General features: G+C 47.0%; 6 protein-coding genes across 7 annotated transcripts; 3 read left to right on the top strand and 3 right to left on the bottom strand.

The window, feature by feature from the left end:
• Positions 1-1,803: 1,803 nt before the first annotated feature.
• Positions 1,804-23,603, bottom strand: LOC138801746 (uncharacterized). Its single transcript, XM_069984841.1, has 5 exons — positions 20,248-23,603; positions 9,751-9,829; positions 7,771-8,598; positions 3,713-7,561; positions 1,804-1,931 (listed from the first exon to the last, which is right to left on the bottom strand). The coding sequence occupies exons 1-5, from the start codon at positions 23,536-23,538 to the stop codon at positions 1,804-1,806; spliced, it is 8,175 nt and encodes a 2,724-aa protein (XP_069840942.1). The 5' UTR covers positions 23,539-23,603.
• Positions 23,604-81,839: 58,236 nt separating this feature from the next.
• LOC138801745 (protein starmaker-like) lies at positions 81,840-83,198 on the top strand. Its single transcript, XM_069984840.1, has one exon. The coding sequence runs from the start codon at positions 81,840-81,842 to the stop codon at positions 83,196-83,198; it is 1,359 nt and encodes a 452-aa protein (XP_069840941.1).
• A 37,983-nt stretch (positions 83,199-121,181) lies between these two features.
• Positions 121,182-159,778, top strand: LYPD1 (LY6/PLAUR domain containing 1). Its single transcript, XM_069982509.1, has 3 exons — positions 121,182-121,285; positions 148,114-148,248; positions 158,351-159,778. The coding sequence occupies exons 1-3, from the start codon at positions 121,237-121,239 to the stop codon at positions 158,578-158,580; spliced, it is 414 nt and encodes a 137-aa protein (XP_069838610.1). The 5' UTR covers positions 121,182-121,236; the 3' UTR covers positions 158,581-159,778.
• GPR39 (G protein-coupled receptor 39) lies at positions 159,104-220,081 on the bottom strand. Its single transcript, XM_069982508.1, has 2 exons — positions 219,119-220,081; positions 159,104-160,368 (listed from the first exon to the last, which is right to left on the bottom strand). The coding sequence occupies exons 1-2, from the start codon at positions 219,960-219,962 to the stop codon at positions 159,878-159,880; spliced, it is 1,335 nt and encodes a 444-aa protein (XP_069838609.1). The 5' UTR covers positions 219,963-220,081; the 3' UTR covers positions 159,104-159,877.
• Positions 220,082-222,259: 2,178 nt separating this feature from the next.
• Positions 222,260-242,258, bottom strand: SLC35F5 (solute carrier family 35 member F5). Of its 2 annotated transcripts, none has more exons than XM_069982507.1 (16): positions 242,098-242,258; positions 238,490-238,541; positions 236,737-236,881; positions 234,924-235,067; positions 233,695-233,757; positions 233,440-233,524; positions 232,959-233,149; positions 232,477-232,558; positions 232,283-232,370; positions 232,140-232,204; positions 231,360-231,464; positions 230,250-230,409; positions 229,312-229,402; positions 224,883-225,040; positions 224,657-224,748; positions 222,260-222,911 (listed from the first exon to the last, which is right to left on the bottom strand). In XM_069982507.1, the coding sequence occupies exons 3-15, from the start codon at positions 236,869-236,871 to the stop codon at positions 224,664-224,666; spliced, it is 1,452 nt and encodes a 483-aa protein (XP_069838608.1). In that variant the 5' UTR covers positions 236,872-236,881; positions 238,490-238,541; positions 242,098-242,258; the 3' UTR covers positions 222,260-222,911; positions 224,657-224,663. The 2 variants fall into 2 exon arrangements, with proteins under 2 accessions (XP_069838608.1, XP_069838607.1); XM_069982506.1 differs by having other exon boundaries at positions 242,144-242,258.
• An 11,616-nt stretch (positions 242,259-253,874) lies between these two features.
• Positions 253,875-264,913, top strand: ACTR3 (actin related protein 3). The gene is made up of 12 exons (XM_069982505.1): positions 253,875-253,982; positions 255,811-255,866; positions 256,875-256,999; positions 257,301-257,411; positions 259,365-259,460; positions 259,546-259,653; positions 259,936-260,079; positions 260,345-260,518; positions 262,149-262,241; positions 262,316-262,441; positions 263,532-263,615; positions 264,314-264,913. The coding sequence occupies exons 1-12, from the start codon at positions 253,939-253,941 to the stop codon at positions 264,407-264,409; spliced, it is 1,257 nt and encodes a 418-aa protein (XP_069838606.1). The 5' UTR covers positions 253,875-253,938; the 3' UTR covers positions 264,410-264,913.
• The last annotated feature ends 23,445 nt before the right edge of the window (positions 264,914-288,358 follow it).

The raw sequence follows: 288,358 nt of genomic DNA, 5'->3' as shown, positions 1-288,358 counted from the left end.
GAGTCACAAGTACTGGAGCAGTGCTAGAGAGAGCCACAAGTACCGGAGCAGTGACAGAGAGAGTCACAAGTACTGGAGCAGTGACAGAGAGAGTCACAAGTACCGGAGCAGTGCTAGAGAGAGTCACAAGTACCGGAGCAGTGCTAGAGAGAGCCACAAGTACCGGAGCAGTGCTAGAGAGAGTCACAAGTACTGGGGCAGTGCTAGAGAGAGTCACAAGTACCGGAGCAGTGCTAGAGAGAGTCACAAGTACTGGGGCAGTGCTAGAGAGAGTCACAAGTACTGGGGCAGTGCTAGAGAGAGTCACAAGTACTGGAGCAGTGCTAGAGAGAGCCACAAGTACCGGAGCAGTGCTAGAGAGAGTCACAAGTACCGGAGCAGTGCTAGAGAGAGTCACAAGTACCGGAGCAGTGCTAGAGAGAGTCACAAGTACCGGAGCAGTGCTAGAGAGAGTCACAAGTACTGGAGCAGTGACAGAGAGAGCCACAAGTACTGGAGCAGTGCTAGAGAGAGTCACAAGTACTGGAGCAGTGCTAGAGATAGTCACAAGTACTGGAGCAGTGCTAGAGAGAGTCACAAGTACTGGAGCAGTGACAGAGAGAGCCACAAGTACTGGAGCAGTGCTAGAGAGAGTCACAAGTACTGGAGCAGTGCTAGAGATAGTCACAAGTACTGGAGCAGTGCTAGAGAGAGTCACAAGTACTGGAGCAGTGCTAGAGAGAGTCACAAGTACTGGAGCAGTGACAGAGAGAGCCACAAGTACCGGAGCAGTGCTAGAGAGAGTCACAAGTACTGGAGCAGTGCTAGAGAGAGTCACAAGTACTGGAGCAGTGCTAGAGATAGTCACAAGTACCGGAGCATTGCTAGAGAGAGCCACAAGTACCGGAGCAGTGCCAGAGAGAGTCACAAGTACCGGAGCAGTGCCAGAGAGAGTCACAAGTACCGGAGCAGTGCTAGAGAGAGTCACAAGTACCGGAGCAGTGCTAGAGAGAGTCACAAGCACTGGAGCAGAGCTAGAGAGAGTCACAAGTACTGGAGCAGTGACAGAGAGAGTCACAAGTACCGGAGCAGTGACAGAGAGAGTCACAAGTACTTAAGCAGTGAGAGAGAGAGTCACAAGTACCGGAGCAGTGACAGAGAGAGCCACGAGTGTGATAGACCAGTGTGGTAGTAGTATAGCCTACTGCTCAGCTGGTTGTGTTCTACTACACTCTGCCTTTGAACCAGATGTTGGTGGTCTTTAGCTGCCCCAATAGTCGGTAACCTCCGGGAGTGTTTAGGGTCACTTGGGCACCTGTCACGGTAACCTGGAGTGGTAGCAGACCCACCCAGGTTGTTGGTACTGCCACTCACTGAAAAGGGGAAATAACCCAAGTATATGGTGGTGTATGTGGGTGCAGATGCTGATAGATTTGACCAGAGTCCTGTGTGTTTAGTATAAAATATAATACTTTATATTACATAATACCTAAAATACTTATAATACTTAAAATATATTGCTGAAGTATGATTGAAGTTGAACAATACACGTAATAACAGTAGTGCAAATCTTGACATACAACTTGGGTGCTGACACCAAGGTTACCAGTGCTTGTAGAAGTAGAAGGTGCTTTGTGGTAGAGAGAGGAGTTGCCAGAGAAGCCCTGCCCAAAGTAGTGAATGTGCTCTGCCGTTAGAGGTGTATAGGTAGAGAGATAAGAGGATACTCGTACTCACAGATGCCAATAGTGGCTCTGAACCGCCTTAAGCCCCCTAGTTGCGAGGTACTCGTCCTAGGTAAATAATACAAGCCCCAGTCGTCGGTTAACTGGGTGTAGCAGACTTCCGAGGTTTCCCAGTTGTCTTGTGCTGCGCGGTAGGATACGTAGACCTTACACGGTAGCTTTGTCCTACTAGGGTCAGTTCCTCTTGCTTCAGAAGACTGCCCTGAACTTTTTAGAGAGGTTCCTGGTGTGGGCTAAGGTGATTCTAGGTGGCTTCTTTCCTCTAAGTAGAGCTTAGCACTGCATACTTGCGTTAGTTACTTGCATAGAGGAATCTTAATCTTAGGTCCCTGTCAGAGGTCCTGGCCAAAGCCAGGCCCTGGCTTAACTTCTGCAGAGACTAAGCTTGTCTGCTTCCTCTCACACTGAATACTAAGTAAAGACTGACTCCCTTCCTCCACCAATCTAACACCTTCTTCAAGTGCTAAAACTAAACCCTCCTGTGAGTGATGGGGCTGAGTGTGTTTCCAAGCCAATTTGATTTGAACACAGTGTGGGAGGAGCTTAACTTTACGATTTCATACAGTCAAGACAAGGTTAATTTTTTAGACACCACTGTTTCCTTTGATGAACAGAGACATCTATGTACTGACATTTACCGTAAAGAGACAGATCGTAATAGTCTCTTATTGTACAGAAGTGGTCACCCCTATTCAACAAAACGAGCGATACTGATTTCACAATTCAAACGGGTAAGGAATATTGTGACCCATCCCGAGACTAGAGAGGTGAGATTGAGAGAAATGGAAGAGAAGTTCCTCATGAGAGGTTATCCCAGTAACATTTTAAAATCTGCACTTAGTGAGGGTCCCAGGCAGCCGAGGCAACAGTCTAACCGTATTCCATTCGTGAGGAAATTTCATCCTCTAAATTATAAAGTTGATACCACCATAAGGAAATATTGGCACATTTTACGGGATTCCCATCCTGACATTCCAGAATTTAAGGACTTTCCTCTTATGTGCAACAAGAAAGCACCCAATTTACACAATAAATTGGTACGCGCAGACTTAGGGGTTGAACAAAAAGCGTGGCGTCAAAGGATACTTACAATTCAGAAGAATGGTACTTTTCCATGTCTGAATTGCCAGTCTTGTTCTAATATTATTCGGGGTGATAAATTTTATCACCCACACACTGGGAAAGAGTTCAACGTTCGGGGCCACCATACGTGCAACAGTAGTTGTGTGATTTATCTGATTAAATGCCCGTGTGGGCTTCTATACATTGGTGAGACTGTAAGGGGTGCAGGTGGATGGCGACAAACTCACTCTGACAGCTGAGTAATGTTGGGATAACTTTACTGTAGATAATTCAGCAGTACAACCACAACTCTTTATGAAGCTAGATAAGTAGCAGGGAGGATATCACTTCAGTCTATGTGGTGTAGCACAACTATATACAGTCTCTCAGGGGGCCCCACTTCCTGATCCTGCTGGTAACAATGGGCTCCCCTGCAGCACCAGCTCTGTCTCCCCTGAGCAGTACCTTCCTCCTTGCTGCAGTGATGAGGCTGGCTGGACACTCCTGTGTCAGTGTCTCTTTGTCCCAGGTGCGCTGCACTCCACTTGCTAGCACTGGGCTGTGTTGCTCTCTTCCCTCACTGCTGCACACTGCTCTGTCTGCTGTAGCTCTTATGGACCTGGCTGAGCTGTCCTGCTTTCTGTGGATCACCTTGTCACAGATCTCTTTAGCTCTGGCACAGGTCACTGCCCTTGACCTCCAGCACTGGAATCTTCTCTCTCTACAGGAACTGGATGGGTCACACTTCCTGAGTCTCTGGCTTTTCCTTCCCCAGTTACCTCTGTTACTCCTAGCTGGGAACTGACTCCCTCTGCTGGACGGAGGTGATAACATCCAACCTCTATGCTCTAATACTGCAGCAGAACCTTCTGGCATTACACCTTCCCCCCCTCGTTTGAGGGTAGCCGTCCCGGCAACCTGCATACCCAAGACATAGTCCTCATAACGTGCAGGCATCCTTCCAAAGTTAGCACGTCCAGAATGTCTTAGCTCAACTGAAGGCTCCACAGAGGGAGCGTTGTTCTCCTCTTGCTGCATATCTTCCCTTCTTTCCAAGGGGGTTGGATCTGGGTGGGGTGGTACCCACCATTCCTCTTCCCCAGAGGGTACCGTGGGCATGTTGATACTCTCTGGCTGGGGTTCAGGAACTCTTCTCAGAAAAGTGCATGGTCTAAGCATATTTCGATGCACTATGCGCATCGGTCCAGTTGCACCCTCCGGTCTTACCTCATACACTGGTATGGTTGGGTTGGGTTGCCGGATCACCTCATATGGCGTGACTTCCCACCGCCACTGCAGCTTTCCAGCCCTTCTGGCTGTGCGATTGCGTACCATTACCCGATCTCCCACCTGTAACGGCAACTCCTTCAATTTCTTGTTTGCTGGTAATGTGCGGGGGCCAAGGCGCTGGGCGACCAGGTCGTACATTTCTTGTACCTTCTTCCGATGGTCTCCCATCCAAGTCTCAGGGGTCCACCCTTCACCTTCTCCACTGTCAGGCATCATCATGGTCAGAGGGCATCTCCCATTTCTCCCAAACATCAACAAGAAGGGTGAATAACCCGTGGCTGAGTGTAAAGTGTTGTTGTACACCCACACTAACTCTGCAATGTAGTCTGGCCATCTCTCCTTTTTCTGTTCCTCCAGTGTCCTCAAGAGCTGTAGAAGGGTTCTGTTCAGGCGCTCACATGCGCCATTTCCCTGTGGATGGTAAGGTGTTGTGCGTGTCTTCCGAATCTGGTACAACCGACAGAGCTCCTCTATCACTCTTCCTTCAAAGCAAGCCCCTTGGTCAGAGTGCAGTTGTGTAGGACAGCCATAAGGCAGAATGAAATTTTTCCACAGGCACTGTGCTGCTGATTCAGCAGTTTGGTCCCGGGTGGGGACCGCTACAGCAAACTTCGTAAAGTGGTCCACCATGACCAGCAAATACTTGTATCCTCTCGGGGACTCTCCTACTGTAAGATAGTCCATCATCACAAGTTGTAGTGGGTAGCTTGTCTGTATAACACCAATTGGGGCCTGCTGATCCCCAGCTCTTGCTAGGTTGCAGTTTCGGCAGCTTCTGCAAATGTCCTGGGCCACCTTTTGTGAGTTAGGATGATAGAAGAATCTCTGTAGCCATGCCCAAGTCTTGGCAGGTCCAAAATGCCCTTTCCTTTCATGCATCCACTCAGCTACGTTCCTTACCTCACTATCTGGTATTACTACTTGCCAGGTGGGACCAATCTCTGTGGGGAGTTGTACTCTTCTGCATAGGACTCCCTCGCGGAAGGTCAGACGGCCCCTCTGCAGCCACAACTTCTTTCCAAATGATGTCAAGGTCTCACACTCCCTGTACGCTGGCTGGTGATCAGTAAGGAGCCATTCTCTTACTCTGGCAATTTGTGGGTCTTGCTGTTGGCAGTCCTGCCACTCCTCCATGGACCTTCCCGCAGTGATCTCGACAGCCTGCTCCACCCCCTGAACCGGAGCACTCTTCAGTGGTTTAGGCACTTTCATGAAATTGGGGGTCTCGACCTCTTCCCGCTCTTCGTCTGTGGGGCCACTGGGATTCTCCAACGGGTTACGAGACAAGGCATCTGCATTAGCATTACTCCGCCCCGGCCTGTATTGTGTCTTGAAGTTAAATTTACTAAGTCGAGCTGCCCACCGCTGCTCCAAGGCACCCAGCTTGGCATTATTCAGGTGAACCAGTGGGTTATTGTCAGTCATCAACACAAACTCGACTCCTGTCAAGATGTCCGCAAACTTTTCTGTCACCGCCCACACCACTGCCAGGAGCTCAAGTTTGAAGGAGCTGTAGTTGTCGGGGTTCTTCTCACTCTCCCGCAGAGTTCTGCTGGCATATGCTATTACTCGTTCTTGACCATCTTGCTCTTGGGTCAGTACAGCTCCAAGTCCCCTCAGGCTTCCATCAGTTTGCAGCACAAATGGCTTTGTGAAATCAGCATAGGCCAGGATAGGGGCACTGGTCAACAATTTCTTCAGCTCCCTAAAGGCCAGTTCGGCCTCCTCAGCCCAGACGAATGGCTTTCCTTTTGTATCTCCAGGCAAGCACCCCTGGAGGAGCGCATACAGAGGTGCTGCTACCTGGGCAAACTCCTTGATGAATCGCCGGTAATATCCAACCAGCCCCAGGAAGGCCCGAAGCTCACTGCTGTTGCTGGGTGTGGGCCACTGTTTAACGGCCTGAATCTTTGAGTCTATGGGCTGGACTCCTTGCCTTGTTACCACATGACCTAGATACTCAATGCTCTTCTGGAACAAGTGGCACTTAGTGGGTTTTAACTTCAGCCCATGCTCCTCTAGGCGGCCGAGGACCACGTCTAACCGCTCTAAATGTTCTGCAAAACTTGATGAAAAGATGATTATGTCATCTAGGTAGATCAGCAGGCATTCAAAATTCAGATCACCCAAGCACAGTTCCATTAGCCTCTGGAATGTAGCTGGTGCATTGTTCAGTCCAAAAGGCATGCGGAGGAACTCATACAGTCCCATAGGTGTAACAAAGGCAGTCTTCTCTCTGTCTTTTTCTGCCATTGGCACTTGCCAGTACCCACTTGCCAGGTCAAGGGTAGAGAAGAATTTGGCACGGCCTAGCGCTGCCAAAGATTCCTCAATTCGAGGTAATGGGTAGGCATCCCGGACTGTACATGCATTGAGGCGCCTGTAGTCAACACAGAATCGCAGGGTCCCATCCTTTTTCTTTACCAGCACAATTGGTGAGGCCCAGGGGCTCCTGCTAGGCTGAATGATGTGACTTTCCTGCATATGTTTCAGCAGGGCCTTGACCTCCTGATACAGTGCTGGGGGTATTTGTCGGTACCGTTCCCGTACTGGTCGAGCATCTCCAATTGGAATTTCATGTTCAAGCGTCTGTGTCTTCCCAAAGTCTGCTTCGTGCCGGGAAAAAGCATTTGGGTGAGATCCCAGGACCCTGACTAACTTCTCCCTCTCCTCGGGAGTCATCTCTGCACCTTCCAAATGTACTTCGTTCAAGAGCTGCCCTCCTGTAGTCCTGACAGCTTCAGTTCTTACTTGGCACAATGTCAGGGTGGTGGTGGCCATATCAGTTGACTTGATGTGCCAGCTAGGCTCCTGTATGGCTTCAACCTCCTCAATAGGAAACACATCTGCCACCAGTTCTCTAGGTGCCAGTACCACACTGTGGCTGTTAATGTTCATTATTCTCATCAGGACTTGGCCACTCTGGACTGTGCACAAGGTTCGTCCCACTGCTACCCCTTCTTTCTGTAGCACAGGCTCTACCATCACTGTAGCTCCTAGCAATTGGTGGCTGGTGCCCACTGGTAAGGGTACTACTACTTCATGGCCTGCTGGCACTTCCAAAGAAGTTGAACAGGGTACTCTCACACATCCCACTTTTCCTACAAGGCAGGACAGGGTTGCCTGCATCCGGCACTGTTTCAGCGATCTCTGGAGGGCCACTTGTGGAGGTTTCAGGTTTGGGACATTCTTCCAATACTTGGGACCCAGCTCTTGAGCCATCAGACCATCTAATTCTTTTAACACATTCATTCCCAATATCACAGGGACTTCTGGGTCCATTGCACTCTGTACCACCACCACTCCTTTCTTCTTCATAAATCGGCCCCAAAGCTCAATGTCAACTTGCATGACTCCAACTATTGGAATAGGCAGACTATTGGCAGCTTTAAGATTTACCCATTCTGTACTTCCCTGGTGCAAGGAGGAGGGAAAGTAAGTCTCAAAGACTTTCCTGGCCATTGTCGTCACTTGTGACCCCGTGTCTAGTAGACAGGACAGTTCTATTCCATTAAACTTGGCTCTAACGACTGGACTTTCTCCTACTAAGTCCATAGCTTCCAGAAGGGGGCACAAATCTGTACTTCCTCCTGCGATTCGCCCCTCAATCGCAGGTGGAACTAGTTTAAATCTCTCCTGTTGCTGACAAAGCCACGGTTGGGGCAGTTTCTGGCTAGGTGCCCCTCCTGATTACATGTCCAGCATCTTCTTGCAGGTTGAGCCTCTCTGTAGGACTGTCTGGATGCAGGACAGGACTCCCCTCGGTAATGAGTCTGAGGTGCAGCCCTCTCCACTGTTATAGTCAGTGCCTCCTTGAGTTCTCTAATCACTTCTTCCAATGATGAGACACGTGCCTCCATACTTTTCTCTTTGACTGGCAGCACCTCTGCTTGCTGGGCTATTGTGACAATAGTACCTTGTTCCTCCTTTTCCAGAGTAATAGCTTCCTTAAGCACCTCATGTAAGGTTGAGTGTGGCTCTAGCTTGAATCTCTCACGTAGGGTTCTCCTTAAAGGCTGGCTCCTCAGGCCGAGAAGAAACTGATCACGCAACACTACTTCCGCATTAGTAAAGGAGGTGGCTCCCCGTCCTTCTTTTCTTTGTAATGTGGCCATAAGCTCTTGCAAGCTATTTGCATAATGGGGCAATGACTCATCTTCCCCCTGATATCTGGTGAAGAATTTCTTCCTCAGCATAGCTTCAGATGTTGTATCCCCATACACATCTTCAAGGATGCTTGAGATCTGTTCAAACGTCTGTCTCAGCCTTGCTGGCTGTAGCAATACTGTTTTTCTGGCTTCCCCTTCTAATGTGTTCAAGGCTAGCTCTGCTCTCAGATGTGGGGCAATATTACACAGGCGTGCGGCTCCCTCCAGCCGCTCTCTCCAGTCCTCTAGTAACACACTGGATCCATTAAACTTAGGCAGATGACTCAGTAGCGCCCCCACTGGAATCATGGGCTGCATGCCGCTAACAGATGATGTTGCGCCTTCTGTCGCCATATCCATTTCCATCCTGCCGACTACGCCACGTGTAAGGGGTGCAGGTGGATGGCGACAAACTCACTCTGACAGCTGAGTAATGTTGGGATAACTTTACTGTAGATAATTCAGCAGTACAACCACAACTCTTTATGAAGCTAGATAAGTAGCAGGGAGGATATCACTTCAGTCTATGTGGTGTAGCACAACTATATACAGTCTCTCAGGGGGCCCCACTTCCTGATCCTGCTGGTAACAATGGGCTCCCCTGCAGCACCAGCTCTGTCTCCCCTGAGCAGTACCTTCCTCCTTGCTGCAGTGATGAGGCTGGCTGGACACTCCTGTGTCAGTGTCTCTTTGTCCCAGGTGCGCTGCACTCCACTTGCTAGCACTGGGCTGTGTTGCTCTCTTCCCTCACTGCTGCACACTGCTCTGTCTGCTGTAGCTCTTATGGACCTGGCTGAGCTGTCCTGCTTTCTGTGGATCACCTTGTCACAGATCTCTTTAGCTCTGGCACAGGTCACTGCCCTTGACCTCCAGCACTGGAATCTTCTCTCTCTACAGGAACTGGATGGGTCACACTTCCTGAGTCTCTGGCTTTTCCTTCCCCAGTTACCTCTGTTACTCCTAGCTGGGAACTGACTCCCTCTGCTGGACGGAGGTGATAACATCCAACCTCTATGCTCTAATACTGCAGCAGAACCTTCTGGCATTACAAGACTATGCAAAGAATTAGACAGCGCATGAGCCAGCATAAGTCCACTATCCGATGTCATAATACCTTACTTCCTTTGCCAGCACACTTTGAAAAATGTCATCATAACTTATCACAGTTTAAGTTTCAGATTATCGAGAAAGTACAAACTCCCAGACGTGGTGGTGATATTAAAAAACTTTTATTATATAGAGAGGCTTACTGGATTCACGTCCTTAACACATTAGAACCGCATGGTCTGAACAGAGATTATGAAGTCAGCCAGTTTTCATAAGTGTTTTCTTCTTTCTTTTTTCTTTTTCTTTATACTTATTGTGTTTTGCACATTTTATTCACAGCTTCTACAATCGGGAGAAAATCAATACTAAATCGGAAGACTAGATGTTATACGTCTTGTTATATATTTTCCATGTGAATTGTAACAGGGCTAGTCATGGGTTAATGACTCAGGATTTCATGGGCCATTCTCATGACTTACCTGATGACGTCATTTTTGTGAGCCTGTTTGCTGATAAAAAGCTGCACTTTGTGTTCATCTGTATGCTGTTGAAAAAGGCCTGATGGCCGGAACGCGTGATAAACACAGAACCTTATCTTACTTCGCAATACGTGAGTGCCAGGATTTATTTCTTTATACAGGGGCTGAGTGTGTGTGAGAGAGATAAGAAAAGAGATAGAACAAAAGAAAACAAGCACCTGGGATTGGTCAGCAATACAACACATGGTACAAAACAATCAACCCTTGGCAACTTCAGCTGTGCAACAAGTTAGACAAAACAGTAGTGACGCCTAGTGGGGAAAAAACAGTACTACATCTCCCACTCTTGTGAACCTGACTTACTAAGGTGCCATAAACAGCACAAGTGGTAGGACACCACACAAGTACCGGAGCAGTGCTAGAGAGAGTGACATGTATTGGAGCAGTGCTAGAGAGAGTGACATGTATTGGAGCAGTGCTAGAGAGAGTGACATGTACTGGAGCAGTGACAAAGTGAGTCACAAATACTGGAGCAGTGCTGGTGTCACAAGCCTGGGTACCAGGGTAGTGATGGCTCTGATGGCTACATAAGAGAAGACAACAAAAAGTAAGATGCTGCGGTTGGCACTACCAAACAGTTCACATTGGACTCCTAGAAAAGACGCAGAAAATGGAATGTGTAATGTTTTGTGGTGGTGCTCTCTCCTCATAGAAAAGCCAGGTAGGTACAATTCCAAAAATCATAGGAAAAGATGTAAGGGAGGGCACTCACCATTAAAATGTAGCCTTTATATACAACCCAACAATCAACAGAAAGGAAACATTGAGTGTCCTTCTCTTATGTAGGTACAATTCCAAAAATCATAGAAAAAGATGTAAGGGAGGGCCTTCACCTTCGGTATGTGAACCTAGTCAGCGTCTGCAGAAGCACGAATCACGTGTGAAACAGCTGTCACGCCCCTCACAATCACGCTGGAGCTGGCGTCCTCGTACCTGTCTGCATGGACGATTTTAAATATATGAAATAAAGGCTACATTTTAATGGTGAGTGCCCTCCCTTACATCTTTTTATGATATCTATGATTCTATGATTTTTGGAATTGTACCTACATAAGAGAAGGACACTCAATGTTCCCTTTCTGTTGATTGTTGGGTTGTATATATATATATATATATATATATATATATATATACACAGAGTGGTGAGTGCTGCCGCTTTTCTTCTTTTATAAACGGGATTGAACAGCATGAACTTGCGTCCTCTTTATGTTTTACCTTTTTTTTTCTTCAAATAATAGTAAATAGAAACAGTAGAGACAGCAGTGAATACAAGAGGGAGACAGACAAGTAGGCAGCAGAAATGTGCGGAGCTACAGAAGCTATAGGTTGTCTCACTGAGCAGCAGCATGGACAGTCTGCGCTGGCAGTGAATGGAATAAAAATAGAATAATGGACACGGTATAGTACATCACCACGCACTTCAGCAGTCAGAGATGTAAAGAAGAGTAAAGAAGTCCTGGGATCATAGTTACCTGTTTTATTGAACATTTTTAAAATCATTACTTTCTGATATCCAGGAGGTTTTTCTTTTTCCATTAACAAATCAGTTACTGAGCTTCATCTGTAGGACGAGTTGTACTTAGTAACGTCCGTTAGTGACGTCCTCCATCATATAACGTACTGCAAAACCAACAATAAATAGATTAGTTAGTTTGGAAAAAAAAACTATTTGGGGACTTTTTATGGCATTCTCTGTGCAGATCAGGGCCTGAACAGCAGCACCAAGCTTATATTATTTTTATATGTTTTACCATCACCATGCCTTATTTATCACTTGGTTTTTCCATCTATGGAGCTCTTTGCGTGGTGATATGATGTCATTTTTATTGGTTCCAGTCGGGGGATGATGAAGGTTTTTCATATATTTCATCCTTTAAAAAAAAAAAAAAAAAAAATGCTGGGATAGCGTTGTTATTTTTAACAATAGGCAATGTCCACTCCATATGTCCCTAGTATTCCCCAACATGTGTCATACATGTAGATCATATGTGGGGAAGATGTTAGAGAGGACCACATTTACTCATAGTGTTGCATTTTGCTGTTCCAGTTATTCCAGCCCCCTTCACACGTCCGGAAAATCTATCTGGATCGATTCCTGACCCATAGGCTCCTATTGGGCATGGATACCCTCCAGGGTTCTTTTATCTGAAGGATGTCTATGATGAAAAATAGGCAAGTGAAACATAGGATATGTCCTATAATTCAGAAACTGTGAACCACTACGTGGCAGTTTGGACCAGCGCCAGCACCTGGGCAAGTGCCACTACATGGCTTTTTAGCTGTATGTGCTCCTAATTAGGAGCATATACAGTTAAATGTGGCACTGCTATTGACAGGGCCGGGAGCCCAGCAGCATTATGCCTCCAGCCACTAGAGGCCGCCCCCCCAGTCCTCTATCCTTATGCATCAGTATTTCATTTACTTTATTCATGTCTTTTTTTTATTATTTTATGTTATATTACTGCATGTGTAAATTCTGTATGTTACCCCTTATCCTTTGTACATCGCTCTGGATTCAAAGGAAATATATAATAATAGGGGCACCCCCCCAACTGGTGACACCCCATTGGCTATTTATTCACACATTTCTAGTAAGACTAAGGGCCCTATTCCACCGGACGATTATTGTTCGCATAATCGTTAACGATAAACCATCCAAACGACCGCTATTACGAAAGACCTGAAATCGTTCACCCATTTACATGGAAAGATTATCGTTACTTATGATCGTTCTTGCGGTTGTCTTGTCACTATTGCGTTCGTCACTACTGCGAACGACTTCTTATTCAATGAGAACGATTTGCGAACGAGCAACGATAAAAATAGGTCCAGGTCTTATTAAACGATCAACGATTTCTCGTTTGGTCGTTAGTCGTTAACTGCTATTCAACCGAACGATTATCATTAAGATTCGAACGATTTAACAATAATCTGAACTATAATCATCTGGTGGAATAGGTGGAGGGGGGGGGGTCTATGTAAAGTTTTATCTAATAGTTTTAAAAGAATATCAAAAGTACTCCTGTGGGTCCCCTAGGAAATAGTGACCACAACATAATACGTTTTCAGTTATCCTTTAATAAATGCTTAGTAGTGGAGCTACAAAAACACTAAACTCCAGGAATGGCAAAAACTAGGACAATGTCCTCAAGAATAAAAGAACACAAACTAAACTGGACATTTTAAAGATCATCCTAAATAGATCCTGTGAGCGATATAAACCTAATAGGAATAAACAAATGAGAAACAGGAGAAAACAAATGTGGTTAAATAAAACTATAAGGTGTGTGATAAATGATAAAAGAAATCATTAAAACACCAAAACAAGAAGGGAGGGAAGAAACATAAAAAGATTTGCAAAGAGGAAAATAAACTGTGTGAAAGACAAAGGCAACAAAGATTGTAACAGAGTAAACCATTGGCACAGAACACAAAAGAAGCCAGAGATATTCTTTACCTAAATAAATATAAAACTTAAAACCAAAAGTGTTGGCCCCTAAGAAATTATCTGGATGAGGAGGATGAGGAAAAGGCCAATCTATTAAATGCATTCTTCTCTACTGTATATAAACAGGAAAATACAGTGACAGATTAGGAAAGTAGGCATAATGTAAATTCTTTATGACTGTCAACAGCTTAATCCAGGGATGGGGAACCTGTGGCCCTCCAGCTGTGGAGTGAATGGTGTCTATCTAGAGAGGACCATGGTTAGGCTGTGGATAGGGTGTATCTAGACTGGACCGGGGTTAGGCTGTGGATGGTGTGTATCTAGACTGGACCGGGGTTAGGCTGTGGATAATGTGCAACTAGACTGGACCTGGGTTAGGCTGTGGCTGGTGTGTATCTAGACTGGACCGGGGTTAGACTGTGGATAGGGTTTATCTAGATTGGACTGGAGTTAGGTTGTGGATGGTGTGTATCTAGACTGGACTGTGGTTATACTGTGGATGGTGTGTATCTAGACTTTACCGGGGTTAGGCTGTGGCTGGTGTGTATCTAGACTGGACTGTGGTTATGCTGTGGATAGTATATATCTAGACTGGACCGGGGGTAGGCTGTGTATCTAGACTTTATCGGGGTTAGGCTGGGGATGGTGTGTATCTAGACTGGACTGTGGTTAGGCTGTGGATGGTATGTATCTAGACTGGACCAGGGTTAGGCTGTGGCTGGTGTGTATCTAGACTGGACCGGGGTTAGGCTGTGGCTGGTGTGTATCTAGACTGGACCGGGGTTAGGCTGTGGCTGGTGTGTATCTAGACTGGACTGTGGTTAGGCTGTGGATGGTATGTATCTAGACTGGACCAGGGTTAGGCTGTGGCTGGTGTGTATCTAGACTGGACCGGGGTTAGGCTGTGGATGGTGTGTATCTAGACTGGACCAGGGTTAGGCTGTGGCTGGTGTGTATCTAGACTGGACCAGGGTTAGGCTGTGGATGGTGTGTATCTAGACTGGACTGTGGTTAGGCTGTGGATGGTATGTATCTAGACTGGACCAGGGTTAGGCTGTGGCTGGTGTGTATCTAGACTGGACCAGGGTTAGGCTGTGGATGGTGTGTATCTAGACTGGACTATGGTTAGGCTGTGGCTGGTGTGTATCTAGACTGGACCAGGGTTAGGCTGTGGCTGGTGTGTATCTAGACTGGACCAGGGTTAGGCTGTGGATGGTGTGTATCTAGACTGGACTGTGGTTAGGCTGTGGATAATGTGCAGCTAGACTGGACCGGGGTTAGGCTGTGGCTGGTGTGTATCTAGACTGGACCGGGGTTAGGCTGTGGCTGGTGTGTATCTAGACTGGACCGGGGTTAGGCTGTGGATGGTGTGTATCTAGACTGGACCAGGGTTAGGCTGTGGATGGTGTGTATCTAGACTGGACCGGGGTTAGGCTGTGGCTGGTGTGTATCTAGACTGGACCGGGGTTAGGCTGTGGATGGTGTGTATCTAGACTGGACCGGGGTTAGGCTGTGGCTGGTGTGTATCTAGACTGGACCAGGGTTAGGCTGTGGATGGTGTGTATCTAGACAAGACCGGGTTAGGCTGTGGCTGGTGTGTATCTAGACTGGACCGGGGTTAGGCTGTGGATGGTGTGTACAGTAGTGGATTATAATAGGGGCGTTTCGGGCGGCAGCCCGGGGCCCTGAGCTCATGGGGGGCCCATGACCACCCAAAAAGACTTATACTTTCAGTGGTGTACTGTCTCCTGGCTACACTTCCGACATGATTTGCAAAAAATCACTGTTTTTTTATGGCAATTTTGCACAAATCAGGACATCATGACATTATCTGTCCTGTACTATGAACGCCAGGCTAGTGCCACCATAGTTACTGTGGGGTGGGGGGGCCCAGACTTGGTAAACAGCCCGGGGCCTATGGTAAAGTTAATCCGCCCCTGGGTGTGTATCTAGACTGGACTGTGGTTAGGCTGTGGATGGTGTGTATCTAGACTGGACCGGGGTTAGGCTGTAGATAATGTGCAGCTAGACTGGACAGGAATAAAGTATATGGGATAAGGGGAAAAAAGGCCAAGGCAACAAAATGTACAACTATATGCCAAATAGTAGAGGTAACAGTAAACTCAACTTCAGTCACCAGGAAGCTGCTGCCATGGCTAATAAGTATGAGGCAACAGGCATCTCCCTTGAAGGGGTGTTTGAAGCCTCTATTACACGGGGCGACAGAGAGAAGCAAACGAGCGCTGTCAGCGCTCGCTTGCTCCTCTCTCCCCGCTCGCTGCCAGCACTATTACATACATCGGCAGCAAGCGGGTGAGTACAACAGGGGGGTTGATCGTCTGGTTGATCGCTTGATCGTCTGGTTGATCGCTTGATCGTCTGGGCAACCCATTGCAGTTGGCAGCGGTCTGCTGCCGCCGCTCCTGTTCCATAGTAGTTTGTCTTTCAACATGTTGAAAGACAACCGACAGCAACTATCAGCCGACATCGTTCATGTCGACTGATCTTTGCCTTCTATTACACAAGACAATTATTGGCTGTAACGGCCAAATGCGGGCGATAATCGTTTCATGTAATAGAGCCTTCACCTTCCTCTGGATCAACGCAGCCGCATTATAAATCCTTCAAGTCTGTCACGTTCCAACATCCTCGGCATCTGCATTTCGCCCAACTCTGAGGAATCCATATGTAAGTTACTCCAGAACGAGATTTCTATTCTATATTTTAAGATCCTCCATAGCAGCCCACTCGCACGGGTCGCAGACCTCAGCTATAGCAGCTCCTGGGTCAGATTGTTCTTTACAGCAAAAAAATAGTCTGGTACCATGTTAGCAAGATCAATCTCTGTCATTGTTATATAGTTCTGTTTTGTAAAAAAAAAAACATAAAGTATATATATATTCTAGGAATGCGACCATTATTGGCTGAGGAGAAACATTATTTCTGCAAGTTTTCCGAGGACAAGCAAGTCAACAAATAAATGACTGAGAGATCAGCACAATACCAAGGCGATGTTATGTGGGGATACAGCCTGAGTGATATAGCAGAGGTCTTTGTTATAGACAGAAGGATAATGGAGGTGATGACCGAGCAGATATCTGCCAAATGGCCAACAGCCCTCTCTCCCAATCACCCCGTATACATGACAGTTCAGCTTGGCCAACTATAAGACACTTACTTTTTAGCAGCCCCTGCATCTTATAGCCCCCAGAGGTGGCACACTCTCATCAGTAAGTGCTCGGAGGGGTGAAGGAAGTGTTCTGTCCCACCACGAGTGTTTCTAGTCTATACACCCCTCCCAAAAGCCTGTAGTACAAGTAAATGTGGTAATGAAATAGTATCTAAGTTTTACCACTAGATGTCGCTATTGTTTGTATATGCACTTGTATATTGCACAGCTGTAGTGAACAGGGGGTTATTGTTTGTTTGTTATCTGCGTACAAATAAGAGCTCTTCTCTCTTCTTCAACTATCTCTATTTTCCTTTTCTGTACTGCACTTTCTTCTCCACCACTCACAGGAGGTATTACACACCCTGTAGGAAGTTGTCACATGGGGAGAGAAAATACACACCCAAACTTAGGGAGTCTTATCCAAGTCTTAGTGAAGAGAGGACGCATCCCTGCTGTAGGTCAGCTGGGTCCTGGCTCTGTCAGGTCCCCCATCAGTCCAGTGTAGTCTAGTCGTGAGTGTGGTATTGGACAGATGTATGGGAAGCACTGAGACTCTTTTCTTCTCTGAAGCCACACTTGTTCTTATTATGCAGTGCTAAACTGTTCAGGAGAGGATGTCAGAAATCACCCCAACCCATGCCGTGAACATCTCTAACAGTGCAGGACAGTATCCTGAAACAAGAGGAACTGATCCGGATAGAACAAAGTTGCTACAAGCCTACGTACTCTAGCAGCACAGGTGTAACCAGGTAATTTGGCCATCACCCTTGAAGGACGGGTCACCCGACACTGTAGGGCAACAGGTGGTACAGCGAAAACAAAGGTCGAAACACAGGCACAAGTAGTCTTTTATTTTCAAGTCTTCAGTATTCTACTTCTTCTTCTAAAGTTCCAGCAGAGCACACTTCTACCCTGGGTTGGGACTCTCAGCACAAACTCCTCTGTACTACTCTGAACTCTCAACACAAACTCTTCTCTACTACTCTAAGCTCGCTCTACTTCCCAGCACACAGCCAAGTCAGTTCAGCTCTCCTGCTCCAAAAGCTCTTAACGCAGATTGTGTCTAGTCAGAAGTCTATTATCTGCTGCTGAATCAAGTATTCCTGCAGTAAAGAAGATTTTTTTTATAGTAACAGGACTGATTATTGTTCCGGCACCTACACAGTCACACCACCATCCTTGGGTCATCTCCCCTTTCTGTGGGTGGCAGTACCAATAGTCCAGGTGGGTCGCAGCTGCACTCCGGACCACTGTGATAAGCCTGGCAGGTCACCGACCACAAGGGAAAGGGTATAGCAGGTGTGCCTCCATACCTGTGTGCCCAACCGGCACTGACGTCACGACAACCTAGCATCTGGCTGAGCTATATTCCAACCAACCACAACAGTAGCGGCGTCACACAGTACCATCTAGCAAGTGGCCGGTCAAGCACCCCAGGGGTGCACCACAGAAGGTGCCACACCAGGTGGGTCACAAGAAGGTCTCCACGATAAAAGTAGACAAGCATGGTTGACCTGCAGCATCCGGCCATGACCAGCAGCACACCAGTTTTGTAGATAGCCTGCTTGATGGTGGGATAGAATGTGTGAGTTGTTAGGGTCCTTTTCCATGGCCCAACATGGTGCGATGCCCTGGCCCCTGGGGGCCACTTCCGCAGTGCTGGTGTTATGAGCGGGCAATGACCGGGGCAGCTGCAGGGGTTATACTTGTCACGGTATAGGCCTGAGGGCAGCACAGCTGCAGGGCCGGTCTGAGGAATCTGCGGGTGATGATGGGCATGCGATTCTTCGCTGCACTTAGTCGGGGCACCAGTTAGTGGACACCAATGCCAGGGTTCAGTAACAGCGGTTTTATTATAGATAAGGTAACTAGTAGCAACAGTTCTGTCCGGATGCAACCGGGTATATAGCAGGCTTTGACAAATAAAGCAGGAGTGGTGCTGCATAGGCTGTGAGAATACGTGCCGGATGATGGGAGTAGGAGTATGAGAGAAATAGCGTTGCTGGGTGGATTAGCTTGAGAATAATACTTGCTGTGAATCCTTGCAGCGATGAGGAGAGATAACGGAATGACACCCAGATGAGAGAGAAGAATCCGGTCACTTGAGCAGGCAGATACAGCCGAAGACTTGAATACAGCAGCAGAATCAGTCACTCTTCTTATGGTGAAAAGGCTGCAGAGAAGAAGCCCAACTCCTCTGAGGCAGGAGAGGGACGACACACATCCTCCTTGCTTGGAAGCAGGGGGAAGACTAACTTGTTAGGAGGAAGTGGGAGGTCACATGGTTGCTCCTGGCCAGAACCAGTCGGCCATTGGAGGAACCATGGTTACAGGTCACGTGATCAACAGCCTTGCATACCACTGTACACTGTAATAATACACAGGAATACATGACAATACACATGAAAATGCACATTACCAGAGAATACTAGGGGAAAACCAGCAGCAGTTGCAGTGCAAACACTTACCAGAACAGGCATTGACACAGCAATAGAAATGGCCATAATAGGAGTAGTAGTCTGCATGTTCTGGGACACTGCATACCTCCCTAGCAAATTTGAGCCGACCTCGGCGAATCTAGAAGGCAGCAAACATGAATAGACTGGACAATCAAACAACAGGAATGAATGATGAGAGTGAGTGTGATGAGGTGTGTGTTTCCCACGCCCAAGGCACAGGTGAGAAGAGAGAGAAGATGAGAAACCCTAGTGGCAGGACTTCACCTAGGGGTGCCTAACGTACTCTGGCGACCAGGTAGCTAGTGCGTGAACCATCTGACGTGTAAGCCAGGACAACTTAACTGCTGGCGGGGGACCCTCAATATTCCAGCCAGTTAGACAGTAGGTTTTCTGTTAAATGTGTTACCCTACTGGAAAAGAGAACTGTGAAGACCTGTGTACTATCTTGGCGTGTCTGAGTAGTGTCTTGGATACCTGGAAGAGGAAAGAACAAAATAATAAAAGCAAACATACATGGGGGCCCCTTACATACCGGTCAATCATACAACACAATTATCCAATAGGCCAAACACACGAAAGGGTATCCAAGGTGCAATATGTATGGACCAGTGTGAATATTAGGTAAGACTATGTGTGATAACTACTGCGTTGGGACAAGACAGAGGTAAACAAATACTGGAAACAAAAGGAAGGGAAACACAAGGAACAACAAATACTGCGAGGTCTTGGGGAGAACTGGCTCACATGAATCTGAATGAAACCTGAGAGAAATCTGAATGAAAATCTGAGAAAAATCTGAATACAAACTGGCTCAACTAAATCTTTCCAGCTATAGAGATAATATAGACAATAATGAGACTGGATGAGAAAATACACTCCTACATAAACTGGACTTTCTCTGAGGTATATGTAAACTGACTTCTCTTACTCAGAGGAGGAGCTATCTGACTTAGACACTGGAAAATATACTGTTTTACAAAAGAGGCGCTCTACTCTGAGGCTATCTATGTAACCTTGTGCTTACTCAGAGGAGGAAATACAAAGACTTTGATAACACTGGAATGCAATAGTACAATAAGTGCCATAATGAAATAAGTGCAATAATACCCTGTGTGGAACACACAATCGCAGGAAAGGGCATTAGGAAGGAATGGGTTAAGTGTCTCTGTTAGGTGGAGTCTCTTTTAGGCAATTGGAACATCGTCCATGTAAAAGGCTCTGGGACAGGCACTAGAGAACCTTTTGTTATTGTAAGTGTCCATCAGCTCATGGCTGGTTAGTACAGGGAACTTGGTCAGGAGGACCAGGCACGAACCTTGAACGTTGCAGGAACTGGAACAAAACAGTTAAGGACTCTGGTCTCTGTAGCGAAGTGGAGGAATTCCTCTGGTAGAGCGCTCAGACCGTCTCAGCGGAGGATCCTCTTCAACAGTGATTGGTGCAGGTACAGGTGGAAGATCACGCCCAGTGTCTGGTTGTAGAGCTGGAGTTGTTGGAGGCACAATTGGAAGTGGAGGGGCCACTGGAATGTGTACAGGGATTGCTGGATAGCCTATGGCCATGAGGAACGGTTCAACTTGGAACATTTCTTCCAGAGAGAGAGGTTTAGCTGGAGCTGCTGGGGGAGCCGGAGGTGTGGATGCAGGTACCGGACACGGTGCTGTAAGGCCCTGTAGGTCCTCCTTAGTGCAACGTTTTATCCTATTCCGGTGCACCGTCTGCGGGGCTAGCCCTGGTTTTTTTACTTCATACACATCAGTCTCTGGGTAAGGGATAGAAGAGATGACATAGGGCTCAGGCTCCCAAAGGCTTTCAAGTTTGTGAGAGCGATGATATTTCTTTAGCCAAACTTTATCTCCCACTTGTAGTGGTGTGGCATTCGCCCTTTGGTTGTAGGCATCCTCTTGGCGCTGCTGAGCTTCCCCCATCCTCCGGTCAACAATTTCCCGGGCATCCTGGATTCTCCTCTGATGCTCCCGAACCCAGTCAGTTTCAGGTAGGGGGTTGAAGGTGTCAGGAGCTTGGACTCCCAGAGCACGGTCCTGAGGAAGTTGGCCTTGGCGGCCGAACATCAGGTAGAACGGGGAGTAGCCAGTGGAACAATGAGTGGTATTGTTATAGATCTCCACTAGTTCATCCAACAAGTGGGGCCACTCTACTCTCTTCGTCACTGAAGCCGTTCGGAGCATGTTGATAAAGACCTGGTTAACTTTTTCACACAGACCATTCCCTTGAGGGTGATAGGCCGTGGTACGGAGCTTCTTACATTCATGGTAGGCACACAGCTCCTGGAAAAGTTGCGACTCGAAGGCCGGTCCCCGGTCCGTCAGCAGAGACTCTGGGCACCCATAGTGCTTTACATACTCCTTGTAAAAAGTAAGGGCGGTGGTCTTGGCGGTCAAGTCCCTGACAGGTACCACGACTACCCACTTGGAGTAATGGTCGACCATGGTGAGGGCGTAGGTATACCCGCATCTTGTAGGGGCCAGCTTCACATGGTCCAGGGCGACTAGCTGATTCGGCCGGTGGGAGGTGATTGGATGCAAAGGGGCCCTGACTTCTCTTCCCCCAGCTTTGGAGATATTACAGGCAGGGCACTCGGCACACCAGTTCTCGATGTCAGCCCTCATCCCGATCCAGTAGAACCGCTGTCGGATAGTGGCCTCCGTCTTGTGTACCCCGAAATGACCGGACCGGTCATGGTAGGCATCTAGCACCATCTTAGCGTCTCGTCGGGGAATGAGGATCTGGTGGCACCTCTCCCCGGAGACCGGGTCAAGAGAGTTCCGCAGGATCAGTCCCTTCTGTAGGAAGAGCCTCTTTCTTTGCCTCCAGAGTCGCCTTAGCTCGACATCAGGATAGGGCCTCTTTATCCGCATGGGGACCCGACCAGTAGAGAGGTAGTCATAGATCTCCCCCAGGATGCGGGACTCTTCCTGGATGGTCTGCCACCTGGCCAAGTCTTGCGGGGCCCTAGGTGGAGGCGAAGGCGTTTCAGGCCTAGCTGCATCAATAGCACTCTGGGTAGCGAACCTTTGGTAGAAGGGAGGCATTTCTACATCTTCCCAATCGCTGTCCTCTGGGGCCTCTTCGCCCTTGGGTAGTCGGGACAGGAGGTCTGCATTGACATTAGCCTTGCCACTGCGGTACTTAATTTCAAACTGGAAATTGGCCAGTCGAGAAGCCCACCGCTGTTCCAGGGCGCCCAGCCGAGCAGTGTTGAGATGCGCCAACGGGTTGTTATCCGTATAGATGGTAACAGGGGTGGCAGCCAGGTAGTCCTTGAACTTTTCGGTGACGGCCCACACTAGGGCTAGTAACTCCAACTTGAAGGAGCTATAATTGTTGTCGTTCTTTTCAGCGCCCCGAAGACTCCGGCTGGCATAAGCTACAACTCTCTCTTGGCCATCTTGAACCTGGGACAGCACAGCTCCCAGGCCTTGGAAGCTGGCGTCCGTGTAGAGCCGGAAAGGAAGGTTATAGTCCGGGTAGGCCAGGATAGGAGGCGTAGTCAACAGGCGTTTCAGGGTTTGAAAGGCAATCTCCTGCCGTTCGGACCACTCGACGGGGAGCCGTCGGTTGTAGCTTTCTCGAGGGCAACCCCGGAGTAACTCATTGAGGGGCTCGGCCACTTGGGCAAAGTGGGGAATGAAGCGGCGGTAATAGCCGGCAAATCCCAGAAAACTTCTCACCTCCTTGACTGTCTTAGGGGTATCCCAGTGTTCCACAGCCGAGATCTTCTCTGGATCGGGTTGTATCCCCTCAGCACTCACAACATGCCCCAGATAGTTCACTTGGGGTTTGAGAAGGTGGCACTTGGAAGGCTTGATTTTCAGGCCGTGATCGATTAGGACCTGGAACACTTCAGCCAGATGATGGACGTGATCTTCGTAGGTACGTGAATAGACAATCACATCATCTAGGTAGAGCAGGACACTCTGAAAGTTGAGATGGCCGAGACACCTTTCCATCAACCGCTGGAAGGTAGCGGGGGCGTTGCACAGACCGAAGGGCATGCTGGTGAATTCAAAGAGCCCCATGGGGGTGGTGAAGGCCGTCTTCTCACGGTCTTCGGGTGCCATGGGCACCTGCCAGTACCCACTGGTGAGGTCCAAGGTGGAGAAGTAGGCGGCTGACCCCAAAGCAGCAATAGACTCTTCGATCCGGGGCAAAGGATAGGCATCCTTGTGGGTGATTGTGTTTATCTTCCTATAATCCACGCAGAACCGGATGTTACCGTCTTTCTTTTTCACAAGGACAATAGGGGCAGCCCACGGACTCTGACTTTCTTGGATAACGTTAGAGTCTTTCATCTCCTTGAGCAGTTTCTTGACCTGCTGATAGTTGGCAGGGGGGATTGGCCGATGTTTCTCTTTGATAGGCAAATGGTCCCCAGTGTTGATCCGATGCTGGACCAGATTGGTCTTTCCGAAATCGAGAGAGTGTTTGCTGAAGGCCTCGTGATACCTTTTGGCCACCTTGAGGATGCCGTGGAGGTATTCAAGTGGGGTATTGGCATCGCCAATATGGAGCTCGTCCCACCAAGGGGCGAGAGCCCTGTTTGAGTCCCTTTGAGTGCCACGGATGGATCTCTGATAGGCAATGGTCTCCTCACAGACGATGTCCTCAGGATCGAGTTGGTATAGCATGGCCACGGTGGTGAACTTGGGTAGGTCAGCTGGGGAGTCTCCAAGGTTCACCAGACGGACAGGGACCTGACCATTGGAGACGGTCACCAGGCTTCTAGCGGCCCTGACAAGAGGTTGCCCCTCAATTTCAATAGCATCCAGAAGGGCCACATAGTCAGCATTGTTAAGGCCCGGACGGACCCTGCACCAGATGAGGAACTCACTGTTAGCTGGGATGATGATCGGACGAGCATCTCTAGTGCGGACACGGCAGATTTCTCCTCGAGGATTGGCAAACTTCCGCTGAGCGGTGAGCACTTTAATGGTCTTCTGGACGGCTTGCCTGTACTGAGGAGAAGCACAAGACATAGAGGCATTCAAGGCATCCAACACTTCAGTGAATACATGACGGATAATATTCATGCCTAATACCACGGTCCTACTATCTCCCTGAGCCTCAGTAACAATGATACCCTGACGTGCTAGCTCTTGCTTCCCTATGCAGACAGTGGGTTCCCAGTAACCTAGTTGCACAATAGGACGACCATTACTAGCAATAAGTTTCAGACGGTATTTCTCAACTGGACCTAGGGTTCTCAGATCCCAATGTTCTTCAAACACATGCCTCGGGATAGTGGTAACCTGGGAACCTGTATCTACCAGAGCCTCCAGGGGGACTCCGTCCACCCAGAGAGTCACATGCGGGCATTGTGAGAGGAACCTTGAGAACCACTGTGCTTCCTGCGGGCCTGGATCTCGACCTCCTGGGTATTGGCCCTCGGACCCAGGGGTAGCCCCGTTTAACTGATAGCATTGGGAGCGGTAGTGTCCATGTCGCCTACAGTGGCGGCAATAGGGGCGCTCAGGGGATCTAAGTCTCTGTGGAGGAGGCCGATCGGGAACTGCATACTCAGGGCAGGGGTCCTGTGGTGGTGGAGGTGTTGGATAGGCCCCTTGTAGCCCCCTTAGGGCTTGGCAGAGAGAGTCAACCACTTGCGTAAGGAGAGCAGGGATCGCTGGTGAGCTAGTCGGGATAGACTGTTGGGCAGCTTGTATAGCGGAAACCGGCGGAACCATATTGGGCACTGGAGGTGAGGGTATAGATCCCACCGGGTCCGGGCAATCTGAACCTGGAGTACAGCCGGCACAGGGATTGTCAATGCCAACCACCCTCAGAGCCAGAGTCTTGAAGTCCAGGAAAGGCATTGTAGGGTTTTGGGCAGCTAGCATACGCAGTTGGCTCTGGATGAGTCTAGAGTCCACCCCCTCTATGAAGCGGTCAGTGATCATACTCTCCACAGCCGAGGGGGCTATGGTATCAACCTGTCTCAGGGCCCGGTAGGCAGATTGGAGGGCTAGTGCATAGTCTCTGAGGGTCTCACCTGGCCTTTGTCGTCGGTCATAAAACTTAAGGCGGACCTCCGTGGGTGACTGTACCTCAAATTCTTTACTCAGCCGGGCCAGGATCTGTTGTACATTAGCTTTCTCCGTAGCTGGCCACGACCGCACCTCCTCTGCAGCGGGACCCTCAAGTTGTCCTAGCAGCAACTGCACCTGCTGAGTGGGAGAGAATGAGACAAGTTCAAGGGTGCGGGAAATTTTTTCCTTGAAATCAGCCAACGTGTGGGGTTCCCCTTTATAACTGGGAAGATTGTTGGGCCCAATGAAGAACGGGACCGCTGCGGTAGCCATAGCAACGGGAGCCGCGGGAAGTCTTCGCCGGGCCATCGGCGGACTGCCGGACCCGTCAGAGTCACTGTGATGGCCGGTGGACATGATGAGGGGTTCTGGTGTAAGGCGTCTGGAAGAGAGCAGAGGTGAGGAGAGCTTGCGGGAACAGCAGGCACCGATAGGCAGGGTGTCCGGGACCGGAGAGGGATAGGGCGGAAGTCAGCACCAACACTTCCGGCGGTCCGGGCACAATCTCCTTCCCTCCTGCAACAGAGGCTTGGATACTGCAGGGCCGGGGCGGAGCTTGAGTGGAGCGCGCGCGCGCGCGAAGACAGTGCGTCACAAGCTGACTTGACCCCTTAGCAGGCCGCAGCGCGGCAATAGCAGAGTCTCTGAGGATGATGAGGGGTAGCAGTACAGTTCTGGGGACACTGACAGTTGGCACAACACAGTCTGTATCCTGTTCGTGACGCCAAATGCGATGCCCTGGCCCCTGGGGGCCACTTCCGCAGTGCTGGTGTTATGAGCGGGCAATGACCGGGGCAGCTGCAGGGTGTATACTTGTCACGGTATAGGCCTGAGGGCAGCACAGCTGCAGGGCCGGTCTGAGGAATCTGCGGGTGATGATGGGCATGCGATTCTTCGCTGCACTTAGTCGGGGCACCAGTTAGTGGACACCAATGCCAGGGTTCAGTAACAGCGGTTTTATTATAGATAAGGTAACTAGTAGCAACAGTTCTGTCCGGATGCAACCGGGTATATAGCAGGCTTTGACAAATAAAGCAGGAGTGGTGCTGCATAGGCTGTGAGAATACGTGCCGGATGATGGGAGTAGGAGTATGAGAGAAATAGCGTTGCTGGGTGGATTAGCTTGAGAATAATACTTGCTGTGAATCCTTGCAGCGATGAGGAGAGATAACGGAATGACACCCAGATGAGAGAGAAGAATCCGGTCACTTGAGCAGGCAGATACAGCCGAAGACTTGAATACAGCAGCAGAATCAGTCACTCTTCTTATGGTGAAAAGGCTGCAGAGAAGAAGCCCAACTCCTCTGAGGCAGGAGAGGGACGACACACATCCTCCTTGCTTGGAAGCAGGGGGAAGACTAACTTGTTAGGAGGAAGTGGGAGGTCACATGGTTGCTCCTGGCCAGAACCAGTCGGCCATTGGAGGAACCATGGTTACAGGTCACGTGATCAACAGCCTTGCATACCACTGTACACTGTAATAATACACAGGAATACATGACAATACACATGAAAATGCACATTACCAGAGAATACTAGGGGAAAACCAGCAGCAGTTGCAGTGCAAACACTTACCAGAACAGGCATTGACACAGAAATAGAAATGGCCATAATAGGAGTAGTAGTCTGCATGTTCTGGGACACTGCAATGGGGCTGTGCAAGGATGTAAACAAGCAAGGTCAGCGCTTTACAAGGCATAATAAATCAAGCAGCTGGGCTGCACGAATGATCCTTGTATCGTTCGTGCAGCCTTGGAAACTGACAGCACATATATACATATATACATGGTGTAAATTTTAACATCACAGAGAACATACAAGTGCACCACTGTGTGATCCAGCATCCCGCTCTCCTGTCTTCTGGATATCTCCGAAGCTGGAGAGATGGAGAGGAGGATGCCGGATCACACAGTGGCGCACTAAGTATGTTGGCACTGCACGTGTGATGTGGAAACTGACAGGCATGTATATCCGTGCTGTCAGTTTTACCTTTGCTTTTGGCCACACATCTGTTTACACAGGGAGGTGTGCGGATGATAACATTACATTTTAAAGCAGACTCAAAAGATGTGATAAGCCAAGCAGCAGGCGTTTTCCCCGTCCTTGGCTGACCACTGTTGCTTTTACACAGGCCGATTCACACACTCTCCTGATAATCAGCCCATGTAAGAGGCCCTTCAGTGTTAGCCACCTGGGAGCTGAGGAAGTGTCAGGTATAAATGTGGCGCTTGGTCCAACTCATCGGGGGCACAAAGTGGGAGCTGTCCACAAAGTGCAAGTGGACACTGCAAGACCATGTTGAATATTTTTCTACTCCCCGGGATCAGAGGACCAAACATTCCCATTGGGACCCTCTGCTGAGGTGTGGGCTGCGAGAGGTCACTAGTGGTCAAAGAGGGAAACGTCCAGGCCTGACAGGAACCAGGAGCAGTGAGTACTCTAACAAAGCCTCTCTGAGATATTTTCTCCTCCGCAGGCTATACGCCAGTGATCGCTCTCACATGGGGGAGGTTTTTTTCTTTTTTTTGCTTTCACATTCATTAACTTTTTACTCCACAGTTACTTGGAAAAATGCAGAAAATCCATCAGTTTCCGTGGCCCAGCCTGGCGCTGTCCTGATGATGTGAGGTATTGATTAAGTCTCTGAGAGTTGTGTGAACGCTGGAGTAGCAGACTATTCATCGTACGTTATACTATATTATGGATGAAGGCTAAAAAATTCATGTGCTGCGCAGGTGTTTTCTTCCATCTGACGATCGCCGCTTTGTGCTTGTTTAGCTGAACACATGGAACGTTGCTTTCAAGTTTTTTCTGATAGAAGAGAAGAGGTGACTAAAAAAAACATGCCGAGAAAACTTGTCCGAATTCGGGTTCCCGGGACGCACAGCATGTTTTTGCTGACTTTACACTTGTACTTGGAAAACTGCAGTGGAATTTAGCGCTATTTCTATTTTTGACTGATTTTGTCCCCTCAACTTTTTTTATTTTACTCTTTAATCTATAGATGGTTATGGGGGCGGCCATCTTTCCTCAGCTGCTGCTCTAAGTTATCATCATCAGCAGATTTACCTTAGGCTGCTATGAGAAAGACAATTAACCATATCTATCACCCTTTGTCTTCTATGGTCCCTTGTTATGGGCACTGTGTGTGTCAGGGGATTGTTCAGTGTTCCCATGTAATGGATGGACCAAGCTCGAGGAGGTGGATCCCCTGGATTACAGAGGAGTGCTGACGTTCCTTCCCCGAGGATCAGAGTCTAAGGAGCTCCTGGTTGTAAACAGCACCTGCCGCAAGGCCGGTTGGACTTCTCTGCTGGAAACTCCCAGGTCACCACCCTCAGAGAAGGACTCTCTCCACATCCTCCCCTCTACTCTTCTGATCCTCTCTTCCACCTCTCATGACGCAACTCAGTCAGCACGACTGTATCAGTCCTTCTACTCTCCGGACAGATCTGAACTCTAAGTAACTTATCAAGTGTAAAGTATTGTATTAAGGCAAAGCTGTATTATCTGCTGCCTCAAGTATCTTCAGAGTAAACAAGATTATATTTATGCTAAAGAGACTCTGTGGTTCCTTGTCAAACACCAACACAACACACACACCTTCCTTGGGTCATCTCCCCTTTGTGTGGGTGGCAGTGCCATTAGTCCGGGTGGGTCACTATTCCACTCCGGACCACCGTGATAAGTCAGCTCGGGGGTCAGTCGCAGTGATCACGGCACGGTGTGGTGTTTCTTAAGGAGGTTTACCCAAGACAGTCGACAGTCCATGCTATGAAAGCATTAATCCATACAATTCTGTTCCTGCTCCAAGAGGGAGACATAGATGTACAAGGACTCTCCTGCAATCACTTAAATGGGCACTGCTATCACTTTATGGAAAACTGTAGTTGAGGCTCCGTCACTAAGGCCGTTCTGTCTTTACTAACAGCAAAAAAAGAGACCAAATGCAGGAAGTGATGTCAGTGAAGATGAATGCTGATTGGCCAGCAGCTGTAACAAAATGATAAAAAGGCCCCGCCCACCGGCTCAGAGTGAGATGCAGAAGCATGAGCAGCACAATGGGGCACTATACAGGCCACCGGAGCTGCAAAATGAAAGTAAAAAAGACCCTAGGACTTAGGCTTCTCCAGTTTTATAATAGGGGTGTTACCAGTAGTGACCCCGCCCCCATATGGTAATGACTGCTGAGAAGTGATCTCCACTAGACAGGAAGTGTCAGCCTATTGTGAGACTCAGCAATATGTGTAAAAACTGCAAAACGTCCCCTAGATAGTAACGGGGAAAATGGAATAAGAAATTGTCAAAAATGTCTAATGATATTGGTTTCATGGGAATTTAATGTGATTTAAACATTGGGTCATTTTCTGATAAAAGATTTCCATGACATCGCTGGCCTGGTCTCTGGATTCCTACAATTACCATCATTTACTAAATTAGTCCCCTGATCGGAACGTTCCTGCACAGGTCTCTAGTTCCTCTATATTTCTCCTATACCTTCCCTATACATCTCTTCTATTTCTTATATCTATAATATATATATTTTATGTCTTTCCTATGTATTCTCTTATATGTTTCCTCCATATCTCTTATGCACAGGTCGCCTATGTATAATTTATTGATTTTTTCTGATATATTTCTCATGTGTTTTCTATGTATTTTTTATGTATTGTTTGTTTTATATGTTTCTTTCATGTCTCTTATGTACAGATTTCTTACATATACTATATATATTATTTCTCATAGATTTCTTATGCACTTTGTATCCCCGTTTCTTCCCTTATGTCTCTTACATATTGCTATATATATATTTATATGTGCTTCTTACACACAGGTTGCCTATGTATATTTTATATATCATGCTATTTCTAAATAATTTCCTATTTATATAATAATAATAATAATAATTATTATTATTATTATTATTATTATTTCTTTTGTATATATATTTCTTATATGTTTTTTATATAATACGTATGTATGTAGATTTTATGTATATTTTTTATGTACAAGTTGCTTACATATATGTTTTATATATTTGTGGTATGCTTCTCATGTATTTTATATATTTTTCTTACATATTTTTATGCGTATAATATGTATGTATGTATATATATATATATATATATATATATATATATATATATATAGCGGTGACCATTATCTCAGTGCTGTCAGCCCATCATCCCCCCTACTTGTCTGAGGCCGGTGTGGTGAGCGCTTCCTGCTAGTATGTTATTTGTGTTATTGATTGGTTTCAGTAGGGGTCCCAATAGTCAGGACGTCATCAGAACAAGAAAAACCAGGACCACAGCGGGACCTGAGAGATCTCACAGTAACAGCAGGCAGAGAGCGGGGGAGGTGAGTATGGCGGCTTTTGTTGTTTTACATGTACATGCTAAACTTTTATATTACCTTGAAAAACCCCTTTAAGGGTGCCTTCTCACGTACAGGATCTGCAGCAGATTTGATGGCGCAGATTTGATTTGCTTTGAATCTGCAGCTTCAAATCTGCTGCACATCCTGTACGTGTGAACACACCCTAAGGCCCTTTCAGACCGGCCGATTATTGAGCAAATGAGTGTTTATAAGAATGTCCATTCTGGATGTCAACAAATGAGAAAAATGCATAGCTGGTTTAATTTAATGGTGGTCTGGCTAGTGTTAGGAAACTAGTGCTAAGAACTTTCTAGTGATCTCCATAGGCGGTCAGTAGTGGGGGATCAGTCATATCGCTGTAGGGATTTCACTATAGTGAGTTGTCGCTGAAGAGTCTGTGGGGAAGTAGTCAGACAGAAGCCTAATGGTTGTGCACATTATTGCTCCTATGGGCGCACTACCTTGGGCGCTGCCTCTTCCCCAGTTACCGGCTGAGTCTCTCAGTAGACTGTACAGAAGCAGGGACTCCCTGCTCCTTTATATGCTTTGTATGGGCAATTGGGGCAATTTCAAATCAGAAGCAGAATCTAAATCTGAAAGAAATCTGACAGATTCCCTAAATAAGACCTAAAAGAATCCTCTAGTGATTATCAAACATGTCTCTGTGGTTTGGACCCAAACCCCAGCATTATAATTTACATGTCAGAATAGCCCAGATACTAGTGCAGCCATAACCCTGTTCTGTATAGCCTGGATACTAGTGCGGCCATAACCCTATTCTGTATAGCCTGGATACTAGTGCAGCTATAACCCTATTCTGTATAGCCTGGATACTAGTGCAGCCATAACCCTATTCTGTATAGCCTGGATACAGGTGCAGCCATAACCCTATTCTGTATAGCCTGGATACAGGTGCAGCCATATCCCTATTCTGTATAGCCTGGATACTAGTGCAGCCATAACCCTATTCTGTATAGCCTGGATACTAGTGCAGCCATAACCCTATTCTGTATAGCCTGGATACAGGTGCAGCCATAACCCTATTCTGTATAGCCTGGATACTAGTGCAGCCATAACCCTGTTCTGTATAGCCTGGATACTAGTGCGGCCATAACCCTATTCTGTATAGCCTGGATACTAGTGCAGCCATAACCCTGTTCTGTATAGCCTGGATACTAGTGCGGCCATAACCCTATTCTGTATAGCCTGGATACTAGTGCAGCCATAACCCTATTCTGTATAGCCTGGATACTAGTGCAGCCATAACCCTATTCTGTGTAGCCTGGATACTAATGCAGCCATAACCCTATTCTGTATAGCCTGGATACTAGTGCAGCCATAACCCTGTTCTGTATAGCCTGGATACTAGTGCAGCCATAACCCTATTCTGTATAGCCTGGATACTAGTGCAGCTATAACCCTATTCTGTATAGCCTGGATACTGGTGCAGCCATAACCCTATTCTGTATAGCCTGGATACTAGTGCAGCTATAACCCTATTCTGTATAGCCTGGATACTAGTGCAGCCATAACCTTATTCTGTATAGCCTGGATACTAGTGCAGCCATAACCCTATTCTGTATAGCCTGGATACTAGTGCAGCTATAACCCTATTCTGTATAGCCTGGATACTAGTGCAGCTATAACCCTATTCTGTATAGCCTGGATACTAGTGCAGCCATAACCCTGTTCTGTATAGCCTGGATACTAGTGCGGCCATAACCCTATTCTGTATAGCCTGGATACTAGTGCAGCCATAACCCTATTCTGTATAGTCTGGATACAGGGGCAGCCATAACCCTATTCTGTATAGCCTGGATACTAGTGCAGCCATAACCCTATTCTGTATAGCCTGGATACAGGTACAGCCATAACCCTATTCTGTATAGCCTGGATACTAGTGCAGCCATAACCCTGTTCTGTATAGCCTGGATACTAGTGCAGCCATAACCCTATTCTGTATAGCCTGGATACTAGTGCAGCCATAACCCTATTCTGTATAGCCTGGATACTGGTGCAGCCATAACCCTATTCTGTATAGCCTGGATACAGGTGCAGCCATAACCCTATTCTGTATAGCCTGGATACTAGTGCGGCCATAACCCTATTCTGTATAGCCTGGATACAGGTGCAGCCATAACCCTATTCTGTATAGTCTGGATACAGGTGCAGCCATAACCCTGTTCTGTATAGCCTGGATACTAGTGCAGCCATAACCCTATTCTGTATAGCCTGGATACTAGTGCAGCCATAACCCTGTTCTGTATAGCCTGGATACTAGTGCAGCCATAACCGTATTCTGTATAGCCTGGATACAGGTGCAGCCATAACCCTATTCTGTATAGCCTGGATACTAGTGCAGCCATAACCCTGTTCTGTATAGCCTGGATACTAGTGCAGCCATAACCCTATTCTGTATAGCCTGGATACTAGTGCAGCCATAACCCTATTCTGTATAGCCTGGATACTAGTGCAGCCATAACCCTATTCTGTATAGCCTGGATACTAGTGCAGCTATAACCCTATTCTGTATAGCCTGGATACTAGTGCAGCCATAACCCTATTCTGTATAGCCTGGATACTAGTGCAGCCATAACCCTATTCTGTATAGCCTGGATACAGGTGCAGCCATAACCCTATTCTGTATAGCCTGGATACAGGTGCAGCCATAACCCTATTCTGTATAGCCTGGATACTAGTGCGGCCATAACCCTATTCTGTATAGCCTGGATACAGGTGCAGCCATAACCCTATTCTGTATAGTCTGGATACAGGTGCAGCCATAACCCTGTTCTGTATAGCCTGGATACTAGTGCAGCCATAACCCTATTCTGTATAGCCTGGATACTAGTGCAGCCATAACCCTATTCTGTATAGCCTGGATACTAGTGCAGCCATAACCCTGTTCTGTATAGCCTGGATACTAGTGCAGCCATAACCGTATTCTGTATAGCCTGGATACAGGTGCAGCCATAACCCTATTCTGTATAGCCTGGATACTAATGCAGCCATAACCCTATTCTGTATAGCCTGGATACAGGTGCAGCCATAACCCTATTCTGTATAGCCTGGATACTAGTGCAGCCATAACCCTATTCTGTATAGCCTGGATACTAGTGCAGCCATTACCCTATTCTGTATAGCCTGGATACTGGTGCAGCCATAACCCTATTCTGTATAGCCTGGATACTAGTGCAGCCATAACCCTATTCTGTATAGCCTGGATACTAGTGCAGCCATAACCCTATTCTGTATAGCCTGGATACTAGTGCAGCCATAACCCTATTCTGTATAGCCTGGATACTAGTGCAGCCATAACCCTATTCTGTATAGCCTGGATACTAGTGCAGCCATAACCCTATTCTGTATAGCCTGGATACTAGTGCAGCCATAACCCTATTCTGTATAGCCTGGATACTAGTGCAGCCATAACCCTATTCTGTATAGCCTGGATACTAAGTGCAGCCATAACCCTATTCTGTATAGCCTGGATACTAGTGCAGCCATAACCCTATTCTGTATAGCCTGGATACTAGTGCAGCCATAACCCTATTCTGTATAGCCTGGATACTAGTGCAGCCATAACCCTATTCTGTATAGCCTGGATACTGGTGCAGCCATAACCCTATTCTGTATAACCTGGATACTAGTGCAGCCATAACCCTATTCTGTATAGCCTGGATACTAGTGCAGCCATAACCCTATTCTGTATAGCCTGGATACTAGTGCAGCCATAACCCTATTCTGTATAGCCTGGATACTAGTGCAGCCATAACCCTATTCTGTATAGCCTGGATACTAGTGCAGCCATAACCCCTATTCTGTATAGCCTGGATACTAGTGCAGCCATAACCCTATTCTGTATAGCCTGGATACTAGTGCAGCCATAACCCTATTCTGTATAGCCTGGATACTAGTGCAGCTATAACCCTATTCTGTATAGCCTGGATACTAGTGCAGCCATAACCCTATTCTGTATAGCCTGGATACAGGTGCAGCCATAACCCTATTCTGTATAGCCTGGATACTGGTGCAGCCATAACCCTATTCTGTATAGCCTGGATACTAGTGCAGCCATAACCCTATTCTGTATAGTCTGGATACTAGTGCAGCCATAACCCTATTCTGTATAGCCTGGATACTAGTGCAGCCATAACCCTATTCTGTATAGCCTGGATACTAGTGCAGCCATAACCCTATTCTGTGTAGCCTGGATACTAATGCAGCCATAACCCTATTCTGTATAGCCTGGATACAGGTGCAGCCATAACCCTATTCTGTATAGCCTGGATACTAGTGCAGCCATAACCCTATTCTGTATAGCCTGGATACTAGTGCAGCCATAACCCTATTCTGTATAGCCTGGATACTGGTGCAGCCATAACCCTATTCTGTATAGCCTGGATACTAGTGCGGTCCTAACCCTATTCTGTATAGCCTGGATACAGGTGCAGCCATAACCCTATTCTGTATAGCCTGGATACTAGTGCAGCCATAACCCTATTCTGTATAGCCTGGATACAGGTGCAGCCATAACCCTATTCTGTATAGCCTGGATACTAGTGCAGCCATAACCCTATTCTGTATAGCCTGGATACTAGTGCGGCCATAACCCTATTCTGTATAGCCTGGATACTAGTGCAGCCATAACCCTATTCTGTATAGCCTGGATACAGGTGCAGCCATAACCCTATTCTGTATAGCCTGGATACTAGTGCAGCCATAACCGTATTCTGTATAGCCCGGATACTAGTGCAGCCATAACCCTATTCTGTATAGCCTGGATACTAGTGCAGCCATAACCCTATTCTGTATAGCCTGGATACTAGTGCAGCCATAACCCTGTTCTGTATAGCCTGGATACTAGTGCAGCCATAACCCTATTCTGTATAGCCTGGATACTAGTGCAGCCATAACCCTATTCTGTATAGCCTGGATACTAGTGCAGCCATAACCCTATTCTGTATAGCCTGGATACTAGTGCAGCCATAACCCTATTCTGTATAGCCTGGATACTAGTGCAGCCATAACCCTATTCTGTATAGCCTGGATACAGGTGCAGCCATAACCCTATTCTGTATAGTCTGGATACAGGTGCAGCCATAACCCTATTCTGTATAGCCTGGATACAGGTGCAGCCATAACCCTATTCTGTATAGCCTGGATACTAGTGCAGCTATAACCCTATTCTGTATAGCCTGGATACTAGTGCAGCCATAACCCTATTCTGTATAGCCTGGATACTAGTGCAGCCATAACCTTATTCTGTATAGCCTGGATACTAGTGCAGCCATAACCCTATTCTGTATAGCCTGGATACTAGTGCGGCCATAACCCTGTTCTGTATAGCCTGGATACTAGTGCAGCCATAACCCTATTCTGTATAGCCTGGATACAGGTGCAGCCATAACCCTATTCTGTATAGCCTGGATACTAGTGCAGCCATAACCCTATTCTGTATAGCCTGGATACTAGTGCAGCCATAACCCTATTCTGGATAGCCTGGATACTAGTGCAGCCATAACCCTATTCTGTATAGCCCGGATACTAGTGCAGCTATAACCCTATTCTGTATAGCCTGGATACAGGTGCAGCTATAACCCTATTCTGTATAGTCTGGATACTAGTGCAGCTATAACCGTATTCTGTATAGCCTGGATACTAGTGCAGCCATTACCTTATTCTGTATAGCCTGGATACAGGTGCAGCCATAACCCTATTCTGTATAGCCTGGATACAGGTGCAGCCATATCCCTATTCTGTATAGCCTGGATACTAGTGCAGCCATAACCCTATTCTGTATAGCCTGGATACTAGTGCGGCCATAACCCTATTCTGTATAGCCTGGATACTAGTGCAGCCATAACCCTATTCTGTATAGCCTGGATACTAGTGCAGCCATAACCCTATTCTGTATAGCCTGGATACAGGTGCAGTCATAACCCTATTCTGTATAGCCTGGATACTAGTGCGGTCCTAACTCTATTCTGTATAGCCTGGATACTAGTGCAGCCATAACCCTATTCTGTATAGCCTGGATACTGGTGCAGCCATAACCCTATTCTGTATAGCCTGGATACTAGTGCGGTCCTAACCCTATTCTGTATAGCCTGGATACAGGTGCAGCCATAACCCTATTCTGTATAGCCTGGATACAGGTGCAGCCATAACCCTATTCTGTATAGCCTGGATACTAGTGCAGCCATAACCCTATTCTGTATAGCCTGGATACAGGTGCAGCCATAACCCTATTCTGTATAGCCTGGATACTGGTGCAGCCATAACCCTATTCTGTATAGCCTGGATACTGGTGCAGCCATAACCCTATTCTGTATAGCCTGGATACTAGTGCAGCCATAACCCTATTCTGTATAGTCTGGATACTAGTGCAGCCATAACCCTATTCTGTATAGCCTGGATACAGGTGCAGTCATAACCCTATTCTGTATAGCCTGGATACAGGTGCAGCCATAACCCTATTCTGTATAGCCTGGATACTAGTGCAGCCATAACCCTATTCTGTATAGCCTGGATACTAGTGCAGCCATAACCCTATTCTGTATAGCCTGGATACAGGTGCAGCCATAACCCTATTCTGTATAGTCTGGATACAGGTGCAGCCATAACCCTATTCTGTATAGCCTGGATACAGGTGCAGCCATAACCCTATTCTGTATAGCCTGGATACTAGTGCAGCTATAACCCTATTCTGTATAGCCTGGATACTAGTGCAGCCATAACCCTATTCTGTATAGCCTGGATACTAGTGCAGCCATAACCTTATTCTGTATAGCCTGGATACTAGTGCAGCCATAACCCTATTCTGTATAGCCTGGATACTGGTGCAGCCATAACCCTATTCTGTATAGCCTGGATACTAGTGCAGCCATAACCCTATTCTGTATAGCCTGGATACAGGTGCAGCCATAACCCTATTCTGTATAGCCTGGATACTAGTGCAGCCATAACCCTATTCTGTATAGCCTGGATACTAGTGCAGCCATAACCCTATTCTGTATAGCCTGGATACAGGTGCAGCCATAACCCTATTCTGTATAGTCTGGATACAGGTGCAGCCATAACCCTATTCTGTATAGCCTGGATACAGGTGCAGCCATAACCCTATTCTGTATAGCCTGGATACTAGTGCAGCCATAACCCTATTCTGTATAGCCTGGATACTGGTGCAGCCATAACCCTATTCTGTATAGCCTGGATACTAGTGCGGCCATAACCCTATTCTGTATAGCCTGGATACTAGTGCAGCTATAACCCTATTCTGTATAGCCTGGATACTAGTTTAGCCATAACCCTATTCTGTATAGCCTGGATACTAGTGCAGCCATAACCTTATTCTGTATAGCCTGGATACTAGTGCAGCCATAACCCTATTCTGTATAGCCTGGATACTGGTGCAGCCATAACCCTATTCTGTATAGCCTGGATACTAGTGCAGCCATAACCCTATTCTGTATAGCCTGGATACAGGTGCAGCCATAACCCTATTCTGTATAGCCTGGATACTAGTGCAGCCATAACCCTATTCTGTATAGCCTGGATACAGGTGCAGCCATAACCCTATTCTGTATAGCCTGGATACTAGTGCAGCCATAACCCTATTCTGTATAGCCTGGATACTAGTGCAGCCATAACCCTATTCTGGATAGCCTGGATACTAGTGCAGCCATAACCCTATTCTGTATAGCCTGGATACTAGTGCAGCCATAACCCTATTCTGTATAGCCCGGATACTAGTGCAGCTATAACCCTATTCTGTATAGCCTGGATACAGGTGCAGCTATAACCCTATTCTGTATAGTCTGGATACTAGTGCAGCCATTACCTTATTCTGTATAGCCTGGATACAGGTGCAGCCATAACCCTATTCTGTATAGCCTGGATACAGGTGCAGCCATATCCCTATTCTGTATAGCCTGGATACTAGTGCAGCCATAACCCTATTCTGTATAGCCTGGATACTAGTGCGGCCATAACCCTATTCTGTATAGCCTGGATACTAGTGCAGCCATAACCCTATTCTGTATAGCCTGGATACTGGTGCAGCCATAACCCTATTCTGTATAGCCTGGATACTAGTGCGGTCCTAACCCTATTCTGTATAGCCTGGATACAGGTGCAGCCATAACCCTATTCTGTATAGCCTGGATACTAGTGCAGCCATAACCCTATTCTGTATAGTCTGGATACTAGTGCAGCCATAACCCTATTCTGTATAGCCTGGATACTAGTGCAGCCATAACCCTATTCTGTATAGCCTGGATACTAGTGCAGCCATAACCCTATTCTGTATAGCCTGGATACTAGTGCAGCCATAACCCTATTCTGTATAGCCTGGATACTTGTGCAGCCATAACCCTATTCTGTATAGCCTGGATACTAGTGCAGCCATAACCCTATTCTGTATAGCCTGGATACTAGTGCAGCCATAACCCTATTCTGTATAGCCTGGATACTGGTGCAGCCATAACCCTATTCTGTATAGCCTGGATACTAGTGCAGCCATAACCCTATTCTGTATAGCCTGGATACTAGTGCAGCCATAACCCTATTCTGTATAGCCTGGATACTGGTGCAGTCATAACCCTATTCTGTATAGCCTGGATACAGGTGCAGCCATAACCCTGTTCTGTATAGCCTGGATACTAGTGCAGCCATAACCCTATTCTGTATAGCCTGGATACTAGTGCAGCCATAACCCTATTCTGTATAGCCTGGATACAGGTGCAGCCATAACCCTATTCTGTATAGCCTGGATACTAATGCTGCCATAACCCTGTTCTGTATAGCCTGGATACTAGCGCAGCCATAACCCTATTCTGTATAGCCTGGATACTAATGCTGCCATAACCCTGTTCTGTATAGCCTGGATACAGGTGCAGCCATAACCCTATTCTGTATAGCCTGGATACTAGTGCAGCTATAACCGTATTCTGTATAGCCTGGATACTAGTGCAGCCATAACCCTATTCTGTATAGCCTGGATACTAGTGCAGCCATAACCCTATTCTGTATAGCCTGGATACTAGTGCAGCTATAACCCTATTCTGTATAGCCTGGATACTAGTGCAGCCATAACCCTATTCTGTATAGCCTGGATACTAGTGCAGCCATAACCCTATTCTGTATAGCCTGGATACTAGTGCAGCCATAACCCTATTCTGTATAGCCTGGATACAGGTGCAGCCATAACCCTATTCTGTATAGCCTGGATACTAGTGCGGTCCTAACCCTATTCTGTATAGCCTGGATACTAGTGCAGCCATAACCCTGTTCTGTATAGCCTGGATACTAGTGCAGCTATAACCCTATTCTGTATAGCCTGGATACTAGTGCAGCCATAACCCTATTCTGTATAGCCTGGATACTAGTGCGGTCCTAACCCTATTCTGTATAGCCTGGATACAGGTGCAGCCATAACCCTATTCTGTATAGCCTGGATACTAGTGCAGCCATAACCCTATTCTGTATAGCCTGGATACTAGTGCAGCCATAACCTTATTCTGTATAGCCTGGATACTAGTGCAGCCATAACCCTATTCTGTATAGCCTGGATACTAGTGCAGCCATAACCCTATTCTGTATAGCCTGGATACAGGTGCAGCCATAACCCTATTCTGTATAGCCTGGATACAGGTGCAGCCATAACCCTATTCTGTATAGCCTGGATACTAGCGCAGCCATAACCCTATTCTGTATAGCCTGGATACTAGTGCAGCCATAACCCTATTCTGTATAGCCTGGATACTAGTGCAGCCATAACCCTGTTCTGTATAGCCTGGATACTAGCGCAGTCCTAACCTTCCCATCTCTTTACGCTTCACTCCTATCATGAGGAAATGCGACATAAAGACTATGAAGGACTGCCCCATGGTATTGTAATAAATGCCATGTAAACACTGAGAGACTGTTCAGGGTACAAGATACGTCGGCTCTTATCCGATCTGAGAAGGACGCCGGGTGGAAGCACAGAGGGTCTGATAAGTGAATCCAGAGCCGCGACATAACAGATGAGGCTCCACAACTCAACCAACTAAATTCATTTTCTATCCCAAACCAAGTGTCCAGTGAGAATGAATCTCTCCATTATGAGCTCATTTGAGTCCCTTATCTGATGCTGGAGCTTCACGTACGAGGCTGCGGCCTTCATTCAATCCATCTTGGTGTCAGGCTCAGCACACCCGGTTTCGTAAGGCAATTTATTGGTACTTTGGGAACTGCCTGGAGTCGTCCTGTAGTTATCTCCTCTTTCCAAATGTAATTTCTGATGACCGTGACAAAATGGTAGATTTAGAGGAAAGTATTGAGAGCAGATAGCGGAGCAGACAAATGGAACGGGGAGGCGGTAATTTAGTGCAGCCACTCTGGAGGCATCTGCTCTTCACGTCTTTCATGTTACGTATAAGCTGGGGCCATATGGATCAGTCTTGCCTCATTGCATCTCACTATTTGGTGAGGTTTTGGAGGTTTGTGGTTACATCACTGTTACCTGTTATATTTTACTGTACCCTGTCACCCATAATAACCTACAGCAACCCTATCACCGGTTATAACACACCAGACCTTGTCACCCGTAGTAACCTACTGTTACATCACCCGTAATAACCTACTGTACCCTGTCACCCATAATAACCTACTGTACCGTCATCCGTAATAACCTACTGCACCCTGTCACCCGTAATAACCTACTCTACCCTGTCACCCTTTATAACCTACTGTACCCTGTCACCCACAATAACCTACTGTACCCTGTCACCCACAATAACCTACTGTACCCTGACACCTGTTATAACCTACTGCACCCTGTCACCTGTTATAACCTACTGTACCCTGTCACCCACAACAACCTACTGTACCCTGACACCTGTTATAACCTACTGTACCCTGTCACCCACAATAACCTACTGTACCCTGTCACCCACAATAACCTACTGTACCCTGTCACCCGTAATAACCTACTATACCCTATCACCCGTAATAACCTACTGTACCCTGTCACCTGTTATAACCTACTGTACCCTGTCACCCGCAATAACCTACTGTACCCTGTCACCCTCAGTAACCTACTGCACCCTGTCACCTGTTATAACACACTACAGCTTGTCATCTGTTATAACCCAATGAAGGATTTACTGCAGCAATGGAACCCTATAACATGGCCACATTGACTCCTCCTGACTGTGAAGTAACCCTGTCCCCTGTTACCTCACACAGCACCCTGTCCCCTGTTACCTCACATAGCACCCTTTCCTCTCCCACTGCCTCAGACAGCACCCTCTACCGTTACCTCTCACAGCTCCCTGTCCTCTCCCGTTACCTCACACAGCACCTTGTCCCCTTCCGTTACCTCACACAGCACCATGTCCCCCGTTACCTCACACAACACCCTGTCCGCTGTTAGCTCACACAGCACCCTGTCCCGTTACCTTACACAGCACCCTGTCCCCTCCTGTTACCTCACACAATACCCTGTCCCCGGTTACCTCACACAGCACCCTGTTCCCTGTTACCTCACACAGCACCCTGTTCCCTGTTACCTCACACAGCACCCTGTTCCCTGTTACCTCACACAGCACCCTGTCCCCTGTTACCTCACACAGCACTCTGCCCTGTTACCTGACACGGCACCCTGTCCCTCATTACCTCACACAGCACCCTGTCCCCTGTAACTTCACACAACACCCTGTCCGCTGTTACCTCACACAGCACCCTGTCCCGTTACCTTACACAGCACCCTGTCCCCTGTTACCTCACACAGCACCCTGTTCCCTGTTACCTCACACAGCACCCTGTCCCCTGTTACCTCACACAGCACTCTGCCCTGTTACCTGACACGGCACCCTGTCCCCTGTAACCTCACACAGCACCTTGTCCCCTGTTACCTCACACAGCACCCTGTTCCATTACCTCACACAGTACGCTGTCCCCTTACACAGCACTGGGACTATAAACAATCCTTCAGGCTCCTGAAAGATTCTCTCATGTTCTTCCTCTTGGCTGAATGTCTTGGAAATATCAGAAAGATGAAAACCGAAGAAAGTAGAAACTTAGTGACACCTCGGTAACTAGAAATAAATGTGTATTTCCTGTATTATGTCTGGAGACTATTAACAGCGCAACTGAATTATGAACGTAACGCGTCGGGCCGAGGCCGAGCTCCATTTGTGCTGAAGAATTCACAATGGAAAAGTACAAAATAATAATGTTACTTATAGGTAATGGGAAAGAGCGGAGAGGCAGCTTCTTTCTGTGGAGATGAAGCTTTCTGTGTCTGCAGCATTAATGGGGCGACTCGTGATAACACACTCTTCTCTGCTATCTCACTTCTAGATCAGCTGGATTGAATTTCCTGCATATTGCACATTTCCAGACTCCCATTCTCTTTCATTGACGCTACAAGGTCAGACGCAGATTTACTTAGAATTCAAGGTTTTATAATGCAAAAGGCATCGGCAAGTCTGAAAAAAGATAAAATAAAAGGCAGAAGCCGAGAGTTTCTCCATCTATCAATGCCCTTCAATGGCAAAGGATCCAAGCACACTTTGGATCATTTTGCTAAAATAATCCAAAAATAGCAAAAGAGAAACACATACTATAGAGACAGACTATGTGGCGGATATGGGGCCCCCCATCCTCAGTATCCTGCTATGGGAGTACATTACATCTCATACAAATAGACTATGTGGTGGATATGGGGCCCCCCATCCTCAGTATCCTGCTATGGGAATACATTACATCTCATACAAATAGACTATGTGGTTGATATGGGGCCCCCCATCCTCAGTATCCTGCTATGGGAGTACATTACATCTCATACAAATAGACTATGTGGTGGATATGGGGCCCCCATCCTCAGTATCCTGCTATGGGAGTACATTACATCTCATACAAATAGACTATGTGGTGGATATGGGCCCCCCCAGCCTCAGTATCCTGCTATGGGAGTACATTACATCTCATACAAATAGACTATGTGGTGGATATGGGGCCCCCATCCTCAGTATCCAGCTATGGGAGTACATTACATCTCATACAAATAGACTATGTGGCGGATATGGGGCCCCCCATCCTCAGTATCCTGCTATGGGAGTACATTACATCTCATACAAATAGACTATGTGGCGGATATGGGGCTCCCATCCTCAGTATCCTGCTATGGGAGTACATTACATCCCATACAAATAGACTATGTGGTGGATATGGGGCCCCTCATCCTCAGTATCCAGCTATGGGAGTACATTACATCCCATACAAATAGACTATGTGGTGGATATGGGGCCCCTCATCCTCGGTATCTAGCTATAGAAGCACATACCATAGAGACAGACTATGTGGCGGATATGGGGCCCTCGTCCTCAGTATTCAGCTATGGGAGAATATTGTATCCCACACAGATAGACTATGTGGTGGATATGGGGCCCCCTGTCCTCTCTGTATCCGGCAATGGGAGCACATACCATAGAGACAGACTATGTGGCGGATATGGGGCCCCCTGTCCTCTCTGTATCCGGCAATGGGAGCACATACCATAGAGACAGACTATGTGGCGGATATGCCCTCCCCCAGTAGCTCTGTATCCAGCCATAGGAGTACATGTGAGCCATGTGGCAGATATGGGGCCTCCATCTTTTCAGTATCCTGCTAAGAGGATGCATACCATAAAGGAAGACCATGCCGCGATGGGGCCCCTCTTTTTGTATCCAGCCACTGGAATAGATACCATAAAGACATCCTTTCTGTATCCAGGAAAGAGGGTAGACACCAGAGAGGAAGACTATGCAGCAGGGGTTAGGTTCTTTCCCCTCGGTATCCAGCCAAGGAGGGGCATACCAAAAAGAGAGATCGGGAGGCAATCATGGGGCCCCAAACCCATCAGTACCAGCCACTGGAGCACATACTATAGACAGGCCATGCAGCAGTCATGGGGCCCCATCCTCTTTGTATGCAGGCAATGCAATATATACTGTATATTATATGGAGGAACAGCACCTATGGGTCCTCCTTTTCTCTGTATATAGTAATAATTGTAATGATAATATTTATTTGTATAGCGCCAACAGATTCCGCAGAGATGTATCCAGCCATAGGTATACATACCATAGACAGAGACCATGGGACAACTATGGCATCTCCATTCTCGCTTTACTGCACCACTGGTGTACATACTATAGAGACAGGCCATGGAACATTCGTGGGGCCCCATTCTCTCGGTATCAAGACAAATGGGAACAAACCATAGAGGAAGAGCATGTGGTATATCTGGGGTCCGTCCTCTCCGTATCCAGCTAAGGGGTCAATATCATAGAGGAATAGAATATAGCAGCTCTGAAGCCACCATGTTCTCTCTATCCAGCCCAATACGATGAGAACCACGCTGTATGGTAGCTATAGTGCTCTTTTCCTCTCTCTTAAGCCAAAGGAATACGTCATAGGGGCTGACCATACGGCAGCTAAGGGGCCTTTATCCTCTGCATAGAGTCAAGGAAAAATGTATTATAGAGGCTTACAATGTGGCATAAAGTGGCCTCAGTCTTCTATGTATATAATAGCAATGATGCCCCTGATCTTCTGTGTATCCAGTCATAGGGTTACATACCATAGAGGTAAGCATACATCAGCTATGGGGCCCCTGCATTCTCTATGCCACCAGTGAAGGGTAAATATACCATAGAGATGGACCAGGAAGGAGATTAGTGGCTCCTGGGTCCTCTATCCAGTCAAGGGCATGTATCACATAGAGGTGGACCATACAGCAGCTATTGGGATCCTGCATCCTCTATGCCACCAGTCAAGACATACACACTGTAGAGGTGGACCATGTGGCAGATAAGGGGCCCCTGTCTTCTATGTATTCAGACAAGGGCATATGTATCATAGAGAGAGACCATGTAGCAGATAAGGGGCTCCAGTGTCCTCTATACAGTCAAGGGCATGTATACCATAGAGCCGGACCATGCATCAGCTATGGGGCCCCTGTGCCCTCTATCCAGACAAGGGCATGTATACTATAGAGGTGGACCATGCATCAGTTATGGGGCCCCTGTGTCCTCTATCCAGACAAGGGCATTTATACCATGGAGGTGGACCATGCTTCAGCTACGGGGCCCCTGTGTCCTCTATCCAGACAAGGGCATGTATACTATAGAGGTGAACAATGCATCAGTTATTGGGCCCCAGTGTCCTCTATCCAGACAAGGGCATGTATCCCATTGTCGTGGACTATGCATCAGTTATGGGGCCCCTGTGTCCTCTGTCCAGACAAGGGCATTTATACCATAGAGCCGGACCATGCATCAGCTATGGGGCCCCTGTGTCCTCTATCCAGACAAGGGCATGTATCCCATAGAGGTGGACCATGCATTAGCTATGGGGCCCCTGTGTCCTCTATCCAGACAAGGGTATGTATCCCATAGTGGTGGACCATGCAGCAGATAAGGGGCCCCTGCGTCCTCTATGCCTCCAGCATCTGCTGACCGTAGATGACATAACATTTACTAGAAACCAGAAATCCATTGAGCTGCGATGGGGTCCATATGTATCAGATGATGATAAAAGAGACCTCCGGCTCCCGTCACTCTGCAGAGATCTCACAGGGAAGAATATTAGGATTTATGACCTGATTTCTTTTCCCTTTCTGTTACCTTGTGAGTTTATTACCTTCGGCTTCTGGCTCTTTCACTGATCATTGTTATTTCTGGGGATCGGGGCTGAATTATGAGAAAAGTTGTGTAAACTGTGAAAAAAAGTTACTGAGTGATTAACCTTATAGGTTTCAGTCATCAACTCTGTAACTTAAAGCGGCCAATCACAGCGCAGCGTTCATGGTACCAAAACTGTTTAAAATTAAGGGCCAGTTCACACCGAGTAAAACTAGCGGAATTCCGCGGTGGAACTCTCTGCGTCAGCCTCCGTGTCAATACTGGCAGTCCAAGGGAGGGCTCGCACCTCCTCTCTCCGCACGGAAAAATTGACATGTCAATTCTTCCAAACGGAGAGGCGCAGAGAGAGGAGGCGCACGAGCCATTCCATAGACTGCCAGTATTGACAGTGGTGGGATTCCGCGCCAGTTTTACTCTGTGTGAGGGGGCATGTGAGGGGGCAATATAGCAGTATATGTGAGGGGGCATTATAGCAGTATATGTGAGGGGGCATTATAGCAGTATATGTGAGGGGGCATTATAGCAGTATATGTGAGGGGGGGGGCATTATAGCAGTATATGTGAGAAGGCATTATAGCAGTATATGTGAGGGGGCATTATAGCAGTATATGTGAGGGGGCATTATAGCAGTATATGTGAGGGGGTATTATAGCAGTATATGTGAGGGGGCATTATAGCAGTATATGTGAGGGGGCAATATAACAGTATATGTGAGAAGGCATTATAGCAGTATATGTGAGAGCATTATAGCAGTATATGTGAGAAGGCATTGTAGCAGTATATGTGAGGGGGCAATATAACAGTATATGTGAGAGCATTATAGCAGTATATGTGAGAGCATTATAGCAGTATATGTGAGAAGGCATTGTAGCAGTATATGTGAGAAGGCATTATAGCAGTATATGTGAGGGGGCATTATAGCAGTATATGTGAGGGGGTATTATAGCAGTATATGTGAGGGGGCATTATAGCAGTATATGTGAGGAGGCATTATAGCAGTATATGTGAGGGGGCATTATAGCAGTATAAGTGAGAAGGCATTATAGCAGTATATGTGAGAAGGCATTATAGCAGTATATGTGAGGGGGCATTATAGCAGTATATGTGAGGGGGCATTATAGCAGTATATGTGAGGGGGCATTATAGCAGTATATGTGAGGAGGCATTATAGCAGTATATGTGAGAAGGCATTATAGCAGTATATGTGAGGGGGCATTATAGCAGTATATGTGAGGGGGTATTATAGCAGTATATGTGAGGGGGGCATTATAGCAGTATATGTGAGGAGGCATTATAGCAGTATATGTGAGGGGGCATTATAGCAGTATATGTGAGGGGGCATTATAGCAGTATATGTGAGGGGGGGGCATTATAGCAGTATATGTGAGGGGGCATTATAGCAGTATATGTGAGGGGGCATTATAGCAGTATATGTGAGGGGGCATTATAGCAGTATATGTGAGGAGGCATTATAGCAGTATATGTGAGAAGGCATTATAGCAGTATATGTGAGGGGGCATTATAGCAGTATATGTGAGAAGGCATTATAGCAGTATATGTGAGAAGGCATTATAGCAGTATATGTGAGGGGGCATTATAGCAGTATATGTGAGGAGGCATTATAGCAGTATATGTGAGAAGGCATTATAGCAGTATATGTGAGGGGGCATTATAGCAGTATATGTGAGGGGGCATTATAGCAGTATATGTGAGAAGGCATTATAGCAGTATATGTGAGAAGGCATTATAGCAGTATATGTGAGGGGGCATTATAGCAGTATATGTGAGAAGGCATTATAGCAGTATATGTGAGAAGGCATTATAGCAGTATATGTGAGGGGGCATTATAGCAGTATATGTGAGGAGGCATTATAGCAGTATATGTGAGAAGGCATTATAGCAGTATATGTGAGGGGGCATTATAGCAGTATATGTGAGGGGGCATTATAGCAGTATATGTGAGAAGGCATTATAGCAGTATATGTGAGGGGGGGGCATTATAGCAGTATATGTGAGGGGGCATTATAGCAGTATATGTGAGGGGGCATTATAGCAGTATATGTGAGAAGGCATTATAGCAGTATATGTGAGAAGGCATTATAGCAGTATATGTGAGAAGGCATTATAGCAGTATATGTGAGAAGGCATTATAGCAGTATATGTGAGGGGGCATTATAGCAGTATATGTGAGAAGGCATTATAGCAGTATATGTGAGAAGGCATTATAGCAGTATATGTGAGGGGACATTATAGCAGTATATGTAAGAAGGCATTATAGCAGTATATGTGAGGGGGCATTATAGCAGTATATGTGAGGGGGCAATATAGCAGTATATGTGAGGGGGGGCATTATAGCAGTATATGTGAGGGGGCATTATAGCAGTATATGTGAGGGGGGCATTATAGCAGTATATGTGAGGGGGCATTATAGCAGCATATGTGAGGGGGCATTATAGCAGTATATGTGAGAAGGCATTATAGCAGTATATGTGAGGGGGCAATATAGCAGTATATGTGAGGGGGCATTATAGCAGTATATTTGAGGGGGCATTATAGCAGTATATGTGAGGGGGCATTATAGCAGTATATGTGAGGGGGCATTATAGCAGTATATGTGAGAAGGCATTATAGCAGTATATGTGAGGGGGTATTATAGCAGTATATGTGAGGGGGTATTATAGCAGTATATGTGAGGGGGGCATTATAGCAGTATATGTGAGGGGGCATTATAGCAGTATATGTGAGAAGGCATTATAGCAGTATATGTGAGGGGGCATTATAGCAGTATATGTGAGGGGGCATTATAGCAGTATATGTGAGAAGGCATTATAGCAGTATATGTGAGAAGGCATTATAGCAGTATATGTGAGGGGGCAATATAGCAGTATATGTGAGAAGGCATTATAGCAGTATATGTGAGGGGGCATTATAGCAGTATATGTGAGGGGGCATTATAGCAGTATATGTGAGGGGGCATTATAGCAGTATATGTGAGAAGGCATTATAGCAGTATATGTGAGGGGGCAATATAGCAGTATATGTGAGGGGGGGCATTATAGCAGTATATGTGAGGGGGGGCATTATAGCAGTATATGTGAGGGGGCATTATAGCAGTATATGTGAGAAGGCATTATAGCAGTATATGTGAGAAGGCATTATAGCAGTATATGTGAGGAGGCATTATAGCAGTATATGTGAGAAGGCATTATAGCAGTATATGTGAGGGGGGCATTATAGCAGTATATGTGAGGGGGCATTATAGCAGTATATGTGAGGGGGCATTATAGCAGTATATGTGAGGGGGCATTATAGCAGTATATGTGAGGGGGCATTATAGCAGTATATGTGAGGAGGCATTATAGCAGTATATGTGAGAAGGCATTATAGCAGTATATGTGAGGGGGCATTATAGCAGTATATGTGAGAAGGCATTATAGCAGTATATGTGAGGGGGGCATTATAGCAGTATATGTGAGAAGGCATTATAGCAGTATATGTGAGGGGGCATTATAGCAGTATATGTGAGAGCATTATAGCAGTATATGTGAGAAGGCATTATAGCAGTATATGTGAGGGGGCATTATAGCAGTATATGTGAGAAGGCATTATAGCAGTATATGTGAGGGGGCATTATAGCAGTATATGTGAGAGCATTATAGCAGTATATGTGAGAAGGCATTATAGCAGTATATGTGAGGGGGCATTATAGCAGTATATGTGAGGGGGCATTATAGCAGTATATGTGAGAAGGCATTATAGCAGTATATGTGAGGGGGCATTATAGCAGTATATGTGAGGGGGCATTATAGCAGTATATGTGAGGAGGCATTATAGCAGTATATGTGAGAAGGCATTATAGCAGTATATGTGAGAAGGCATTATAGCAGTATATGTGAGAAGGCATTATAGCAGTATATGTGAGGAGGCATTATAGCAGTATATGTGAGGGGGCATTATAGCAGTATATGTGAGGGGGTATTATAGCAGTATATGTGAGGGGGCATTATAGCAGTATATGTGAGGAGGCATTATAGCAGTATATGTGAGGGGGCATTATAGCAGTATATGTGAGGGGGCATTATAGCAGTATATGTGAGGAGGCATTATAGCAGTATATGTGAGAAGGCATTATAGCAGTATATGTGAGGGGGCATTATAGCAGTATATGTGAGAAGGCATTATAGCAGTATATGTGAGGGGGCATTATAGCAGTATATGTGAGAGCATTATAGCAGTATATGTGAGAAGGCATTATAGCAGTATATGTGAGAAGGCATTATAGCAGTATATGTGAGGGGGCATTATAGCAGTATATGTGAGAAGGCATTATAGCAGTATATGTGAGGGGGCATTATAGCAGTATATGTGAGGGGGCATTATAGCAGTATATGTGAGGGGGCATTATAGCAGTATATGTGAGAGCATTATAGCAGTATATGTGAGGGGGCATTATAGCAGTATATGTGAGAGCATTATAGCAGTATATGTGAGAAGGCATTATAGCAGTATATGTGAGAAGGCATTATAGCAGTATATGTGAGGGGGCATTATAGCAGTATATGTGAGGGGGCATTATAGCAGTATATGTGAGGGGGCATTATAGCAGTATATGTGAGAGCATTATAGCAGTATATGTGAGAAGGCATTATAGCAGTATATGTGAGAAGGCATTATAGCAGTATATGTGAGGGGGCATTATAGCAGTATATGTGAGGGGGCATTATAGCAGTATATGTGAGAAGGCATTATAGCAGTATATGTGAGGGGGCATTATAGCAGTATATGTGAGGGGGCATTATAGCAGTATATGTGAGGAGGCATTATAGCAGTATATGTGAGAAGGCATTATAGCAGTATATGTGAGGGGACATTATAGCAGTATATGTGAGAAGGCATTATAGCAGTATATGAGGGGCACTGAGCAGCAGTGTAAGTGGGGGCAGCAGTATACGAGGGGGAGGCTGGGTAGTAGTATACTGTATATGGGGGGCAGGGGCGGATTAAGGGTACCATGGCCCTGGGCTGTTCAGAAATTGTGGTCCATCTGGCCAACCACACCCCCTCTAGCCCTGCCCGCTAACCTGAAGACTCCCCATCTTGAGGAGTATGGGGGAGAGTGGCAAGTATGAACTGGCGGTGGGAGACTAAAAAAGTTAAAACAAGCAAAAAAAAAAGTTTCCTCCCCCTGCTCCCTGGTGCTGCCCCCCTGCAAGGTGCTGCCTTAGGCACCGGACCACGGGTGCCTAGTGGTAAATACGGCCCTGGCCATTAACCATATAAAGTACCACAAAAAAGCCGATATATGGCCTCTACGGGTTACATAGCCTGAGGAGATGGTTCTTTCTGGTTGATTGGAGGGGTTTCAGTCCAGAAGAGAGGTCCTGGGAGCCTGAAGCCAACATTCTGGATCAGAAGCTCATCAAGAGATTGTTACAGGCAAGAAAGAGGGGAAGGCCAGATTGGGGGGGGGGGGGGGGGGGGGGGGGTACTCTCATGGCTGCAGCGACATCCCATGCTCTGGGCCACCGCCACACCTGCACTTCGCCTGCCTCCGCTAGCAAGCCAAGCCAGGGGTAGTGACCTAAGGGTCGTCTGCCTCAGAAAGTCCAACCCTCTTTGTGGTGGGCTCTGGTAAAAACAGCGTCCCCTTAGACTCCACTTCCTGGTGCAGTTGCCGCCATCGCTAGTGCTGGTTGAGCCTTGACTCCTGCCGTTACAGATAGATAGATGGATAGACATGATATTATTTTTAAGCTATGATAGTAAGCATCTAACCTTTTATGTGCACATTACCAGGATCATCCCAGAGTGTTATTTTGCCCCTGTGTATGAGTGGATGTTCTGGTAGAGACGTATACTTAGTATTTTTATGTGGCTCGTGTGTTTCTTTTCTATTCCTGAGCACAGACCTCATAGTGTCGCTATTATCTCCATGTTTGACATTATCCAGGACAAATATGTGATGAAATCTGACACATAATATCGATAAAGTCTTTCACACAGAGTTATATCTCCACGTTTTCTCTTGGTCCCGCACCGACCTAGTTGAAAACACAGGAAGACGGAAATTGCTGCTGTAGAGGGAAGAGGAAGATCTCACGTCTCAGGATCTGCTTTATGACAATGTTTTTTCTTGTAATGAACTGACAAGCCTTTAGCCTCTTCGCGGCTCTTATGATTATCTGTAGTCCCGCTTTCCCGACTTTCTCCTTCTTCTCTGGAAACATTTTCAATGCCTTAAGCAAAACAGAAAAATATTGTAATGAAAATGCTGCCTCCTGGCTGTACCGGAGATGAACCGGGTGATGACCACAAACCCTGAGGCGCTTCTTAGTTTTTACATTGCATTTATAAAATTATTATGAGCAGTCACTGGGCACTCGGCTCACTCCAACACGTCCACAGCTTTTACCCTTTGTTGGCTTATTCCTCCTTAAAGGCCAGAAGAATTACAGACTTCTCTGATGCCAGAGATTTACCGACCAAGATTCATCTACGGGGTTAACTATCCCCATACCGGTGATTCATAGCTTCCAATCAATTTTCCACAACAAAATCATAGACCCTGATTTACTAAGGTTGTCTGTTTTCCAGAACTTTAACCCTCAGAGTTGTAGGTTCCCAAATGGACAGATTTATTAATGTGTCTGAAGCCCTTGGTAAATCGGGAAAGATTTTCATATAACCAGTCTTCCCAACACACTAGCGATGGCTGATTTTTAGAATGGTAAAGACACGGTACCGCCATATTGGAATAAGGAAAGCTTCATCTGTAATGAAAACTACCTTCTGAATTCTGTTGCTTTTCATTAATATTGGCAGGGGCGGGCTGAGCCGGGGGGCAGGGGGGCACATGCCCCCCGGGCCGCTCTTCCCCCAGTTGTCAGGGCCGCCTGGTTGCTGACAGCTGGCTGGAGTCCTCAGTGCCTCCCCTGCTTACAGCCCCGCCCTCTTCTGTCATATTTACCTGTGGCTGTGCTGTGGATCCGGTCTGTGCTGGAAGCGGCTGCTGAAGCCCCGCCCCCATGACGTTAAGCCCCGCCCCCTTTATGGCCATTATGCTTTCTATAAGCCTATGAGGCTTATGGTAAAAAGCAAACTGCTGTACGCAGTATCTTCCTCCGGCCACCAGAGGCCGCTCTCTCCTTCCAGCTGGTTCTCCTGTGTCTGGGCTAGAAGAGCCTGAAGACAGAGAAGATGGTGTCTGCAGGAAGCCAGGTACCTACACAGCAGGCCATAGGGCAGGGGGAGGGAACCAAGGCTCTCCAGATGTTGCAAAACTACTACTACCATCATACCTGGGCAGCCATAGGCTGTCCATGCATGATGGGAGTTGTAGTTTTGCAACAGCTGAAGAGTCAAGGTTCCCTATCCCTGACATAGAGGATACATATATACAGGAGACCTACACAGGAGGATACATATATACAGGAGACCTACACAGGAGGATACATATATACAGGAGACCTACACAGGAGGATACATATATACAGGAGGAGACATACAGAAGAGTATATAGAGGATACATATATACAGGAGGAGACATACAGAGGAGTATATAGAGGATACATATATACAGGAGGATACATACAGAGGAGTATATAGAGGATACATATATACAGGAGGAGACATATATACAGGGGTACATGGAGGATACATATATACAAGAGGAGACATACAGAGGAATTAGGGCTGGGTGAGTAATCAAATTAATTCGCCCAGAAGGTTAGAATCGATTAGATTTTTTGTGAAAATCTTAAATTCAATTTTCACAAAAAATCATTGCAGGCGAAGCAACATGGATTGTCGGGTTGGCGGCCGGGCAAGAGGTGCAGGTCAAGCGGGCGGCGCGGAGGTGAGGTGCATGGCGGGCTTATGGCGGTACGTGGAGTGTCGGGCCGGAGGTGAGGTGCAGGGCGCAGTCCGCCTAACAGAGCCGCGACTGACCTGCCCCAGCTATAAATATCACGTCCTGCTCCCCTCCCGGCCACACATGCAGGTCCCCGGTCTCTGGAGCAGGCCGCAGGGACTGTAGTGGTGATATCACCACTACAGTCCCTGCGGGCTCCTTCAAAGACCGGGGACCTGCATGTGTGGCGGGGAGGGGAACTTGTGTGCCAGGGTGAGAGGAAGAGGAGGAGGGCTATGTGCACTCCTGCCCCAATCACCCCCAGCTGCCCCAGTCCCCCTAGAGTCACCCCCAGTCTGCCTCAGTGCCCTTCAATCACCCCCAGTCTGCCCCAGTCCCCCTCAGTCACCCCCAGTCTTCCCCATTTCCCCTCCGTCATCCCCAGTCTGCCCCAGTCCCCCTTCAGTCAACTCCAACTGTCCCCAGTCCCCCTTCAGTCAACCCCAGTTTGCCCCATACACCCCCAGCTCTCCCAGTCACCCTCAGCTTCCCCAGTTTGCCCCATACACCCCCAGCTCTCCCAGTCACCCCCAGCTCCCCCAGTTTGCCCCATACACCCCCAGCTCTCCCAGTCACCCCAGCTCCCCCAGTTTGCCCCATACACCCCCAGCTCTCCCAGTCACCCCCAGCTCCCCCAGTTTGCCCCATACACCCCCAGCTCTCCCAGTCACCCTCAGCTCCCCCAGTTTGCCCCATACACCCCCAGCTCTCCCAGTCACCCTCAGCTCCCCCAGTTTGCCCCATACACCCCCAGCTCTCCCAGTCACCCCCAGCTCCCCCAGTTTGCCCCATACACCCCCAGCACTCCCAGTCACCCTCAGCTCCCCCAGTTTCCCCCAGTGACCCCTCAGCTATACCCGTATTACTACTACACCCCTCATCTTTACCTGTACTACTACTACAGCCCACATCTGTACCTGTACTACTAATCCCCCTCATCTGTACTACTAATACACCCCTCATTTATACCTGTACTACCTCACCCCTCATCTTTACCTGTACTACTACTACTAATGCCTCTCATCTGTATTACTAATACCCCCCATATCTATACCTGTACTACCTCACCCCTCATCTTTACCTGTACTACTACACCCCTTATTCACTATACCTCCACTACTACACCCTACCTAGATGGAGGCACCAGTGGTATGGTGGTATAAGTAACTATGTGGTGAAGGAGTGGTGATAATATTTGTTACTTATATAATGGTAATAGATGATGTGGCTATGGGGTCATAGAGCGCAGTTATGGGCGTGGCTATGTCCCTCTTTCCCCCCAGCAAAAGTTGGGGGGTATGCATATATACAGGAGTACATAGAGAAGATATATATACAGAAGTATATAGATGATACATACAGTATATACAGTAGTACATAGAGGAGACATATATACAGAAGTATATAGATGATACATATATACAGGAGTACATAGAGGATACATCATATATCCTCTATGTACTCCTGTATATATGCATCCTCTATGTACTGCTGTATATATGTCTCCTCTGTACTGCTGTATATATGTCTCCTCTATGTACTGCTGTATATATGTCTCCTCTATGTACTCCTGTATATATGCATCCTCTATGTACTGCTGTGTAGGTCTCCTCCTGTGTATGTATATATATATATATATATATATATATATATATATATATATATATAGTTACACTGATCAAATTTTCCTGCATTGCATATTCCCTCGTGAATATATATATATATATATATATATATATATATATATATATACGCACACACAGGAGGAGACCTACACAGCAGTACATAGAGGATACATATATACAGCAGTACATAGAGGATACATATATACAGGAGGAGACATACACAGCAGTACATAGAGGATAAATATATACAGGAGTAGACATACACAGCAGTACATAGAGGATACATATATACAGGAGTAGACATACACAGCAGTACATAGAGGGGACATATATACAGGAGGCGACATATACAGGAGTACATAGAGGATACATATATACAGGAGTACATAGAGGATACATATAAGTATGTGTGTTTGTTGTTTTGTTTATTATTATTTTTACTAATGGGGGGTGCACACACGAGGGGGGTGTTCTAAAAAGAAGAATGCCTATACCCACAGGACCACAGCAGTGATATAAACTATTGTAAAAAAAAATACAGAAACCCCAGCTTTCCCAGCATCTTGTATTTGTAGTCAGTATAATGGAGGTCACCCAGCTTTTCCACCATCTTATACTCAGTATGATGGAGGTCACCCAGCTTTCTCACCATCCTATACTCAGTATGATGGAGGTCACCCAGCTTTCCCAGCATCTTATAGTCAGTAGGATGGAGGTCACCCAGCTTTCCAGCATCTTATACTCAGTATGATGGAGGTCACCCAGCTTTCCAGCATCTTATACTCAGTATGATGAAGATCACCCAGCTTTCCAGCATCATATACTCAGTATGATAGAGGTCACCCAGCATTCCTAGCATCTGTCTATGGGTACGTTCCGTGTCATCGCTGAGCCGCCCCATAGACTTATACAGGAAAGTGACTTCTGATCCCTTCACAGGGCACAGTAGGATATTTGGTCACAAATGATGAAGATGTTATAGGTAAGGGCCAGAGTGGTCCTTAAAGGATGGGCCGCCAGCCTGCTACTTATGGGCCAGTGCTGTGTGCTTGCCCCCCGGGCTAAAATTTGCCAGCCAGCCCCTGAATATTGGTCAGGTAGAGGTCTTCTAAGGGCCTCTGTGGCTGCCATAATTCTATTCCATAGGCAGGGTGTAATAGGAGAAAAGCAATATGACAGTATACTGCAATAGTATTGCAGTATACTGTACAAGCAATCTTATAGTTAAGCCACTATTAAAAGGTAATTAAAAAAATAAAGTAAAAATATCTTAAGTATAATTTTTTATATAATAGCTGAAATCACCTAATTTTGCAAATAAAATATTATTAAATATTAATATATAAATCTAAAGAATTGAATTGATATTGTCTGAACTATAAAAATCTTTTACTGTAAGGGAACCTGGGACCTGTGAGCCCTAGCTCTAGGCCTCCCAAGACTATCCCTTAATACTTGCCAGCCCGACCTTAGGTGGACGGCCGGGGGATATTCCCTTCACTAGGTAAGCGAAACACAGAACGAGACAAGACAGACTAACACAATAAAAAATAGTCAGGCAGATACAGGTCAAACTGGAGACAGCAGAACGGTACAAGAACAGCAGGGAAAAACGGAGGTAAGAAGGATAGATGAAGAGGTCAGAATTTCAAGCAATCCAATACAAAGCACCAGCTCTAGCTAGAAGAGATAATGGCAAGCATTGTCCAAGAGCACAAGTGGACTTCTTATGAGATACCAGAGTCCGGGTCCAGGGTGTGATTGGACCGGCCCTCTGGCATCCAGATCACACAGACTGGCAGGGAAGGGAGATAAGTGAAGAAGGCAACTGGAGAAGAAACCAGATGGATGAGGTGGAAACCCAACAAGTGCTGGAATCAGAGTCCAGTGTGCAAAAAACGAGCCCCTGGGAAGCTTCTTAGATGTTACATGGGTCCGAGTGTGGAAATACAAGCAATTAAAGAGGAAAAAATTACAAAAAAATAAATAAAAAGCATTTTCTAGATGCAGGAAAATAGACCAGTACATGTTATTTTGCAGTAGTAGATTATAGCAATATCCTCTCTTTGATTGCTTGTATTGCTACATTCTGACCCCCCCCCCCCCCAGCAGCAGATTTTTCTCTTCTACAGAGTATTGTTTGTACCTGTACTGTTATGCAGTTGATGATATACGGTAACTATATACAGTGTTATTTATAGCCCTTGATGTTAGATCCCTTACTGAACACCAGTTTAATCCATAATTCGAGGCCTTGTCTCTTTCTTATACATTGGGTTAAGTGTTATTGGACTTTCCTGTAACGTGTTACGCCATGATGCAATAATGTTAGCGGTAACAACAGGTCATCATATCATAAAAACTAAAAATGGAAAATTCTCAAACCAGATAATTTGATCAGAAACCTGCATAGTGTATAACTCAGCCAATCAATACCAACCTCACATTACTGTATAAGGTCAAGACAAAGCCACATCTCCCATTAACTGGGAGCAGAAATGGGAATTTATTCCGACTTGTCGCTATTACTTGGTTTCCATGAAACTAATGATCTCTGGGGAAAAAAATTACACATATATGAGTGAGAGACTAACCCATGTGATGACATTGAGATCCCGGCTAATGTGGCCTAGTCCTGGTACCTTACCCTTGTTCTGTTCTGTAGAGACCCTGAGTTATATCACTGCACACATTGGGGATGATTTACTAATGTTGGTCCATCCCTTTTTGTTTCACTATATTTACTAACGTTATGTGCCACAAAAATCTCTAATAACACACCTCTCATTTTGTTATTTAAAGGGGTATTTCACACAAACGTAACTTTTGATATGTTGCTGCCCATGGTGAGACTAACAATTCCTTCCATACTTGTTATTATCTTTAATCAGTCTCCTTCCCCCAGTTCTCAGCTGCTGCTTTCTGCTGAAGAAACAAAAATCTGTGAGTGAGCTTTTCTCTCTGTCTCCCCCTCCCTTCTGAGACAGATGATGTAAACAAGTCCTTGGCAGGCTTTATCTGTAACATTGTAGCTTCTTTGTAATGCTGGGAGGGGTAATCACGGTGAGTTCATCAGCAACTTGACCTCAGAATAGCCCTCCCAGCATTACAGAGAAGTGTCCTCCATAAACCAGGCAGCTATCGGCATCACACCTATAGCGTCAGCTGCCTGCAACCACAGCATTGTCTCCACACTCACTGCTTCCTACTTGAAAATGGAAACTTTTTATAGATTCTTCTAAAAAAAAAACTTTCAGCTTCACTAGGTTTTATTCACACTTCAAGAAACATTTCTAGTTGAATGCCTCGTAATTTTCAGACTGGCCCTCAGTCCTACCAACATCATTCATCCAGACTATAAAATGAACTTGTGTTGTGATTGACTGAGACTGTCCAGCAAAGAAGAGTGTATAAGTGTTTGGATTGAGCTAATGAAAAAAAAAATTGTACTTAGCGGCCCTGATCCCTGAATGCCAGCTGAGAAGTGCATCCTGCTGTTGCTTCAACACACAGGAAGTGCCTGCTCAGCCAATCACTGGCTGTGGTGGAATATTGCTATGGCCAGTGATTGGCTGAGCTGTGTCAGAATGAAAGCAGGAAGTGCTGGTCATCTGGGCAGGACAGACACAGTAAGGACACTGCTATTGTAATTTAGCTTGCAGTTCTGTTGGGTTGGAGATGACCCGTTTATAGTTTCCGGCACAGACTATGGTCCTCTCCATCTTGTACTCCAGAATTCTTAGTTGAGTTGAAATTTCGAAAAGTTCACAAATATTTCACATTCGAATTTTCTTCTTAGCCTTGACTCCTCGATAACCCGACTTATAACAAGAAATCCTCACAAACCTTCATTCACTGAGATCCGGCTACTTATGTTTTTCCAATGAGACGCGACAAATCCCAGTCAGAGTGGCAGAAAAAGTTTAAAGCCTTTTGTGCGGCCGCCAGAACTTCAAGGAAATGTCTGCACAATATTCAAGGAGAGAAAATCAGTTCCCTAAATAACTACAAAGATTCCTCCCCGAACCCAGAAGCCGACAGCAGCCATGTTACTGAGAAACCGCTGAACATGACAGGTATGGCCAAGAAACTGAAAGGGAACGAGAACAGTCTCAGTCGATATCGCAAACGTCTCACCTCTACCGAGAGTCTGAGGAGAAATACAGTGTCCTTTAAAGGGTCTGTTTGACAAAAAAAAATTCTTTCAAATCAACTGGTTCCAGAAAGTGCCAGAGATTTTTAATTTAATTCTATCCAGTTTTCCAGTACTTATCAGCTGCTGTATGTCCTACAGGACATAGTATTCTTTCCAGCCTGGAGAGCAGGAGGGGCTTTCTATGAGGATTTGCTGCTGCTCTGGACAGTTCCTGACATGGACAGAGGTGGCAGCAGAGAGCACTGTGTCAGACTGGAGAGAATACACCACTTCCTGCAGGACTTACAGCAGCTGGTAAGTACTGGAAGATTGTAGTTTTTTTTTTTATAGAAGTAAATTACAAATATCTGGCACTTTCTGGCACCAGAAGATTTGAAAGAAAGAACATTTGGTGAACAACCCCTTTAAGTGATATAACGTGCTGAGGCAACTCTGGAACATAACTGCCAGATACATACTCAGGTCCAGAGGCTGTATAGGTAGAGCTAGAGACATACTCATTGTGGCATTGGGAGGGACAACACATTTTATGCTGATAATTGTTATTTCTTATGGAAAAACGAGAAAAAAATAATTAAAAATGTCAAATGACGTGACATGAGCTGCAAATAAGAGACTCTGCAGGGGTGGAAGTGAAATTTCTAACTACAGGTTCCCCCAACTTACAAATATTCTTATACAGCAAGATGAGGCCGTAGCCAGAGGAGGAGGAGGAGAGGGGGGAGGACACAACACTAGACATGTCGGACACTCGGAGGGAAGGAAGCAGCGCAGCTTCTCCCTGGATTGATGAACTGTGACAAACTGTGAATTAAACCAAAACCAGAAGACCCCAGAGATTCTGCTATGTAAATTACTAGAGATGAGCACAACTTGGGCATACCTGAGTCTGTTCAAACCCAAAAGTCTCAATATTTGAATACCAGAGGAAGAAGTTGGAACTGCTGTTGTCAAAGATCTGTTTTCTTACCTCCCCCCTCACTTCAGAAGAAGCAGGATTTTGGTGTCCATTATGCTCTATGGAGGGGTTGAGGGGGTGAGTGAGCACGGAGAGGAGAATGGCAGCCCTGCACAGAACATCATCCTGCACCTGACCCATTATTAAAGGGATTATGGCTCAAGCTCAGGTCCCGATCGGACACACCCTCTCCGCTCACCCCTGCATCTTTGCTCCCATATTTACTGAAACTCATGTCGACTCTGTGTGGTCCAGATTAGTTCAAATTCCCATATCTGAGTTAATGAAGGACAACCTACCTCCATCACCTGATATAGTCCAATCTCTGCTGGTCCCTTACTCTCCTAATTTCCTACAAAAACATATTATTTAGCAGACATGTTCCACTTTCCTCCGCTCTAGCAAGGCTAAAAGGGAGCTGAACTGGCTGGAGGGGTCCTGCGTCACCAGAGCTGCGAGAAAGCTGAAACTTTCCTTTTACTACTCTCAACTATTCACGGAACGAGCTCAGACCCTCCCATTGTTCTTGCAATCATGGGAAACTGAACTCCAGGTCACCGGAAAGACTGTACCATCTGGGCCTAACATCCACTAAGGAATGCTGGCGCTGTCACTAATGTACACGATCTTTGTCACACATCTGGTGGTCATGCTCACTGTTAACGGCCTTTTGGGCAGAGGTGGAGCGGGTCATCAACGTGGTCTGCGGCACCAACATAACCCTTACGCTCCCGCTAATAACTCCACCACTGCCCCCACCCCATCCCCACAGCTCCCCCCACCCCATTCCCATTCGTGCCTACCGATTCAGTTCTATTTAACAGGCGACAAGGCACTCTGTTTAGTTTCAAATGTACATTTTGAACAGTGTTGTATTTACTCTGTTGTTTCCTCAAAACCTTAAATAATCCTGCAATCTTCTCTTACCAAGCTCCTAGACCAGCACTGACCTTTTTGACCTCTGAATCCAATGTTTTATGTGCCCAGACAGTCTCCAAACTGCATGGGCTGGCTCTGTTCTCTCCCTGCTCACTCAACCCCTTTAGCCCCTCCACTCTCCATAGGATATAATCAACTCAGCATATCCTTCTTTACTTTGTTCCCCTGTAATGAAGACGGCTTTGACTGATAATACACAGATAAGAAGGGGGGGGGGGGGGGGGTTGCTGGGAAACAGATTTTTTTTCTTAAATGACAGTTACACTTTAAGTCTGTAAGTTAGGTAATGCAGAATTCCCATAGACTTCAACAGGAGTTGAACAAAGGTGTAGCCAATGATTCATGGGGCCCCATAGCAGAAAACTGTACAGGGCCCCATGAATCCTGTGCATTCCACCCCTTGGTGCTCCTTTAGTCTCCCAGCTCCCTGGCGCACCAGTGATGTCACTTCCCGGCCCCCTTACTGCACTGGCCCCATAGCAGTTGTGTAGTCTGCCTACTGTAGCTATGCCACTGCCCATGATTTACACTGTTAATGTATCTCAGGAGTCATGCAAATAGCATAGATCATGGAATATGTGCACATTGTATAACTCGCCAGTTTGGGCTCTTATCGGCTTCTCAACAACCAGGCTGGAGGGAGATGGAGAATCTGAAGAGAGGTGCGGGTTTCAGAGGTAGGACCCACATCTTGTGGACACTTATGGCATTTCCTTTGGGTATTCCATAGGTGTGCCACATAAGTACACTCCTTTAGAAAACTATGCAAAGAGGAGACATGGGTTGGGTGATGCCGCCAGGCCAACTAGTCAGCACTCCAGCCTCCGTCTCTACATCATAAAGAGATTATGGTCCTTTCCCATTGTCAGGGCCCTGAAGTCTCCTTGTTCCTCGGCAGGACGTTCTTATAATGAAATTGTCACAAAGAGAAATAATAGGCTGTACGGGAGCAAGAATCCTATTCTAGCGAACATGGTCTCATGGAGCCTCTTCATTGTCCCCATCCTGGGCACACAAATCCATTTCTTATTTTATCAGCGCGGACACAATCTATTCCCTCGCATTCTATTACACCTTCAGCAAATTAAGTAAATAAAATCCGTTCACTTGGGATCGGCTTTCTCCCAGGTGCTTTATTATCTCCTGGTAGATGGGACTGGAGAGTGATTTGTGTGCACGGCACAGAAGGGAGATAAGGAGATTTTTCAAAAGCAATTACTGAAAGGAGTCATTTTAATCATCACTGTTTCAATTTCTTTTTTAAAGTTTCCTTGGGCACATAAATCAAACGCTATTTCCTGCTTTATTTCTTGTCACATTTTTGCATTTCTTATACACTATCTGCTTCATTTTGCATATCGTTGTTGAGTATTGCATTGAAGAGTTATGGTAAATGACCCCGGCGTCACCCGAGGTTCACGGAGCTGCCACTACTGGAATATAAAAACTCGCCCAATGTAATGGAAGGAATGTACAATTAGCATTAGGCTTCATTCAGAATGGAAGAATAGAACAGCATGGAACTGATAAAGTCTCTGTAATTCTCTCTCCTCGTCTTCACCATACCCGGCCTCGATCTTGTCTTTGTGTAAATTCTTCCGTGTCGCAAACTCCAACCTCAAAACAATTTACACAATCAAAGTAACCTCGGAAAATGTAATAGAGATGGAAGAGCGAGAAGCATAGAACTTGACATGACCAAGGCTGCAGCCACTTCTGGGCTATGGTACAAGCGCACAATATTCCATTGTCCGCGTAAGACCACTTGTTATGCCACCTGTAGATGTGGTCGATCTATTTCTTGCAAGCCAATTTGCTCAAGCTAGTCTGGTGTGAAAGATTAGGCTTCACCTTTAGGATTCACAGAGGTTGGGTTGAACCTTGTACAACCTCAGGTTTTTGATGCCCGGTATAGTCTGAATTGGTGGTGACCAAAGAGTAGTCAAACCAGTTGGGATCAACCATCTGAAAACGGGAACCGGAGGTGAACAAACCAGAGGTCAATCCAACAGAACCAAAAGTCATAGTAAGCTGGTTTAAAGCAGAAGATTTGTCAAGGCAGGTCAAAGGTCAATAACAGGAATAGCAGATATGAACAGGTCATTGATACTAAACCTTCAACCAGGTAAGGTCTGCAGGCCAAGACATGGTTTTATGAGTTGCTGTCTATGACATCACTTCTGTTGCCCGTGACATCATCCATCTCAGCAACCCTGCAGCACAGAGCATAAGAGCCGGAATAGAGTCTGGAGGAGACTGGAATAACAGTGTGGATCTTGGTGGTATATATTTATCACTAATATATATATATATATATATATATATATACATACTATCACTACAATAAGAGACACAAGTTTCTGCATTGTGGCAAGATAAATCCTTTTCTTACCTCCTTATCTTGGAGCTGCAGTCTCCCCCTTGTATGTGTTTGTACGGTGTGTGAATGTTTCATTGCGGCTGTTCCTCCCGACTATCTTGCACCTTAGTCCCCATTGGGCGACAACTGTTATGGATGCACCTTAAGAGTTCTGTCATAATGACATAATGTCTGTTCCGTATTACAAGTTATAAAGTTTACAATGCGCACAGAGAATCAAACACTCTGACACAGTAATGGTTAAGGTGGATCTCCTTTATTTAAAGATGGCAGCCAGTATATATATATATATATATATATATATATATATATACTTGGGGGGGGGGGGTTCTTCTGCTAAGACTTGTATCAGTACTTCATTGGCTAAGGTACAAAAAGAGTTACGTAGCAATAGTGTTACTTACATAAGCTTTAGGGCAAGTTCACACAAAGTAAAACTGGCGGAATACGGCTGCGGAGAGTTCCCGCCAGCCTCCGTGTCATACTGGCAGTCTATGGGAGGGCTCACGCCTCCTCTCTCCACGCAGAAGGATTGACATGTCAATTCTTCCGAGCGGAGAGGCGCGAAGAGAGGAGACGTATGACACTGGGGTGGGTGGGATTCCGGGGCAGAGAGTTTCACCGCAGCATTCCACCAGTTTTACTCCATGTGAACTGGCCCCTAAGGAATGTAACATCTCTACCTGTTTAGAAGGTCAGCGCTTTACTAAATATATAAAATATGACATCCTTAACAACTGAATAAGAGTAATAACAGTAAGTCCTAGGGGCACAATATAGGTACACATCAGTCAATGGACAGGGACATTTTTGGTAGGTTTTGCCCATCTTTCTCCCTAATGTACAGTGTGTGGCTCTAGAAGAATCATGCAGTAGACATAGTAAAAGTCGTGCTTCTTCTTTCCACAGACCTTGGTGGTAAAAAAAAACTGTGTGAAAGTTAATGGCGGTGATGAATGCGACAGATATAAGCAAACATGTGCGGTCGATAAATGAGCCGAGCTGTAACCTTGGATACACGTGAGTCGCCCTGACCACAGGCCAGCCACAGTTATAGAAGAAACTTTTTACCTGCGCATAGAAAGTATCAGTGTGTACAGCGGCCATGGAGCCGCCACAGTACTCAGATGGTGACGGACAAACCGATGATTGGGCGTCGCTGACATTATATGTACTACATGAACCATTTTATTTTACTGCTGAAAATTACTGGCAAGACCATATATACGTGTAATATGTGCAGGGTGTGAGTAACGTACGGCGATATGTCTAATACAGAGTCAACTGTTTGAGGAGAAAGAACCAAATGCAAAGTCCCAGAACCCATCTGCCATTGCTGGGCCTGGTATTCTGTGGATAGGAAGGTGCCTATTGCATTTTCACCACTAGGTGTCTCCCTGTATTTTCTGCTATGGTATAAGCACAATTTTCGCGATAAAGATCGCATTTGAGCGATAATCGACTTGTGTAAACACAGCGCACGATCAAGCGACGAGCGAGAAATCGTTCATTGTGATCTTTCAACATGTTCTCAAATCGTTAGTCGTTCGCTAAAAATTCGCAGATCGCTTCGTATAAATAGTCTTTCAGAGATTCACCCTATGTGTGAGAGGGGCTTAAGACATCTTAAAAACTATCGCAATAACGATTTTTCTAACGATTTATTTGTCTAAACGCTGATCGTTATAAAAACCAAATCTCTGCTTCAAAATCGTTAAATGATCGATTGGGCAAATTACTGCTTTGTGTAAACAAACCATAAAGGTATCAATGTAAAGGGTTGATGATGTTTGTGCCTAAACTCATGTTATCACTTGTCTGCCCTGACCTATCCCTATGGAGGTTACCCCACAGAAGCCCCTCCTCTCTATAGCAGCCTATCAGAGGCCTGTCTCCCCAGGTTCTCTCCACCAACCAGTAAGCCCCCTGAGGTGTATTTATACAGTTGGAGCAGACCATGGGGGGCATTTATTGTACACCAGTATGAAATAAAGCCCCGCCCGTCTAACTAAGAGGCTCAAGCCCGGCCTGGCACAGGCTACACCTTCTCAGGAGCACACACAAAAATCTGTTTGTGAGCCTTTCTCTCTGTCTCCCCCTCCTCCCCCCTCCCTTCTGAGACGGCTGATGGAAACAAGTCCCTGGCAGGCCTTATCTGCAACATTGTAGAATTTTTGTAATGCTGGGAGATTAATCACAGTGAGTTCATCAGCAACTTGACCTCAGAATAACCCTCCCAGTATTACAAAGAAGATACAATGTTGCAGATACAGCCTGCAAAGGACTTGTTAACATCAGCCATCTTAGAAGGGATGGGGAGGAGGGGGAGACAGAGAGAAAGGCTCACACACAGATTTTTGTGTCTTCAGCAAAAAGCAGCAGCTGAGAACTGGGGGAAGGAGACTGAATAGATAATAAGTATTGAAGGAATTGTTAGTCTTACTATAGGCAACAACATATCAAAAGTTATGTTTGGGTGGAGTACTTTAACATTATGATTCTGTCCAGGTCATGTGACACAGCGCCAAGAGAGAACACGCTAAGAGCTGACTTCTTCTGGCTCATTCTTACACTGCATCGGGGTCTCTATGACACACCGCATCATTCTTTTATTGATAGAGAGCGTGAGCTTACACTGACCTAACCCTTACGCTGCGCTCGCATACAGTATTTGGGGCTTTTTATGAGCTGTAAAATATTTATAGCTCAAAAACTTTCCTATTTTTTATGCTGAGTTCCATCGAGCTCAATAAAACTTGCCGGGTAACTCTCATTCATTAAAATTTACAGCTGTGATTTTACGGCTGAATAACTAAGTGCAACGCCCTTTTTTTAACCTTTGACGACACTGACTTTAGTTTTTGGAACATTTCTTGCCTATTTTTTTTGTGCTGGTTTGCAAACTGGAAGTGACAAAAGCTGGAAAAAACATTCCAAAAACTTAAAGGGGAACTCCAGTGTTTTACATTTTCCCCTTAATTAACACACATTACAAAGTTATATAACTTTGTAATGTATGTTAATAAGCTATCTGGCCCCACCCCCACCTCTCCAAAGACGCAGACCGGAGGTGAGGAGGACACCGGGAGATTCAAGCAGCGATCGTCATCAGAGGGATGGTATATAAAATGTGTGTGTGTGTCTGTGTTTTTTTTTCCCCACGGCACTGGAGTTCTCCTTTAAAGTATATCTGTCATGATATATATATATATATATATATATATATATATTTATTTATTTTTTTTTTTTTAAGAAATCAACAGGACAACAGGGGTTGTGGTCACAAGCAGTTTTGCAATATACTTGCCTTTTTTTTTTTATTCTATATGTTTAAGCAAACATTATACATACAGCCAAAGTAGGCTCCACGCTCCCTACGTGCTGATATTAGATCTTTTCTCTGTTAAAAAAAAAAAGAGACCACACACAGGAAGTCCCAGTACTTTGTGCGTTCACACAAGGAAAGACACCTGACCATCATGCAGGTTGTATATCATCTGAGGGCATATAACTGAGGCTAATTCTATTATCAGCTCTGCAGCTTACCAGGAGACAATGCTCTTTGTTATGTAACAGTTCAGTCAGTATAATGTCACTGTGTGCTTACATAGGTTTTGGTGCTTTGTGAAAGGAGAGCCGACCATACAATGCGAGCACCCTCAGGATTCTCTGCTACTGAATGTGGAGTGGAATGTGGAATGCACAGTGAAGAATTAGAAATGGGATTTCCTGTGTTTAGTCTCTTTTTTTAAAAAAAGATGTAAGACTAAATATGGACCTGGAGGGAGTATGGAGTACAGTGTGACCATATGTATAATGCTGATTTAAACAGAAAACAATAAAACGCTTGCAAAACTACTTAACATAATGGATTAAAAAAAATGGACCAAACAGCTGAATTGGTCCAACATTCTCAGCTGTTTTTGCAGAATATGGATGATAAAACTGCGCACACAGCCCTCACCCTGAATCAGTAAGTAGCAGAAAGTCTCCAGTGCAAAAAGTAGAAAGAAAGTAAAATAACCCAATTCAAGAAGCATAACAAAAGTTAAAAAAAAATCATACAAACAACTCCTGAACAGACTGAAGCTTGTACCAAACCTGAGACTTCCCGGAATCCACCAACCCTATAGAGGCGATAGATACAGCGGGAATATCCAATCAGAGGATAAAATATGGGTCACCGGCTGAACAACATACAAATAGGCTGGAGCGGGCCCATCTACATTCAGATAAAGGAATCCTTCCTCCTCCCAGCATATCCCAGGCGACTAATCTCCAGCTCACAAAAATGCAGACGCAACCACAAATGCCAAATCCCGACAAAACTCAGGGTCATTATTGACAACCGCGCAAAGGCCAAGGCGGAATCCTTATTATTCCGATAGATTTAACCCTATAAAGCAGCGATCCCCAACCAGTGGCTCTTCAGCTGGGGCATAACTACAACTCCTACAATCCCCTGACAGCCAAAGCAAAGGCTATGAGGGGATGATGGGAATTATAGTGTTACAGCAGCTGACGCGTATGCGGCACAGTCTTTATATTTTACAACTTACTGTTTTGGTTTTTTTTTTGCTCTGTTTTGTTACGATGTTTTGACCCCTATGGTTTGTTTTTCCAGAGTTAGTTGTAGTTTTTACTGTTAGGCTCCTTGACATTTCTGGGTAAATTTCTGAATCCATAGGGTTTCTATTGGACATGGACACCCTTCAGGATTTTTTGAAGGGTGTCCTTGCAGGAAAATAGTTCTGGAAAATAGAAGACATGTTCAGAATTCCGGTCAGCTCCAGATGGAAATCCAGAATCTGCCTGTTATTCCAGGTGCAGTGCATGGCAGCACTTGCCCAGGTGCTGCCATGCACTGCACCTGGAATAACAGGCAGGGCACTAAGCTTAGATACACCCCATGTGGCCACATATCAGCTGCCCAGGGCACTAAGCTTAGATACACCCCCATGTGGCCACATATCAGCTGCCCGGGGCACTAAGCTTAGATACACCCCCATGTGGCCACATATCAGCTGCCCAGGGCACTAAGCTTAGATACACACCCATGTGGCCACATATCAGCTGCCCAGGGCACTAAGCTTAGGTACACCCCCATGTGGCCACATATCAGCTGCCCAGGGCACTAAGCTTAGATACACCCCCATGTGTCCACATATCAGCTGCCCGGGGCACTAAGCTTAGATACACCCCCATGTGTCCACATATCAGCTGCCCGGGGCACTAAGCTTAGATACACCCCCATGTGGCCACATATCAGCTGCCCGGGGCACTAAGCTTAGATACACCCCCATGTGTCCACATATCAGCTGCCCGGGGCACTAAGCTTAGATACACCCCCATGTGTCCACATATCAGCTGCCCGGGGCACTAAGCTTAGATACACCCCCATGTGGCCACATATCAGCTGCCCGGAGCACTAAGCTTAGATACACCCCCATGTGGCCACATATCAGCTGCCCGGGGCACTAAGCTTAGATACACCCCCATGTGTCCACATATCAGCTGCCTGGGGCACTAAGCTTAGATACACCCCCATGTGGCCACATATCAGCTGCCCGGGGCACTAAGCTTAGATACACCCCCATGTGGCCACATATCAGCTGCCCAGGGCACTAAGCTTAGATACACCCCCATGTATCCACATATCAGCTGCCCGGGGCACTAAGCTTAGATACACCCCCATGTGGCCACATATCAGCTGCCCGGGGCACTAAGCTTAGATACACCCCCATGTGGACACATATCAGCTGCCCATGGCACTAAGCTTAGATACACCCCCATGTGGCCACATATCAGCTGCCCGGGGCACTAAGCTTAGATACACCCCCATGTGGCCACATATCAGCTGCCCCGGGCACTAAGCTTAGATACACCCCCATGTGGCCACATATCAGCTGCCCAGGGCACTAAGCTTAGATACACCCCCATGTGGCCACATATCAGCTGCCCGGGGCACTAAGCTTAGATACACCCCCATGTGGCCACATATCAGCTGCCCAGGGCACTAAGCTTAGGTACACCCCCATGTGGCCACATATCAGCTGCCCAGGGCACTAAGCTTAGATACACCCCCATGTGTCCACATATCAGCTGCCCGGGGCACTAAGCTTAGATACACCCCCATGTGTCCACATATCAGCTGCCCGGGGCACTAAGCTTAGATACACCCCCATGTGGCCACATATCAGCTGCCCGGGGCACTAAGCTTAGATACACCCCCATGTGTCCACATATCAGCTGCCCGGGGCACTAAGCTTAGATACACCCCCATGTGTCCACATATCAGCTGCCCAGGGCACTAAGCTTAGATACACCCCCATGTGGCCACATATCAGCTGCCCGGAGCACTAAGCTTAGATACACCCCCATGTGGCCACATATCAGCTGCCCGGAGCACTAAGCTTAGATACACCCCCATGTGGCCACATATCAGCTGCCCGGGGCACTAAGCTTAGATACACCCCCATGTGTCCACATATCAGCTGCCCGGGGCACTAAGCTTAGATACACCCCCATGTGGCCACATATCAGCTGCCCGGGGCACTAAGCTTAGATACACCCCCATGTGGCCACATATTAGCTGCCCGGGGCACTAAGCTTAGATACACCCCCATGTGGCCACATATCAGCTGCCCGGGGCACTAAGCTTAGATACACCCCCATGTGTCCACATATCAGCTGCCTGGGGCACTAAGCTTAGATACACCCCCATGTGGCCACATATCAGCTGCCCGGGGCACTAAGCTTAGATACACCCCCATGTGGCCACATATCAGCTGCCCGGGGCACTAAGCTTAGATACACCCCCATTAGTCCCTATTTAAACTCACCTATTATTCCCATTAATAATTTCTGAACATCATAATGATAGTACCTTAGAGTTAATAAAGGTGAAGACCGACCATTAAACCATCGTTAATCATCTATTGTGATAGTGGAAAAATAATTATCGGCGGCAGAAGAGATAAATGTAAATGCCGCTCACAATGACATTCACACTCGGCCATTTCTGCCTCGCACACAGAAAATGCTAGAAAATAAATAAGACTATATTACGCATAAAGCAAGGAAGACGTTTGTGCAGACTTAAAGGTTTAAGATCACTGGACCAAGGAGGGAATTGCACTCGGTTATTGTCACGGAGGAAGATTAATGTTTTACGTCGTTCTACATTTGCATGACAAGGAAGGAGACAATAAACTTATATGAGGTCCACCGGGCGCCTTATAATAAGGAAGTCATCTTCCCATCTGGACAGTCAGAAAATCAGCTTGTATACTGGCAGAATGCATAAGTACCATAGTTATATACTGTACAGCTTACTCCGCAGCCCCCAGGATTTAGTGCAGTTCTGCATGGCGGCCACCACCTTGTCTTCGTCCATGGGATGAGATGAGCTGGAGCGTCGCTGCAGCTCATCTCGTCCATGGGATGAGATGAGCTGCAGCGACGCTCCTCAATACTCGGGAAGTTAATCACCTGCACATTACTTTGTACTAATTAGCAGCCAGTGAGTGTTACAGAGAAGCAGGCCATCCATCAGTGTGCAGGCCGGGCCCACGAGCCTCTGGACGTTTGCTCTACAAATCAGCACTAGTACTGCGGGGGAGAGGCTGAAGCGTTGATGTGCAATCCGCTGCCCATGTCCTCATAGCTGCAACTGCATAGAAACCCTTGTTATCAAGTCTGGCTGGAGACGGGGAAGGACGGAGGGGAAAGTTTTTATTCTTTGTCCGCTGATGCCGCCTCTTGCAAGGTAACCGCCCTAGGCACTGGCCCTGCACGGTCTAATGGCAAATGCAGCCTTGTCCGCTAGACATCAATGGTATGGAGTGTATTCTAAAAGATGGATGGCGTTCATTATTAGTTATGAATCCAAAACAGATTCATGCAAAACAGGTTGTGGCTCATGACCATGCGTAGTTTCTATGAAGAGGTAAGGGCCAATCTGGATGTAGTTATGTGGCTGATATATTTAGATTTTACAGATGCACTTGATATTGTAGCACGCAAAAGCCTTGTACTGATAGTACAGCTCAGGGACTAAGGACAATACACACCAGGAAAGGATTCGCTAAAAGGGACAGAAACAAAGAGAGACTGTAATTGTACGTAATAAAATTGTCTAAAATTAGCAGCAGAGACTAAAAGGAATTGTAACAGGAGCAGTGGAGACCACAAGGATCTGTACCGGGAGCAGTGGAGACCACAAGGATCTGTACCGGGAGCAGTGGAGACCACAAGGATCTGTACCGGGAGCAGTGGGGACCACAAGGATCTGTACCGGGAGCAGTGGAGACCACAAGGATCTGTACTGGGAGCAGTGGGGATCACAAGGATCTGTACCGGGAGCAGTGGGGACCACAAGGATCTGTACCGGGAGCAGTGGAGACCACAAGGATCTGTACCGGGAGCAGTGGGAACCACAAGGATCTGTACCGGGAGCAGTGGGGACCACAAGGATCTGTACCGGGAGCAGTGGAGACCACAAGGATCTGTACCGGGAGCAGTGGGAACCACAAGGATCTGTACCGGGAGCAGTGGAGACCACAAGGATCTGTACCGGGAGCAGTGGGGACCACAAGGATCTGTACCGGGAGCAGTGGGGACCACAAGGATCTGTACCGGGAGCAGTGGGGACCACAAGGATCTGTACCGGGAGCAGTGGGGACCACAAGGATCTGTACCGGGAGCAGTGGGGACCACAAGGATCTGTACCGGGAGCAGTGGGGACCACAAGGATCTGTACCGGGAGCAGTGGGGACCACAAGGATCTGTACCGGGAGCAGTGGAGACCACAAGGATCTGTACCGGGAGCAGTGGGGACCACAAGGATCTGTACCGGGAGCAGTGGGAACCACAAGGATCTGTACCGGGAGCAGTGGGGACCACAAGGATCTGTACCGGGAGCAGTGGAGACCACAAGGATCTGTACCGGGAGCAGTGGGAACCACAAGGATCTGTACCGGGAGCAGTAAGGACCACAAGGATCTGTACCGGGAGCAGTGGGGACCACAAGGATCTGTACCGGGAGCAGTGGGGACCACAAGGATCTGTACCGGGAGCAGTGGGGACCACAAGGATCTGTACCGGGAGCAGTGGGGACCACAAGGATCTGTACCGGGAGCAGTGGGGACCACAAGGATCTGTACCGGGAGCAGTGGGGACCACAAGGATCTGTACCGGGAGCAGTGGGGACCACAAGGATCTGTACCGGGAGCAGTGGAGACCACAAGGATCTGTACCGGGAGCAGTGGGGACCACAAGGATCTGTATCGGGAGCAGTGGGGACCACAAGGATCTGTACCGGGAGCAGTGGGGACCACAAGGATCTGTACCGGGAGCAGTGGGGACCACAAGGATCTGTACCGGGAGCAGTGGGGACCACAAGGATCTGTACCGGGAGCAGTGGAGACCACAAGGATCTGTACCGGAAGCAGTGGAGACCACAAGGATCTGTATCTGGAGCAGTGGAGACCACAAGGATCTGTATCTGGAGCAGTGGAGACCACAAGGATCTGTATCGGGAGCAGATAGACCACAAGGATCTGTAGCGGGAGCAGTGGGGACCACAAGGATCTGTAGCGGGAGCAGTGGGGACCACAAGGATCTGTACCGGAAGCAGTGGGGACCACAAGGATCTGTACCGGGAGCAGTGGGGACCACAAGGATCTGTACCGGAAGCAGTGGAGACCACAAGGATCTGTACCGGGAGCAGTGGAGACCACAAGGATCTGTACCGGGAGCAGTGGGGACCACAAGGATCTGTACCGGGAGCAGTGGAGACCACAAGGATCTGTACTGGGAGCAGATAGACCACAAGGATCTGTAATGGGAGCAGATAGACCACAAGGATCTGTAATGGGAGCAGATAGACCACAAGGATCTGTACCGGGAGCAGTGGGGACCACAAGGATCTGTACCGGGAGCAGTGGAGACCACAAGGATCTGTACTGGGAGCAGATAGACCACAAGGATCTGTAATGGGAGCAGATAGACCACAAGGATCTGTACCGGGAGCAGTGGGGACCACAAGGATCTGTACCGGGAGCAGTGGGGACCACAAGGATCTGTACCGGGAGCAGTGGGGACCACAAGGATCTGTACCGGGAGCAGTGGGGACCACAAGGATCTGTTCCGGGAGCAGTGGGGACCACAAGGATCTGTACCGGGAGCAGTGGGGACCACAAGGATCTGTACCGGGAGCAGTGGAGACCACAAGGATCTGTACCGGGAGCAGTGGGGACCACAAGGATCTGTATCGGGAGCAGTGGGGGACCACAAGGATCTGTACCGGGAGCAGTGGGGACCACAAGGATCTGTACCGGGAGCAGTGGGGACCACAAGGATCTGTACCGGGAGCAGTGGGGACCACAAGGATCTGTACCGGGAGCAGTGGAGACCACAAGGATCTGTACCGGAAGCAGTGGAGACCACAAGGATCTGTATCTGGAGCAGTGGAGACCACAAGGATCTGTATCTGGAGCAGTGGAGACCACAAGGATCTGTATCGGGAGCAGATAGACCACAAGGATCTGTAGCGGGAGCAGTGGGGACCACAAGGATCTGTAGCGGGAGCAGTGGGGACCACAAGGATCTGTACCGGAAGCAGTGGGGACCACAAGGATCTGTACCGGGAGCAGTGGGGACCACAAGGATCTGTACCGGAAGCAGTGGAGACCACAAGGATCTGTACCGGGAGCAGTGGAGACCACAAGGATCTGTACCGGGAGCAGTGGGGACCACAAGGATCTGTACCGGGAGCAGTGGAGACCACAAGGATCTGTACTGGGAGCAGATAGACCACAAGGATCTGTAATGGGAGCAGATAGACCACAAGGATCTGTAATGGGAGCAGATAGACCACAAGGATCTGTACCGGGAGCAGTGGGGACCACAAGGATCTGTACCGGGAGCAGTGGAGACCACAAGGATCTGTACTGGGAGCAGATAGACCACAAGGATCTGTAATGGGAGCAGATAGACCACAAGGATCTGTACCGGGAGCAGTGGGGACCACAAGGATCTGTACCGGGAGCAGTGAGGACCACAAGGATCTGTACTGGGAGCAGTGGGGATCACAAGGATCTGTACTGGGAGCAGTGGAGACCACAAGGATCTGTACTGGGAGCAGTGGAGACCACAAGGATCTGTACCGGGAGCAGTGGAGACCACAAGGATCTGTACCGGGAGCAGTGGGGACCACAAGGATCTGTACCGGGAGCAGTGGGGACCACAAGGATCTGTAATGGGAGCAGATAGACCACAAGGATCTGTACCGGGAGCAGTGGGGACCACAAGGATCTGTACCGGGAGCAGTGGAGACCACAAGGATCTGTACTGGGAGCAGTGGAGACCACAAGGATCTGTACCGGAAGCAGTGGAGACCACAAGGATCTGAACCGGGAGCAAGGATCAGTACAGAGATCAGCAGTGATCACAGATATCTGTGGATGAGATGGAAAGTGTTACGTTTTGCTGGTGATACGAGACTTTGCAGGATACTTATAACTGGGCTTAAATGTAAAATATGACAGAAATTCCTAGATAAACTAGAAGCATTGGCGAGAACATGGGGAATGAATTTTAATGCTGATAAATGTAAAGTAATTCAGCCGGGCTGCGGTAATCGTGTTATAGACATTACATAGAATAATATTGGGGATAACAGAATGAGAAAAGGGCCTGAGTATTCTGGTTATGAGCGAGCAAAGCAACACTACTCAATGTCAGGCAGCAGCTGCAGGAGCACAGGAGGCTTTATGGTGTATAGAAGGGATGAAGAACATCGTCCTCATGCCAGACCAGATCTCACATAGAAGAGGGAGTCCACATTGTGAAAAAGCGAGACATGCTGCAGCATATAGGATACCCATTAGGCTATGTTCACACAACGTATGTGTTGGAGAAATCACGGCCGTTGCAACAATGGCTGTGATTAATACAGCACACATGTTGTATGTGAAAGCCTAGAATCCTGTCCAGAGTGTATACACATGGTACATGGACATGTTAGTTTTCTGCGGCCGCTATTCATTGAACAGAGGCTGCAGAAAACCTGTCAGTGCTCACAATGCAGCGTGCGGCTCTAGCCGCACGCTCCATTGTGAGCAGTGGGGAATTGGAATGCAGGCACTCACTGATGCGCCCGCATCTGAATTTAGCGGCAGTAAAGATCGTCCAACCGGTACTTCAGTACCGTCCGGGATGATCTTTTCTGACACCGTCTGTTCCGTGACCTGGCCAGCCGGTCTCTTACACCATGTGAACATGGCCTTAGTATAGAACCAGCATCCTGACTAGTGAGACTGAGAGACTGTGCTGCGAGTTGAGAAGGAAGGTACAGTGGTGCCCTGGATTACGAGCATAATCCGTTCCGGGACCGTGCTTGTAATCTAAATCCACTCTTAAACCAAAGCAAATTTTCCCATAAGAAATCACTGATATGCAGACAATTGGTTCCACGCTCCAAAAATAATGATTTTTTTATTCTGAATAATATGTAGAACAGATGAAACAATGAGAAACAGCAGAATCTGTGATATTATAAGTTACTGTACAGTATAGCAATCAGCATGTGGAGTATAATGTATAGTAACTGTATAACCCTGATAACACAGCAGCTGGATATGTGATATATAAGTTACTGTACAGTATAGCAGCATGTGGTATATAATGTATAGTAACTGTATAACCCTGATAACACAGCAGCTGGATATGTGATATATAAGTTACTGTACAGTATAGCAGCATGTGGTGTATAATGTATAGTAACTGTATAACCCTGATAACACAGCAGCTGGATATGTGATATATAAGTTACTATACAGTATAGCAATCAGCATGTGCAGTATAATGTATAGTAAAATGTATAACCCTGATAACACAGCAGCTGGATATGTGATATATAAGTTACTGTACAGTATAGTAATCAGCATGTGGTATATAATGTATAGTAACTGCATAACCCTGATAACACAGCAGCTGGATATGTGATATATAAGTTACTGTACAGTATAGCAATCAGCATGTGGTATATAATGTATAGTAACTGTATAACCCTGATAACACTGCATCTGGATATGTGATATATAAGTTACTGTACAGTATAGCAGCATGTGGTATATAATGTATAGTAACTGCATAACCCTGATAACACAGCAGCTGGATATGTGATATATAAGTTACTGTACAGTATAGCAGCATGTGGTGTATAATGTATAGTAACTGTATAACCCTGATAACACAGCAGCTGGATATGTGATATATAAGCTACTATACAGTATAGCAATCAGCATGTGCAGTATAATGTATAGTAAGTGCATAACCCTGATAACACAGCAGCAGTTTGTAGATACATGATAGAACTGCAGATCTCCATAATGCAGTAGCGTAGTACACCATGCTAGAATAGAGAAGCAGGGCTGCTGTCAGAGGTCTGTGTGGTCACATGACAGCAATGGGGAAGGGGGTGTGTCCAGCATGGACCAATCAGGAAGTGAGAATCACAGAGCTGTGCAGGAGGACAGAGACAGAAATTTTTCTATACAGCAGTGTGTGTAGCTGAGTGTAAGTATAGGCACATTATAGTCACATTATATATAGCTGAGTGTGAGTGTAGGCACATTATAGTAGGAATAAAGAAGATGTGAAACACAAGGGCTGACAGAGACTGCAGGGAGTATGAAGGAATGAGCAGGGCAGATGTGGGCACATACATGCAGCGCTCTCTGTCCGGGGAGAGAGGGGTTACAGCTATGAGAAGATTACCTCCACAGTCCTGTCCCCTGATGTAAGCCCCAGCCTGAAGTGGATCTGCTATGATTTGGAAGGTGAGGGAGACCTTCTGGGTCAGAGTACATGGCTGTAGACCTCGCTATGCAGACCATGCCCCTCCCCCACTCCCCCTCCCACCCTGTACAGGGAGCTCTTACACCAAAGCAATGCTCTTACACAAAGTCACAATTTAAAAAAAAAACTTATCTTGTCTTGCAAGTTAGAGCCCTATTCCACCGGACGATTATCGTTCCCATAATCGTTAACGATTAATGCTCTCAAACGACCGCTATTGCGAAATACCTGAAAACGTTCACTCATTTCCATGGAACGATAATCGTTACTTATGATCGTATTCGCGATCTTTTTTTCTTTGCTATTTCCTCGCAATTGCGTCCGTATCTACTGCGAACGACCGAACAATGTCTTATTCAATGCGAACGATTTGCGAACGTTTTGCGAACGAGCAGCGATAAAAATAGGTCCAGGTCTTATAAAGCGATCAACGATTATCGTTTAGATTCTAACGATTTAACGATAATCTGAACGATAATCGTCCGGTGGAATAGGGCCCTAACTCTTAAACCAAGGTACCACTGTATTACATCTATAGGTGACTGCACCAGTGATCCATGTCTGTAAAAAGCAAAGTTACTAAATAGGTTAAAATAGTACTTTTACCTTTACCCCTAGTGAATCCCCCTTCCTCCAGCAGCGCCGGAAAAATTGGCCATAACAGCCTCTTTATTAATCTGCTTCAAATTACCAAATAACATTAAATAACAATAATACGCATCAGGTCTAGGGAGGTCCGGCCGAGCACCATCCAGCAGCACCAGTAACTATCACCCAGCCGCCCCGGGAGCTGACAAACTTGTCACTGCACCACCGTACTTCCACAATCACCACTAAAGAAGTGGGAGAGTACCATCCCTCTTACGGCCCCCCTCAGAGTAAGTGCACATTGACCTCCTTACTGCAGGCAGCCATGACAGTATATAAAACAAGCCCACACCCAGACACCAAATATCCTGCAATAAGGGCAGGCGGGAGGGCTGAACCTGGTCCGGCAGAAACTGAAGCTCTCCCTCTCCCCCCCTGACCTAAGAGGGGGGAGATCCCTATTACACAAAGAGATTTATCGGACATACTGTATATATTTGGAGCCAAAGCCAGGAACAGACTATAAACAGAGAACAGGTAATAAAGGAAAGACAGATTTCTCCTCTTCTCAAACTCTTTTCTGGCTTTAAAAAAAATCTGTTAGATAATCTGTTGATGTAATAGTGTCCTAACTGCCCCACACTTAGGGCCCTATTACACGGGACGATTAACGTGCGAAAAATCGTTAAATTGTTCGAATTTAAATGATAATCGTTCTGTGTAATTGCAGGCAACGATTAAAAAATCGTTCGTATCCCGTTGATCGTTGATTTAGATTTGAATCTACAATTATCATTAATCGTTCGCTGTAATTCCACATTCGTTCGCTCAAGTTTCGCATTTTTTCACTAGTCGTTCAGTGTAATTGCACATTGTTCATTGTTTTTCTGGGATCAGAAGGAATAAACGATCATAGTAACGATTGCAATAACGATTGTAACTAACGATTATCGTTCTGTGGAATATGGTGAGTGATTTCAGATTAACAAAAAATAATTTTGTTTGCGATTGTTAATCGTTAAAAATAGCTCCGTGTAATAGGACCCTTACTCCTTACGTAACCCCTTTAGACCTACACTCCCAGCTAACCTAGTCATGCTGGGTCTCCGCTAGGTCTGCGCCCCTGCTCCGTGCTCTTCCTATCATTTACCAAACCTTTCTCCCTCTCCTGATATGCTTATCTTTCCCTCCCATTGTTGACAGCTCGTTGTCCAGGTTACCAACCACCACTCTGCTCTAATAGCACTATTTTAAAAATATTTATCTTGAAGAGTCCTACAAGTATAAGTATATTGGCTGAGATGGAAATATTAAAGCAACCAATCCAGGTGCATCTGCAGGTGTTTTTTGGCATGAAATCTACAGGTTCATGGGATCTATCCTCTTTTCAAATCCATTCCTGGCTTTGGCTTCCAAAATCTGTCAGATAAATCTCTCTGTGGAAACGCACCCTTATTCAATGCGAACGTTTTGCGAATGAGCAACGATAAAAATAGGTCCAGGTCTTATAAAGCGATCAACGATTTCTCGTTCAGTCGTTAATCGTTAACTGCATTTCAACCGAACGATCATCGTTTAGATTCGAACAATTTAACGATAATCTGAACGATTCCGGTGGAATAGGGCCCTAAGTGGTAGTGTATTAGCCATCAGACGGGGTACGCTGGGAAAGGGTGTCACCTCCCTTATATCAATAACAGTACAGAAGGTTTGGGTAGAAGCCATTGTGGGTAGAAGCATCCAGATCTAAGGCTTGATGAAACATTACAAGTAACCGCAAGTGTTCTTCTCTGTTACTGTTTAAGAGACTGTAAGACTGTAACTATTATGCTTGAGTACCACTTAAAGTGACAGTAACTGACAAGAGTGTGTGGCGTCTGGCTCCTGCAGCATATTACTACAACTAAACCCTCCTGGATTCACTTATTTTTTCCCTTCTTCATCAGTCCTGGTAAAAGCATCGGCTGACACAGACCAGCGAAGACCCATCTCATCTGTACAATCATCTAAGAATGAGAGAACCGAATATGAAGAGGCGTCATTCACTGTAGCAGCCGCTCCACGGCCCAGGGACCTCCATGATGTCAGTGCGGACATATAGGGAGGAGCCGCTTCTGGTATTGGCAGGACATCTGTCTATGAGAAGACAACGAGAAGCGCCCTGTCACCCCCTATTCCCAGGCTGCGGTGAGAATCCGCTGGTTTTCATTCCACTAGAATTTCACTTGGAACAATTACAAAGCCGTAAAGCTGACAGCGGGAATGATGCACGGGGCTCCCTCCTCAGTTATTTCTGGAGAAGATAATAAAACCCGAGCAGCCGCCATCTCTTCTCAAATATTGGTTTTAGGATTACACCTGTTAAAGGCGCAGAGGACAGAATGGAGGGGATGGCCATCAGGGAATCCATTTGGATTCATTGAGAATTTAGCAAATAATTAGAATTTGTTCAAATCATTTTTTTTTTTATTGTGTGTGATTTGTTTCATGATTTGCTGACCATGCGCCGTGTACCTAGCCTATGTGGTATGGGAAATGCTGTAAAAATACTCACCCTCTCCCCATCCCTGTGTCTGGTCAGGCTCTGTATTTACCTGTGTGGCTGTAGGGCTTTCCTCAGCAGCGCTCTAGTGACCAATGACTACTCGAGAGAGGTCACAGAAGGAAATGATGGGCATGGCCACAGGCAGGAGCAGGGAGCAGGTGAGTATGTTTGTTTACCTGGCAGAGGAGCATATACACCTGTCATTTCGAGAGGAGTCCCTGCTGTTCTACAGCAAGCAGTCATGCGCTTTGCACTGTGGTTTCTTGAATAGACTGATACTATGTGTAGGCTCTTAACTTCTTACACTTACTGGTTTGGCCTTCTGAAATGAACGTTTAGTGGGGACAGCTAATTCTTTAGTTCATTTACTCTTCTACTGGCAAAGAGGTGCCCCAACATTTCTGACCCAGGAGTCACATTGGAGCCAGCATTATCAGAGGTGTAAATTACAGGTCATGGAAAATATCAATGACGTATATAGAATTTTTCAGCACAATGCAATATAGTGGACGTATATAAAGATAATAAAAAATTATCCTAAGCATTGTGTCCCCAGCACCCAATCGTTTCTGCTTAGTTGTAGCACAACACAATAGCAGGAGATATATAGCACAATATACAGTGGCGGGTTAATGCTTGTCTGCACAGGGTTAAATCTACAAAACTGATAGAATGAGCGCCTAAGGCTGCGAGGCTGCGGTGTGACCAACACAACTCTGCATTATCCTGTCAGGAGACCCAGGATACTAGTACTGATCAGTCATAGGGACCTCAATGAGGAGCACAAATCTAAGGAGGATGGTAGTGATAGCAAGGAGAGGACTACTGATGATGGGGGTGATAGTGAGAAGATGACTACTAATGATGGGGGTGATGGTAAGGAAATGACTACTGATGATGATGGTGGTGATAGCGAGGGGGTGACTACTAATGATGGGGGTGATAGTGAGGAGGTGACTACTGATGGTGGTGATAGCGAGGAGATGACTACTGACGATGGTGATAGTGAGGAGATGACTACTGATGGTGGTGATAGCGAGGAGATGACTACTGATGATGGTGATAGCGAGGGGAGGACTACTGATGGTGGTGATAGCGAGGAGATGACTACTGATGATGGTGATAGCGAGGGGAGGACTACTGATGGTGGTGATAGCGAGGAGATGACTACTGATGGTGGTGATAGCGAGGGGAGGACTACTGATGGTGGTGATAGCGAGGAGATGACTACTGATGATGGTGATAGCGAGGGGAGGACTACTGATGGTGGTGATAGCGAGGAGATGACTACTGATGATGGGGGTGATGGTAAGGAAATGACTACTGATGATGATGGTGGTGATAGCGAGGAGGTGACTACTAATGATGGGGGTGATAGTGAGGAGGTGACTACTGATGGTGGTGATAGCGAGGAGATGACTACTGATGATGGTGATAGTGAGGAGATGACTACTGATGGTGGTGATAGCGAGGAGATGACTACTGATGGTGGTGATAGCGAGGAGATGACTACTGATGATGGTGGTGATAGCGAGGAGATGACTACTGATGGTGGTGATAGCGAGGAGATGACTACTGATGGTGGTGATAGCGAGGAGATGACTACTGATGGTGGTGATAGCGAGGAGATGACTACTGATGGTGGTGATAGCGAGGAGATGACTACTGATGGTGGTGATAGCGAGGAGATGACTACTGATGGTGGTGATAGCGAGGAGATGACTACTGATGGTGGTGATAGCGAGGAGATGACTACTGATGGTGGTGATAGCGAGGAGATGACTACTGATGATGGTGATAGCGAGGGGAGGACTACTGATGGTGGTGATAGCGAGGAGATGACTACTGATGATGGTGATAGCGAGGGGAGGACTACTGATGATGGTGATAGCGAGGGGAGGACTACTGATGGTGGTGATAGCGAGGAGATGACTACTGATGATGGTGGTGATAGCGAGGAGATGACTACTAATGATGGGGGTGATAGTGAGGAGATGACTACTGATGATGGTGGTGATAGTGAGGAGATGACTACTAATGATGGGGGTGATAGTGAGGAGATGACTACTGATGGTGGTGATAGCGAGGGGAGGACTACTGATGGTGGTGATAGCGAGGAGATGACTATTGATGATGGTGGTGATAGCGAGGAGATGACTACTGATGATGGTGGTGATAGCGAGGAGATGACTACTAATGATGGGGGTGATAGTGAGGAGATGACTACTAATGAAGCCTGGTAATAGTAATCATATGATGAAGCCTGGTAATGCTGATCACATGATGAAGCCTGTAAATAGTGATCACATGATGAATCCTGGTAATGCTGATCACATGATGAAGCCTGGTAATGCTGATCACATGATGAAGCCTGGTAATGCTGATCACATGATGAAGCCTGGTAATAGTAATCATATAATGAAGCCTGGTAATAGTAATCATATGATGAAGCCTGGTAATGCTGATCACATGATGAAGCCTGTAAATAGTGATCACATGATGAAGCCTGGCAATGCTGATCACATGAGGAAGTCTGGCAATGCTGATCACATGACGAAGCCTGGTAATAGTAATCATATAATGAAGCCCGGTAATGCTGATCACATGATGAAGCCTGGTAATAGTAATCATATGATGAAGCCTGGTAATGCTGATCACATGATGAAGCCTGTAAATAGTGATCACATGATGAAACCTGGCAATGCTGATCACATGAGGAAGTCTGGTAATGCTGATCACATGGTGAAGCCCAGGAGGTAGGCAAAAGACTCTAATCATGTAACAAGGAAATGGAACAAAACTGTGAGGAGGGTGGCATTGAAGAGATTACTACTGCTTGTGCTGATGATGGTGATAGTGAAGAGTTTATTACTAATGATGGTGGTTATAGTGATGGAAGTACAAGTAATGATGGTGGTAATAGTGACGGGAGTACTACAAGTAATGATGGTGATAGTGACAGGGTACTACAAGTAATGATGGTGATAGTGACGGGATTAATACTAGTAATGATGGTGATAGTGACGGGAGTACTACAAGTAATGATGGTTATAGTGACAGGAGTACTACAAGTAATGATGGTGGTTATAGTGACGGGAGTACTACAAGTAATGATGGTTATAGTGACAGGAGTAATACTAGTAATGATGGTGATAGTGACAGGGTACTACAAGTAATGATAGTGATAGTGACGGGAGTACTACAAGTAATGATGGTGATGGTGACGGGAGTAATACTAGTAAAGATGGTGATAATGACAGGAGTACTACAAGTGATGATGGTGGTGATAGTGACGGGAGTACTACAAGTGATGGTTATAGTGACGGGAGTAATACTAGTAATGATGGTGATAGTGACGGGGTACTACAAGTGATGATGGTGATAGTGACGGGAGTACTACAAGTGATGATGGTGATAGTGACAGGAGTAATACTATTAAAGATGGTGATAGTGACAGGAGTACTACAAGTGATGATGGTGGTGATAGTGACGGGAGTACTACAAGTAATGATGGTGATAGTGACGGGAGTACTACAAGTAATGATGGTGGTGATAGTGACCGGAGTACTACAAGTAATGATGATGGTGATAGTGACGGCAGTACTATAAGTAATGATGGTGGTAATAGTGACAGGAGTTTTACAAGTAATGATTGTGATAGTGATGGGAGTAATACTAGTAATGATGGTGGTGATAGTGATGGGAGTAATACAAGTAATGATGGGGGTGATAGTGACATGAGTAATACTAGTAATGATGGTGGTTATAGTGACGGGAGTACTACAAGTAATGATGGTTGTGATAGTGACGGGAGTACTACAAGTGATGATGATGATAGTGACGGGAGTACTACAAGTAATGATGGTGATAGTGACGGGAGTACTACAAGTAATGATGGTGGTGATAGTGACCGGAGTACTACAAGTAATGATGATGGTGATAGTGACGGCAGTACTATAAGTAATGATGGTGGTAATAGTGACAGGAGTTTTACAAGTAATGATTGTGATAGTGATGGGAGTAATACTAGTAATGATGGTGGTGATAGTGATGGGAGTAATACAAGTAATGATGGGGGTGATAGTGACATGAGTAATACTAGTAATGATGGTGGTTATAGTGACGGGAGTACTACAAGTAATGATGGTTGTGATAGTGACGGGAGTACTACAAGTGATGATGGTGATAGTGACGGGAGTACTACAAGTAATGATGGTGATAGTGACGGGAGTAATACAAGTAATGATGGTGATAGTGACGGGAGTAATACAAGTAATGATGGTGATAGTGACGGGAGTACTACAAGTAATGATGGTGATAGTGACGGGAGTAATACAAGTAATGATGGTGATAGTGACGGGAGTAATACTAGTAATGATGGTGATAGTGACGAGAGTACTACAAGTAATGATGGTGATAGTGACGGAGTACTACAAGTAATGATGGTTATAGTGACGGGAGCACTACAAGTAATGATGGTGATAGTGATGGGAGTACTACAAGTAATGATGACGGTAATAGTGACGAGAGTACTACAAGTAATGATGGTGATAGTGACGGGAGTACTACAAGTAATGATGACAGTAATAGTGACGGGAGTACTACAAGTAATGATGACGGTAATAGTGACGGGAGTACTACAAGTAATGATGACGGTAATAGTGACCAAGTAATGATATTAGTGATGACAGAGTGAGGTGATCACTACATAGATAATAGTATTTTGAGCAAATTTATAGCTGTTATTACTCCGCTACCATGACCCAATGTAATAATACTGAAAATCTATTATTGTTCATAAAAAGGCCAAAATGAAGTGGCCCGGGGCTCAGTTATCTGTCACACACGAGGGTTTGCTTTTTGGAAGAACGGTACCTGCACTTCTTGTTAATCCTTCCATCCATGCACATGACGGCCAATGGCTGTACGGCCTTGTCACCATCAGCAAAACCAAGCAGCCCTTGGTGGAGATGAGCAAAGTTTTCAGAAGTTTGGTTTCGGCAGGTTCACTGAACTTTAATGTTACATTCGGGTTTGTGCAAACCGAACCTTTTTTTTTTAATCAACTTTTTTTTTATTGAAGCTTTTCCAGAAAGAAAAATACTTTTTCTTATCCTCTTAACCCTTTCCTGCCCTGCCCCCCAAGTGGTGATAATGAGGATACAATTACTTATAACAGGGTCGGATAGAACTTTTGTTGGCATGGGTGAAGGACGAACACTGTTGTCTTTTAAAAGGGGTAGTGCGGAGGCCACACAAAAAGACAAATAAACACAGACACACACATAAAATACACTTACTATCCCACTGGTGATGATCGCCGAATTTCCCACCGGCCGCATCCCCGCTGTCTTTGGCCGCCGTCCTTGCTTCCGGGCAGAGGAAAGGATGCTGGTGTACATGTGCACCGGCAGACTTTTCACTGGTTGGAGCGTATCACATGGCTTCCAGCAAGCTCAGCCAATCAGGTGTGATGCACTCCAGACAATGAAAAGGCTGCTGGTGCGCATGGGGGGGGGGGGGGGGGGGGCAGTCCGCTTAATAACACACATTACAAAGTTATATAACTTTGTAATGTGTGTTAATTAAGTGGAAAAACAAAAACGCCACACTATCCCTTTAAGCTTGCAGTGCATTGTATCATGTAAACCTGCTGTAAGGTTATATAAGAAAATGAATCAGCGCACGATCCTGAACCTATTTAGAGTAAAAACAGAAAAAACCCTAAGGCTATGTTCACACTCTGTATATGTCCGGCCGCATATTTTCGCGGCCGGACATATACGCGGTAAATTTACGCTACTTGCGGCCGGCTACGTACGGATTGCGAACTTACTCCCAAAGTCTACTTACTCTTCCCGAGCGCCCTACGTATCGATCTGACAGCGGTCTTTTACTTGGAAATCTTCGCCTAGCCCCGGACACCCCACAGAACCTTTTGTATCGGCACAAAAAGCTGCGAAAATGAAAAAATCACCACTACGTACGGGACCGCATGTAACGCTACGGGAGTAAGTTCCGGCATTTTCGTACGCAAACAATGGTCTGGTTAATTTTTTACGCCGCTGCGTACGATCCGGGCGTAAGTTCATACGTAGTGTGAACTGTGCAGCCGTACTTCGTATACTTTCCATTGTACGCAAACTACGTAAGTCTCCGGCCGCTTATTCACGGAACGCGCTACGGCTGGAAACTTATGTAGTGTGAACATAGCCTAAAACTGCATTGAGAGTAAACATGGACTTAAAGTGGATTACATCGGTTTCCATGGTCGGATGACAGAGAAATTTCGGAAGACTGAAGCAGTTTTGGGTGTCATTCCCAATGCTGCCTTTTTATTCTGATCTGTTTCTATTTTCTCATTGCCCTTTTTAACTTATTTTTTTTTGGCAGTCATCTTGACGGTCATCTTGCCTGAGCTGATTTTAACAGCATTTAGTGACATGCTTTACAGCAAGCCCCATGGACATAGACGAGAATAGACCGGACCTGTCCCCTTGAGAACATTACTGAGCATATTCCGTAACTTGTGAAGAGGTCATTCCACAGGGAGCTGCTATTGTCTTATACTTGGACTATCGGTCTAATGGTGTCACCATTTTTTTTTTTTTTTTTTTCATTTTTCATCGGGACATGTCCAAATAGTAAATATTCCTTGTTGTCTTTACAATACCATTGTGCACTGGTTAAAGGGGACCAGCAGGTTTGTGCAGGTTTGGGCTGATATCCCCATGCAGCTGCCATGTTTGTGGCCTGGTCTTCTTCTTTCTCTAGGTCCCGCAGTTTTGGAGGTTTGATTGAGAGCAAATATGCAAATCTGCTATTCAGGAGCACTGGGGGCGTTCCTGTGCCCCACAGAGCTTTCCCTCAGAAGAGCTCCTGCACGGATGGGCTGTTATTCCTGCACATCAAACGCTTTGTATGCTCAATCCCAGTCTTGGTGTAACGGTGTGTGAGGCAATCCTGACCTTGGTCAGAGGGTCCATGGGTGAGCTTGGGGAGGAATTACTTAGTTTGTTCGGTCCCGGTCCCAGTCTTGTGGAAGGGTTTAATGGCAGATCACATATGCAGCCTAGCCCCCAGTGCGAGGGTCTGTAGGGCAGCCTGAAGGTGTCTTCTGTTCAGTCCCAGTCTTGGTATGAGGGTTTGTGAGGCAGCCCTGACCTTGGTAGGATGATCTGTGGGACAGCTTGGCAGGGTGGTCTGTTTGTTCAGTCCCAGTCTTGGTGTGAGGGTTTGTAAGGCAGCCCTGACCTCTGTGGGAGGGTCTGTGGGGTAGCTCGGGGGTGGTGCTTTATGTGTTTAGTCCAGATCTTGCTGTAAGCGTTTGTGAGTGGCAGATTACATATCCACCCCTGACCTTGTGGGGAGGATTTGTAGGGCAGCTTGGAGGTGGTCCTTGTGTTTAGTCCTGGTTTTGGTATGAGGGTTTGTGAAGCTGCCCGCACCTCGGTGGGAGGGTTTGTGGGTAGCTTGGTTGTAGGGCTTAATGTGTTTAGTCACACCGAAAAAAAAGGAGAGAAGGGAAACCCCTAAAAAACTATATCAGGACTAGATGGTATATTATAACATGTATATCACTTTATTAAATTATTCACAGAAAAAAACACATACAACATTAAAAACAAGACCTGGGGAGGCGGGGGACCAGATTTCTTTCTTAATGTGTTTAGTCTCTATCTTGGTGTAAGGTTTTGTAAGTGGCAGATATACGTATCCACCCCTGACCTCGGTGGAAGGTGCTGTTGGGGTAGCTCAAGGGTTGGGAGGTGGTTCCTTATGTGTTTAGTCCCGGTCTTGGTGAACGGTTTGTGAGCGGCAGATTACATATCCAGCCCTGACCTCGATGGGAGGGTCTTTGGGGCAGCTCAAAAGGGCGGAGGGTCTGTGGGGCAGCTCGGAGGGGTGGAGGGTCTGTGGGGCAGCTCGGAGGGGTGGAGGGTCTGTGGGGCAGCTCGGAGGGGTGGAGGGTCTGTGGGGCAGCTCGGAGGGGTGGAGGGTCTGTGGGGCAGCTCGGAGGGGTGGAGGGTCTGTGGGGCAGCTCGGAGGGGCGAAGGGTCTGTGGGGCAGCTCGGAGGGGCGGATGGTCTGTGTGTTTAGTCCTGGTCTTGGTGTATGGGTTTGTGAGTGGCAGATTACATATCTAGCCCTGACCTCGGTGGGAGGGTCTGTGGGGCAGCTCGGAGGGGCAGAGGGTCTGTGGGACATCTCGGAGGGGCGGTCTGTGTTTAATCTGGAGCTTTATTCACATGGGAACACTTTTGTCAGGATTCTTTACAGCTCTTTGCTGATAGCAGCATCATTGGCTCGGGGCCCACGACGTGCCTGGATATTAAGTGAGAATCTAATTAATCTGTAAGTGAATTATGGACTCATTGATATCCTGCTTGTTAATCAATTTAGCGGGGAGATCAGATAACCAAACAAATGCAAAGTAAGGAGCTCGATAAAAATTTAACAGCAGAGACAGAATCATCAGATCTGGATCAGTTTACATGGAAAGCGCCATTGCACAGTTAATGTGATTACGCGCGGGTGAAGGGTTCATTTTTAATTTCCATATTTATGAAATGCTTATTAGAAGCCGCTCCAGTCTGTGGCCACTCTGTACATTGGACTCATTGTTCTCCGGAGCTCAGTACCAATCTTTCCCTAACTCTGCCCTTGTTCCTTCTATAGATCAGTAACCTCTTGCGACAAAGGCAAATTTTAACTTTCTCTGGAGAAAACTGATGATTACGAGGGGTCAGAGCAGGAGGGTGACCCGCAATCTGCTCATTGTCAACTGGAGCGTCTGCGGCCAAGGAAGCCCAAAGTAGAGAATAATGGATTCAGATGAACACGTCCTACAAGAGAGTAGCGGTAGGAATACAGCTAGGCCTCCGTATCACTATAGCTGTGCGGGGACATCGACCATCATTTGGCCTTTGTCCAGGACAGAAGCAAATGGAGACTGTGGCTCCTAATGAACAGACATATTATTTAGCAAAGAACTTTTCCCTTGAGTTTAAAGTGAATGTACCATTAAAACTACTAGAATTTCTTTTTTGCAGTACCTGCTCTGCACCAGTGCGGGGATCCCAGTGACTGCCTGATTCCTGCACTCTGCACCATTTTCTGCTTGAGCACCTGCCTGGTTCAGAGCACTGAGGTCTGGTGCCCCCCAGTCTTCTCTGGGTGACACGCCATGCTTAATTCTAATGGAGAGACATCATTGAGGGGAGGGGCTATCGTGACCCTGGGGGGCAGCGGGCCTGCAACCAGTGCTCCGAACTGTGACAGTGCTAAAGTAGAAAATGGTGCAGGAACCGGGCAGTGTTTTGAAATATTGACTGTGCCGCTGCGATCCCCTCGCCGGCGGCAAGCAGGTACTGCAAACAAAAAATGACAATAGTTTTTATGGTACATTCGCTTTAATGCAATCATTCACCATACAAACTGTTATAGTTAAGAAGCAGAAATTATCACATTATCCTCAAGAAGAGGGCGGGATTATCGGATTCTCAGTATTCCCGGATGGACCTTGACACCATCATCCCTCCTTATATACTGTAAGCAACTTTTAATTGTCTCACCACAGAACCAGACAGAGGATTGGAGTATAGTGGATGATGTTTATGGATTATCTTCCTCCCACTATACCTTCTTAAGCATAACCCCCAACCTCTGCACCCACAGGAGCATTCCACACAGTGAGAGGGAGAAAGTGTTGGCTGAATTGCCAGCTAGAGTGTACAGCAGGAACAGGACCAGAAGCTGAAGGAAAGCATAAAAGACCAGGGAAAGTTAGTAAAATTTGAAAAAAACTATATATCCTTATTTATTAGACACTTGACAATAGGCTTTATCATTGGAAAACCACTTTAAGGGAGTTTGGATTGTACAGGTTAAGGGATCAATCAAGTCCACTTGATTTAAAAGTTTTTAACAGTACAAAATACCCCATAAACTTTTCAAATTAAAAAAAATTAACATAACAACTGACCGAAACTTTAAAGAAAGCTTAAAAATACACTGAGGAAAATGAGATCTTTATTAATGGACACTGAGGAAGAAGAACATTTTCTTACCTTTCTTTATTAATATGGTAATTAGTTGGTTCAGTGCACTGGAGGCGGGGCTACAGCAATGGGTGCACCAATCCACCGCCACTCTTCATGAATATTGGGGTGGCGCTCAGCAGTGATGTCACTTCATATACTGGATAATTATTCATAAAGAGGGGCGGGCAAATCCTTGCATCAAGTGCTGTAGCCCCGCCCCCAGTGCACTGAACCACCTAATTAACATACTAATAAAATACAGGATTTTAGGAAAGTGGCGCAAAGGAGGAAGGTAAGAAAACTAACGGTATCATTAGCGTCCCCAGCCGTGTCGGGCTCCCTTTAAAGTTCGCTTCACTACAGATTTAGTTGTGCAAGGTATTCTGCAACATCTGTAGAACGTCTTCCAGCTTCTCACGACTCGCACTGCGCTGTCCTCTTTGCTGTTTCGTACTTCAATAAAGAATCTGTAGAAAGAAAATAAACCAGAACTGGTGTCACTGTGTGAGGAAACGTCTGGACTATTAATATAAAAAAGGTTTTGTGTCCCACACAGGGAAAACTTTATGGGAAAAAAATAAAGGGCCCAGTGCTAGAATTGTGTTTATGTTTTTTTGCTGTTGTTTTTTAATGGTTATTTCACATAAAAAAAAATTAACAAAAAGCCCCATCTAGTCCACAATGGTAAGGCCCCTTAACACGTCTGTGGTTTTTCTATGGTCAGAAAACACTGATCAGGAGGCTTCAGGAAAACATCAGTGAAAAAAACACCACATACTCACCTGCGGCAGCGGTGTCCTCCTCCAGAACTTCCTTCGCTCTTTCTGTGCGAATACACAAGTGATGTGACGTGTGTGCTGCACCGATTGGGGGGGGGGGGGGTAAACGGCCTCTTGTGACCTGAGGTATAATGCCGCCTCTATCCACAATAGTAATTGACAGCAAATGACAACGAGCTCGGTCAATCACGGCGCTGCATTTAAAGGGCCAATGTCTAGACAGCTGATATGTGGCCACATGGGGGTGTATCTAAGCTTAGCGCCCTGGACCACCACATTTCCATCTAGAAAAAGATCTATTGGATAAGCCCTCTACAGACAGGCTGTAATAGCAGATCTGCCATGGCGCAGTAGAGATGTAATTGTGAGGAGGCAATCAGCCATGGCATCTAGATGGTTAAGTAGCTGGAATTAGAATGTGTCAGCATGGCTCCGAGCCCTCTCCATACCTTCTTACGTATATAAGATGTCTATAAGTGATTATAGTCCTTGTATTCTCTGTGGCAGAGGCAGCTGTGGCCGGACGTCTGGCTGGTAGCTATCACATGTGTATGGGCAGCTTCCTCCCTGGCAGCAATGGCAGCTATCACATGTGTATGGGCAGCTTCCTCCCTGGCAGCAGTGGCAGCTATCACATGTGTATGGGCAGCTTCCTCCCTGGCAGCAGTGGCAGCTATCACATGTGTATGGGCAGCTTCCTCCCTGGCAGCAATGGCAGCTATCACATGTGTATGGGCAGCTTCCTCCCTGGCAGCAGTGGCAGCTATCACATGTGTATGGGCAGCTTCCTCCCTGGCAGCACTGACAGCTATCACATGTGTATGGGCAGCTTCCTCCCTGGCAGCAATGACAGCTATCACATGTGTATGGGCAGCTTCCTCCCTGGCAGCAATGGCAGCTATCACATGTGTATGGGCAGCTTCCTCCCTGGCAGCAGTGGCAGCTATCACATGTGTATGGGCAGCTTCCTCCCTGGCAGCAATGACAGCTATCACATGTGTATGGGCAGCTTCCTCCCTGGCAGCAATGACAGCTATCACATGTGTATGGGCAGCTTCCTCCCTGGCAGCAATGGCAGCTATCACATGTGTATGGGCAGCTTCCTCCCTGGCAGCAATGACAGCTATCACATGTGTATGGGCAGCTTGTCTCCTGGCAGCAATGACAGCTATTACATGTGTATGGGCAGCTTCCTCCCTGACAGCAATGACAGCTATCACATGTGTATGGGCAGCTTCCTCCCTGGCAGCAGTGGCAGCTATCACATGTGTATGGGCAGCTTCCTCCCTGGCAGCAGTGGCAGCTATCACGTGTGTATGGGCAGCTTCCTCCCTGGCAGCAGTGGCAGCTATCACATGTGTATGGGCAGCTTCCTCCCTGGCAGCAGTGGCAGCTATCACATGTGTATGGGCAGCTTCCTCCCTGGCAGCAGTGGCAGCTATCACATGTGTATGGGCAGCTTCCTCCCTGGCAGCAGTGGCAGCTATCACATGTGTATGGGCAGCTTCCTCCCTGGCAGCAGTGGCAGCTATCACATGTGTATGGGCAGCTTCCTCCCTGGCAGCAATGGCAGCTATCACATGTGTATGGGCAGCTTCCTCCCTGGCAGCAGTGGCAGCTATCACATGTGTATGGGCAGCTTCCTCCCTGGCAGCAATGTCTCCTCGGTTCCTCTCCAGGTTTGCAGTGTTCCTGAGTCTTTAAAGCAATATTTTTAGATCCCAAACCTAAGCGTCCCAATATACAGCGATCTGGCATCCGGCACATGGCTCTTCCCCGGCAAGTGGCTGCGCTCTACAGGACTCACACTTGGTGGCATTGTCTGTGCCGCCTGGATACAAAGAACAATTTGCAGGGAAATACTTGGCCTTATAATACTCCATCGGCTTATCTGTGCGGAACATTGGGACCCTCGCTCCAGTCTCTGTATATAGCACACTGCATACACACGTGCTTCTCCATAGACTTGGTAACGTTGGTGTCCCCATTACTTATAGACCTATATACATTGAATTATCCCCATTAGTTTTATTATCAGTGGATTATAAGTCAGGATTTAGCCTCAGTGTCTCCTCACTCTTATAGGGAATCTTATTAAACTCGGCCCCATTTGCCGTCCGGTTTTGCCGGATTGTGCCGCTAAAATGAGGACTGATTAAAGCGGCAATACGATGTCTCACAAGTACATGGCGATATATAAAACTGCAACTGTTTAGGGGGTGAATGTTGGTGACGGCTGATACCAACCAAATCCTTCCCCCACCAGGGTCAGAGGTCACTCCTACAAGGCACTGGGGCAGGGAGCCCCATAGTACTAAGGTATCCTGTGTCAGTGGATGTGAAGCAGCATACATGTACTGACCCAGACTGATCACTTATATCACTGTAATGTGTGACTGACATCGGTCATACATGTAGTGTAGTATGTAATGGGTGACACTAGAGGAGCGGTCATACATGTAGTGTAGTATGTACTGGGTATCACTAGAGGAGAGGTCATACATGTAGTGTAGTATGTAATGGTATCACTAGAGGAGAGGTCATACATGTAGTGTAGTATGTAATGGTATCACTAGAGGAGAGGTCATATATGTAGTGTAGTATGTAATGGGTATAACTAGAGGAGCGGTCATACATGTAGTGTAGTATGTAATGGGTATCACTAGAGGACAGATCATACATGTAGTGTAGTATGTAATGGGTGACACTAGAGGAGCGGTCATACATGTAGTGTAGTATGTAATGGGTGACACTAGAGGAGCGGTCATACATGTAGTGTAGTATGTAATGGTATCACTAGAGGACTGATCATACATGTAGTGTAGTATGTAATGGGTATCACTAGAGGACAGATCATACATGTAGTGTAGTATGTAATGGGTGACACTAGAGGAGCGGTCATACATGTAGTGTAGTATGTAATGGGTATCACTAGAGGAGAGGTCATACATGTAGTGTAGTATGTAATGGGTATCACTAGAGGAGCGGTCATACATGCAGTGTAGTATGTAATGGGTGACACTAGAGGAGCAGTCATACATGTAGTGTAGTATGTAATGGGTGACACTAGAGGAGCGGTCATACATGTAGTGTAGTATGTAATGGGTGACACTAGAGGAGCGGTCATACATGTAGTGTAGTATGTAATGGTATCACTAGAGGAGCGGTCATACATGTAGTGTAGTATGTTATGGGTATCACTAGAGGAGCGGTCATACATGTAGTGTAGTATGTAATTGTATCACTAGAGGAGAGGTCATACATGTAGTGTAGTATGTAATGGGTATCACTAGAGGAGAGGTCATACATGTAGTGTAGTATGTAATGGGTGACACTAGAGGAGAGGTCATACATGTAGTGTAGTATGTAATGGGTGACACTAGAGGAGAGGTCATACATGTAGTGTAGTATGTAATGGTATCACTAGAGGAGCGGTCATACATGTAGTGTAGTATGTTTTGGGTATCACTAGAGGAGCGGTCATACATGTAGTGTAGTATGTAATGGGTGACACTAGAGGAGAGGTCATACATGTAGTGTAGTATGTAATGGGTGACACTAGAGGAGAGGTCATACATGTAGTGTAGTATGTAATGGGTGACACTAGAGGAGCGGTCATACATGTAGTGTAGTGTGTAATGGTATCACTAGAGGAGCGGTCATACATGTAGTGTAGTATGTAATGGTATCACTAGAGGAGAGGTCATACATGTAGTGTAGTATGTAATGGGTGACACTAGAGGAGCGGTCATACATGTAGTGTAGTATGTAATGGTATCACTAGAGGAGCGGTCATACATGTAGTGTAGTATGTAATGGGTGACACTAGAGGAGCGGTCATATATGTAGTGTAGTATGTAATGGTATCACTAGAGGAGCTGTCATACATGTAGTGTAGCATGTATTGGGTATCACTAGAGGAGCGGTCATACATGTAGTGTAGTATGTAATGGTATCACTAGAGGAGCTGTCATACATGTAGTGTAGCATGTATTGGGTATCACTAGAGGAGCGGTCATACATGTAGTGTAGTATGTATTGGGTGACACTAGAGGAGAGGTCATACATGTAGTGTAGTATGTACTGGGTATCACTAGAGGAGAGGTCATACATGTAGTGTAGTATGTAATGGGTATCACTAGAGGAGCGGTCATACATGTAGTGTAGTATGTAATGGGTGACACTAGAGGAGCGGTCATACATGTAGTGTAGTATGTAATGGGTATCACTAGAGGAGCGGTCATACATGTAGTGTAGTATGTAATGGGTGACACTAGAGGAGCAGTCATACATGTAGTGTAGTATGTAATGGGTGACACTAGAGGAGCAGTCATACATGTAGTGTAGTATGTAATGGTATCACTAGAGGAGAGGTCATACATGTAGTGTAGTATGTAATGGGTGACACTAGATGAGAGGTCATACATGTAGTGTAGTATGTAATGGGTGACACTAGATGAGAGGTCATACATGTAGTGTAGTATGTAATGGTATCACTAGAGGACTGATCATACATGTAGTGTAGTATGTAATGGTATCACTAGAGGAGCGGTCATACATGTAGTGTAGTATGTAATGGGTGACACTAGAGGAGCAGTCATACATGTAGTGTAGTATGTAATGGGTGACACTAGAGGAGCAGTCATACATGTAGTGTAGTATGTAATGGTATCACTAGAGGAGAGGTCATACATGTAGTGTAGTATGTAATGGGTGACACTAGATGAGAGGTCATACATGTAGTGTAGTATGTAATGGGTGACACTAGATGAGAGGTCATACATGTAGTGTAGTATGTAATGGTATCACTAGAGGAGAGGTCATACATGTAGTGTAGCATGTATTGGGTATCACTAGAGGAGAGGTCATATATGTAGTGTAGTATGTAATGGTATCACTAGAGGAGCGGTCATACATGTAGTGTAGTATGTAATGGTATCACCAGAGGAGCGGTCATACATGTAGTGTAGTATGTAATGGGTATCACTAGAGGAGAGGTCATACATGTAGTGTAGTATGTATGGGGTATCACTAGAGGAGAGGTCATACATGTAGTGTAGTATGTAATGGGTATCACTAGAGGAGAGGTCATACATGTAGTGTAGTATGTATTGGGTATCACTAGAGGACAGATCATACATGTAGTGTAGTATGTAATGGTATCACTAGAGGAGCCGTCATACATGTAGTGTAGTATGTATGGGGTATCACTAGAGGAGAGGTCATACATGTAGTGTAGTATGTAATGGGTATCACTAGAGGAGCGGTCATACATGTAGTGTAGTATGTAATGGGTATCACTAGAGGAGAGGTCATACATGTAGTGTAGTATGTAATGGGTGACACTAGAGGAGCGGTCATACATGTAGTGTAGTATGTAATGGTATCACTAGAGGAATGGTCATACACGTAGTGTAGTATGTAATGGGTATCACTAGAGGAGAGGTCATACATGTAGTGTAGCATGTATTAGGTATCACTAGAGGAGCGGTCGTACATGTAGTGTAGTATGTATTGGGTATCACTAGAGGAGAGGTCATACATGTAGTGTAGTATGTAATGGTATCACTAGAGGAGCGGTCATACATGTAGTGTAGTATGTAATGGGTATCACTAGAGGAGCGGTCATACATGTAGTGTAGTATGTAATGGGTGACAATAGAGGAGCGGTCATACATGTAGTGTAGTATGTAATGGGTGACACTAGAGGAGCGGTCATACATGTAGTGTAGTATGTAATGGTATCACTAGAGGAGCGGTCATACATGTAGTGTAGTATGTAATGGTATCACTAGAGGAGTGGTCATACATGTAGTGTAGTATGTAATGGGTATCACTAGAGGACAGATCATACATGTAGTGTAGTATGTAATGGTATCACTAGAGGAGAGGTCATACATGTAGTGTAGTATGTAATGGTATCACTAGAGGAGAGGTCATACATGTAGTGTAGTATGTAATAGTATCACTAGAGGAGCGGTCATACATGTAGTGTAGTATGTAATGGTATCACTAGAGGAGAGGTCATACATGTAGTGTAGTATGTAATGGTATCACTAGAGGAGAGGTCATACATGTAGTGTAGTATGTAATGGGTATCACTAGAGGAGAGGTCATACATGTAGTGTAGTATGTAATGGTATCACTAGAGGAGAGGTCATACATGTAGTGTAGTATTTAATGGTATCACTAGAGGAGCGGTCATACATGTAGTGTAGTATGTATTGGGTATCACTAGAGGAGCGGTCATACATGTAGTGTAGTATGTATTGGGTATCACTAGAGGAGCGGTCATACATGTAGTGTAGTATGTAATGGTATCACTAGAGGAGCGGTCATACATGTAGTGTAGTATGTAATGGTATCACTAGAGCAGCGGTCATACATGTAGTGTAGTATGTCATGGGTATAACTAGAGGAGCGGTCATACATGTAGTGTAGTATGTAATGGTGTCACTAGAGGAGCGGTCATACATGTAGTGTAGTATGTAATGGTATCACTAGAGGAGCTGTCATACATGTAGTGTAGTATGTAATGGGTGACACTAGAGGAGCGGTCATACATGTAGTGTAGTATGTATGGGGTATCACTAGAGGAGAGGTCATACATGTAGTGTAGTATGTAATGGTATCACTAGAGGAGCGGTCATACATGTAGTGTAGTATGTAATGGGTATCACTAGAGGAGCGGTCATACATGTAGTGTAGTATGTAATGGTATCACTAGAGGAGCGGTCATACATGTAGTGTAGTATGTAATGGTATCACTAGAGGAGCGGTCATACATGTAGTGTAGTATGTAATGGGTATCACTAGAGGACAGATCATACATGTAGTGTGGTATGTAATGGGTGACACTAGAGGAGCGGTCATACATGTAGTGTAGTATGTAATGGTATCACTAGAGGAGCGGTCATACATGTAGTGTAGTATGTATTGGGTATCGCTAGAGGAGCGGTCATACATGTAGTGTAGTATGTAATGGTATCACTAGAGGAGCGGTCATACATGTAGTGTAGTATATAATGGGTATCACTAGAGGAGCGGTCATACATGTAGTGTAGTATGTAATGGGTATCACTAGAGGAGCGGTCATACATGTAGTGTAGTATGTAATGGGTGACACTAGAGGAGCGGTCATACATGTAGTGTAGTATGTAATGGTATCACTAGAGGAGAGGTCATACATGTAGTGTAGTATGTAATGGTATCACTAGAGGAGCGGTCATACATGTAGTGTAGTATATAATGGGTATCACTAGAGGAGCCGTCATACATGTAGTGTAGTATGTAATGGTATCACTAGAGGAGAGGTCATTCATTTAGTGTAGCATGTATTGGGTATCACTAGAGGAGCGTCATACATGTAGTGTAGTATGTAATGGGTATAACTAGAGGAGCGGTCATACATGTAGTGTAGTATGTAATGGGTGACACTAGAGGAGCGGTCATACATGTAGTGTAGTGTGTAATGGGTGACACTAGAGGAGCGGTCATACATGTAGTGTAGTATGTAATGGTATCACTAGAGGAGCGGTCATACATGTAGTGTAGTTTGTAATGGTATCACTAGAGGAGAGGTCATACATGTAGTGTAGTATGTAATGGGTGACACTAGAGGAGCGGTCATACATGTAGTGTAGTATGTAATGGTATCACTAGAGGAGCGGTCATACATGTAGTGTAGTATGTAATGGTATCACTAGAGGAGCTGTCATACATGTAGTGTAGCATGTATTGGGTATCACTAGAGGAGCGGTCATACATGTAGTGTAGTATGTAATGGTATCACTAGAGGAGCGGTCATACATGTAGTGTAGTATGTAATGGTATCACTAGAGGAGCTGTCATACATGTAGTGTAGCATGTATTGGGTATCACTAGAGGAGCGGTCATACATGTAGTGTAGTATGTACTGGGTATCACTAGAGGAGAGGTCATACATGTAGTGTAGTATGTAATGGGTATCACTAGAGGAGAGGTCATACATGTAGTGTAGTATGTAATGGGTATCAATAGAGGAGCGGTCATACATGTAGTGTAGTATGTAATGGGTATCACTAGAGGAGCGGTCATACATGTAGTGTAGTATGTAATGGTATCACTAGAGGAGCGGTCATACATGTAGTGTAGTATGTAATGGGTGACACTAGAGGAGCGGTCATACATGTAGTGTAGTATGTAATGGGTGACACTAGAGGAGCGGTCATACATGTAGTGTAGTATGTAATGGGTGACACTAGAGGAGCAGTCATACATGTAGTGTAGTATGTAATGGGTGACACTAGATGAGAGGTCATACATGTAGTGTAGTATGTAATGGTATCACTAGAGGAGAGGTCATACATGTAGTGTAGTATGTAATGGGTATCACTAGAGGAGAGGTCATATATGTAGTGTAGTATGTAATGGTATCACTAGAGGAGCGGTCATACATGTAGTGTAGTATGTAATGGTATCACTAGAGGAGCGGTCATACACGTAGTGTAGTATGTAATGGTATCACTAGAGGAGCGGTCATACATGTAGTGTAGTATGTAATGGTATCACTAGAGGAGCGGTCATACATGTAGTGTAGCATGTATTGGGTATCACTAGAGGAGAGGTCATATATGTAGTGTAGTATGTAATGGTATCACTAGAGGAGCGGTCATACATGTAGTGTAGTATGTAATGGTATCACTAGAGGAGCGGTCATACACGTAGTGTAGTATGTAATGGTATCACTAGAGGAGCGGTCATACATGTAGTGTAGTATGTAATGGTATCACTAGAGGAGCGGTCATACATGTAGTGTAGTATGTAATGGGTATCACTAGAGGAGAGGTCATACATGTAGTGTAGTATGTATGGGGTATTACTAGAGGAGAGGTCATACATGTAGTGTAGTATGTAATGGGTATCACTAGAGGAGAGGTCATACATGTAGTGTAGTATGTAATGGGTATCACTAGAGGAGCGGTCATACATGTAGTGTAGTATGTAATGGTATCACTAGAGGAGCGGTCATACATGTAGTGTAGTATGTATTGGGTATTACTAGAGCTGTCATACATGTAGTGTAGTATGTAATGGTATCACTAGAGGAGAGGTCATACATGTAGTGTAGTATGTATTGGGTATCACTAGAGGAGCGGTCATACATTTAGTCTAGCATGTAATGGGTGACACTAGAGGAGCAGTCATACATGTAGTGTAGTATGTATTGGGTGACACTAGAGGAATGGTCATACATGTAGTGTAGTATGTAATGGGTATCACTAGAGGAGCGGTCATACATGTAGTGTAGTATGTATTGGGTATCACTAGAGGAGCGGTCATACATGTAGTGTAGCATGTATTGGGTGACACTAGAGGAGCGGTCATACATGTAGTGTAGTATGTATTGGTATCACTAGAGGAGAGGTCATACATGTAGTGTAGTATGTAATGGGTGACACTAGAGGAGAGGTCATACATGTAGTGTAGCATGTATTGGGTATTACTAGAGGAGCTGTCATACATGTAGTGTAGTATGTATTGGTATCACTAGAGGAGAGGTCATACATGTAGTGTAGTATGTAATGGGTGACACTAGAGGAGAGGTCATACATGTAGTGTAGCATGTATTGGGTATCACTAGAGGAGCGGTCATACATGTAGTGTAGTATGTAATGGTATCACCAGAGGAGCGGTCATACATGTAGTGTAGTATGTAATGGGTATCACTAGAGGAGAGGTCATACATGTAGTGTAGTATGTAATGGTATCACTAGAGGAGAGGTCATACATGTAGTGTAGTATGTAATGGGTATCACTAGAGGAGCGGTCATACATGTAGTGTAGTATGTATTGGGTATCACTAGAGGAGCGGTCATACATGTAGTGTAGTATGTAATGGGTGACACTAGAGGAGCGGTCATACATGTAGTGTAGTATGTAATTGTATCACTAGAGGAGAGGTCATACATGTAGTGTAGTATGTTATGGTATCACTAGAGGAGCGGTCATACATGTAGTGTAGTATGTATTGGGTGACACTAGAGGAACGCTCCTCATCTTTTGGTGAAATGATCTGTAACCAGACCCCGGTGGAGGAAGAGCTGCGATAAGTGACCGTGTAACATGAGCAAGAAGCCTCCAGAGATGGCGAGAGATAGGGATGGCGGCTGGAGGATGAGGTTGCGGCGTGGGTCGTAGAGCAGTAGGACACGGACCCGTCATTAGTCACGTTGGGAGTTGGAGGGGTCGCTCCTCTCGGGAGGTCACAGACAAATGATCCTGAGAGTTCTGTACGAGCAGCAGAAAATGCTTCATTATTGCAGAACTGATTTCCTCTCCATCTGCCGAGCAGCTTATTATGTGCAGAGGCTTAACGGGAATCTTCTATCGTCCTCAGCCGCTTCTCCTTCACCTTTGTACATTGGAAGAATGAGACAATCTCCTCAGAAAATGTTCCCTTCTGTCTAACTGCTCTGCTCATGCACTAAATAACACTCCTGCCACGCTGAGGTCAGCCTGCCGGATGATTGTCTGTGAATATTGTTCTGCAGGCGATAATGTTCCACAATCCCACCGCCAGACGCACCTTACAAACTTCTTTGAACTATGACGAGAGAGATTTCCTTCAATAGATAGAGAATTCTCTGTGCTCTCTCCACGTAGCTGTCAGTCAGATGTAGCAGAGCTGACTTTGTCGCCCAGCCGTTCTGTTTCGTCGTTTGGGAGGTGAATGTAGCGCATCCACCTGGCCGGTCCCATGGACGGCCACAGATCTCCGGCTCAGTCCTGTTATATAATGAATTCAGCTCTGTTCCATCTGTAGGTCTCCGTGTATTTCGTGCTCACTGATCCGTGACATGTGAAGAGAATTTCTTCCACGTTGTCACAGGACACCTGGCGAGCGTCTGTCAATAGCAGAATGAGACCCCTGGGTCACACCGTACATGGCCGAGCATACACATCACATAGACTGTAACATTATAATCCATAAGATACAATGTATATGACCACTCACTATTATACTACAATTATACTCCAGAACCGGAACTTTTAGAGGTTACAGAATTCAAAGCCTTAAAGGGATTGTTTACCAAATTTTTTTCTTTCAAATCAACTAGTGCCAGAAGGTTATATAGATTTGTAATTTACTTCTATTAAAAATCACTTGTCTTCCAGTACTAATCAGCTGCTGTATGTCCTGCAGGAAGTGGTGTATTTTCTCCAGCCTGACACAGCGCTCTCTGCTGCCACCTCTGTCCATGTCAGGAACTGTCCAGAGCAGTATACAATCCACATAGAAAACTTCTTCTGCTCTGGACAGTTCCTGACATGGACAGAGGTGGCAGCAGAGAGCACTGTTTCAGACTGGAAAGCATACTCCACTTCCTGCAGGACATACAGCAGCTGATAAGTACTGGAAGACTGGAGTTTTTTAACAGAAGTAAATTACAAATCTCTGGCACTCTCTGGCACCAGATGATTTAAAAGAAAACATTTTTGATGAACAATCCCTTGTATCCCAGGTAATGGAGAACGTTTGTCAATGCCCAATAAACTCCTATGGTCAGGACTCTTAGGGCCTGGTCCTCGGGGTAAGCAAGCACCAATTTGCTTGATTGGCGTTCACCTACACAGCCTACTAGACGATTCGATGATCGTGTGGTCCTTGCTTTAAAGGGGTATTCCAGCATACTTACCTCTCCATGCTACCTCAGTGTCCTCCTGCCTTGTTTCTGCATTCCCCACTGACTGCAGCTGACAATAAACTCGTCTCTGCAGTGACAGCCTGCCCAGCCAATCACTGACTGTGACACTGTCCCACCTCACTCAGTGATTAGCTAAATGGGCTGTCACTGCAGAGATGGTTTCGTCTGCGGTTAGTGAGGGGCCCAGAGACACAGCAGGAGGACACCAGGGGAGCATGGAGAGGTAAGTATAGCGTCTTCATTATTTTCCATATATCAGAGCACTCCTCTAATCAACCATTGGCCGTAAAGAAGTTGTTACATGGAACAATGATTTTTAAGCTTGTTGAAAGACAACGATCAGCTGACAAGTGAATGACTGCTCGCTCCTTGTCTGATTGTTGTATTTATTACACAGAGCGATATCTGCCCGATATGGAGAATAATGGCTTCATGTAACAGGACTCTGACTCCTCCTCCTCTTGTATCCAATTCCTCATATGATCAGGACTCCTCCTCTTGTATCCCCTCTTATCCCATATAGATTGTAAGCTCCTATGGTCAGGACTCCTCCTCCTCCTATTCTGTATAGATTGTCAGCTCCTATGGTCAGGACTCCCACCCCTCCTCTTATCCCATATAGATTGTCAGCTCCTATGGTCAGGACTCTTCCTCTTATCCCATATAGAATGTCAGCTCCTATGGTCAGGACTCCCACCCCTCCTCTTATCCCATATAGATTGTCAGCTCCTATGGTCAGGACTCCTCCTCTTATTCTGTATAGAGTGTCAGCTCCTATGGTCAGGACTCCTCCTCTTATCCCATATAGATTGTCAGCTCCTATGGTCAGGACTCCTCCTCTTATCCCATATAGAATGTCAGCTCCTATGGTCAGGACTCTTCCTCTTATCCCATATAGATTGTCAGCTCCTATGGTCAGGACTCTTCCTCTTATCCCATATAGATTGTCAGCTCCTATGGTCAGGACTCTTCCTCTTATCCCATATAGATTGTCAGCTCCTATGGTCAGGACTCTTCCTCTTATCCCATATAGATTGTCAGCTCCTATGGTCAGGACTCCCACCCCTCCTCTTATCCCATATAGATTGTCAGCTCCTATGGTCAGTACTCTTCCTCTTATCCCATATAGATTGTCAGCTCCTATGGTCAGGACTCCCACCCCTCCTCTTATCCCATATAGATTGTCAGCTCCTATGGTCAGGACTCTTCCTCTTATCCCATATAGATTGTCAGCTCCTATGGTCAGGACTCTTCCTCCTCTTATCCCATATAGATTGTCAGCTCCTATGGTCAGGACTCTTCCTCTTATCCCATATAGATTGTCAGCTCCTATGGTCAGGACTCTTCCTCTTATCCTGTATAGATTGTCAGCTCCTATGGTCAGGACTCCTCCTTTTATCCCATATAGATTGTCAGCTCCTATGGTCAGGACTCTTCCTCTTATCCCATATAGATTGTCAGCTCCTATGGTCAGGACTCCTCCTCTTATCCCATATAGATTGTCAGCTCCTATGGTCAGGACTCTTCCTATTATCCTGTATAGATTGTCAGCTCCTATGGTCAGGACTCCTCCTCTTATCCCATATAGATTGTCAGCTCCTATGGTCAGGACTCTTCCTCTTATTCTGTATAGAGTGTCAGCTCCTATGGTCAGGACTCTTCCTCCTCTTATCCCATATAGATTGTCAGCTCCTATGGTCAGGACTCTTCCTCCTCTTATCCCATATAGATTGTCAGCTCCTATGGTCAGGACTCTTCCTCTTATCCCATATAGATTGTCAGCTCCTATGGTCAGGACTCTTCCTCTTATCCCATATAGATTGTCAGCTCCTATGGTCAGGACTCTTCCTCTTATCCTGTATAGAATGTCAGCTCCTATGGTCAGGACTCCTCCTCTTATTCTGTATAGATTGTCAGCTCTTATGGTCAGGACTCTTCCTCCTCTTATTCTGTATAGATTGTCAGCTCCTATGGTCAGGACTCCCACCCCTCCTCTTATCCCATATAGATTGTCAGCTCCTATGGTCAGGACTCCTCCTCTTATTCTGTATAGATTGTCAGCTCCTATGGTCAGGACTCTTCCTCCTCTTATCCCATATAGATTGTCAGCTCTTATGGTCAGGACTCTTCCTCCTCTTATCCCATATAGATTGTCAGCTCTTATGGTCAGGACTCCTCCTCCTCTTATCCCATATAGATTGTCAGCTCCTATGGTCAGGACTCCTCCTCCTCTTATCCCATATAGATTGTCAGCTCTTATGGTCAGGACTCTTCCTCTTATCCTGTATAGATTGTCAGCTCCTATGGTCAGGACTCCTCCTCTTATCCCATATAGATTGTCAGCTCCTATGGTCAGGACTCCTCCTCTTATCCCATATAGATTGTCAGCTCCTATGGTCAGGACTCCTCCTCTTATCCCATATAGATTGTCAGCTCCTATGGTCAGGACTCCTCCTCTTATCCCATATAGAGTGTCAGCTCCTATGGTCAGGACTCTTCCTCTTATCCCATATAGATTGTCAGCTCCTATGGTCAGGACTCCTCCTCTTATCCCATATAGATTGTCAGCTCCTATGGTCAGGACTCTTCCTCCTCTTATCCCATATAGAGTGTTAGCTCCTATGGTCAGGACTCTTCCTCCTCTTATCCCATATAGATTGTCAGCTCCTATGGTCAGGACTCTTCCTCTTATCCCATATAGATTGTCAGCTCCTATGGTCAGGACTCTTCCTCCTCTTATCCCATATAGATTGTCAGCTCCTATGGTCAGGACTCTTCCTCTTATCCCATATAGATTGTCAGCTCCTATGGTCAGGACTCCTCCTCTTATCCCATATAGATTGTCAGCTCCTATGGTCAGGACTCCCACCCCTCCTCTTATCCCATATAGATTGTCAGCTCCTATGGTCAGGACTCTTCCTCTTATCCCATATAGATTGTCAGCTCCTATGGTCAGGACTCTTCCTCTTATCCCATATAGATTGTCAGCTCCTATGGTCAGGACTCCTCCTCTTATCCCATATAGATTGTCAGCTCCTATGGTCAGGACTCCTCCTCTTATCCCATATAGATTGTCAGCTCCTATGGTCAGGACTCTTCCTCCTCTTATCCCATATAGATTGTCAGCTCCTATGGTCAGGACTCTTCCTCTTATCCCATATAGATTGTCAGCTCCTATGGTCAGGACTCTTCCTCTTATCCTGTATAGATTGTCAGCTCCTATGGTCAGGACTCCTCCTTTTATCCCATATAGATTGTCAGCTCCTATGGTCAGGACTCTTCCTCTTATCCCATATAGATTGTCAGCTCCTATGGTCAGGACTCTTCCTCCTCTTATCCCATATAGATTGTCAGCTCCTATGGTCAGGACTCTTCCTCCTCTTATCCCATATAGATTGTCAGCTCCTATGGTCAGGACTCCTCCTCTTATTCTGTATAGATTGTCAGCTCCTATGGTCAGGACTCTTCCTCCTCTTATCCCATATAGATTGTCAGCTCCTATGGTCAGGACTCTTCCTCTTATCCCATATAGATTGTCAGCTCCTATGGTCAGGACTCTTCCTCTTATCCCATATAGATTGTCAGCTCCTATGGTCAGGACTCCTCCTCTTATCCCATATAGATTGTCAGCTCCTATGGTCAGGACTCTTCCTCTTATCCCATATAGATTGTCAGCTCCTATGGTCAGGACTCTTCCTCCTCTTATCCCATATAGATTGTCAGCTCTTATGGTCAGGACTCCTCCTCCTCTTATCCCATATAGATTGTCAGCTCCTATGGTCAGGACTCCTCCTCCTCTTATCCCATATAGATTGTCAGCTCTTATGGTCAGGACTCTTCCTCTTATCCTGTATAGATTGTCAGCTCCTATGGTCAGGACTCCCACCCCTCCTCTTATCCCATACAGATTGTCAGCTCCTATGGTCAGGACTCTTCCTCTTATCCTGTATAGATTGTCAGCTCCTATGGTCAGGACTCCTCCTCTTATTCTGTATAGAGTGTCAGCTCCTATGGTCAGGACTCCTCCTCTTATCCCATATAGATTGTCAGCTCCTATGGTCAGGACTCCTCCTCTTATCCCATATAGATTGTCAGCTCCTATGGTCAGGACTCTTCCTCCTCTTATCCCATATAGATTGTCAGCTCCTATGGTCAGGACTCCTCCTCCTCTTATCCCATATAGATTGTCAGCTCCTATGGTCAGGACTCCTCCTCTTATCCCATATAGATTGTCAGCTCCTATGGTCAGGACTCCTCCTCTTATCCCATATAGAGTGTCAGCTCCTATGGTCAGGACTCCTCCTCTTATCCCATATAGATTGTCAGCTCCTATGGTCAGGACTCTTCCTCCTCTTATCCCATATAGATTGTCAGCTCCTATGGTCAGGACTCTTCCTCTTATCCCATATAGATTGTAAGCTCCTATGGTCAGGACTCTTCCTCTTATCCCATATAGATTGTCAGCTCCTATGGTCAGGACTCCCACCCCTCCTCTCTTAGGGACTGTCGGCTCCTATGAGTAGATGTCCTTATTTGCAGGCTTAGTCCCTGGCGGCCGCCTGTCCCCGACTCTCCTGAATCTCCGGAACATCTTTGGTTTTGTGGTTATTTTCCTGGTGTCTATGACTTTGGCTGCAATCACTAGAATCTCATCTGTGTATAGATTTTCTGATTGAGTTTCATTGTGCGGGGAGCTGTGTGCGAATAACGACTTCTCATCCTTACATCAATTTTGCTGTTTAATTGTCTTGATCAAATGAGTCAAAACAACAGTTAAATCTCCAGGGTGGAAGGTGTCAGCTGAGGAAATGGTCGGAGTGCGGAGGAGCCATGAGCTGCAGGTGTGCCTGATGGACTACAAATCCCAGCAAGTCTACAAACACCCAAACTGGCCCTTTCTGTGGATGGAATGAAATTCCTCATTCTGAAATCGCGGCCTCCTGATGTTTAAGGGTCTGAGACCCCTCGCGGATGGCGTGACGGCTTTATTGGAAGTCTCCAGCAGCTTCTGTCACTCTCAGTGATTAATGGACGAGGATCTGCGTCTCCCATGCTGAGTGCACTATAAGGGAATGGGAGGATCTCATCTTCCTACGAGCGATTGATGTGACCCCCTTGAAGGTCCTGGAGTTTCTACGCCGCTGACCTGAATATCTACCTCCTTCTTTACCGTGAAAAGAAAGATTCTTTCTCAACAAAAAACAGCCAAAAAATTTCACCAAAAAAATTCTTCAAATCGGGCTTGTTGGTTGATGCCACGCTACTGCGCATGTCAGTGTGCGCCATCTCCAGAACGCATCAGGATGGAGGAGAGTTCAGGCCATACAGGACCGGGTCTGATCATTCTCTTCTTTCTCGGTCAACATTTTCTTGGCCGGGGTAAAGAGGTCCGACCGTCCGTAATGTGCCGCCAGTCCCACCCTATTCCTGACCCGCTGCAATATAGCGTCATATACTATATATATTTCTTTTCAGTCTGACACAGCGCTCTCTGCTGCCACCTCTGTCCATGTCAGGAACTGTCCAGAGCAGCAGGAAATCCCCATAGAAAACCTCTCCTGCTCTGGACAGTTCCTGACATGGACAGAGGTGGCAGCCAGTGGCGGTCTTTGGCACCAAGCACCCCAAGCGATCGCTTGGGGCCCCCAACATCCAGGGGGGCCCCCACGCCCTGCTCTTGTGCTCAAGACCGCTGGACAGGGCCGCTGCCCCGCTCGCTGCTGCCATCTGAACTGTAACTATGAGCACTCGTAATGAGCGCTCATAGTTACATGCAGCAGCACTGACAGGGCGGGAGACATTGGCTCCCTTCCTGTCTGTCACTCTTGTGGCCGCAGGAAGGGTTTTCCCTGTGGTCACAAGTGGCAGCTTTGTCCTTGTGGTGCCGGCGCTGCAGTGACATCACTAGAGCATCGGCGCCAGGACAAGGGGAGTGCGGCCTCTTGTGATCGCAGGGAAAACCCTTTCTGCGGCCACAAGAGTGAAGAGAAGAGGAGACGCCCGGACCCAGGTGAGTATAAGTGTTTGTTTTATTGTGTTATATACTATATGGGAGGGGAGCACACAGGGGTCTGTTTAACTGGGGGAGCGCACATCGGGGGTCTATATAAATGGGGGGAGCACACAGAGGGGCTATATAACAGGGGGAGCACACAGGGGGGCTATAGACTACTGGGGCTTCACAGAGGCGTCTATATACTACTGTAGGCAGCACACAGGGGGTCTATATACTACTTGGGGCAGCATAATGGGGTCTATATACAACTTGGAGAGCACACAGGAGGTCTATATCCAAGTGGGGGAGCAAACAGGGGGGCTATATACTACTGGGGTAGCACACAGGGGTCTATATAATACTGGTGGGGCACACAGTGGGTATATATACTACTGGGGGAACATACAGGGGGTCTATATACTACTTGTGAGGCAAACAGGTGGTCTATATATAACTGGGGGAGCACACAGAGGTCTGTATACTACTGGGGCAGCACACAAGGGGTCTATATAATACTGGTGGGGCACACAGGGGGTCTATATACTAATGGGGGAACCACACAGGGGGTTTATATACTACTGGAGGAGCACACAGGGGTCTATATCCAAGTGGGGGAGCACACAGGAGGTATATATCCAAGTAAGGGAGCACACAGGGGGGCTAAATACCCCCGAGGGAGCACACAGGGGTCCTATATACTTGTGGGGGAGCACACCGGGGGTATATACAACTGGGGGCAGTACACAGGAGGTCTATATACAACTGGGGCAGCACACAGGAGGTCTATATACTTCTGGGGGAGCACACGGGGGGGGCTATATATAACTGGGGGAACACACAGGGGTCTATATACTACTGGGGGATGCAAACAAGGGGTATATACTACTGGGGGCAGGACACAAGGGGTATATACTATTGGGGCAGCACACAAGGAGTATATATTACCGGCGGTAGCGCACAAGGGGTATATACTACTGGGGGCAACACACAGCGGTCTATTGTTTTGGAACACGTGTCGAGGGGGGGGCCCCAGACATAACTTCGCTTGGGGCCCCAGAAATGCCAAGACCGCCCCTGGTGGCAGCAGAGAGCACTGTGTCAGACTAAAAAGAAATAACTTTTCCTGCAGGACATACAGCAGCTGATAAGTACTGGAAGACTTGAGATTTTTAAATAGAAGTAAATTACAAATCTGTATAACTTTCTGAAAGCAGTTGATATGAAAGAAAAAGATTTTCAGTGTTATAAATACGTCCACTAGGTGTCTCCCTTCCTGCTAAACTGTGGTCCGTGCTCCCACTGTGTCCAAGGATCTTCCCAGTTTGGCTGCCAGTGGGTGATACCTGGAGGGATGCATGCAGGTGCACGGTCACCGATGTAAGAGCCCATCAGAACCTGCGACTACGAGAACGGTAGATGCCAGGGGGCCCTGGTACAGAAGATTATCCATCCCTGGACTTGAAGTTTGTAGAATGTGTTGTAGATCATATCCTTGCAGACTGTCTGGAACCAGTGATTATACCTGAACGGCAGGCTCAGGGGCCTTCGAGGGAAAAACTTCTCCTTTTAGCTTAACCTTTCCAGATGAGAAAACTCGCTGTCACATTGAGTTCAAAGGTAATATTATTAATATATCCTGGACCCATCTGCCTTGTCTCTCGCTGTCTATACCGTACACAAAAGGACAACTACAAACTACAACTAAATACTAATAGCAGGAGGTGAGCTGGCAGACATAACAGGGCTGGACTACAGGCTGCTCTCATTGAGTGAGATATGTGACCAAAGCATCTTACTTCCATACATGTGACCACTGGTTGTAGCAAAGACACAGAAGAAAAGGTAACCCTTGCAGTGCAGTGTATGATTGAGCGTGGCAAGAAAATCACACAGTTCATGCAGTGCTTAGTAAGGTATTGCTCAGCCACACTACAACGTTACGGTGGAATACACGTACCAGGACACTGCGTTTGCCTTCTTACCTTTAGATGTCTTGGTGCTCGGTGATAAGAGGATAAAAGTTCCCTGAGACCGTCTTGTGCGAGTGACTGCGAGCAGCTGCAGAAATAAGGAGGAATGGGGAAGATAAGGCTCTGTCACCATGAGGGGGCGCTAAGGAGGTGGGAAGATATATCTAACAGTTCCACTGTTTACCTTGTGGGGGCAACTGCTTACTGGGGGCACCTCTTTACCTATTGCTTACTGGGGGCACCTCTATACCTAGTGCTTACTGGGGGCACCTCTATACCTAGTGCTTACTGGTAGCACCTCTCTACCTAGTGCTTACTGGGGGCACCTCTATACCTAGTGCTTACTGGGGGCACCTCTATACCTAGTGCTTACTGGGGGCACCTCTCTACCTAGTGCTTACTGGGGGCACCTCTATACCTAGTGCTTACTGGGGGCACCTCTGTACCTAGTGCTTACTGGGGGCACCTCTCTACCTAGTGCTTACTGGGGGCACCTCTCTACCTAGTGCTTACTGGGGGCACCTCTCTACCTAGTGCTTACTGGGGGCACCTCTATACCTAGTGCTTACTGGGGGCACCTCTCTACCTAGTGCTTACTGGGGGCACCTCTCTACCTAGTGCTTACTGGGGGCACCTCTATACCTAGTGCTTACTGGGGGCACCTCTATACCTAGTGCTTACTGGGGGCACCTCTCTACCTAGTGCTTACTGGGGGCACCTCTCTACCTAGTGCTTACTGGGGGCACCTCTATACCTAGTGCTTACTGGGGGCACCTCTATACCTAGTGCTTACTGGGGGCACCTCTCTACCTAGTGCTTACTGGGGGCACCTCTCTACCTAGTGCTTACTGGGGGCACCTCTATACCTAGTGCTTACTGGGGGCACCTCTCTACCTAGTGCTTACTGGGGGCACCTCTCTACCTAGTGCTTACTGGGGGCACCTCTATACCTAGTGCTTACTGGGGGCACCTCTCTACCTAGTGCTTACTGGGGGCACCTCTCTACCTAGTGCTTACTGGGGGCACCTCTATACCTAGTGCTTACTGGGGGCACCTCTATACCTAGTGCTTACTGGGGGCACCTCTCTACCTAGTGCTTACTGGGGGCACCTCTCTACCTAGTGCTTACTGGGGGCACCTCTATACCTAGTGCTTACTGGGGGCACCTCTATACCTAGTGCTTACTGGGGGCACCTCTCTACCTAGTGCTTACTGGGGGCACCTCTCTACCTAGTGCTTACTGGGGGCACCTCTCTACCTAGTGCTTACTGGGGGCACCTCTCTACCTAGTGCTTACTGGGGGCACCTCTCTACCTAGTGCTTACTGGGGGCACCTCTATACCTAGTGCTTACTGGGGGCACCTCTCTACCTAGTGCTTACTGGGGGCACCTCTCTACCTAGTGCTTACTGGGGGCACCTCTATACCTAGTGCTTACTGGGGGCACCTCTATACCTAGTGCTTACTGGGGGCACCTCTCTACCTAGTGCTTACTGGGGGCACCTCTCTACCTAGTGCTTACTGGGGGCACCTCTATACCTAGTGCTTACTGGGGGCACCTCTATACCTAGTGCTTACTGGGGGCACCTCTCTACCTAGTGCTTACTGGGGGCACCTCTCTACCTAGTGCTTACTGGGGGCACCTCTATACCTAGTGCTTACTGGGGGCACCTCTCTACCTAGTGCTTACTGGGGGCACCTCTCTACCTAGTGCTTACTGGGGGCACCTCTCTACCTAGTGCCTACTGGGGGCACCTCTCTACCTAGTGCTTACTGGGGGCACCTCTCTACCTAGTGCCTACTGGGGGCACCTCTCTACCTAGTGCTTACTGGGGGCACCTCTCTACCTAGTGCTTACTGGGGGCACCTCTCTACCTAGTGCTTACTGGGGGCACCTCTATACCTAGTGCTTACTGGGGGCACCTCTATACCTAGTGCTTACTGGGGGCACCTCTCTACCTAGTGCTTACTGGGGGCACCTCTATACCTAGTGCTTACTGGGGGCACCTCTATACCTAGTGCTTACTGGGGGCACCTCTCTACCTAGTGCTTACTGGGAGGGGCAATTATCTACCTAGTGGACAATTACTTATTGGGGGGCAACAATCTATTTAGTGGTGACTATTTATCAGGTTGGCAACTATCTAGTAGTAGTAACAACTCTATACATAAAGTCACACAGCAGAGCCCAGACTACACTCACACAGCAGAGCCCAGACTACACTCACACAGCAGAGCCCAGGCTACACTCACACAGCAGAGCCCAGGCTACACTCACACAGCAGAGCCCAGACTACACTCACACAGCAGAGCCCAGACTACACTCACACAGCAGAGCCCAGACTACACTCACACAGCAGAGCCCAGGCTACACTCACACAGCAGAGCCCAGGCTACACTCACACAGCAGAGCCCAGACTACACTCACACAGCAGAGCCCAGACTACACTCACACAGCAGAGCCCAGACTACACTCACACAGCAGAGCCCAGACTACACTCACACAGCAGAGCCCAGACAACACTCACACAGCAGAGCCCAGACTACACTCACACAGCAGAGCCCAGACTACACTCACACAGCAGAGCCCAGACTACACTCACACAGCAGAGCCCAGACTACACTGACACAGCAGAGCCCAGGCTACACTCACACAGCAGAGGCCAGGCTACACTCACACAGCAGAGCCCAGACTACACTCACACAGCAGAGCCCAGACTACACTCACACAGCAGAGCCCAGACAACACTCACACAGCAGAGCCCAGACTACACTCACACAGCAGAGCCCAGACTACACTCACACAGCAGAGCCCAGACTACACTCACACAGCAGAGCCCAGACTACACTCACATAGCAGAGCCCAGACTACACTCACACAGCAGAGCCCAGACTACATTCACACAGCAGAGCCTACACTACACTCACACATCAGAGCCCAGAATACACTCACACAGCAGAGCCCAAACTACACTCACAGAGCAGAGTCCAGACTACACTCACACAGCAGAGCCCAGACAACACTCACACAGCAGAGCCCAGACTACACTGACACAGCAGAGCCCAGACTACACTCACACAGCAGAGCCCAGACTACACTCACACATCAGAGCCCAGAATACACTCACACAGCAGAGCCCAGACTACACTCACACAGCAGAGCCCAGACTACACTCACAGAGCAGAGCCCAGACTACACTCACACAGCAGAGCCCAGACTACACTCACACAGCAGAGCCCAGACTACACTTACACAGCAGAGCCCAGACTACACTCACACAGCAGAGCCCAGACTACACTCACACAGCAGAGCCCAGACAACACTCACACAGCAGAGCCCAGACTACACTCACACAGCAGAGCCCAGACTACACTCACACAGCAGAGCCCAGACTACACTCACACAGCAGAGCCCAGACTACACTCACACAGCAGAGCCCAGACTACACTCACATAGCAGAGCCTACACTACACTCACACATCAGAGCCCAAACTACACTCACAGAGCAGAGTCCAGACTACACTCACACAGCAGAGCCCAGACTACACTCACAGAGCAGAGTCCAGACTACACTCACACAGCAGAGCCCAGACAACACTCACACAGCAGAGCCCAGACTACACTGACACAGCAGAGCCCAGACTACACTCACACATCAGAGCCCAGAATACACTCACACAGCAGAGCCCAGACTACACTCACACATCAGAGCCTACACTACACTCACAGAGCAGAGCCCAGACTACACTCATGCAGCAGAGCCCAGACTACACTCACGCAGCAGAGCCCAGACTACACTGACACAGCAGAGCCCAGGCTACACTCACACAGCAGAGCCCAGACTACACTCACACAACAGAGCCCAGGCTACACTCACACAGCAGAGCCCAGACTACACTCACACATCAGAGCCCAGACTACACTCACACAGCAGAGCCCAGACTACACTTACACAGCAGAGCCCAGACTACACTCACACAGCAGAGCCCAGACTACACTGACACAGCAGAGCCCAGACTACACTCACACAGCAGAGCCCAGACTACACTCACACAGCAGAGCCCGGACTACACTCACACAGCAGAGCCCGGACTACACTCACGCAGCAGAGCCCAGACTACACTCACGCAGCAGAACCCAGACTACACTCACGCAGCAGAGCCCAGACTACACTCACGCAGCAGAGCCCAGACTACACTCACACAGCAGAGCCCAGACTACACTCACACAGCAGAGCCCAGACTACACTCACACAGCAGAGCCCGGACTACACTCACACAGCAGAGCCCGGACTACACTCACACAGCAGAGCCCGGACTACACTCACACAGCAGAGCCCAGACTACACTCACACAGCAGAGCCCAGACTACACTGACACAGCAGAGCCTACACTACACTCACACAGCAGAGCCCAGACTACACTCACACAGCAGAGCCCAGACTACACTCACAAAGCAGAGCCCAGACTACACTCACATAGCAGAGCCTACACTACACTCACACAGCAGAGCCCAGACTACACTCACACAGCAGAGCCCAGACAACACTCACACAGCAGAGCCCAGACTACACTCACACAGCAGAGCCCAGACTACACTCACACAGCAGAGCCCAGACTACACTCACACAGCAGAGCCCAGACTACACTCACATAGCAGAGCCTACACTACACTCACAGAGCAGAGCCCAGACTACACTCACACAGCAGAGCCCAGACTACACTCACACAGCAGAGCCCAGACTACACTCACACAGCAGAGCCCAGACTACACTCACATAGCAGAGCCCGGACTACACTCACAGAGCAGAGTCCGGACTACACTCACACAGCAGAGCCCAGAATACAATCACACAGCAGAGCCCAAACTACACTCACAGAGCAGAGTCCAGACTACACTCACACAGCAGAGCCCAGACTACACTCACACAGCAGAGCCCAGACAACACTCAAACAGCAGAGCCCAGACTACACTCACACAGCAGAGCCCAGACAACACTCACACAGCAGAGCCCAGACTACACTCACACAGCAGAGCCCAGACTACACTCACACATCAGAGCCCAGACTACACTCACGCAGCAGAGCCCAGACTACACTCACGCAGCAGAACCCAGAGTACACTCACGCAGCAGAGCCCAGACTACACTCACGCAGCAGAGCCCAGACTACACTCACACAGCAGAGCCCGGACTACACTCACACAGCAGAGCCCGGACTACACTCACATAGCAGAGCCTACACTACACTCACAGAGCAGAGCCCAGACTACAGTCACACAGCAGAGCCCAGACTACACTCACATAGCAGAGCCTACACTACACTCACACAGCAGAGCCCAGACTACACTCACACAGCAGAGCCCAGACTACACTCACACAGCAGAGCCCAGACTACACTCACACAGCAGAGCCCAGACTACACTCACACAGCAGAGCCCAGACTACACTCACAGAGCAGAGCCCAGACTACACTCACATAGCAGAGCGCAGACTACACTCACACAGCAGAGCCCAGACAACACTCAAACAGCAGAGCCCAGACTACACTCACACAGCAGAGCCCAGACTACACTCACAGAGCAGAGCCCAGACTACACTCACGCAGCAGAACCCAGACTACACTGACACAGCAGAGCCCAGACTACACTCACACAGCAGAGCCCAGACTACACTGACACAGCAGAGCCCAGACTACACTCACACAGCAGAGCCCAGACTACACTCACAGAGCAGAGCCCAGACTACACTCACATAGCAGAGCCTACACTACACTCACATAGCAGAGCCTACACTACACTCACACAGCAGAGCCCAGACTACACTCACAGAGCAGAGCCCAGACTACACTCACATAGCAGAGCCTACACTACACTCACACATCAGAGCCCAGACTACACTCACACAGCAGAGCCCAGACTACACTCACACAGCAGAGCCCAGACTACACTCACACAGCAGAGCCCAGACTACACTCACACAGCAGAGCCCAGACTACACTCACACAGCAGAGCCCAGACTACACTCACACAGCAGAGCCCAGACTACACTCACGCAGCAGAACCCAGACTACACTCACACAGCAGAGCCCAGACTACACTCACACAGCAGAGCCCAGACTACACTCACACAGCAGAGCCCAGACTACACTCACACAGCAGAGCCCAGACTACACTCACATAGCAGAGCCTACACTACACTCACATAGCAGAGCCCAGACTACACTCACACAGCAGAGCCCAGACTACACTCACAGAGCAGAGCCCAGACTACACTCACACAGCAGAGCCCAGACTACACTCACAGAGCAGAGCCCAGACTACACTCACACAGCAGAGCCCAGACTACACTCACACAGCAGAGCCCAGACTACACTGACACAGCAGAGCCTACACTACACTCACACAGCAGAGCCCAGACTACACTCACACAGCAGAGCCCAGACTACACTGACACAGCAGAGCCCAGACTATACTCACACAGCAGAGCCCAGACTATACTCACACAGCAGAGCCCAGAATACACTCACATAGCAGAGCCCAGACTACACTCACACAGCAGAACCCAGACTACACTGACACAGCAGAGCCCAGACTACACTCACACAGCAGAGCCCAGACTACACTGACACAGCAGAGCCCAGACTACACTCACACAGCAGAGCCCAGACTACACTCACAGAGCAGAGCCCAGACTACACTCACATAGCAGAGCCTACACTACACTCACATAGCAGAGCCTACACTACACTCACACAGCAGAGCCCAGACTACACTCACAGAGCAGAGCCCAGACTACACTCACATAGCAGAGCCTACACTACACTCACACATCAGAGCCCAGACTACACTCACACAGCAGAGCCCAGACTACACTCACACAGCAGAGCCCAGACTACACTCACACAGCAGAGCCCAGACTACACTCACACAGCAGAGCCCAGACTACACTCACACAGCAGAGCCTACACTACACTCACACAGCAGAGCCCAGACTACACTCACGCAGCAGAACCCAGACTACACTCACGCAGCAGAGCCCAGACTACACTCACGCAGCAGAGCCCAGACTACACTCACACAGCAGAGCCCAGACTACACTCACACAGCAGAGCCCAGACTACACTCACACAGCAGAGCCCGGACTACACTCACACAGCAGAGCCCGGACTACACTCACACAGCAGAGCCCAGACTACACTCACACAGCAGAGCCCAGACTACACTCACACAGCAGAGCCCAGACTACACTGACACAGCAGAGCCTACACTACACTCACACAGCAGAGCCCAGACTACACTCACACAGCAGAGCCCAGACTACACTCACAAAGCAGAGCCCAGACTACACTCACATAGCAGAGCCTACACTACACTCACACAGCAGAGCCCAGACTACACTCACACAGCAGAGCCCAGACTACACTCACACAGCAGAGCCCAGACTACACTCACACAGCAGAGCCCAGACTACACTCACACAGCAGAGCCCAGACTACACTCACACAGCAGAGCCCAGACTACACTCACATAGCAGAGCCTACACTACACTCACAGAGCAGAGCCCAGACTACACTCACACAGCAGAGCCCAGACTACACTCACACAGCAGAGCCCAGACTACACTCACACAGCAGAGCCCAGACTACACTCACATAGCAGAGCCCGGACTACACTCACAGAGCAGAGTCCGGACTACACTCACACAGCAGAGCCCAGAATACAATCACACAGCAGAGCCCAAACTACACTCACAGAGCAGAGTCCAGACTACACTCACACAGCAGAGCCCAGACTACACTCACACAGCAGAGCCCAGACAACACTCAAACAGCAGAGCCCAGACTACACTCACACAGCAGAGCCCAGACAACACTCACACAGCAGAGCCCAGACTACACTCACACAGCAGAGCCCAGACTACACTCACACATCAGAGCCCAGACTACACTCACGCAGCAGAGCCCAGACTACACTCACGCAGCAGAACCCAGAGTACACTCACGCAGCAGAGCCCAGACTACACTCACGCAGCAGAGCCCAGACTACACTCACACAGCAGAGCCCGGACTACACTCACACAGCAGAGCCCGGACTACACTCACATAGCAGAGCCTACACTACACTCACAGAGCAGAGCCCAGACTACAGTCACACAGCAGAGCCCAGACTACACTCACATAGCAGAGCCTACACTACACTCACACAGCAGAGCCCAGACTACACTCACACAGCAGAGCCCAGACTACACTCACATAGCAGAGCCCAGACTACACTCACACAGCAGAGCCCAGACTACACTCACACAGCAGAGCCCAGACTACACTCACAGAGCAGAGCCCAGACTACACTCACATAGCAGAGCGCAGACTACACTCACACAGCAGAGCCCAGACAACACTCAAACAGCAGAGCCCAGAATACACTCACACAGCAGAGCCCAGACTACACTCACGCAGCAGAGCCCAGACTACACTCACGCAGCAGAACCCAGACTACACTGACACAGCAGAGCCCAGACTACACTCACACAGCAGAGCCCAGACTACACTGACACAGCAGAGCCCAGACTACACTCACACAGCAGAGCCCAGACTACACTCACAGAGCAGAGCCCAGACTACACTCACATAGCAGAGCCTACACTACACTCACATAGCAGAGCCTACACTACACTCACACAGCAGAGCCCAGACTACACTCACAGAGCAGAGCCCAGACTACACTCACATAGCAGAGCCTACACTACACTCACACATCAGAGCCCAGACTACACTCACACAGCAGAGCCCAGACTACACTCACACAGCAGAGCCCAGACTACACTCACACAGCAGAGCCCAGACTACACTCACACAGCAGAGCCCAGACTACACTCACACAGCAGAGCCTACACTACACTCACACAGCAGAGCCCAGACTACACTCACGCAGCAGAACCCAGACTACACTCACACAGCAGAGCCCAGACTACACTCACACAGCAGAGCCCAGACTACACTCACACAGCAGAGCCCAGACTACACTCACACAGCAGAGCCCAGACTACACTCACATAGCAGAGCCTACACTACACTCACATAGCAGAGCCCAGACTACACTCACACAGCAGAGCCCAGACTACACTCACAGAGCAGAGCCCAGACTACACTCACACAGCAGAGCCCAGACTACACTCACAGAGCAGAGCCCAGACTACACTCACACAGCAGAGCCCAGACTACACTCACACAGCAGAGCCCAGACTACACTGACACAGCAGAGCCTACACTACACTCACACAGCAGAGCCCAGACTACACTCACACAGCAGAGCCCAGACTACACTGACACAGCAGAGCCCAGACTACACCACACTGCAGAGCCCAGACTACACTCACACAGCAGAGCCTACACTACACTCACACAGCAGAGCCCAGACTACACTCACACAGCAGAGCCCAGACTACACCACACTGCAGAGCCCAGACTACACTCACACAGCAGAGCCCAGACTACACTCACACAGCAGAGCCCAGACTACACTCACACAGCAGAGCCCAGACTACACTCACACAGCAGAGCCCAGACTACACTCACACAGCAGAGCCCAGACTACACCTCCTCTCCCCTCCGGGTTGTCGGACGGATTCTCGGTGTTGTCAGATCGCGGACCGCCGCGGCCCCGCCCCCTGTGACGTGCAGTTGTGGGCGGGGCCGGTGGTGCGGCTGGTGCTGAAGCTGGAGATGCTGCTCACACCGGAGACCCCCGGAGTCCGAGAGCTGAGCCGCCGCCGGGAGCATGGCCGTGTGATCGGGGGGAGCGGGGAGGATGTGGCTGCAGCTGATGTGTGCGACCTGCTGGGGGCTGCTGAGCGCAGGTGAGAGACCCCCGGGAACTCCGACCCCTGCACCCGGGACCCCCGGTGTCTGTCCCTGCACCCCCACAACTCCCAGCACCCGTCCCTGCACCCCCACAACTCCCAGCACCCGTCCCTGCACCCCCACAACTCCCAGCACCCGTCCCTGCACCCCCACAACTCCCAGCACCCGTCCCTGCACCCCCAGAACTCCCAGCACCCGTCCCTGCACCCCCACAACTCCCAGCACCCGTCCCTGCACCCCCACAACTCCCAGCACCCGTCCCTGCACCCCCACAACTCCCAGCACCCGTCCCTGCACCCCCAGAACTCCCAGCACCCGTCCCTGCACCCCCACAACTCCCAGCACCCGTCCCTGCACCCCCACAACTCCCAGCGCCCCTCCCTGCACCCCCACAACTCCCAGCACCCGTCCCTGCACCCCCAGAACTCCCAGCACCCGTCCCTGCACCCCCAGAACTCCCAGCGCCCCTCCCTGCACCCCCAGAACTCCCAGCACCCGTCCCTGCACCCCCACAACTCCCAGCGCCCCTCCCTGCACCCCCACAACTCCCAGCACCCGTCCCTGCACCCCCACAACTCCCAGCACCCGTCCCTGTACCCCCACAACTCCCAGCACCCGTCCCTGCACCCCCACAACTCTGAGCACCCGTCCCTGCACCCCCAGAACTCCCAGCACCCGTCCCTTCACCCCCAGAACTCCCAGCACCCGTTCCTGCACCCCCACAACTCCCAGCACCCGTCCCTGCACCCCCACAACTCCCAGCACCCGTCCCTGCACCCCAGTAATAAGCAGTGCTGGCTTCTGCACCCCAATACTTCTCAGTCTCTTCTCCTGCCCCCCCCCCCCCCCCCCCCGGTTGCCACAGGTACCTGTCCAGCACAGTCGGGGGCTCCTGGAGGGCCCCCCAAACATCCGGGCACCCACATAGTGTAACCCTACAGACCCCCACTGCCGGCACTCACCCCCAATGTCTTCTCCCGCACCCTCTACAGTCACTGTCTGCTGTATAACTCCAGTGTCTGCCCCATGTACTCCGGACCCCAGTGTCTGTCCCATCTACTCCGGACCCCCAGTGTCTGTCCCATCTACTCCGGACCCCCAGTGTCTGTCCCATCTACTCCGGACCCCCAGTGTCTGTCCCATCTACTCCGGACCCCCAGTGTCTGCCCCATCTACTCCAGACCCCCAGTGTCTGTCCCATCTACTCCGGACCCCCAGTGTCTGTCCCATCTACTCCGGACCCCCAGTGTCTGCCCCATCTACTCCGGACCCCCAGTGTCTGCCCCATCTACTCCGGACCCCCAGTGTCTGCTCCATCTACTCCGGACCCCCAGTGTCTGCCCCATCTACTCCGGACCCCCAGTGTCTGTCCCATCTACTCAGGAGCCCCAGTGTCTGTCCCATCTACTCAGGACCCCCAGTGTCTGTCCCATCTACTCAGGACCCCCAGTGTCTGTCCCATCTACTCAGGACCCCCAGTGTCTGTCCCATCTACTCAGGAGCCCCAGTGTCTGTCCCATCTACTCCGGACCCCCAGTGTCTGCCCCATCTACTCTAGGTACCCATAGAAACGTCACTGTCCCCTCTATAACTGCTCGTCGTCTGCACCCCGATCTCAGTGCCCCTGTATTATTTCTACTTGTCTGTACCCCGATCTATGTGTCTTCTGTATTACTGCTCCCCTGCTGCACCCTGATCTCTGTCCCTGTATTATTGCTCCTCCTCTGCACCCCAATTTGTGCCCCCTGTATTACTGCTCCCCCTTTGCACCCCTATATTACTGCTCTTCCGCTGCACCCTGATCTCTGTGTCCCTGTATTATTGCTCCCCTGCTGCACCCCGATCTCTGTGTCCCCTGTATTACTACTCCCACTTTGCACCCCGATCGCTTTGTCCCCTGTATTACTGCTTCCCCGCTGCACCCCTAATTCTCTGCCCCTGTATTACCGCTCCCCCTTTGCACCTCAATCTTTGTGTCCCCTGTATTACTGCTCCCCCGCTGCACCCCTATCTCTGTGCCCCTGTATTACCGCTCCCCCTGCACCTCGATCTCTCTCTCCCCTATGTTATTGATTCTCCGCTGTACCCCAATCCCTTTGTCCACTGTATTACTGCTCCTCTGCTGCACCCCCATCTGCGTCCTCCGGATTAATGCTCCCCCGCTGCACCCCAATCTCTGTGTCCCCTGTAATAATTCTCCTTCGTGGCACCCCGATCTCTGTGTCCCCTGTATTACTGCTCCTTCGCGGCACCCCGATCTCTGTGCCCCTGTGTTGCTGCACCCCGATCTCTGTGCCCCTGTGTTGCTGCTCCTTCGCTTCACCCCGATCTTCCTGTGTTGCTGCACCCCGATCTCTGTGCCCCTGTATTACTGCTCCCCCACCGCACCCCAAACTCTGTGCCCCTCTGTTGCTGCACCCTGATCTCTGTGCCCCTGTATTACTGCTCCCCCGCCGCACCCCTATCTCTGCACCCCTGTGTTGCTGCACCCCAATCTCTGTGTCCCTGTGTTGCTGCACCCCGATCTCTGCGCCCCTGTGTTGCTGCACGCCGATCTCTGCGCCCCTGTGTTGCTGCTCCCCGATCTCTGTGCTCCTGTTGCTGCACCCCGATCTCTGTGTCCCTGTGTTGCTGCACCCCGATCTCTGTGCCCATTTGTTGCTGCACCCCGATCTCTGCGCTCCTGTGTTGCTGCACCCCGATCTCTGTGCCCCTGTGTTGCTGTACCCTGATATCTGTATCCCCTCTATTACTGTTGCTCTGTGATCAGTCCTGTGTTGTAATGCTCCCTCACTACTGACCCCCCCACGTGTCTGCTATATTGCTGCACGTAGTCTGTGTCCCCTGAATTATTGTCCCCTTGCTGTCGCACCCCGATCACTGTGTCTCCTGTCTTACTTTTCCTTTACTACACCCCAGTCTTTTTCAGTGTTACTGCTCCCTTGCTATTGCACCCCAATATCTGTGTCCGCTGTATAACTACTGCACTTACCTGCTGATCACCAGAGAATATATCAGAAACTATATACAGCCCTCCAATGTCTGTGTACCCTCTAATACTGCTCCCTGTTGCACCCCAGTATCTGTGTCCCCTTTATTACTTCCCCCCTGCTGCACCCCGGTATCTGCCCCCTGTATTACTGCTCCCCTGCTTCACCCTGATATCTGTGCCTCCTGTATTACTGCTCCCCTGCTGCACCCTGATATCTGTGCCCCCTCTATTACTGCTCCCTCACTGCACCCCGGTATCTGTGCCCCCTGTATTACTGCTCCCCTGCTGCACTCCGGTATCTGCCCCCTATATTACTGCTCCCCTGCTTCACCCTGATATCTGTGCCCCCTGTATTACTGCTCCCCTGCTGCACCCCAATATCTCTGCCCCCTGTATTACTGCTCCCTCACTGCACCCCGGTATCTGTGCCCCCTGTATTACTGCTCCCCTGCTGCACTCCGGTATCTGCCCCCTGTATTACTGCTCCCCTGCTGCACTCCGGTATCTGCCCCCTATATTACTGCTCCCCTGCTTCACCCTGATATCTCTGCCCCCTGTATTACTGCTCCCTCACTGCACCACGATATCTCTGCCCCCTGTATTACTGCTCCCTCACTGCACCCCGGTATCTGTGCCCCCTGTATTACTGCTCCCTCACTGCACCCCTGTATCTGTGCCCCCTGTGTTACTGCTCCCCTGCTGCACCCCGATAATCTCTGCCCCCTGTATTAATGCTCACGTGCTGCACCCCGGTATCAGTGCCCCCTGTCTTACTGCTCCCCTGTTGCACCCTAGTATATGTGCTCCCTGTATTACTGATCCCCTGCTGCACCCTGATATGTGTCCCCTATATTACTGCTCCCTCACTGCACCCTGATATCTGTGTCCCCTATATTACTGCCTTCCTGCTGTACCCCAATATCTGTGCCCCCTGTGTTTCTCCTCTGTGATCTCTGTGTCCTGTATTATAATGCTCTCCCATATGTGTCTCCTGTATTGCTGCACCCCGGTCTGTGTCCCCTGAATTATTGCCCCCTGATTACTGTCTCTTGTCTCTGCTCTCTCACTGCACTTCAGTCTGTGTTTTCTGCTTTAATGCTCCCTTCCTTTTGTACCCTGATCTCTGTGTCCCCTGTATTACTGCTCCCTTACTATTGTACCCCAATATCTGTGTCCTCTGTATTACTGTTCCCTCACTATTGTACCTCAATATTTGTGTCCTCTGTATTACTGCTCCCCTGTGTTGCTGCACCCCGATCTCTGTGCCCCTGTGTTGCTGCACCCCGATCTCTGTGCCCCTGTGTTTCTGCACCCCGATCTCTGTGCCCATGTATTAGTGCTTTCCTGCTGCCCCCTGATCTATGTGCCCATGTAACTGCTCCTTTGCTGCACCCCAATCTCTGTGCCTCTGTATTAGTGCTTTCCTGCTGCACCTTGATCTCTGTGTCCCCTGTATTGCTGCTCCTCTGTATTACTGCTCCCTTGCTGCACCCCAGTCCCTGTTCCCCCTGTATTACCCCTCCTCTGTGCCCCCTGTATTACCCCTCCTCTGTGCCCCCTGTATCACCGTTACTCTGTGCCCCCGTATCACCCTTACTCTGTGCCCCCTGTATTACCCCTCCTCTGTGCCCCCTGTATCACCGTTACTCTGTGCCCCCTGTATCACCGTTACTCTGTGCCCCCTGTATTACCCCTCCTCTGTGCCCCCTGTATCAACCTTACTCTGTGCCCCCTGTATTACCCCTCCTCTGTGCCCCCTGTATTACACCTCCTCTGTGCCCCCTGTATCACCCTTACTCTGTGCCCCCTGTATTACCCCTCCTCTGTGCCCCCTGTATCACCCTTACTCTGTGCCCCCTGTATTACCCCTCCTCCCTGCCCCTGTATTACTTCCCTTGTATTACCCCTCCTACTCCCTGCCCGCTGTATTACCCCTCCTCCTGTCTGCATCTGTATTACCCCTCCTTCCTGCCCCTGTATTACTGCCCTGTATTATCCCTTCATCCCTGCCCCTGTATTACCCCTCCTCTCTGCCCCCTGCATTACCCCTCCTCCTCCCTGCCCCTGTATTACCCCTCCTCCTCCCTGCCCCTGTATTACCCCTCCCCCTCCCTGCCCCTGCATTACTGCCCCTGTATTACCCCTCCTCTATGCACTCCTGTAATACCCTTCCTCCTCTCTGCCCCCTGTATCATCCCTCCTTCTCTCTGCCCCCACTGTATTACCCTTCCTCTCTCTGCCCCCTGTTGTACCTCTCCTCCTCCCTGCCCCTGTATTACTGCCCCTGTATTACCCCTCCTCCCTGCCACTGTATTACTGCCCCTGTATTACCCCTCCTCCCTGCCCCTGTATTAGTGCCCCTGTGTTACCCCTCCTCCCTGCCCTTGTATCACTGCCCTGTGTTACCCCTCCTCCCTGTCCTTGTATTACTGCCCCTGTATTACCCCTCCTCCTCCCTGCCCCTTTATTACTGCCCTGTGTTACCCCTCCTCCCTGCCCCTGTATCAGTGCCCTGTGTTTCCCCCTTCTCCCTGCCCCTGTATTACTGCCCCTGTATTACCCCTCCTCCCTGACCCTGTATTACTGCCCCTGTATTACCCCTCCTCCCTGACCCTGTATTACTGCCCCTGTGTTACCCCTCCTCCCTGCCCCTGTATTACTGCCCCTGTATTACCCCTCCTCCCTGCCCCTGTATTACTGCCCCTGTATTACCCCTCCTCCCTGCCCCTGTATTACTGCCCTGTATTACCCGTCCTCCCTGCCCCTGTATTTCTGTGTCCTCAGTTCTTCCATATAGCCTGGGGTATTTTCTTGCCCCCCCTGGTCTCCCCATCGTCTCTTTCTTCCTCTCAGTGTGGCCTCCAGACTGTGTTATTACGCTTCCATTAGCCGCTGTGCCGCCGGTGATGGGCAGCGCCGACGCTGGTGATTAGTGGTCACTTTGTGCATTTCCTGTCGTGTTCTCTGGGAGATCTCTCCTCGCTGTGCGGTGTCTTTATTGTGCTCTGACCTCGGTATTACACCAATGTGGAGGATTAGGGATAGGGGAGGCGGCAGAAGTAGCACTCCGCATCTGAGAGCCGTGTACTCACCGCCGCTCCCCTATAGCGTGCCGTATACCCTTGGACCGTATTAACCCCTGAAAATCATTTCTAGAGAGAAAGGTTTCTTATCATTAGTCCTATAATTTCTCCCATCAGGTTCAGTCAGGAAGGCTGGTCGTGTGAGGAGCCTGAGGTGAGTACATGGCGCTAATATCTGTTCACTACATGGCGGCACGACAGTCTCTAATGCCTGAATACTGCTCCTGAGATTTACACTTCTATCTCTGTCTCTGGGATTCCCTCATGGTCTGACCACAGGATATGTCCCACAGATGGAGCAGGGTCCCAGAGATGGAACCAACACAAATCTGGAGATGGAGGCCCCCGACTCACTACGGCCTGATCGCAGCCACTGGGTTCGGGCAGGAAGCTAAAAATGCCTAAAGGCAACGGGGAACTCCCATAGATGTTAATGGGGGTTGTGAGAACTGTGTAGAGCAGCGAGACATCCTGTACCAGAACTATGCGGCCTAAACAACTCCCAGAAGCCTCTGCCAGAGTTATGTAATCTGCTTAAAACACATGGAACAGCAGCTTTTGGCGTCCTGACCACTTATGGCGGCCACAGGTCGGACATGGAGAGGTGGGACCTACATCTGTAAGACACTTATATCATGTGGATATGTCATGTATGTCCGAAAGGGAATACAGTCCAGTATAACAACACAGAAAGAATACGGCACATGTACTGAGAGTGAGGCGCCATGGAGGAGGGGTCTGGAGAAACAGCCAAAACACTGAGAGGTGGGAGGTTAAGGGTGTGTTCACACGTACAGGATCCGCAGCAGATTTGATGCTGTGTTCAGTTATTTAGATCAAATCCACTGCGATACGGTACATGTGAAGCTACCCTAAAAGTAAATGTTGTAGCCATGATGGGAAGCACCATGTGGGGTGCAAAACTACCTCTCCCCACAACCACAAGAGCAGCGCTCCCCGAGGGGAGTATATTGTGGGGGGCAGAGACTGGGGAACCAAGCAAGAATAAAGAAAACAAGGGGTTCTTTATACTCAGTATTCTGCTTGTTATATACAGGGTCAGGATGATGATGAGGGTTATACTCGGTATTCTGATTGTTATATACAGGGTCAGGGTGATGATGGGGTTATACTTAGTATTCTGTTTGTTATGTACAGGGTCAGGGTGATGATGGGGGTTATACTCAGTATCCTGCTTGTTACATACAGTGTTAATACCAGGTCAGACTGATGATGGAGGTTATACTCAGTATTCTGCTTGTTATATACAGGGTCAGGATTATGATGTGGGTTATACTCAGTATTTTGCTTGTTATATACAGGGTCAGGATTATGATGTGGGTTATACTGAGTGTTCTGCTTGTTATATACAGGGTTAGGATGATGATGGGGGTTATACTCGGTATTCTGCTTGTTATATACAGGGTCAGGATTATGATGGGGGTTATACTCAGTGTTCTGCCCGTTATATACAGGGTTAGGATGATGATAGGGGTTATACTCAGTGTTCTGCTTGTTATTTATAATGAGCATAACCCCCATCATCATCCTGACCCTGTATATTATACAGGGTCAGGATGATGATGGGGGTTATGCTCATTATCCTGCTTGTTATATACAGTGTTATATACAGGGTCAGACTGATGATTGGGGTTATACTTAGTATTCTGCTTGTTATATACAGTGTTATATACAGGGTCAAGCTTATAATAGTGGTTATACCCTGTATTCTACTTGTTATGTGCAGTACTATATACTGCACATAACATCCTAAACCTGTATATAACAGGCAGAATACTGAGTATAACCCCCATCCTCATCCTAACCCTGTATATAACACTTTATATAACAAGCAGAATACTGAGTATAACCCCCATCATCAGCCTAACCCTATATATTACGACATGGAGAGAAAGGAGTGGCTGCACATCACACCTATGGCTGATACTAATGCCACTCGGCTATATTTAAAAACCAACGCCAGGTTGTTGGCATATAATTTGATCAAACCATAATAGCCCCGTGTACCACGTGCCTGTCTCCTGGTTCACATGGGTCCCTACACTAACTCCACACCGTGTCGGTCAGCGACCGCCAACCCTGCAAAGTGTGCACAAACAGGGAAGGGAGGCCATGCAATGGCCCTGCAACCCAAATGTCACAGGACCAAACCCAAAGTGCCCCCTTTAAAACCCAGTTGGCACCACCGGCGATGAAAGCTGCCGCCAAACAACACAATTGTGAATATGATCTTGTACTCACCATTACTGCTGCAGAAAGAATCGGAAAGATAGGAGGTACTGACATGTGAGCACAGGTGTATCCTGCTAATTTGGGTCATGTGGGTCTTACGAAGGGGAGTGCCAACTGCGAAAAATAAAATAAGACATGGAGAGAAAGGAGCTGCTGCACATGACACCTATGGCTGACACTAATGGCACTCGGCTATATTTGAAAACCAACGCCAGGATGGACCCAGTAGGGACCCATGTGAACCAGGGGACCTGCACGTGGTACACGGGGCGGTATGGTTTGATCAAATTATATACCAACATCCTGGCGTTGGTTTTTAGAAATAGCCTAGCGGCATTAGTGTCAGCCATAGGTGGGATGTGCAGCCGCTCCTTTCTCTCCATGTCGTATTTTATAATTCTCCCTTTTCTGAGCGGCTGGCACTCCCCTTCATATGACCCACATGACCCAAATTGGCAGGATATACCTGTGCTCACATGTCAGTACCTCCTATCTTTCCCATTCTGTCTGCAACAGTGGTGGTGAGTGCAATACCATATTCATACTTGTGTTGTTTGGGGGCAGCCTTCTCCGCCGGTGGTGCCGGCTGGGTTTTGGTGTGCCATTTTGGGTCTGGTCCTGTGACATTGGGGTTGCAGGGCAATTCCATGGCCTTCTCTCCCTGCATGTGCACGCTTTGCGGGGTTGGCATTCGCTGACCGACACGGTGTGGAGTTAGTGTAGGGACCCGTGTGAACCAGGAGACCGTCACATGGTACACGGGGCAATATGGTTTGATCAAATTATATACCAACATCCTGGCGTTGGTTTTTAGAAATAGCCTAGCGGCATTAGTGTCAGCCATAGATGGGACGTGCAGCCGTTCCTTTCTCTCCATGTCGTATTTTCTAACCCTATATATAACAAACAGAACGCTGAGTATAACCCCCATCATCATCCTAACCCTGTATATAATAGGCAGAAAACTGAGTATAACCCCCATCATCAGCTTAACCCTATATATAACAAGCAGAACACTGAGTATAACTCCCATCATCAGCTTAACCCTATATATAACAAGCAGAACACTAAGTATAACCCCCATCATCAGCCTGACTCTGTATATAACAAGCAGAACACCATCAAATCCACTGCGATACGGTACATGTGAAGCTACCCTAAAAGTAAAGGTTGTAGCCATGATGGGAAGCACCATGTGGGGTGCAAAACTACCTCTCCCCACAACCACAAGAGCAGCGCTCCCCCGGGAGAGTATAATGTGGGGGGCAGAGACTGGGGAATCAAGCAAGACTAAAGAAAAGATACCTTCACAAGGGGCAGCATAGAGGGTCATGGGGGTTATACTCAGTATTCTGCTTGTTACATACAGTGTTATATACAGGGTCAGACTGATGATGGGGGTTATACTCATTGTTCTGCTTGTTATAAACAGGGTCAGGATTATGATGTGGTTTACACCCTGCACCCTGCCAGTGTGATGATGTGTGGAGGATACACTGCCTTCTGCTGGTGTGATGATGTAGGGAGGATACACTGCACCCTGCCGGTGTGATGATGTGGAGGACACAATGCCTTCTGCTGGTGTGATGATGTAGGGAGGATACACTGCCTTCTGCTGGTGTGATGATGTAGGGAGGATACACTGCCTTCTGCTGGTGTGATGATGTAGGGAGGATACACTGCCTTCTACAGGTGTGATGATGTAGGGAGGATACACTGCACCCTGCTGGTGTGATGATGTAGGGAGGATACACTGCACCCTGCCGGTGTGATGATGTAGGGAGGATACACTGCACCCTGCCGGTGTGATGATGTAGGGAGGATACACTGCACCCTGCCGGTGTGATGATGTAGGGAGGATACACTGCCTTCTGCTGGTGTGATGATGTAGGGAGGATACACTGCACCCTGCCGGTGTGATGATGTAGGGAGGACACACTGCCTTCTGCTGGTGTGATGATGTAGGGAGGATACACTGCACCCTGCCGGTGTGATGATGTAGGGAGGATACACTGCCTTCTGCTGGTGTGATGATGTAGGGAGGATACACTGCACCCTGCCGGTGTGATGATGTGGAGGACACACTGCCTTCTGCCGGTGTGATGATGTAGGGAGGATACACTGCACCCTGCCGGTGTGATGATGTGGAGGACACACTGCCTCCCACTGGTGTGATGATGAGGGGAGGATACTATCTGCCAATTTTCATATTTCTATTGAGTCTTGCCATTAGCAGTGAGCTGTTGCATTTTTCGTGTGTTTGTGTGGACACACTGCCCCCTGCTGTTGTGATATTGTGGATGACACACTGCCCCCTGTTGGTGTGATGATGTGGATGTTGGTGTGATGATGTGGAGGACACACTGCGCCTTGCTGGTGTGATGATGTGTAAAGATGATCGAATATCAGAAATTTTCAGGTTCGATCGAACTAATCATGTGGAGGACACACTGCCTTCTGCTGGTGTGATAATGTGGAGGATACACTGGCAATTTTCACCTTTCTTTTGAGTCTGTGTCTTGCCATTAGCAGTGAGCTGTTGCATTTTTTGTGTTTTTGTGTGGGCACACTGCCCCCTGCTGGTGTGATGATGATGTGTGGAGGACACACTGCCCCCTGCTAGCGTGAAGAGGTGGAGGACACACTGCACCTTGCTAGTGTGATGATGTGGAGGACACACTGCCCCCTGCTGGTGTGATGATGTGTGGAGGAAACACTGCCCCCTGCTGGCGTGAAGAGGTGGAGGACACACTGCACCTTGCTAGTGTGATGATGTGGAGGACACACTGCCCCCTGCTGGTGTGATGATGTGGAGGACACACTTTCCTCTGCTGGTGTGATGATGGGGAGGACACACTGCCCTCTGCTGGTGTGATGATGGGGAGGACACACTGCCCCCTGCTGGTGTGATGATGTGGAGGACACACTGCTCTCTGCTGGTGTGATGATGGGAAGGACACACTGCCACCTGCTGGGGTGATGATGAGGAGGAGGAGACAATGCCTCCTGCGGGTGTGATGATGTGGAGGACACACTGCTCCCTGATGATGTGCTGAAGTGTGGAGGACACATCCAGGATAGTGGTGCCCAACCATATCTCATCTTGTTTCCAAGATAGAGGTGTCCAACCGTATGACATCACACATGGGTCATCATTACATCACACACAGAAAGGAGTTGATGCTGATTGTTCTTCCCAGGTATATTGTATATAGTGTGACCCCCTGCACCAGAGTTGGTGGTAGCATGCATACAGCAGTTTCTGCCTGCCGTTCCAGGTCATCCTCAGTCCAGTACTTTATTAGGATTCTATTTATGGGTATAATATTTAGCAGAATCGCGGCCCCGCTGACCTCTCATTCCAGAGACAGACGGTGAGCTGACATGGCGGTCTCTGGTTGTTGCTACGTCCATAGTGAGTTTTGGTCATCAAGCTTTATTCAGTTTATTGGCGTCAGAACCTGTTTCTGTGAACTTGGCAGGAAGTTTGGCATCTGTGCCGTGAGTAATAGGAGGATGCTACGGTGGCGTTGGTTGGAATTTTCTGCAATGAAAATTCACCATGTTCTGCCTGGGACGGTGCCATCACATCTCCTCTACAGAAGACATCACTGTTTTGACATAGAGAACAAATAAAGTTACATAAACGTGAAGTAACGTGATACTCCGCCAGTGGGATGTGTCACGGCTCTGGCTTCCTGTATAAAAATGATTGGTGACCTGGTGTTACAGGTTTCCCCCTTCCCTGAAAGTGGGATCTGTCACCATCTTTCCTTACTTTTTAGACACTCTGTATTTAGAGTGTCTCAAAAGACAGTGTTTGTCTGCTTGTCCTGTACAGTGTTATATATGGGGTCAGTCCAATGGAGGAGGTGACAGTGTTCGTTTGCCTGTCATGTACAGTGTTATATATGAGGTCAGTCTGAGGGTGGAGGTGACAGTGTTTGTCTGCTTGTCCAGTACAGTGTTATATATGGGGTCAGTCCAATGGAGGAGGTGACAGTGTTCGTTTGCCTGTCATGTACAGTGTTATATATGGGGTCTGTCTGATGGTGGAGGTGACAGTGTTTGTTCGGCTGTCATGTACAGTGTTATATGTGGGGTCAGTGTGATGGTGCAGGTGACAGTGTTTGTCTGCCTGTCATGTACAGTATTATATATGGGGTCTGTCTGATGGTGGAGATGACACTGTTTGTCCGGCTGTCATGTACAGTGTTATATATGAGGTTAGTCTGATGGTGCAGGTGACAGTGTTTGTCTGCCTGTCATGTACAGTGTTATATATGAGGTCAGTCTGATGGTGCAGGTGACAGTGTTTGTCCGGCTGTCATGTACAGAGTTACATATGAGGTCAGTCTGATGCTGAACGTGACAGTGTTTGTCCGGCTGTCATGTATATTGTTATATATGAGGTCAGTCTGATGATGGAGATGACAGTGTTCGGCTGTCATGTACAGTGTTATATGTGCGGTCAGTGTGATGGTGCAAGTGACAGTGTTTGTGCGTCTGTCATATGCAGTGTTATATATGAGGTCAGTCTGATGGTGGAGGTGACAGTGTTTGTCTGCCTGTCATGTACAGTGTTATATATGAGGTCTGTCTGATGGTGGAAGTGACAGTGTTCTGCTTGTCATGTACAGTGTTATATATGAGGTCTGTCTGATGGTGGAAGTGACAGTGTTCTGCTTGTCATGTACAGTGTTATATATGAGGTCAGTGTGATGGTGGAGGTGACAGTGTTTGTGCGTCTGTCATATGCAGTGTTATATATGGGGTCAGTCTGATGGTGCAGGTGACGGTGTATGTCCGGCTGTCATGTACAGTGTTATATATGGGGTCAGTCTGATGGTGCAGGTGACGGTGTTTGTCCGGCTGTCATGTACAGTGTTATATATGAGGTCAGTCTGATGGTGGAGGTGACAGTGTTTGTCTGCCTGTCATGTACAGTGTTATATATGGGGTCAGTGTGATGGTGCAGGTGATGGTGTTCATGTGACTGTCATGTACAGTGTTATATATGGGGTCAGTGTGATGGTGCAGGTGACAGTGTTCATGGGACTGTCATGTACAGTGTTATATATGGGGTCAGTGTGATGGTGCAGGTGACTGTGTTCATGTGATTGTCATGTACAGTGTTATATATGGGGTCAGTCTGATGGTGCAGGTGACGGTGTTCATGTGATTGTCATGTACAGTGTTATATATGAGGTCAGTCTGATGGTGCAGGTGATGGGGTTCATGTGATTGTCATGTACAGTGTTATATATGAGGTCAGTGTGATGGTGACGGTGTTCATGTGACTGTCATGTACAGTGTTATATATGGGGTCACTCTGATGGTGCAGGTGACAGTGTTCATGTGATTGTCAAGTACAGTGTTATATATGGGGTCAGTGTGATGGTGCAGGTGACGGTGTTCATATGATTGTCATGTACAGTGTTATATATGGGGTCAGTGTGATGGTGCAGGTGACGGTGTTCATATGATTGTCATGTACAGTGTTATATATGGGGTCAGTGTGATGGTGCAGGTGACGGTGTTCATGTGATTGTCATGTACAGTGTTATATATGGGGTCAGTGTGATGGTGCAGGTGACGGTGTTCATGTGACTGTCATGTACAGTGTTATAAATGGGGTCAGTGTGATGGTGCAGGTGACGGTGTTCATGTGACTGTCATGTACAGTGATATATATGGGGTCAGTGTGATGGTGCAGGTGACGGTGTTCGTCCGCTTCTTATATACAATGTGTAGATTGTGTGACGTCAGGATATGAAACACTTTTCATTTGTTAATGGTGAAAATCCTGCGTGTGTGACGTGAGAACACAGGAATACAGGCACTGGCTGGGTCAGTACCCGCCTGTTGTAAGGAAACTAAATGGTATTGTGGTGTATAATGCTTAGATGCTATATACAATGTATAGGGAAAGTATAGCGCATATTCCAGCAAAACCAGACATTTCCTACTTTGCCTAAAAATCTCAGATGTTCTATAAATTCCCCAGACTCTCTCTCCGCCGATTGTTAGATGATAGACTACAAAGCAGCACAATGTCAGTCAGCTGCTTCTAAGGCCAGCAGGATATTGTCATGTAGTAAAAGAGGCACGGACTGATGGACAGGGACATAAAAGCACCACTTTAGAAGTGCCGCCTGCTGACCGATTGCACCACCGGAGACCTTGATCATTTAACCTCTTGTTAAAGCTTTGGTGCGGCCTCATCTGGAGTCTGGAGACCGGGTCTGGGAATCGGTTCATAGGAAGAAGCCCCGGAGCTGGGAAAGATACAAAGGGAGCAACTAAACTGACCTTGGGGCCCAAGCCTTGATGTGTAGTAGTGTGTGGTGTAGTTACCTCAGGAGCTGGTTCTTTACTGTAAGGGCTGTGAATCTGTGGTGTAGTTACCTCAGGAGCTGGTTCTTTACTGTAAGGGCTGTGAATCTGTGGTATAGTCACCTCAGGAGCTGGTTCTTTACTGTAAGGGTGTGAATCTGTAGTGTAGTCACTTCAGGAGCTTGTTCTTTGCTGTTAAGGCTGTGAATCTGTGGTGTAGTCACCTTAGCAGCTGGTTCTTTACTGTAAGGGCTGTGAACCTGTGGTGTAGTCACCTCAGGAGCTGGTTCTTTACTGTAAGGGTGTGAATCTCTGGAGTAGTTACCTCAGGAGCTGGTTCTTTACTGTAAGGGCTGTGAATCTGTGGTGTAGTCACCTCAGGAGCTTGTTCTTTACTGTAAGGGCTGGGAATCTCTGGAGTAGTCACCTCAGGAGCTAGTTCTTTACTATAAGGGCTGTGAATCTGTGGTATAGTCACCTCCGGGGCTGGTTCTTTACTGTAAGGGCTGTAAATCTTTAGTGTAGTTACCTTAGGAGCTGCTTCTTTATTGTAAGTGCTGTGAATCTGTGGTGTAGTCACCTTAGGAGCTGGTTCTTTCCTGTAAGAGCTGTCAATCTGTGGTATAGTCAAATCAGGGGCTGGTTCTTAACTGTAACAGCTGTGAATCTATGGAGAAGTCACTTCACCAGCTGGTTCTGTACCATAAGTGCCAGGAATCTGTGGTGTTGTTATCTCAGGATTTGGTTATTTACTCTAAAAGCTGAAATCTATAGAGTGCCAGCACAAACCGGGTACTGATGGCTGCGGATGCACAGCCATTATGTTTTCCATAGCTTGGGCAGCACTAATGGTCCTTTTACACGGAACGATTGATTGTTCGTTTTTGCACGATAACGATCAAATTCGAACGATAATCGTACGTGTAAACGCAGCAAACGATCAAACGATGAGCAAAAAATCGTTCATTTTGATCTTTTAACATGTTCTCAAATCATCGTTGATCGTTCGCAAAAAATTTGCAGATCGTTCAGTGTAAACAGTCTTTCAGCGATTTCACCTATCGGCTTAAACGATCGCAAAACGATCGCATAGCGAATTTTCCGTACGATGTATCGTTCCGTCTAAACTCCGATCGTTATAAAAAAAACATTGTTCATTCAAAATCGTTAATCGTGCGATCGAGCGAATTATCGCTCCGTGTAAAAGTACCATAAGAGCCCTATTCCACCGGACGATTATTGTTCGCATAATCGTTAACGATTAACGATCTGAAACGACTGCTATTGCGAAAGACTTGAAAACGTTCACTCATCTCCATGGAACGATAATCGTTACTTATGATTGTATTTGCGATTGTTTTTCTTCGCTATTTCTTCGCTATTGCGTTTGTATCGAAGTCTAAGGGCCAAATTCCACCGGACAATTATCGTTCAGATTATCGTTAAATCGTTCGAATCTAAACGATAATCGTTCGGTTGAAATGCAGTTAACGATTAACGACCGAACGAGAAATCGTTGATCGCTTTATAAGACCTGGACCTATTTTTATCGTTGCTCGTTTGCAAAACGTTCAATATGCAAATCATTCGCATTGAATAAGACGTTGTTCGGTCATTTGCAATAGTTACGAACGCAATAGCAAAGAAATAGCGAAGAAAAACTATCGCAATTACGATCATAAGTAATGATTATAATTCCATGGAAATGAGTGAACTTTTTCAGGTCTTTCGCAATAGCGGTCGTTTGAGATCGTAAATCACTAACGATTATGCAAACGATAATCGTCCGGTGGAATAGGGCCCTTATTCAATGCGAACAATTTGCGAACGTTTTGCGAACGAGCAACGATAAAAATAGGTCCAGGTCTTATAAAGCGATCAACGCGTTCTCGTTCGGTCGTTAATCGTTAACTGCATTTCAACCGAACAATTATCGTTTAGATTCGAACGATTTAACGATAATTTGAACGATAATCGTCCGGTGGGCCCTTTACTGGTGGTTCTTTACTGTAAGAGCTGTAAATCTATGGAGCAGTCAGTTCTACACTGCAAGGGTTGTGAAACTATGGTATAGTTTCCTCAGGAGTTGGTTCTTTATTGTAAGAGCTTTGAAACTGTAAATAGTTCACCCCAGACCCTGGTTCTTTACTGCAAGAGCTGTAAACTTGTAGTCTATAAACCTCAAGAGCTGAGCAAACTAAATCTGTGGACCGATCTACCTCATGAGTTGGTGTTTACTGTAAATGTTATGAATCTGTGCAGTAGTCAGTTTGGGGGTCAGGTTCTTTACTGTAAGAGCCGTAAATCTGAAACAAATGGCATTAACAATTGTGTAAAACGACACTTCCCTATAACATGTAGGGCAGATCGGTCCTCCCCTAATGGATTTCTCACCTTACTCTTGTATAGTTAGCTGTAGCGGTCCCCTTCACCTCCATCATCTGCATCCCCCCACCCTCGGTTCAGCTTGGTGGACCTGCGTCTTTTTATAAACATGTTTGTTAGCAATTTGTCGCATTTTTGGCCGCCCGAGTCTCACAAATGGAAATCTACGACGGCTAAGAGCTGGAATATGTTTCTGATGTAATTTACATCTATTTATTATTTATCTTAAATTCTAATAAATCTGTGCTGCTTCTCGAGCTGCAAGAACCGGGAAAAAACCTCACAAACTTTTCTGCCAAATGAGGCCGATGCAAAAATTTGCATGTCGCTTTATATGCCAGAAAACTGACGTACAGTAAATTGTGCATTATAAGTGCAGTAGGTGGGCTCGCTGGGGAGGGGGGGGGGTCTATTAACAGCTCTGCTTCACTTTTAGGCTATGTTCACACAACATATCTTTTGTATTAATCACTGCCGTTGTTGCAAATTACAGCGATGGCCGTGATTAATAGAAACGATACATTGCATTGAAGTCAGAGGGAATCCCGGCCGCAGTATATACACATAGAGGGAGATTTATCAAACTGGTGTAAAGCAGAATTGTCTCAGTTGCCCCTAGCAACCAATCAGATTCCACCTTTCATTTTTCATAGAATCCGTGAGGAATGAAAAGTGGAATCTGATTGCTTGCTGGGGGCAACTACGACAGTTCTGCTTTACACCAGTTTGATAAATCTTCCCCATAGTATACGCTCCGTCCAGGATTCCTGGGGGCCGCACAAAAAACTGACATGTAATGTACAGAGGGACAGGAGGTGGATATGTACTATAGAGAAGGACTGGAGATGGACATGTAGTATATAGAGGAACAGGAGATGGATATCTACTATACAGACGAACAGGAGATGGACATGTAGTATATAGAGGGACAGGAGGTGGATATGTACTATAGAGAAGGACTGGAGATGGACATGTAGTATATAGAGGGACAGGAGGTGGATATCTACTATACAGACGAACAGGAGATGGACAAGTAGTATATAGAGGGACAGGAGGTGTATGTGTGGTATATAGAGGGACAGGAAGTGTATGTGTGGTGTATAGAGGGACAGGAGGTGGATGTGTGGTATATAGAGGGACAGGAGGTGTATGTGTGTTATATAGAGGAACAGGAGGTGGATATCTACTATACAGTCGAACAGGAGATGGACATGTAGTATATAGAGGGACAGGAGGTGTATGTGTGTTATATAGAGGAACAGGAGGTGGATATCTACTATACAGACGAACAGGAGATGGACATGTAGTATATAGAGGGACAGAAGGTGTATGTGTGGTATATAGAGGTACAGGAGGTGTATGTGTGGTATATAGAGGGACAGGAGGTGGATGTGTGGTATATAGAGGGACAGGAGGTGGATGTGTGGTATATAGAGGTACAGGAGGTGGATATGTACTATATAGATGGACAGGAGGTGGATATCTACTATATAGTCGAACAGGAGATGGACATGTAGTATACAGAGCAAAAGGAGATGGATGTGTAGTATATATAGAGACATATGAGGTGTATATGTAGTATATACAGGGATCAGAGGTGGATACATAGTATATAGAGGTACAGGAGGTGGATATGTAGTATAAAAAAGGACAGGATGAGGATGTGTACTATAGAAGGATAAGAAGTGGATATGTAATGTATAGAGGGACAAGAGGTGGATGTGTGGTATATAGAGAGACAGGAGGTGGATGTGTGGTATATAGAGGGACAGGAGGTGGATGTGTACTATATAGAGGAACAGGAGGTGGATGTGTGGTATATAGAGGTACAGGAGGTGTATGTGTACTATATAGAGGGACAGGAGGTGAATGTGTACTATATAGAGGGACAGGAGGTAGATGTGTGGTATATAGAGGTACAGGAGGTGGATGTGTACTATATAGAGGGACAGGAGGTGAATGTGTACTATATAGAGGGACAGGAGGTGGATGTGTGGTATATAGAGGGACAGGAGGTGGATGTGTACTATATAGAGGGACAGGAGGCGAATGTGTACTATATAGAGGGACAGGAGGTGGATGTGTGGTATATAGAGGGACAGGAGGTGGATGTGTGGTATATAGAGGGACAGGAGGTGGATGTGTGGTATATAGAGGGACAGGAGGTGGATGTGTACTATATAGAGGGACAGGAGGTGAATGTGTACTATATAGAGGGACAGGAGGTGGATGTGTGGTATATAGAGGGACAGGAGGTGGATGTGTGGTATATAGAGGGACAGGAGGTGGATGTGTACTATATAGAGGGACAGGAGGTGTATGTGTGGTATATAGAGGGACAGGAGGTGGATGTGTACTATATAGAGGGACAGGAGGTGGATGTGTACTATATAGAGGGACAGGAGGTGGATGTGTACTATATAGAGGGACAGGAGGTGTATGTGTGGTATATAGAGGGACAGGAGGTGGATGTGTGGTATATAGAGGTACAGGAGGTGTATGTGTACTATATAGAGGGACAGGAGGTGTATGTGTGGTATATAGAGGGACAGGAGGTGGATGTGTGGTGTATAGAGGGACAGGAGGTGTATATTTACTATATAGAGGGACAGAAGGTGGATGTGTGGTATATAGAGGGACAGGAGGTGGATGTGTGGTATATAGAGGGACAGGAGGTGGATGTGTGGTATATAGAGGGACAGGAGGTAGATGTGTGGTATATAGAGGGACAGGAGGTGGATGTGTGGTATATAGAGGGACAGGAGGTGGATGTGTACTATATAGAGGGACAGGAGGTGGATGTGTACTATATAGAGGGACAGGAGCTACATGTTTGGTATATAGAGGTACAGGAGGTGTATGTGTGGTATATAGAGGTACAGGAGGTGTATGTGTGGTATATAGAGGAACAGGAGGTGGATGTGTACTATATAGAGGGACAGGAAGTGTATGTGTGGTATATAGAGGGACAGGAAGTGTATGTGGGGTATATAGAGGGACAGGAGGTGGATGTGTGGTATATAGAGGGACAGGAGGTGGATGTGTACTATATAGAGGGACAGGAGGTGGATGTGTGGTATATAGAGGGACTGGAGGTGGATGTGTGGTATATAGAGGGACAGGAGGTGTATGTGTACTATATAGAGGGACAGGAGGTGGATGTGTGGTGTATAGAGGGACAGGAGGTGGATGTGTACTATATAGAGAACCAGGAGGTGGATGTGTACTATATAGAGGGACAGGAGGTGTATGGGTGGTATATAGAGGGACAGGAGGTGGATGTGTGGTATATAGAGGGACAGGAGGTGGATGTGTACTATATAGAGGGACAGGAGGTGGATGTGTACTATATAGAGGGACAGGAGGTGGATGTGTACTATATAGAGGGACAGGAGGTGGATGTGTGGTGTATAGAGGACAAGAGGTGGATGTGTGGTGTATAGAGGGACAGGAGGTGTATGTGTGGTGTATAGAGGGACAGGAGGTGGATGTGTGGTATATAGAGGGACAGGAGGTGGATGTGTGGTGTATAGAGGGACAGGAGGTGGATGTGTGGTATATAGAGGGACAGGAGGTGGATGTGTACTATATAGAGGGACAGGAGGTGGATGTGTACTATATAGAGGGACAGGAGGTGGATGTGTGGTGTATAGAGGGACAGGAGGGGGGTGTGTGGTATATAGAGGGACAGGAGGTGGATGTGTGGTATCTAGAGGAACAGGAGGTGGATGTGTACTATATAGAGGGACAGGAGGTGGATGTGTATATAGAGGGACAGGAGGTGGATGTGTGGTATATAGAGGGACAGGAGGTGGATGTGTACTATATAGAGGGACATGAGGTGGATGTGTACTATATAGAGGGACAGGAGGTGGATGTGTGGTATATAGAGGGACAGGAGGGGGGTGTGTGGTATATAGAGGGACAGGAAGTGTATGTGTGGTATATAGAGGGACAGGAGGTGGATGTGTGGTATATAGAGGGACAGGAGGTGTATGTGTGGTATATAGAGGGACAGGAGGTGGATGTGTGGTATATAGAGGGACAGGAGGTGGATGTGTACTATATAGAGGGACAGGAGGTGGATGTGTGGTGTATAGAGGGACAGGAGGTGTATGTTTGGTATATAGAGGGACAGGAGGTGGATGTGTGGTATATAGAGGGACAGGAGGTGGATGTGTGGTATATAGAGGGACAGGAGGTGGATGTGTACTATATAGAGGGACAGGAGGTGGATGTGTGGTGTATAGAGGGACAGGAGGTGGATGTGTGGTATATATAGGGACAGGAGGGGGGTGTGTGGTATATAGAGGGACAGGAGGTGGATGTGTGGTATATATAGGGACAGGAGGTGGATGTGTGGTATATAGAGGGACAGGAAGTGTATGTTTGGTATATAGAGGGACAGGAGGTGTATGTGTGGTATATAGAGGGACAGGAGGTGGATGTGTAGTAAAATTCTGTCAATGCGGCTTATCACGGTTATTCATTCAGTAATACACGCCGGGTTCAGGGAAGGGCTACAGATATTAATCTGTCTGGACTGCATTTGAATATCACAGCCGGCAGAGAGGATGCCGATCCGGGTCATGTGCTTAGTCGGGACAACCACAAAGCATTTGATTCAGTTGAATGGCAATACCGGTGGTCCTTGTTGTGCAGCCTTGGATTTGGTCCCGGTTTCCTTGCCTGGGTAAAACTCCTATGTACAGCCCTGTCTGAAAGGGTCCGTACCAATTTGGATATATCTTGCCCATTTCTGCTCTGCCAGGTACGAGGTAGGGATGCCCGCTTTCACCCCTTCTTTTTGTTATTGCCATAGAGCCTCTTGCTGCGGCCATACTCTGTTCAGGGTGTCCGAAGTGGGTCTATAGTTGAAAAAGTCTCCTTATATGCTGATAATACCCTGGCAGATGTAGGTCCCTCGCTGGTATCCCTGATGGGGCTTATTGGCTCCTTCAGCAGTCTGTCCAGACAGATGGGTCCAAAGCTGTTCTTATGCCCCTCTCTAACTCTGTACTATTGACATGTCTCTATGATGTCTCTATAACATGTCTCTATGAAGCCTCTATGACATGTCTCTATGATGTGTGTATGTCATGTCTGACGTCTCTATGATATCTCTATGACATGTCTCTATAATGTCTCTACGACATGTCTCTATAATGTCTCTATGACATGTCTCTGTCTGTATGACATGTCTCTATGATGTCTCTGTGACACGTCTCTATGTCTGTATGACATGTCTCTATTATTTCTCTATGACGTTTCTATGATATCTATGACATTTCTCTATAATATCTCTATGACATGTCTATGATTTCTCTATGAAATGTCTCTATGATGTCTCTATGCATGTCTCTATGTCTGTATGACATGTCTCTATGATTTCTCTATGACATGTCTCTGATGTCTATGATGTCTCTGATGTCTCTATGACATGTCTATGGGATGTCTCTATGACATGTCTCTAATGTCTCTATGACATGTCTCTAGGATGTCTCTATGACATGTCTCTGGCGTCTCTATGACATGTCTCTGATGTCTCTATGACATGTCTCTAGGATGTCTCTGGTGTCTCTATGACATGTCTCTATGATGTCTCTATGACACGTCTCTATGATGTCTCTATGACATGTCTCTGATTTCTCTATGACATGTCTCTTTGATATCTATGACATGTGTCTATGATATCTATGACATGTTTCTGACGTCTCTATGACATGTCACTGATGTCTCTATGACATGTCTCTATGATGTCACTATGACATGTCTCTGGTGTCTCTATGACATGTCTCTATGATTTCTCTATGACATGTCTCTGATGTCTCTATGATATCTATGACATGTCTCTCTGATGTCTCTATGACATGTTTCTATGATATCTCTATGATGTCTCTATGACATGTCTCTATGATGTCTCTATGACATGTTCCTGATATGTCTCTATGATTTCTCTATGACATGTCTCTATGATATCTCTATGACATGTCTCTGTGATGTCTCTATGACATGTCTCTGATGTCTCTATGACATCTATGACATGTCTCTATGACATGTCTCTATGATGTCTCTATGACATGTTTCTGATATGTCTCTATGATTTCTCTATGACATGTCTCTATGATGTCTCTATGACATGTCTCTGGTGTCTCTATGACATGTCTCTATGATTTCTCTATGACATGTCTCTGATGTCTCTATGATATCTATGACATGTCTCTCTGATGTCTCTATGACATGTTTCTATGATATCTCTATGATGTCTCTATGACATGTTCCTGATATGTCTCTATGATTTCTCTATGACATGTCTCTATGATATCTCTATGACATGTCTCTGTGATGTCTCTATGACATGTCTCTGATGTCTCTATGACATCTATGACATGTCTCTATGACATGTCTCTATGATGTCTCTATGACATGTTTCTGATATGTCTCTATGATTTCTCTATGACATGTCTCTATGATATCTCTATGACATGTCTCTATGATATCTCTATGACATGTTTCTATGATATCTCTATGATGTCTCTATGACATGTCTCTATGATGTCTCTATGACATGTTCCTGATATGTCTCTATGATTTCTCTATGACATGTCTCTATGATATCTCTATGACATGTCTCTGTGATGTCTCTATGACATGTCTCTGATGTCTCTATGATATCTCTATGACATGTCTCTATGACATGTCTCTATGATGTCTCTATGACATGTTTCTGATATGTCTCTATGATTTCTCTATGACATGTCTCTATGATATCTCTATGACATGTCTCTATGATATCTCTATGACATGTCTCTGATGTCTCTATGATATCTCTATGACATGTCAGAAGTTTTTAAAATGACACTGACACTTTAAGTGCTTGTTTAGCAAATGACAAGCAATGATTTTTTCTTTTAAATGACAGACAGACTAAAAGATAAGTCGCTACAAAAAGTCGTTAATACGATTGTTTAATATTGTAGTATATACTGATCCCTGCAAACGACAAAACGACGAGTGTTTAGTCTAAAAGACCAGCGAACAACTAATGATGATTGTGAGATCAGCTCAAAAGATGCGATCAGCGACGTACCAACGATTTCCCGTCCATTGTTTGATCATTGCCGCATTTACACCAGAAGATTATTATCGCTTAAATTCGAACAAAATAACATATAAAGGACCTTTACTATATCACTCCACAAAGCTCTCCCCAGTGCTCCTCCCAATATTCCCTAGAGCAGGGGTCCCCAAACTTTTCACACAGGGGGCCAGTTCACTGTCCCTAAAACAGTCGGAGGGCCGGACTATAAAAAACAAACTATAATCAAATCCCAGTGCAAAATGCCCCCCCCCCCCCCCCCCCCCCAAAGTAAAAGCATCCCTCTGTCTTTCCATTCCTGACCCAGCCCCCAACCCCTCACTCCCCCTTCAACCATCCTCCCCTCAACCCCCCTTCATCCCCTCAACCAGCCCCCTTACTCCCCCTTCACACCCTAAACCAGCCCCCTCACCCCACTTTCAACTCCCCCCACTTCACTCCCTCAAGCAGCACTCGAGAAAGTATGTGGGTTACCCCCTGTATGTGGGATCCACTGCTGTGCCCCATATAGTAATCTTGTCCCCTGCATTGTCCTCCATATACTAATAATGTGTCCCTGCATTGTCCCTCATATAGTAATAATGCTCCCTGTTGTGCTCTCTATATAGTAATAATGTCCCCCATATAGTAATAACGTTCTCCTGCAATGTCCCCCATAAAGTTATATTGTTCCCCTGCAATGTCCCCCATATAGTTATATTGTTCCCCTGCAATGTCCCCCATATAGTTAATTGTCCCCCTGCAATGTCCCCCATATAGTTATATTGTCCCCCTGCAATGTCCCCCATATAGTTATATTGTCCCCCTGCAATGTCCCCCATACAGTTATATTGTCCCCCTGCAATGTCCCCCATACAGTTATATTGTCCCCCTGCAATGTCCCCCATATATATTGTCCCCCTGCAATGTCCCCCATATAGTTATATTGTCCCCCTGCAATGTCCCCCATATATATTGTCCCCCTGCAATGTCCACCATATAGTTATATTGTCCCCCTGCAATGTCCCCCATACAGTTATATTGTCCCCCTGCAATGTCCCCCATATAGTTATATTGTCCCCCTGCAATGTCCCCCATACAGTTATATTGTCCCCCTGCAATGTCCACCATATAGTTATATTGTCCCCCTGCAATGTCCCCCATATAGTTATATTGTCCCCCTGCAATGTCCCCCATATATATTGTCCCCCTGCAATGTCCACCATATAGTTATATTGTCCCCCTGCAATGTCCCCCATATAGTTATATTGTTCCCCTGCAATGTCCCCCATATATATTGTCCCCCTGCAATGTTTCCATATAGTTATAATGTCCCACTGCATTGCTACAAAAAAAAAAAATTATACTCACCTAATACTGTCTTCATCTCTTATGGCCTCTTCTCTCCTCTTCAGCCAGTCAGTCGCCGGAGGGATCCCCCAGCAGGTGCAGCGACGTCATCACTGCCCCTGCCGGAGAATCCCTCAGAGATCGTTTCTAGGTTACTTCCGGGGCTGGTGGTCCGTGCAGCGCCGAGGAGTCAGGTGGTAGGACAGACATCTCACACTGCTCCGGGACCTGGAAACGATCTCTGAGGGATCCTCCGGCAGGGGCAGTGATGACATCGCTGCTCCTGCTGGGGGATCCCTCCGGCAACTGACCCGGAGGGATTCCGAAAGTGCGAGGGGCCCGGCCCGCCTGGGGATAACGACTTCAGTGGTGTGGAAGTGCAGTGGGGGCTGGATAAATAGCCTCGGGGGCCGCATGCGGCCCGCGGGCCGTAGTTTGGGGACCCCTGGCCTAGAGTCTTGAGTCCCCCCATTTTCTTATAGATTTCAGTCCCTTGTGGCTGCGACTAGTCACACTTCAATAGGAAGTCGTGCTTTCTACTGTTTTTTTTCGTTAAATGACCTGTTGCTGCAGGGAGAGACCATGGGAGCAGGTGTGTCTTTTCCCTGCAGCACCCCCAGAGGAGAAATGAAGAAATGCATGCTGTACATTGATATTGGAAATGTCTGTATAATGTATAGACAAGCCAGGTCTGTAGCGATACATTCTATGGGGGGGTGGGAGACCTACATCAATAAGTTCAGAGTTCCCTAATAGGATTTACGGACATATGTTTACTGAACTAGATAGATACAGTATATGTTGTGTGATATTTTCTCTGGTTTTCCAAGCGTGTAGCCGAGTATATATGTACAGAAAATGAAAGGCAAGGCCTCCCCCGAGACCCTGACCTTCCCTTAAGGGTTGTGCTCAGAACATGTTAGAATAATGTGGAGAAGTCATGTGATTCCAGGTCCAGGGTAGCGGCACTGGCCTCGGCCTTGGTTTTTCAGTATTACTTCCCCAGGGCGGGGGCTTCTTACTGTTGTTCTAAGGTCTTCGCTGGACTGAACCAGTTTTGGCTCTTGTCGCATTATCGATTGAGTCTCAAATTTATCATTTTGTACAAATCCTTTTGGTGTCTTGTTGTCTTTGTCCCGGTGACTTATGGGACGAGTGTAATGGTGCTCAGGCCTCAGATACTGGAACATAGAGGCATGTATCTGGAAGGAGAAGGACTGATCGGTGGGGGCACCTGTCCTGCATTTACCCTGGGTGTAGTTGGTAGTTTGGAGAAGTGGTGATCCATGGAGGGGCAGATACTGGTGACCCTTGTCATGTAGCTGGGATGTGTCTCTTCTCTTGCAGGATTTGCTCTGCAGATCCAGTGTTACCAGTGTGAGGAGTTCCAGAAGGATGACTGCTCGTCCCCGGAGTTCATCGTGAACTGCACCGTCAATGTTCAGGACACCTGTCAGAAAGAGGTGATGGAGAAAAGTGATGGTGAGTGTCATGTGACCCGCGGGCAACGCTCTGGCCTTTCATGTTGCTTCAGGTAGATGTGTGAGGTGATTGGTGCCAACTTTCCATCATCTTCTGGTTTTCATGAGGGGCGAGTGTGTAAGGGGGCAGATACCGGGCAAGAGGATGGGAGTGTGTGAGGGGGCAGATACTGGGCATGGGGATGGGAGTGTGTGAGGGGGCAGATACTGGGCATGAGGATGGGAGTGTGTGAGGGGGCAGATACTGGGCATGAGGATGGGAGTGTGTGAGGGGGCAGATACTGGGCATGAGGATGGGAGTGTGTGAGGGGGCAGATACTGGGCATGAGGATGGGAGTGTGTGAGGGGGCAGATACTGGGCATGAGGATGGGAGTGTGTGAGGGGGCAGATACTGGGCATGAGGATGGGAGTGTGTGAGGGGGCAGATACTGGGCATGAGGATGGGAGTGTGTGAGGGGGCAGATACTGGGCATGAGGATGGGAGTGTGTGAGGGGGCAGATACCGGGCATGAGGATGGGAGTGTGTGAGGGGGCAGATACCGGGCATGAGGATGGGAGTGTGTGAGGGGGCAGATACTGGGCATGAGGATGGGAGTGTGTGAGGGGGCAGATACCGGGCATGAGGATGGGAGTGTGTGAGGGGGCAGATACCGGCATGAGGATGGGAGTGTGTGAGGGGGCAGATACCGGGCATGAGGATGGGAGTGTGTGAGGGGGCAGATAGCGGGCATGAGGATAGGAGTGTGTGAGGGGGCAGATAGCGGGCATGAGGATGGGAGTGTGTGAGGGGGCAGATAGCGGGCATGAGGATAGGAGTGTGTGAGGGGGCAGATACCGGGCATGATTATGGGAGTGTGTGAGGGGGCAGATACTGGGCATGAGGATGGGAGTGTGTGAGGGGGCAGATACTGGGCATGAGGATGGGAGTGTGTGAGGGGGCAGATACCGGGCATGATTATGGGAGTGTGTGAGGGGGCAGATACTGAGGATGAGGATGGGAGTGTGTGAGGGGGCAGATACCGGGCATGAGGATGGGAGTGTGTGAGGGGGCAGATACCGGGCATGAGGATGGGAGTGTGTGAGGGGGCAGATACTGGGCATGAGGATGGGAGTGTGTGAGGGGGCAGATAGCGGGCATGAGGATGGGAGTGTGTGAGGGGGCAGATAGCGGGCATGAGGATAGGAGTGTGTGAGGGGGCAGATACCAGGCATGAGGATGGGAGTGTGTGAGGGGGCAGATACCAGGCATGAGGATGGGAGTGTGTGAGGGGGCAGATACAGGGCATGATGATGGGAGTGTGTGAGGGGGCAGATACCAGGCATGAGGATGGGAGTGTGTGAGGGGGCAGATACCGGGCATGAGGATGGGAGTGTGTGAGGGGGCAGATACTGAGGATGAGGATAGGAGTGTGTGAGGGGGCAGATACCGGGCATGAGGATAGGAGTGTGTGAGGGTGCAGATACTGGGCATGAGGATGGGAGCGCATAAGGGGGCAGATAGCGGGCATGAGGATGGGAGTGTGTGAGGGGGCAGATAGCGGGCATGAGGATGGGAGTGTGTGAGGGGGCAGATACCGGGCATGAGGATGGGAGCGCATAAGGGGGCAGATACCGGGCATGAGGATGGGAGTGTGTGAGGGGGCAGATACTGAGGATGAGCACGGGACCAGTGTGTGAGGGGGCAGATACTGGGGGATGAGGACGAGTCCAGTGTGTGAGGGGGCAGATACTGGGGGATGTAGACGGGACCAGAGGGGGCGGTTACTGGGGGATGAGGATGGGACCAGTGTGTGAGGGGGCAGATACTGGGGAATGAGGACGGGACCAGTGTGTGAGGGGGCAGATACTGAGGGATGAGGACGGGACCAGTGTGTGAGGGGGGCAGATACTGGAGAATGAGGATGGGACCAGTGTGTGAGGGGGCAGATACTGGGGGATGAGGACGGGACCAGTGTGTGAGGGGGCAGATACTGGGGGATGAGGATGGGACCAGAGTGTGAGGGGGCAGATACTGGGGAATGAGGACGGGACCAGTGTGTGAGGGGGCAGATACTGGAGGATGAGGACGGGACCAGTGTGTGAGGGGGCAGATACTGGGGAATGAGGACGGGACCAGTGTGTGAGGGGGCAGATACTGAGGGATGAGGACGGGACCAGTGTGTGAGGGGGCAGATACTGGGGGATGAGGATGGGACCAGTGAGTGAGGGGGCAGATACTGGGGAATGAGGACGGGACCAGTGTGTGAGGGGGGGCAGATACTGGAGAATGAGGATGGGACCAGTGTGTGAGGGGGCAGATACTGGGGGATGAGGACGGGACCAGTGTGTGAGGGGGCAGATACTGGGGGATGAGGATGGGACCAGAGTGTGAGGGGGCAGATACTGGGGAATGAGGACGGGACCAGTGTGTGAGGGGGCAGATACTGGAGGATGAGGACGGGACCAGTGTGTGAGGGGGCAGATACTGGGGAATGAGGACGGGACCAGTGTGTGAGGGGGCAGATACTGAGGGATGAGGACGGGACCAGTGTGTGAGGGGGCAGATACTGGGGGATGAGGATGGGACCAGTGTGTGAGGGGGCAGATACTGGGGAATGAGGACGGGACCAGTGTGTGAGGGGGGCAGATACTGGAGAATGAGGATGGGACCAGTGTGTGAGGGGGCAGATACTGGGGGATGAGGACGGAACCAGTGTGTGAGGGGGCAGATACTGGGGGATGAGGATGGGACCAGAGTGTGAGGGGGCAGATACTGGAGGATGAGGACGGGACCAGTGTGTGAGGGGGCAGATACTGGAGGATGAGGACGGGACCAGTGTGTGAGGGGGAAGATACTGGGGGATGAGGATGGGACCAGTGTGTGAGGGGGAAGATACTGGAGGATGAGGACGCGTCCAAAATGTTGCAGACTTTTTAATTTCTTCCCTTCGTCAATGTCTAGTTTTTGTGTAGTGGCCAGAATAGAGCATCTCTTGTCTCTTCCTCCTGGCGCTCTTGTGTCTGTTTGTGCCTCCTGCCGCTCTCCTAGCTGTCTCTCCACCTCCTGATGTTCTCCACCTCCTGAAATTTGTTTCTGTTTCCCCTCACTCTTCTGACACTCTCTCCATACTGACTGCTTTCTGACGTTCTTCTCCTTCCTGACACTCTCCTTTCTGTCTCCTGACACTCTTCTCCTTCCTGACACTCTCCTTTCTTTCTGTCTCCTGACACTCTTCTCCTTTCTGTCTCCTGACACTCTTCTCCTTCCTGACACTCTCCTTTCTTTCTGTCTACTGACACTCTTCTCCTTTTTCTCTGTCTCCTGACACTCTTCTCCTTCCTGAAGCTCTCCTTTCTCTCTTCTCTCTGTCTCCAATCTCTCCCGATTTTCTCCCATCTCTCCGTCTCCTGACACCCCAGTGCAGACATCTTTTCTTTGCATACATTACACACCCTGTCATCTTCAGTGTCCTCACATTTTCACCCTCCAGTAGTTTCTTCGACCCTCTCCTCCCTCCATATCTAATCACACGCTTCTGTGAGAGAGATCGTTGTTTGGCCCGGAACGCGCAGACCCCCGGTGCATGGAGCGGCGTCCTACGTGAATGACATGTAAGAATCTGGAGATTCCATCACGTGACGTGCGGAGAGAGACCCTTGTGTGAAGAGATGTCTGTATGTGGACAACAAATCTGTAAATGTCTCCTTTATACTGGTGTCAGTACAGAGCACATCATGAAAGACGCTGCCCCCTCCCGTCCTCCCCGTCTCAGCCCGGGAGCAGAATTACTCAGACCCACAGAATTACTGGTGTTTTACAGTGATGAAAGCGCAGCTCAGACTCTAAGAAGATCTGATAGGAAAAGATGCTTCCAAAGCGTGAAAAGAATTTGATGTGAGGCTGCGGGTGATGGAGTCGGCGTGATTTACACATCTAAGCGATGCGCCCGAGATGGGGCTTCCAGGGCCGCCGCCTGCAGCTGCCGATAAACAAACTTGCAAGTGAATAGAGAGTTACAGTGTGTGTCATTAATTTCCTCCACGCAGTAAACCTGACGCTGGATATATTGTGCCGCGCAGCCTGCAGGCCATGTTCTCTTATTAATAAATTGCTTTCAATTTTTCTCTTGCCTACAATACTTAAAGGCGAGCGGCAGATAAAGCGGATTAGGGGCCTTAAATAAGGCGCAATCAGGAGAGCCGTAAATATGGGGGCGCCGGGTAGACTTCTGCCGATTGGGCGAGGAAGTCAGCGCGCAGGTTACCGCGTACACATGATGGATTACGTGTGGTCTGTGCTCCAGTGACTTTCATTCAGCACACAATATGGCTGCTAACTGTGAACGTTTTTCATTTTCCCGGCCCGGTATACAGATGAGGATTAGGCCGCTCTCTCCCTACTGCTAGAAAATACCAAATGCAAATCCCGGGCCTCAGCTGCTTTCATCCAACTGCTTCATCCCTTCTGCCATTTTCCACTTGATTGCATTTAATCCTTACACGTAGAATCCACACGGCTAGAGGTGCGGCTCGCTGACACTTTCTGGAAATGTTTAGAGCGATGTGTGAATGCGGTGAGAGATCCGTGCCTGCATCTCCACCGACAGGAGAGACAAGGCGCTACCATCCCTGGTATTGGGTATCTCAAACATGGCCTCCTCGTGTTACACGATTGCGAAATTGTAACCTGAAAATATTGTAACATGAGACAACTCTATGGAAGAATAGTAGCTAGATCCGAAACCGCAAAATTTATCCAAAATAGCAAAAAAAAGTAAAGAAATGGGAGGACAAAACAAAGGCAGATAAAGCAAGTTATTACTTCTGTACAGAGAGCAGTAATGTACATTTAACACAGATAGAGGGTGGTGCAGTGTATGTAGTACAGGTAGAGGGTGGTGCAGTGTATATAGTACAGGTAGAGGGTGGTGCAGTGTATGTAGTACAGGTAGAGGGTGGTATATTGTATGTAGTACAGGTAGAGGGTGGTGCAGTGTATGTAGTACAGGTAGAGGGTGGTATAGTGTACGTAGTACAGGTAGAGGGTGGTGCAGTGTATATAGTACAGGTAGAGGGTGGTACAGTGTATGTAGTACAGGTAGAGGGTGGTGCAGTGTATGTAGTACAGGTAGAGGGTGGTACAGTGTATGTAGTACAGGTAGAGGGTGGTATATTGTATGTAGTACAGGTAGAGGGTGGTGCAGTGTATATAGTACAGGTAGAGGGTGGTGCAGTGTATGTAGTACAGGTAGAGGGTGGTATATTGTATGTAGTACAGGTAGAGGGTGGTGCAGTGTATGTAGTACAGGTAGAGGGTGGTGCAGTGTATGTAGTACAGGTAGAGGGTGGTACAGTGTATGTAGTACAGGTAGAGGGTGGTACAGTATATATAGTACAGGTAGAGGGTGGTACAGTGTATGTAGTACAGGTAGAGGGTGGTACAGTGTATATAGTACAGGTAGAGGGTGGTACAGTGTATGTAGTACAGGTAGAGGGTGGTGCAGTGTATATAGTACAGGTAGAGGGTGGTGCAGTGTATATAGTACAGGTAGAGGGTGGTATAGTGTATGTAGTACAGGTAGAGGGTGGTACAGTATATATAGTACAGGTAGAGGGTGGTACAGTGTATGTAGTACAGGTAGAGGGTGGTACAGTGTATGTAGTACAGGTAGAGGGTGGTATATTGTATGTAGTACAGGTAGAGGGTGGTGCAGTGTATGTAGTACAGGTAGAGGGTGGTGCAGTGTATGTAGTACAGGTAGAGGGTGGTGCAGTGTATGTAGTATAGGTAGAGGGTGGTGCAGTGTATGTAGTACAGGTAGAGGGTGGTACAGTGTATGTAGTACAGGTAGAGGGTGGTGCAGTGTATGTAGTACAGGTAGAGGGTGGTGCAGTGTATGTAGTACAGGTAGAGGGTGGTATAGTGTACGTAGTACAGGTAGAGGGTGGTGCAGTGTATGTAGTACAGGTAGAGGGTGGTGCAGTGTATGTAGTACAGGTAGAGGGTGGTACAGTGTATGTAGTACAGGTAGAGGGTGGTATAGTGTACGTAGTACAGGTAGAGGGTGGTGCAGTGTATGTAGTACAGGTAGAGGGTGGTGCAGTGTATGTAGTACAGGTAGAGGGTGGTGCAGTGTATATAGTACAGGTAGAGGGTGGTGCAGTGTATGTAGTACAGGTAGAGGGTGGTGCAGTGTATGTAGTACAGGTAGAGGGTGGTACAGTGTATGTAGTACAGGTAGAGGGTGGTACAGTGTATGTAGTACAGGTAGAGGGTGGTACAGTGTATGTAGTACAGGTAGAGGGTGGTACAGTGTATGTAGTACAGGTAGAGGGTGGTACAGTGTATGTAGTATAGGTAGAGGGTGGTATAGTGTATGTAGTACAGGTAGAGGGTGGTATAGTGTATGTAGTATAGGTAGAGGGTGGTATAGTGTATGTAGTATAGGTAGAGGGTGGTATAGTGTATGTAGTAAAGGTAGAGGGTGGTATATTGTATGTAGTACAGGTAGAGGGTGGTGCAGTGTATGTAGTACAGGTAGAGGGTGGTACAGTGTATGTAGTACAGGTAGAGGGTTGTATAGTGTATGTAGTACAGGTAGAGGGTGGTGCAGTGTATGTAGTACAGGTAGAGGGTAGTATAGTGTATGTAGTACAGGTAGAGGGTGGTGCAGTGTATGTAGTACAGGTAGAGGGTAGTATAGTGTATGTAGTACAGGTAGAGGGTGGTGCAGTGTATGTAGTACAGGTAGAGGGTAGTATAGTGTATGTAGTACAGGTAGAGGGTGGTGCAGTGTATGTAGTAAAGGTAGAGGGTGGTATATTGTATGTAGTACCGGTAGAGGGTGGTACAGTGTATGTAGTACAGGTAGAGGGTGGTACAGTGTATGTAGTACCGGTAGAGGGTGGTACAGTGTATGTAGTACAGGTAGAGGGTGGTACAGTGTATGTAGTACAGGTAGAGGGTGGTACAGTGTATGTAGTACCGGTAGAGGGTGGTACAGTGTATGTAGTACCGGTAGAGGGTGGTACAGTGTATGTAGTACCGGTAGAGGGTGGTACAGTGTATGTAGTACAGGTAGAGGGTGGTATATTGTATGTAGTACAGGTAGAGGGTGGTACAGTGTATGTAGTACAGGTAGAGGGTGGTACAGTGTATGTAGTACAGGTAGAGGGTTGTATAGTGTATGTAGTACAGGTAGAGGGTTGTATAGTGTATGTAGTACAGGTAGAGGGTGGTATAGTGTATGTAGTATAGGTAGAGGGTGGTATAGTGTATGTAGTACAGGTAGAGGGTGGTACAGTGTATGTAGTACAGGTAGAGGGTGGTACAGTGTATGTAGTACAGGTAGAGGGTTGTATAGTGTATGTAGTACAGGTAGAGGGTGGTACAGTGTATGTAGTACAGGTAGAGGGTGGTACAGTGTATGTAGTACAGGTAGAGGGTAGTATAGTGTATGTAGTACAGGTAGAGGGTGGTATAGTGTATGTAGTATAGGTAGAGGGTGGTATAGTGTATATAGTACAGGTAGAGGGTGGTACAGTGTATATAGTACAGGTAGAGGGTGGTATAGTGTATGTAGTACAGGTAGAGGGTGGTACAGTGTATGTAACACAGGTAGAGAGTGGTGCAGTGGGTGTAACACAGGTAGAGAGTGGTGCAGTGGGTGTAACACAGGTAGAGGGTGGTATATTGTATGTAGTACAGGTAGAGGGTGGTACAGTGTATGTAGTACAGGTAGAGGGTGGTACAGTGTATGTAGTACAGGTAGAGGGTTGTATAGTGTATGTAGTACAGGTAGAGGGTTGTATAGTGTATGTAGTACAGGTAGAGGGTGGTATAGTGTATGTAGTATAGGTAGAGGGTGGTATAGTGTATGTAGTACAGGTAGAGGGTGGTACAGTGTATGTAGTACAGGTAGAGGGTGGTACAGTGTATGTAGTACAGGTAGAGGGTTGTATAGTGTATGTAGTACAGGTAGAGGGTGGTATAGTGTATGTAGTATAGGTAGAGGGTGGTATAGTGTATGTAGTACAGGTAGAGGGTGGTACAGTGTATGTAGTACAGGTAGAGGGTGGTACAGTGTATGTAGTACAGGTAGAGGGTGGTACAGTGTATATAGTACAGGTAGAGGGTGGTATAGTGTATGTAGTACAGGTAGAGGGTGGTACAGTGTATGTAACACAGGTAGAGAGTGGTGCAGTGGGTGTAACACAGGTAGAGAGTGGTGCAGTGGGTGTAACACAGGTAGAGAGTGGTGCAGTGGGTGTAACACAGGTAGAGAGTGGTTCACTGCATATATTGTACAGGACAGGTAGAAGGCGGCACATTACATGTAGTACAGGTAGAGGTCAGTACTGTACATAGAGTATAGAGCATAGATTTTGAGACACACAACTTTCTTATCATTGGCCAGGCTGTCTGAAGTCTGCCATAGATTTAAAGGGGTTGTTAATTTTTAATAGTAGCCAGACTAGGCCCCCATAACATTGCTACTGGTGTACTCACCTTGTGCAATTCTCCATCACTGCTATTCCAGCAGCAACCAGTCCCCATTAGAAGGTGCCACCTCAGTCAGTCACTCTCCGCAGCAGTGACCCCAGCGGCTCAGAGGGCGCTTCCTTGGGTTGAGAGGAAGGCCTGATTTATGGACTAACTACTAACATTATTTAATATATTAACCACAAAACTGTGCCGATTTGTATAGTATAATATTGGGGTCAAATATAACATTCAAATTGAAAAATATTACATTTATTTTACTGTATGTTTCCTTCATTCTTATATTGAATGTGGCTAACAAGGGCCAAATGGATTGGGGCCTCTGCTTTGTACAATAATAGGGAGAACTAGAAGGTGAAAGGTTCAGAATTAGGCAACGTTCACATCGATCACAGTGGCATCGGCATACGCCACGGCATCCATACTTGTGGAGTCCTGCACAGAACTATATCCTCCAAACCAACCATAGTCACTACTATACCAGGCTCAGTCCATTGAAATAGGTGGACAGTATATATCAGGATAACATTCTGCCAGTATGCCAATGTAGACAAGATCTGTTCATTATAGAAGGTGTGAACAGGTACCGTCTTAGGATTCGTTCACATCACAATTTGTGATTCTGGGGTACAGCTGTTTCGTCAGACTCTGGAAATTGGGTGCCAATGTATCTGTGCTGGGATCGGCAGGAGCCCCAATTTTATAGCCCAAATATATATTTTTTAAGCAAGTTTTGGCTCAGACATGCTGCCCCGTGCTGATCCAACCACAGATCTCTTGGTAGATGGTTTTCTACTTATCTGTGCCTCTGAGGCATACATTGTGTATAAATCAAGCCTTACGTGTGGTGGGGTTGCTAGTTCATAGTCAAGTGCAATGGGGTCACCAGTTTATATTCACATATGGCAGTCACTAGTTTATATTGACATAGAGTGGGGGTCAGTTTATATTTATATATGTTGGGGTCTTCAGGTTCTGTATGGCTGGTTTGCCAATTTATAGTCTCTTTTACTAGGGTCATCAGTTCATATTCCTGTATGACTGGCTCACCAGTTTAGATTTACTTCCATATGGGTCACTGGTTTATATTCCCGTAGGACTGGCTCGCAAGTGTATATTCATGTGCATTGTGGTCACCAGTTTACATTTACACATAGTGGGTCACAGGTTTATATTCGCATGCTGTCAGCCTGCCAATTTATATTTACATGCATTGGGGTCACAGGTTTATATTCATCATGCATTGGGGTCACAGGTTTATATTCGCATGCTTTGGGCTTGTGTGCGTCTCGAAATTGACGCATTAAAGATGAGTCAGTTGTGAGACGATGGAAATAATGAATCAGTAGAAGTGAATTTGTCCTCACGATTCAGCCTCGTCTCCACTGTACGGTGGACGGGAGTTTATGGTTGTCAGCTTTCTTCGGTAGCATGTGCCCTTGAGACGACGTCCTTGGTTGTTTTGTAAGTTTTTCAGAACATTATGCTGATTATGGGACAATCATACGGAGATTCCTTTGGCTTGTTGAGGCCGGGCTGCAGGATCCAGAATATCAATAGTTCATTTCACAGATGATGGTTTCTCTGATCAGCTAGTAATTGGTTCTTCTTGTTTTCCAGGGATATTGTATCGTAAGTCATGTGCTTCGTCAGCCGCCTGTCTCATTGCCTCTGCTGGATACCAGTCTTTCTGCACCCCGGGCAAAGTCAATTCAGTTTGCATCAGCTGCTGTGACACCTCTCTGTGCAATGGTCCCCGGGCCAAGAAGAACAGGAATTCGGCTGCCGCTCGGAGTTGGGGAGTCTCGATGTCGCTCCTGTCGCTGCTTCTTGTAGCAGAACAGCTGTAGCCAGTGTGTAACTCAGGACTGGTCCCTGCTGGAACCCCGGTCAGGGACATTAATTCTTGTTGATTTGTTTCCAAAGCAAATTCAACAGGCCACCAAAAATCTATTTTCTTATACGTTCTGATTGGGGTTTGATGTCTTCAGTTGTTCTTTCGAATTGCACTTAAATAAAGGCCGAGGAACAAGCGGATGCAAAGCAGCTTCTTGACATGTTCCCTGGAGGCTCCCTCTGCCCTTCCCTTGTATCTCCAGGTACATTGTTACATCTTGGGACTCACATATTACAAGTAAGAACAGGAAATAAAGAGCCAGTCCAGTGATCTCCTCTGCCCCCGTACCCCCAACACCTCTCATCACTCACAAGGCATCCGCTTACTTCTCTCATGCTCCTGTGTTCAAGCAGAAGGTGAGGGTGACATGTCAGGTACATCTCATCTATCACATCATGGCTTTATATATATCTCATATCTGTCATTTCTCATTAAGCAGTTTCTATTTACCAAACCAGTCAATTATATATATAAAATAAGTATAACAAAAGTTTATTAGAGACAATACAATGTTCTGTGTATTGTAGACCATCCTTCAGGAACAAGACCCCAGACTAAAGCACCTCCCTAAGACATAACAACACCCCCATGTACCCTCTCATCCTACCATACTGTCTGCCCCTTCCAACCATACTATGTAATCTCTTCACCCTTCATACTAAACTGTTACTCCTCATGCTTATTGTTACCACTCTGTATGTCCCTCCATGTATTCTTCCACCATGTTGTATGTCTCCTCATACTGCTTCCACCATATTGTATGTCATGCTCCTTGCCACCATGTTGTATGTCTTTTCATTCCCATAACCACCATATCATGTCTCCATGTGCCCCTTCTTACCTTATTGAGTCTCTTCATTCCCCTTCCTACCTTATTGGGTCTCTTCATTCTTCTTTCCACCCTATCCTACATATCCTCATGCTCTTCCTTTCTTATTGAGTCTCGCCATGGCCATTCCCACCATGGCTAGTCTCTTTTTCCTCTACCCACCATACTGTTTGTCTCCTAATTCACTTTTTCACCATGTTGTACATCCCCCCATGCTGCTTTCTGCCATATTGTATCGCTCCCAATGTCTGGCTTGTGTGTTACTCTGTTGATCTTCACTCTTACCCTGTACTGTGCTACAGGATCTGTTGGCACTATAAATAAAGTGTAATAACAATAAAAGCACAAGTAGATTGCTCAGAGTAACGGTGTAGCTGGTCGTGTTTCGTCTGGTGGAACGTTCTGCGAGGATCAGAATGACTTAGATTTGGCTTTCATTAATACCGTTACTCGGTGTCACCTCCGCCAGTTCTTCTGTGTGGTTTTGTTGGGGAGCCATTGGTACTAGACTAGCGTCCTGCCCAGGGGGGCCCCTGAAGGTCCGGAATGAGCTCTTTTTGGTGGACGTGCTCCTTCTTTTCGAGGACATGGAGATCAGAGGCCTCTTGTGGTTGGTGCTGCTGGCGGCAGAGATTCGGTGAGCTCGATGGAGCTTCTCTATGTTCACATGTTCCAATGTCAGACGACAACGAAGGACCTGAATAAAAACGTCTTTGAATTGTTTGGAAGAAATGTTGTATAAGAGCGGATTCACCACAGAGCTGAGGTAGAAGAAGATGTCAGCGATTGGAAGCAGCACCCTGTAGGCATGGAAGTAGGGGACTGTCCATTCGTGCTTCGGCATGCTGGCTACCATGATGCGGAGGACCTGGTTGGGCATCCAGCAGAGAGCAAGAGTAAGAACTATCAGCCCTGTAGAAAGAAGACAAAGATATTAGTATGGTTGTGCTGCCTCCTGGTTCTCGTCTACAGTAAATCATGGTGGATATGGTGCAGGCGGCGGGCGCAGTCACCTTGACAGGGTCATTATTTAAACAGGCAAATGTGACATCGGTCCCGCAGGTGGCGAGAAGCAAAGTTGTCGCTGGAATAGATTCTGAAAATTATGTTTATTGATCAGAGCCGCTCGGCTGCGCTCTCATTGTTGTGTGAGGGGGAGGGGCTGCAGACGTTACGCTTGTCCTAGAGCACCGGAGCCGCACTACTAACTCTTCCCATTGATTATTTCTTGGATAAACCCAGGGACGTGTGCCTGAAATGAAGTCGTCAGAATTAAACCAATATCCATTAGAGCGAAGGAAGATTCCACTGTACATGATGGTTCATTGTATAATCCATCATCCCACGTGACGCGACTGCACTGTGCGACTCATCACCCGGCTGCCATGTTTATTGTATGTCTAGTTACCGCTCGGTAGTGGCCTGTACGCCTGTGTGAATTACAAGTAACTACAAAAGTCACAGAAAATTTGTGTCAAAAAAATTGGAGCTTGATAAGTTTGGTCAACATGGCGCCATGGTGTTTACAGCAATAAAACCACAAAATTTATTGGTAAAGTAGTACCGTGTTGCACATAGAAGACTGAGGTGTGTGATCACAGTGTCTAGATGGGGGTGGATGGTGATAGCGGGAGATTCATCAAACCTTGTGCTGAGGACGATGGTGCAGTTGCCCATAGCAACCAGATTTCAGCTTTCAATTTCTCAAAAGTCCTCTAAAAGAATTAAAGATGAAATCTGATTGGTTTCTATGCACACTGGAATCTAATTGGTTGCTATGTGCACTAGAATCCGTTGCTGTATACAATAGTAGGCTATTGGTTGCTCTGTGCAATGAAATCCTCTTGGTTGCTATGTGTATTGGAATTTGGTTGCTATGTGCACCACAATCTCTTGCTATGGCAACTGCTCCTCTTGGCAAGGTTTGAAAAATCCCCATAGAAAACCTCTCCTGCTCTGGACAGTTCCTGACATGGACAGAGGTGACAGCAGAGAGCACTGTGTCAGACTGGAGAGAATACACCACTTCCCGCAGGACAGACAGCAGTTGAGAAGTACTGGAAGAAAGGAGATTTTTTTAAATAGAAATAAATTACAAATTTGTATAACTTTTTGACACCAGTTGATTTTAAAGAAAAAGATTTTTGCCGGAGTACCCCTTTAATGTTATAAAGAGTTTAGGAGACAAATGAAAGAGAGACTGAGCAATTGTTTTTGACTTCCACCAACCACCACAGATGGTGAGAAGCTGGTCAGTGTGGTGAGGCCCTGGCATCATCTTGGTCAGTGTGGTGAGGCCCTGGCATCATCTTGGTCAGTGTGGTGAGGCCCTGGCATCATCTTGGTCAGTGTGGTGAGGCCCTGGCATCATCTTGGTCAGTGTGGTGAGGCCCTGGCATCATCTTGGTCAGTGTGGTGAGGCTCTGGCATCATCTTGGTCAGTGTGGTGAGTCCCTGGCATCATCTTGGTCAGTGTGGTGAGGCTCTGGCATCCTCTTGGTCAGTGTGGTGAGGCCCTGGCATCCTCTTGGTCAGTGTGGTGAGGCCCTGGCATCATCTTGGTCAGTGTGGTGAGGCCCTAGCATCCTCTTGGTCAGTGTGGTGAGGCTCTGGCATCCTCTTGGTCAGTGTGGTGAGGCCCTGGCATCCTCTTGGTCAGTGTGGTGAGGCCCTGGCATCATCTTGGTCAGTGTGGTGAAGCCCTAGCATCCTCTTGGTCAGTGTGGTGAATCCCTGGCATCCTCTTGGTCAGTGTGGTGAGGCCCTGGCATCATCTTGGTCAGTGTGGTGAAGCCCTAGCATCCTCTTGGTCAGTGTGGTGAATCCCTGGCATCATCTTGGTCAGTGTGGTGAATCCCTGGCATCCTCTTGATCAGTGTGGTGAAGCCCTAGCATCCTCTTGGTCAGTGTGGTGAATCCCTGGCATCATCTTGGTCAGTGTGGTGAATCCCTGGCATCATCTTGATCAGTCTGGTGAGGCCCTGGCATCCTCTTGATCAGTTTGGTGAGGCCCTGGCATCCTCTTGATCAGTCTGGTGAGGCCCCGGAATCCTCTTGGTCAGTCTGATGAGGCCCTGGCATTCTCTTGGTCAGTCTGGTGAGGCCCTGGCATCCTCTTTGCCTGTCTAGTGAGGCCCCGACATCCTCTTGGTCAGTCTGATGAGGCCCTGGCATTCTCTTGGTCAGTGTGGTGAGGCCCTGGGATCCTCTTAGTTAGTCTGGTGAGGCCCCGGCATCCTCTTGGTCAGTGTGGTGAGGCCCTGGGATCCTCTTGGTCAGTGTGGTGAGGCCCTGGGATCCTCTTGGTCAGTGTGGTGAGGCCTTGGGATCCTCTTAGTTAGTCTGGTGAGGCCCCGGCATCCTCTTGGTCAGTGTGGTGAGGCCCTGGGATCCTCTTGGTCAGTCTGGTGAGGCCCTGGGATCCTCTTGGTCAGTCTGATGAGGCCCTGGGATCCTCTTGGTCAGTCTGATGAGGCCCCGGCATCCTCTTGGTCAGTGTGGTGAGGCCCTGGGATCCTCTTGGTCAGTCTGATGAGGCGCTGGGATCCTCTTGGTCAGTCTGGTGAGGCCCCGGCATCCTCTTGGTCAGTCTGATGAGGCCCTGGGATCCTCTTGGTCAGTCTGATGAGGCCCTGGGATCCTCTTGGTCAGTCTGGTGAGGCCCCAGCATCCTCTTGATCAGTTTGATGAGGCCCTGGGATCCTCTTGGTCAGTCTGGTGAGGCCCCGGCATCCTCTTGGTCAGTGTGGTGAGGCCCTGGGATCCTCTTGGTCAGTCTGATGAGGCCCTGGGATCCTCTTGGTCAGTCTGGTGAGGCCCCGGCATCCTCTTGGTCAGTCTGATGAGGCCCTGGGATCCTCTTGGTCAGTCTGATGAGGCCCTGGGATCCTCTTGGTCAGTCTGGTGAGGCCCCAGCATCCTCTTGATCAGTCTGATGAGGCCCTGGGATCCTCTTGGTCAGTTTGGTGAGGCCCTGATATCCTCTTGGTCAGTCTGGTGAAGCCCCGGCATCCTCTTGGTCAGTCTGGTGAGGCCCTGATATCCTCTGAGGGTACTATTACACGGGCTGATGAAGGCACGATAATAAATGTAAACGATTGCCGATCTGCTAGATTGGCGCTCGTTTACTGGGCCTATTACACTGTCCGATAATTGTTTAACAAGGACTGCATGGACATTGTTACCGATATCCTTGCAGCCCTTGTTTAAACTTTATACATACCTATACATGCTGCAGGGCTCCTCTTCCTCTGTGCTTCTCCCTGGGTCCGCGCTCTCTAGCTTCAGAGCGGCCTGGCTCAGTGATTGGCTGAGCGGCCTGTCAGCTGAGACAGGCCACTCTGAAGCTAGAGAGCGCGGACCCAGGGAGAAGCACAGAGCAAGAGGAGCCCTGCAGCATGTATAGGTAATGTATTCTTCTTTGCTGATCGTCAGCATCGTCAGCGATGCTGATGATCTGCGCACCGCTATTACACGTAGCAATGCGCGGTCGGTGCCCGACAATTATAGGTCAGAAACTATATCAACGATCAGCCGATGACAACAAACATCGGCTGATCATTGTCTTCATTACACGGAACGATAATAGGCTGGATAGGTCCAATTCAGCCGATTATCGTTCCGTGTAATAGTACCCTTAGTCAGTGTGGTGAGGCCATGGAACCTATTGGTCAGTGTGGTGAGTCCCTGGCATCCCCTTGGTCAGTGTGGTGAGGCCATGGAATCCCCATGGTCAGTGTGGTGAGGCCCTGGCATCCCCTTGGTCAGTGTGGTGAGGCCCTGGCATCCCCTTGGTCAGTGTGGTGAGGCCCTGGCATCCCCTTGGTCAGTGTGGTGAGGCCATGGAACCTATTGGTCAGTGTGGTGAGGCCCTGGCATCCCCTTGGTCAGTGTGGTGAGGCCCCGGCATCCCCATGGTCAGTGTGGTGAGGCCCTGGCATCCCCATGGTCAGTGTGGTGAGGCCCTGGCATCCCCATGGTCAGTGTGGTGAGGCCCTGGCATCCCCATGGTCAGTGTGGTGAGGCCCTGGCATCCCCAAGGTCAGTGTGGTGAGGCCCTGGCATCCCCATGGTCAGTGTGGTGAGGCCCTGGCATCCCCATGGTCAGCGTGGTGAGGCCCTGGCATCCCCTTGGTCAGTGTGGTGAGGCCCTGGCATCCCCTTGGTCAGTGTGGTGAAGCCATGGAATCCCCATGGTCAGTGTGGTGAGGCCCTGGCATCCCCTTGGTCAGTGTGGTGAGGCCCTGGCATCCCCTTGGTCAGTGTGGTGAGGCCATGGAACCTATTGGTCAGTGTGGTGAGGCCCTGGCATCCCCTTGGTCAGTGTGGTGAGGCCCCGGCATCCCTATGGTCAGTGTGGTGAGGCCCTGGCATCCCCATGGTCAGTGTGGTGAGGCCCTGGCATCCCCATGGTCAGTGTGGTGAGGCCCTGGCATCCCCATGGTCAATGTGGTGAGGCCCTGGCATCCCCATGGTCAGTGTGGTGAGGCCCTGGCATCCCCATGGTCAGTGTGGTGAGGCCCTGGCATCCCCATGGTCAGCGTGGTGAGGCCCTGGCATCCCCTTGGTCAGTGTGGTGAGGCCCTGGCATCCCCTTGGTCAGTGTGGTGAGGCCATGGAACCTATTGGTCAGTGTGGTGAGGCCCTGGCATCCCCTTGGTCAGTGTGGTGAGGCCCTGGCATCCCCATGGTCAGTGTGGTGAGGCCCCGGCATCCCCATGGTCAGTGTGGTGAGGCCCTGGCATCCTTTAGTCAGTCTGGTGGGGTATCACTTTGCTCTGTTGGGTGAGGCTCCAGTAGAAAAAGTTTGAGAAGCGCTGCTATAGGCATCCAGCCGATATTGTAGCTGAAATCTACACTGGTTTGGAGTGCAGGGAGCTGAGTTGTAATACCACACTCTACCTGAGGACAGGAGTGGTGCTGTTTTTGCAAGAAAGTAGCTATGCTTTTTCTGATCTGGGATAACCTCTTGTCTCTTAGTGAATCAGCTGGATCCTACCGTTACAGCCAGGTGTGTTAACGCTGGGCTTAGTGAATCCCCCAGTGTGTAGATCAGGGGGTACAGTAATGGGGGAGATTTATGGTGCTGTTACGATAAGAGGGTCCCTTGTTGCCCACAGCAACCAATCTCTGAGCTGGGATTGGTTGCTGTTGGCAAAAAGGGACTTTCTTACCGTAACAGCGCCATACATACCCCCCATTGTCTAGCTCATGGTAACTGTGCCCTGTTGACTCTTTGGGAGAACACAAAGACCACCACTGCTTCTCCTTCTGATGGGTTATATGGGGGCCCCGCAGATGAAACTCCCACCTGTCAGATACTGATGGCAGGTCCTTACACTCAGGGGTTTCCTACACATGTCAGATGGAATATCCTTTAAAGGATCGATGTGGATAACACTAATAGAGTGGGTTACACCTGGTGCAGGGCCCGAGGGGGCAGAAAATGCACAGGGGCTTATAGAACCAGACATAACCCAGGAACGTTTTTGCTCTTATTGCTTCTTTAAAGCGACTCTGTACCCACAATCTGCCCCCCCCCCCAAAAAAAAACTGCTTTTGTCCTTAAAAACAACTTTTAAACTTGCAGCCCTGTGTCAAATTGGCGAGGCCTAGAGTGTCTGTGCCCTAGGCTTGCACCGCCTCTCCGTCCCTCCTCCCCACCCTCTTCATCATTAGAAATGCCCGTTTCCTATTCCTATTTCCTATTCATCACTCATCACTTGCCTTCACTATCCAGCACATGTGCAGTGTTCAGACAGGTGATGAATAGGAAAATCCTGCCTGGGGCATTCCTAATGATGAAGAGGGTGGTGAGAAAGGACGGAGGGGCGGTGCATTATAATCCACAGACACTCTAGGCCACGCCAGTTTGGCACAGGGCTGCAAGTTTAGAAGTTGTTGTTTTTTAGCACAATAACTGCATCACCTGCCGGACGGACCCCAGGACAGATCTTGGATTAAAAGCAGCTATCTGAATGAACAAGCGGTTTGGGGGGGACAGATTGTGGGTACAGAGTCGCTTTAAGTTACATCAACACAGTTCCCTTATGATAGTGTTATAAGTTATGGCAGCCGCACAGGGTCCATTATGATGCATGCTGCATGGGGCTCTAGAAGCCGATCACATGATGGTTATGGATTCTGTATTAGTCACCTGTAGGGGCGGCATGTCATTGCTATGTATAATATAGGACGTACATGTTGTAGGAACATCACTGCTCTGAGGCCTCCGGGGATCACACTCATGTCTACTGCTCAATGCTGTGATCTGTGCTGATACAAGATGTATGATACAGTATGGATGAGTGATGGGAGCTGTATATATGAATTATATAAGCTGTGTGTATGAAGGATATGAGCTGTATATATGAATTACATAAGCTGTGTGTATGAATATGAGTTGTATGTATGAGTGATGGGAGCTGTGTGTATGAATATGAGTTGTATGTATGAGTGATGGGAGCTGTATGTATGAATATGAGCTATGAATGATATAAGCTGTGTATAAATGATATGAGCTGTATGTATGAGTGATGGGAGCTGTGTGTATGAATGATATGAGCTGTATTTTAGCTTTTGAGCTGTTTTTGCTGTATGAATGTTACGAGTATGAATGATATGAGCTGTATATGTAAGGGCTGTAAACTGTGTGTATAATCTGTGCATACATCTGCAATGACTGTGTATAATTAATATATTCTGTGTGCTATATATATATATATATATATATATATATATATATACAATGAGCTATTTGTATGTGTGCATAAATAATATAATAGGTATATAACTGCTATGAGTTCTGTATGTATATATCATGAGCTGTGTGTATGAATAATATAATAGCTATATTATATTATCATGTATGTATCATTTAGCTTTGTGTATGTATGTGTCTGTATTTATATGTGTGTATATATACATAGCGTATCTCTATGTAGACTTGCATATATCAGCGTACCTCTGTGTGCGTGTGTGTATATATATATATATATATATCAGCGTTTCTCTATGTGTATATTTATGTGTATATATCAGCGTATCTCTATGTAGACGTGTATATATCAGCTTATCTATATATGTGTATATATCAGCGTATCTCTTTGTATATATGTATGTATATATCAGCATATTGCTATGTATATATGTGTGTATATATCAGCGTATCTCTTTGTATATATGTATGTATATATCAGCATATTGATATGTATATATGTGTGTATATATCAGCGTATCTCTTTGTATATATGTGTGTAAATAGACCAACAAAACACAACAATCACTGAACTCAGGGAGAACAGTGAAAAATTCCAATGGAGTAATAATTTAAGAGTCTCCACTGATTGTCCCATACAAAATTTGAATATGCAAAAAAAAGGGGTCCGTGGAGCCTCAGTTACGAGTCTCAAAACACGGGAGTAGCCAGATATCCCTCTCTCCAGAGAAGGAAGCCCATTGCCAAGGGGCGCCTCCTAGTGGGGAGAGCACCAAACCACCCTGATACGTAGTCCCTCAGGTCCTCACTCTGTTACGAGCTTTGGGACCTAAATAGGGAAACACCAGGGTGGCCCCTGCAAGTCAAAGTCTAACTCTGTGACTCGTAACTGAGGCTCCACTGACCCCTTTTTTTGCATATATATGTGTGTATATATCAGCTTATCGCTATGTATATATGTGTGTATATATCAGCGTATCTCTTTGTATATATGTGTGTATATATCAGCATATCGCTATGTATATATGTGTGTATATATCAGCGTATCTCTGTGTGTATATATATATATGTGTGTGTGTGTATATCAGCGTATCTCTATGTATATATATGTGTATATCACTGTATCTCTGTGTATATATGTATGTATATATATCAGTATATCGCTATGTATATATGTGTGTATATATCACTGTATCTCTGTACATACATACAGTACAGAACAAAACTTTGGACACAACTTCTCATTCAAAGCGTTTTCTGTATTTTCATGACTATGAAAATTGTAGATTCACACTGAATTATATACTTAATAAAAAAGTGGGAAACAACTCAAAATCTTTCTTATATTCTAGGTTCTTCAAAGTAGCCGCCTTTTGCTTTGATTCCTGCTTTGCACACTCCTGGCATTCTCATGATGAGCTTCAGGAGGTAGTCACCGGAAATTGTCTTCCAACAGTCTGGAAGGAGTTCCCAGAGATGCTTAGCACTTGGTGGGCCTTCTGCCTTCACTCTGCAGTCCAGCTCACCCCAAACCATCTGGATTGGGTTCAGGTCTGGTGACTGGTGGCGGGGTCATCTGGCATAGCGCTCATCACTCTCCTTCTTGGTCATGTAGCCCTTACACAGCATGGTGGTGGGTTTGGGGTCAATGTCCTGTTGAAAAATAAAGGATGGTCTAACTAAACGCAAACCGGAATAGCATGCCGCTGCAAGATGCTGTGGTAGCCATGCTGGGTCAGTATGCCTTCACTTGTGAATAAATCCCTAACAGTGTCACCAGCAAAGCGCCCTCACACCATCACACCTCCTCCTCCATGCTTCACGGTGGCAACCAGGCAGGTAGGGTCCATCCGTTCTCCGTCTTCTCTTACCAGTTGTTGTAGAGATGTCTCTGCTGCTGCACAGTCTCCTCTTACCAGTTGTTGTAGAGATGTCTCTGCTGCTGCACAGTGTCCTCTTACCAGTTGTTGTAGAGATGTCTCTGCTGCACAGTGTCCTCTTACCAGTCGTTATAGAGATGTCTCTGCTGCACAGTCTCCTCTTACCAGTCGTTATAGAGATGTCTCTGCTGCACAGTGTCCTCTTACCAGTTGTTATAGAGATGTCTCTGCTGCACAGTGTCCTCTTACTAGTTGTTATAGAGATGTCTCTGCTGCACAGTCTCCTCTTACCAGTCGTTATAGAGATGTCTCTGCTGCACAGTGTCCTCTTACCAGTTGTTATAGAGATGTCTCTGCTGCACAGTGTCCTCTTACCAGTTGTTATAGAGATGTCTCTGCTGCACAGTCTCCTCTTACCAGTCGTTATAGAGATGTCTCTGCTGCACAGTCTCCTCTTACCAGTTGTTATAGAGATGTCTCTGCTGCACAGTCTCCTCTTACCAGTTGTTGTAGAGATGTCTCTGCTGCACAGTCTCCTCTTACCAGTCGTTATAGAGATGTCTCTGCTGCACAGTCTCCTCTTACCAGTTGTTGTAGAGATGTCTCTGCTGCACAGTCTCCTCTTACCAGTTGTTGTAGAGATGTCTCTGCTGCACAGTCTCCTCTTACCAGTTGTTGTAGAGATGTCTCTGCTGCACAGTCTCCTCTTACCAGTCGTTATAGAGATGTCTCTGCTGCACAGTCTCCTCTTACCAGTTGTTATAGAGATGTCTCTGCTGCACAGTCTCCTCTTACTAGTTGTTATAGAGATGTCTCTGCTGCACAGTCTCCTCTTACTAGTTGTTGTAGAGATGTCTCTGCTGCTGCACAGTCTCCTCTTACCAGTTGTTGTAGAGATGTCTCTGCTGCTGCACAGTCTCCTCTTACTAGTTGTTATAGAGATGTCTCTGCTGCTAGAACTCTGTGTGCTGGCATTGACCTGGTCTTTGAGCTGCTGGTAACCTGTGATATCTGAGGCTGGTGACTCGGATGATCTTCTCCTCCGCAGCAGAGATGACTCTTGCTCTTCCTTTCCTGGGGCGCTCCTCATGTCAGCCAGTTTCTTTGTAGCGCTTGATGGTTTTTGCAACTGCAAAAGTATAAAGTTTTCCCAATTTTTCGGACTGACTGACCTTTATTTCTTAAAGTAATGGTGGTCACTGGTATTTCTTTACTTAGCTGCTTTTTTCTTGCCATAATACAAATTCTAAGGGTATCTTCACACGTACCATATCGCTGCGTATGTATCGCTGCGTATTTATCGCTGCGTGTTTGGTGCGATTTTTACATGTGAGTTTTGATTTTCACATTTCACATTTTCACAGTCTATTCAGTAGAACTATCAGCTGTGTATCCACCTGACTTCTGCACAACACAACTGATAGTCCCAACCCCATGTAAGAGGCAAGAAATCCAACTTATTACACCAGACTGGGCATACCTGTGAAGTGACAACCATTTCCGGTGACTACCTCCTGAAGCTCATCATGAGAATGCCAAGAGTGTGCAAAGCAGGAATCAAAGCAAAAGGCGGCTACTTTGAAGAACCTAGAATATAAGATATTTCAGTTGTTTCACACTTTTTTTGTTATGTATATAATTCCACATGTATAATTCATAGTTCTGATGCCTTCAGTGTGAATCTACAATTTGTATAGTCATGAAAATACAGAAAACTCTTTGAATAAGGTGTGTCCAAACTTTTGGTCTGTGTGTGTATATATCAGTGTACCTCCATGTATATATGTGTGTGTATATATCAGGTATCTCTATGTATATTATGTATATATGTGTATATATCAGTGTATCCCTCTCTCTCTCTCTCTCTCTCTCTCTCTCTCTCTCTCTCTCTCTATATATATATATATATATATATATGTGTGTATATATTGGCGTATCTCTATGTACATACACAGTATGTGTATATATCAGCATATCTCTATGTGTGTGTATATATATATGTATATATCAGAGTATCTCTGTGTATATATGTGTATATATCAGGTATCTCTCTCTATATATTTATGTGAGTGTGTGTATATATATCAGTGTATCTCTATGTATATATCAGCGTATCTCTATGTATATATACAGTATGTGTATATATCAGTGTACCTCCATGTATATATGTGTGTGTATATATCAGGTATCTCTCTCTCTCTCTCTCTCTCTATATATATATATATATATGTATATATTGGTGTATTTCTATGTACATATACAGTATGTGTAAATGTCAGCGTATCTCTATGTATATATATATATATATATATGTATATATCAGCGTATCTCTGTGTATATATGTGTATATATCAGGTATCTCTCTCTCTATATATATTTATGTGAGTGTGTGTGTATATATATCAGTGTATCTCTATGTATATATCAGCGTATCTCTATGTATATATGTGTGTATATCAGTGTATCTCTATGTATATATGTATATATCAGGTACATCTCAGTACACGTGTTAGCATCCTTTGTGGGGCTCTTTCCATAATTTGCCGTTTCCTTGTCTTCGACGTTACGGGATCAGGCGGGGATTTAGCGGGGATTGCTTTGGTCTCTCATTTGCGCTTTCCTGGCTGGTTTAGAGCTTCTCTTGCCGCTTGGGTCTCTTCTTGTTAAGACTTTGGGTATTTGCTGTGATTAAGGAACGCAGCGCTTGTGTCCTTGTATCTTGTGAGGTTTCTTGTATTTAATGAAGAAGCTCTGATGGTCCCGAGATCTGAAGGAAATTCAGTCAATAGCTTGAGCTCCAGCATGAAGGCTGAGGATGTGAGCGGCTGGATGCTCGCACGGCCTCCTCCGGCTCTCCAGGCTTCTCGCTTTACATATTCAATAGTTCAGCCTTTCCCCTATTCAGGATCATGTTTGATTAAAAGCAGCCGAGCTGTGGAGTCATTGGACTATGACACGGGGAATCTTTCATCCTGGCTCACTTAATAAGCTGATATCCTGCTGCTCTCTATGGCCGAATATTCAGATTCACAATCAGTCTGCGACTAAACTGCAAGCGTCCCGTACAGAAAGGGGGCCGCCATAGAGATGCAAGAAGTGTCCGCACCAACCTGCAATACAGGACCATGGAGCTAAATGTGTCCCCGGCTGCTGGGGGGTCCTGATCCACATGACACGGAACAACATCTATGGCAGAACTATTCACCCCTTCCTATCAGCATGTAGTATGGTCTCCATTCACACCATGCAGTCTGGAGCAGGGTCGTAACTAAAACTGCAAACTTCTGATTAGGCCCGTCCACCCCCCGCACCCCATGACCACCACTAAGCCATCAAGTGCAGCCATAAGTCGTCAGGAGTGCTTGCCATTAAAGGGACATTTGCAGCACCTGGGAGGTCCGCTCGGCCACTGGGTTCAGCAAATTTTGAGGCTTAGGGGGTCCCAGTGTATTGCAGGAGCAGGCCACAAGCCCCCTGAGGTGCTGGGCCCCATAGCAGTCACTATGACTGCTATGGTGGTAGTTATGCCCCTGATCTGGAGCCATAAGAAAGTCTGCAGACATACGGAGCAGATCCTCCAGTCTGGTCTCTTACGTAGCTCGGCCAGTTGGGTGTTGTGTATACAGGTTTTCCATGCAGTGCTATTCTTCTTGTACAAATAATGGACACCTTGGTGGACCCTGACCTGATCTTCCACAATGTAAGGCTTTATTCGCAGATTCCCTACATGTATCTGTAATTGTGGACACATTTAAGGCACATTGATTTCTATTGGGCTATATACACTGGTTGTAGCTTTACAGATCCACAATCCGTATCGCCATAGTACGTGCCCTCTGGAAGAAACATCCGTAACGTCTGCAAAAAAAAATCAAATCACCTTAAAGCGACTCTGTACCCACAATCTGACCCCCCAAACCACTTGTACCTTCGGATAGCTGCTTTTGCGCTGTGTCTAACGGCCGGGGCTTACATTTGTATATGCATTAGGCTGGCACCACCTCTCCATCCTTCCTCCCCACCCTCCTCATCATTAGGAATGATCCAGGAACACTGCTGTTTGAGCTTTGCACAGGTGTATTAACGATCCAGCCCATGTTCATTATACACACAGGTGAGGAATAGGAAGCAATCTGCCTGGAGCATTCCTAATGATGAGGGTGGGGAGGAAGGACAGAGAGGTGCCAGCCTAATGCATACACAAATGTAAGCCCCGGCCATTAGACACAGCCCTGCTGGATTAAAAGTTGTTTTTAGCACAATAACTGCATCACCTGCCGAACGGACCCCAGGACGGATCTTGGATTAAAAGCAGCTATCCGAAGGGACAAGTGGTTTGGGGGGTCAGATTGTGGGTACAGAGTTGCTTTAAAGTGTTACTGTCGCTAGAAAAAAACTTTTGACATATAGAGACATCTTAAAAGTTTTCATCGGTTGGGGTCTGAGTGTTCACACCCTTACCGATCAGGAGACAAGCGGGTAGAGGGCCGAGCTGCAGCACGTCCACTTAAAGAGTCCTATAGTAATAACTATATTAGCTGGGATTGGAATACCCCTTTAAGCAATATAACTGGGTCCTTCCATGAGCTATAGGGTACAGTTCTGTATGGTTGGGGCACTCGGATTATTTTTCCTTCCAAAGTTGCCATTACGTTTCTGATGAGTGAAGGCTATACTGTATTTACACGCACCAACCATAGACACGCACAAGGCTCGGACTGGATCAGAGGTAAAAAGGCTTCACAGAATTACCTGCAGCTGCCTCTAAGAGGGATTCACTGCATACAGATTTATACGACTCCCCCATGAGTTGACTACTAGCCGTATACCGCCATAAGCCTTTAGTGATTCCAGCTGGCAGCCACAATGATATTATATATACTGATACATTCTGAAACCTGAAGTGGTATTATGGGCACTGCCTTCCCTCTCAGTGGGTGATGGGCCGGTCCTACATTATTCTAGTAGTCATCTCTGATGGACATTATTCTAGTAGTCATCTCTGATGGACATTATTCTAGTAGTCATCTCTGATGGACATTATTCTAGTAGTCATCTCTGATGGACATTATCCTAGTAGTCATCTCTGATGGACATTATCCTAGTAGTCATCTCTGATGGACATTATTCTAGTAGTCATCTCTGATGGACATTATCCTAGTAGTCATCTCTGATGGACATTATCCTAGTAGTCATCTCTGATGGACATTATCCTAGTATTCATCTCTGATGGACATTATTCTAGTATTCATCTCTGATGGACATTATCCTAGTATTCATCTCTGATGGACATTATTTTATTTTAGTAGTCATCTCTGATGGACATTATTCTAGTAGTCATCTCTGATGGACATTATCCTAGTAGTCATCTCTGATGGACATTATCCTAGTATTCATCTCTGATGGACATTATTCTAACATCCTAGTAAAGTGAGGGTAACCCTCTGTCCTAACCCCCTGCACTACCAGAGCCGAGCACCGGGCATCTTTAGGTAGTTACTCGGCTATTCCTAAACTTTTGGTCTCAGACGAGTTTGTCTCACGTTGAGTATTTCAGGTCCGCAAGTAAGAGATCCAGCTTCAGTCTCCGTCCTTCAGGCACTGTTAGAGTCACCGACTTCCAGGACCATCTACTATGTAGCTCTCCGTAAGACATCCTGCACCTCTGCCCTTACCTGGCAGACTTCTTTCTTCAAGAACTACAAGTCTGGGAGGAGTTTATTTCTGATGGTGGACCCCCAGTCAGGTCAGACCATCAGAGCCTACCTTCACCCATCTGTCACATCCATTCAGGGATTCAACACCTCAGGAACTACTCTGACTACTTCCGTGCCGTCTGCCATTACAAGGTTCTGTTATTGAAACATGTGGATGATGTTAATGTGAGTTACCCGTTATATTGCACTCTTTGAGTCGCTGTGTCTTGGCCTGTGCTGCACACATACGGGGGACCCCTGCACCTCCAGCTACAGCATCAGTAACCAGGGATTGTGTGCCCTCCCCCTGGTCACTGCCCCTCTGTTATATACAGAAGCCCCCCAGGTATAGTGTATTTGAACAGTAATATAAGACGCCCTCATGGATCCCTATAGTATTCTGCAGGTTGAAGGAATCCTGCGAGAGGGTACGAGCTCTGATAGTCACCTATCACCCCCCCCCCCCCCCCCCCCCAAACACTTCCCTGGTATCACAGATGGTCACACAGACAAGGTAAAGCCAATCCACTCTCTTGTACTAACAGGAAGTTACAAACCTGAGACAGGAAGTAGTTTACATGGAGTGAGTCAGCCATTACACTGATGGAGGTGCCCCTTTAAGGACATGGAAGAAACTACTTTCGACAGCAATTATCTTCAAGATAGCATCTGTAGTCTTATGTCCAATGTGCGATTTGATGACTTCTTGTCGCAGTGTCCTCCACTGTCCGCGCCGGGCGCAGGGCCATGGAGTCAGGTTCTGCATATGTGAGCAGCCTGTTACATTCTGTTGTCTATTAACCCATGTGACCCTTGTGCTTTGTCTCTGATTAGCCGACTGATTAGTCTGATAGGCCGTATATAAATATTCATCTCCGCTCTGACTCACAGAGACACTTAAGGACCCATCAATGAGAGATGGAGAGCCTGTGACCGACTGATCCCAGATGGGAAAGTTAAAGAAAGTAAATGTGGTAATAAGTGCAGGGGATTAATATCATTATGTCCTTAAGGGTTCACAGCAGCTCGCCCCGCACGCTACATAACCCTTACAGGGGTGAGAGTCCTATTCCTGCACAGTATGGTCTGATAGAGTGCAAGGATATTCAATGAGGGGTCAGCTGGATCCTGCCCTCAGACTGATAGACCCCCGGCACAATGTTCTACTGCACCATCTAAGACCATAAAGCCTCCAGCCATGAATTCTCCCCAAAGAGGCAGCAAGTACGGTATCCACCCTGCCAGCCCTCACAGGTTATTCACTGAATCCCAGGTATGGTTATAGTCATCAGGTCCTATTCACATCCTAGAATAATCTGGAAGATCCGCAGTGATTGCATTTTGTCTACATCATTTACAAGAGTGAAACAGATTGTAATGACAAGGGAAAAACCAAGGCCAGGTATCCATCCACAGACAGCTGTTTCAGGGTGTTGCCCCTCATCAGTGTGGAGCAGGATTTTGGCTAGGTGGGAGCAATGCCTAGTAGAGCCATAAGGGAAACAGATTGCTGATCTCAGGGAGACCAGCCAAACGACAACACTGCCGGCTGATGGCTAAAGCTCTCAACATTGCGCTTACATTAACTTATAGGGCCACTTAATATAGTGGTTTTAGTGATTTTCTTACAGGAGCCGCCCCATGGCTGGGTCCTTCCCGGAGGGATATCTGGCTAGTCCTTGTATTGGGACTCTTAAATGAGGCGCCACAGGCTCTTCTTTTGCATATTCATTTACAAGAGTGAGCTGTAAGCAGTGGTATCTGTATCTATATTCTTCACAAGAAGGGGCAAAGAGGCAGCACTATCCATGCCTACATCATTTACAAGGCGGGATAGAGAGGACGTGCTATTTGTAAGAACATAATTTACAGGGAGAGACAGGAAAGCAGTACTATCTGTACCCATGTGATTCAAAAGAGAGGCAGGGGGGTAGTACTATCTGTACACATGTGATTTAAAAGAGAGACAGGGAGGTAGCACTATCTGTGCCTATGTGGTGTAAAAGAGAGGCAGGGAGATAGTACTACCTCCCTGCCTCTCTTTTAAACCACATAGGTACAGATAGTACTACCTCCCTGCCTCTCTTTTAAACCACATAGGTACAGATAGTACTACCTTCCTGCCTCTCTTTTTTTAACCACATAGGTACAGATAGTGGTACCTCCTTGTCTCTTTTAAATCACATAGGTAAAGGTAGTACTATCTGTACCTATGTATCTTTATAAGAGAGGCAGGGAGGTAGTACTATCTGTACCTATGTGATTTAGGATTTAAAAGAGAGACAGAGAGGTAATACTATCTGTACCTATGTGGTTTACAAGAGAGGCAGGGTAGAAGTAATATCTTTACCTATGTGATTTAAAAGAGGCAGGGAGGTAGTACTATCTGTACCTATGTGATTTAGGATTTAAAAGAGAGACAGAGGGGTAGTACTATCTATACCTGCAATATTGTAGATTCTTTGTAATGCTAGACGGACTATTGAGGTCGAGTTGCTAATTAAAGGGGAACTCCAGGTAGAGGTTTAAAAAAAAAAAAAAAGAAACTTCTGCAGAAGCATAACGCATTACTTACCTGTCTATCCCAGTTTTGAAACTACCAAAAATCCATTTGTTTGGTTTTTTTTGCTCTGTTTTGTGTTTCTGTTCTTCCTGGTTTGGCATTTCCCAGAATGCAATGCTTTCCCTCATGTGATCATCACAGCCCCCCCCCCCCCACACACACACACACACATCACAGTCAGTAAAATCAGTGCTGCACCTGCTTCTGGCTGGTCAGAGATGGTGAATCACTCAGGGGATTGGGGGATCCAGCCCCGCCTCCTGTGACATCACGCCCTGCCCCCTGTCTGCATCATCAACTAACACACACAGTGTGAGACAGAGGCATGGAAGATTTGTCTCCTAGGGGAGGATAGCAGCAGGAGCAGGAGACAATGTGGATTGGCACAGGGGCCATTTTTCTTCACTTCCTGGATTTCTATCAGCTACCAGTGTGGTAGAACTGTACAGATACGGTAATACATTGTATAGACACATCTATATAACTGTACAGATACGGTAATACATTGTATAGACACATCTATATAACTGTACAGATACGGTAATACATTGTATAGACACATCTATATAACTGTACAGATACGGTAATACATTGTATAGACACATCTATATAACTTTTAATGTACTTTTAATAGAAAACAAGTTTTTCGTATGCGGAGTTCCCCTTTAACTCACTGTAATTATCCCTCCCAACTTTACAAAAAAGCCACAATGTTGCAGATAAAGCCAGCCAGGTTCTTGTTTACATCAGCTGTCTCACATACAGATTTTTGTATTTTCAACAGGAAGTAGCAGCTGAAAACTGGGGGAAGGAGACTGAATAGATAAAAACAAGTATGGAAGGAATTATTAGTCTCACCATGGGCAGCAACATATCAGAAGTTATGTTTGAGTGGAATACCCCTTTAAAAGAGAGGCAAGAAGGTAGTACTATCCAGACCTACATACAGGGATGCAGTACTGTCTGAGCTCATATAGTATACAGGAAGGGGCAGAAGGGTAGCACTATCTGTACTATTATTATTTACAGGGAGAGAATGGGGGCAGAGTGATACTGTGTAAGTACTGTCTGCACCTACATCATTTACAGGGAGAGACGCAGAGACAGTACCATTTATCCCTATGTCATTTACAAGGCAGGGAGCTGGTACTATCTGTATCTACATCTTACAGGGAGGGAGTGGAGGTAGTACCATCCATGTTTATGTCATTTACCAAGAGAAACAGGGAAGGAGTCTGCAGTATTATCCAGAGCAGTCTATTATCTGCCCCCGTTATAGGGGAGTACATGTTACATAGAAGAGATGATGGAGATTTATTGGTGCTTTGCCGCTGTCTGCGATCAGCCTCAGCGCCGCTAATAAGGTAATAAGAGCCTGTGCACATGATCAGGCTCCACAATCCTGCATCCCTGACACCTGCCTGGATTGCTGCATGCAAAACCCGCTGCACAAAAGCACATTAAATACGTGTTGGCCAAACTGACAGATACTCACCGCCCCCCCCCCACCCCCCCCCCACCCCCATCATTCTTGACAATTTCCAGTCCATGTCTTCATCTCGATATGTTACTTACCCCAGTCAGTGATCAGCGGAGCAGGTGTTTCTAGCACAACAAAGAGTGGACTGGGCACTGCCGGGAGGGACATGGCAGGAGATCAGGGCAGGTGACTATTGTTTTAATATTTTTTTATTGCATTTTTTAATGCAAGCTCAAGCCCTTACCCAAGATTAGAGAAGCAATATGGCTTCCCCTATAACAGATACATATACTTTCTTTCCACTACCTCAGTACAGCACATACTCCTCTCTGCTATATCATGCCATAGTGCTATACTGAATAGGTTGGCACTGTGCTAGGGGGATGATTTACACTGTATGGTACCATAGGAGGCATGTGGAGGGAGAAGGGGTTACTGATGCAGCATCACAGCAAGGAAGGGGTTACACAAAGCTCAGAGCTGCTACTATTGGTGTATTACAGCTGTTGATAAGCTACAGGGAGGGGGAGACTACACTGCAGCACTGTAAACATATGGCAGTAGGTACTCTGTTTTACACAACCATCAGCTGCCCTGAGCATTATTACGAGGGGGAAGCCTTGATTTACCTTTGCGGAACACTGAGGATTACCTTCAACAGACAGACTGGCTCAGCTTACAGGTACACAGTCTAGGCCTCTCTCACTTTTTCCTGTCCATTGCACTAAGCTTAGCCCCCACTTGTCCTGTTCTGTCTGTTAATAGAGACAGATTTCCCCTGACAACAGGCAGTGAACAGCAGATGCAGAGAAGAAAGACACCCAGTGGTCAAGATGTCACTGCTGTGTTTTTTTTTCTTTGTTAAAGCAGTGATTTACAAACATTTTAGGAATTATACAGGCGACCCAGTGGAGGGGAGTTGTTTGACACAACAGCGACCATTTAAATGTATCTCTTCCTCATACGCTCTCGTTGACAAAAACATGAAGAAATACTCTATAGAGGTTACACAGCCCCCTTTGATGGGTCTATGGGGGTCTCTCTGTTATCACAACTCAAGGAATCTCCATACTGTGTGCCCTACAGAGAGGAGGATGGATGCAGGGCCGTTATATGGACAGAGGCAGAGGTGACTGTACTGTAGAGGGCGCTGTACATCTGGCCATTATATGGGCAGAGGAGACTGTACTGTAGAGGGCACTGTACATCTGGCCGTTATATGGACAGAGGCAGAGGTGACTGTACTGTAGAGGGCGCTGTACATCTGGCCATTATATGGGCAGAGGAGACTGTACTGTAGAGGGCACTGTACATCTGGCCGTTATATGGACAGAGGCGACTGCACTGTAGAGGGCGCTGTACATCTGGACGTTATATGGACAGAGGTGACTTTACTGTAGAGGGCGCTGTACATCTGGCCGTTATATGGACAGAGGCGACTGCACTGTAGAGGGCGCTGTACATCTGGCCGTTATATGGGCAGAGGTGACTTTACTGTAGAGGGCGCTGTACATCTGGACGTTATATGGACAGAGGCAGAGGTGACTGTACTGTAGAGGGCGCTGTACATCTGGCCGTTATATGGACAGAGGCAGAGGAGACTGTACTGTAGAGGGCGCTGTACATCTGGCCGTTATATGGACAGAGGCAGAGGAGACTGTACTGTAGAGGGCGCTGTACATCTGGCTGTTATATGGACAGAGGCAGAGGAGACTGTACTGTAGGCCCTGCACATCTGGCCGTTATATGGACAGAGGGAGAGGTGACTGTACTGTAGGCCCTGCACATCTGGCCGTTATATGGACAGAGGGAGAGGTGACTGTACTGTAGAGGGCGCTGTACATCTGGCTGTTATATGGACAGAGGGAGAGGAGACTGTACTGTAGAGGGCGCTGTACATCTGGCTGTTATATGGACAGAGGCAGAGGTGACTGTACTGTAGAGGGCGCTGTACATCTGGCTGTTATATGGACAGAGGCAGAGGAGACTGTACTGTAGAGGGCGCTGTACATCTGGCTGTTATATGGACAGAGGCAGAGGAGACTGTACTGTAGAGGGCGCTGTACATCTGGCTGTTATATGGACAGAGGCAGAGGTGACTGTACTGTAGAGGGCGCTGTACATCTGGCTGTTATATGGACAGAGGCAGAGGAGACTGTACTGTAGAGGGCGCTGTACATCTGGCTGTTATATGGACAGAGGCAGAGGAGACTGTACTGTAGAGGGTGCTGTACATCTGGTCATTATATGGACAGAGGCAGAGGTGACTGTACTGTAGAGGGTGCTGTACATCTGACCGTTATATGGACAGAGGCAGAGGAGACTGTACTGTAGAGGGCGCTGTACATCTGGCCGTTATATGGACAGAGGCAGAGGAAACTGTACTGTAGAGGGCGCTGTACATCTGGTGGTTATATGGACAGAGGCAGAGGAGACTGTACTGTAGAGGGCTCTGTACATCTGGCCGTTATATGGACAGAGGCAGAGGTGACTGTACTGTAGAGGGCGCTGTACATCTGGCTGTTATATGGACAGAGGCAGAGGAGACTGTACTGTAGGCCCTGCACATCTGGCTGTTATATGGACAGAGGCAGAGGAGACTGTACTGTAGGCCCTGTACATCTGGCTGTTATATGGACAGAGGCAGAGGAGACTGTACTGTAGGCCCTGCACATCTGGCTGTTATATGGACAGAGGCAGAGGAGACTGTACTGTAGGCCCTGCACATCTGGCTGTTATATGGACAGAGGCAGAGGAGACTGTACTGTAGGCCCTGTACATCTGGCTATTATATGGACAGGGGCAGAGGAGACTGTACTGTAGGCCCTGCACATCTGGCTGGTATATGGACAGAGGCAGAGGAGACTGTACTGTAGGCCCTGCACATCTGGCTGTTATATGGACAGAGGCAGAGGAGACTGTACTGTAGGCCCTGTACATCTGGCTGTTATATGGACAGGGGCAGAGGAGACTGTACTGTAGGCCCTGCACATCTGGCTGGTATATGGACAGAGGCAGAGGAGACTGTACTGTAGGCCCTGCACATCTGGCTGTTATATGGACAGAGGCAGAGGAGACTGTACTGTAGGCCCTGCACATCTGGCTGTTATATGGACAGAGGCAGAGGAGACTGTACTGTAGGCCCTGTACATCTGGTTGTTATATGGACAGAGGCAGAGGAGACTGTACTGTAGGCCCTGCACATCTGGCTGTTATATGGACAGAGGCAGAGGAGACTGTACTGTAGGCCCTGCACATCTGGCTGTTATATGGACAGAGGCAGAGGAGACTGTACTGTAGGCCCTGTACATCTGGCTGTTATATGGACAGAGGCAGAGGAGACTGTACTGTAGGCCCTGCACATCTGGCTGTTATATGGACAGAGGCAGAGGAGACTGTACTGTAGGCCCTGCACATCTGGCTGTTATATGGACAGAGGCAGAGGAGACTGTACTGTAGGCCCTGCACATCTGGCTGTTATATGGACAGAGGGAGAGGAGACTGTACTGTAGAGGGCGCTGTACATCTGGCTGTTATATGGACAGAGGCAGAGGAGACTGTACTGTAGAGGGCGCTGTACATCTGGCCGTTATATGGACAGAGGCAGAGGAGACTGTACTGTAGGCCCTGCACATCTGGCTGTTATATGGACAGAGGGAGAGGAGACTGTACTGTAGAGGGCGCTGTACATCTGGCTGTTATATGGACAGAGGCAGAGGAGACTGTACTGTAGAGGGCGCTGTACATCTGGCCGTTATATGGACAGAGGCAGAGGAGACTGTACTGTAGGCCCTGCACATCTGGCTGTTATATGGACAGAGGCAGAGGAGACTGTACTGTAGGCCCTGTACATCTGGCTGTTATATGGACAGAGGCAGAGGAGACTGTACTGTAGGCCCTGCACATCTGGCTGTTATATGGACAGAGGCAGAGGAGACTGTACTGTAGGCCCTGCACATCTGGCTGTTATATGGACAGAGGCAGAGGAGACTGTACTGTAGGCCCTGTACATCTGGCTGTTATATGGACAGGGGCAGAGGAGACTGTACTGTAGGCCCTGCACATCTGGCTGTTATATGGACAGAGGCAGAGGAGACTGTACTGTAGGCCCTGCACATCTGGCTGTTATATGGACAGAGGGAGAGGAGACTGTACTGTAGAGGGCGCTGTACATCTGGCGGTTAGAAAAGTTTCCAGAAGATTCTGGGTCTGTTGTTGGAGCTTTAAGCAAAATAATAAAATCAGGAAATTATTTCTAGATCTTGGTTCTTCTCTAAAATGCTGAGAAGCAGAAACATCAGAATATTCCCCAGGAATCAATAGATTTACTCAGACATAACACACTTTTAAACAGCAATGAAAATCACTGCGGCTTGTGGTGGGGGCTGCAGCCCTGGGAGGAAAAGGCGGCAAACACTGAGTAATATACTGCGTGCATTGTGTATTATACTGGGGACAGAGTGTGTATTATACTGGGTATATTGTATCTTATTCTGTGTATTATACTGGGTATATTGTATCTTATTCTGTGTATTATACTGGGTATATTGTATCTTATTCTGTGTATTATACAGGGTACAGTGTTTGTATTATACTGTGTATTATACTGTGTATATTGTATATTATACTGTATTGTGTGTACTGTGTATTATACTGTGTATATCCTGTATTTTACTGTGTACAGTGTATTATACGGGGTATTATACTGTTATATACCATGTATTATACTGTGTGTTTTGTGTACTACATTGTATATTTTTTTATATTATAATTTGTACAGTGTGTCATTATACGGTGTATATTGTGTACTATACTGTGCAGTTTCTATATTATACTGTGTAGAGTGTATTATATGGTGTATATTGTATATTATACTGTTATGTGCCCTGTATTATACGGTGTATATTGTGTACTATACTGTGCAGTTTCTATATTATACTGGGTACAGTGTATGTACACCGATCATCCATAACATGAAAACCACTGACAAGTAACATTGCTTATCTGGTGACACCGGCGTCTGACAAGCGGGGGAAATATTAGGCAGCAAGTGAATAGTCAGTTCTTCAAGTTGATGGGTTGGAAGTGTGAAAAATGAGCGAACATAAGGACCTGCTGCTAACGTCTTAGTGCCAGATATCACCGAACACCTTCAGAGGACGCCTGGAGTCCGGGCTTCAGCAATACTGTTCTGGCTGATCACTGTGTATACTGTGCCTGTGGTGTATCATACTGTGTACTATATACTATGTATACACCTTCAGGTCCCTGCGCACTGTGTGTTACTGTTCTGGCTGATCACTGTGTATACTGTGCCTGTGGTGTATCATACTGTGTACTATATACTATGTATACACCTTCAGGTCCCTGCACACTGTGTGTTACTGTTCTGGCTGATCACTGTGTATACTGTGCCTATGGTGTATCATACTGTGTACTATATACTATGTATACACCTTCAGGTCCCTGCGCAGTGTGTGTTACTGTTCTGGCTGATCACTGTGTATACTGTGCCTGTGGTGTATCATACTGTGTACTATATACTATGTATACACCTTCAGGTCCCTGCACACTGTGTGTTACTGTTCTGGCTGATCACTGTGTATACTGTGCCTGTCGTGTATCATACTGTCTACTACGGTATATACTATGTATCTTAATGTTTCTGGCATAGTTTCCTGGGAATTAAAGGAAAAGCACAGTAAGCCCATACATCCACAGCAACAATACCTCCAGGACCTTGGTCATGTGACTACACAGTCACTTACAGTGCTGCAGGACTAGCTGCACCTGTTGTTGTGTTTGCAGGTTACAGGTGGGGAGAACAGGGGAGGCTGCAAGAAAGTCAGAGGTGTTACAGAAATCAGCCGGGGGAAAGTGTGTCCACCCCACATCATCACACCAGGGGGAAGTGTGTCCACCCCACATCATCACACCAGGGGGAAGTGTGTCCACCCCACATCATCACACCAGGGGGAAGTGTGTCCACCCCACATCATCACACCAGGGGGAAGTGTGTCCACCCCACATCATCACACCAGGGGGAAGTGTGTCCACCCCACATCATCACACCAGGGGGAAGTGTGTCCACCCCACATCATCACACCAGGGGGAAGTGTGTCCACCCCACATCATCACACCAGGGGGAAGTGTGTCCACCCCACATCATCACACCAGGGGGAAGTGTGTCCACCCCACATCATCACACCAGGGGAAGGTGTGTCCACCCCACATCATCACACCAGGGGGAAGTGTGTCCACCCCACATCATCACACCAGGGGGAAGTGTGTGCACCCCACATCATCACACCAGGGGGAAGTATGTCCACCCCACAGAGAGTGTGCTGACCCATTTTCCCTGAGTATTACAGGCCCTGTATATAAGGTTGGGCCATAGTCAAGAGTTCTGCTTCCTCCATAGAAGCTGACATCACTACTGCACTACTTATACCCAAGCAGCCTACGCTCAGTTCTTCTATGGCTCTTGTGATTTTAGATTTTATTATCACATGTTGTTTCTTATCCTTGTATTACTCTCTATTATCCAAGTGTCAGACAGCACATTGCTAAAAGTATTTTTTCTGTATGTCATCCTGTTTTTTTCTATGTGTCATCCTGAAGGTTACGTAGACTGAAACGTTACAGATACAGCATTACCTGCTGGTGTGGGGGAAGGGGGGTACACATACTGCGCCCTGCTGGTGTGTTAATGTGGGAAGGATACACTGCCACCTATGCACAGCATAGCTCTGTTGTACAGCTCCTCAATGCTCTGCAGGGATGATTAATAGGCAGAGAGACCAGTTAGTCGTGACTAGTCACAAGTGCTCTCTGCCCAGATGACTAGTTGCCGCCCCTCTCCTGTCATTGCGTGGGGAATAAAACTGCTTTTTCCCTGCTGTAAAGCTACCGCCGCAGACCTGTGTGTCCTCTTCCCATCATCACTTCAGCAGGGGACAGTGTGTCCTCTCCACATACTCACACCAGCAGGGGGCAGTGTGTTCTCTCCACATACCCACACCAGCAGGGGGCAGTGTGTTCTCTCCACATACTCACACCAGCAGGGGGCAGTGTGTCCTCTCCACATACTCACACCAGCAGGGGGCAGTGTGTTCTCTCCACATACTCACACCAGCAGGGGGCAGTGTGTCCTCTCCACATACATCAGCAGGGAGCAGTGTGTTCTCCTCACATCAACACATCAGTAAGGGGCAGTGTGTCTTCCCTACACCAGAAGGTGGCAGTATGTTTACCCCCCTTTCCCCTACATCATCACATCAGCAGGGAGAAGTGTGTCCTCCCCATCATCACACCAGCAGAGGGCAGTGCCTTCTCCCCGCACACATCATCACACCAGTAGGGGGCAGGGTGTCCTCCTTATACCATCACACTAGCAGGGGACAGTGTGTCCTCCACATAATCAGACCAGCAGGGGGCAGTGTGTCCTACCTACACCATCACACCAGATGGGGACAGTGTGTCCTCGCCATCATCACACCAGCAGGGAGAAGAGTTTTCTCCACATAATCACAACAGCAGAGAGCAGTGTGTTCTCCCTGCACGCATCTTCACACCAGCAGCGGGCAGTGTTTCCTCCCCATCATCACACCAGCAGGGGACAGTGTCTCCTTCACATCATCACACCAGCAGGGGGCAGTTTGTCCTTTCTATACCATCACACCAGCAGGGGGCAGTGTTTCCTCCCCATCATCACACCAGCAGGGGACAGTGTGTCCTCCACACCATCACACCAGCAGGGGGCAGTTTGTCCTTTCTATACCATCACACCAGCAGGGGGGAGTGTGTCTTCCACTGCACAGGCAGGATTGAAGCTCTCAACACAAGGCTTCATACTCCAACCCGACTGTCATCAGATCCCAAACACCTGGATTCATCACTATAGATAGATGCGGTTTGGTAGAGCGTGTAGTCTATATTGAGTAAAACCTACTTCAGTTACTGCTGCGCCATCTCCTACATAAATAAGCGGTAACCATTGCATCTATACCTGGCGCCTTTTCATATGTACAAAGCTAATCTGTCATATGTCCATGTGTCCGTATGATGTGAGTCTGTGTCCGTACAGCACGGATCTATAGAGACTGTACATTAAGAGACACGGATAGCTCAGCAGATTCGGGTGCATATAGCCTATAACTGGCCCCTAGTATGGATGGCAGCTGACGGCCTAGCACAATGGATGGAAGCTTTTGAGGTCACTTGTCACCCTGGATCTCTTCATCCTGGGCCCCAGAGCTGCAGGGCTGGAGGTCCCGGCCACAGAGAGGCACCTGCGGCCCCATCTCCTCCAGCCGCAGACACTTGTGATTAATGTCATGTCCAGGCTGAGCGGTCACCAGCAAGAGAAGGACACAAATCAATGGGAAACCGAAGAAGATGGTGGAGCAGAACATATGGCACAACCCTCCGGAGAGTCAGATGTGCAAAGAATTCGCCTGCCCAGATTTCCCGTATTCCGGGCCTGTGCTCAACGTCTGCATCTCCCGATCCATCGCAAGGATTAAGTGATTTACTATCCGTGTTTACATTTATTTCCCACCTGGATACAAACTGATAAATCAAGTGATGAAGTTGGCGCGGCTCTCAGCGTGCAGATCATTGCTGGGAAGGCGCAGTCTGCTGTGAAGCGAGCGCTGGATTAATGACTGCAGCGAGAGGCAGGGAAGTGTTTACACTCAATGCAGCTGGAATGAAAACTGTGAAGAACACAGACAAATAGAATTACTTCTCCACTCACAAAGAGAGACATGACATCGCCGACGACGGCCGCCGAGAAGACACAAAACTCGCTCACCAGGTGTCATAGACCGGACGCCCCCCCCCCCGGGCGCCAGATCCACAGCACGGGCAGGAACGTGCCAGCCAAGACCCTGCACAGCGGTGGTCGGATCACGTTAATCACGATTTACTGTTATTATGTTGACTTTGCGGCCGTATTTCCTCTCGCCGTCCTTGTGTGCTGTTTATGTGTACGGCTACTGTCTGGGTAATAACACGGGAGGGGGATGAGTGTTTCTGCTTGGCTGTTCGCCTACAACCCAAGAGCGTCCTCCTGATGGCCACCTACTGAGACCGGACAATGGGGACACTACAATTTATGGGCTGTACATGCCGGAGACGCTCTATGACTGCCGACCAATACCCCTGAAGGACACTCGGGAAGTGGAGCTGGAGCTTTGCTGCCCCCTGTGGCCAGAAAGGGGATTTTACCTGTGGACTCTGTTCTTCTTCTTCTTCGTCATTAATGTATCCTGCCTTACTGGACCATAAACTCTTACTTTCCTATGTGCCAAGTTATCTCTCACAGACTGAAGGAGCAATAAATATTGTTCTTACTATTCCTGCATCACTCACTATGCTGACTGATCTATAAAACCTATAACAAATATGTATCCGACCTACACAACGGCCTCAACCATACAGGAAGCATGTATACAGCCTATATACCAGCCTAGACCATACAGGAAGCGTATATACAGACTATATCCCACCCTCGACCATACAGGTGTGGTGTCCAACCATGGTTGTTCTTTATCGTCCGCACCTCTCGCAAAATGATGAAGGTAGTCTATTATTTCACCACTAGATGTCAGTGTTTTGTATGTAAACTGGTATATGTTGCGCAGCTGTAGTGAACAAAGGGTTACTGCTTCTTCTATATTATGTATTTTGTTGACCAATAGAGATACTCTTCTTGTATAACCTATCATTTCTCTCCTTTCTTTTGCACACATTCTTCTCCACCACTCACAGGGCCCTTTACACCCCCCTGTAGGTAGTAGTCACTTGTTGGGAGGAAGTGTAGCTTCAGTTTCCCTCAGATTCTTGTGGGAGGAAGACACACATAGTAGGCATCCCTGCTGTAGTTAAGCCAGGGCCTTGCTCTGCCAGGACCCCTGTCCAGGACAGTCAAGTTGTGTTAGCAAGTCTGAAACACACGGGTGATGCAAGCAGAGACACTTAGCTTCTTCAGTCTATCTACTGCCACTATGCAGTGCTAGACACTACAAGGAGGAAAAGTCGGGAATTAGGCCAGCCCACTCCAAGAACATCTCAACAAAGTCCAGGACAGTATCCTAAGCTACAGAGGAACTAGCCTGAATAGAACAAAGATACCGTAACTAAGGTCTACATGTTCTATCTCACAGTGCAGGTGAAGCCGGTAAATTTTGGACACTTAGCTTTGTACAGGCAACCACAACTGGGGCTTGTGTCACCCTATTAGGACGAGTAACTCGACACTGTAGGGAAGGTGGTCAGACAACACAGTCTAAACACAGGCACAAGTATCTCTCTCTTTCCTAAGTGTAAAGTATTCTTCTCTCTAAAGTTCCGGCAGAGCACAAGACCACCTTGGGTTGGGACTCCCTTGATAAACTCCTCTTCTCTCTTCACTGCTCAACTATAAACTCTACAAGTACCGCTACATCTACCTCTTATATCAGCACTTGCAAGTATCTCTCAGCACAGATCCAGTGAAGCTTTAAAGCCTGTATCCAGATAAGCTATTTACTGCCAAAGTGTTCTGTATTTTCAAGAGACTGTATAGTAAAGCTGTTATATTTATTCTACTGGGACTCGGTCTTCCTTACATCAGCACCAGCACCTATATGTATCCTCTACACACCTTGGGTCATTTGCCCCTTTCTGTGGGTGGCGGTGACAGGAGTCCAAGGGACCCATCACAACCCGGCAGGTCACTGACCATTGGGGAACAGTACAAAGAGGCCATATATATACAAAGCACGTACCTGTGTGCTGAACTAGCACTGGCATCACAACAACTAGCATCACTAGACGGTTAGCTCAACTACTGGCCAAATACCAGACAGGTACATATACCAGCCTATATACAGCCTATATACAGCCTATATACCAGCCTAAACCATACAGCACTGATATAACCTTCATAGACATTACATCCTATGTGACTGATATCAGCCGCTCCTCTTATAACGCTCCAACACTGATATAACCTCCAGACAATACGTCCTGTGTGAGTGATATCAGCCGCTCCTCTTATAACGCTCCAGCACTGATATAACCTCCTATTACATTATATGTGACTGATATCAGCCGCTCCTCTTATAACGCTCCAGCACTGATATATCCTCCTATTACATCCTATGTGAGTGATATCAGCCGCTCCTCTTATAACGCTCCAGCACTGATATATCCTCCTATTACATCCTATGTGACTGATATCAGCCGCTCCTCTTATAACGCTCCAGTACTGATATAACCTCCTATTACATCATATGTGACTGATATCAGCCGCTCCTCTTATAACGCTCCAGCACTGATATAACCTCCTATTACATCCTATGTGACTGATATCAGCTGCTCCTCTTATAACGCTCCAGTACTGATATAACCTCCTATTACATTATATGTGACTGATATTAGCTGCTCCTCTTATAACGCTCCAGTACTGATATAACCTCCTATTACATCATATGTGACTGATATCAGCCGCTCCTCTTATAACGCTCCAGCACTGATATAACCTCCTATTACATCCTATGTGACTGATATCAGCTGCTCCTCTTATAACGCTCCAGTACTGATATAACCTCCTATTACATCCTATGTGACTGATATCAGCCGCTCCTCTTATAACGCTCCAGTACTGATATAACCTCCAGACATTACATCATATGTGACTGATATCAGCCGCTCCTCTTATAACGCTCCAGCACTGATATAACCTCCTATTACATTATATGTGACTGATATCAACCGCTTCTCTTATAACGCTCCAGTACTGATATAACCTCCTATTACATCCTATGTGACTGATATCAGCCGCTTTTCTTATAACGCTCCAGCACTGATATATCCTCCTATTACATCATATGTGACTGATATCAGCCGCTCCTCTTATAACGCTCCAGCACTGATATAACCCCCAGACATTACATCATGTGTCTGATTTGTTATCCCAGTTAGAATACGGCTTCTCGCCCTCTAAGGTCAGAATCCCCTGAGTTCGCGGGCCGGGTCAGCCCCATCCGCTGCCTCCTCTGGTTATAATACTCGGTCACAGATGCACGGGGCTCAGCGAGGGCCAAGAAGCGTCTCAGCCTCCAAATAAATAAATAAGGAGGAGCGAGCACTTGTGGAGCCGCACTGCGCAGGTCTAATGGCTTCATCTGTGATCATAGACGCCGACGCAAAGAGCAGCAGATTTACACTTGTTAGAGGCGACTGGGTAAATATGAGCGCTCCTTCTCTTGAATTATTCATGGGGTGCGATGCTTGGGAGATGTGCACAGAGCCGGGGCCTGGGAGACATCGCCTGCTCTATAAATACTCGGCTAACGGCTGTCACCCAGTTTACCGTCCTCCGCTCTTGTTCTTGGAGACAGATCTGATATGTCACTGTCCTTCCTCCAAATGCCATCACATCCATGTTATTACCATATGCATTAGCCGCTTCCAGCTGCCGCCCCGACGAGTGGCTGCCGCAGAGGAGCCCCCGCCAATAATGAGACTGCTAATGAACTTCCTGCAGCGGAAATTGTCACTTAGAGATGAACATTAAAAGCAAATCTCTCAGCCAGCAACATGAAGAGAGCTGCCGACCTCCCAGGCTTCACGTGTCTCTCCCCGACAGACGGCCTCCATGTTATTCTTCTACTTCATTTTCATAAAATCCTCAGCACAATGGCGGACAGGCCCGGCCAGAAGAGAATCCTGCTCCTATAACATCAGGGGATGGAGGAAAGGGGGGAGGCATAGTGTGCCATACAAGTGGGCAGCATGACATCTGACCTCTGAACCATGACATCATCAGATGACCCCTGAACCATGACATCATCAGATGACCTCTGAACCATGACATCATGAGATGATCTCTGAACCATGACATCATCAGATGACCTCTGAACCATGACATCATGAGATGATCTCTGAACCATGACATCATTGCATCTCCCCAACATCATTATTACCCCCAGACTGTGACATCACCAAATCTCAGAAGAACAAAATGAACCCCTAGGAGCTGTGAGGTGTTATTACATGGACCGATGGGGGCCCGATAATAACTGTAAACTCGCTCCGATATGCTAGATCGGCGCTCGTTTACTGGGCCCAAATATCGTTTAACAAGGGCTGCATGGACATCGTTACCGATGTCCTTGCAGCCCTTGCTTAAACTTTATACATTAACTATCCATGCTGCAGGGCTCCTCTTGTGTTCTTCTTCTTCCCATGTCCCGCGCGCGTCAGTCCCGGTCTGTGATTGGCTGTCAGCTCAGACAGGCCACTCTGAAGCTGGAGCGCGCGGGACCCGGGGAGAAGACCTCAAGAGGAGCCCTGCAGCCTGGGTAGGTAATGTAAATCGTCAGTCACCCGCCGCGCACCGCTATTACACGTAGTGGTGCACGGTCGGCGCCCGAGAATTATAGGTTCAAACCAATATCAACAATCAGCCGATGATCGTTGTCAACGGCTGATCATTGTATTTATTCCGATTCGGTCGATTATCGCTCCGTGGAATAGGCCCCTGATATCACTACAGCCCCAAACTAAAGGTTGACCGCCTCCCACCAGGCGATGACATCACTGCAGACCCCTGGACCATGACATCACAAATATCAGAAATATAAGAAAATCATCTTTGCAGCTCATAAATATACAATAAAATGACCCCTAAGATCATGACATCACAACAGCTCAGAAATGTAAGATGAACTCCCCCCGTAACAGGATCATGACATCACATCTCAGAACTCAGAGGACCCAACATTATGACATCATCACAGCTCAGAGATCTAAGATGGGCCCCCAGATTCTGATATCCACAGCTCAGAGATCTAAGATGGCCTCCTAGACTGCTGGACAGGAGCCATGGCTCTGGGGTTTATGGTAGGGGCCTAGAATGGGGGCTCCATTAAGAAATCATTGGAAACCTTGATCCCCACAATAAGCTCTTTTAGGATGTAGCCGCTGTAGTGACTGGACCTCTCTCCACTTATGACTAATAATGTGACCAATATGTATGAACATACTGAAATAAAACAGGACGATCAGTCACATGTGACAACTGATCCTCCCATTTTGCCGTTTGTGCCATATATACATACAGTATATATATATATATATATATATATATATATATATATATATATATATATATAATTACACACACACACACTTAGAGACCACCGAAAGTCATCAGAACGGTTGGTGAGATAAAATATTAAGTCATGTTTGTCCGTCTTGGCTGATTTGTATGTTCTGCCTGCGTCCTCCGATGAGTAGGTCAATGGGTCCATGTTACCAGTGGTGATCCCGTCAGCTCCTTGCGATGCCTGGGGCTGCCCAGCGGTATGTACAGTATATGATGAATAGATCCCTTTAAGTCAGTATATTTCATGCTGCAGGTTGTGCAGTGGCGGAGCCCAGCGATAAACTCCTATGGTGACACATTATGGATGCAGCAGCCGAGCCTGTGGGTGACTTTGCCGTCTCTGAGCTCCTCCATGGGAATAGGCCTGGATCTTGTATTAGAATGTCATTGTTGTCCTTCTCCCATTGAATTATTTGCTCCTTTCCACATTGTGCACCGCTCTCCTGATTTACACATTAAGGCGGCGCCTTATCTTTGCTCTTGTGCCTGCATTTTGATGCAATTTGCACCTTCATATCATGGTCATCTTCATTTCCGCAAAATTATTATGCACTTGTGTTATTGTGTGTGTGTATTTATTATGCACTTGTGTTATTGTGTGTGTGTGTGTGTTTTATTGTGTGTGTGTGTGTATGTATTATGCACTTGTGTTATTGTGTGTATTTATTATGCACTTGTGTTAGTGTGTGTGTGTATTTATTATGCACTTGTGTTAGTGTGTGTGTGTATTTATTATGCACTTGTGTTATTGTGTGTGTATTTATTATGCACTTGTGTTATTGTGTGTGTGTGTGTGTATATTTATTATGCACTTGTGTTAGTGTGTGTGTGTATATTTATTATGCACTTGTGTTAGTGTGTGTGTGTGTATTTATTATGCACTTGTGTTATTGTGTGTGTATTTATTATGCACTTGTGTTATTGTGTGTGTGTGTGTGTGTGTGTATTTATTATGCATCTGCTCACTATTACTTCCTGACAGATGGGGCATGCCATGAATTCCTCCATTGACAAGCACGGACTTGAGTCTTTCAAATTCAGAAAAAGACTTGTTGTCAGCCCCTTGACAACAGTAACCTTCCATCATCACTTTCCATATATAAAACACCCAGATGGCACAATCCTACGCGTTTCAAGCACTTCTGGCACTCTTACTCATGGCCAAGCATGGGGTTATGTTAAATTTATTATGTGCAAATTTTTGGAAATCTTTTTACAAAATGTCTTTCCAGTCACAAGGTGAAAGGCGATCATACGTCATGCGACAACATGAGAAAGTTGGTGCGTTCGATAATGGAAAAAGTACAAGCTGGAATAATGGAGAGAAAAGGCACAAATGATGAATCCCCCTGTATGTTCTCATACGTTCTCTGCACCCAGAGCGGAACTGATCGAGTAGGATATCGTCCCAGAAGATACAGACTCCAATGGTGATTGTTCCCAAGTCTTCTCTAGATTGGGGGCTCCTGACTGTAATGAGTGGCCTCTGTCAGCACCACTTCATCACTCTTGATACATACAGTTTATCAGAGAAACCTCCAGAGTCTCCGCAGCTTCCAATGCAGAACGCAATGAAATTCATGGTTACAGTTTGGCTAAAACGTCGTCTATGTTTCGTTCCCCGAGCTTTGGTTTTCTAACTGGGAAAAATGTTTAAACTGGAAATTGTGATCCTTCTCTTCCTTCTGTGATGTCATCTGTGAAACCATTAATGCTCGGCCATAAATCACAGCAGGGTGTCTAATAAATTATATTTAGGGCTGAGACTAGTCGCATTATCCAGGGATCCCAGTCTCCTCCACGCACGGTACAGTCAGGACCGCTCCTCTGCACCTCCGGTCAGGATTGTAAATGAAGGAGAAAACAAATGGATTTTATGAATCCGAAGCCCAGAAGCTGAAACGTCGTTGCATAAAGAATTGCTGGTTGTCAATAATCACCTTGTATCAGCATCAATGAGCAGAGCTCAGCTCCGAGGGCTGCATGCACTTAGTGCTGCCTCAGTTCTGCAGTCAGCTTCATTTTTATACATGGAGCCGTCACAGGCCAAGACACTAACTGATAGTCCTGAAGGGTGAAACCATTTAGAGCTGAGAAATGCCTCCCCCTCCCTAGAAATGCCTCCCCCTCCCTAGAAATGCCTCCCCCTCCCTACAAATGCCTCCCCCTCCCTAGAAATGCCTCCCCCTCCCTAGAAATGCCTCCCCCTCCCTAGAAATGCCTCCCCCTCCCTACAAATGCCTCCCCCTCCCTACAAATGCCTCCCCCTCCCTATAGCACCAATGGCTTCCGAGCTGATTAGTTTTCTGCCACCTAGTGGGACCGCAATGTGAACTGTCCAAGCGAATTAGGGAAAAATGATTTCTTTATCCAACTTGCACTGGGACTTCAGTATGAAGGATGATGATGTCTCCATTCACCCGCCACACCGCCATATACAGGAACGTGAGAACACAGTCAAACTGTTCCGTCCTGGGGGGAGAGACTATTTTTTTACAATAGGGGGAAAAAAAATCCCAAAACCATTTTCATCAATCAAAATAAATTCTTAGATTACCGGACGTTCTCCAGAATCCAGAATGTATATAGTGAGTTCACTGTGATGCCAGGAGAGAGGTACACAGTCTCACTGCTTTTACAGTAAAGAATTCCTACCCGCGCTGGTGTAGGAGCCTTCTATCCTTAGAGGATGCCCTCTTGTTATAGATATCATCAGACAATCATTTTTATAAACTAAATAACCCTGATTTTGATGTCTAAAACTGTAAACAATATTCCATGGGAGGCCACTGACCCTGACAGCAGACCACAGCACTGACCCTGACAGCAGACCACAGCACTGACCTTGACAGCAGACTACAGCGCTGACCCTGACAGCAGACCACAGGACCGACACTGACAGTAGACTACAGCACACACCACAACAGCAGACCACAGCACCGACCCCGACAGCAGACCACAGCACTGACCCTGACAGCAGACTACAGCACTGACCCTGACAGCAGACCACAGCACTGACCCTGACAGCAGACTACAGCACTGACCCTGACAGCAGACCACAGCACCGACCCCGACAGCAGACCACAGCACTGACCCTGACAGCAGACCGCAGCACCGACCTTGACAGCAGACTACAGCACGGACCCTGACAGCAGACCACAGCACCGACCCAGACAGTAGACTACAGCACAGACCCCAACAGCAGACCACAGAACCAACCCTGACAGCAGACTACAGCATCGACCCTGACAGCAGACTACAGAACCGACCCTGACAGCAGACTACAGCACCGACCCTGATAGCAGACCACAGCACGGACCCTGACAGCAGACCACAGCACCGACCCCGACAGTAGACTACAGCACAGACCCCAACAGCAGACCACAGAACCGACCCTGACAGTAGACTACAGCACCGACCCTGACAGCAGACTACAGCCCTGACCCTGACAGCAGACTACAGGACTGACACTGACAGCAGACTACAGCCCTGACCCTGACAGCAGACTACAGGACCGACACTGACAGCTGACTACAGCACTGACCCTGACAACAGACCACAGTCTTGACGCCGATAGCAGACCACAGCACCGACATGGACAGCAGACCACAGCACAGACCCTGACAGCAAACCACAGCACTGACGCCGACAGCAGACCACAGCAACGATCCTGACAGCAGACTACAGTATTAACCCTGACAGCAGACTATAGGACCGACACTGAAAGCAGACCACAGCACCAACCCTGACAGCAGACCACAGCACTGATCTTGACAGCAGACTACAGCACCGATCCTGACAGCAGACTACAGCACCGATCCTGACAGCAGACTACAGCAACGATCCTGACAGCAGACCACAGCACTGATCCTGACAGCAGACTACAGTATTACCCCTGACAGCAGACCCCAGCACCGACCCTGACAGCAGACCACAGCACTGACCCCGACAGCAGACCACAGCACTGACCCCGACAGCAGACCACAGCACCGACCCTGACAGCAGACCACAGCACTGACCCCGACAGCAGACCACAGCACCGACCCTGACAGCAGACTACAGCACCGATCCTGACAGCAGACCCCAGCACCGATCCTGACAGCAAACTACAGTATTAACCCTGACAGCAGACCCCAGCACCGACCCTGACAGCAGACTACAGCACAGATCCTGACAGCAGACCCCAGCACCGACCCACCTAGCCAGGCCTAGATCAGGCTGCTATCTACAGGTTCTCTTCCCCTCTTCAGCTAAAACCCCTAATGGAGCGTCTTCCTCTCCTCTTGTTTGGTCCTCCGACCTTGCAGTGTTTATTAGTCCCACAGTGAGCTCAGGGTTGTTGCTATATATCATGATAGGTCTAACAAGTGACTCATCCATAACCATTATATTTTATGGTAAATTTCCACTTGACTCTAATTTGTATTTTATTTGTACATAAATTATATTCATCAGTGGAATCTGCCGACAGACTTCATTACACTGATGAATATGGAAATGATCGGACGTCCTGCCATTCCCCGAATCAGTAAAAACAGGAACGTCCTGCAACCTTTGCCGCTTTATAGCTATGTCCCCTACCTCTGCACCCCTATAGCTACGCCACAGACCTCTTAGACTGCACCGGTACAGCTATGACCCTGACCTCTACCTCTGCACCCCCTATAGCTACACCGCTGACTGCAGCCCCTATATAGACACACCACTGACTGCTCCCCTTATAGCTACACCACTGACTGCTGCCCCTATATAGATACACCACAGACTGATCCCCCTATATAGATATACCACTGACTGCTCCCCCTATAGCTACACCGCTGACTGCATCCCCTTTATAGATATACCACTGACTGCAGCCCCTATATAGCTACACCACTGACTGCATCCTCTATATAGCTACACCACTGACTGCAGCCCCTATATAAATATACCACTGACTGCTCCCCCTATAGCTACACCACTGACTGCAGCCCCTATATAAACACACCACTGACTGCATCCCCTATATAGATATACCACTGACTGCAGCCTCTATATAGCTACACCACTGACTGCATCCCCTATATAGCTACACCACTGACTGCAGCCCCTATATAGACACCACTGACTGCTCCCCCTATAGCTACACCACTGACTGCTGCCCCTATATAGATACACCACAGACTGATCCCCCTATATAGATATACCACTGACTGCTCCCCCTATAGCTAAACCGCTGACTGCATCCCCTATATAGATATACCACTGACTGCAGCCCCTATATAGCTACACCACTGACTGCATCCCCTATATAGATACACCACTGACTGCAGCCCCTATATAAATATACCACTGACTGCTCTCCCTATAGCTATACCACTGACTGCAGCCCCTATATAGATATACCACTGACTGCAGCCCCTATATAGATATACTACTGACTGCTCCCCCTATATAGACACACCACTGACTGCTCCCCCTATAGTTACAGCACTGACTGCTCCTCCTATAGTTACACCACTGACTACTCCCCCTATAGCTACACCGCTGACTGCATCCCCTATATAGATATACCACTGACTGCTCCCCCTATAGCTACACCACTGACTGCATCCCCTATATAGCTACACCACTGACTGCATCCCCTATATAGCTACACCACTGACTGCAGCCCCTATATAAATATACCACTGACTGCTCCCCCTATAGTTACACCACTGACTGCTCCCCCTATAGCTACACTGCTGACTGCTCCCCCTATATAGATATACGACTGACTGCTCCCCCTATAGTTACACCACTGACTGCAGCCCCTATATAGCTACACCACTGACTGCATCCCCTATATAGCTACACCACTGACTGCTCCCCCTATAGCTACACCGCTGACTGCAGCCCCTATATAGACACACCACTGACTGCTCCCCCTATAGTTACACCACTGACTGCTCCCCCTATAGCTACACTGCTGACTGCTCCCCCTATATAGATATACCACTGACTGCTCCCCCTATATAGACACACCACTGACTGCTCCCCCTATAGTTACACCACTGACTGCTCCCCCTATAGCTACACCACTGACTGCTCCCCCTATATAGATATACCACTGACTGCTCCCCCTATATAGATATACCACTGACTATGCTGGTACTTCTGACCCCCCTTATAGTTATTCGTCTGCATTGGAGCAGAAAGCTTCCCAGAGAGATTCACTCATTCTTTAACCTTCCCACAGTTATTAAGATCCTGCGTCTCCTGACGACAACCCATGTATCTGCTAGGAAAGAACTAGAACTACAATTATAGTCAATGGACACCTAGATACTAACATTAAACCCTTCACGATGGGCACTAAGATCATGTGAACATCTGCGACCAATGACCTGAGGTACCAGGAACATGTGACCATCGTCAGGAAGGGGGGGGGGGGAATACCTCCAGAAACATTGTTTGCGGATTCTGATGTGACAACAAGGAGAACGGAAGAAAAACTGCTGCCTGAAGCATAAAATGGAGCGGAACATCTTGAGAATGTAACGACTCCACCGACTCCAGCTGAAGCGTGCCGCCTTAACTGCCGCTTATCATGCATAATTATTTGTCGGAAACTCCATTCTATTAGATATAAATGCAGATGAGTGGAAGTCGTCATACAAATGAGGACACAGCACATTAAAAATGTAAATTAAGAATTAAATAGCAAAACAGTGGAGGAAAGCCAAATGCAAATTGTTCCAGCAGCCGCGGATTCCAGATGAGTTTCCAGGGGGAGTGAGCGCTGCTCCGAGCTGAATATAAAGCCTGTTTACAAGAGTGTGGGAAGGTGCTCGACAGCATCCATTACATGGGCTCCAGGCATCGGTGACTTTTATCTCACCTACAGGTGGGAGGCCATGTATGCCTTTTATACTATTATCCCAGGTCTAACCTGAGCCGGAATGTTCCTACTGCCCTTGTAGATCGTCAGCCCTGGAGGCCTTGCTTTCCAGGGATGGAGTAGACACATAATTCCCTAATCTTATGAAGACTACTGTGCAGTAAATCTGTTGCTGGAGAGGTGTTATGTGCTGCCCTGGTATATTACGTTGGTGCTGCTGGAGAGGTGTTATGTGCTGCCCTGGTATATTACGTTGGTGCTGCTGGAGAGGTGTTATGTGCTGCCCTGGTATATTACGTTGGTGCTGCTCTGGTATATTACGTTGGTGCTGCTGGAGTGGTGTTATGTGCTGCCCTGGTATATTACGTTGGTGCTGCTGGAGTAGTGTTATGTGCTGCCCTGGTATATTACGTTGGTGCTGCTGGAGAGGCAGGTTGTGCTGCCCTGGTATATTACGTTGGTGCTGCTGGAGAGGCAGGTTGTGCTGCCCTGGTATATTACGTTGGTGCTGCCCTGGTATATTACGTTGGTGCTGCTCTAGTATATTACGTTGGTGCTGCTGGAGTAGTGTTATGTGCTGCCCTGGTATATTACGTTGGTGCTGCTCTGGTATATTACGTTGGTGCTGCTGGAGTGGTGTTATGTGCTGCCCTGGTATATTACGTTGATGCTGCTGGAGAGGCAGGTTGTGCTGCACTGTGGTATTTGACGCAGCTGGAGAGGTATGATTTCCTGCACTGTGGTATTTGGTGCTAATAGAGGTTATTATGGGTAGTGTATGGTAGTGTTCAGCTAACATTGATAGGAGTAATATACACTCACCGGCCACTTTATTGGGTACACCATGCTAGGAAAGGGTTGGACCCCCTTTTGCCTTCAGAACTGCCTCAATTCTTGGTGGCATAGATACAACAAGGTGCTGGAAGCTTCCTCACAGATTTTGGTCCATAGTGACATGATGGCATCACACAGTTGCCGCAGATTTGTCGGCTGCACATCTATGATGCCAATCTCCCATTCCACCACATCCCAAAGATGCTCTATTGGATTGAGATCTGGTGACTGTGGAGGCCATTGGAGTACAGTGACCTCATTGTCATGTTCAAGAAACCAGTCTGAGATGATTCTAGCTTTATGACATGGCGCATTATCCTGCTGAAAGTAGCCATCAGATGTTGGGTCCATTGTGGTCATAAAGGGATGGACATGGTCAGCAACAATACTCAGGTAGGCTGTGGCGTTGCAACGATGCTCAATTGGTACCAAGGGGCCCAAAGAGTGCCAAGAAAATATTCCCCACACCATGACACCACCACCAGCCTGAACCGTTGATACAAGGCAGGATGGATCCATGCTTTCATGTTGTTGACGCCAAATTCTGACCCTACCATCCGAATGTCGCAGCAGAAATCGAGACTCATCAGACCAGGCAACGTTTTTCCAATCTTCTACTGTCCAATTTCGATGAGCTTGTGCAAATTGTAGCCTCAGTTTCCTGTTCTTAGCTGAGCGGAGTGGCCCCCGGTGTGGTCTTCTGCTGCTGTAGCCCATCTGCCTCACAGTGCGACGTACTGTGCGTTCAGAGATGCTCTTCTGCCTACCTTGGTTGTAACGGTTGGCTATTTGAGTCACTGTTGCCTTTCTATCAGCTCAAACCAGTCTGCCCATTCTCCTCTGACCTCTGGCATCAACAAGGCATTTCCGCCCACAGAACTGCCGCTCACTGGATGTTTTTTCTTTTTCGGACCATTCTCTGTAAACCCTAGAGATGGTTGTGCGTGAAAATCCCAGTAGATCAGCAGTTTCTGAAATACTCAGACCAGCCCTTCTGGCACCAACAACCATGCCACGTTCAAAGGCCCTCAAATCACCTTTCTTCCCCATACTGATGCTCGGTTTGAACTGCAGGAGATTGTCTTGACCACGTCTACATGCCTAAATGCACTGAGTTGCCGCCATGTGATTGGCTGATTAGAAATTAAGTGGTAACGTGCAGTTGGACAGGTGTACCTAATAAAGTGGCCGGTGAGTGTAGGTGCTGCATGGTGAGGCCCAAGTAAACAAAAAATACAATCAGCCAAGGGGGCAGCAAACAGGACAATCAGCTGAGGGGGCGGCAAACAGGACAATCAGCTGAGGGGGCGGCAAATAGGACAATCAGCTGAGGGGGTCGCTCATAGGACAATCAGCTAAAGGGGGGGGCAGATAAAACAATGAGCCGAGGGGGCCGCACAAAGGACAATCAGCCGAGGGGGCCGCACAAAGGACAATCAGCTGAGGGGGCCGCACATAGGACAATCAGCTGAGGGGGCCGCACATAGGACAATCAGCTGAGGGGGCCGCACATAGGAGAATCAGCTGAGGGGGCTGCACATAGGACAATCAGCTGACAGGGCCACACAAAGGACAATGGGCAGAGGGAGCCGCACATAGGACAATCAGCTAAGGGGGGCGCTCATAAGACAATCAGCTGAGGGGGCCGCACATAGGACAATCAGCTGAGGGGGCCGCACAAAGGACAATGGGCAGAGGGAGCCGCACAAAGGACAATGGGCAGAGGGAGCCGCACATAGGACAATCAGCTGAGGGGGCCGCACATAGGACAATCAGCTGCGGGGGCCGCACATAGGACAATCAGCTGAGGGGGCCGCACATAGGACAATCAGCTGAGGGGGCCGCACATAGGACAATCAGCTGAGGGGGCCGCACATAGGACAATCAGCCGAGGGGGCCCGCACATAGGACAACCAGTCATGTAAAGAACAGGAATAGAAGAGAATAAAGCGGTGAGGACAGTAATGTGAACCTTCTCATCACTAGATGTGGGGACGGAGCACAACGTCCATTCATTATCAGTCAGACTCACTATTTCTACCACTCTCGGATATTTCCAGCCCTCCTTGTACAGCGCTGCAGCATGTGCTGGCGCCATATTAGCACTGATGACACCAGCCGCTCTCTCCATCATCTCTTCCCTCACAGTAATGAAGACTCTCACTGGAACATAAAATCTTGCAGAACCTGCTCAATCTCCGTAACCAAATCACAGCTCCGTCGGATGATGAGACTGAGCTAAGAAAGAAGAGGAACAAGTGAATCGTATAATTAATAAGTGGAGCCAATGCGCATGGGGAGCACAAAGGAAAATCACCGCCGCGGCCCGTGAAGTGCGGCTGCTGCTTAACCGCAGACCAGTGTGAAACATTACAGTCATTAAACTGCACAAACTCAATTTCTGACTATTACAGGCGCCTCTCTCTGTCATTTTCTGTGCTCACTAAAATTCATGTTCTGTATCATTACCAAAACATTATGTTATGGGGCCGAGGCGAGACAACAGAGGCCGCCAACCGTGCCGATTTACAGTGTCCTGGTAGGTATTCACCAGAGACGGGGATCCCGCAGCCTGGTAAGGAGACCTGGTGTCTCACATGGAGGATAAGGAGGCCTCGAGGGACCCCATTGTGTAATACAAGGACCATCAGTAGAGATTGTGACCCTGAGGGACTTACCCGGGGTGAAGGACGGCTCCTCCTCTGCCCCTCCCCCCTGTAGTCATGGGTTCCATAGAAGTCTATGGTAAAAGCAGCTGCAGCCAAGTGAGCCCATAAAACCGGTAGGGATGGAGACTCGGGATTCACCTCCTTACACATTACACAGACCACAAATCTTTACAATAGACAGACACGGCATTCTACACAGACATGAAGGCGTCTTACTCCATTACTTTCCTCTTCCAATCACACATAATGTGGCAATGTCACCGGTAATGGCGGAGGCGCTGATAAAGGAGATGCTTAGGGGTACGTTCACACACTGTGGATCTGCTGCAGAAAATGTGCAATGTTTCTGCATCAAAACAAATCAATGTGTTTGTAAGCAGTTGTGAATGTACCCTTAAAGGGGGTTTCTAAGATTTTCATCAATATCTGTTCTGTGGGGTCTTTACTTCTGGCATCGTTGCCAATCAGCTGATTGAAGGGGTCGCTGCAGCTTCTATACTCCCTGCCAGGGACAGTGCCGTACATTCTCTAGTGGCTGCAGCTGGTATTGCACGTCATTGGGATTAGATGCAATACCAGGTACAACCTCTACTGAGTGTGTGGCAGTGCACCTTGTAGAAATCGAAGAGTAGAGATGAGAGAGGCTTCATATGAAGTTGAAGCATCAGCGTTTGAATCCTGCTGCCTGCCCGCTCTATGGATAAGGCTGAAACAGCCCAAAGACCCCCTGGTAAACATACATACAGCCATAGCCTTCCAGATGGGCTTTGGACTGTCTCCACCTTCTCCACGGAGCGGGCAGAAAGCGAGAGACGTGGCCCCTGGCTGCCATGGAAACCTATTAGCCACCAGTAATGACATAACTGTACCGCCCATAGGGTAAGTGACACTACCGATTGTGTAGCCCCATAAGGCCCCATGCACATGTCCAGCTGCACAGCTCTCCAGATTGTCTTCTCCACTGGTGTGCCGAATTGCTGAGAAGATAGTGGCCTCTTGTGCTTGGAGGTATAATGCTGCCTCCAGTCAGAAGAGTGATTGGCAGGACGGGGAGCCAATGGCTCCTTTCCCTGTCATGCAAAGCACCGCATTAGGCTGTATGCACTCCTGATTAGCCCATACAGTTAAAGCGCCAGGCACAGCACCTGGTGGCTCTTGCTTGGGTGCTGATGCTGGCCCGGGCTGGCTAGCAGTTCATCTGGAGCTGTCCAGAATTCCGGAAGCTCCAATAGAGTTCTATAGGGGACCCGTCTCAGAATTTTGGGCAAAGAAATAAATAAAGAGAAGGACAGTGGAGGAGATTTATCGAAAATAGTATAAAGTGAAACTGGCTCAGTTGCCCCTAGCAACCAATCAGATTCCACCTTTCATTCCTCACAGACTCTTTAGAAAATGAAAGGTGGAATCTGATTGGTTGCTAGGGGCAACTGAGCCAGTTTCACTTTAGGCCCTGTTCCCACTGAGGAAAGGTAGCGGAATTCCGCGACGGAATTGTCCGCCGCGGAATGCCGTTAGCCTCCCGCTCATAATGGGAGTCTATGGGAGGCGCGCGCTCCTGCCCTGTCCGCGCTGAAGAATGGTTCATTCTTCAGCGCGGACAGGGCAGGAGCGCGCGCCTCCCATAGACTCCCATTATGAGCGGGAGGCTAACGGCATTCCGCGGCGGACAATTCCGTCGCGGAATTCCGCTACCTTTCCTCAGTGGGAACGGGGCCTTACACCATGTTTGATAAATCTCCCCAGTATCTATTATTTCTAGATCTGTTTTCAGGAAAATATCCTGAAAAATCCTGAAGGGTGTTCGTGTCTAATAGAACCCTATGAGTCCGGAAATCTATAAGATATATTTTGCTGAGGTGGGCATGGGGCTCAAAGCAGTGTTTTATAAAGGCTGTCAGGGCATGCTGGGAATTGTAGTTTTGCAACAGCTGGGAAGGTACAGGTCATACAATGTAAGGAAATCAGTGGAAGAAGAAGACAAGGCGCTCGCTCCATAGTGTACAATGCATATAATGTGCAATATAGACGCCCACAGCTGCAGATGAAGATGAAGTAACCAATAAGGGATCTTTAACCTCCCCATTAGCGCCAGAGGTGACCCACAAATCTTTATTCCTCAAGTACCTGCAGGCTGAGGATGGGGGGGGGGGGGGGGCTCTTATGATTCATTAGTGAAGGAAATTTCCAGAGAATAGTAATAAATACAAATGGAGAGAAAACTTTCCGGGATGAAAGATAATGTGCAGCCGCTTTCCTGCGGGGAGGGGGCAGGACGGATTGCTGAGCCCGGAGCGGCGGCGGGCCACGCTTCTGTCACCCATATTCTGTGTGTGTGAAGGAGGACCAGTCACCGAGGAACGCCGCGCATTTCTTGGCATTCTGGAGAAGAAGCGGATTCGTCTGAGCCTGATAATTACTCACGCTTGCTTTTAATAAATGATAGTAGCAGACATTAAATGCTCCACTCCAGGAATGGCTGTGAAGCTTTAAAATGGAAATGAATGAATATAAATGTAGAAATTATCATTATTTTCTGATAATACATTCAGAATTATGCGGGGAGGAAAATGTCATTTGCGTCGCAGGGCGCTGAGCGGCAGAGAAACACATTGATTTGTATAATGGAGAGGCAGACAAGTGTCCGTCACGTGGGGGGGGATTAGCCAGTTTTGGCGGATTCTTCTGGGTTCTGCTTGTTACACAGTGGGGAAGTCATTTATACCGAGGCGACCTCCACATCCAGAGCTTGTAAAGCAAATAATAGACAATACACAAGCCCGGAGCTCCATATTCATCTATTCACATGGTAGACAGGCCGGTGATCCCAAAGCCACCTCAACGTCAAGTGCTTATAAACCAAATTGTAGACAATATACAGGTCTGGACCTCCATATTCATCTCGTCATACACTAGACAGGCCATTTATGCCAACGTGACCTCAACATCCAGAGTATGTGAAAAAAATTGTAGACAATATACAGGTCCAGACCTTATACCAATCTCTTTATATAGTAGCCAGTATACAAGCCCGGACCTCCATATGAATAAATTTCGAGAATGCTTGAGTCCGTCCAGACTGGAGCATGCAACATTTGATTACCGGTGACTGGAGAAGTTGGATGCAGCTGAAAGGCTGCCTGGAAAACATGAATACAACCAGAGGCCCTAGGCTGTATCCATGTTTTCCTGGACTCCCTAGGACTGCATCCAATATACAAGGTTGGACCTCCCTACCCATCTCTTTATATAGTAGCCAATATACAAGGCTGGACCTCCATACCCATCTCTTTATATAGTAGCCAATATACAAGGCTGGACCTCCATACCCATCTCTTTATATAGTAGCCAATATACAAGGCTGGACCTCCCTACCCATCTCTTTATATAGTAGCCAATATACAAGGCTGGACCTCCATACCCATCTCTTTATATAGTAGCCAATATACAAGGCTGGACCTCCATACCCATCTCTTTATATAGTAGCCAATATACAAGGCTGGACCTCCATATACATCTCTTTATATAGTAGCCAATATACAAGGCTGGACCTCCATACCCATCTCTTTATATAGTAGCCAATATACAAGGCTGGACCTTCATACCCATCTCTTTATATAGCAGCCAATATACAAGGCTGGACCCATCGGTTGACTCAGTAGATAAGCCATTTATCCCAAAGCCATCTCGACAACAGCAGACATTTTTTTTTACAATATCCAGGCTATACCCATGTCGACACACAGTACAGAAATAATTTATCAGAAAACAACCTCATCATCATAAGCATGTAAAGCAAATTGTAGGTAACGTCCAGGCCTGGAGGTCTTCAGCCATTTTGTCTCACAATGATCGAGTCATTTATACCAAACACAACCCAACAGCAGAAGAATTCAACACAAATTGTAGAATATATCCAAGCTCGGACCCCCAAACCAATCTCATCACGCAGCAGACAATTCATTATCCCAGGTTCAATACGAAGAGCATATAAAACAAATTGTAGACATCGGAGGCCAGATCTTCTTAGTAGAGATGAGTAAATTGATTTTAAACTAATTGAATACACTTCAAACTTCCAAAAAAACTATTATAATTAGTCAGAATCTGAAGCTTTTAGGATTTGTTTTGGGTGAATCACTGGGGCAGAACAAAGAAATTCTGGCCTTAAAGAGATTAAAAGGGGATTGGACACAACCCTAGAAGACAAGTGTCCTACCACATTTCAGGGCAATCAGTCACTTTTGAACCAGAATTGAATGATTCTATAGAATCAGACACAAAACAAACGTCAGGAAATTCAGTTCTCTCAATTTCATACTGATCCCAAAGACTTCAGAAGAGAAGGATTTAGGAGTAGTGATTTCTGACACCTGACAATGAGTCACCAGTGCAACCAATTGGTAGGGAAAGCTAATTGTATGCCAGGCATGCAAAAAGAGCTCACAGTTTTTAAAAATTTTAACTTGGTTTAAGAGCATTGTTTTAGTGTAAGAGCTCCCTGTACTGGGTGGGAGGGGGAGTGGAGGAGGGGTAAGGTCTGCATAGCGGGGTCTACAGCATTGTACTCTGACCCAGGAAGTCTCCCTCACCTTCCAAATCATAGCAGATCCACTTCAGGCTGGGGCTTACATCAGGGGACAGGACTGTGGAGGTAATCTTTTTATAGCTGTTACCCCTCTCTCCCCGGACAGAGAGCGCTTCATGCATGTGCCCACATCTGCCCTGCTCATTCCTTCATGCTCCATGCAGTCTGTCAGCCCTTTTGTTTCCCATCCTCTCCAATTCTGCTATAATGTGCCTGCACTTACACTCAGCCGTTCACACTGCTGTATAGAAAAGTTTCTGTCACTGTCCTCCTCCACAGCTCTGTGATTCTTACTTCCTGATTGGTCCATGCTGAACACACACCCCTTCCCCATTGCTGTCATGTGACCACACAGACCTCTGACAGCAGCCCTGCTTCTCTGTTCTATCCTGTTGTACTACGCTACTGCATTTTGGGGATCTACAGCTCCTTCCTGTATCAATTGCTGTTTTTTCATTCACTTTCATGCACTTACTATACATAATACACCACATGCTGATTGCTGTACTGTACAATAACTTGATAATATGACATATCCAGATTTCTAAATGTATGTTTTATCTGTTTTACATGTTATTCAGAATAGAAAATCACTACTTTTGGGGTATGGAACCAATTTTCAGCATTTTTATGGAAAAATTTGCCTTGGTTTAAGAGTGGTTTGAATTACAGGCATGGTCCTGGAACGAATTATGCTCGTAATCCAAAGCACCACTGTAATATATATATATATATATATATATATATATATATATTTATATTACAGTGGTGCTTTGGATTACGAGATATGTGTGGATATGGATATGTGTGTAATATAACATATAATATATGTGTAATAATATATGTACTCTGCCGGGATTTGGTGGAGTGTTTGAAGAAATCCTCGTACTCACATACGGATGAGTGTCAGTTATCTCTCCTAACCGCCTTCTGCCTCTCAGTGTCGGGTTTCCGTCCTATTGGGGTAGTACGAGTCCCAGGTCTCTGCTCTGCGTGGTAGCTGGCTTTTAAGAACCTACCTACTAAGCCGAGCGTCGTCAGTAGAGAACGGCTTTCTGGCACTGTGCTCTCTACTGCAGCTCCAGCATTGAAGTTATCCGTGCCGTTTCTCTAAGGTGGTCGACTGTCCTGTTCTAGCTGTATGTCCTAGGCATAGGCAAGGGTGAAGACTCCCCTGTCTCCGGTTTCCCTAGGAGTCTTGTCTAGAAACCCATAGTGGCTGGGTAACTAGTGGCAGGATAACTATACACAAGTCCTGCCTGGCCTGAAGCCGGGCACTAACTGCTCACTAAAAGGGAAGTAGTTGTCATAGAAAGGGAAGTGTATGTATAGCTAGACCTAGTGTTAGCTGCAGCTGTGCTGGTGAGCAAGTGACATCTAGTGGTTGGAGTAAGGAACAACGGCCTCCTGTCCTAACTTAGCATACTAGTGAGATACACTTTTACCAAGGTGTAAGAAAAAGAAAACATGCAGTGGGACACTACATAGCTATCCTAAGATAATAAGAAAGGAAATACTAAAAGGGCAGACTAGATGGACCAGGGGGCCTTTTCTGTTTCTATCCCAGGGCGGTGTTGGTATATGGGCGGTGGAGGCAAGGCCACCATCAGAGAAGTACAAGCATGTGCCTAGGGAAAAAGAGTCCAACAAGTGGGCCTGCTTTACATGTCAGCACATGGGGTATTCCCATTCCCTGATGCTGCATTGCCAGCATATGTTATTACTTTATGGTCAGTGGGGGCCCCCATCCATCGGGAGAATGAGTTGGGGGGGCTGCAGTCTCGACATATGACCTGTCTCTAGACTAGACTGATATTGCTGTTCTCTCGCCGCTCAGCACAGGCTCCGGGGATGTTTTCTTCAGGCTATCAGGATTAATTTCCGATGCAAACCTGCAGCACGAACCAATATCGGAGAACACAACAAGTTGCTTCAATCCTTCTCTCCTGACAGGATCTATATGAGGCATGTGGGAGAAGATGACCGTCGCTCATCCCGCATCCCCGTCACCTGGGCAGATTTATTCTCCGGATCCTTTGTCAGGATATAAAACCCTCCGGACTGTTCTCGTCGTTTGTCATCATCAGTTGATTATCTTTGCATTGATTGGATGCAGCGGCAGAGAGACGGAGCGCGCGCCTCTTCCTGGGGGATTTCATCTGCTCAATTGATGGATTCGGTCTGGTTATAGTTTTTGGCATTGAACAGCTTCAGTCTGCTCTGTGGCTTAGAATGATGAATAGGACAATGACTCTCACTCTCCACCGGCTCCAAGGATGTTAATTGTTTCTGGTGAGAGCGATATTGCTGTTTTCCCTCCATCTCTCGCTTAGCGGAGGCCCCGGGGATGACTTTCCCTCAGGTTATATTCTGTTATTCTCTTATGAGTGATTCACACATCGCTCAACACGCACATTAGGTAAATAGTCTTTATATATCATCCTTATAATTATTCATACCCAACCAATATATTCCCCAGAAGTGTACCGCCGGAGAAGAGGTAACAAACAAGCAGGATGAATGTGAGGAGGAAATGACACGAGACGTATAGCTCCAAGATATCCCAGTCACAGACCGCCATGGAGACATCTGGATCAGGTGAAGAAGATGACGGAGGAGACAGGAGAGACAGAAAGAGACACCCGGGGGGGGGGAGAAATCATCACATACCAGAAAGAAGGAGATGAAAGGAGAAAGAAGGACATAGAAGACGTACAAGAAACCATAAGATGATACAAGGGATCCTTAGGCCTCATTTGTTCCGCAATTACGGTTCGTACTTGGACATATCCTATGCGGATAGCGGATCCGTAAAACTATGGACAGTATGACTAGCCCAATGGAAATCAATGGGCAAGAAGTTGTTATATAATACAAGAGACACAATACAAAAAAAAAAGATAATAAAATAGATGATTATATATTCTATACTGGTGGAAGATATCGTTAGATAGAAAAGAAAAATCATAACATAAAACAAGACATGAGTATATACAAGAAATCCAATACAAGATATCAATAGAGGCAAGAAATCATTCAGTACAAGACGAGAGGACAAGAAATCATTAAATCCTTATATACAAGTCATTGTTACATATAAGAAATCGTTAGATGTACAGAATTATAAAATACATTGGTACATTGGGCTGGGATTGGGCTGGGTCCGGCTGTGAGGGGTCCTGGGGTCAGGGGTCATCAGTTGTAGGTGATATTACTGTGTGAGCCACCGGGGGCATCGTACCCAACTCAGTGGGTAATATGTGCGGAGCTAGAAAGAAAGTAGGGAGGGTCAAGGGGTCAAGGATGTCTGTGGCAAATTCTGTAGACAAGTCATGGCTGGAAGCTGATTGTATGGTGGGAAGAGGAAGAGGAAGAAGGCAAAGTGATGCCCCCTTGTAGTCACTGCATGTAACAGCACTGTAATCACTTATACATAGAAACATAGAAGGCTGTCAGCAGAAAAAGCCCCCCTGCTCCATCTAGTCTGCCCTTATATTATTTCCTTTCTTATCATCTTAGGATGGATATATGTATATGCCAGGCAGATTTACATTTTCTAATTGTAGATTTACCAACTACATCTGCTGGAAGTTTGTTCCAAGTATCAACTACTCTTTCAGTAAAGTCATATTTTCTCATGAATCTCATTTAATTTCATATTCTGCAACAAAATCCACTCAACATGTTGCATATCGTCTCCTGGGGATTTCATTGCGGAAATACTATTGCTACATGCGGCCGCACCCTTATTGTCCTGCATCAGCCGCCGGGTCATACCAGTATTTTCCTCATCTATCCATCATTTTTTCTGCTTAAATCCAGCAAGATTCACCATGATGCGTGGAATATGGAGCGAGCACCTGCACGGCTGCCACGGAGGTCCTTCCTATTAGAGTGGCATTATTATGGGGTTCACATTATTATTACAGCCACTTCTGCAGAGGAGACAGAGCGCTCCGTGACTCCAGATGTAATGATGCCTGGAGAGATTTCCAGAACACAGACATTTTATACCATGCACTAAATAATGACAGGAGCCGAGTCACATTGAGACGGTCACGGTCCAGGGGCAACTTCAATCTTTCCTTCTCTGCAGTCCTCTAATACAAACCCTAACCCCCGAGCATCCAATACAGGAGACAGCGTGTAATCTGATAGACGACAGCAGCATCGGGGTACTAACCCGCCATACACATTGGAGACTTCTTATTAGCCTGAGCCCCCCCATTAAATGGGTTATCCAGCGCTACAAAAACATGGCCACTTTCTCCCAGAGAGAGCAGCGCTCGTCTCCAGTCCAGATGCAGTTTGCAATTAAGCTCCATTCACTTCAATGGAAATGAGTTAGGCTAGGTTCACACTGCGTTTTTGCAATCTGTTTTGATCCGTTTTTTCCATTGACTTCCATTGTAAAAAAAAATGGATCAAAACGGATCAGGTTTTTTTTTGACGGACACAAAAACGTAGCTGACATTACTTTTGTGTCTGTTAAAAAAAACTGATCCCTTTTGATCCGTGTTTTTTTACAGTGGAAGTCAAAAATGCATCAAAACGGATGCATACAAACAGTTTGCAAAAAATGGATTAAAAAAACGGATTGCAAAAACACAGTGTGAACCTGCACACAAACTGGAGGCAAGAGCTGTGCTGTCTCTGGAAAAAAGCGGCCGTGTTTTTGTAGTGCTGGATAATCCCTTTAATATCCAGGCCATACTCGGCCAAGTGTGAACGTTCATGTCAGGGAATAAGACACCGACATCCCCCGCCCCCATCTCTTGTGGAACCATGGCACGGGGAAATCTAACATGGCCGATCTTCCTTTACCCGACATCTGCTGTTGGTAAAGGATAAGAACACTGATATGCACAGAAAATAGTGGGCGAGTCCTGTCTAGTGTGTATGTGAAAAGTTTAGGCTGGTCAGGATCTGGTTCTTCTAGTTCTTCCCGGCTTACTGCTCTCCCAATGTGGTTGCATAAGATGGAGGCCATAGACTAACAATGAAGTCTCTTTTATCTTATGCAACAAGACGGAAGGAGCAGTGAATCCAGCAAGGAAGGACTCATGCCATGCACGGTGGGGGTCTGGGTGACATGGCCAAAGTTTTGTAACGTGACAGTAACCCATTACTGTCATTTGGAGTGAATTTCAACACGTTATTACTTTCATTAAGTTACTGCTGGCGCCAGGACTCACTCCAGAGACCCACTATGATCCTGAGATACAGCTGGAGGAGTGCAGGGCAGCGCAAATCTAACCCCAGCTGTCAATCAAATCCAATACCTTCATTTCATTATAGTCCATGTCGGCTGTATCTCGGGATTGCAGAGAGCCTCAGGAGTGAGTCCCAGTGCAATCAGTAATTCATGACATGTCAATGGTAATAGCTACTCCAAATGACATCAAACATAACTTCATAGCCAGGCAGGACGAGCCGCCATACCCTGGCCACCCACTTCAGGCATTGAGAGACAAGCACCTAGATAGACGGGAGTAGAGACCTATATCTCCTGCAGAATAGTCCTGCGTGTATATATATGATATGTAATAGTATACCTGTATATTACATGTAGAGGTCTAGAGGATAGCCGGGTGTATTCCGGTTTCACATCTACAGCATATTCATGTCCATGTACTAAACCAATATTGGGGTGTCTCACTTACGGGGATCACCTCTCCAGGTTATGAGACAGTCGGCACAACAAATTCTTTAGTCGAATATCAGTTTTTTTAAACTGACCGTAACCATCTTTATTCTCCAATCCAGAGCAAACAGCGCTCAGAATCCAGAGCTGATCGATACGAGACCCTGGTCGTCCAGCCTGGACATGACCTGAGCTTCCCTGAACGTCTCTGAGCCTGTTGCTCAATATCACAAATATCAGATAAGCCCGGGCCTTCTCCTGGAGCTCCCACAGATGTAACACTGCCCGTCACCTCTTATACTGGGAGCCAGCCTTATTAAAGGGGTTATCCAGAATTTAAAAAAGCACAGCTACTTTTTTGCAAAATAGCGCCACCCCTTTCCTCAGGTTGTGTGCAGGATTAGAATTTGTCTCAATTCCCTTCAAATGGAACTGAGCTTCAAAACCCCAGACCCAAACTGAGCATAGGGGAGGCGCTGTTTCTGGAAGGTTTGCTCTTTAAGAACCTGGCGTCGCTCCATAGCGGGCAGTGTGTGGTCCAACATAGGCTCTTGTGTGGCACCTTCTTGGTCCATATTTTTGCCCATCACTATGTAAAGGCTTCTTCACTAGGCTTGTTGGAGGCGCTGAGCCCGGCTTCACACTGCCTTAAAATCTTGGAAAAACTCCAGCGGCCAGATGTTAGCTGGAGATCAATGGAAGTTTATGATCTGCCTTACATACTTGGCGTATTTTGGGTGGCGTTTTTCTCTCCTCTCTGGTGTTTTTGAGACAATGTGACAGTTTTCCCAGAACAAAGCATACTGAGGGTGCGTTGTTTTTGTTTTTTTAACATTTTTTTCTACCATAGACTGTAATGGGATTGTTCTAGTTGTCTCAAAACACCAGAAAAAATGCCATACGTACAGCAATGGTGTTTTTCTTTCTGGTGTTTTTGTCCTCTTTTGTGGTCCAGCCACTAGGACATGTGATGACAGAGGGGAAAAAAAGTTCACCACAAAAACACCTAAACCACAAAAAAGATCATTCGAATTGAAAAATGCATGGAAAAAAACCACAGCACGGAAAGTGTGTGTGAGGGCACCCTAACAGCTACAATAATGGCCTGTGCTTCCATTTTCCTCAGCACACCGGCCTGCAGCTTCTCTCTTTGTGATGAACTTGTCTTTCTTCTTCTCTTCCTTCTTTTTCTCTGCCATTTGCAGTTTCCTCGGCTAGTTCATCTCTTTCCCGCTCCCATTGTCTCTTGGCGTGCATCGCGGCAGCAATGTCCTCCTACACATGGATCATCTCAGACTCTGCACTCTTCAGTTTTTCTCATTTTCTTTCGATTTTCTTGAAATGTCATCCCTGGATGCTGTAGTGTCTTTCCATTCTCCCTGGTCAGCTTTTATTGTGTCTGCAAATTGCGCAGTGGTTTGACGGCAGTGGCAAAGCTACAGAACTCATCTTCACAATCTGCTACCTGTTCCCTCACACAGACCAATTGTGGTGTCCCACCACGGGTGTTGCTATTAGTTACACTCTTTGTAAAAGCCTGTACTTTTTTGTGTGTAAGTGATAATGTAGTAGTGCCAAAGGTTCGCCAGAAAAAGTGTGCGCAGCTGTACTACTTAAGGGTTGATTGTTTATTTGTATGTCACATGGATCTGTAAGCCAATGAGAGTACTCTCTTCTATCCTATCATTTCTCTCATTATTTCTCACATATGCTCTCCTTACCCATTAACAGAACACCTTACAGGGGCTGTAGATAGGAAGTCACATGGGTAGAGGAAGTGTATGGTCTTTTGTCGTTAGACTCTGTAGAGGAAGGACACAAGCCAGAATGCTCTCTACAGAGGTCCAGTTGGGCCCTGGCTCTCTGCCAGGTGCCCAGTCTCAGTGTGCAGTCTAGAAGCAGGCACATGCAACCTACAGATTCTTCTCAAGTAACTACATTCAACACTATGCAGTGTTAAACCTTCACTAGAGATGACAAGTCAGAGATCATCTGCCGTGGACAAGGAGAGACACAGTGCAGGAAAGTATCCATAAAGAAAGTAAAGGAACTGATCCGGAGAGAGCAAAGTTGCTAGAAGCCTATGAACTCTATCTCGCAGTGTGGGTGTAAGCAGGGAACCCTCAGCATTCCGCTCATCCCAGGTCACAAGGTCTGGGGCTTGTGCCACCCTCTAGGACGGGTTGCTCGACACTGGTAGGCAATAGGTAGTGCGAAAACCAAGTCTTCTCAAGTATTCTTCTATTTCTACCTCCAAGTAGTCTTATCAAGTGTAAAGTATTATATAAATGCAAAGCTGTATGACCTGCTGCATACAAGTAAAAAAAACCCAGATTTTATTTATGATAAAGAGACTCTGTGATTCCTCGTCAAGCACCAACACATTACGCACACTCCTTGGGTCATCTCCCCTTTCTGTAGGTGGCAGTACGAAATGTAAGGGTGGGTCACTATTCCACTCCGGACCATTGTGATAAGTACCCAAGGGATCCTGCAATAACCCGGCAGGACACTGTTCACAGGGGAACAAGGTATAACCGGCCCTTTAAAATAAAAGCAGGTGTGCCTCCATACCTGTGTGCCCAACTGGCACTGGCATCACAACATAACATCACTGGGCCTGGCTATATCTCGGCCAACCACCATAGAACTGGCGTCCTGCTTTACCATCTGCCAAGTGACCGGCCGCACCTCCACACCGGGGGTCACCACACCATCAATGCAGCACTGGATGACCTGCTAGCACTGAAGGGCCCAATAGACAGGGGGCTGGTCAGGGACCAAACACACATGCCGCCCAATAGCACAATTAGGGGAGGATTATCTTACTACCGAGGAACCTATGTACTGGGGACACACACCTGCCTCATGGGGGAGGGGACCTACTGGGAGAACTTATCTGCCTAATAAGGGGGAAAACTGCCTAATGGGGTGACTTCCTACCTAAATGGGGACTATACCCGCCTAATGGGGGAACCTCCTACGTAACGTACCTACTGGGAGATATATCTGCTCTTTATGGAACATACCTGTCTACTAGGTGAACTACTGTGGATATACAAGCCTAATGGGGGGGGGGTATGCCCATTGTGGGGGGCATACCTGCATAATGGAGAGCCTACCAAATGTGAACCTACTTAACTACCCACCTTTACTGTGTGTAATGCTAGAGGAGACATTATTACCATTTGGCTAGGTACATATGGCTCCCTACCAGGCCAGATACATATAACTCCCTACCAGGCCAGATACATATAACTCCCTACCAGGCCAGATACATATAACTCCCTACCAGGCCAGGTATATAGAACTCCTTACCAGGTCAGTCTCTGTATCACCTGCAGTGTTTCTGTCACATACGTCACTTTTGACCTTCTTTCCTTTATGGTGCAACAAGAAGACAAAACCACCATAAATGACCATATCCCAGAGCAGCGCTTCCTTGTACCCTGTAGGTTCGTGCTTTATGGAAACAGTCGTCTCACATTTTATGACAATCGCATCATCCCACATTACAGATGGAGAAACCTGATAACATTCTGGCATCACAGACATATTCATGGACCCACCCTGGGTAAAAGGTGACGGACACAACTCATAGGCCGGACGTCACTCAGCTCACACAGGTAGTTATCACAAGACATTGGGCTACCGGCAGCAACCACAGCCATATATTATATACAGGGATCTAGGGGATAGCCAGGTGTACAGTGCTCGTACCTTGTATCTCCTGTACCATGTCATCTCTGTGTGTATATTATATACAGTGATCTAGGGGATAGCCAGGTGTACAGTGCTCGTACCTTGTATCTCCTGTACCATGTCATCTCTGTGTATATATTATATACAGTGATCTAGAGGATAGCCAGGTGTACAGTGCTCGTACCTTGTATCTCCTGTACCATGTCATCTCTGTGTATATATTATATACAGTGATCTAGAGGATAGCCAGGTGTACAGTGCTCGTACCTTGTATCTCCTATACCATGTCATCTCTGTGTGTATATTATATACAGTGATCTAGGGGATAGCCAGGTGTACAGTGCTCGTACCTTGTATCTCCTGTACCATGTCATCTCTGTGTATATATTATATACAGGGATCTAGGGCATAGCCAGGTGTACAGTGCTCGTACCTTGTATCTCCTGTACCATGTCATCTCTGTGTATATATTATATACAGGGATCTAGGGGATAGCCAGGTGTACAGTGCTAGTACCTTGTATCTCCTGTACCATGTCATCTCTGTGTATATATTATATACAGTGATCTAGAGGATAGCCAGGTGTACAGTGCTCGTACCTTGTATCTCCTGTACCATGTCATCTCTGTGTATATATTATATACAGTGATCTAGAGGATAGCCAGGTGTACAGTGCTCGTACCTTGTATCTCCTGTACCATGTCATCTCTGTGTATATATTATATACAGGGATCTAGGGCATAGCCAGGTGTACAGTGCTCGTACCTTGTATCTCCTGTACCATGTCATCTCTGTGTATATATTAGATACTATTATGTGCAGGGATTGGGACGTAGACAGGTGTCAGGGCTTGTATCTTCTGTACCATGGTCATCTCTGTGTATATATTATATACAGGGATCTAGGGCATAGCCAAGTGTACAGTGCTCGTACCTGTACCATGTCATCTCTGTGTATATATTAGATACTATTATGTGCAGGGATTGGGAGGGTAGACAGGTGTCATATCTTTTATCTCTTGCAGGATGGGTATGTCTGTATCTATACTATATACCACTATGTGCCGGAATCTAGAGGATATCCAGGTGTAAAGGACTTGTGTATAAATTATATACTATTATGTGTAGGCATCTGTAGGACAGACAGGTGTAGAGGTCTTGTATTCCCTGCAAGGTGGTCGTGTATACATATATACACAGGGTAGTCGGATGTGGAGGACTTATTATTGGCCCATGTCTAAGGGGCCTTATAGAGTGTTTCCACCTGAACAACTTATGCCCTATGCACAGTATCCACAGCATAGGGCATAAGAGATTGCATGGAGTCTGGTCACTGGCGACCCCAAAATCCCTGCTGAATGGAGCTGCGGGTTGACTATGCATTCATTTGTCTGTCTCCGGTGACTTCAGAGAGGATGAATGGTGTGGCCCACAGCTCCATTCAGCTGGGATTTCAGGGTCCCCGTACTCGAGATCGTGAAGGCCCCCTGTTCTGTGGATAGGACATAACTCGTCCAGATGGGAATACCCCTATTACAGTGATTCAGGTTCTTTGGAAATCCGTCGCATCTTTGGACTATCTTGTGCAAGTTCGCACCATCCATTTGTTGGTTTTAACCCACACACTTTTTCCAGTCACGGTCATTTTCCAGTAAGCGCCACCATCATGTTCTATATAAACACACTAAAACAGTGCTGTCAGTCATATAACATAATGGGTTGGCACAAATCATTTGGTGCAGGCTGTTTTTACCATCATCTATAACCATCTTATCTATATACTACCAGTATATAACACTTTAAGGGCAGATTTCCCAGTTCACGCCTCCTTCTTTCCATTAAAGCACTAAACACAGTGATCAATGATGGTTCTTACCTAAGAAGACAATGGTCTGTTTCCGGGCAGATCTGGCTTCGGAGCTGTTACTTTTGGCCATTTCGTTGGTCACGCTAGTCCCATGCTGGCCCTTCACGGTAATTGTGCCTTTCTTTGCCACCATCAGAACCACCATCATCTTCCGACACATCAAAGCCACAGAAACCAGCACCACTATGTAGACCGCGAAGGCACTGAAGATGCTGGCCTGAAATGTTGTCCACTGTGAATGAAGGTTGGTGCACAGGGTGAGGTTGGTGTTCATATGGTAAGACGTGGAAGTGTTGCATAGTGACCGTCGACCGGTCATAGGGCTCAGGGGATATTCTGCGCCCATAGCAAAAATTAAAGGCAGCGCCACACACACAGAGGTGAGCCAAGCGAAGCAAATCATCAGCTTCACCACCCGCGTCCCCGCTATAGCCTTAAAGCGGAAGGGATGGCAGATTGCCATGTATCGCTCAAAACTGAGAGTGGCCACATGGAAGATGGTGGCAAAGCTGCAGGCCTCGAATAAGAAGCAATACACCTTACAGGAGATATTTCCATATGTGGAGGAGAAAGGAAACCAAACGACTGATAATAACTCCACCGGCATCCCCAGCAAGATGACCAAGAGGTCGGAGCACGCAAGGCTTATCATGTGGTCCGTCACTCCCTTCTGTAGGTAGCCTTTGTCTCTCAGGACCTTGGTGGTCTGTATAGTAACGCTGTTCCCCACAATCCCAGCCAAGAAGATGAGTCCATAGATGATAGTCAGACAGATCTTCAGTGCTAGTCGGGCTTCAAAGTCACGGACATGGGAATGGTCAATGAGCTTTCCACATGGATCCTCCTCCGCCATGTTACTTTTATTGATCTAATAGCATTGGGTCAGTGGTCCGTCCCCAGAGTCCTCAGTGGTAGGAGAGCATAGTGGAGGCCGAAGCCTGTAAGGACTAATAGTATAAAGGGAGTAGTACCTGCCGGTAACTTGAGTTGCACTCAGGGCGTTGCCAACAATTACACATTAACCAGATAGGAAGTACAAGATTGATGTTGTGTCAGGTGAGGGAGGAGGCCTGGAGGCTCAACAAGCACCGGCCCCAACCCCGAGCGAGGAAATCAAAGTCCTGCTCACGTACAGCAAACCGCCCAGATTAACTAACAATGGCTTTCAGTCTTTCGGACAGATTGCCGGCTGTGTTGTTGTCGCTGCTCCGGCGGTGAAGACTCCAAACCATTCCCTATAAACCCATTTATCCTACGAAATGGCCAAAATCCTCAGAGCTGCGAGTGTAATAAAACATCTCAGGCATAAAAGCGCCACGCTCCGGGAGGACATGCGAGATTTCCAGGCAGCGTGCTGGGGATTAGATTGAATTACTGTAATTGTGTCATATTTCTTTCTCTATGTGACCCTTGAAGGAATCTTCGGGATGGCGATCTTGTTCTCGTCTCTGCAGGACGCCTCGGGGACTCATTCCTCCGTGTGCGGAGATCTCTGTTTGTCTTATGACTGAATCCATCGCGGCCGGTGACATTTTAATCACTACAGTCGATTGCACGGTCTATGGTGCGGCCTCGGCTTCTCCGGATGCGGACGTCTAATTCCGGCGTGGTCCGCGCCATTCCTTATTATTCACATTTCAGGTGGTTGTCGCTACATTTGCTGCCGATTACAGAGAAGATTTGTTTCTCGCTCATAATTATTGTCAAATGGAAACTAGACTTGGTGCTAAGAGCTCAATGTACACATCTATACTGTACAGGCCTGCACTACCTGTGCACACACACACCACACATACAGACACACATTCACATAGTGCACACACCTGTACATTGATATATACCCCACACCATATACAGTGCACACGTACATTCAAAAGCAACTGTAACCACACATGCATACACCACACACCTCCCATGCCACTCGGCTGCACATAGCACACACCTGTACCATCACACCCTACATGCCACTAAGCTGTACAAACAGCACACATACCTGTGGTCACACGCATACACTACACACATACATTGATTCATTCCCTACCCCCGTAGTCACACACTCATATACCACATACCTGTGCTTCTACATTCATACACACTGCACATCTGTACATTTATATGCTACACTATAAACAGCTGTACATTCACACAGAGTGCACACATCTATACACTGACACAGATACAGTGCACACATCTATACACTGACACAGATACAGTGCACACATCTATACACTGACACAGTGCACACATCTGTATATTCATAATACCCTCTAAGAAAAAAAATAAGAAAAAAGGTTTAGATTTTTTTTATTCACAAAACTGAATAATATTTATTTGGACGATCAACATTTTATGAAAAATAAATCATCACATAAAGAAATCAACCTGAGATTAAAAGGCGTTGGGGGTGCGCCCCCCGCAGGAGGTAAGGGACAGCGCCTGTAGTGTGAAGGGATTCCAGTTGGCTGCAGAGCTCGGCTGACGGCTCACATGTAATTACCCCCCCTTAGGATTCCAGCTGGGAGCCGCTATTCTCCGGGGTAACAATGTCATTATTTCCCGCCTCTTATTAGCGCGGCTCGGATCTCACTGCTCCTTTTTATTTGCTGCCTCAGCTGCTTTATACGCAATGAAATCCATCAACATGAAGATTATTTAGTGCAAATTAAAATCTTCTCGCTGGAACAACACGGCACAGGCGGAGAGGTGACTTCAGGCCAAGCCCTGCGAACGTGACAGAGGGGCCTGACGCGTCTCTATGATAATAAAGGTGGGGATGTGAGCGACGGCCGAACGCTAGCAGCTACAAGTAGTGTCCACCTGCCGGCCATGACAACCCCTATACGTGTATACCTATGCACCTATCTGCCAGTCACTGTCTACCCATATATGTGTATCCTCAAGCTGCTGCCCACCCCTATATAAGCATCTGACACCCCTATATGTATATCTGCCAGTTTCCGCCCATCCTAATACAGGTACCCCAGGGCTGCTGTCCACCCCTATACATCTATCTGCCGGCCGCTGTCCATTCTAGGAGTCTCTGAAGGCCGCTGTCCACCCCTTTATATAAGTAATTGCTTATGTCCTTCCGTCACTGCTTTTTATTCCAGTCTTTTCTCATTACAGTAACATCCCCCCGCCCCCCCCCCCCCCCCCCCCCCAAATCACAGTTAACGTAACAAGTAAGGATGATGGGAACACATGGAAACAGCAACAGATACTGCATTGAAATCTGCAGGTGTAAACGTGGGCCAATAATGTCACCAGACTGCCGCACCTCCACAACGCTGTCATAGAAGACAATAGGAAGCAACATTCACCACCAGGGGTCTACTGGAAAGTCTCATGACCAGAATGCACCTGGCTCTGCCCAGCAGATGCAGCCAGTCCAGGGTCATGGTGCCGACACCTGGAGAAAATGACATCAAGATTGTCCCAGAAACAACCATTATAAGTGAAAAGTGTTGTACAGCTGGAAGGGTGCACTTCTGGGAACCCCCCCCCCCCCTCAGAAGACTCTATGGAACTGATGGGTGAAATGTTGTTTCCGGGAAAACCCTTTAACCTCTCCTGATCTTTGGCTCCTGGGTGGTGGGGCTGTCCTTCTTCTTTTGCCCCTTTAAAAGATTTTCACCTTTTCCTCCCAAAATTTACCAAGACACAACCAAAACCAAAATTGTGGAACGAAGGCTGCCGGTCCACGTCTAGGGGTGTCCGCAGCAGCCAGAGACACGGTAAGAGGCAGTCCCAGAGGAGCGGCACTCGCCGACCTTCACGATTGTCAGACACATCTCCCAGAGAGCTGGAGGAGAACAAAGGAAGAAGATTACATAAGAGGACATCACGTCTGACCGTCTATTACATTATTATATACTTTACAGAACCATTACTGCTCCAGGTGCCGAAAATACAAAGACGTGAAGAGGAGAGAGGCCGATCATACAGTCATGTAGTGTAGAGAGGAGGAGAGGAGAGACGCCGATCACACAGTCATGTAGTGTAGAGAGGAGGAGAGGAGAGACGCCGATCATACAGTCATGTAGTGTAGAGAGGAGGAGAGGAGAGACGCCGATCATACAGTCATGTAGTGTAGAGAGGAGGAGAGGACAGAGGCCGATCATACAGTCATGTAATGTAGAGAGGAGGAGAGGAGAGACGCCGATCATACAGTCATGTAGTGTAGAGAGGAGGAGAGGACAGAGGCCGATCATACAGTCATGTAGTGTAGAGAGGAGGAGAGGAGAGAGGCCGATCATACAGTCATGTAGTGTAGAGAGGAGGATAGGACAGACGTCGATCATACAGTCATGTAGTGTAGAGAGAAGGAGAGGACAGAGGCCGATCATACAGTCATGTAATGTAGACAGAAAGGCCAATCATACAGTCATGTAGACAGGAGAGAGGCAGATCATACAGTCATGTAGTGTAGACACAGAGGCAGATCATACAGTCATGTAGTGTAGACACAGAGGCAGATCATACAGTCATGTAGTGTAGACACAGAGGCCGAATATACAGTTATGTAGTGTAGACAGAGAGGCCGAATATACAGTTATGTAGTGTAGACAGAGAGGCCGGTCATACAGTCGTGTAGTGTAGACAGAGAGGCCGATCATACAGTTATGTAGTGTAGACACAGAGGCCGATCATACAGTAATGTAGAGAGGAGGAGAGAGGCCGATCATACAGTTAAGTAGTGTAGACACAGAGGCCGTTCATACAGTCGTGTAGTGTAGACAGAGAGGCCGATCATACAGTTATGTAGTGTAGACAGAAGCCGATCAGAGACAAGCAAGATTACAGTAATAGTGAAGCAAAGCTCTTTATTATCTCTGCGATCCGCTCATCAGCTGCTGCCCTTTAACTGACTGTCGCTCTAAGCCGCTCCTCCCCGGGTGCTGGAAAAAGCTGGATCCAGTCCTGAGAAACTGGGAGAAGTGTCCCAGCACCCGGGGAGGAGCGGCACAGAGCGTCAGACACTTATAAGGCAGCAGCTGATGTGCGGATCGCAGAGATAACCAAGCGCTTCACTTCATTATCAATTTGCTCACCTCTAGAGCTGACCATACAGACATGTAGTTGAAATCCAACTTGTCTGATCTTTCTGTCCCTTGACATCATCTGTCTGGGAAGAGTCAGGCGGCTCCATACACATTAGACAGTAGGCTGACTAAAGGCCCTATTCCACCAACAGATCTGACGACAGATTATCTGCCAAAGATTTGAAGCCAAACCCAGGAGTGGATTTGAAAAGAGGAGAAATCCAGTCTTTCCTCTATGACCTGTTCTCTGTTTATAGTCTGTTCCTGGATTTGGCTTCAAATCTTTGGCAGATAATCTGTCGTCAGATCTGTTGGTGGAATAGGGCCTTAAGTGTAATGTGTATTGGGGGTATGTAATAGCTTTGATATGTGGAAAGAAAGGCTGTAATACAGCTAAAACAACCTCCACCACTGCAAGTACAGAGAGCATGTACCTGTGTGTATATACCTAACTAGTTGGAGGGTGCAGAAGCATATATATGTATATGCATATATACACACGTACCACTGGGCTAGGAGCAGCTGTTGGAGCCATCGTCCGGGCAGACGCTGTGCAGGGGGATGAGACTCTCGCTCTGCTCATTGTCCTCCGATGTCCTGAGATTGGGGGGAGGATATTACATTGTGTGATCAGCTGATCAGCAGCCGCTCCACAGGAGACGCTAATTAGCCCATTAATGAGTCACATTTGTCTGATACAAATAAACATTGGCGCAGTGCCAGGAACGTACCTCGCCGCCATCCGATGCTTCCTGCATATAAAAGCAAAGATCCTGCGTACGGCGACCATCACCGGGTCCCAGTTATTGTAATGACACAGAAGAGTCACAATAAAGAACGAGATAAAAACCGGTAGGGCGCCGGCAAAGAACACCCACGAGAAGCTCACCTGGAAGGCATCAGAGGACGGCATTGTTATACAGTATCCAGGGGTGTATTATCACAAAGAATACCGAAGGGTATATCAGAGGAAGCAAGATCACAGGGTACAACACGAGAAGATATAATATTGTGGTGTAAGCGGTAATGTAGTAGTACCAGAGTTTTGCAACAAGATCTCGTTGTTATAACTGTGTATTCAGATATTGCACGGATGTAGGAACCAAAGTGTTATTGTTTATGTATAACATGGATCTGCACGCCAATAAGAGTTTTTTCTCCTCTTCACCTATCATCTCTCTCTTTACTTCTTCACACGCACTCCTCGCCCACTCACAGCACACCTTACATGCCCTGTAGGAAGGAAGTCACATGGGTAGAGGAAGTGTAGGGTCTTTTGCTTTTAGATTCTGTGGAGGAAGGACCCAAGCTAGAAAGCTCTCTACAGCAGTCAAATTGGGCCTTGGCTCCTGCTAGGTCCCCAGTCTAAAGGCCCTATTCCACGGAACGATCGGCCGTATTCGGCCGATAATCGTCCCGTGGAATTGACAGCAACGATCAGCTGACATCGTTCATGTCGGCTGATCGTTGCGTCGTTTGTCTTTTAAAGATGTTGAAAGACAAACGACTGATACAGCAACGATCTGCTGCCATCGCTCCGTGGAATAGAAGCGTCAGCAGCGTATCTGTATGAGCTGCCCGGATGACCATCAATCCCCCGGGCAGCCTCCCCCCCCCCCCCCCCCCCCCAGACTCACCGTATTCCACAATATGCAGTGTTAAAGTGACACTGCCAGCCCCTTTTTGCATAATGACTGCTCTACACAGGTGTAAAGGGTAAATTTAGCCGTTTTCATACCTCATTTTATATCATACGTCATGATGCTTGTTTCAGTAAAAAGTGATCTTTTATCATCTGGGATTGGGATACCTGGGCGGGGCTTCGCAGCCAAAGCGCCACTTAGCCACGCTCTGTGACACCATCGCATGACATCACGGAGCCCAATCCCAGATGATAAAAGATCACTTTTTACTGAAACAAGCATCATGACGTATGATATAAAATGAGGCATGAAAGCGGCTAAATTTACCCTTTACACCTGTGTTGAGCAGTCATTATGCAAAAAGGGGCTGACAGTGTCACTTTAAGCTTCCACTAGAGAGGACAAGTCAGGGATCATCCTATCCTGATCTGGATAGAGCGAAGTTGCTAGAAGCCTATGCGCTCTCTCGCAGCGTGGGTGTAAGCAGGATTCCAGATAACAAGGACTTGGGCTTGTGTCACCCTCTAGGATGGGTCACCTGACACTGGTGGGCAATGGGTAATTCAAAGACCAAAAGAGTCAAAACACAGGCACAAGTATTCTCTCTCTACTTTTAAGTATTCTTCTATTTCTACCTCTAAGTAGTCTTATCAAGTGTAAAGTATTATATCAATGCAAAGCTGTATGATCTCTTAACATCCTCCTCTCTACTCTTCTGATCCTCTCATCACGCAACTCAGTCAGCACGACTCCTTCTACTCTCAGTGCAGATCTGGACTCTAAAGTATTAAGTATCCTATCAAGTGTAAAGTATTGCATCAAGGCAAAGCTGTATTATCTGCTGCCTAACTCAAGTATATACAGAGTAAACAAGATTTATGGTTAAGAGACTCTGTGATTCATTACTAAGCACCGACACAGCACACACACCTTCCTTGGGTCATCTTCCTTTTCTGTGGGTGGCAGTGCCAATAGTCCGAGTGGGTCGCTATTCCACTCCAGACCACCGTGATAATTACCCAAGGGACCCTGCAACAGCCCGGCAGGTCACTGTCCACAGGGGAACAAGGTATAGCCAGCCCACTAAAATAAAAGCAGGTGTGACACAATACCTGTACTATAAACAGAGACTGTAATATCACCATGTATAACATTATAGGGTGGAATATCATAGTATAAGAGATGTGAACTAGACTGAGAAATGACACCTCACAGGACATGAAATCACAGTGTATAACAAAAGTGTCATGTCACTGCATAAACACACCAGAAACTGAAGAGCAAACTACACAACCAATCTACAAAATAGAGACTGAAAGTGTTCCTGTCATTATAACTTTCAAAATCTAAACCAAAAGTAGATGTGACATAAAGCAAGTTTGCAATATACATTTTTTTTTTTTCGTTATCATGGAGAACACGGCACTTTTTCTCAAAAAACAGGAAACAGTCAGAAAACAAGAAGTCCCGTGTTTCCCAGGGCATCTGTTCGCTCACAGAGAGAAGGCAGTCATGTGGTTGATGGACACATTGAGCTATGACTCTCTGTACTGGCCGGAATTCCTGTGTTTAGTCTGTTTTTTTAAACAAACACAAGTCAGGAAATCTGACTTCAGGAGACTGGACCTGGATACATTAAGTATAGCAGTCTTCAGGAGACTGGACCTGGGTAGAGGTAAGTATAGCTATTACATAGCAGCCTTCAGGAGACTGGACCTGGATACAGTAAAAATTGCTGTTATATAGCTGCCTTCATGAGCCTGGACCTGGATACAGTAAGTATAGCTGTTATATAGCAGCCTTCAGAAGACTGGACCTGGATACAGTAAGTATAGCAGTCTTCAGGAGACTGGACCTGGGTAGAGGTAAGTATAGCTATTACATAGCAGCCTTCAGGAGACTGGACCTGGATACAGTAAAAATTGCTGTTATATAGCTGCCTTCATGAGCCTGGACCTGGATACAGTAAGTATAGCTGTTATATAGCAGCCTTCAGAAGACTGGACCTGGATACAGTAAGTATAGCAGTCTTCAGGAGACTGGACCTGGGTAGAGGTAAGTATAGCTATTACATAGCAGCCTTCAGGAGACTGGACCTGGATACAGTAAAAATTGCTGTTATATAGCTGCCTTCATGAGCCTGGACCTGGATACAGTAAATATAGCTGTTATATAGCAGCCTTAAGAAGACTGGACCTGGATACAGTAAGTATAGCTGGTATATAGCAGCCTTCAGGAGACTGGACCTGGATACAGTAAATATAGCCGTTATATAGCGGCCTTCAGAAGACTGGACCTGGATTTCTGGTAAGTTCAGTTTTCATTTACAGCATGATAACAACAACAACAACAACAACAACAACAAAATAATTAATGTATATTGCAAACTCGCTTTCTATCAATCTACTTTTGGTTTCGATTTTAAAAGTTATAATGACAGGAACACTTGAAGCATTGGCGATACAGTCCTTCCATCTGGGAGAAAATGTGACTTTCATAGATTTTTTTTTTTCCCCGCTCATAGTCTTTACTATCACATTTGCCCAGGGGAAAAAAAAAAAAAAAAAAAGACAGTGTCTTATATTAATTTTTGCTCCTAAAGATGCACTAGGACTTATTTTCAGGGCATGTCTTATTTTTCCCATGAAGAAGAATTCACATGTCGCATGCACAGCCGGGACAGAGCTTACGGCATGGCAGCTTCCAGCCACCACGGGGAGCTCACCACAGCACACTCATACAGCACAGCAGGGACAGTGTACGGTATGGCAGCTTCCGGCCACCAGGGGGAGCTCACCACAGCACAGCAGGGACAGTGTAAGGTATGGCGGCAAAAGATGGGATAACGGCAGACTGTGGGCAGCTCTACATCTGGCGTTAGGGGACTAAAGGGATGGGGCAGGTGAGGGGCCTCTTGATCCCTTGTCTGCACATTAACAAGTGATGGTTACAGAAGGGGACATCTGGGTTGACGGCAGGTGAAAGTCTTCATGTCCTGCATGCAGCTGCTCTGCTATGGACTGTGAAGGTAAGGGACAGTGGCGACAGGCTAAAAAGGATCACAGCTGCATGTCCTGGTTGTTCTGCTCGGCGGGCAAGCTTTTAAACCAAACTTTTGCTAGGTCTTATTTTCGGGGGAGGGCTTACATTTATGAAGTCAGCAAAACCCCTACTAGGCCTTATTTTAAGGGAAACACAATATAGATTTTCTCTTGGAAGATTATAAAAATGGGGAAAAAAAAAAAAAAAAAAAAAAAAAGTCCTACGCCTTTGTCACTTGCTCCAGCACTCCGCCTAAACACTTCTTACTTTAGCCCCCAGTTTACCGCCTAAAGACGCCTTTTAATGTACAGTTTGCACATCTATTGGCATGATGAGAGTTGGATACGTCAGGGAAAATCAGAATATAAAGCATATGGAGTGAGCGCTGGAGGGGGAGAAAAACCACATAGCGCAGCAAGCAGACATTTACAGAACTGCACTCTCAGGGAAAACTGTAAAAAACAATGGCTCCTACCTTCTGCATGCAAATATCTGCAATGATGGAGAGCGGGATGGTGAGGCTGAGGGCCAAGGTGCCAACCAGAGAGGAGGTCAGGAAGCAGCCCCTGAAACATAGTAAAAGGCTTAAACATAACCCGGAGACACGAACAGCTGCACAATCCAGATAGCTCAGCAGAGAGGATGGGAGCCGACGGGCCTGCAGCGCCATCTTGTGGTGGATCGCTAACCTTCAGCTGAATGCTGGACGTGAAGTAAGAAACATTGACTATAAGGAAGGAGACAGAACTGAGGATCTGCTGCTCCTACACATAGCAGTAAGATTTATTATTCATGGATTAAATTTAGACTCCTTAAAAAGTAGATGCATCAAATGTATAGTGTGCCATACAGAAGACTAGTCACAGGCGCCTGGAGGGGTGCACGGTCCAGTCACAGGAGTCTGGAGGGGTGCACGGTCCAGTCACAGGTGATTTTCATCCCTCACATATATAGCCCACCTAGTAGTAAGGCCCCCATAGGCAATCTCCCTATAATAAGCAGCCACTGTAGGTAACCCCTACCCCATGGCAGTGCCTCCTGTACATAATCCACAGTATTAAGGCAATAGCCCTGTAGGTGAACCTCATCTCCTGTAGGTAATCCCCCCCTGTGCATAACTCCTACTATTTATAGGCTATCCCCCCTGCAGGCAACGCTCCTCTGTGCTAAGCACATCCACATGTAGGTTATACCCTGTAGGCATCCCCACCTTTTGGGAATTTTTTTTTTTTTACTAAATAAATAAAATAATAATAATTATAATTAAAAATAACAAACACACATACTTACCTGGCTCCAGCAGAGCTCCTTCGCATCCTCCACGCCCTGTGAGCGCTCAGTCAGTGCACTGTAATAAACTATAAAGGGGTGGTCCCTTGTAAAATCTCAAACATCAGCAAACCGGACACTCACCACAGCCACAGGAACTCCGATAACACGGTGCCCACCAGGCCATTGATCACCAGGTACATCCAGACTAGTTTATTGGGAAACTCAAAAGCTTCAAACTCAGTGTAGTGTAGGACAAAGAAGCCCGGCCACAGGAGGAGCAGGTTAAAGAGGCCGACAAAGCCTGGAAGACAAGGCAACAAGGCATCAGTCGGCCCATGGAGGCATCACAAGGCGACACTCAACCCAACCTGACAGGTAAGTACGGCAACACCACGTCACATTACTGTATGGGTAGGTACAGACTACGGAATCCACGTAGATAAGTTCCAGAGGATTCCGTGGCTCATACCCACTGACGGCCGCGCGCTGGCTCCATAGACACCACTCTATGGCTGGGCCGATTCCGCGTTCTGCAGAAAGAGTAGACACGTTAGTTCTTTCCGTGGAACGCGGAATCGCCCTGGCCATAGAAAGGTGTCTATGGCACAGGCGGATTTGCACGCTGTCGTGACGGAATCCGCAGGAACTTATCCGGGCGGATTCCGTAGTGTTAACCTACCCTCAGGGGGAGATGAAGCCAAATATTAACAGAATGGATGAAACTGAAATTTCTACTTCTTTCATGTCCGGTCTTTTACTAAGGGCTGTATACTTTATATATGCTGTATACTATATATATGCATACACTTTATATATGCGATAATTTTGCTATTATAATTCATATTAATGCTAATAATAGATATACAACTCATGTACTACTACTTGAAATGGCTGTCCCACCTGCTGATAATTCACTTTCTGGCTCTCTCCCTGGTCTGGAGTCTAGGCGCCATCATAATATAATGCTAACAGATATAGATATACAATTACACATGATGTAAAATCACTTGTTAACAAGAAATAAATAATAAATTATTTAGATAGATATTTAGGGAGATTTATGGCGCTTGTCGTCCATAGGAGCCGATCCCAGCCCAGCTTTCACGTCTCATGTTGCTCTGGTAAAATCAATAATCCCTTCTCTATGGGGCTGGAAGCTACTATTGGATTTGTCTCCAGGATTATTCTAGGATCTTCTTGCCTGGGAGGTCACCGGCTCAGTCACCTCAGTGAGAAGACCAGAGCACTCACCAAAAAACATGGGGATGTCCAGCTTCTCCTCCCGGTCCACCTTCCTCTTTATCATGACAATGTAAACAGCATATAGGATGGCTCCGAGCAAGGACCATAGAGTACCTGGGGGGGGGGGGGGGGGAGAATACAGGATCACAAGGGGGCAGGCAATGTGTCAGAGCAAAGAAGCATGGCCTAGGCTGAGCCCACAGCACACCTTCTCCCCCAAACCACCCACCCTTAAATCTATAAAGATTCAGGGACACCAATAAAAGGTGATCTACTACGGAGGAGAGCAGGAAGGGGCTGTGTGCACTGTAATCTCTATGTACAGGTATTCAGACAACATCACAGGATAGATTAGAAGCAAGGATCTGCTGTGTGCCACCCTGTATACGATCTGCATGTATATATACAAAATATGTCAGACGGAGGGATCTACTACAAAGCAGGGCGGAGATCTGCTGTGCCCTATATGAGCTGTATGCAGTGTATGATCTCTCACATACAATATCACACAGCGGATAAGATCGAGTGATCTACTAGTGAGCAGGACGGAGATCTCCTGTACGAGATGTATGTTCTCTATGTATACACTCATACTCATACTGGACACATCAGATTATGGCAGGGGTAGGGAACCAGCTGTTGCAAAACAACTCCAATCATGCATGGACAGTCAAAGCTAAAGCTGAAGAGCCAAAGTTCCCTCCCCCTGGATTATGGAGTCTATGAACCCAATGGATGTATCCACCAGGTGTTCCATGTCCCATTACTGAAAGAACTGTGCGTCCTTACCTATTGTATCCTTATCTCTGGAGTTTTCTGATCCGGATAAGCTGACGAGCACCACACCGCCGATACTGTGAACAGAAACAAGGCAAGACAATATAATGGGGGTCAATATAAATGGGGGTCAATGCAAGTTAATATCCAATCACCTCAAGACAACAGCCAGTAATTTGGAGAGAGTGAAGCGGTCACCGCTGTTACTGGGAAAGATGGACGCCAGGATCAGAGTGAAGAGACCTGAAATAAAGACCCGCAGGTTCAGCATCAACGTTAGTTCTGCAGTCACACGCTGATCACCCGTTATGGTCAGTCCAAGAACGAGGAATAAGTGGTACAAACCCACCTGATGTGGACGAGATGATGTTCACGATGGCGACCTGTGTGTCGGACAGGGCCTCCTGATATGAATAATTTGCCAAAAACCACTGGAAAGAACAAGAATACTTCTTACTATACTAAGAGCATACAGCGTGGGGTATACTCCACAGATCAGCTGACCATATAATGTGCACCGTCACATGGTAACACAGAGGATGTAAGGAGGGATAAATTTAGGCATGTTGTATTTTATCCACCTGATCCCTTAGCTCTCAGGAGGATAAGCTGATACTAGAAATGTCTGGCAGCAGCTTGCCCCCACATGAACACTTGACCATCATGAATCATGTTCACATATACGGAGGGAAAGGGAGAAAAACAAGTGTTTAGCCAACAGCCATCTTGTAGATGCCCATACCTATAGTTATCCAAAGGGCGTCACTCAGCGTTTACCATGTCTCCCCTGAGGCTTCTCCCTCCATTTATTCACATCATCAAACCTCTTACCACAAAGCAGAAGAAGAAACTGATCTTTGCCACTTGGCAGATGGTGAATTTGCTGCTGGTTCTCAGCCCTGACTCGCTGTCCCGGACTGGCGGGTGTGACATGCGGGATAGCTTGGCTTCCAGAGCTTGGCTTGACGGCAGCTGTCGCACTTCCATTAGGTTACTGAACCGGACACGCGGCTTCTTTGCAGCTAGAAATAAAAAAATGGCGTTAAATCGTGTTTGTATCGTGGCAAAAGTTTTACTACCTAAATACTGGATGGGGACCGATGCATCGTCTTTGAAAGAATAATGTGCTCCAAGGTTAAAAAAATATGAAAAATCCCTAGCAGTTATAAGGAGACTGGCGTTAGATGGGGATGGGGAACCATAAGCTCTCCAGCTGTTGCAAAACTGCAATTCCCATCATGTCTGGACAGCCATAGATTTAGCATGGCATACTGTGCTGGTGACCTGTATACACAGTGTGAATGTTACCCACGTTTCTCATTGTTCTGATGATTGGATATCAGGATCTTCTCATTCTGCAGGTCATGAAACTTGACAGGGACATAGAGGGGTTCACTCTGTAGGGAAGATAGCAGAAGATGAGGAGACTTTGATTACAGCATATAGTAACAGCTGCTATACTCCATGTGTCCTATCCTCCGTTACACAGGAGCCTCTGGGCTCATCCATACTAAAACTGAGAACAGGACAGCTCCAGGAGCAACACATTCCCAGCTTGTGGCCTTACCAGGGTGTGGTTCACTGTGCTGTCCGCTGCGCACGCTGGAAAATAACCATCGACATCTGCAAACTGAGAGAGAAATGCTCTGTGAGAGCGGGAAGCATCAGCCCTGTTGTCTCTGCACCCTCTACTGTTCATCATAGAATTACAGGGCAGCCGAGGAACCAAAACCACTGCTCTGAAACGTTACTGCACCCTGCGTCTCCCTACAGTGCCCCCTCACCATCTACCTATAGTGGCCCCCTCACCATCTACCTATAGTGGCCCCCTCACCAGCTACCTATAGTGGCCCCCTCACCAGCTACCTATAGTGGCCCCCTCACCAGCTACCTATAGTGGCCCCCTCACCAGCTACCTATAGTGGCCCCCTCACCATCTACCTATAGTGGCCCCCTCACCATCTACCTATAGTGGCCCCCTCACCAGCTACCTATAGTGGCCCCCTCACCAGCTACCTATAGTGGCCCCCTCACCAGCTACCTATAGTGGCCCCCTCACCAGCTACCTATAGTGGCCCCCTCACCAGCTACCTATAGTGGCCCCCTCACCAGCTACCTATAGTGGCCCCCTCACCAGCTACCTATAGTGGCCCCCTCACCATCTACCTATAGTGGCCCCCTCACCAGCTACCTATAGTGGCCCCCTCACCAGCTACCTATAGTGGCCCCCTCACCATCTACCTATAGTGGCCCCCTCACCAGCTACCTATAGTGGCCCCCTCACCAGCTACCTATAGTGGCCCCCTCACCAGCTACCTATAGTGGCCCCCTCACCAGCTACCTATAGTGGCCCCCTCACCAGCTACCTATAGTGGCCCCCTCACCAGCTACCTATAGTGGCCTCCTCACCAGCTACCTATAGTGGCCCCCTCACCATCTACCTATAGTGGCCCCCTCACCAGCTACCTATAGTGGCCCCCTCACCAGCTACCTATAGTGGCCCCCTCACCAGCTACCTATAGTGGCATCCTCACCAGCTACCTATAGTGGCCCCCTCACCATCTACCTATAGTGGCCCCCTCACCAGCTACCTATAGTGGCCTCCTCACCAGCTACCTATAGTGGCCCCCTCACCAGCTACCTATAGTGCCCCCTCCGCCTCCTCCCTGGAGTGTAGCTTTACACTAACAGCATTAGTTAACTCTTGCAGCACCATGACTAGTGGAGGGTGCAGAGCCCTGGATACTCACTGCAGCCCATCCTCTCTGACCACAGGAAAACCCAGGACACACTCACCAGGGTGGAGCGTCTCCCTCGCAGGCGTTTGGTACACTGTTGTCTCCACGGCCTCCAGACCAGAAATCCCAGCAAATACAAGACAAACATAGAAGTCTTTGCAAAAGTGCTGAAAAAAGGTTTGTTGAATTCTTGAAATATGTACTGAAAAGAGAAGGGGGAAAAAAAAAAAAAAAAAAGGTTGTTAGGATACATCACCATAAAGCACAGACACCCAGCTTCCCAACAACAATGCCGGCACAATACACATTGTAAGAAAGTAGAAAAGTTAAAACCTGAGGCTGAATTAGGGCCTTAGGTATGGACTATGCCTGAATGTGATATTCTACTGCGTCTTCTGCTGCAATATCGCCACCGTGTGGCCAAACAACACCATTCTCTGATTCAACATTTCAACTTTTAGGCCGGGTTCATACATATTAAGACACCGGCCGTTCTGTGACTGCAGTACCGGCCGGGATAAACTTCAATTCTATTTAATTGGGATGCGGGTGCATCCATGTGCTCCCACATCCCAATTCACCATAGCCGACAATGGAGATTGCAGCCGGAGCCGCACGCTCCATTGTGTGACCTGTCAGGCTTGTGAGGCCCATAATTAAAGAATGCCGGCCACACAAAACTGACAAGTCAGCTTTCGCTGCGGCTGCTAGGGATCCCGGCAGGAGCATACACTGTGTGTATACGCTCCGGCCGGGATTCCATTTACTTTACATTGAAAGTATTTTTTTAATTAATCACGTCCATCGTTGCAAATTGCAACAATGTCCATGATTAATTCAAAAAATACATTGTGTGAACTTTATTTTTGTCTGTGTGTATGTATATATATATATATATATATATATATATATATATATTTTTTTTTTTTTTTTTTATGTGTATACTAAGAGACACAACTTTTATATTTTTTGGGAGACAAACTTTATGGCAGTTAGTTTTTTTTGTGGGACAATTTATCATTTTTATAGATACAATATTTATAGATCTAATTTTAACACTTTTCTGTCTGACTATGGGACAATATATCCTGCATTCTCTTTGTACTGTATAACTCCTGTGGCAGGAGCTCATAGGCACATACAGAAAGCAGAATGTAAAGGTGTTTATTAGGCCCCGGCTGCTATGGAAACCCAATGGGTACGCTTATGGTGGGTGAGGCACTGCCATCACAACACTCTAGCAGAGTGTAGATTAAAGGGGTACTCCAGACGGGAGGGCTTTTTCCACTATGGCCGGGGAAGGGATGGATGAAAGCAACAACGTCCACTTACCTCCCTGCATCCAGCGCTGGGTACCGCATTGCACTGCTACAGTCTCCGGCCGCTTCCTGGTCTATCACACGGCTTGAGACGTGACTTTTTAAGCCCTTTCAACCATCCAGCAGCTGTAGCGGGGTCCCACCTCTGCCGCTGGATGGCTGAGCAGGCTTGAAACTTCATGTCTGGAGACTGGAGCAGCCCAATAGAACGGGGGAGGTAAGTGGACGTTGTTGCTTTCATCCACCCCCTCCCCAGCCATACTGTATAAAGCCCTTCCCAACCAGAGTACCTGTTTAAACATTATTTGTTAAAGGGGTTACCTGGATTATGAAACCATGGCTGCTTTCTTTCTGAATAGCCACACATCTTCTTTAGTTGTCTTAACATCACAACACTAGTGACTTAAATGTCTCTGAGCTGTAATACCACACACAAACTGAGGACAAGAGTGGTGCTGCTCCTGGAAAAAAGCAGCTATGATTTTATAATCCTGGATAACCCCTTTAAGACTGAAATCCTCTGATAATGTTTTCTATTTTTCCCTCACTTACAGAAGTCAGCTCTGAAGACGCCACCCAGATAATGTCCACCAGTAACAGGATGAGAATCCCCAGGACCAGGCGCCTGCGCGGCAAACTGGAGCTGCCAGAAGTGACCATGCGATTCATGATGTCAACCCCGACCATGTACCACCGGCTGGAAGAGGAGAGAAAGAGTACAGAAAGTCACAGGTCTAGCCATACAACTGTATATAGAGGAGGAAGAGGCAACACAAGAACTGCATGTATATACACACCCAGATACTGTATATATGCAGCTACACCAGAGTATCCCCCCAGCTCTACAGCACTTACAGGGGTCACAATGGGCTCTGACCGGTCAGCGGAGACTCATACACAGCAAACTGCAACATAGTCCATTGCTGGGGTTAGCTTCAAAAACCTGAACATGTGCCTGCAGCCTTAAAACAGTACTCCAGCAACAACAAAAATATTTCAAATCAACTGGTGTCAGAAAGTTATCCAGATTTTACATCAATTTCCAGTACTTATCAGCTGCTGTATGTCCTGCAGGAAGTGGTGTATTCTCTCCAGTCTGAGACACTGCTCTCTGCTGCCACCTCTGTCCATGTCAGGAACTGTCCAGAGCAGGAGAGGTTTTCTATGGAGATTTGCTGCTGCTCTGGACAGAGGTGGCAGCAGAGAGCACTGTGTCAGACTGGAGAGATTACACCACTTCCTGTGGGGCATACAGCAGCTGATAAGTACTGGAAGACTGGAGTGGAGATTTTTTTAAATAGAAGTAAATTACAAATCTCTGTCACTTTCTGACAGCAGTTAATTTGAAAGATTTATTTATTTATTTATTTTTTATGAACATCCCCTTTAAGCCAATTTGGACATGGCCCTGATGCGCTGAGTGTGTGGTACCTCTTATATTTTGGGAATGTGTCTGGTCCAGTGGTAATCACAATTACACATGACTTGCTTGTTCTTTCACCGAGTACCTTAAACGCCGCGAACACTATAGATTGCGGCGTTTAAGGGGTTAATGAGACGCAGCTGCCTCTCACTACCCTCAGCTCCCCAGACACTGAAGTGTGTGGGAACGTTCTCACTGCAGCGGTCCTGCACACATCAAACCCCTTCAGTGTCAGGAACATGCACATAAGTTCCTGCTGCACTTGGTATGTGCAGCAGAAACGTATATCTACTTATTGCTGACGTGAAGGGGTTAACAAATGTTTATTCAAGCAAGCCTGGGAAGATCACTTCAAAGATATCTCCTCCTCCCCCAGAGATGACGCGCACGCTTCCTTTTCTCCTCAGTCCCGTCTCCAGTATCCGCCACGGCCCGACAGGGCAGCTGGATCACAGAGCAGTCATCACAGTAAGGTGTCCCCGCTCTGATGACTGCTGACATTTGCAGATCGCAGCTGCAGAACTACAGATCCCATAGAGTTTTATTGGTGTGTCCGTGCAACAATTTCAGTCCGCACCAGGGCCTGTGTTTTTTTTGTTTGTTTTTTTTGCGGCACAGATCATGGGCCTGTACACACCTCCGGACGTGTGAATGGGGCCACTGAAATACACAGCCCATATTTTCTGTCCGTAATTGCTGACAGAATTGTAGACGTGTAAATAGGGACTGATCTGTGTTTTTCTTTTACACTTGTAAACAATAAAGGTCTGTAATGTTTCTGCTTGTTTGGTGTGCCTTGCATTATGTGACATACATGTTCTGTGGTGTGCTAACTATAGGCAGACAGCGCCCCCTGCAGTCACAGGATGGGGAGCACATTACCTTCTGTCACACGCCGTGTCTGAGCCGCGCAGGGATCTCCGGACTGCAGCATCTGTGATCAGGGAGAGAAAACGTCAGTGTGAGAATACAAAACCCAGAACCCTCACCACCCCCCACAACCCTCATGATAGCTCTGTATGTATATATAGATAGATACAGTATACAGGCTATATATACACACTGGGTCTGTCCAGAAAGTATCCGCCCAATAGAACAAAAATGGTCTGCACAACATCAAGTCAATCTTACAGCCAAGAACGGACTAGAACGTGTAGATGCAACCAATGACGGCCTCGCTGTACCGGTCACTGGGGGGCGCTGTATGTCAGTCAATGTGTGACCAATGACGGTCTCGCTGCACCGGTCACTGGGGGGCGCTGTATGTCAGTGAATGTGCATGTGTGGCCAATAACGACCTTGCTGTACCAGTCACTGGGGGGCGCTGTATGTCAGTGAATGTGTGACCAATAACGGCCTCGCTGCACCGGTCACTGGGGGGCGCTGTATGTCAGTCAATGTGCGACCTATGACTACCTCATTGTACCGGTCACTGGAGGGCGCTCTCTGTCAGTGAATGTTCGACCAATGACTACTTCACTGTACTGGTCACTGGGGGGCGCTGTATGTCAGTGAATGTGTGACCAATGACGGCCTCGCTGTACCAGTCACTGGGGGGGCACTGTATGTCAGTGAATGTGTGACCAATGACGGCCTCGCTGTACCGGTCACTGGGGGGGCGCTGTATGTCAGTGACTGTGCGACCAATGACGACCTCACTGCACCGGTCACTGGGGGGCGCTGTATGTCAGTGAATATGTGACCAATGACTGTCTCACTGTACCGGTCACTGTGGGGCGCTGTATGTCAGTGAATGTGCGACCAATGACGACCTCACTGTACCAGTCACTGGGGGGCGCTGTATGTCAGTGAATATGTGACCAATGACTGTCTCACTGTACCGGTCACTGTGGGGCGCTGTATGTCAGTGAATGTGCGACCAATGACGACCTTGCTGTACTGGTCACTGGGGTCACTACGCTTGAACATATTCAGATGTATAAGAAATGATTCAAAGATGGCCGAGAGTCTGTGGAAAGTGAGGAAGGTTCTAGAGGGCCCGTGGTACGCAAAAAAAACACGAAAATGTCCTATGTGTACAGGCCCAGTGACCGACAGAACAAGAACTGGAAGCTGATCTGGAGAATTCAAAGACTATTGTGTCCGAGACGGAAGAGAAGCTGGGAGGACTGTGTGAGCTCCCAAGGTGCCTGATCTGTACATAGGAGCCTCTGTCTCCTCCAATGTCTCTTGTATCTGCATCAATAAGAGTCTCTATTCTTCCTATTATCTGGCTGGATATACACCGGTCAACAGGGAAGTGTAAAGATATATACACTGTATACACCAGTGCTTCTCAATTACAGTCCTCAGGCCTCACCAACAGGTCATGTTTTGAGGACAACTGTTATAATTATAGTCAGTGCATCAGGTATTATATCACCTGTAAAATACTAAGGAAATCCTCAAAACACGACCTGTTGGTGAGGCCCGAGGACTGGAATTGAGAAGCACTGGTATAATATATGTGATGTATGCAGAGCACATACATGGTATAATAATATATATGCAGTATATGACAGGTATACAGGCGATATATACACGCATGTATATAATATTATTAGTATGATGATGGGGTATGTCATAATAATAATAAAGTATGAGGGGTATACATGACAGGTATGCAGGGGGTATAAGTATACACACACATATAAGTAGTATACAGAAGTACATACACATATAAAGCACAACACAGTTATGTGGGCTGTGTGTGTGTGTATATACACATACACATACACACAAACACAGTACAGACGTATATAAACATCTATGGACAGGTATACAGGAGTATATAAACGTACAGAAGCTGTATACAGGACAGGTATACAGGAGTATATAAACGTACAGAAGCTGTATACAGGACAGGTATACAGGAGTATATAAACGTACAGAAGCTGTATACAGGACAGGTATACAGGAGTATATAAACGTACAGAAGCTGTATACAGGACAGGTATACAGGAGTATATAAACGTACAGAAGCTGTATACAGGACAGGTATACAGGAGTATATAAACGTACAGAAGCTGTATACAGGACAGGTATACAGGAGTATATAAACGTACAGAAGCTGTATACAGGACAGGTATACAGGAGTATATACACGTACAGAAGCTGTATACAGGACAGGTATACAGGAGTATATACACGTACAGAAGCTGTATACAGGAGTATATACACATATAGAAGATGTATACAGGAGTATATACACATATAGAAGATGTATACAGGAGTATATACACATATAGAAGATGTATACAGGAGTATATAGACATGCAGGACAGGTATACAGGATCATATGCACATATAGAAGATGTATACAGGTATACAGGAGTATATACACATACAGAAGCTGTATACAGGACAGGTATACAGGAGTATATACACACACAGAAGCTGTATATATGACAGGTATACAGGAGTATATACACATACAGAAGCTGTATATATGACAGGTATACAGGAGTATATACACATACAGAACTGTATACAGGGCAGGTATACAGGAGCATATACACATACAGAAGTATATACACACATAGAAGCTGTATACAGGACAGGTATACAGGAGTATATACACATACAGAAGCTGTATACAGGACAGGTATACAGGAGTATATACACATACAGAAGCTGTATACAGGACAGGTATACAGGAGTATATACACATACAGAAGTATATACACATATATAAGCTGTATACAGGACAGGTATACAGGAGTATATACACATACAGAAGCTGTACACAGGACAGGTATACAGGAGTATATACACATACAGAACTGTATACAGGGCAGGTATACAGGAGCATATACACATACAGAAGTATATACACGTACAGAAGCTGTATACAGGACAGGTATACAGGAGTATATACACATACAGAAGCTGTATACAGGACAGGTATACAGGAGTATATACACATACAGAAGCTGTATACAGGAGTATATACACATATATAAGCTGTATACAGGACAGGTATACAGGAGTATATACACATACAGAAGCTGTATACAGGAGTATATACACATATATAAGCTGTATACAGGACAGGTATACAGGAGTATATACACATACAGAAGCTGTATACAGGACAGGTATACAGGAGTATATACACATACAGAAGCTGTATACAGGACAAGTATACAGGAGTATATACACATACAGAACTGTATACAGGGCAGGTATACAGGAGCATATACACATACAGAAGTATATACACGTACAGAAGCTGTATACAGGACAGGTATACAGGAGTATATACACATACAGAAGCTGTATACAGGACAGGTATACAGGAGTATATACACATACAGAAGCTGTATACAGGACAGGTATACAGAAGTATATACACATACAGAAGCTGTATACAGGAGTATATACACATATATAAGCTGTATACAGGACAGGTATACAGGAGTATATACACATACAGAAGCTGTATACAGGACAGCAGTATGTACACACGTATAAGCAGTGGATGTATATACCGGTATGTGATGTGTATACACGTAGTAGTAGGGGTATACAGTATACCTGGGCTCCGGGGGGTGTAGGGGCCCCGGGCTCTCTGGCTCCGTTCTCCGCCGCTGAGATCAGGTGACAGATACAGGAGCCGTTACTTCCGGGTTTATGGCTGGATTCTACAACTGTAAAGTGTCGCGGGTATTCTCGGGAGCAGGATACGGCGCATGCGCAGCTATGGCAAGCGAAGCCCTGGCCACACATGCGCAGTGCTTGGTGCTTCAGTTGTTGACAGGGGGCTGTGCAGGGAGTGAGTGCTGTAATATATACAGTATGATAACATAGGACTGCAGCCCCTGTATACTACACCACAACAATACGAGCTTATAGTGTATGAGGAATCAGACATTGTGGGGTTTCTGGGGCACTATTGGTGTTCCCCATGAGGTTTCTGCATCACTATGGGCCACCTCAGGCGCTGTGGGGGATTTCAACCGATGTTAGGGCACCTGAGGCACTGTGGGGGTATCTGAGTCACTATAGGGGCACCTGAGGCACTGTGGGGGTATCTGAGTCACTATAGGGGCACCTGAGGCACTGTGGGGGTATCTGAATCACTATAGGAGCACCTGAGGCACTGTGGGGTATCTGAATCACTATAGGGGCACCTGAGGCACTGTGGGGTATCTGAATTACTATAGGGGCACCTGAGGCACTGTGGGGGTATCTGAATCACTATAGGAGCACCTGATGCACTGTGGGGGTATCTGAGTCACTATAGGGGCACCTGAGGCACTGTGGGGGTATCTGAATCACTATAGACACCTGAGGCACTGTGGGGGTATCTGAATCACTATAGAGGTACTGTGGGGGTATCTGAATCACTATAGGGGCACCTGAGGCACTGTGGGGGTATCTGAGTCACTATAGGGGCACCTGAGGCACTGTGGGGGGTATCTGAGTCACTATAGGGGCACCTGAGGCACTGTGGGGGTATCTGAATCACTATAGACACCTGAGGCACTGTGGGGGTATCTGAATCACTATAGAGGCACTGTGGGGGTATCTGAATCACTATAGGGGCACCTGAGGCACTGTGGGGGTATCTGAATCACTATAGAGGCACTGTGGTGGGTATCTGAATCACTATAGGGGCACCTGAGGCACTGTGGGGGTATCTGAATCACTATAGAGGCACTGTGGGGGTATCTGAATCACTATAGGGGCACCTGAGGCACTGTGGGGGTATCTGAATCACTATAGAGGCACTGTGGTGGGTATCTGAATCACTATAGTGGCACCTGAGGCACTGTGGGGGTATCTGAATCACTATAGACACCTGAGGCACTGTGGGGGTATCTGAATCACTATAGAGGCACTTGAGGCACTGTGGGGGTATCTGAATCACTATAGGGGCACCTGAAGCACTGTGGGGGGTATCTGAATCACTATACGGGCACCTGAGGCACTGTGGGGGTATCTGAATCACTATAGGGGCACCTGAAGCACTGTGGGGGGTATCTGAATCACTATAGTGGCACCTGAGGCACTGTGGGGGTATCTGAATCACTATAGTGGCACCTGAGGCACTGTGGGGGGTATCTGAATCACTATAGAGGCACCTGAGGCACTGTGGGGGTATCTGAATCACTATAGACACCTGAGGCACTGTGGGGGTATCTGAATCACTATAGAGGCACTTGAGGCACTGTGGGGGTATCTGAATCACTATAGGGGCACCTGAGGCACTGTGGGGGTATCTGAATCACTATAGAGGCACTTGAGGCACTGTGGGGGGGTATCTGAATCACTATAGAGGCACCTGAGGCACTGTGGGGGTATCTGAATTACTATAGAGGCACCTGAGACACTGTGGGGGTATCTGAATCACTATAGAGGCACTTGAGGCACTGTGGGGGGGTATCTGAATCACTATAGAGGCACCTGAGGCACTGTGGGGGTATCTGAATTACTATAGGGGCACCTGAGGCACTGTGGGGGGTATCTGTATCACTATAGTGGCACCTGAGGCACTGTGGGGGGGTATCTGTATCACTATAGGGGCACCTGAGGCACTGTGGGGGTATCTGAATCACTATAGGGGCACCTGAGGCACTGTGGGGGTATCTGAATCACTATAGAGGCACTTGAGGCACTGTGGGGGTATCTGAATCACTATAGTGGCACCTGAGGCACTGTGGGGGTATCTGAATCACTATAGAGGCACTTGAGGCACTGTGGGGGGGTATCTGAATCACTATAGAGGCACTGTGGGGGTATCTGAATCACTATAGAGGCACCTGAGGCACTGTGGGGGTATCTGAATCACTATAGGGGCACCTGAGGCACTGTGGGGGTATCTGAATCACTATAGGGGCACCTGAGGCACTGTGGGGGTATCTGAATCACTATAGGGGCACCTGAGGCACTGTGGGGGTATCTGAATCACTATAGAGACACCTGAGGCACTGTGGGGGTATCTGAATCACTATACGGGCACCTGAGGCACTGTGGGGGTATCTGAATCACTATAGGAGCACCTGAGGCACTGTGGGGGTATCTGAATCACTATAGGGGCACCTGAGGCACTGTGGTGGTATCTGAATCACTATAGTGGCACCTGAGGCACTGTGGTGGGTATCTGAATCACTATAGAGGCACCTGAGGCACTGTGGGGGTATCTGAATCACTATAGAGACACCTGAGGCACTGTGGGGGTATCTGAATCACTATAGAGGCACTGTGGGGGTATCTGAATCACTATAGAGGCACTTGAGGCACTGTGGGGGTATCTGAATCACTATAGGGGCACCTGAGGCACTGTGGGGGTATCTGAATCACTATAGAGGCACTTGAGGCACTGTGGGGGTATCTGAATCACTATAGGAGCACCTGAGGCACTGTGGGGGTATCTGAATCACTATAGAGGCACTTGAGGCACTGTGGGGGTATCTGAATCACTATAGGGGCACCTGAGGCACTGTGGGGGGTATCTGAATCACTATTGAGGCACTGTGGTGGTATCTGAATCACTATAGGGGCACCTGAGGCACTGTGGGGGTATCTGAATCACTATAGAGACACCTGAGGCACTGTGGGGGTATCTGAATCACTATAGTGGCACCTGAGGCACTGTGGGGGTATCTGAATCACTATTGAGGCACTGTGGGGGTATCTGGATCTCTATAGGGGCACCTGAGGCACTGTGGGGGTATCTGAATCACTATTGAGGCACTGTGGGGGTATCTGGATCTCTATAGGGGCACCTGAGGCACTGTGGGGGGTATCTGAATCACTATAGGGGCACCTGGGGCACTGTGGTGGGTATCTGAATCACTATAGAGACACCTGAGGCACTGTAGGGGTATCTGAATCACTATAGTGGCACCTGAGGCACTGTGGTGGGTATCTGAATCACTATAGAGGCACCTGAGGCACTGTGGGGGGTATCTGAATCACTATAGAGGCACCTGAGGCACTGTGGGGGTATCTGAATCACTATAGGAGCACCTGAGGCACTGTGGGGGTATCTGAATCACTAAAGGGGCACCTGAGGCACTGCGGGGGGTATCTGAATGACTATAGGGGCACCTGAGGCACTGTGGGGGGTATCTAAATCACTATAGGGGCACCTGAGGCACTGTGGGGGTATCTGAATCACTAAAGGGGCACCTGAGGCACTGCGGGGGGTATCTGAATCACTATAGGGGCACCTGAGGCACTGTGGGGGGTATCTGAATCACTATAGGAGCACCTGAGGCACTGTGGGGGTATCTGAATGACTATAGGGGCACCTGAGGCACTGTGGGGGTATCTGAATGACTATAGAGGCACTGTGGGGGTATCCGACTCACAATAGGGGCACCTGAGGCACTGTGGTGGTATCTGTATCACTATGGGGGCACCTGAGGCACTGTGGGGGGTATCTGAATCACTATAGGGGCACCTAAAGCACTGTGGGGGGTATCTGAATCACTATAGGGGCACCTGAGGCACTGTGGGGGTATCTGAATCACTACAGAGGAACCTGAGGCACTGTGGGGGTATCTGAATCACTATAGGGGCACCTGAGGCACTGTGGGGGTATCTGAATCACTATAGGGGCACCTGAGGCACTGTGGTGGTATCTGAATCACTATAGGGGCACCTGAGGCACTGTGGGGGTATCTGAATCACTATAGAGGCACCTGAGGCACTGTGGGGGTATCTGAATCACTATAGAGGCACCTGAGGCACTGTGGGGGTATCTGAATTACTATAGAGGCACCTGAGACACTGTGGGGGTATCTGAATCACTATAGAGGCACCTGAGGCACTGTGGTGGGTATCTGAATCACTATAGGGGCACCTGAGGCACTGTGGGGGTATCTGAATCACTATAGGGGCACCTGAGGCACTGTGGGGGTATCTGAATCACTATAGGGGCACCTGAGGCACTGTGACGGTGTGTAACTTACTACACCGATAACTCCATGAAACATATAGGACTGTGTCAGTCACTTGGATATCTTGTGCAGTTTGCGAGACCTGAACAATTCACACAAATAGTGTGAAAAACAATTGTGAAAAAAAAAAAAATATATATATATATATATCCTACAAATTGATCAACAACACAATCAAGTAGAGAAACGATTAATCTTTATTGCACAAATTTAATACAATTATTTCTATAAAATCACATACATCACTGGTTACTATACAGACAGAGAAACAACAACCAGGGGATTACACAGGGTACTGGTAATAAAGCCAGGCCACACTAGTTACTCACCAGTATGCGTGTGATAACATAGAAAAGTATTAGATTACATAGTACTCTGGCTCCATCTGCTGGCTACACACAATAATGAATATAGAGTAATTAAAGCACTTCATGCATTTCTGTGACTACCTATGGCCTTTACGCCAACATCACAGAAAGGAGAAAAAAGCAAAAGAAGCACCAAAAAAAGCCAAGGAAAAAAACAAAAGGTAAAGAGAGACCAGAAAAAGAAACTTTTGCAAAAAGTGTCGTTATAACTTTAAAAATTTAAATGATCAGTAGAGGTGAAATAAAGCAAGTTATTTCATTATTTGTGTTGTTACGATGCTTTAAAACAAAGCTGAACTCACGAGAAATTCAGGTCTCCTGAAGGCAGCTATATAACAGCTATACTTACTTGTATCCAGGTCCAGTCTCCTCAAGGCTACTATATAACAGCTATACTTACTGTATCCAGGTCCAGTCTCCTGAAGGCAGCTATATAACATCTATACTTACTGTATCCAGGTCCAGTCTCCTGGTGGCTGCTATATAACAGCTATACTTACTTGTATCCAGGTCCAGTCTCCTGAAGGCAGCTATATAACGGCTATACTTACTGTATCCAGGTCCAGTCTCCTGATGGCTGCTATATAACAGCTATACTTACTGTATCCAGGTCCAGTCTCCTGGTGGCTGCTATATAACAGCTATACTTACTTGTATCCAGGTCCAGTCTCCTGAAGGCTACTATATAACAGCTATACTTACTGTATCCAGGTCCAGTCTCCAGAAGGCTGCTATATAACAGCTATACTTACTGTATCCAGGTCCAGTCTCTTGAAGGCAGCTATATAACGGCTATAGTTACTTTATCCAGGTCCAGTCTCCTGAAGGCTGCTACATAACAGCTATACTTACTGTATCCAGGTCCAGTCTCTTGAAGGCAGCTATATAACAGCTATAGTTACTGTATCCAGGTCCAGTCTCCTGAAGGCAGCTATATAACAGCTATACTAACTGTATCCAGGTCCAGTCTCCTGAAGGCTGCTATATAACAGCTATACTTACTGTATCCAGGTCCAGTCTCTTGAAGGCAGCTATATAACAGCTATATTTACTGTATCCCGGTCCAGTCTCCTGAAGGAAGCTATATAACAGCTATATTTACTGTATCCAGGTCCAGTCTCCTGACGGCAGCTATGTAACAGCTATACTTACTGTATCCAGGTCCAGTCTCCTGAAGGCAGCTATATTTACTGTATCCAGGTCCAGTCTCCTGAAGGCAGCTATATAACAGCTATACTTACTGTATCCAGGTCCAGTCTCCTGAAGGCAGCTATATAACAGCTATATTTACTGTATCCAGGTCCAGTTTCCTGAAGGAAAAAAGCAAAAGAAGCACCAAAAAAAGCCAAGAAAAAAACAAAAGGTAAAGAGAGACCAGAAAAAGAAACTTTTGCAAAAAGTGTCGTTATAACTTTAAAAATTTAAATGATCAGTAGAGGTGAAATAAATCAAGTTATTTCATTATTTGTGTTGTTACGATGCTTTAAAACAAAGCTGAACTCACAAGAAATTCAGGTCTCCTGAAGGCAGCTATATAACAGCTATACTTGTATCCAGGTCCAGTCTCCTCAAGGCTACTATATAACAGCTATACTTACTGTATCCAGGTCCAGTCTCCTGAAGGCAGCTATATAACATCTATACTTACTGTATCCAGGTCCAGTCTCCTGATGGCTGCTATATAACAGCTATACTTACTTGTATCCAGGTCCAGTCTCCTGAAGGCAGCTATATAACGGCTATACTTACTGTATCCAGGTCCAGTCTCCTGATGGCTGCTATATAACAGCTATACTTACTGTATCCAAGTCCAGTCTCCTGGTGGCTGCTATATAACAGCTATACTTACTTGTATCCAGGTCCAGTCTCCTGAAGGCAGCTATATAACAGCTATACTTACTGTATCCAGGTCCAGTCTCCTGAAGGCTGCTATATAACAGCTATACTTACTGTATCCAGGTCCAGTCTCCTGAGAGCTACTATATAACAGCTAGACTTACTGTATCCAGGTCCAGTCTCCTGAAGGCTGCTATATAACAGCTATATTTACTGTATCCCGGTCCAGTCTCCTGAAGGCAGCTATATAACAGCTATACTTACTGTATCCCGGTCCAGTCTCCTGAAGGCAGCTATATAACAGCTATACTTACTGTATCCAGGTCCAGTCTCCTGGAGGCTGCTATATAACGGCTATACTTACTGTATCCAGGTCCAGTCTCCTGAAGGCAGCTATATAACAGCTATACTTACTGTATCCAGGTCCAGTCTCCTGAAGGCTACTATATAATAGCTATACTTACTGTATCCAGGTCCAGTCTCCTGAAGGCAGCTATATAACAGCTATACTTACTGTATCCAGGTCCAGTCTCCTGAAGGCTACTATATAACAGCTATACTTACTGTATCCAGGTCCAGTCTCCTGAAGGCTGCTATATAACAGCTATACTTACTGTATCCAGGTCCAGTCTCTTGAAGGCAGCTATATAACAGCTATAGTTACTTTATCCAGGTCCAGTCTCCTGAAGGCTGCTATATAACAGCTATACTTACTGTATCCAGGTCCAGTCTCTTGAAGGCAGCTATATAACAGCTATAGTTACTGTATCCAGGTCCAGTCTCCTGAAGGCTGCTATATAACAGCTATACTTACTGTATCCAGGTCCAGTCTCCTGAAGGCTGCTATATAACAGCTATACTTACTGTATCCCGGTCCAGTCTCCTGAAGGCAGCTATATAACAGCTATATTTACTGTATCCAGGTCCAGTCTCCTGACGGCAGCTATGTAACAGCTATACTTACTGTATCCAGGTCCAGTCTCCTGAAGGCAGCTATATTTACTGTATCCAGGTCCAGTCTCCTGAAGGCAGCTATATAACAGCTATACTTACTGTATCCAGGTCCAGTCTCCTGAAGGCAGCTATATAACAGCTATATTTACTGTATCCAGGTCCAGTTTCCTGAAGGAAAAAAGCAAAAGAAGCACCAAAAAAAGCCAAGAAAAAAACAAAAGGTAAAGAGAGACCAGAAAAAGAAACTTTTGCAAAAAGTGTCATTATAACTTTAAAAATTTAAATGATCAGTAGAGGTGAAATAAATCAAGTTATTTCATTATTTGTGTTGTTACGATGCTTTAAAACAAAGCTGAACTCACAAGAAATTCAGGTCTCCTGAAGGCAGCTATATAACAGCTATACTTGTATCCAGGTCCAGTCTCCTCAAGGCTACTATATAACAGCTATACTTACTGTATCCAGGTCCAGTCTCCTGAAGGCAGCTATATAACATCTATACTTACTGTATCCAGGTCTAGTCTCCTGATGGCTGCTATATAACAGCTATACTTACTTGTATCCAGGTCCAGTCTCCTGAAGGCAGCTATATAACGGCTATACTTACTGTATCCAGGTCCAGTCTCCTGATGGCTGCTATATAACAGCTATACTTACTGTATCCAAGTCCAGTCTCCTGGTGGCTGCTATATAACAGCTATACTTACTTGTATCCAGGTCGAGTCTCCTGAAGGCAGCTATATAACAGCTATACTTACTGTATCCAGGTCCAGTCTCCTGAAGGCTGCTATATAACAGCTATACTTACTGTATCCAGGTCCAGTCTCCTGAGAGCTACTATATAACAGCTAGACTTACTGTATCCAGGTCCAGTCTCCTGAAGGCTGCTATATAACAGCTATATTTACTGTATCCCGGTCCAGTCTCCTGAAGGCAGCTATATAACAGCTATATTTACTGTATCCCGGTCCAGTCTCCTGAAGGCAGCTATATAACAGCTATATTTACTGTATCCAAGTCCAGTCTCCTGGAGGCTGCTATATAACGGCTATACTTACTGTATCCAGGTCCAGTCTCCTGAAGGCAGCTATATAACAGCTATACTTACTGTATCCAGGTCCAGTCTCCTGAAGGCTACTATATAATAGCTATACTTACTGTATCCAGGTCCAGTCTCCTGAAGGCAGCTATATAACAGCTATACTTACTGTATCCAGGTCCAGTCTCCTGAAGGCAGCTATATAACAGCTATATTTACTGTATCCAAGTCCAGTCTCCTGGAGGCTGCTATATAACGGCTATACTTACTGTATCCAGGTCCAGTCTCCTGAAGGCAGCTATATAACAGCTATACTTACTGTATCCAGGTCCAGTCTCCTGAAGGCTACTATATAATAGCTATACTTACTGTATCCAGGTCCAGTCTCCTGAAGGCAGCTATATAACAGCTATACTTACTGTATCCAAGTCCAGTCTCCTGGAGGCTGCTATATAACGGCTATACTTACTGTATCCAGGTCCAGTCTCCTGGAGGCTGCTATATAACAGCTATACTTACTGTATCCAAGTCCAGTCTCCTGGAGGCTGCTATATAACGGCTATACTTACTGTATCCAGGTCCAGTCTCCTGAAGGCAGCTATATAACAGCTATACTTACTGTATCCAGGTCCAGTCTCCTGAAGGCAGATTTTCTGACTTGTGCTCCTTGAAAAAAACAGACTAAACACAGGAATTCTGGCCAGTACAGAGAGTCTTGGGTCAATATGTCCATCAATTACATGACTGCCTGCTGTCTTTGAGCGCTCAGACGGCCTGGGAAACACAGGACTTCCTGTTTTCTGACTGTTTCCTGTTTTTTGAGAAAAAAAAACTGTCAGAAAACAGGAAGTGCCGTGTTCTCCATGATAACTAAACAAAAAAAATGAATGTATATTGCAAACTTTATATCACATATACTGTTGATTTAGATATTGAAAGTTAAAACAATAGTGACACTTTAAGGAAAACACATTATTACTGTTGCCTTACTTCACCAGTATCCCTGGGACCGCCTGACACGTACTTCGTCAGGAGCTGTCTAAACCACTATAGGGGCACCTGAAGTACTGTGACAGTGTGTAACTTACCAGGCACAGATCTCCATGAAACAGATAGGACTGTGTCAGTCACTTGGATATCTCGTACAATTTGCAAGAGACCTGAACAATTGTGGTCTCGTAATGTGCTTTCATACAAATCTATCATAGCCTGCATAAGAATTGTGACAATATGAATATGTATGTGATGATGGGACATAAGCGCCTTGTGGCACTTGTGGCTGTCACTTCAAGTCTCTGTTCACATCTGCATCCTGCAATAGGAAACGGCAGCTTAACTGCAGTGTGGATTACATCTCCAAGCAAGTCTACCCACTGGGAGCCAATGACTCCCTGCCCTGTTGTGCAGTCTTGTAGACTGTAGACACTTCAAATCTGTGGCCTAGAAGGCTCGAAACAGGAGCCTCACAGGCTGCTACTGGCCATAAGTGAGCTACTGCCTGGGCAATGCCAAACCTTGTGGGAACAGGGTTAGATGAGTACTCTTTTTTTGTTAGGCTATTCTTACTGTATGGGGCACCTTGTGCTTGTGGGGGCCACTAATGGGAAAATTTTAAGCGACTCTGTACCCACAATCGGATAGCTGCTTTTAATCCAAGATTATGTCCTAAAAACAACTTTTAATCCAGCAGTGCTGTGTCTAACGGCCGGGGCTTACATTTGTATATGCATTAGGCTGGCACACCCTCTCCGTCCTTCCTCCCCACCCTTCTTATTATTAGGAATGATCCAGGAACATTTACAGCTGTTTGAGCTTTGCACAGGTGTCTTAACGATCCAGCCCATGTGCCGGGCTGCCACAGGTGGGGAATAGGAAGCAATCTGCCTGGAGCATTCCTAATAATGAGGAGGGTGGGGAGGAAGGACAGGGAGGTGGTGCCAGCCTAATGCATATACAGATGTAAGCCCCGGCTGTTAGACACAGCGCTGCCAGATTAAAAGTCGTTTTTAGGACAATAACTGCATCCCCTGCCGAATAGACCCCAGGACAGATCTTGGATTAAAAGCAGCTATCCGAAGGTACAAGGGGTTTGGGGGGTCAGATTGTGGGTACAGAGTCACTTTAAAGGAGTAGTCCGGACTCAGTCAACTTCTCGCAGGGGCAGGGGAGAGAGTAACAGTGAAGTATTGCTTACCTCTCCCCGTACCTGTAATGAGCAGCGGGACCCCTGCCGGAAGGCACCCCCCGAGTTGTGCTGATGGACAGCCCGCTCAGCCAATCAGTGAGTGAAGCGATGTCCCACTCCAGTCCCTGACTAGCTGAGCCGGGTTGTGACACGTGCAGCGCCAGACATCTCAGAGCTGCGATCTGGGCTGAAGAGGCACAGGGAGAGGTGAGTTATTACTCTTTGTTACTTTCCCCAAAAAAATTATAACAGGGAGGCTGGACTTCTCCTGTAAGTCTGATTGATTGCCATTTGACTGCTGCTGCCTGGAGAAGGTGAACGCAGCCCTAGGGAGTCCAGGATGGATACAGCCCCCCCCTGTAATCCCTTGTGGTAACTGCACTGTTATCTGTTAACTGTTATATACTGTGCACACAACCTGATTAGAGGCGGGGTCACTGATAGTATTGGTGTACAGAAGCTTCATTCAGTCATAGTAAAGCAGTATTATTCAGCCACTATATGGTCATATTATGTTTCCTTAGTAACACCCTGTACGACCCCTCTAAGTGGCGGGAGCTGCACAGCCAAATCACCAACTTCACAAACTCTCCAAGAATGTACTACCTGGTCTAACCTGTCTATGACTGCGGGTACAGCCTTGTCCCGCCCTCTGCATGACGCTCATTGGTCCAGCTCCTTACCATATTGACACGATTGGTCCGTCGATCTGTCACTCATTCTCTCAGTTCCTGGATTCTTCGTTGCTCTCTCCTGGACGCTGTCAGTGTGCTCTCCGTGATTGGTCGCCGCTGCTCAGTTGTCTCATTTGATTGGCTACTCCCGCTCTGTCATGCCTCGTGATTGGCTGCGCATCTTATTAAGGAAGTCTATTCTGCGTTTCTGTGATTGGCTGTAAAAGATTTAACTCCAGATTTTCATTGGCCACTGTAGGAGCGCCTGACACGCGATTGGATGTCCTCGCTGACTGGTTTCCTCTGCCTGGGTGTTGGCCGCCATCTTGCTGTCACTCTGTGCGGAAGCCGCTCCCGTTTTCGGACATGGCTACCCGGCTCCCGGCCTGTGTGGTGGACTGCGGCACGGGGTGAGCGCTCTGCGGCTGTCACTGAGGAGAGGGACTGTGAGGGTGAAGAGGGGGGTGAGAGGTCAACCGACCGGCTGAATGACGAGGCCGGGTATGAGGAGGGTGCGGTGCGGGGGTGTGCGGACTGCTGCAGGGTATGAGGGGTGGCTGTGTGAGGCTCTATAAGCGGGTGAGGGAGTGTATAAGCGGGTGTATGACGGGTGAGGGAGTGTATAAGCGGGTGTATGACGGGGGAGGGGGTATATAGGCGGTTAAGGGGGTATATAAGCGGGTGTATGACGGGTGAGGGGGTATATAAGCGGGTGTATGACGGATGGGGGGTATATAAGCGGGTGTATGACGGGTGAGAGGGTATATAAGCGGGTGTATGACGGGTGGGGGGTATATAAGCGGGTGTATGACGGGTGAGGGAGTGTATAAGCGGGTGTATGGCGGGTGAGGGAGTGTATAAGCGGGTGTATGACGGGTGGGGGGTATATAAGCGGGTGTATGACGGGTGAGGGTCTATGTCATAGAGCCCATGGGGGGGATGTCCATCAGACGCGGTGGATGTCAGTCATGTGACGCATCCGCCATGCAGTTTTATGTATATGTGCGATATCCTGCAGGAACGCGATGGGGGTCCACACAACATGGGGGGTGTCGTACAAGACGGTGCGGAGTATGGGGGTGTCGTAGAGGACGGTGCGGAGTATGGGGGTGTCGTAGAGGACGGTGCGGAGTATGGGGGTGTCGCAGAGGGCGGTGCGGAGTATGGGGGTGTCGCAGAGGGCGGTGCGGAGTATGGGGGTGTCGCAGAGGGCGGTGCGGAGTATGGGGGTGTCGCAGAGGGCGGTGCGGAGTATGGGGGTGTCGCAGAGGGCGGTGCGGAGTATGGGGGTGTCGCAGAGGGCGATGTACATAATTCAGCAGGAGTTCTTGTTCCATAAAGCAAAATAAAAACACACTAGGTATCTTGACTGCAAGGAGCTGTTAAACATGACACATACACGAGTATCAAGACAGTGTGACGCAAGTTGGGCAAGAGTATCCCAGGTGAGGAGTGGCCCTGCAGAAGAGCGGCTGGAGGTGTGGAGTGGTCTGCCCCTCCTCCCCACCGGAGGACAGGCTGTATATAGTTAGTAGCCCCCGGATGGACAGGCTGAATACGGTTAGTGGCCCCCCCAGAGGACAGACTGTATATAGTTAGTGACCCCCTGGAGGATAGGCCGTATACGGTAAATGGCTAGTGGCCTCCTGGAAGACAAGTTATACGGTTAGTGCCCCGGAGGACAGGCTGTATATAGTTAGCGACCCCCTGGAGGACAGGCTGTATATAGTTAGCGACCCTCTGGAGGACAGGCATTATATGTTTTGTGACACCCCCTCCCTCCAGAGCACAGGCTGTATACGGTTAGTGGCCCCCCAGAGGACAGGCTGCACATAGTCGAGGGCGTCCTCGTGCAGGTTGTGGGATTTCCTTATATGTAGATATGAGGAGAAGCAGAAGTCTTGTGTAACAGGAAGTGTCGGGTGCGGACAGTTTTGCAGCCTGCTGGCTGTGCAGAGGCTCCGTGTGTGGACGCAGCTTTGCGGCAGGGGTCTCCCTGTGTCATCTGTTCGGGGGTCCTCACTTGCTCTATAGTGGGGGCTGTATTCTGGACTCGTCTTATGGCTTCTTGTTTCTGTGACTCACTGACCACAGCACAGGATGTGGGGGCAGCTGAGTGTGGGGGAGGGGAGGAAGAGTGGCCTCTGTCAGGTAGTGAGCGTTCTTTATCAGGACGCGTCTCGTCTTGTCATCTCAGGTACATACATTCCTCGGCCCATCAGCTCTTCTCTCTTTCAGGTATACTAAGCTTGGATATGCCGGGAACACAGAGCCGCAGTTTATCATCCCATCATGTGAGTATTCACCTTCTCGTACACTCACAGCATTCTGTGCTATGTAGGTGGCCACTCGCCTGAGATGAAGCATCTGATCATTGCTGCAATCCCATAATGGCCCTGCTCCATAGTGTGACCACTCTTAGGGCCCTATTCCACCGGACGATTATTGTTCAGATTATCGTTAAATCGTTCGAATCTAAACGATAATCATTCGGTTGAAATGCAGCTAACAATTAACGACCGAACGAGAAATCGTTGATCGCTTTATAAGACCTGGACCTATTTTTATCGTTGCTCGTTCGCAAAACGTTCGCAAATCGTTCGCATTGAATAAGACATCGTTTGGTCGTTCGCAATAGATACGAACGCAATAGCGAATAAATAGCGAAGAAAAACGATCGCAATTACGATTATAAGTAACGATTATCGTTCCATGGAAATGAGTGAACGTTTTCAGGTCTTTCGCAATAGCGGTCGTTTGAGATCGTTAATCGTTAACGATTATGCAAACGATAATCGTCCGGTGGAATAGGGCCCTTACAGTATAGACCCCATAGTGTGACCGCTCTTACAGTATATACACCATAGTGTGACCGCTCTTACAGTATAGACTCCATAGTGTGACCGCTCTTACAGTATATACACCATAGTGTGACCGCTCTTACAGTATAGACTCCATAGTGTGACTGCTCTTACAGTATAGACTCCATAGTGTGACCGCTCTTACAGTATATACTCCATAGTGTGACCGCTCTTACAGTATATACCCCATAGTGTTACCGCTCTTACAGTATATACCCCATAGTGTGACCGCTCTTACAGTATATACCCCATAGTGTGACCGCTCTTACAGTATATACCCCATAGTGTGACCGCTCTTACAGTATATACCCCATAGTGTGACCGCTCTTACAGTATATACCCCATAGTGTGACCGCTCTTACAGTATAGACGCCATAGTGTTAGCAGAAAAAGTTCATGCTATGCGGACACAGTAGTGATAACTTCTTACACCTTCTGCAGGTATTGCTATCAAGGAATCTGCAAAAGTTGGAGACCAAGCTCAGAGGCGTTTGATGAAAGGAGTGGATGACCTGGATTTCTTCATTGGGGATGAAGCGATAGACAAGCCAACATATGCCACAAAGGTAAGAAGTGTACAGGCAATGAGACTTCCCACATTTACTAAAAGGCAGCAGGCGCTCAATCTTTAGAATATGTGACCTTTACTGCGCATTTATTGCCTTATACTATGTACTGTCTGTTAGGAACAAGAAATTATTTTTTGCTATAAATAAAAAAAGATCTGATTTATAAAGAAAGGCAGCAGGCTCCAACTAAGTGTTCCCCCTGTATTACCCTGGACGTCAGCTGCTGTGCAGCACTTACATCTGGATGGCACATGTGTTTTCTGTGAATTGAAACCGCTTGTGTTCCTTCTCTGCATAGTGGCCAATTCGTCATGGAATTGTGGAAGACTGGGATCTCATGGAGCGCTTCATGGAGCAAGTTATATTCAAGTATCTACGAGCTGAGCCAGAAGATCATTACTTCCTCCTGGTAAGAGCATGAGAGCTATCACTTCTATGTGGTGTAGTATAGAGGATCTGTCAGCTGTCCTCCTGTGTGGTGTGGTATAGAGGGTCTGTCAGCTCTCCTCCTGTGTGGTGTGGTATAGAGGGTCTGTCAGCTCTCCTCCTGTGTGGTATAGAGGGTCTGTCAGCTCTCCTCCTGTGTGGTGTAGTACAGAGGATCTGTCAGCTCTCCTGTGTGGTGTAGTATAGAGGATCTGTCAGCTCTTCTCCTGTGTGGTGTTTTATAGAGCGTCTGTCAGCTCTCCTCCTGTGTGGTGTTGTATAGAGGATCTTTCAGCTTTCCTCCTGTGTGGTGTAGTATAGAGGATCTGTCAGCTCTTCTCCTGTGTGGTGTTTTATAGAGCGTCTGTCAGCTCTCCTCCTGTGTGGTGTTGTATAGAGGATCTTTCAGCTTTCCTCCTGTGTGGTGTTGTATAGAGGATCTGTAAGCTCTCCTCCTGTGTGGTGTAGTATAGAGGATCTGTCAGCTCTCCTCCTGTGTGGTGTAGTATAGAGGATCTGTCAGCTCTCCTCCTGTGTGGTGTAGTATAGAGGAATAGAGGATCTGTCAGCCCCCCTCCTGTGTGGTGTAGTATAGAGGATCTGTCAGCTCTCCCCCTAAATAGAACTGAGCTGCAAAACCACATCCAAACCGAGGACAGATGTGGGTCTGTTTCTGGAATAAAACGTCCATGTTTTTCTAAGCAGGTTATAACCCCTTTAACCCCTTCATGTCGCCCATATGGCCATATATGTTCTGATGTCCCGTGCAGTCAGAATGTATATATACGTTCCTGGCATGAAGTGGGATTTCAATGTGTGTGGCATTTTTTTCAGTGCTAGTAGCAGCGCATACCCTATAAGCGCCAGAAGCTTGTACAATGTTGAGATTTAAGCGTGTAGATCACAGGAGTGGTCCTTGTCACTGACCAATCAGAGCCCCCTGAATGTTTCTGCAGGGGTTGGGATCAGTCTCCCTGACAGTCGGAGCTCTATTACCCATTCCCATGCTGTCTACTTGGCGATCTTCTCATAGGTTCCTAGGCCTCAGGCAGACTCTAGTAGTAGAGCACCAATCTCGGTAATAAATACTACGCAAGAGCCTAGCAGTGACCAGTATAAGCAATCTAATGATGACTTAGAAAAGTCCCCTAAAAGGGAAAAAAAAACTTTAATAAAAATTACAAAGCCTATTCCCCTATAAAAATTTTAACACACCACCCCCCCCCCCCCCTCCTATTTTACAACTAAAATTAATAAACAAACACATTTGGTATTGTAGTGGGCAGAATTGTGCAAACTGTTCAAAATTACTGATATTGTTTCCAGATGGTGAACGGCATAAACAAAGAGAAAAGGAAACTGCATTTTTTGACAGCAAAAATTAATATATCATTTCTATCTACTCCAATATGGTACCAATAAAAACTATAGATCATGACTATAGAAAATGACCCCGAGCAGCCTCGTAGGTGGAAAAAAGGAGTTATGTCTCTTAGGAGGCGCGAGGGGAGCGCTGCTGCAGAGTGACCTGGACTTATGTGCATCATGGTCATGAAGGGGTTAATGCCCTGTGAAATATCAATTCTAGACTCGCTCTTTTGATAACACTGTATTGTTTTTTCTCTTCAGTATTCATGAACACATTGATTGATGGCTGTTGCTGAACTGTTGAGGTTCGGAGAACATTGCCGAACCCGAACAGTTTGGCAGGTCCGCTCAATAGTTAGGTCAGGAGATTGGACTTGTCCTGTTCATTCCCATATAGGCATTTACAAACTACTCACACTTTGGTTTTGAGGCAGTTGTGTTTCTCTTCAATTGTGGTCTCTTCTATGCTTTTCCCCGCTCTCTTTTCTGTGTGGCCCCTGTCTGCTGCCGTCCATTTTTTAATGTGATCCCTGACTTGTTCCTATAACTCTTGGTCTTGTCTCCATAGACTGAGCCGCCTCTGAACACTCCAGAGAACAGGGAATACACTGCAGAGATCATGTTTGAGTCTTTCAATGTCCCAGGGTTGTACATAGCGGTTCAGGTGAGTCGTCTGCTCCTTCCTGCCAGTGTGAGTTTATTTAGAGGATTCTGCCCACAATCTAATATCCAGTGTCCTTTCTCTTCAGGCTGTACTTGCTTTGGCTGCTTCTTGGACATCCAGGCAGGTTGGTGAACGCACACTAACCGGGACAGTGATAGACAGCGGTGATGGTGTGACACACGTCATTCCTGTGGTGAGTACCATCGTGAGAGGGATAGGTTTGACACATTAGTTTCATATTTCTGTTAATCTGATTTTAAATAGTTATTCAGCGACTGGTACCAAACTTCTGTGTCTGATGGGGGGGCTTACTGCAAACTGGCTTAAAAACTGCTTAACGTGAAAGTAGTCACATGGTTCCCAGCAGCCAATCCAAGTCTTTCAAAAATGCCTAGTCAAGACATGGCATTTGTTCACACTTTCGCATAGATCTTTGAACCTCCATTTTCTGCTGTTCATTGTCTGTGTCTTGCAGGCTGAAGGCTACGTCATCGGGAGTTGCATCAAGCACATCCCTATTGCTGGCCGAGACATTACCTACTTCATCCAGCAGCTGCTCAGAGATCGAGAGGTGGGAATTCCGCCAGAGCAGTCCCTGGAGACGGCCAAAGCTGTAAAGGTAAAAGAAACTACACAGAATGGTTAGGTCTAGTTCTGCATACTGTGTCCTGTATTTTAATGGAGCAGGAGCACGGGGACAAACTTTCTTTAGCCACCTGTAGACATTAGATTGAAGATATAGATCCCACTATACCACCTCCCATGTTGGTTACATGGCTATGTTGGCGGATTTTCCCGTATGTGTGGGAACTAGAGAATCAGGCATCCTGCACATCCCAGAAACCCACTCGCCTTGTTTTTTTACTCTCCACCTTTTATAACAGGAGCGTTTCAGCTACGTCTGTCCTGACTTGGTAAAAGAATTCAGTAAATACGATACAGACAGCAGCAAGTGGATTAAGCAATACAGCGGCATCAATGCTGTGTCCAAGAAAGAGTTCTGCATCGATGTTGGGTACGAGAGATTTCTGGGCCCTGAGATCTTCTTCCACCCTGAGGTCAGTGTGGTTATTTGTTTTGTGGATTTCTATCGCAGAGATGCTATATAGAAAAGAGCAGATCTTGAACATCCTCGAGTGCGTCCTAATCTGGAAGTCTCAGCATTTGATTACCAGTGGCTGATGAAGTTATGGCCCTATTCCACGGGCCGTCTAGAGGAGCAAACGAGCACTCTCAGCGCTCGTTTGCTCCTTGCTGCCGCCGCTATTCAACGTGGCGGGAGGGGCGGGGGGGCTGCCCATAGGATACAGCAGCGTCTGCTGCCGATGCTTCTATTCAAGGGAGAGACGGCAGAAGATCGTTGCTGTATCAGTCGCTTGTTTTTCAACATGTTGAAAAACATGTCATCAGTTCTTCTATCCTTTTTTTCAGAAAAAAAAAACTCAGTTCCTATGATTTAATATCAGTTTCCATACGTTTATAGTTTCCATACGTTTATTTGATTAGTTGACGTCATTTTTTTCCTCTTCAGCATTACAGGGGGCGATCTATATAGGGAGCAGCAGGACACCGGAGCCCTCTTCTGTGGGCAGCAATACATGGGGGCATCTCCTACTACAGGAATGGGGAACCTTGGCTCTCCAGCTGTTGCAAAACTACAAATCCCATCATGCCTGGATATCCCAGACATGATTAGAGTTGAAGTTTTGCAGCAGCTGGAGAGCCAAGGTTCCCTACCCCTGTCCTATAGTGCTGCACTGTAGAGAGGAGCTGGGGGGCTTCCCCCCCTGCAAGGGGACGCTCTGCTTCATGGCCAGGGTGACAAGTGTTAATGGCGGGGGGGGGGGGGGGGGGGGGCGTGCACGGACAGGGACATCTGTATGGAGCGCCGGAGGAAGCATAATGCGTGCGTCTGTGCACGACATGCCTCTGGCGCGTCACTTTAGTGAAGGCAGTGCCGGATAGCTGTAGTGTTCTGACGTGCGGTCTGTCTGTCAGTCCGGCGGCATCAGTTGTAGAACGGATCATCCGAATATCCCATTGAAAACAATGGGATCAGTTCAGAGATACGTTTCCCTCTGGTGATTCTCTACTGCGCCGGAGGGAAACGCCGGCGGATGGACGAATGTGTGTAAACTAGGCCTTATCAGATACAATCCCATGTATGAATACAAAAGACGTGTAAATGCACCGAGAAGCCATTGAATACGGACCCTCATTCCAGAGTTCAATAAACATAATTAATTTGTAAAAATCTGCCTGTAAATTGTAGTTGATTTCAGATAGAACTAAGTTTCCTATGAATATATTTCAAAAGTTTATGAACAGTAACCTTGCTTCCTTATGATTGCAGAAGTAATAAATATGTCGGCTATTATACTGTATTCTATACAATTCACAAAACAGTAACATGGGAACGCTTTGATAAAGAAACTAGAGCCAATGCACATTTTTCCTTGTGTTATTTGAATTCAGCACATAAAAAAAATCATTAAGAAATGGATAATTTTAATTCTGAACCAGTGTCAAGACTTTTAGGTTCAGATGCACTGGCGCATGCTCAGGATCAGCTCATCTCTAGTGCTGTATGATGGGCAAGCATTAGGCCCATAGGATTCTCTCTCTAGGTCCCCAGTTACTGAACATGACAGATTTTAAGTTATAATCATTTTTCTCTCTTGTTTTTAGTTTGCAAATCCAGATTTCACTCAGCCCATCTCAGAAGTTGTAGATGAAGTCATTCAGAACTGCCCCATTGATGTCCGACGTCCTCTCTACAAGGTGATTGGATTATTGTGGTCAGTTTTTCTATTTTATAGTTGTGTATGATACTGACTGCTCTCTTATCTGTACAGAATATTGTCCTCTCTGGCGGCTCCACCATGTTCAGGGACTTTGGCCGCCGTCTGCAGAGAGACCTGAAGAGAACAGTTGATGCTAGACTAAAGCTGAGTGAGGAGCTTAGCGGAGGTCGTCTAAAGGTGAGTCTGTAATGTTATTAGAGGGCATTAGGACACACATGTCTATGTATATGGGAAACACTTTTTTAGTGTTTTTACTTCTACAAGTAATCTTGAGATTGTGTGTTTTTTTTTTTTTTTTTTTTATTTATGCTAAGTCTTGGTTTGTACTGTCAGTGTGTCAGGTCACATGATTTCCACTGTTCAGTGTAGAGGGATGCAGATCAGGGGTATAGGGCTAACAAGGCAACAATTCCACACCCTGTTAGAATAGGGCTCATGAATGGAAACTTGACAGGCGTGGGATGTTGCCTTAGCAACACAATTTCTTTATTTTTTTTTTCTGGCATCAGTTACATGTCTCCACATTGAACTCTGGTGAGAAAAACAGCAGCAATAGTGACAGGTACCATTTAAGGCCTTATGTGGTGATTCACAACTGCAGGGGCTCTGGGGTAAAAATATAGTGACTTCATTCTGTAAGCTACACTGTGCAGTAGATGATGAAAACTCCGCCAGACTAGACAGTCACATGGGTGGTCCTACGTAGAAGAGCCCCTGCATCTGCTGTGCTGCTGTCCCTATGACAGTTGACGCACAGAGTGTTGTTATTTATATATATATATATATATATATATATATATATATATATATATATAAAACTACACACAAATACACCCCCACACCCTTACATTGCAATTTTGTTTGGGTGAGTGGCATTTTTTTTTTAAATTGCAATCTTCCTACCAAAAAAAGCGTAGAAAATCTATGTGGATGTGTGTGGGTGTTTCTTTTGGCATTCCTCCATAGAAATCATTGAATCACATGCCACATAAAAAAATGCCTCTACTCATACACTATTTTTGGAAACACAAGGAATACACAGCTGGAGAAGCTGTACAAGGCAGGCCTGAACTCTGGTTTGACGGCCATCTACTAAGTTTCAATAATGTGTGAACATAGCCTTTCTGTGTTTTTTTTTTTTTTTTTTTTTTTTTTTTTTTTTTTTTTTTTAAATCCACTCCTGGTTTTGGTTGAAAAATACTGGGGAACGTAGCCTATAGTGTATTAACTAAGCAACCAAATAAGTTAATCTTTCTTTTTCCTTTAGCCTAAGCCAATTGATGTGCAGGTGATCACCCACCACATGCAACGTTACGCCGTCTGGTTTGGAGGCTCCATGCTGGCATCTACAGTAAGTCCATGACTGTTTCTGTCTTTACCCAGTGCCAGAATGTTTGTAAGTGATGGTGAATGGAGGCCATTGCCCCTAAGGCCCCGTTCACACAGAGCAAGAGGGGCGGAATGCTGTTAGCCTCCGTGTCATAATGACACACAAAGAAGAGTCCTGACATGGTATATAACCAAAAATACAGTAGCGGTATTATAGTGGGGCAAAAATACCACTGTAAATGCGCTAAATGTGTGGTGTAATTTGTACCAGATAACTCTTGCCTGATTAATAATAATTCTTATTAAAAAAAAAAATCATATAGAATCATAGTATTGTGGATGAGACCCAGATGCATATTACACATAATAGCTTTCACATACAATGTGTGGACAGACTGACATTTTTCCATAGACTTTAATGTAGCACATTAGTAGATTCATAATGCATTGTATACCTATTTTGCCTTTATTCTACTATGTGTGAACATGACCTAATAGGCACAAGTACTAATTCCTAGCGCCTGATCCACATCATGAAAAATAGATGAAACACATCAGTACACATCCTCACCCGAGTCACAGAGGACTCGTCCTCTCAGCAAACACCTTGACGCCCGCTTTGATCCTTCATCCATGTAATGGAGTCTTTAGTCCGTAAGATCAGACGGCTCAGAGAGGAATCTTTTTGCACAAATTGACAATTTCCTCCTTTCTTTTCAGCCCGAGTTTTACCAGGTTTGCCACACGAAAAAGGATTATGAAGAGATCGGGCCCAGCATCTGCCGTCACAATCCAGTGTTTGGGGTCATGTCTTAAATCATGGAATGGTGATGGTCGCTGTTGTCATGTTCTTGGGGAGAAGATGGGGTGGGGACATCTCCTCAAGGGCTGCTGTGAGCAGCTTGCACCGTTCCCATGTGACCCGCATCATGCCAGAGTTGTCCTCATATTACGGTTCAATAAAAAACAAAAGCTCTGGGCTTTAGTTCTGTGCCTGGTATTTTGTATGGACTTCTGTTCCTCATGGGTGACACCTCTGTCTGCCGCTTCCTGTGACCGGTCATAGGAATCGCTTTTTGTATCTTTTTATTGGGGCCATTGAGTAAGTTTTGGCTCCTGGCAGAGAGGCTCTATAAGAATCAGTCCCTCTGCATTCAGTCTGCTTGTGTCCTAGACCCTGCCGCCTCTGTTCTTTGCTTGCACACAGCTGGACCGTATCTGCAAATGTCTAGTGGTTTTCATTGATAATAATTAAATGGTAAATTTTGTTTTGTGACGCCTGAGATCATTCCAATAAAGGGCAGCATATCTTTTCTACGAGCATCTCTGCTGTTTCTATATGTTCATACTTAACATGTTACGTTTCTGTATATCCACAGGGTGGATGTAGCGTCTGTATAAGCTGTGAGGGGCTCTACGTGGCAGGTAGACACCTTGGATCAGGTTGGAGGGGCGCAGCTATTGACTAGGGGTGACATTTACAGGCGCAGGGTTCATCCTCACTCCGTGTACGTTCCAGGGAAGGTTAATACAACTGAGTCTGTAGAAAAGCTATTATGGATCCTCTGACGCACTTTTTTCTTTTTTTTTTTTTTTCTTGAGGGTCAGAGAACAGAATGTTTCTGAAAAACCTCTAAAGTTCTTGAGTGTGAACACAGCCATAGAAGAACTGCTGTGCATTACACAGAAGGGTTAGCTTCCCTTAAGGGCCTTTTACACCTTGCAATTATGAGCAGATCCTTATTGGTCCTTGCATTGGGCGTGGGTTTTAAAAAGACCCTTGGTTTTTACTTCTTCTGTGAGTATTCATTTCAGTCCTGCCTGCAGCATCCAGTGATGACCTCCTTAAAACCTATGTCCTGACTCCTGCTGTACAGTCTTGTAGCCACTTCACTAGTCCTGCTCTATGATAAATGGTCTTGTGTGACCAGATTTACACTTCAGCCCTGAGCCTGTTTTTTCTGGGGCAGCAAGAAGTCGTCTCTGAAAGAACAATGAAAGGCATCAGCAATGCACTTCAAACACCCCAAACAGGACCCGGAGAACAGATACAGGGTGACAAACCTAAGGGATCGGTACTAATAAAAGTGCAACAGGAGCTGGATTTTCAGGGTACTCAGAAAAAGTGATGGGGAGAGATTATAGCTATTTGCTGCCAGTGACTGGAACTGAATTGTTCATTGTGCAGCTGTGTATATAGTACTGTGTATATTATACTGTACTGTGTATATGTCAGTTGAGGCTTATGATAATGTAGGCAGATTCTCTTTATGAAAGGGAAGTCTGAATGCTCTTAGGACAACATGCAGATCAGGACTTCAGTGCTTGTCAATAAGACAATGGTGTCTCCAGTGCTGGTGTTTTACCATAGCTAAAGTGTGGCGTGCTGCACCTCACCATCCCATCTTATGTATCCTCTTACTGACAGACCTTCACCACCTGATGTGGCTTCATCCTTCTCATAGATCTTCCCCATTTTGGTTTGGTGCTTTGTGCTTACCATCTTACCACGTCTCTTTATTTGGTATTTTCTCTTAAACCTTCTGTCAGTTTATTTGGTGCCTCATCCTCCTTGTCGCTGCTTATAGCTCCTTACCTGAATATCTGGCTCCTTCCCAATATTTGTCACCTCAGTTTGTAACTTCAGCCCCCTTTAGTTCCTCATCTGGTCTGTCTTTTCTCCTTACCTATGCTTTCATTTACTTTGTCCCATGGAGCCTCTGTATGCTATTCTAGGGGACCAAAACAAGGAAAGCTTCATGTAAGCCTAAGCATGAGGAATAAGCAATTGGTAAAGCCAAGTTATCTGCCCCCTCCCATGATTACTATGTCACATGTGCATTGACAAGACCTGGGCAGAAAAGCAGCCTTCATCCAGGGCCGTCTTATCCATTGGGCAGGGTAGGCGGCTGCCCGGGGGCCCTTGCGTCCTAGGGGGCCCCTGCCCTCTGTGACCTGTATTTTTAGCTTTATAAGACGCACTTATAAAACTAAGTGCGTCCTATAAAGCAAAGACGGCTCCCAAGCAGTGCTGAGCACCGCAAGGAAGCCGTCCCGCCCGCCCCCTCTATTGCCGCTCACTATGCATATGCATAGTGAGCGGCCCTGAGCGACCCCCTCCGCCCGCCCCTTCTATCGCTTCTCAGCTGACAGCCGATCAGAAGCCCAGGAAAGTGCAATGAGCAGCACTTAGAAGGCGATAGAAGGGGCGGGCAGTCCAGGAACTCACCCGTCCCAGCAGCTCCTCTCCCGGCAGCGCGCACTCCCGACATCCTCCGGCACAGGCAGCGGGGTACAGAGACGCTGCCTGTGTCCTGGATGTGTCGTGCAGCCGGACACTTCCGGCACAGGCAGTCTCTCTGTACCCCGCTGCCTGTGCCGGAGGATGACGGGAGTGCACGCTGACGGGAGACATCAGCTGCTGGGGCCGCCGGACGGGTGAGTAACTGGTTTGTTGTTTTGGGGGGCACTGGCTACTATATGGGCACTGGCTACTATGGGGGGGATTGGCTACTATGGGGGGCACTATATGGGGGGGATTGGCTACTATGGGGGGCACTATATGCAAAGATGTGGGGGATTTGATGGTTGGGGGGGGCCAATTCGCACCTCTGCCCAGGGGCCCATAATACTGTTAAGACGGCCCTGCCTTCATCGTCAAAGGTGTTAAGATGATTGCAATTCAAAGTACAATAATATGGAGGTCCCAAACACTTCCTCTTGGAGATGCAACTTGCCTGATGTATCTAGTTCAGAAGAAGATCACTTTCTTATTGCAGGTGGAGACTTTGGTCAGTTGTGATCCTTGTTCTCTTCCTCTTGAAAAAGAAGGTAACCCCCCCCCCTTCCCAGCACACAGGACTCATAGGGGGTACTCCAGTGAACTTCTTTCAAGTGAACTGGTGTCATAAAGTTATCTGACACAGTGCTCTCTGCTGCCACCTCTGTCCATGTCAGGAACTGTCCAGAACAGTAGCAAATTCCTATAGAAAATCTATCTTGCTCCTTATATTCTTCCCCCTATGCTAAATTAAAAATAAACTGCACCCTTTCCCCAATATTCCACCTATCAAATGGAACCCGTCAGGGTTGCCCCCTGTCCCCCACCCTTTTTATACTGATTATGGAAACTGATACAAAAAAATCCGGTCAGACCCTAGAATAACAGGCCTCCGAGTTTGAGCACACTTCGGCTGCATTTGCCGATGACTTATTAATATTTCTCACATATTTCTCCCTCCCAGACCTCAGAACATATTAAGAAGCTACCCTATCAGTGATGAAGGACCTTTGTGGTTGGATCGATACCTTCTCCACCCCCTCCCCGCTTACCCCCCTTCATCTTCTACCTGCTCTTCATTCTAACTCTCTTTCTCCCCCACCCTTATGGAAACACCTGTCTAAACACCGTCTCAGAGACCTGTTTCGTCAACACAGGCCATTGGATGTCTCTAGTCTTTTACCCTCTAAGCTCTTCCAGTCTCAACATATCCAGAATCTCTGTCAGGTATATTCCTTAACCAAACCAAGCCCACGTGACATCAACTGGCTGGAAAGGCTGGTCCTTTTTCCTAAAACCCCCCCTGAGGCCTATTTCCAAAATATATGCTGGGCTCATACCGCCTTCGGAGGACTCTCTACTGAGCTGTCTTCGTGACTGGGAACGGGAGTTGCAGACCTCCTTCACGGCCTATCAGTCTAAATTCATGATGATTCACTCTCATGCTTTCTCCCCCTGTGTCCCTATTCAGGAGTCCTCTTTCAAACTATTTTCCTGCTGGTATAGGACTCCTGCTTTTCTATTCGACCATGGTATCACTTCTGATGACCTCTGCTGGCGCTCTCTCAGCGATAGAGGGACCATATGCCACATATGGTGGCACTGTCCACTCATCCGCCCCTTCTGGGATCAGATTTTATCCCTGATTGCACAGCTACCAGGGCCCAGGCCAGACATCACCCCCGAATTGGTCCTCCTGTGGACCCCCTCCGCCCACTTTACCCCCCAAAGGGACAACTTGGTCACACACCTCCTGGCAGCAGCCAAAATGATGATCCCACTATACTGGAGGTCGACTGATCCTCCGCCCAGTAGCTAGGTGGATTGAGAAGGTTGAGGATGTTCGGTGTATGGAGGTCTGCAGCTGGCAAACCCTTTTACATGATAAGCATCTTACTCTTTTTGGTTCCCATGGACAGCACTATTGCGTCAATATTTTAGCCCATCCACCGCCCCTTAAACCATTCCTCCACTAATCCCCCCCCCCCCCTTTATTGTGCCCTACTCCACCCTTTCTGGTTGAACTCAAGCCCACTATTTCTTCAAAGCTTCCAGGGTATGTTACTTGTGCTAACCCCCGCTCCGGTACTTCTTGTTTACTGTATACCCCGGATTTATGTGTGCCTTGGTTGTGGACCTTGAGGTCTTTTTGCTTCCACTGTTGTGTTTTATGTACATATGCAAAACATTTTGTCTGAATAAAAAGAGATTTGACAAGAAAATCTCTCCTGCTCTGGACAGTCCCTGACATGAACAGAGGTGGCAGCAGAGAGCACTGTGTCAGACTGGAAAGAATACACCACTTCCTGCAGGACATAGCAGCTGATAAGTACTGGAGATTTTTAAACAGGAAAAGAAAATTGCAATTCTGTTCATTGTAAAGCAAAATATTTAGCAGGTGTTCCCCTTGAAAGGGGTTTTGGCACAAAGTTTCATTGTGTTTATGCAGTAAAATTCAGCTGGACAGCAGTTACTGATTATTGCAATGAAGTGATGCAGAAATGAGATGAAATGATCAATTACTGCAATAAATGATGTAGTCATATTGCATTTTCAATGCATGTCTGCATGTGTGAACACAACCTTAACAAAGTTGGTAAAAATCATATGTACCAATAGCTTACATCTCTATCAATCTGATGACTGCCTGGTTCCCTGTCTGACCTGTGTGTGTGCCATGTGATGATGCACTCTCCCACAATAACCTCTCTCATTCCTATGCAGTGGAGACTATCCATCCCTGTGAATGAGTTGTAGGTGGCTGAGCCCAATAGGAAGAGACTGAGGGAGACCTCTATAAAGACCAGCGCCTGAATACACCAGTCTTTAAGAAAGCCCCGCCCCCACTCCCACCCAGTACAGGGAGCTCTTAAACCAAAGCAATGCTCTTACACCAAGTCACAATTTTGAAAAACTGAGCTCTTAAACCAAGGTACCACTGTATATATATTTTAGACAATGAAAACAACCTTTCACCCTTAATGAAAGAGATTGGGAAAAGGCAGGTGGTTGGAATAGGCCATGCTTTATGCCTTTTCATCAATGTGGTTTGATCACTTGTTTAGACAAGTAGCTGCAATGTGTAACAGTCCCTGTTGGGGGCGCAAGAGGTTGTGAATTAAAGAAGAATTTCTGTACTGTATACACATAGATGAGGGGGGGGATTACTCCTAGATATCAGACAAGGTTTATAGCTCACCAACTCACTGAGGGATGAAAGAATTCAGAGTACATTAAATATGTGGTATAAAAAAATCAAAGGCCACCTCCCTAATATGTACACAGCCCGGTTCTTGTCTGTATAGATTATTTCAGTTTTCTTGCTTTTATAAATTTACTAAAAATTGGACAAATTGGTAAATGAATACCATCTAGACATTGAGGAACATGAAAATTCAGACCATGATAGATGTAATGGAAGGAATCAGGATGTACATGTAGTTTTCAGGTTAGGGATATGTTGGCTGCTCTTCATCTGAAGCATACAAGAATGAATATGGATAGAAGAGATCTGTATCCTATGAGAATAGATCATCTCTGTATGGTGACAAGGTGAGAAAAAAAAGTGATCTTTTATACTAAAAATGAGTTAACATCAGCTGAGACAGAGCCAAGTCTATGTTCCCACAATTTTTATTTTTTTTTTTTGGATGGACGTCACATTGGTGTCAAATTGCAACTGTTTTATGCGAATTGTTTGACACCAAAATGGCGTTCATCCAAAAAAACTGCTGTGGAATTGCCAAAAAAAAACATTGGTGGAGATTTACTAAGGAATCTAATTTGTGTGTATATTTTGTTCCAATATTTTGTGACTGATTTATTAAAGTGTAGCACTGCCATAGTGAATGCATGGAAGTAAAAAGTCACAGAAAAAAATTGGGCAACCATATTTACCTGATACTGACCAGACATAAGCCTGATTTGTTTTACACGGATTACCTTGCTTTACACTTACATGTTGTCTTGATTCTTCAGGTCAGTACAATTACAGTGATAACCAATGGGGGAGATTTATCAAAATTTAGACTGGCGCAAACTGCCCACAGCAACCAATCACAGCTCAGCTTTCCTTTCAGCACTGCCTAAAGCTGAGCTGTGATTGGTTCCTGTGGGCAGTTTGCACCAGTCTAAATTTTACACCCTTTGATAAATCTCCCCCAATGTGTATCATTTAACATGTTTATTACTTTCCAAAGGTTTTTTAAAAAAGGCATATAATTCAAATTGCCCTGTATGTGTGTTAGGGCTTATTTTTTGTTCCAAGCTCATAAAGATACAGTGGCTGGCACTAGTATAAAATCCGTAGAAAGAGGGTGATATGGCAGGAAATGGAATGTGAAAAAAAATTATATATACGAGAATATATACATACAGGTGGTGCTTGCCCCTTTTTTTGGACTGTAAGTATATCACAATACAAGTAAAAAATCAGAGATAATCGGGGGGCACTCACCATAAAATTCTTCTTTATTATTTCATTTCATGAAATGGACCGAGGACGCCAGCACCATATTGATTGCAGGGGGCGTGACAGCTGTTTCACACGTGATTCATGCTTCTACAGACGCTGACTAGGTACACAATACCTTCAGTACTTAAACTATCCGGGCATGCGTTCCTTGTCCCTCAAGCCTACAGTCACACGTTCTGAAAGTTTCTCTGTAATTGTGGATCTGCAATTATGGACAGATTTAGGGACATTGATTTCTGTTGGTCTGTTGTTTACAAATCCATAATCCACGCCACAAAGATTACTGATAATCCCTAGTACAGGCCGTAATTCTCCACAAAAATTACAGATCACCTTAATTTAAAGCGACTCTGTACCCACAATCTGGCCCCCCAAACCGCTTGTACCTTTGGATAGCTGCTTTTAATCCAAGATCTGTCCTGGGGTCCGCTCGGCAGGTGATAGTTATTGTCCTAAAAAACAACTTTTGAACTTGCAGCCCTGTGCCAAATTGGCGTGGCCTCTCTGTGTAAAAGGACCCTCAAAGCAATTTTTAAAGGGAACCTGTCACCGTGGACACGGGCAAAGAGCCCGCGTCCTCGGTGACAGGTTCCCTTTAACGATAAACGATCGCAAAGAAGATTGTTTATTGTTATCAGAGATCATTCACCATATTACCCAGAACGATAGTCGTTAGTTGCGATCATTACTATGATCGTTACTGCAATCGTTAATCGAATCGTTTACTCCATCTGATCTCAGCAAAAACAATGAACAATGTGCAATTACACTGATCGATTAGTGAACAAATGCGGAACTTGAGCGAACGAATGTGGAATTACAACGAACGATTAACGATGATTTTAGGACACAAACGATTTTTCAATTGCAATTGATTTTTCAACTGCAATTTCACTGAACGATTATCCAATTCGAACAATATAACGATTTTTCGCACGATAATCGTCCTGTGTGATAGGGCCCTAAGGGTTGTCAGGCCATAAACTACTGGCCATATTACACGTAGCAATTATCGTTCAGAGATTCGCTATGACGATCGTTCTCTAGCGATAACTAGCTTTTGTTTGCAAACTATTCTAAGGTTATTACATTCACTGATTACTGTTCTGAACAATCGATTTTACGTTGTTATATGGTCGCTTAGTGTTCCTCAGGACAACCCACACGTTTTATCGGCGAACGACTTATTGCATGAACAAATATGCGAATGATCGGCGAACTACCACCGATAATTTTTCAACATGTTGAAAGACCAAAATGAACGATTTTTCATTTGTCGTTTTATCGTTGGATGTTATTACACGGACAGATAATGGTTCATTTCCATTGTTTTAGCGAATTTTTAAACGATGATTGTTCTGTGTAATAGGGCCTTATTGAAGGTCTGTAAATAGAATGTTTGGTATTGATTGGTGTTCCGGATTAAGTATTTAGTTGTTCCTAAACGCTTTCTAGGTCTGTCTGGGAACAACATTGACTCTACCACTACAAGGACTAGTAGAAGTCTTCTCTTATGTTCTTCCATTAGGTTTTTTGGGAAGTAATCCTAGCAGATTGTGGAGGTCACCATAGCAGGAAAAATAATAGGCTTTCCGGAATGGACAGGATTTGGTAGGGCTTCCTTAAAGTCCTGGGATAAAGTGACTTCATTACGCTCCGTCCCAGTTTCAGCCATTATTTGTGGACTGGCGATTTTACCATTGGATTGTGTATTTAGGATTGATGTTTTTTCCTGTGTGTTTCATTCTCTTTGATTCTTACGAGGAGGTACTGAACACCTGATCAGTACAGAAGTTCTCAGTCCATGAGCTGATGGTATATTTGCAGGAGCTTCTCTGTATGGAAATCAGACACATGACCCGGAATGCTGAATAAAATCCAGTGATCAGTTTTCTGCAGATCAGTTTCAATGTGAAGCCACACTAGATGGGAAAATCAAGTAACCTAAGCAACTTGGATTCGGACTTCATCACTGCTGCTAGACTAGCCAGAACCGGGATTTTACCGCCAACCTTATAGAAGTTTCTGGTATACGGAGAATCAAGGAAGAACATGCAGCAAAAAAGCCAAACTTGCCGGGAATGGTTCTGATGAACAGATGGTGCACAGTCAGGGAATCTGCAGCCAGATACAGCATTGGTGTCCAAATGAACATCGCACCTTTCCTTAACATGGATGGGATATAACAGCAGGCAGACAGCTTTTATGCCATTGTGTTTAAAGGTAACAAAAAAGAATAATAAGGGAAAAATAGTGAAAATGGTATCACTGAGCAGTGGCAAATAATGCCTGGCCAGATGGATCCAGATCGCTGTGACACCACGGTCATGCGATGGTTGGGACGTAAGCAGCACAGACCAACAAACCCTTTCCATTAGTTGTGAACCGTTCAGGCTTTAGCTTTGGCTGTCCAGGCATGATGGGAATTGTAATTTTGCAACTGCTGGAGGGCGGAAGGTTCCCCATCCCTGGTTTAAAGCCTAAAAAAGATCCAATAAGCTGCTAGATGGCGCTCTAATGCAGTGACCATCAATGTTTGTGGGTTTCCTCTCTCTGGCTAAGGAGAGCCATGTTCATTGTCCTCTGAAGTCTCAAGCCAAAGGCCAGAGCCAAATCCCAAGCTTTACAATTGTCTACAAAACAACGTCATCTAGTGCACACAACTGCTATACACTTATGATCCATTGATCCCATTGGCTTACCTTTGGCCCCACAGTTAAAGTGTGAAGATGCTGAAGAATATGGATGTCATGCACAGGTGAACTGCACTCACAGAGGTGGATAGATCCCTGACACCGAGGTGCTGTGAGCATACGTTGACTTAGTGTCACCCTGTGTACAGGTGTCTGGCCCTGCGCTCATGGTAAATAGGAGCGGCCATTACATATTAATGCCAGGTATCGCCTCTCCCTATACATAGGAATCGGGTGTCTCCATACGTCCAGCACCTCAGACATGATCAGTATTGTGTACAGAACAGATCAGGACATTGTATATGTTGGCGGATTCTTGTGGTGCCCCTTGGAGGAAGGGTTAGACCTTGGTGAAGATGCACACCACGTCTGCGATCACCAACTGGGTAAGTGCATTGTGCTCCAACCCGGAGTGCATGGCCCTTGTCTGTGGTTTATATATTAAGGTCTCATTGTCAAAATCATTGCTAGGGCCCTGGTATTGGTTACATTTTTATACAGGGTCTTCTGCTATGGAGCAGGGTAACGTCTGCATTATTGTTAGTAGAAGCCGTTTCTTATCCCTGTGTCTACAACCAGATCAGTGACCGGCTAGCATCTCAGATAGTTTAGGATGGGAGCTGTGTACATATTTATATATTACTATGACCCTGTGCATACTCCTGTATGTTAACATTAATAAAAACCTGTACATGTGTATGTGTCCACTTCACTGTGAGCACATGAATACCTCACTATGTTCACATCTGTCCAGATTGGAGGGAAGCGTGGGAACAGGGAGAGGTAAGTACCTGAACCTGAGGTGTGATGTCTGTATAAATGATTTCGTATAGGGCACTGGTATCCACACCTGTACTCCTAGAGCTATTGGAAAGCTACAGTTCCCATCATACCCAGACTGCCAGAGCTATGACTGTTGAGGCATGATGGCGATTGTAGTTTTGCAACAGGTAGAGCCACAGTTTAGACACCATTGGTACTATAGAGGGTCTTGTCTCAGGTCATTATTGGGAGGACAGGGCCCATCTAGGAAACATTAGGAACATGTTCCTACATAGGGCTGATCTTTTCAGGGTCCTCACCGTATTCCTAAAAAAGGTAAGTAGGTCGACTTGTAGGCGTAGACTGTGGCCTGTACTGGGGTTGTGCTGAATAGAGCATATGTATCATCTGTCATATAACTGCTGTTGTCTGCACTTCCCAATGTTCTTTCTCCACATTTTCCAGGTATAATCTATAGGTCCAAATTACTATAAGGCTTCCCAGGTCTGTCAGTCTATGTCATATCCATCTATTACGTATCAGGGTGGTTTGGTGCTCTCCCCACTAGGAGGCACCCCTTGGCAATGGGCTTCCTTCTCTGGAGAGAGGGATATCTGGCTATTCCCGTGTTTTGAGACTCGTAACTGAGGCTCCACGGACCCCTTTTTTGCATGTTCAAATTTTGTATGGGACAATCAGTGGAGACTATCACCATAAATATTACCGCCATACTGTTACTGACCAAATCCAGTATACTGAGACCAATATTACCTGTAATACCAGTATATAGGAAGGAAATATTACCGCCACACCACAACCATCACCACCATATTGTTACTGACCAAATCGAGTATACCAAGACCAATAAAACACAGTGCCAGATAACAAGAAATAATACCACCACATACTGACTAATAGCACTACATATTGACTAACAACGCCACATACTGACTACCACCACCAAATACTGACTAACACCACAGCATACTGACTAATACCACAACCACATACTGACTAATACCACGACATACTAACTAATACCACCACATACTGGCTAATATCACCACATACTGACTTACACCACCACATACTAACACCACCTCCGCTACTGTATAACACCACCACATACTGACTAATATCACCACATACTGACTAACATCACCACATACTGACTAACACCACCGCCGCTACGGAATAACATCCACTGTATAAAGATCACTATCACCTCATCCAGTCATATAGAGGTACCTAGCTCTACACAGGTTCTGTACACCATATACATTACAGTGCAGTAATATCAGGTGACTCACAGGGGACGTCTTCTCTGATCGGAGTTCTTCCCTTTTCATCTTCATCAACTTCTCCGAGCCACAAATCCACAGAATCTGCCAGACAAACATATTAGACTCCTCACTCTGGCACCATCCTCATCTCTCTACAAACTGCACATCTGTATTGGCCCTTTTACACCCTCATTTAGTGGGTAGGCTGATCTCTGTGACCCCCTAATAATATATGCCCCCCTTTATGTTGTCGCCCTTATAGATGGCCCCCTCTCCCCCTATGTTGTCCCCTTTTAGATGGCCCCCTCTCCCCCTATGTTGTCCCCTTATAGATGGCCCCCTCTCCCCCTAAGGCCCCCTTCACACGTCCGGAAAAACCACCCGGATTTCCTATCAGGAAATCCGGACGGATTTCCGTACGCATAGACTTTCATTGGACACGGACACCCTTCCGGAACACCCCCCCCCCCCCCCCCCCCCCCCCCACAGCCCCCCCCCCCCCCCCCCCCCCCGCGGCCACTGGCGGCACCCCCGCATCCCCCCCAGGCGGCCAGGAGACCAGGACAGGTGAGATTAAAACTCCCATCATGCCCTGCTGACAGGCCATGATGGGAGTTGTACTTCTGCAGCCTGTGGCCATCCAGGTTGCAGAAGTACAACTCCCACCATGCCCTGCTGACAGGTCATGATGGGGGTTGTACTTCTGCAGCCTGTGGCCATCCAGGTTGCAGAAGTACAACTCCCACCATGCCTTGCTGACAGGCCATGATGGGAGTTGTACTTCTGCAGCCTGTGGCCATCCATGTTGCAGAAGTACAACTCCCATCATGTCCTGCAACCTGGGTGACCACAGACTGCAGAAGTACAACTTCCATCATGACCTGTCAGCCAAGCATGATGGGAGTTGTAATTCTGCAAGCTGTGACCATCCAGTTTGCAGAAATACATGTCCTATTTTTCTTCTCATCAGGAAATCCTGAAGGTTTTTCCTGATGGTTTCCTGAAGGTAAAAACGGATTACTGTCAGGAAATCCTGATACTTTCCTGATGACATTTAAGGCCTCCTGATCAGGATTTCCTGACAGTAAAAACTGACACGGACGTGTGAATGGGGCCTAAGTTTTTCCCTTTATAGATGGCCCCCTCTCCCCCTATGTTGCCCCCCCCCCCCACCCTTATAGATAGGGTGAGGAGGAGGATGATGGTGGTGGTGGGGATGACCACAACCCCTTATAGATGCCCCCCCCCTCTCTCCCCCTTATAGATAGGGTGAGGAGGATGATGGTGGTGGTAGTGAGGAGAATGATGGTGGTGGTGGGGATGACCACCTCTTATAGATGCCCCCCCCCCTCCCTTATAGATTCCCCTCTCTCCCTTATAGATGCCTCCCACCTCTCCCCTATAGATGGCCCCCCTCTCCCTTACAGATGCCCCCCTTCTCCCTTATAGATGCCTCTCCCCCTCGCTTATAGATGCCCCCCTCGCTTATAGATGCCTCCCCTCTCCCCCCTCCCCTATAGATGGCCCCCCTGTCCCTTATAGATGCCCCCCCTCTCCCTTATAGATGCCCCCCTTCTCCCTTATAGATGCCCCCCCCTCTCCCTTATAGATGCCCCCCTTCTCTCTTATAGATGCCTCTCCCCCTCGCTTATAGATGCCTCCCCTCTCCCCCCTCCCCTATAGATGCCTCCCCTCTCCCCCCTCCCCTATAGATGGCCCCCCTCTCCCTTATAGATGCCCCCCCTCTCCCTTATAGATGCCCCCCTCTCCCTTATAGATGCCTCCCCCCCTCGCTTATAGATGCCTCCCACGCTTATAGATGCCTGCCCTCTCCCCCCTCCCCTATAGATGCCCCCCCTCTCTAATAGATGGCCCCCTCACTTATAGATGCCCCCCTCTCTTATAGATGCCCCCCCTCGCTTATAGATGCCTCCCCTCTCCCCCTTCCCTACAGATGGCCCCCTCTCACTTATAGATGGCCCCCCTCTCTTATAGATGGCCTCCCTCGCGTATAGATGCTCCCCCTCTCTTATAGATGGCCCTTATCGCTTATAGATGCCTCCCCTCTCTTATAGATGCCCCCCCTCGCTTATAGATGCCTCCCCTCTCCACCTCCCCTATAGATGGCCCCCCTCTCTTATAGATGGCCTCCCTCTCTTATAGATAGCCTCCCACGCTTATAGATAGCCTCCCTCGCTTATAGATGGCCCTTATCGCTTATAGATGCCCCCCCTCTCTTATAGATGCCCCCCCTCGCTTATAGATGCCTCCCCTCTCCACCTCCCCTATAGATGGCCCCCCTCTCTTATAGATGCCCCCCCTCGCTTATAGATGCCTCCCCTCTCCACCTCCCTTATAGATGGCCCCCCTCTCTTATAGATGGCCTTCCTTTGCTTATAGATAGCCTCCCTCGCTTATAGATGGCCTCCCTCGCTTATAGATGGCCTCCCTCCCTTATAGATGCCCCCCCCCCCTCTCTTATAGATGGCCCCCCTCGCTTATAGATGCCTCCCCTCTCCTCCTCCCCTATAGATGGCCCCCCTCTCCCTTATAGATGTCGCCCTCTCTTATAGATGGCCTCCCTCGCTTATAGATGGCCCCCCTTGCTTATAGATGCCCCCCCTCCCCTATAGATGCCTCCCCCCTCTCCCCTTCGTGCAGGCAGATTTAAAAAAAAAACAAAAAAAAAAACACACACACACACAACTCACCTACCCCGCGTTCCCCCGTCGAGCCTCTCTCCTTCTGCAGCCTCCGGCTGATGTGCGACTGCCGGGGGTGTCCTGTCCTATCCCTGGCAGCGCGCACATCACAGAGCTCCCCGTGCGCCGGAAGTCACAGCCACAGGCGCACGGGGAGCTCTCTGATGCGCGCGCTGCCAGGGATAGGACAGGACACCCCCGGCAGCCGCACATCAGCCGGAGCAAGATGAAGACGGGGACTCTTGTGACCGCAAGCAAAACAATGCTTGCGGTCACAAGAGTGATTGATGGGGGGGGCCGGGTCGCTGCGACCCTGGTAGTTACGCCACTGACGCCGCCTTTTGCTGCAGGTCTCTATCAGTTTTGCAAATTGAGAGACAGAAATTCTTGCCCGTTCTTCCTTGCATACAGCTGGAGCTCAGTGAGGTTGGGTGGAGAGCGTTGGTGAGCAGCAGTTTTCAGCTCTTTCCATAGATTCTCGATTGGATTCAGGTCTGGACTGTGACTTGGCCGTTCGAACACCTGGATACATTTTTATTTGTGAACCATTGCCCGGGTGATCGCTAATCGTCCGGGCAGCCCATAGGATATACCAGCGTCTGCTGCCGACGCTCCTATTCAACGGAGCGACGGCAGCAGATCGCTGCTATATCAGTCGCTTGTTTTTCAACATGTTGAAAAACAAGCGACTGCAACGATCAGCCGACATGAACAATGTCGGCTGATCGTTGCACTCTATTCCACGGGACGATTATCGTCCGTACCAGCCGGTATCGGCCGAATACGGACGATAATCGTTCCGTGGAATAGGGCCTTAACCAAGACTTTTTTTGGATATCTTTGAGAAATGGCCACTCTTCTTCTTGCCGCTCTTCCATAAAGGGCAGATCTGAGCAGTGTACAGTGATTGTTTCCTATGGACGGACTCTCCCACCTCAGCTGGAGATCCCTGCAGTTCATCCACAGTGATCATGGGCCTATTGGCTGCATCTCTGACCAGTCTTCTCCCTGTTTGAGATGAAAGTGTAGAGGAACGGCCGGGTCTTGGTAGATTTGCAGTGGTCTGCTATTCCTTCCATTTCAGTATCATCGCTTGCACGGTGCTCCTTGAGATTTTTAAAGTTTGGGAAATCTTTTTGCATCCAAGTCCGGCTTTATACTTCTCCACAACAGTATCTGGGACCTGCCTGGTGTGTTTCCTTGGTCTTCATGATGCTCTCTGTACTTTATACGGAGATGTGATTACACACAGGTGGATTATAGTTCTCATCATCAGTCATTTAGGACGACATTGGATCAGTCACAGATCCTTAGTGATCTTCTGGAGGGAGTTTGCTGCACTGAAAGTAGAGGAAGAATGGGCGAGAATTTCAGTCTCTCGATGTGCAAAGCTGATAGAGACCCCAAACGACTTGCAGCAAAAGGCGGCGCTACAAAGTATTAACGCAAGGGAGCCGAATAATTTTGCACAATCAATTTTTCTGTTTTTTATTTGTTAAAAAAGCTTAAAATATCCAATAAATTTCGTTCCACTTCACGATTGTGTCCCACATGTTGTTTATTCCCTACAAAAAAAAAAAAAAAAAACTTTGAAGCCAAATACTTTCGCAAGGCATTGTATAAACGGTGACATGTGATACTGGGCAGATATAAGCAGTGACATGTGATACTGGGCAGATATAAGCGGTGACATGTTATACCGGGCAGATATAAGCGGTGACATGTGATACTGGGCAGATAAAAGCAGTGACATGTGATATGGGGCAGATATAAGCGGTAATATGATACGGGGCAGATATAAGCGTATTAGCGGTGACATGTCATACTGGGCAGATATAAGCGGTGACATGTCATACTGGGCAGATATAAGCGGTAACGTGATACGGGGCAGATATAAGTGCTGGCATGTGATACGGGGCAGATATAAGCGGTGACATGTCATACTGGGCAGATATAAGCGGTAACGTGATACTGGGCAGATATAAGCGGTGGCATGTGATACTGGGCAGATAAAAGCGGTGACATGTGATACTGGGCAGATATAAGCGGTGACATGTGATACTGGGCAGATATAAGTGCTGGCATGTGATACTGGGCAGATATAAGCGGTAACGTGATACGGGGCAGATATAAGCGGTGACATGTGATAGGGGGCAGATATAAGCGGTGACATGTGATACTGGGCAGATATAAGCGGTGACGTGATACGGGGCAGATATAAGCAGTGACATGTGATACTGGGCAGATATAAGCGGTGGCATGTGATACTGGGCAGATATAAGCGGTAACGTGATACGGGGCAGATATAAGCAGTGACATGTGATACGGGGCAGATATAAGCAGTGACATGTGATACGGGGCAGATATAAGCAGTGACACGTGATACTAGGCAGATATAAGCGGTGACGTGATACTGGGCAGATATAAGCAGTGACATGTGATACTGGGCAGATATAAGCAGTGACATGTGATACTGGGCAGATATAAGCGGTGACATGTGATACTGGGCAGATATAAGTGCTGGCATGTGATACGGGGCAGATATAAGCGGTAACGTGATACGGGGCAGATATAAGCGGTGACATGTGATACTGGGCAGATATAAGTGCTGGCATGTGATACTGGGCAGATATAAGCAGTAACGTGATACGGGGCAGATATAAGCGGTGACATGTGATACGGGGTAGATATAAGCGGTGACATGTGATACTGGGCAGATATAAGCGGTGACACGTGATACTGGGCAGATATAAGCGGTGACATGTGATACTGGGCAGATATAAGCGATGACGTGATACTGGGCAGATATAAGCGGTGACACGTGATACTGGGCAGATATAAGCGGTGACATGTGATACGGGGCAGATGTAAGCAGTGACATGTGATACGGGGCAGATGTAAGCAGTGACATGTGATACTGGGCAGATATAAGCGGTGACATGTGATGCTGGGCAGATATAAGCGGTGACGTGATACGGGCCAGATATAAGCAGTGACATGTGATACCAGGCAGATATAAGTGCTGGCATGTGATACTGGGCAGATATAAGCGGTGACGTGATACGGGCCAGATATAAGCAGTGACATGTGATACCAGGCAGATATAAGTGCTGGCATGTGATACTGGGCAGATATAAGCGGTAACATGATACGGGGCAGATATAAGCAGTGACATGTGATACTGGGCAGATATAAGTGGTGACATGTGATACTGGGCAGATATAAGCGGTGGCATGTGATACTGGGCACATATAAGCGGTGACATGTGATACTCGGCAGATATAAGCGGTGACATGTGATACTGGGCAGATATAAGCGGTGACACGTGATACTGGGCAGATATAAGCGGTGACACGTGATACTGGGCAGATATAAGCGGTGACGTGATACTGGGCAGATATAAGCGGTGACGTGATACTGGGCAGATATAAGCGGTGACATGTGATACGGGGCAGATATAAGCGGTAACGTGATACGGGGCAGATTTAAGCGGTGACATGTGATACGGGGCAGATGTAAGCAGTGACATGTGATACTGGGCAGATATAAGCGGTGACATGTGATGCTGGGCAGATATAAGCGGTGACATGTGATACGGGGCAGATATAGGCGGTAACGTGATACGGGGCAGATTTAAGCGGTGACATGTGATACGGGGCAGATGTAAGCAGTGACATGTGATACTGGGCAGATATAAGCGGTGACATGTGATGCTGGGCAGATATAAGCGGTGACGTGATACGGGCCAGATATAAGCAGTGACATGTGATACCAGGCAGATATAAGCGGTGGTATTATATGTAGGGGATCTGTCGCCTTGTTTTTTATCATCGCCAATGATGTATTTTCCCCCTTTCGACTCTTCTCTATGAACAGGCTGTGCGTGTAGTCTGTGTAATGTGGAGACTTGTAAGTATGATGCAGATTGGATCTGAGGGTGTCTGTGTAATGAGTTCTCCTTGGGCTCCAGCCCAGCCAGCCAGATGGTCTTACAGAAAACACTAGAACCCTCCAGGTGTCTTCTGTACAATCCAATCCAACGTCCTGGCCAATAAGTGGCACATTAGGTGTACAAGCTTCAAGGGGTGAAGCAGAACGGGATGCAAGCGAGAGAGCGCCAGAGATCAGAAGTCTGAAGAGTACACAGCCCTGACCCCAAGATACTGTACATCCTAATATTTGGCCCAATGTGCAGCCTATATAGACAGTGCAGTATATGGGTCAAGGGGCAGTGGATGTGTCCAGATCTTCCATCTATAACTGAGCTACAACCATGCACCATTTCTCTGTTCCTTGGAGGCATTTGGGAACTATGAGTCAGTCGGGCTGTGGGCTGAGAACAGATCTAAAAATATGGGGGAGGCCTGGAAACATGAACAAGATATCCTAGTCCCATCTGGAGTGTGTACGTGAGGTACAGCGTTAGACAATGAGTGTGTGAGGGTATGATGAGTGAGTAAATGCTGGACAGTGAGGTGTTGGGGGTAATAATATATGGATTAGTGTAATTGTTGTAATGTACAATGAGCAGCTTGCAGGTGGGATGCATGTGACGCATCATCTCTATTATATCATGATATCCACATCGTGACGGCCTCAGAGTGGGGGAGGAGGGAACAGCACCGACAAAGTTTATTGTGTCAGAACAGGACAACCTGAATCCAGGGAATGGAACATGCAATAGAGGGAATGGGCTACAGCCCAGGGAGGAGGGATACCCAACGTAATCCACAGGAGAATTCCACTCACTGGCCACAAGGGGCAGCACAGCTCCGAGTCTTCTTCCAGATGAGTATCAATCAGGGTTGTTGGCTGCAGCATCAGCAACCTGCTCCTATAGGTTCCACGTGGAAGTATCAAAAAACAACAGATCTGTTCTTAGTGTCCCTCAGGGGTACTGGCTGCAGCTTCAGCTCCCCCCTCCACCAGGGCCTACATGTCAGCAGCTCCTCACCTCCCTAACTTAAGTACCTTTGTGGGGGGGAAACTTTAGTGACCTTTATCAGCCCTCATGGGTCTATGATTAGGGATGCTGCCTCCAGTAGTAAGCCCTAGAGGAATACAGTAGCTCCTTTCTAGAGTTCCTTTACATACTTTTTCCCAGGGGCATTGTGGGACATATAAGAGACCAACTGCTGGTGTCCATAAGCAGTAACACTACCCCCTTGTATAAAGGCTGGGTGTGACACAACAATGTCCAACAACATCCTTCTATGCAGGAAGGATATAGATATTGATGTGGATGGTGTTCCTATGACAACACTGCTCCAGGATTTAGCACTAGACGTGTTATCACTGGAGTTTTTTAGAGATATTTTCTAAACCTCTTTTAATTGATTTTCTGGGATTTTATTTTATGGGATCACGGCAGAGAAGGACGTCGTCTTCATTTACCCCACACTTTTTAATACATGAAGCAGATCAATTACTGATCTCCAGTACAGTGTCCAGTGATCTCCAGTACAGTGCCCAGTAATCTCCAGTACAGTGCCCAGTAATCTCCAGTACAGTGTCCAGTAATCTCCAGTACAGCGCCCAGTAATCTCCAGTACAGTGCCCAGTAATCTCCAGTACAGTGTCCAGTAATCTCCAATACAGTGTCCAGTAATCTCCAATACAGTGTCCAGTAATCTCCAGTACAGTGTCCAGTAATCTCCAGTACAGTGCCCAGTAATCTCCAGTACAGTGCCCAGTAATCTCCAGTACAGTGCCCAGTAATCTCCAGTACAGTGCCCAGTAATCTCCAGTACAGTGCCCAGTAATCTCCAGTACAGTGCCCAGTAATCTCCAGTACAGTGCCCAGTAATCTCCACTACAGTGCCCAGTGATCTCCAGTACAGTGTTCAGTAATCTCCAATACAGTGCCCAGTGATCTCCAGTACAGCGCCCAGTGATCTCCAGTACAGTGTCCAGTAATCTCCAGTACAGTGTTCAGTAATCTCCAGTACAGGGGCGGATTAACTTTACCATAGGCCCCGGGCTGTTCACCAAGCCTGGGCCCCCCACCCCACTGTAACTATGGCAGCACTAGCCTGGCGTTCATAGTACAGGACAGATAATGTCATGATGTTCTGATTTGTGCAAAATTGCCATAGAAAAACAGTGATTTTTTGCAAATCATGGCGGAAGTGTAGCCAGGAGACAGTACACCACTGAAAGTATAAGTCTTTTTGGGTGGTTATGGGCCCCCCAGGAGCTCAGGGCCCCGGGCTGCCGCCCGAAACACCCCTATTATAATCCACTACTGCTCCAGTACAGTGCCCAGTAATCTCCAGTACAGTGTCCAGTGATCTCCAGTACAGTGCCCAGTGATCTCCAGTACAGTGCCCAGTAATCTCCAGTACAGTGTCCATTGATCTCCAGTACAGTGCCCAGTGATCTCCAGTACAGTGCCCAGTAATCTCCAGTACAGTGTCCAGTAATCTCCAGTACAGCATCCAGTCATCTCCAGTACAGTGCCCAGTAATCTCCAGTACAGTGTCCAGTAATCTCCAGTACAGCATCCAGTAATCTCCAGTACAGTGTCCAGTAATCTCCAGTACAGTGTCCAGTAATCTCCAGTACAGTGCCCAGTGATCTCCAGTACAGTGCCCAGTAATCTCCAGTACAGCGCCCAGTGATCTCCAGTACAGCGCCCAGTAATCTCCAGTACATTGTCCAGTGATCTCCAGTACAGCGCCCAGTGATCTCTAGTACAGCGCCCAGTAATCTCCAGTACAGTGTCCAGTGATCTCCAGTACAACATCCAGTCATCTCCAGTACAGTGTCCAGTAATCTCCAGTACAGTGCCCAGTGATCTCCAGTACAACATCCAGTCATCTCCAGTATAGCACCCAGTAATCTTCAGTACAGTGTCCAGTGATCTCCAGTACAGCGCCCAGTGATCTCCAGTACAGTGCCCAGTAATCTCCAGTACATTGTCCAGTAATCTCCAGTACAGTGTCCAGTGATCTCCAGTACAACATCCAGTCATCTCCAGTACAGTGTCCAGTAATCTCCAGTACAGTGCCCAGTGATCTCCAGTACAACATCCAGTCATCTCCAGTATAGCACCCAGTAATCTTCAGTACAGTGTCCAGTGATCTCCAGTACAACATCCAGTAATCCCCAGTACAGCACCCAGTAATCTCCAGTACAGTGTCCAGTGATCTCCAGTACAACATCCAGTACAACATCCAGTAATCTCCAGTACAGTGCCCAGTGATCTCCAGTACAGTGATCACTGATCTCCAGTACAGCGCCCATTGATCTCCAGTACAACGCACCAGTGATCTCCAGTACAGTGTTTAGTGATCGCCAGTACAACATCCAGTGATCTCCAGTACAGCACCCAGTAATCTCCAGTACAGCGCCCAGTAATCTCCAGTACAGTGTCCAGTGATCTCCAGTACAACATCCAATAATCTCCAGTACAGTGATCACTGATCTCCAGTACAGCATCCAGCAATCTCCAGTACAACGCCCCAGTGATCTCTAGTACATTGTTTACTGGTCTCCAGTTCAGCACCCAGTGATCTTCAGTACAGCTCCCAGTTATCTCTTGTACACTGTCAGATAATCTCTTATATCATCTGATATATATTGTATTATTATATCATCTCCCAGTAAAGTATCCAGTAATCTCCAGTGCAGCATTAAGTGATCTTGAGAACGCCATCCAATGATCTCCAATAAAGTATCCAATTATCTCCAGTACGATATCCATTAATCTCCAGTACAATGTCCATTGATCTCCAGCACAGTGTCCAGCTATCTACTGTAAACTACAGTACAGTCTCCTGTGATCTCCAGAACAGTGTCCTCCATATATGTCGTGTTCATCTTAATAGCCTATGCACACTGATGCCTTCCTCTAATAGGAGAGACCCCTGTTCTTTTGCTGAACAATGGCTCGTAGATACCATTGTCACATTGTCCATGGCCTATGCTGCTGAGAGAGCCCATGGAGTTCCCACTTATCCTCCACAACCAGGGACTATACTTCAGCCGTTTCTAGACTATTATAAGGGATTTACAGCTCCCATAGTCAGTAGCCTTCCTGTCTAGACTCCACGTTTTCCTCATTACTCCATCTAAGGCAGATGACTAGATCAATACCCTCAGCTGATCACCACAAAGATAATGTTCCTTCATTGGTGACCTCGATTACTCCAAGGGAACTGATACAGTACCTACTCTGCTTCCATACTTTCATAGGTATATCTGCTGTTTGTTCTTGGGACTGTCACTAGTAATGAGCAAATGTCCCAAAAGTTGGGGCTTGGCTATGTTTGCCTGAACCCAAACATTCTGCATTTGACTCCCGGTGTCTAAAAGAGTTGGATGCCGCCCTAGGGCAGCCAGGAAAACATGGATACAGCCTATGGATGTATCTATGTTTTCCAGGACTCTAGGGAGGCATCCAACTTCTTTAGACACCAGGAGTCAAATGCCGACCATTCGGGTTTGGACAAACATAGCCAAGCCCCAACTTTAGGCGACTTCACTCATCACTATCACCCTTGTGTACCTTGACCAATATAGAATTAGTTTAAGCTGGTATACTAATTTATTTTATCTAAATTCTGTCTCCTCCACCCTTTCCTCCTGGCATCTGGCTTCTGTACAAGGTGACAAGGGTTATATATAACTAGTTATAAGCAATGATTTCCTTATGATATCTAAATGATGCTTGGGAACCATGTAATAGTTTATACCCAGATAGCTGTGGTTAAAGGAGAAATCCGGCCCTGGCTAAAATCTGATAGGCGGCAGGGGTGACGGAGAACATAACCAATTTTTACTTACCTCTCCCCGTGCCACGCTGCGTGACTGGCTGTGGGAACCCCGCCGGAAGGCATTTTTGATGATGAAGGCAGTTGTGATGATGTCTTGACCCAGGGGAAAATGCCCATCCCTGGGGGATGGACTGGCTGCTCAGCCCATCAGTGACAGCAGGGACGTCCCACCCCCATGATTGATTGGCTGAGCGGCCAGTCCATGAACCAGGTTGTGACGTCGGCTATGGTGGAGATCTCCTTTTCCGTATTATCGGACTTTGGACTACTATTACTGGACTACTATTTGTAGTATTTGTTTAGCATTAAACCACTTATATTGCTCAGGTTTTGATATTTCACAGTTTATTAGGAGACCAAGATTTGTAGCATTTAAGGCCAAGCTATTACTTGTTAGTGTGCTAGAATTATATATATATATATATATATATATATATATATATACACACACACACACACATATATACTGTGCTGGGCAAAAGGAACACCTGTAAAGAAATCATTGTATTATCTTATGTATGTAGAGAGAGCCCCCATTTGTTCCATCTCTAGGACACACATCTCCAGTCATCCATGACCAAATACCTTAAAGGGGTTATCCAGCGCTACAAAAACATGGCCACTTTCTTCCAGAGACAGCCCCGCTCTTCTCTCCAGTTTGGGCAGCGTTTTGTTGCTCAGTTCCATTGAAGTGTATGGAGCTTAATTGCAAACCGCACCTGAACTGGAGACATGAGTCGTATTGTCTCTGAAAGAAAGTGGCCATGTTTTTGTAGCACTGGATAACCCCTTTA

This window comes from Dendropsophus ebraccatus, chromosome 9 (genome assembly GCF_027789765.1).
Source record: "Dendropsophus ebraccatus isolate aDenEbr1 chromosome 9, aDenEbr1.pat, whole genome shotgun sequence".
Taxonomy (NCBI): domain Eukaryota; kingdom Metazoa; phylum Chordata; class Amphibia; order Anura; family Hylidae; genus Dendropsophus; species Dendropsophus ebraccatus.
The sequence above is the reverse complement of the archived record's forward strand: the minus strand, read 5'-3'. Positions and strand labels throughout refer to the sequence as shown.

Coding starts and splice junctions, on each gene's coding strand:
- LOC138801746 (XM_069984841.1), bottom strand. CDS start 23,538: ATGCTATACCAACTCGATCCTGAGGACATCGTCTGTGAGGAGACCATT. Junction 9,830..20,247: donor CTCCACTTCGCTACAGAGAC/CAGAGTCCTTAA, acceptor TCCGGCCATCAG/GCCTTTTTCAACAGCATACA. Junction 1,932..3,712: donor TTATGAGGACTATGTCTTGG/GTATGCAGGTTG, acceptor CTCTCTAAAAAG/TTCAGGGCAGTCTTCTGAAG.
- LOC138801745 (XM_069984840.1), top strand. CDS start 81,840: ATGACTACTGATGATGATGGTGGTGATAGCGAGGGGGTGACTACTAAT.
- LYPD1 (XM_069982509.1), top strand. CDS start 121,237: ATGTGGCTGCAGCTGATGTGTGCGACCTGCTGGGGGCTGCTGAGCGCA. Junction 121,286..148,113: donor CTGGGGGCTGCTGAGCGCAG/GTGAGAGACCCC, acceptor CTTCTCTTGCAG/GATTTGCTCTGCAGATCCAG. Junction 148,249..158,350: donor GGTGATGGAGAAAAGTGATG/GTGAGTGTCATG, acceptor CTTGTTTTCCAG/GGATATTGTATCGTAAGTCA.
- GPR39 (XM_069982508.1), bottom strand. CDS start 219,962: ATGGCGGAGGAGGATCCATGTGGAAAGCTCATTGACCATTCCCATGTC. Junction 160,369..219,118: donor ACAGACCATTGTCTTCTTAG/GTAAGAACCATC, acceptor TTCTTTCTACAG/GGCTGATAGTTCTTACTCTT.
- SLC35F5 (XM_069982507.1), bottom strand. CDS start 236,871: ATGGTCGGGGTTGACATCATGAATCGCATGGTCACTTCTGGCAGCTCC. Junction 235,068..236,736: donor CGTCTTCAGAGCTGACTTCT/GTAAGTGAGGGA, acceptor TTCTCTTTTCAG/TACATATTTCAAGAATTCAA. Junction 232,371..232,476: donor CATCATCTCGTCCACATCAG/GTGGGTTTGTAC, acceptor TCTTTATTTCAG/GTCTCTTCACTCTGATCCTG.
- ACTR3 (XM_069982505.1), top strand. CDS start 253,939: ATGGCTACCCGGCTCCCGGCCTGTGTGGTGGACTGCGGCACGGG. Junction 253,983..255,810: donor GTGGTGGACTGCGGCACGGG/GTGAGCGCTCTG, acceptor TCTCTCTTTCAG/GTATACTAAGCTTGGATATG. Junction 263,616..264,313: donor GCTCCATGCTGGCATCTACA/GTAAGTCCATGA, acceptor CTTTCTTTTCAG/CCCGAGTTTTACCAGGTTTG.